Consider the following 256,774-nt stretch of genomic DNA (forward strand, 5'->3'; position numbering starts at 1 on the left):
ATAACAAAGCTTATGGACTGCAAAATACAGTGAGCTACATAACGTCTAGGACAATAAAAAATTTTTTTCTTGATTTGGCTCTGTACTCCACAATTTTAGAGTAGTATACACTTTGGCTTCACCATGTAGAAATTACCCTGCTTTTTATACATAAATTTACTTTCAGTACATAGTCTTGATTCTAGGCTTTTAATTGCCTTTGGAGTCTGTTATTGCAGTTTGACAACCTGAGGACCAGAGTTGAGTGCCAATGAAGCCTTTATGGGGCTAAGAAATAAGAAAAACAGTCACATACATAGCCCACACCTCACCAAGACATAGGCTTTCCAAAATCAACAGTCTGGAACATCATTAAGAAGAAAGAGAGTACTAGTGAGCTGAGTAATTGCAAAGGGCTTGGTAAGCCCAGGAAGACCTCTACAAAGAATTCTCACCAAAATGAAGAACACCTGTTTGACAGATCAGAAACATTCTTCAGCAAGCAGTTATGGATGTGTCAGTGTGTTTAGGTAGCAAACAACAAGGCTGAATCTTTCTGACGTAATTTACATAGAAACGATACGCTCAGATCGCCTAGTTTCACTCACTGTGGCCAAACGGAATCGATAATGTTTCATAAAATATATAACTTTAAAAGGTTTAACTCCGATTTAATGTCCGATTGCGCTAGCTACTTCACATTAACCTTGTACGGCGATGAGTCAAGGCTAACAGCACAGTACCACTTAATTCTTGTCACGTCTATCACCACTGTAATGAACTAAAAAAAGGCGACAAACTACTTTTTCTGTGAGAAATGTATTGTCCAGCTCACGCGCATACACTGCTGGCGACATTCTAAAGCTCCGTTTTGCCTTCCCTGTCAGTCAGATTGCTGTGATTGCTAATTCTAAATCATATTTGGGGACCCATGGATAACTCGTGACCCATAGTTTGCGCCGCTGGCTAACAGGCAAGACAATGCAAATATTTGACTAATGTTAGGTTCACTTATTAGAGTGCCTTTTAAGGACTATTAGACTATCTCTGGTTGGTTATATTCATTTATAGCTAGCTAGCTAACGTTAGCTGGCTATGTAGTTTGCTTTCATAATGTAATGTCATCAATAACGTTAGTTAGCTAGTTTGCTTTCATAAAGACGTTATAGTTTGGTTTTATCTCAACTTGGCTAGCTAGCTAGCAAAAATTATTATTGGATATAAGTCAATGTCCTTAGCTATCGATACTTGATATACTAAGTTAGCTAGCTTGTGAAAATTCAGTCTCCCAAGATGAGCGCGTAGCATGGAGGTAGCTATGGTAACGGGGGACGGTCTGTCAATCATAGCTAACTGACAGTTCTCATTACCACGCCCAGACAGTTTGGGTGAACTTTTATAGCGGGAAATTTAGGCTTAGAAAAATGAGTTCAAATTTAAATAACTGTAATAAAAAAAAAAATTCTGCACATTTGTTGTTGCCTAAAAGACTACTGGCAAGTGTCACATTCAACCACCATGTTAATCCTTTAATATATTTAATCTAAATGAGTTGTCCTGAAGGAATTTCTACCAAAATGGTTACCTCTGGACATTGAGGAGGGACCCAGGTGATCACCTGAGCTTTCCAGCCCTTGATGGTAGTGCACTGAGGCTTCAGTGGAGACAACAAGATGACATTTTAAAAGCATCACTGAGATGTTTTTTCACCAGCTGCTTGAGAAATAATGTAAAAAGGACATGGGTAGTAGGTTTCAGTTAATAAGTAATTACCTGTATAGACTGATGTGGAACCCAGGTAGTCACCAGAATTCTGCAAAGGTATTGGTGTCCTTTGGATCCCCTGGTCATAATAACCTAAACATGTTGCCGACATTTAAACTATTACGTCAATCAAAATAACACATTTTGATTATATTCGGCTAGTAATAGCAGTCAAAAGCAAATGTCATTTGAAAGCACGTGTAATATTCTCAATTCATTTCTATTTCCCTGGTTTATTAATCCATCTAATATAGGCCTGCCCAACCCTGTTCCTGGAGAACTACTGTCCCGTCGGTTTTCACACTTGATTCTTCTAATTGGCAGCTTGAGTTCTCTGGCTGTTGAATGAGGCGCAGTTTATTAGGGTTGGAATGAAAACCTACAGGACGGTAGATCTCCAGGGTTGGGCAGACATGATCTAATATATCAGATGCCCTCAAAAAAAGATGGAGGGGCCATTGTATAAAAAGTGCTGTATAATCTAACAGTCCAGCCCTGGTTTTTCTTTTTTTCAATGGCCTTATTTTGGCATCACTGATATAGCTTGGCCACCAGGTTATTCCATTCTCCATCCAGTTGCTTGGCACAATGTTCACTGATTTTGTGGCAGTGAATTCCACCAGAATATACATTTTCTGGTGAAGGAATTAATGAAAACAATGTCAGATAAAGTTGTTGCAGCATAAAAAAGGATCCTGCCATAGGCCAAGGATAGGTTTTGTGAGATGGAATATTTCAGCACTCCAAAAAAGAAGAAAAAGGAAAGAACTAATTTATAATTAAATGGCTGTGTGTTTTCAGGCCTGCTCTTCAATGAGCATGTGTAAACTCCTAGCAGAGCTCTGCCAAAATAAAAAATAAATAAAAAACTCAATTTAACATCCTCTTAGAGAAGCTGGATATCACGTAAATTTAAATGTTCAAGCGAATGACCCCAATAACTTAATCTCAACATGCTCAGCATGCTCAGCGTGCTCAGCACGTCAGGCTACAATGTATGTATTAGTGGGGATGCAGTGAATCCATTTATGTATGGCAGTAGCACACACTTTTTCCAAATTTCCTCAATGTTGACCACATGCAATACATCAGAAAGATGTGAAACACAGTATTCACATGTATATGAGAGTTGAATCAAATGGATAGTTGAAATGAAAAGCCCTTCTGCTGAACTGTTTGTTATACAATGTAAATTCCCCTATCTGTTTCTACAATGTTTTTCATCAATATAAAAAGCATTATCACCATCTGTGACCTTAAAACAAAATTCAGATAAATGTATTTCCATGAATTGTCTCCTTGCCCAAATGCTTTCTGGCATAGGCCCATTGTAATAACTTGTGCCAAAGGAAAGTCGGGTTTTCTAACAAATTTCTTGAGGGTTTTCATATAGTTTTCATAGGGGAATCCAGAGAAAGAATCTAAGGGACTGTGTATTTTAACGTCCTCTGCCAAATGTAAAAGGCCATGCACATTATAAACAATTTGTTCTGTTCTGTATAATTGGACTAAGTGTCGTACAAAAGATACTAAGAGTCTGTGTGCAAAATCATTATATTTTGCACAAATGGCTGGGCTTGCCAAAATCATAATTCCAGTGAAGAGCAGCAGAAAGTTGTTATAAACTGCTGTGTCCTGTATTGGGGCTAAGACAACAGGACCTGTGTACAGCAGAAATTGTCTGAATTCTGTGGCCTTTCATCTCTCCAGTTCTGTGACTTGCCTGGGTTTTCTTGTGAACTCAGAGGGTACAAATCTGTTAGAGATCTGGACAGACTCCCCACAAGATGGGATGGTAATCGGATGTTGAGTGGGCCTTTCAACCACAAAGTTAATAGTCTTTTGCAAACTCCCATACAGACCAACTGCATATAGTCTACAGGAAAGTCTGTAATGAAGTGAACATTAGATCCAAAACAGGGAGGAGGGCCATTATGATGGTCTTCATCACTCATTAGTTGAAAGGAATTATCAGTTCTCGTAGTAAAATTGGTCTCAGGAAAGGTCATACGAAAATTTTAGTATTGACCAGTTTGGGTGCATTTGTCGCAGCCATGAAATGCAGTATGACCCTTCGTGTTTCTAACAAAAGACCTGGCAGGTTTGTCGCAGATGACCGAAGCCAATTTCAAAGTTAGAGTCTTTCCCTGAAAAACAAAACCCTGGGTAAGTGCCTGGAGATCATGAGCAAAATTCTGCAAAAACTCACTACTGGATGTGGGTTTGGTTTTCCCACAGAAGAGACCAATTACAAATGGAGGGTGTTTGAAATGGAGCATTTTCCCTAGAATTGGCCAGAACTGAATAGAAGAACTTTTAAAAAGCGGTAAGCCATCAATATTAATTTGCAAGTATAAACGCATTCCATCTTTAAGTGAGGGCATGAATTTTGTTAGCTGGTTTTTCATTGCCTCCAGAGTGCAAAATGAAAGTAATGTCCTCCTGCTTTTTCTTGTATTGTCTGATTTCTCGGTGTCTTCAGAATGGTTCTGGCATCTTTTGGTAGTTTTGGGTGGTGAATCTGCAGGACACCTAGCAACAATGTCAGCGCCAGAATAATGGCTGCATTGGACAGCTCAGTTGATGAGCCCCTCTGCCAAGGATGGTTCTCTGGAATCCTCTTTTGTGGAACTGTATCAGTATCACTGTCCTCTTCAATCATAGAGGCACCCTCATCGTCACTAACATTATCATCCAAAAAGACAACATCAGCTTCAGCGGTACTTTGTGCGATGTCAGAGAAAGAATCGTCTCCATGTGCTCCTTCACACTGGAACTGTTGAACCAACAAATTGTTCTCTAGCTCTGTCATTTGCACCGGCATGCTGTGAATACTGGATTGTGTCCTTTGATAAATAGTGGACCTTGCAGGTACGTGCACTGACTGATCATTCATACTTCTATCACTCAGATACTCACTGCCCTCAATACAATTTTTATAACTGCAGCTGATTGAGAAACGAGGGGATGCCACTTACTTGAACTCTTGATTTGAACTCTAAATCTGATTTTCTGTAATCTGCCATGCAAAACCGAGGACAATTAACTTCAATACAATTGATTGTGCAAAGGCAAGTGACACTGTCATGTTCTGAAAGGGCAATTCCAGCATATTGGATACTTTATCACTCACCGAATAGGAAACGGACTACAAATTGTGTGCACGCTTATCTTGTGAAACATGGCCCAGGGTTGTAAACTACAGCTCCAGAGCAGTGGTTCCCACACTTGGTCCTGCCCGCCCCCCCTTTTTATGCTGGTCATCTTCAAACCACATTCCCAGAATTTTAAAAGATGTTATTTTTTCTTAATTGGGTGCTTTTCATGTTTAGATCACATTGTGGCAGAAATAGCTTTGAAATTGCCATGTTCATATTGTGCTATATATTTTTTTGATCAAATGAAAGACAGGTTTGAATAGGCTCCTAATTAGATTGAAAACGTTTATTTTATTTCATATTTGTTTCCTTAAAATTAACACAATGTAAGTTTGTCAAGTCATTATCTTTGTCTTTGAATTCTTCATTATCTTTCCGGTGGTTAGTTTTAAGTGGCCAGGTGTCCACATTTTCAATAATTATAATTTACCTGTTTTTATGCAGTTTCAATACAACACAATGTGAACATGGGACGTTCATTCTACATGGCATGCATAGCAGAAACGTGATCTAAAATTTAAAATAATAAAGTAGAAAAAATTTAAAATATTGTAATTGCATCTTAATAAAAAGAATAGTCTTCCAATTTCACTAAAAATAATATTGGATTAATATAAGGATTTTTAAAATATCCTTTTGCCCGCTTAATTGTTTTGTTTGATGGAATGAAAAATTTTTTGACCTGACATCATTAGCTAGCTATGTGCCGTAGTCTGAATGGTTTTGTTTTGACTGCCAGCTTTCAGTCCAGTTGACCGGTGGTTGCGAGATGAGCTACTGTTAGAGTAGCTAACGTTAATCTAGCAAAGTGGGTGAACAAACAGGTGAATTGCCTCTTAGCCAACTAAATTTCTTGTGGTGGAACTATCTATAGTGTCGCCAGTAATACCAGTAAGCAGTAAGGCATTGTATTATTGTATTAGGCCCGGGCCACGCCGCTTACCTCGCGCGTGCGTGACGGTTGTGGAACCTCTTGCTTTTCATTTCGGTGCCCATGTTAACAGGTTAGAGCAGCCACACAGCCTGGACCAGGCGTTAGACAGCTAGCTAGAGTTAGCTGACGCGCTTGCTTGGTGCTTAACACTCGAACTGAATAATGACAGTGGCAGACTAAGTTAAATATCAAGTTCGCTGCATTTGGCTGAATGGTTATTTATGACTGATTTAAGTACTTGTATATGTATATTTAGCATATATGTTTTTCTCTTTTAAGTTAAGTTACCAGAATACGCTGTAACGACAGTTCGCTTAACATTACACGAGTTTGCAGGTCTACGCAAATTGTTTAAGTAGTTTGCTGACTAGCGGTAATTTCGAGAAATTGAGCATCATTTGCGAGCATAGCGTAGCTCGACCTGTGTAACGTTACTTGTTGCTCCGCTGGGATCACTGCATACAACTTGGTTTACTCCAAAAGTCCGTTCAGAAACTTTGTATTAAAATAACTCCTCATTTACAGTTAGCAAGGCTCTTCAACATAGACATATATACACGTTGGCTGACCTGCGACGAATCCTGGTTGAGGAATGGAATGCCATCCCACAGCAACGCGTGACCAGGCTGGTGACCAGCATGAGGAGGAGGTGCCAGGATGCTGTGGCTGCGTATGGTTATTCCACCCGCTACTGAGGCTCCTGATTGTTTGTTCAATGAAAAAAGCGTAAAATTACTGTCTTGTTTGTTCCTTGTTACTGATAGAGAGTTCAATCATCCAATCCCCCAAACAACTCAAAACAATAGAGTCAATACCAACTGGAGAATACACTGTTTGACACTGGCAGGGACATTTGGCACATTTCACTTGGGATGCCACCCACATAATCAGCTGTGCTGCTCATCCCACAAATGCATGATCCTTACAAATGGGACATCATTGTAAACGGAAATGAACAGGCTTTTCAATGATATAACATACAATGCTAATAATACAGTAACAACAGAGATATGATCGACCAAACACAAATTTCCAAACTTTTTTTGAGGAGTTTACATCTAGCTGTCCTCATTCTGCTTTGCAATATAGCCACATACATACATATTACATTCATTCAACATTAGATCCCTATACTAGCCCGATTAGTATAGCACTGTCAGTATTATTTTTTGTAATCTACAGTAATGTTTGTATGTGTAATAATATAATAAATGAGCCCCCAAAAAAATTTGTGTGCCTGCTGCACGCGTGCCAAACCAAAACTCCCCTTGGTGCTAAGCCCCTGATGTCTTTCAGTCCTAGAAACGCCCCTGCCTATGTCTTTTCTTAACCACTTTTCCTTGACCTCGATGGAAAACATCATGAGGTCAAGGAAAGATGTGAAGGAGAATTCATAAGGACTTAGGAAAAGACAACCGCGGAGCTAAGAGAATCCAACTGCAGTTACACTAGGCTACGTAATTATGCAGCTGTGGATGCTATTGACGTGGGTCTGCCGTGGTGAAACAGGTTCCGAAGATGGACTACTAAAAGCGCATCTTAAGCCGCGTTTCCACCCAAAGTACCCGGAACTTTTAGTTCCAGGAATTACTTTTCAAGGAATTCGGCAGAACTACCGCATACCTCACATAACTGTGTCAAACGTTTTTTAACGGACTAACAAAGAAAATCCGGAAGAAAATATTCCCCCGAGCAGGGACTTTTTTGGGGGTAAAATAAAGTCCCCGGAACTTAATTTGGTTCCTGCGGTGGAAACGCACCGAGTTCCTCAAAAGGTTCCCAGTTCCTGGGGAAAGTTCCTGCAATGGAAACGCAGCTTTAGATACTTCGCCCCGTGCGTTTTTACCATGTTGTTTCATGCAGGCTATAAACGTGGACAACCCGGTGAAAAATATTAGGCCTACTTCACTACTAAGGTTGGAATTGAAATTAAAAAAGGAATATAGGCTACCAGTCACAAAAGTGAAACGAAATGGTTGTCACATTGAGAATGGTTGCTCACGCTCACCCTCCTGTCCACTCATATTTATCGACATGAATCCCAATTAGTATGTGTGGCAAACACGCCTGCCACAGGCCACCGAAGTGGCTTTCCTTGGGGCCCTCCAGCACAGAGACACAGGGAGAAGATGTTCCAACAGTCCAGATTTTATTTTACGAGGGTTTGGCAAGATGGTAACACCAAATGAGCAGATGTAAAAACCCTGTCATGACAGAGCTCCCCGTGTGAGTGGGGATGGCAGATTTAACCTGTGCGCAGTGATTACCTCACTACGCACAGGTGCAGCCTGTGATGCCTGTTCCTGGGTCCAATTAGCCAGGCCAATTATCTAATTCTTAACCAATTATCCAATTGGCCAGGTCTAATTAGCTTGACCCAGGGCAGGTGTGGCTGCTTAAACCATCCATCCCCACACCACATACCCCCAACGCCAAACTGAGGCCAGGGAGAATCCCTGGCCGTAGCCTACCCCCCCCCCCCACCACCCCCACACTCCCAACAAAGCAAGACAAAAAAACAAAATAAAAACACTCCACTAAAGAGTCAGGGTGGGTGGCCCCGGAACAGTCCAGTACATGCTGTGACACCCCCCCCCCGGACGACAAGGCAGCCCTTCTTCCTCCTCCCTCCCGGAGCACGGGAAGTCCTAGGCGGCTCTGCTGGCTGGTGGGGGCGTCACCGGGCTTGGGCTGTTCCAGGGGCTGTGGTGGGGTGGCTGGGCTGGCGGGCTTGCTCCTGTGTGGCGCTGGGGACCTGGAACCCTCGTAGCTGTGCTGGCCGCCAGTCGGCTCTGCTGGAAGGCTGCTGTAGGCTTACCCCCTCATGGGCTCCGGGCAAACCCACCAGTCCAAAACAAAAAACTAAAACAACCAAATGGACAAGAAAGGAAGCAAAACGGCACGGCCACCGCTCGTGCGCCGCCCGTAGCTGACCCGCCTTCCCGGCCAAGTCCAGCTCACGGCGCGACCACCTCTCATGCACCGCCCGTCGCTGACCTGCCTTCTCGGCCAGGTGCAGCTCCTCAGCGTCCCAGCTGAGGATCGCTTCCTTCCCCTCCCTGGTCATCCTCCGCTCCCCGTTCCTGGCCCGGATGATCCGCCCGAAGCCCTGTCGGGAACACCTCAGCTGCCCCTCCTCCAGTGTGCTTCCTGGCTGGCCCTCCTGTGCCTCTTTGCTGTGCAGGAGGAGCCCCACGTTGGGCGCCACTGTGGCAAACACGCCTGCTACAGGCCACCGAAGTGGCTTTCCTTGGGGCCCTCCAGCACAGAGACACAGGGAGAAGATGTTCCAACAGTCCAGATTTTATTTTACGAGGGTTTGGCAAGATGGTAACACCAAATGAGCAGATGTAAAAACCCTGTCATGACAGAGAGCTCCCCGTGTGAGTGGGGATGGCAGATTTAACGTGTGCGCAGTGATTACCTCACTACGCACAGGTGCAGCCACTCCTGTTCCTGGGTCCAATTAGCCCGGCCAATTATCTAATTCTTAACCAATTATCCAATTGGCCAGGTCTAATTAGCTTGACCCAGGGCAGGTGTGGCTGCTTAAACCAGCCATCCCCACACCACAGTATGATTGTATGAAAATAATTGTTAAATTTAATGCAAGATAGGCATAACATGTTAGGCCTACAAATCTACTACTGTACATATCATCATTCTTAAGTTTCAAACATGTTGAATTAAAAACATCTTCTGGCTAAAAATGTCTCATATCCCTTTTTCTTGAAAGACAGACTTCTGTGTTATGGTTAATATGCTGATTATGATCTGATTATAAGCCTATGCATATAATAGCTTAAGAACCACCACACAACTCAGTCATGTTGATCATTTGTTTTCGTGAACTGTCGAATGGTGTTTTGCTTTAAATGTTGCTGCCGCAAGGAATTGTGGGACGGCATTATCTCCTTTCCTTTCGTAAAGGACGGCCCAGTGTGCCCTATGCTAAAGGAGATACCCATAGGAAAGCAAAATCCAAGAAGAGATCTCATAGTTGTTTCTTTTATTTCTCCTAGACACAAATGAGCTATTTTTAATACTAAGGTGAGACCAAAGGCTTTTTCTCCTACTTCTCAAATTCAACTCAGGAGAAACAACCACATATAATCTCATTTATGTCTTAATCTGATCAAAACAAGAGATCTCTAAATGATCTTAAATAAGTCTAATTTAGGTCTCCTGAACATGGGACCATGAGATCAGAGATAGCTCAAAGAAAACTCAGCTTTGACTCCTAGATCTCATGATTCTTCTCAAATATGTCTCAGTTTTCTCACATTGACCTCATGAGAAACAACCGCATCTCAATTCAATATCCATTTGTCTTACTGAAGTCTCAAATTAATTCTCTCATTATCTCATCTTTTCTTCTAAGGGGGTTTTAGAAGCAACAATTCAGATTGAAGTGATCTCAAAAAGATGTACAACTGAGATCTTACTACTTTCTCAAGAGTTAAAGAAAAGACTGAGCAAAAGATTTTTCCTCTGGGTAAAAAAGTAAGCATTGAAGCACCTTTCCTTAGCATTTAGAGAATTTGACCAGCTCTTATCATGGCTGCCACTTAGATACTTCTGGGTCATTTCACTCAGTTAGGAACCTTCCTAAGCAAAAAAAGTGCATTGTGGGGAATACTAATGCGGGGTTTATGTCACTGCTTTCTTAGGGTCTTAAAAGCACTTTAGCACTAAGCACTTTGAACAGAACCTGATTTTCTACTGCATAGATATTTAGACAGTGGAAATCAAATCTTCAATTTGTAACTCAATCTTCCTGTTAGGCATTTTAAATGAACATTTCCTAGATTATCAATAAATTTTGTTTTGCACTAAAATGAACATGGTCTGTGTGCCTCTTTAGTGAGGAAAACCTGATTGGATATTACAGTTTGGCGCTGCGAGCACGGTCTATAATAGTGGCAGATCATGTTTTGGGTAGGCTGTAAAAAGAAGCAGTGACATAGACTGAAGTGCTGTAGTCATCAAGGCAAATGAAAGGCCTGCTGGAAGATATTCGGACTGATTTATTTTTTTACCTCGCTGTAGCCTGTGCTGACCAGGATGTCAGTGAAGGAACTCGAGCAAGAGCTCAAGAGTTTGAAGGGGAGGTTAGTCAAAGAAAGTCAAACTGCCCAGTTACATGGTGAGCAAGGCTCTCCATTTGGGGTGCACCAATCTCATTCACAACATCGATCGCCCTCCCCCATTGTATCAGCTGCCTCAATTAATGTTGTTCCCTCAATTGAGGTTTTGTATGTGCCAAAAGGAAAAAGAAACACCATGTTTTCTGGTCAACTGGGTACTGTTACTTTTTATGACTGGGTGGATGATGTTCTGAACTCCATCAATTACAGAAGGTACAAAGCTAGAGAACAGTCTGCTTATTTATATGATCACTTAGAGGGTGAGGCTCAACAGGAGATAAAGCATTGTCCTGCTGATGTCAGGCAGAGCCCTGAGCATATTTTGGAGGTCTTGAAAGGAGCCTATGGTCACCCTCACTCTCCAACTCAAACACAGAAGCGTTTCTTTGACAGAAAGCAGAAGGATGGGGAAAGTTTAAGGGAATATTCCCATGCCCTGTTAACTTTATCAGAAGAGATAAATCTCTGTAATGGGGCAGTAGAATTAGTGGGGATCAGGTCGTGAAAAACCAGTTTTCTGAGAATGTAAGAGACCCCTCCCTGTGGAGAGAACTGAAACGGTTACTCAGACAGAACCCTGATATACAGTTCTCAGCATTGTGTCAGGAGGCCATTTTGTTTTTGGAGGAAGACAACTTCAGAGGTAAAATGGCTTACACTTGTGAGAGCAATGTGGGTGCTGTGGATTGTGCCAATGTAAATACCAAAGTAAACACTAACCCTGACTCTTTCCTGATGGAACTTAGGGAGGCTGTGAGGAAGCAGGAGGAGAAACTTGAGGAGTTGACTAAGAAGCTAGAACAGCTGCAGGTAAAGGAAGTCAAGCGGCAGCGAGGCTTCAGGCAGGAAAAAAGGTATGATCCCACAGGTAGACCCATGATCTGTTTCAAATGTCAGCGAATAGGTCATATAGCTAGATTTTGTCAAGGTGCTTTGGCCAGTCAGAGTGCCAGTACTAGCCAGGTTATACCAATTGTAGCCAGGTGCCAAAGCAGCAGGGAATCTCTCCCCCAGTAGCGAGGAGCCAATCTACAGGTGGGAGGCAACTAGGCTCGGAGGACTGTGTTAGTTCACAGGAGGAGGTAGGGGACACTCTGATAGGGCCCACCCTAGTCATTGATGTCTGTATGGGGGGTGTTCAGGTACCATGTTTATTGGATACTGGTTCAACAGTTACCCTTATTACTAAAAGCTTTTTTAAGAAGAACTTTGAGAGTAAGGGGGGGAGTGTCTTTAAGAAGTGTGGGTGGTTGGCCTTGAAAGCAGCCAAGTCATTCGGACAAGTGTCATTATGAAATGAAAAAAGCCATTCGAAAATACAACATTAAATAATTAAATAGCCATGAGGTGGGAATTATTTAATCATTTCAAAATAAAATGAAGTATTTATTTATTTATAATATCTCCTGAAATATTTATTGAAATCTCTTGCTGCTCATTGGAGACAACAAGAGGGTAATTCTGAGTGTTTAACATGAAATATATTGCTCAAGCTCCGATGCAACCACCTAAAATATTTGCATTTTACATCTCCCGTACTAACATAAACGTAGTTTAAAAGCAACCGGTTTTTAAGGAAGACATGTAAAGAAAACAATCATGGTGCACCATCTTTAAGGACATTCCAACCCGTTAAAAGATCCTTCAAGGAGCTAGGAGGCTCCCAAAGAATTCTTGAGCAACTACTACAAATCAAAATGTTTACTACATTAAGGATGATACTTCCCATCCCAAACCGCCGAAAAGTTATGGAAAGCACTAAAAATGGAGGAAATCGCGGAAATGGTAAAAAAAAAAAAAAAAAAAGAAAAGAAAAAAGCGGGGACAGTTATGGAAATGGAAAAAATGGGAACAGTCATGGATTTTTTTTCTTTTCCTTTTGGAATCACAACAAAAAATAGAAATCAGGGTCATTATGAATTACTATAGGGAACATAAGCAGTGCAAATGATACATAATAAAGCTGGACATCATGAAAAATGGGATTAAAAAAGGCGGGTAGAAGCAGTTAGGAGAGAGACAATGTTTGCATGCTTATGTTTATGTTTGTATGCGTATGTGCTTGATTAAATGAGATGACAAACGGATTTCAGATTTTTGAGAGGAGAGGATTTGCTCAAAATGGTGTATTTGGTTGTTCATAGAGGCAGTCATTTTTTCTGTTGATATATATTCAGTGAGGAGGTCTGTCTGTTGTGTAGTGCTTATAGAAACATACATTGTGTTTCTTTCTTGTTTTCCAGTTGAGGAGGATGGTTTTTTGGCAATAGTTATGGTAATGACTAATTCGAATGAGGTGACTGGGAATAGCAGTTGTTGGTAATGCTATGGGGAGTGTAATTTGCCAGCCTAGAAGAGAAGACAGTATATGAATTGTGTTTTGCCTGAGGTGTTGTACAGGTGGACATTGTCAAATGGCAACAACAGCGTTACCCACAAATGGTAACCATCGTACATGGCCCATAGAAACTTTGTTACAAACGCCTGTGTGTGACGTCATCATATATTACTCGTTATCTTTTAACCTCCTTGGTTTACGTACACATGAAGAAATCTGGCAAGTTTTTGACAACAGCTGTATATTGTCATACTTTAGTAGGCATCAATATTTGGAATCACTTTTGATCTCGTTGTCACTATACGAATCGAGGGAAAGTACAGTCAATGACAAGGTTACAATATCAGTGGTCTGATCTGTGTGGTCAGTGTGGCCTGGGTTGCTGGCCTGAGTTATTGTCCCAGTCCAGTCCTGTTTGGGTGTAATTTTACAAATGATTCCAGTCAATAATTTTGCAAACGATTTCAGTCAATGTGGACTATATACAAAAGCATAGTTGGTCAGTACTGAAACAAAAATAAAACAAAAAAGATAACAATTATTAACGGTTTTTACATTCATAACATAAAGCTGATTACATTGTGCTTTATTTGAATTTGTATAACTTCATTTAGGGAAGGTCAAATAAGTAAATTAGTGTTGATTCTATATTTATACATAATACTCCTTTTTGATGAAAGTTAACATGGCAAAACCACCAGATCATACAGGTAGGTTAAAAAACCCAAAGCATTCCTTGTATGCTATTTAAAATATACTTCATATGGAAACATGTTTTAACAAGTCTGCTCATCCAAGTGGTTTTACTGGCAGGCCAGTGTTTTGTTTTCCATTTTGAGTAAATGTGAAATCTCACCATTACAGGAGAGGTATCCGTATTGACCACAGAGTGGTCAGTGCTTTTGTCCAGTTCATGCAAAGGGGTTAGTCCAAGATTTGAGTGACAAGGACAGCCACTCTCTCCTTTTGGTAAAGCACAATTTAATGGAGTTTCCCTGCTTTCATTTGAGCATAACAGAGTGACAATTTTAATAGTGCTGTAGTGTAAAGAGTGAATGTATTACAGATTGTTTCCATTTTTGAAGGCATTAGATGAATTATTTAAGGGGTAATGGGAGCTATCTGGCTAGAATTAATGCCAGGAGCACAACAGTAAAATGCATGACAGGAGTGAGGAAGCATAAAATGGCTTCTCAGTCCCATGATTCCTTTGAGGTGCTGACCAATGGGGAGTGGCAATGCATTGATGATGCTGTTTGGTCCAGGGGTATATAAAGTAAAACAACAAGGTTAGCACTTCTGAGTAGTTGGAGCATTCCCAGCCTTGCCTCGGGTGTAGGGATTGCAGGGGAAAAGCAAAACTACACGGCTAACATTCTGTGTAGTTTTGTTTTTTGTTTTTGTTCTTTTGAGGCTCAGCTGTTCTCACATTTGGATTTTCTGAAACATTCTGGATAAAGAGATTGTGTCTGAAGATATAAAACCTCTGGGCTCAGTCCCTTGTTTCTGGGCACTCTTGTGAATACAAGTAAGTACATTTTCCTCATAAAGCATTATGATAATAAATTCAACAGTTCATATGTGTATGTTGCATTTCTCAAAAATTAACTCATGTTGTAAAGATGATTTTATGCAATGCAGAACCTACAGTGTGAGTGGTTAAGCTGTTTGTAGAAAGTTGTTTTCAAGAATAAACGACAATATTGCAGTTTCAAAACAATTGTGTATTAGAGAGTGCTTTTCCATCTTCAAGGTTAGTATACAGTGGAATGATTTGAGAATAGCCAAGAATAGCTCCTGATAGCATTAGAGTGGTGTCCCAGCTGCACTGTGATGTCTTTTTAAGGGAATCAGCGGTAGGGATATCAGTTGCACCTCCAGCTATGTGCCACATGGTGACTGTCAATCAGGTTTGGGACAGATTATTTTTAGAGTCAAACCATTTCTATCACAGATTCCAGTTCTTAGGCATGAGAAGTTTGTACAGTTAGGAGTTATTTTCTGTTTTGTTATAGAACACTGTTCTTCAACGTAATTGTGTTTATATTTTGATTAATGTAAACTTTTGAACAGTAGGTATTGCTTCTTAAAGGAGTCTTCCATTTGAAGAATAAAATACACAAGTGGTGGATTGAATCTGAGGTTATATTTGGCTTGTGAATTTGCTCTGACGATATCATGTTTTCTTCAAGTTGTTTCTTGTTTGTGCGACTGGTTATTTTCAACCTCCTCCTTTTATGTATTCTACATACTACCTACATTTGACTATTTAATCTGCACAGATGCATGTGGACAGAAAATAAGCATGCTTTCAACAGTTTTTTCCCCATACAATTACTATTTTCAATGTGTAGTCTTCACTCAAATAATAGCTCAGAATAGTATAATAAAGATTGAATTATATGGTTGCATAACTATTATACTAGTTGCATCTATGTTATATGGCTTGTAGCCTAAAAAAATGGTGTCATGTTATAAAATTGACAGAGTGGCATGGGAATATCCACCATCATGTGGTTCAAAATGCAATTAAATATTGGTGAAAAAACAAGATGCAAATATTCAGTTAATCAGGTTTACTGTTGCTAATTTGGTAACTGTCTGTTAATAGTTCCTGATGATTAGTTATCAATATGGCCACCAAAGCTCCTGCAATCTACATACTTCACTCAAACGCATACAAACCTATTTGAAATAAATGTGTTTGAATGGTTGGAAGAAAGAGAAATGAATAGCTCTCTTCAGTTGGAATTTCAAATGAGTGTGGTTGGCTCAAAATCGCTTTTTACAATTACTGACATTGCTGAATTTCAATTGTAATGATTCCTCGAACAATTTGTTTAATGCTGCTTTGCTGATATTCTTGAATGCTTGTGCAGAAGTAGTGGACATACTGTGAAATGCCTGTTTTTTGTTTTTATTCATCTCTTAATAAATATTATTTATTGTGTGTTTACATGATTGGACTGTTGTCCCCTACACTGTATCACATTGAAAAAGGTGCACCGAGAAGCCCATTTCTGCATCTGTGTGTTTTTTTTTGTATGTTAGTCTGGGTGCCATTTACTTCTACTCATTAAAAACCATGTTTGCTTCAGTTTTACAGTTAATTTATATAGTGTATTGGTAGTGGAATGTAAAATGGCATATGCCGCTTAGAAGAAATATAAGGCAGCGACACATGTTGCCTTTACATTTATTTATTTATTTATTTTTTCCAGTTCAGGGCAGTTCATAGTTAATCAAACACCAGTTGCTAGCAAGATACCTTATCTAAACAGAATAGGCAAAAAAAACTGTAATTGCCTCATTATAATGGAGATAAAGCAGGCAAGATATTTTAAAACATTATGGTTTAAAAATACCTAAGGAACTCTAAATTTGGGGGGGGGGGTAGATTTTGGGAATTCACAATTCTTGTAGCTCCCTCCCTGTTAATTACCTTTTAAGTTCTTAATACACTTATTGTGTGATCATTTACAAAATGTTGGGTAGGAAATGATCATAAATAGTAGTATGAAATAAATCTATGTTTTATGGATTTATTTCATTTTTTTGCTTTTTAATCAGAAGTATATTTTTGAGTACATTATCTAATACAGTTATTTGATTTTTGTGCAATTTTGTGAATAAGTAAATAATCTTGTCTGCTTCATATTAATTCCCAAGGGAATTATGTCCTCTTTGAATCACTTGTAAAAATGTGCTAAGATATAAACATGTATGTGAATATAAAGTAATTGCTCTGAAATGTATTCTGAGAACAGTTTGAAAATGACACATTTGCATGCACAAACAGTATTACTAAATATTTATATTTATTAAAAATTAGGTATTTAAGGTATGGCTTACACATAAATGTTTCCCTTTCAATTGCTTATTGTAATGACCCACAACATGCATACGATTTGTCTTTAAATCCTGGAGTTCCTTTAAAATTATACAACATATACAAGGTATTTAATCTGTGTAGGAAAAACCAAATGCAACACCAAAGCACATTCTTGCTTCACAAAAATAGCCAGTAGGATTGATCACCTCAATGTATTTTCATGTATGTTAATTGGCTTAAAATATTTCAGCTCTTTTTTTATTTTTTATTTTTTTTACAAAGGCAGACGGTTTAGCACTAAGCTCATTTACATATCACATAGATTTTTTTTCCTTTCATTTGAATGCAAATTATTCACGGAGAAGACTCAATTGTTTACTCAAATACAGGAATGTAGTACGAGAGAAAAACAATGTAAGAACTATTTATATCACGTACAATATTAGTCATTTCTTAATGAGAAATGTCTGACAAATGTTAACATTTTGTCAGCGTTTCCAGGCTGACATCTGTGGGTTGGATGAGCTGTATGCTATTGATTGATGACTCCCAGTTGCCGCTGCTAAGTCTGTGAGGTGTCAGTCACTGCTGGGACTGGGGGGTTTGCCCTGACACCCAGACCCCATGGTGCCACTGGTCTCTCAAGTGTCAGGCTGGAAAGGGCCAGGTGCTCTGGGGTTAAATAAGTGATTCGTCAGTTTCTCTCTTTTCTAAATACCTAAAAATAACACCAATTATCCTGTCTATACAGATTAAACGATTATATTAAAATACTGGGTCTTAAGATAAAAATGATGCCGCATGTTAATTTGTGATGTAATTAATGCACACGAACATGTTACTGTTTGCACTGCTGATGTTAATGTGTGTGTGTGTGTGTGTGTGCACATACTCACAATAGATGGGTAACATTGTGTGTCTTGTCTTTCTTCTTTCTCAGGGTGCCTACCAACATGTCCCAGGCGCCAACGTTTACACAGCCGCTTCAAAGCGTTGTGGCACTTGAGGGTAGTGCTGCAACGTTTGAGGCTCAAGTTAGTGGTAAGGAGCTAACCTTTTCCCACCTGTTCTTAGACCTTTTGCCATGCTTACCATTCCTTTGATTCAGTCTACAACAAAAATACAGTATTACATTATATGTATTTGGTAGACGCTTTTATCCAAAGCGACGGACAATAAGTGTGAAATTTAACAGCTTTTTAAAAAATTCTTCTTTTTTTTGTTAAATGCGTAAATGCATTTAAATGCAATCTAATGGTTTTCATAACTGGGTCATATTAATATTGTGATGCAAGTTCATTACAATTGAACATATAAATTAACAATGATTCATTCAAGTAATTGTAACAATAGAAGTAATAGTAAATGTATAAGAGTGGAAGACCACCATGGCCACCTCTCATATGAGTAGTTACATGTTGGAGGACATTGCAAGTCATGAGTCTCTTGTTTGATATTACATATTTATTTACAAAAGATAAACCACCTGCTGTTGATGGTCATTATTTTTAATTGCCAACTGTGTTCTCGATTGAAAATTTTCTCTCAAACCTGATTCTGAAATGCCATAGGTTTTTGTTGTTACTTATATGCAATTTGATCATCTGGCGCTATGGTTTGAACTGATCGTGAAAAAAAATCATGTGGCCTTCCAAGGTCAGGGTTGGAGAGCCCTGTGCTAGTGCATGGCATGGTATAGTACTGGCTTCTAATTCAAATTGTTAGAGGTAAAATAGTCTTTATTTATAGTTATATTTTTATGTAGCATATTTTCATTCATGTGTTAGGCACAAAGACATTTGTGTTTGAAACATGACATTGGTTTAGTGCTTCATGAATATTTTATGGTTCATTATTCAAGTATTACTGTTAAACCATTTGAGCAGAAAACATGTAAACATGAGACCATGAGTGAGGGTGAATGCAGCTCAGGTTGTTTGACAGTTCTACTATTCTCATGGATGATCACAGATGGTATTGTTCTGTGAATTTACAGTGATACCTATTAATAATTGTATTATGTCTGTAACCCTGCAAATTCTATATACGTGTAGTATAATTTGGGATGTATAGCTATTTTACAACTGAGTAAAATTATACATTTTCTTTGTCGGAAAGAAAGTCTTTCAGAAGTCTGAAAGAAATATACAGTAAGCTCCATAATGTTTGGAACGAAGACATTTTTGGCTCTGTACTCTGTACTATCAAATAATTCACGTGGTTAAAGTGTATATTCTCCATTTTTATGAAATGGTATTTTTATGTAGAAATAAAAATGTTGAAATTACGGCACTTTTTATGCATAGCCTCCCATTTCAGGGCACCATAATTGTTGGAACAAATGGCTTCACAAGTGTTTCTGATTGGTCTGGTATGTTCAATAGCTTTCTTAGTGCAAGAGAGCTTTTAGTATGTAGTGTTGATTCTGGGCTTTTGATTGTCTTTGGAGTCTGTTATTGGTATTTGTCAACCTGAGGACCAGAGTTGTGCCATTGAAAGTCAAGGTAGCCTATATGAGGATGTGAAATAAGAAAAAGCAGTTAGAGACATAGGCCCAAACTTAGGCTTGACAGAATCAATTGGTTGGGACCACCAAACACCTGTCCGACAGATCAGAAATGCTGTTCAGGAAGCAAGCTTGGCTGTGTTAATGTCCACGGAAGACTTCACAAATAATGCCACAGGGGATACACTGCAAGATGCAACCACTAGTTAGTTGCAAAAATAGGATGGCCAGGTTACAGTTTGCTAAGACATACCTATAAGAGCCTGCAGAGTTCTATAAAAAGGTCTTGTGAGGGAGTCCGGCGGCGGTTGGAGACAAAAACTTCTGTTCACCCAGGTTTATTTACAGGAGATATGCTTCAAACCAAGAACCGGTGCAAAATGTGTACAGGTGACGACACAACAATATATATACAACAAATACCACAAACAAAACAAAAACGAGTAAACAAAATAACAGTAGGCTATGCCTAGTAGGCCCTACTCGTTTGAATAAGCTGCATGGCTAGCATGACCACTCAGCACACACACAACATAATCACCCCAGGAGGACTTTTCCTCTGGCTTATATAGCCCAAGGCCCTACCCCGATAATTCTATTTTTTTTTAAAAGTTTCTTCCCTTTATCATTATTTCTTATTTTACATATACATTTCAGGAACAAACAATAAATAAATACTATCCATAAACAAATGAATGAGAATAATGAACTGTCCATTACAGAAAACAAAAGCAAATGCATAAATCCTCTCCCTTTTTGTATCTCACACATGATGTGTCCCAAACACCCCCATGAAAAAGCCCTATGGTATGGCCTGCGCTTCCTTGGAAGGCTTCCAGCAAAACCGGCTGCAGGTTTGGTCGGCGTTTGCTAGCTTTTAATGTAATACAAAATAAAACAATGTTTAATATGATTGTCACCTTTTACATTGAATAATTTCACTTTTGTCCACAAATTACAAGTAATTTACTGCAAACAAGTGTAGCGCTACCAAATTCATTTCACAGAAATTGCGGTCGTTTTTTTAAAAGTATTTTAAATTTGCGGTAAAACGAACATTGTTTCTTTTCCGTTTTTATCATACATTTCCGTTCACATTCATTTACAATTCACCTTCATAACACACACACAGGTAAGTTCATTTTTCCCTCCTTCCTTCCAAGCGGCCAAAACCAGACTTCGTTTTTGAAGCTAATTTCCTGGTCTTGTTGTTCCTGGTTGCTCACTAGCGCCACTACGGTTGGCTCCAGTATAGGTGTGTTCATATCCGGTTTCCACGTAAGTCTACGGTACAAATGCGGTCAAAATACAAAGTCAATTATTTTTTCTCATGAGAACAAATAGTCACAATATGTGTATTTTATTCGTCTTATGACTGTCCATGGGTCGATTTCATGATTTATTGTGTCATTTGGGCACTGTTATAATATGTGTTGTGGACCAATGAGGTACAGTTTGCGTCACTTCCTGATTACTGCAGAGGACAAAGCATCCCATTTCGTAGTGATTTCATTATGGCGTGTGCTATTTACAACTGCACTAGACGACCATAAAATAATCCTCCTCTGAAGTTTTTCGGTAGCCGAGTCATTTTTACTATTTCCTTTAGCCTACTTAACCAAATAATTAGTTGGCAGAAAGCGTAATCAGCTTGCTATATTTGGTAGTCCAGTAGCCTATGCTAAAACAGTTCGCAACTTTGGCTACCAAGCCATTTGACTAGCTAGCTAACCCTAACCGGCAAATATTCAATGTCAAACGTGTTTGACGGCTTGTCAGTCGTGTACATTCCGTAAATGTCTACCTGGGCCATGCTTCACGCATGTGACAAAGCTACTATAGTCCCGATTTTGGGATAAACACTGCAAAATTTTCAGTTTCACGAAGCGAATTAAGAGGTTTATTTGCTGGATACATAGCCTACAACACACGATGAAATCACACACACAGAATTTAACGAAATTAACCATCTTTGTAAGACTGGCATTTAGAAAGGAACATGTTTTTAGCATTTAAGAGACCGACAAGAGCATTTAAGACAGTGGTTCTCAGAATCGGTCCTGGGGGCTCCTTGCGTATATTGGCTTTTCTCCATTGGTTTTGATGATCTAAAAAAAAATAGCCTAATAATTAGAAATTCAGTGTATATTATTTTTGTCTTCATGCACCAGGTGGAAAACTTGCTGTACAAAGTGCGTTGTCATATTTACATGCCTGCAGATCAGTTATTAAAATACTTGGTAGATTTGTTAATCACCGCTGACAGTGTTCATTTTTATTCGGCAAAAAGTGACTTGCGAACGATCGGTCAGCTAGCGCCCAGCAAGTGGACACCACAAACGGCGATGGAGTAGTAGCAGTTACTGGCTCATTAACTGACTGTGGCGAAAACCTACGACGATAACTTGCTCGGTTAACAGCAGGTCTACCAGACAGTTATATGAAACTTTTACCACATGTGGGTAGTTTGATTGCAAATCTACAAGTGTGGAGTAGGCTACAGAGCCAAATCAAGAAAAATTTGAAGTTGTCCCAAACATTAGGGAGCTCACTGTAGTCCTGTTATATACTGTTAAATTCAATGCTAAATTTTACACACAGGCGCTCCAGTTCCTGAGGTGAGCTGGTTTCGTGATGGCCAGGTTCTTTCTGCTGCCGCTCTGCCCGGCGCACAGATCTCGTTCAGCGACGGCCGCGCTGTACTGACGATCTCTGCCGTGACAGCCGCGCACAGTGGAAGATTTTCCGTACGAGCCACCAATGGTGCTGGACAAGCCACTAGCACTGCCGAACTACTTGTTACAGGTAAAAAGGATATTAAAAATTGTTATCAAGATAAAATCTGTTAAATACAGCAAGTTTTTCTGTAGTCATAGATTTGCCCTTGAAAGTTGTTCATAATTTCAAGAAGAAATTATTGCATTTAGAACCTACTGTATACAACTATGAAAAATGTGTATTTGGATATCTGGTATGCATCGTACCTTATTCGTACTGTTACTATTAATTTGTGTAATCTATTTTCTGCTGTGAACACATCATTAACATTTGTACGAATAATAGAGTCTGACAATCCCTTTGTTCAGGGTGATACGTCAAACAAAATGTTATTGATTATTGGATTGACTAACGATTTTTAAAATTTATTTTCAGCTGAAACCGCGCCCCCCAACTTCATTCAGAGACTACAGAGTATGATTGTGAGACAAGGAAGCCAAGTGAGACTGGATGTTCGCGTGACAGGAATCCCTACACCTGTGGTGAAGTTCTATAGGGAGGGAGCTGAGATTCAGAGCTCCACTGACTTTCAGATTGTTCAAGAAGGAGACCTCTACAGCTTGCTGATTGCTGAAGCCTTCCCTGAAGATTCTGGAACATACTCCGTTAATGCCACAAACAGCAGTGGACGTGCCACATCTACAGCTGAATTGCTTGTTCAAGGTGAACTTTTTCATTGTTTTAAACCTTTACACACAATTTGTTTTTCTTAGTCTCACTGCTGTTAAGGATATTTGATAAGGAATTTGTTAAAATCTTGACATGTACTGAATGACATATCCAGAAAAAGGCCTGGACTATATCAAAATGTGTCCTTAAATTTAATGCACAATTAAACGTGTGAATAGTCCCCCCCCCCCCCCCCCCACACACAGTTTGAGGAGATAATTTTGATGTATGCTGAACTCTCCAAACTGTGGAGAAAAAAATGACTTGTTTGTAATGGTGAATGAAATCTAGAGACAAATGTTGACTGAATCACAGTTAAAGGCCATACTCTGAATTATTAGTAGAAGTTATGTCTAACATTACAGATCTAGACTTTATTAATGAGCCACATATTTATTTCAGTTTGAATGTACCAAAAGTGAGAACAAATGAGCTATGGAGTGAAAACTACCAAACTAGCTGTGGAAATGTGTGTCATTGTGTGGCTTCATTTTCAAATGGTATTAATTTATCATGTAATTCTTCTTTACTTGAACATCAATACCAAAAAATATTAATTAATTAATTGCATATGTATCAATTCATTTTTGCATGATATTCAGGTGAAGAAGTAGCAGTACCTGCTAAAAAGACAAAGACAGTTGTCTCAACTGCTCAGATTTCTCAAGCTCACCAGACCAGAGTTGAAAAGGTAAGAGAATGTAAAATTAACAATTGGATTACTTAATGCTGATTTGAATTAAAAAACATGCTAATCAAAATTTTTCCATCATTCACAGAGAGTGGGAGCTCATTTTCAGACTAGCACTTCAGAAACAATGGAAATGCATGTGGAAGGAGGTGCAGTTATTCAGCAGCTGCCACACAAACCCCCCCCACGTGTGCCCCCGAAACCAACTTCCAAGTCCCCACCATCTATGGTTTCCAAAGTTTCAGCCACACGCCATCAGTCGCCCTCTCCTGTGAGGCACGTGAAGGGGCCAACTCCAACTCCCATCAGGTAAACCACTGGTTGCTCTGTGGCACTGCTGCGCAAACAGATTTAAAAAAATTTGTTACATTGCTCCTCATGACACACCATTTATTGGCTTTTTATTATTGCACAATTCTAACAATACTATTGAAAACAAAGTACTATCATGAAGGGTCAAATGAAACCTCCCCTTTCATGTCTCAACCACAATCCCCCATATTTGTATGTTGTGTTTGTTCCTTGTTCTGACAGATATTGCTTTTGTTCTCTTTCACAGGTCTGTATCTCCCTCCACAATGAGATTGTCAGTTTCTCCTATCAGACCTGTCAAGTCCCCAGTCATGACCCGTAAGCAGGTCACTCCCAGCCCAGATGTTCTCCCACCATGGAAGCAAGAGGACTATACAGAGGCCAGTTTTACTCGCATGATGACTGCTGGTGCCACCCAAGTCCAGACCGCTGCAACTCACGTGCACATGGAGCAGCGCTGGGAAGGCTCTTTTGGGATGCAGCAAAAAGCTACTGGAGGTTTAGGAGTTTCCATTAAAGAGGTAAGATAATCATCCACTATCCCTATGAACATGCACCATTGCCACCTGGTGGCACATCAATATATGTGCAAGTATGAGTCCCCAGATGACCTCTCCTTGAAGTGGCCTTCTTAGTTTTGACAGTGGTCAGCAACTATGGCGTTATTAGTTTACCTTAATTATTCCTTAATTCATTGATAAATTATTTGTTTCTAAGGATTGTCTATTTTAAACTGACTCATTTGTAATAGGACCAGCATGAAAGTGATAAAACAGACGCAGCAGCTGCTGTAGTAGCTGCAGTGGACCAGGCCCGTGGCCGCACACCCACCTCTTGTATCACAGAGTGGACCAGCACAGAAACAAGCATCACTACCATGCCCTTAGTGCCCATCCAGAAGCAGGTAGTTCAGACATCAAGTCCACTGTCCAATCCAGTCACCCTTCTCATAGTCCCATGGGTTTTTCTGTTTTACTTCACAGTATAGCCTACATGACGATCCAAAACCATACATGCGCTTTGTTTTCTCAAGCATTTCACCGCATTCATTTCCCCATGCATTGTACCCATCAACCATGTTTTTTAGTATGCGTTAAGGCACTTCTACTGTATTTTAAATTTGCTGTAAGTATTAAACATACGGCAATGAATTTATCATACGCCATATATAATATACAGTGAGCTACAATGTTTGGGAAAAATACATGTTCTTTCTTGATTTGGCTGTGTACTTCACAACTTTGTAATCAAATAATTCACATGTGGTTAAATCACAGGTTTTATTAGAGGGTATTTTTATACAATTTGGTTTCACTGTGTAGAAATTACAACACTTTTTATACATAGTCCCCCCTTTCAGATCACCTTAATGTTTGGGTGCATTTGCTTTTCATTACTTTGGAGTCTCTTATTGGCGTTTATCAACACAAGGACATGAGGCATGCCAATAAAAGTCAAAGAAGCCATTATGAGGCTGAGAAATAAGAAAAAAAACTGCCAGAGACATAGGCCAAACCTTAGGCTTACTAAAGGTTACTTAGTTTTGTAATATAATTAAGAAGGAAGAGAGCACTGATGAGCTCAGTAATTGTAACTGAACTAGTTGGCCAAGGCAAACCCTGCGGTTGATGATTGAAGAATTCTCCCCATATAGAAGAAAAAACCCGCATTTTCCAGTCCGACAGATCGGAAGCGTTCTTAAAGCGGCATGGATGTGTCAGTGATTACTTCAAAGAGTAAAAAGACTGACCATGTATTTGCTCCACCACCATGCACTAAACCAGCTGATTCTAATTAGCATAACTCTTCACCATGGTAGGAGAACTAATTATTGTAATCAGCTGGTTTAGTGCATGTTGGTGGCGCAAATACATGGTCAGTCTTTTTACTCTTTGAAGCCGGGTTACCCACCTCTGTTACTGTCTGCATTAAGTCTCCAGGAACATAAATATCGAGGCTTTGCTGTAAGATGCAAACCACTAGTTAGCTGCAAAAACAGAATGACCAGGTTACAGTTTATACCTAAAAGTACCTAAAAGCCTGCAGAGTTTTTGAAAGGTCGTGTGTACAGATGAGACAAAGATTCCTTAGCATCAGAGTGATGGCAAGAGCAAAGTACAGAGGCCAATAGGAAACATGGTGGTGGGGGTGTTATGTTTTGAGCTTGTATGGCTGCTTGTCTTTATTGGTAATGTAACTGCTGATAGCAGCAGCAGAGCAAATTCTGAAACATACAGAAGCAACTTATCTGCTCAAGTTCAAGCAAATTCCTCCAAACTCATTGAATAGCGCTTCATCCTGCAGTAAGACAATGATCCCAAACATATTTCTAAAGCAAAAAAGGAGTTTTTCCAAGGCCAAAACAGTGAAATTCTTGACTGAACAAGTCAGTCACCCAATGTGAATCCAATTGAATATGCGTTTTATATGCTGAAGAGATAACTTGAGGCAGTTAGCCCCAAAAACAAGCAGGAGCTGAAAATAGCTACAATGTATGCCTGGCAGAGCATCACCAGAGAAGATACTCAGCACCTGGTGATGTCTATGCATAACAGACTTCAAGCACTCATTGCATCTAAAGGACATGCGGACAAAGTACTAAACCTGACTACTTTCATTTACATACTGTAGCATTAATATGTCCCAAACATGATGGTTCCCTGAAATGGGGGCTATGTATTAAAAGTGCTGCAATTTCTACATTGTGAAACCCAAATCTACAATAATACCCTTTCATAAAAGCTGAGAATCTATCTGCACTCTAACCATATTTGAATTGTTTGCAAATCTTAGATTGTGAAGTACAGAGCCAAATCAAGATAAAAATATGCCTTTGTCCCAAGCATTGTGGAGCTCGCTGTATATGATTTGGTTTTCTTGTCTTCTCTCAGTCTTTTCTCATCCTGTACCGACATGGGCTCCACAAAGCAATATTACCATTCAATCCACTGTCTGATCTATCATTCAATTGTTTTTATTTCAGCAGCGCACTTAATTTAACTGTATTTGAAGGTGTCTGAGTCAAGATGTTCATTGACTGTAAGCAATGAGGAGAACATTCTCTTCTCTGTTTTTATGTCAGCATGGATGTGTGGGTATCTGTGAGCAGGGATTTTCAGAATTGTATGGTGGATCTTTGGTTTTGTTTTTTGATGCTTAATAGGCTAATATACATATTCTGGGTCTATTAAGTTAATGACAACAGATTTATGACCTAGCATTGTCAAAAACCAGAGTGGTTGAATAAGCTGTTATTGGTACAGTATCTTGTTGGTATCATTATCGTGCAATATGGTCAATGACTGTAAGTTGCAGGTTTTGCTAAAATGAATGATTTTTGTATTGCAGGTTGTACCTTTTTGATACTATTTCACACATTGATTGTCTATGGAGTGATTGCCCACCAAAACTATTTTTGTGCTTATCACTTTTTGTACAGAGCCTCGCAAAAGTGTTAACACCCATCTATAGATGCTTTTTAAATATGAAATTATGTACACATAAATAAAAAAGCATCAGCAGGGACTTAATAATGTTAGTACTAACCAAAGTTTAGCTGGCATTGCATTGTTGTAGCTAACTTGTATCTGTGAATATGAACATTTAGTATTAACTAGATAATGATTGCTGTAAGTGTAATATCACTGACTGACATGCTGCTGGTCCAAGACTGAAAAAGGTTGCCAAGAAATCTAGGCTATGCAAACGGAAATAGTATATGCTCATTTCCTTGATTTCTCTGATGTGGGCAGCTGATGTGAGAAAAAAAAGTTAAACTATGTTTTAATAGTTTAAGTCTTGACTTATTTTGCATCCAGTATCACAACATTAAATAATATTGTGCTACACAGTTCCTATGCATTAGCCTATACGCCCAAACCATTATCCTCTCCCTACAATTTTTGCAGGCAAACTGTACATCTGTAATCACTACAGTGTTACAGTAACAGCATCAGACATTGCATCAGTCTTGGGAGAGGGTGACATATTTGTATAGCTTCCTGTTCCCTATAAAGGAATAAGCTTCCTAAACAACCTAGTTGAGAAAAAAGATTCTTTCATTTTTCTTTTGTCTTATATTGTTCTGAATTATTATGGAATTGCTAGTCTAACTGTATTTTCTTATCACTTACTTTGGGGACATAAAGAGTGCACTGGACATCGAAAAAATGACAGCGGTGGCAACAGCGGTTGCTGTTACTGACCAGGCCAGAGGGAAAGAGGCTGTCAGCACTGTGGCAGAACACAGAGTAATGGAAAGCTCCACAGCCATAGATACACAGATGGTTCAGGAGCAGGTAGCTAGCAATGACATGTTTGTCTTTACCCATCTACATCTCACATCCCTTTTTTATCTCCAAGATCCAATGTCACACAGTAGTAATTCGACCAGCACCTTAAAGCATGCGTTCAAAGTCACGTGATAGCTTGCATCATCCTAATAGATACCGCTCAGACAAATTTATAGTATACGTATATGTATTTTTTCGCTAGCTTTGGAAATAAGTCATTTATAGAGTTTTAACTCTTGCATATTACCAATTAATGGTTTCTGGAATATTTTAAATTCATATGTTTACAGAGACAGTATTAACAGTCATGGTGATGTGCAATTTGAACACAAATGCTGCCTGTTGTCTCCAGGGTGAGGGTGGGAAAAAGGCGGAGGCAGTGGCCACAGTGCTAGCTGCTGTTGACCAAGCACGCATTCGAATGCCTGTGCATGAAGAGGGTGGTCATGTTGAAGAGAGGACCATACAGCATGACTTAGTACAGCAGTCTGCAACTGTACAGTCTACAGAGCAGCAAGTCACCTCTGAGATGGTGAAAACTGAGGCTGTGCAAATGCCTACAATCCAAATCCCTTCCGCTGAAAAGAGTGCCGAGTTTGCTCAGGTTCGATGTCTTTTCATTTAGAACAATGACATGCTTTCACTACAGTACAGCATTGTTATTTTGTAACATTTCAAGTGGTTATCATCATTCAACTTGTACTCTATTGGTTGCTTTAGATCGAAGGAAGTAAAGAAACCATCACCCATGTGGACACTGCACTTGCGCCTTCCCCAATTCCACATTTCACTGTTTCAAAAGTTACTGTTCCTAAACCTGACCATAGCTACGAGGTAAGCATGGGAAATATCAGGCAAACAGTGGAACATACAGGTCCTGAGTGGCTTTGTAAGAAAGGGCTCTCAGTTCTCTATAATCACTAGTTTGGGCCTAGTCAGCTTTATGTCTGGGAAGTCACAGTGGCATAGCTAGTTATCCACCAGGAGTAGAGTGGGTTTAAATGTTCCTTGGGGGCACAGGTGCATTATTTCTCCTAACATGGAAACCCACCAGTTACTAGTTGTCATCAGTGAGAGATGTACCTGTCCTCTGATTGGTACCTCCTCTCCTGTAATATAATTTGGTCTGTAATATGTTAATGATGGGCAGGTGAGAAAAATGGTGAGTTTACATATGCAAAATATGATTCCAAATTGTGAAGAAGAAAAGTGAGGTAAAAGAACAGCATAAAGTGAATTTATGTGAAAAGATTTTCCCTTTGTTTTGTGGGGAAGCTGTAATAGTTTGGTGGCCACACTTGAATACCACAGTAGTGGTTGATGGCACCAAATGCTGGGTGCATATTTCAGTGAGTTAGTGAGAAGAGACAGTTTTAGGCTAACCTCAATGACTAAAGCATACGTTCCTGATTGCCTGACATACAACCTTTTCCCCGCAAGTATTGTTCACTGTGATATGTTGAGCTTCACCTAATTATTTAACTTTTACAATCATTTTTGCTGTGGTGTGGTTCTAGTGTGTATTTTTCTCACCTTGCTAAACTCCTCAACAACATTAACTCTTCATGACATACTCATTTCATTATGTTCATCATAACAAATGTTCTCCTGTCTCTTTACTAAAGATAAAGGTCTTATTGCCCATGGTTCCACTCAACCCATTCATGCTGAAACTAACTTGAATGATTTCCATTGTCTGGCTTAAGAAAGAACAAAAAGACAAAAATCTAAGAATTATGTGTTGAGACTCATTTTTTGTTCTTGGGTTGGTCAGGTGTCAATAGCAGGCTCTGCTATTGCTACACTGCAGAAAGAGTTATCCTCTACTTCTGCTGGTCAAAAGATCATCAGGCCCGTCAAGCCTCCTTCTCATAAGACTGTGGAGACGAGAGAAATGCCTGAGCCAGTACCATCTCCCTTTAAAGAAACCTCTGAAAGATATCAGACATATTTGGGAACCCAGTTACAGAAAGATACAGGCACTTCTTTTACAGGGGGTATGGAGCAGAAGTATGAACAATGGGAGCAACAGGTTTGTAGCCCAGGTTGCTTCCCCTTACTAGTCACTCTAACATTTTGTGGATTCCTACATTACTGGCCCCTAACTATTCCTTCCTCACAGTTGGTTGTAAGCCACTCTCCCCCTGGACCTGACCCTGCTTTGTTGCAGCAACATCCCCCGCCTTCTTAGCATCTGCAGCTGTGATCCTCTTTTGTTTATTCCACTTCACAATTTTCTGAATTCATCCAGAACTCTTCATTGTGATATCTTTCCTACCCATCCCCCATTCCAACAGAATCATCTTTATCAATTAAAAAATATTCTGTATCATTGACAAAAATGTGCTTTTCATAGGTTGTTGAGACTGCTACAATTCCTTCAGCTGCTGAAACTGCCGTGGTGCCACCCACTCTCATTGCTGTAAGTATTATTTGAAGACATCACACAGTAGACTGCAAAATGGTTTTTAATTTTCACTACTTTGAGGAAAATTGGCACCCAGATTGACAAAATACTTTTTTCAGGGCTTGAAGAATATGACTGTCATTGAGGGAGAATCTGTGACACTGGAGTGCCAGATATCTGGTCACCCTGCCCCAGGCATCATGTGGTTCAGGGAGGACTACAGAATCGAGAGCTCCATTGACTTCCAGATTACCTATGAGAATGGATACGCCCGTCTGGTAATCCGTGAGGCTTTTGCTGAGGACAGTGGACGTTTCACTTGCACAGCCACCAGCGAGGCGGGAACAGTCAGCACCTCCTGCTACCTGCTTGTCCAAGGTATTGAGCACAACAAGATGAATGTTTACTGCCATGGTTTGAAAAAAGTAAAACATGCTTACATTAAGAACCACAGATTGATGTTAGTAGTATTAGTCACCTCTAAAAAAGCAAATATAACATTGGAATGGCAGCTGGTGCCCTACATGGTTTAGGAGGCCTGGTTTGTAGTTGGGGGGTTCTAAAACACTGGTGACTTTGAAGTGGTAAAACCTTTAATCCCACTTAAAGATATCCAATTTGTTGAGGCCAGCTGTCGGAGACCTGCTACATGTGCCATTTCTTTAATGAAATGGTGCAATTTGGTAATCTTTTGTTAGACATTTTATGAACAAATAGCAATTATAACTATTATAACTAAATATTATTAGAATTTCACCAATTACACACCAAAAATAATGCAATAGCATAATTATGAAATTATAGAATGTCTATATGTATATATGTATATATATATAAGAAGCTGCCTATTTCTTTCTTATTGCGATTTGTGGTTCTTAGGTTTTGATTGTTCAGCTAAACTAATGTGCTTGCACGAAACAAGTTTTGATGTACTTCTGTTCTAAAATTGGTTTGCAGTGTTTCCCATCAAATCTTTTTTTTAATGGGCGGTGGTGTGGATGGGGGAGGGGGCGACAAAGTTAAAAAAATTCACTGCGGTAATTAATTAAAGAGTGCGCGGTATACGGCTAGTCTCATCCCGAATCAGCAGCGACACTAGCTCTTCGGTGAGCGTACTGCATACTGCACAGCTGTGCATACGCTCCATACACTGGGTGCTGAATCACACACATCCTCCTCCAAGCACTGGATGTTCAGCTCTTATGAAGCCTTGCATTTATTAGCAGTACTGCTACAGCAAGCATCTCTCTATCGCTACTACTTTTGTCAGATTTCGCTGTATTGACCTATAGATAGTAATTGCAAGTAGAAACAAGGAGGAAGATAGAATCATTATTATGGTAGCCAAAAGCAGCATCTCATCTTGTTGCTTTGATGTGAATAGGTCAGTATTATAATGTTGCAAACCTTTTTTGCGACATGTCGCCACTTGCAGGTCGCTGTGTTGAGAATCTTTGATCTGAACTTGCCTTTAAATTGTGTGAAATGTATAACAGTTTTCAGGGAAAAAGAATACTTAATTTAAAATGTTTTCAGCCGTCAACCACGGTCTGCTGAACACCATAACCAGATGTGACATCCAAGCTATCAATAGCAACAAAAATATCCTGGTTGGATATTATTATGATGTCACATTTCATTGACAAAATAACAATCCCAGAGTAACAGATTACTCTCTTGAAAACATATAATTCTGTGCTACAGTAAAATTAACTTTTGTTTCACGTATGCTTTTTCATTTTGAACCACATTTGCATTGTGGTGATTAGTGGGTGTTGCTTACATAAATAAACAACTTGATACAAAAATGTATTTGGGGGCAAATCTATTTTGGCCACCAGAATTACTCAATGTTTGGGAAACACTGGTGTAAGTAAAACAGTGTTCTTTCATTTTGAATCCCAGATGCAACTTGTGAAAAACACCCACTATCTGAGGGGAAATGTGATGCTCTGACAGCCTCACAAAGAGGCTCAAAAAAAAATACAAATATATTGTACAATTTTAATTAAACAAATTGTTGTTTTCTGCTGGAGAATTTAAAAATAAGAAAAGTAAAGCTTAGGTTTATTGGTTTCAGAGGTATACCAAATTTGTAACTGAGTCACAAAATGTCAGTAAGCATTTACAGAACAAAAGAACAAATTTGTATATGGTTTTTAAATGTTATCATTTAACAATGTGCATTTTTAGGGGTCTAAGCACTGCACGTGCTAGAATCCTAATATTTCCGTTTTTATTATTTAAAAAAAAAAATCATTTCTTTATGTATTATTATTGTTTTTTATCTATTTTATTTTTTAAATTATTTTTCTGCCGTAAAAGTGCTTGCACTGCAGAAACTGTACATCATAGCGCAACCAAATTTAGCAGGTTGATTCCCATTCCCATGTGCGTTTCTGGTTATAAAACTTACCCTGTTTGGCCAAATGGTGGTACTATAGGATGAAAGTGAACTTTGAGCAATAACTTGTTTTGCAGTTTGCAGTTGCAGTTCTTCAAAATCTTCCTCAGATTCCCAGATTCATACCAAACAAACTTGCCTCAAGGATCCATAATTTCCACCATTTGATTTTTTGCTATTCTGAATTTTACGAAAAACCTTTTTAGGAAAAAAAAAAAACCTCTGCTTAGACCATTTGACATATCAATATAGGACTTCCATCAATTTATTCATTAGATGGTCCTCTAAAAGGTTATTATAAATAAAATCAGTACAAATACAACAGCTGCAGTAAGGCAAAAAAAAATGGATGTACATGTGGCATATTACAAAAATGCTAATAACTCTTTTGTTGTAAATAGACAAAATTTGGCAGCTGAATTGGCACTCACATCCCTAGCCCAACTCTACAGTATTGGTCCAACTGAGTCAGATGATGGTGCTATTGAGCACAGTATTTTTTTTAAATTCATAAATTCAAGAAAATTCACTGTTGTCTTTTAGACATATATAACACCCTTGCAGTGATTTTTCCTCATCTGGAACATACATCTGTACCTTTTCTGTCAGTGCAATCTTGGATTATCACTATTTTTGAAATGTGATTAGCCATTTCACCCAGTTTTGGACTTTACTTTATTTTTTTGCACCTTGTTTACCTTGATTTTGGCAACTTGTTAAGTGGTGTACGGTAATGTTTATGTGCATGGCTGAATCCCAGGTATTGCTACCTGCAGCTATATTCACAATGTAAATCACCATGCTATTGATCACCAGACCTAGTATGACCTGTACTGATTATATTTTGTGGCTTAGAAAAAGTGAGATACTTCTGCTGACCAACCTAAATGGTACTCTATTAAATATGCATGCCCTTCTAATGTGTATGGTTTTATCTGCCAAAATTATGTCTTTTATGGTGAGCAAGTATAACATAACAATCCTCTTCCTTTTCAGTTTCAGAGGAAATTGAGGGCAGGGAGGACATTACAACTGTTTCTGAATACACTGACACTGCTGAGCAGAAACAGTGAGTACCATTCATAACTTTCCATTCTATGAACTCTAAAAGGTGGACAAACCAAGAAAGTCGCGCAAATGTATACATAAACTGTACATACAGTCATTGGGTATTTACACCGCAGAATAGACATAACTTATATCAGCAATATTTTCTTCTTACATTCATATTTGCTTTTGAAATGTCTCTTTAGCATTGTCGTTGAATCCAAAGCCGAAACCATATCAGAAGTAAGCGGCATCACAGAAACTGTGGAATCAGGAGCAGAGGTGGCTCCCTTTTTCGTGAAGAAGCCCACTGTGCAGAAGCTAGTGGAAGGTGGGGGCATCGCCTTCGAGTGCCAGATTGGGGGCAGTCCCAAACCCCATATATACTGGAAGAAGGCAGGAATGCCACTTACCACTGGATATAGGTACTTTTATTCAATGACTTTTAATTTTTTCAGTTTTTATTGCAAAGGGTTTAGAGTTGTGAATTATACTGAAATTAAATTAATTTATTACTTGCATTTTAGGTACAAAGTGATTTACAAAAAGGAAACTGGGGAGTGCAGGCTGGAGATCTCCATGACCTTTGCTGATGATGCTGGAGAGTACTCAATCATTGCCAGGAATAGGCTGGGAGAGGCCTCTGCCTCTGCTCACCTTCTAGGAGAAGGTCAGTTGCATAAAAATAACTAGATTTAAAAGTTAAACAATACACGCTTATGGAAAAATTGACATACACAGCAACTCAAGACTCCAAACAACTTGTCAATTATATAGACAAATCTTGACAATGGCACTTAATTGTCTGTCAACATTCCACATTGGGGTTTTCTTTCACAGAGGAATATGAAGCCTACATGAAGAAATATGAGATGACTTTTAAGACTGAAGTAACCACAATGGTGGAGGAGCCGAAAGTGGCTGATATCCCTCCTGTGGTTGTGAGCGAATATGGGAAAGAGCAGATCCGCACCACTCAGCAGATGAAGATGATGAGGACCTTCGTCTCAGAGCAGGTATGATAGTCAAAAATAAAGAGTCAGGATAACAAAGATAGTAAGAGGAAAAGAGATGTAGAAAATATGTGTCATATTATAAAGTTTAACAAATAAAAAAGTGCCTCATATTTATAAAGTGTAACAAATTATAAAGGTAAAAAAATAAATGTACAAACAATTACAATGTGTATTGCAAGGGATTATTTATACTGTTTTTCTCATTGATAGGAACTCCAGATCTCTGCTTTTGAGGAGAGGATAATCCACGAGATTGAATTCCGCCTTCTTAAGATAACGTATCAGGAACTGGTGACTGAAGATGGGGAAGAGATGATCATGACAGAACAGGAGGCTGTAGAGCCAACTTTTGACACTCCTGTGAAGAGCTACAGGATCTTGGAAGGCATGGGAGTCACCTTCCACTGCAAAGTGGCAGGAACTCCGCTGCCCAAGGTATTCCTCAAAGATTGCATTGTTCATTTTGGTTAGATTTTTTTATTGTAGAGAAAAACGTCTATCAACAACACCAGTGAAAGACAGATACCAGCAAGCCTATTTCCAGTACATAATTCAACCCGAATGGCCAAATTAGCTGAATTGCACTCACTATTCCTGTTTTACAGATTGCATGGTACAAAGATGGCAAGCGCATCAGGCATGGTGGTCGATATCAGATGGAGTTTCTCCAGGATGGGAGGGCCAGTCTGCGTATCCCAGTGGTGCTGCCAGAGGATGAAGGTGTCTACACTGCCTTGGCTTGTAACATGAAGGCAAGTTCTGTCAGCTCAGGGAAGCTGTACGCGGAGCCCACTGCACCAGTCGGAGCTCAGCCCTACATACCACAACCTGAAGCAGTCCAGAGAATCCGGTAAGATTTATCTGCATCTTTAAAAATAGAGTCATCCATTTTTAATGCTACTGATTACTTACAGGAGAAAAAGTGGTTTTAGTATTAAAATTTTACATCGCATCTCTCTAGAAACCTATGAGGCAGTTCTACATACCTGGGTTGTGCGGAATTCAGAATGATAAAATCTGCCCCCATTCAATTCATGAGTTGAACATACTCTAGGTAGTCACAATAAATAAGTAGATATACTACAGGTATATACTAGTATGTGATGGATTCATTTTTTTAAACTTAGTTGAAAAGTTTAGTTTGTATAAAAACTGCAATTCTTTTCAAGTACTAACATAGCATTAACTGCTAGTTAGGATATCAGAGGAATGTATTAAAGTTTTATTGAATTATTTAAACTTGGGACTTGGGGGCAGGGAGATTAGAGAGTGAAAAGGGTAGGGAGGTACAGACTTCCCAATGGAAGCTGTCAAGGCTGCTTTTAATAGTGAGAACATTAATAAAATCTTGAAAGCAAAATTTTGGTAAGGGTGGCTTGTGGCTTACTTATAGCTTTATTAGTAGAAGATACACAACAGCTATGGCAAATACGGAATTTGCTATGGCAAATTGCCACCGTTGTCGCGTAAGGACAACGGTGGACCCCCCTCCCAGTCTCATCTGCAACTAGCTTGACACATTAAACAATAGCATTTATCTGAGAGTTCCTCAAATATTCTTTCACTGCCAAAAATTCCATCATAGCAACAAAATAAAGCCAATGATAGTCTGAAGGTATGCCAATACAGCGGTGAAAAACACTGCTCACTGAATAGCAAAATAAACAAGAGGAATTCTTGTGAAATCATTCCACATCATTATTTCAACATTGTGATATCAATGTTTCATCTTAAACCATCATAGTGTGCAAATGTACAGTATATGCTTTAAAATGTATGAAAAGCATTTTATTAATTTTCGGAGATGTTCTGGATAGGTTTTTGGACCCCTAGATATCTCTGACTGTGTACTGACGAAAAGATAGTAGCCTAATTCTCACTTGAAAATTATGCAAAGTGATTTTCACTGAGATTTGTTATGGAACTTGATCATTTGTTATGATTATCTTATTATACATTGCAATGCACAATTTAGGCATTTTGGCAGCTTAAATAAATGTAATGGATAAATTTGGAGACATTAAAGGATGCCAGGGTACACTGTTTTCATTTTCCTTCATAGATCTATAGTAGTTCTGCTTATTTCCCTCAGATTTTGCTAATTTGTGGCCAATGAGTGTATGATCCAGGACATGCATTGTTTTACCTGTTACATATGTGGCTGTCATTATTTAATTTATAACGAAAGGAGTACAACTTCATTTCTGCATTGCTTTTGTGGCACATTAGTTCTTTCTAAACTGTGAATATAAGTCTCTGTGATGCTCATACCAGGAGTTATAAAGCCTGAAATAAAACACCACATAAATGAGCAAGGATTGGCCAGATTTGGTATCTGCGCAAAGGGATTACATTTTTAAATTAATCAAAAGTGGGAGGTTTAGCTAACAGTTTTAAATCCAAGTAATCCAAGAAGATTTATGCAGAATCCAGAAGTGGGCAGAAACCTGGTAAATGAAATTCAATATGGCTAAATGTAGTTCTACAAGTTCTACGTGTTCTTTCAAAGTTGTGTGAAATAAATAACAGTTTGAAATCCAAGTAATCCAAGAAGATTTATGCAGAATCCAGAAGTGGGCAGAAACCTGGTAAATTAAATTCAATATGGCTAAATGTAGTTCTACAAGTTCTACATGTTCTTTCAAAGTTGCGTGAAATAAAAACATAAGCAGGACTACTTCATGGGAGGAACAAAAATCTCAATTGGAAAAAAGGGTGTAATAGTTGATCAAAATCTTTCAGGTTCTAGGTATTGTGCTGAAGCAATAAAAAAAGGCCAGCAAAATACTGGGATATATGGCCAAATGTATTGAGTATAAATCCAAGGAAGTTATATTTATGTAATACAATACCTTTTTCAGACCACAGAATACTGTGTGCAGTTCTGGGGTCTGTACTACAGGAAAGATGTAGAAGCTCTGAAAAAGGTTCAAAGTTGGGCCACTAAATTGTTTCCTGGTATGAATTGGAAATGTTATGAGGAAAGCTGCTTAATCTCTTAAAGCTTACTAAAAGGAAATTTAGGGGTGAGTTGATTGAGGCTTTTACATTCATAAAAGGGATTAACAAAGTGAACTACTAGAGATTCTTCAAGTTAAGTTCTATCAGTAGAATAAGGGGGCATGAATGCAAATGAGCAGAAGGTAAATTCTAGAAGAATAGATTTAATAGATCTTGAATAGATTTAAATTCTATTCAAGAATTTAAATTGAAGTGCAGAGACATTCACAATTTGATTCTGAATGGTGCGCAACCCCGCTACATACCTTAATAACTGATGAGTATATATGACATTACCTTTTCTAATTTTTTTCACATTTTGTGCATGGATCTTTGTAAATGTCTCCTCTCAGTTCCACATCACCACGCTCCCTGAGCCGCTCTCCTGGACGTTCTCCTGGTCGCTCTCCATCACGTAGACTGGACGAGACGGATGAAGCCCAGCTGGAGAGACTGTATAAGCCTGTATTTGTCATGAAGCCCTCCTCCTTCAAGTGTGCTGAGGGGCAAACTGCCAGATTTGACTTAAAAGTGGTTGGCAGACCCATGCCTGAAACCTTCTGGTTCCACAATGGTGAGTGGTGTATGCATAGTTTAATGTATTTGATAACTTTTCTCAAAAGCAGGTATTAACTTTTTTGAGGGAAAAAAATCCATGATAATCATCTTTAAATATTTAGACTCTTATAACACCATTTAAAATCATCCAGTCACAGAAGATGATATTTAGTGAATTAAATAGATAGTTAAGGGCAAATTTTTTATTTTAATTATACCGTTAAAATTTTGTCATATGCAATGTGCTTGGGATACCTGGAGTACACATAATAATATAATATAGTATAGTTTAATCAAATGTATGTTATTGCCACCTCATACAATAGCTATGTATCTATAGGATAAAGGTACGCTTTTCTCTGCCTCCACATTTATGAGCATGAGGTCACTCAGGCTGTCTTGACCAATGGTTGATCTCAGGCCTTTTTCTACAAATTTAAGATTGGAGAAAATCAGTGCTGAATTTTCACAGTTGTACAGAATCTTTTCAAAACTTAAGATTTTCTGACTTTCCTCTGCTGTCCTCTCACTTACATCAATTTCAAAAGCCAGCTTGAGAAACTGAACAGAAGCAGCAATGAAACCGCTTTGGTAGGGAGGAGAGAGGACTCTACTGAAGCATGTATTGTTAATGTACTTTTTCATTGGTACAATACGTTTAATTATTTGGGGGTGAAATTTGACTCAAAACTAAATAAAATGTTCATATTACATTTGAAAATTGTAACATGGTGGGAGCTTGTATTTTAAAATGTTAGATCATTTAAGGCACAAGCATATTTAAGTTCAGCTAGAAGGTTTTTCCTTTCTCCTTTACAGGACAACAAGTGGTCAATGACTATACTCACAAGATTGTGGTAAAGGAGGATGGAGTTCAGTCACTGATTGTGGTCCCAGCCATGCCCACTGACTCTGGGGAATGGACTGTTGTGGCTCAGAACAGAGCTGGAAAGACTTCCATTTCCATGACTCTCACAGTAGACGGTATGATGCTATTTAATGTAGAATAATTTGTGCAAATGATTGTTTAGTTAAAAAAAGGATACTTAATAAAATGTTTGTGTTGACTATAATTTTATGTGTGTATTCACAGCTAAGGAAAACTTGGTGAGACCCCAGTTTATTGAGAAACTGAAGAATATTAGTGTCAAGGAAGGAACTCTGGTTGAACTGGCTGTAAAAGCAATTGGAAACCCCCTTCCTGACATTGTCTGGCTGAAAAACAGCGACATTATCTCACCACATAAATACCCAAATATCAAGTAAGTGCCTTGTTCCCATTATCGTAAACAAATGTAGACAAAACACATTAAATAACATTAAAAAAAAAAACACAAACATGTTTCTCTATGGAAGCCCTGAAAGGTGTACAATAATTATATCACGAGAGAAACTTTTTTTTGGCTGACTTTTTCTGCAATTTTTAATTTACTTCGCCTTTTAGGGCCTCCACCAGTTATGTCGTACATGCAACATAGCTCTCGCATTTGAGCAGGATGTCCATAGCCTAAAACAAATTCATGAAGACAACCTAAATTGGCTTCATTTGCAAGAAAAATTTTATATTGGCATAAATAAAAAGTTTCCTTGACCTTATAGTATAATATATAATTAAGGCTGGGTGTTTGTTGTGGAAAATATTGGCTGAAGTTGCAGAGCAGTCATAGCAATGTTGTCGAAAATGTATTTATTTATTTATTTATTTAGGATCCCCATTAGCAATACACACAATACATACAAGATTGTATAGTTTTGAATTTTAAAAAAGGTTATTTATTGTGCACATCTTATTAATTTATATTAATAATACTGACATACAATTTGATTTATTGACATTTACTTATATTTATATTGCTTTTATTTTATCTATACCTGTCATCTCATACTTTAAACTTGAGCTGGCATATAGGCATCTCATGAGCATAATTTGTGAAATTTAATAAAATGTGAAAATTAATTACAGGATTGAAGGCACCAAAGGGGAAGCAAATTTCAAGATCGCCTCTAGTGTAGGCTCTGATAGTGCCTGGTACACAGCCACAGCCATCAACAAGGCTGGACGAGACACCACCCGCTGCAGGGTCAACATAGAAATGGAGTCTGCTGAACCAGAGCCTGAGAGAAGACTTGTCATCCCCAAGGGAACCTACAAAGCCAAAGAAATTGCAGCTCCAGAGTTGGAGCCCTTACATCTCCGTTATGGTCAGGAGCAGTGGGAAGAAGGGGACTTGTATGACAAAGAAAAGCAGCAGAAGCCACACTTCAAGAAGAAGTTGACCTCAGTCAGGCTGAAGCATTTTGGTGCTGTGCATTTTGAATGTAGGCTAACTCCTATTGGTGACCCCACCATGGTAGTGGAGTGGCTGCATGATGGAAAACCCCTGGCAGCAGCTAACAGGCTGCGAATGATCAATGAGTTTGGCTACTGCAGTCTGGACTATGAAGTGGCTTACAATAGGGATAGTGGTGTAATCACCTGCAGAGCAACAAATAAGTATGGATTTGATCAGACCTCTGCTACCCTGATTGTGAAGGATGAGAAGAGCCTTGTGGAAGAGTCTCAACTACCAGAAGGTAGAAAGGGAATGCAAAGGATTGAAGAGATGGAACGCATTGCCCATGAAGGGGCTCTTGCAGGAGTCACAACTGAAGAGACATATGAGAAGACTAAGCCTGAGATTGTTCTTCTCCCTGAGCCGGCGAGGGTATTAGAAGGGCAGACTGCCAGGTTCCGCTGCAGAGTGACTGGATACCCTGCACCTAAGGTGAACTGGTACCTCAATGGGCAACTCATCAGGAAGAGCAAGAGGTTCAGGCTCCGCTATGATGGTATTTACTACCTTGAGATTACTGATTGCAAATCTTATGATTCAGGAGATGTGAAAGTAATGGCAGAGAACCCTGAAGGTGTGGCTGAACACTGTGTGAAACTGGAGATTCAGCAGAGGGAGGACTTCAGGTCTATCCTCCGCCGTGCCCCTGAGCCGAAGGCTCCAGAATCTGGTACTGAGCATGGAAGGGTTCCCTTTGAAGTTGTCAAAGTTGAGAGACCCCCTGAAGCTATTCAGCCAAAAGAAGTAGTAAAATTGAGAAAGACTGAGAGAATCATCCATGAGAAACCAACAGAGGAGACAGAGGAGCTGAAAAGCAAATTTAAGCGTAGGACAGAGGAAGGCTACTATGAAGCCATCACTGCCGTAGAGCTCAAGTCCCGTAGGAAGGATGAATCCTATGAGGATATGCTAAGGAAAAGGAAAGAGGAACTTCTTCATTGGACCAAAGAGGTGTCTGAGGAGGAAAAGAAAAAAGAAGAGGAAAGAGGCAAAGTTACCATTCCCATAATCAAACCAGAAAGAATCGAACTGTCTCCTAGCATGGAAGCTCCAAAGATTCTGGAACGCATACAGAGCCAAACAGTTTCCAAAAGTGAAGAGGTCCGCTTTAGAGTTAGAGTGGTTGGGAAACCCGATCCAGAGTGCCAGTGGTTCAAAAATGGAGTTTTGCTGGAGAAGTCAGAGCGTATTTACTGGTATTGGCCTGAAGACCATGTTTGTGAATTGGTGATTAGAAATGTATCAGTTGAGGACTCTGCTAGCATTATGGTCAAAGCCGTGAACATTGCTGGAGAGACTTCAAGCCATGCATTCTTGCTTGTGCAAGGTAAAATGCTTAAATTAAGTAGTTATCCATTAACTAAATAAATCCGATACATTTGTGAATATGACTGCACATAAAATTGATGCATTGCTCTTATGCTTTTATTTTTCAGCTAAGCAAGTTATTACATTTACACAAGAACTGGAAGATCTCAATGCCAAAGAAAAGGATACTATGGTGACCTTTGAGTGTGAAACTAATGAACCTTTTGTCAAAGTGAAATGGCTGAAAAACAATACAGAAATTTTTTCTGGAGACAAATATCGAATGCATTCAGACAGGAAGGTGCATTTCCTGTCTGTGTTGACCATTGACATGGGTGACGCTGCAGAGTACAATTGTGCTGTTGCTGAGGACGACCACATCAGAACCACTGCCAGACTAATCGTTGAAGGTAAATTATATGACGTATGTAACTGCAACACCGAGAACAATTCAGTAAATTATTTTCATTCATTTGTCAAAATTTTTTGTAATTTGCTTTCTGGTTGTTGGCATTAATGCAGACTGACAACAGAATAATGTGAATAATTATGCATTAAGTAATTAATACTAATTGTAGTAAGTGGACCCATCACACTATAAATAAACTGTTTTTTTTCCTGCTGTTGCATAGGAGCCCCGCTGGATATTGTAAAGAATCTGGAGAATATAGAAGTTCCTGAGACCTACTCTGGGGAATTTGAGTGTGTAGTGTCCCGTGAGGATGTTGAGGGTACCTGGTACTTCAAAGACAAGGAAATCACTCCCAGCAGCAAATATGTTATGTCTTCTCGGCGTGGACGCCACACTCTCACTGTCAAAGATGTCAGGAAGGAGAACCAGGGCAAATATACTTTTGTTATTGGTGAACTGAAGACAAGTGGATCATTACATATGAAATGTGAGCATTTTTGCAGTCTTGTCAATGAAATAATTTTAAAATAAAATAATTTTTTAAGATTTTGTATATATGGGGCAACTGTATTGCACATCTGGTTTAGGCGCGATTCTTGTTCTAGTGCTTGGATGAACCCCACAGTCCAGGCCAGTAGCACTGTAGGGTGATGTATAATTGACATTTCGGCCATGAGTTCTGGTTCTGTCAGCAGGGGTCTGTGCCTCACCATTCTCCAGTGACCCCTGGGGAACTTGCAAAACTTGCATTGTCCTAAACGTCTGAGGGGAGGTGTTTTGGATTTGTTGTGGATAAAACTTTGTGGATGACTATTCTGCCAATGAATAACATCAGATCACCTATCTAGTCTACTACCTGTAGTTAGCCTAGTGATTAAATCAAAGTTTCACACATTTGCCAATTTCACAATACAGCAGATAGGTAATGAAATGCTTAAAGTTAGCCTGCCAGCATCCATGTGCATGTGAAAGGAAAACCTGGTAAAACAATAGAAGAAATAAACTGAAATAAGAAAAGATAGGGTAGACAAGAAAGTAAGTAAAAATTGAGCTCCCAGAGTGGGTAGATTTTGTGCATAATTAGGCTGTGTAGGTTCGATAACCTACAGCGGTGTAGCCTAAATGGGGCATAGCCCTACAAGTAGTGAAAGTTAGACCAATGTTTTGTCGAACTAGCTCTATTAGCATAGCCAACATTAGTGAGCACTTCTTGTGCTACTTTTTTTTGCAAACCTTGCTGTAGTATTGTTATTCAGATGACTATTTGGTAACTAATGGTAGATAATCTATTGCTGTACTTTATCAATGGAAGAACAAACAATTCCTTTCCCAAGCTTGCCATAATAATTTTTCTATATTTCCACGGTTTGATGTGTTTTATATTTATACATTATTTATGATTGTATCAAGCCAAACCTCTTTTCAAAGATAATTTATTAGATTATACTTCCAAATACTATCTGTAATTTTTTGCATTCAAGTGTATGCTGACAGCTGACTCCAGCTTCTTTTGTCTGGCCTGTTATTTTAGTGAATCTGTAGTAAATGACATATATCTTTCTGCTTAGTACGTCCAGTGACATTGATGCAAGGACTCACAGACCTGACCATCTGTGAAGGGGACATTGCCCAACTGGAAGTCAGATTTTCCCAGGAGAACGTTGAGGGCTCCTGGATGAAGAATGGGCAAGCTATCTCAGCCACTGACCGCATTCATGTTGTGATTGATAAGAATACCCACAAGCTTCTCATTGAAGATGCCAACAGAGATGATGCTGGAATGTATTCGTTTGTTGTTCCTACTCACAATATCTCCACGGCTGGGAAGCTAACCGTTCAGAGTAAGTACTTTAAAAAAAAAAAAAAAAAAAAAAAAAAAATCCATTGTATTTGTGGGTAACAGTAGGGGTTTTCATCATTTCCCGTTCAAACAAAAATAATGTAGAAATGTTTAGAATTTCCTTAAACAGCAAGGCAGTTATTGAAGCATGCTTATTCTACACACTGTTAAGCCCTGTGCAACTCCGAGTGTTTTCTTTTAACGGAAATTAATAAATGGGATTGTTCATTGTATTATACATTTAGGTGCAATTTAACTGCTGGAGTGTGGTGAACAACCTGTATGACAAGCCAAAAGATCAGTTAAATAGCTTTGCAATGGTGTGAAATTTCAATAATTTCATTCATATAACAGTTTTACATTTTTTTGTGGGAATTTACTTTACGACAATGCGGTGGTAACTTATTAGATTTGAATTGCACTATTTGTTCTAACATTAATTAGCCACAACTAATCATTTACACATACATACATACACACCACACATACTCTATGTAATAGAGTTCTTACAGACTATACCGTATATACAGAATTACAGACCTTTTTACGCATTATCCCCCCATTTTAGGGGACCAAAATTAAATGGGCAATTGGGTGCTCAGCTGACACTTGACCAGTTGTGTGTCATTGTATCATTAGTTCATGCGCAAGAAAGCTAACAAAAGGTCAAGAGCTGATTCTAGGTTTTCCATTAGCATTTGAAGTCTGTCAAATGAGGACCAAAGAAGTGTCAGTGCCAGTAAAGCAGACCATCATGAGGCTGAGACATCAGAATCAGTCAATCAGAGACATAGTGAAAACATTGAGTGTGTTAAAATGAAAACTGTTTTGGTACATTGTTAAGAAGCAAGAATGCACTGATGAGCTCAGCAATAGCAAACAACCTGGTAGACCATGGAGACCACTGTAGTGGATGACTGAAGAATGCTTTCAGTTGTGAAGTAAAATCCCCTTTCAACTGCCAAACAGATCAAAAACACTCTCTGGGATGTAGGCATAGGTGAATTGTTAAAAAAGCCACTTTTCAGCTGTCAAATAGATCAAGAGCACTTTGATACATCTATGTGTACAGGATGTAGACTTAAATGTATCAAAGACTACCATAAAGAGAAGACTACACCAGCATAACCCCAGAGGGTTCACTGCAAAATACAAACCACGGGTAAGCCTCAAGAACAGAATGACTAGGATTGCTAAAAACAAGTACATTATAAAAAATTGTAGAGTTCTGGAACAAAGTCTTATGGACAGATGAGATTAGTATTAACCTGTAGGACCTCATCTGTGAAACGTGATGGAGGTAGTATTGGGAATTTCTGTCTGCCACTGGAACTGGCTCATTTGTCTTTATTAATGATGTGACTGGTGATGGCAGCAGCAAAATAAATTCTGAAGAGTACAGGAACATCTTATCTGCTGAGATGCGAAATTCCTCTAAACCCATTGGATGGCACTTCACCTTGCAGCAGGACAGTGACCCCAATCATACAGCTAAAGCAACAAATAAGTTTTTCAGAGTCAAAATATGAAATGTTATTCACTGGCCAAGTCAGTCACCTGACCAGAATCCAAATAAACATGTGTTTCATTTGCTGGAGACAAAACTGAAAGCTAATATCCCCAGAAACCAACATAAATTGAAGATGGCCACAGTACAGGCATGGCAGAGTATCACAAGGGAATACACCCAACATCTGGGGATGTCTGTGGGTTGCAGAGTTCAGGCCGTCATTGAATGCAAAGGATTTGCAACCAAATACTAAACATGAGGTTTTTTTTAAAGATTATGTCAATTCGGTCCCTTAAAATGTGGCAACTATATATTAAAAGGGCTGTAATTCACACATCGATCACCTGATATAGTTGAAAATACCCTCAAATTAAATCTGACAGTCTATATGTTTGTGTATGTGTTATGTGTATGTGTAATATCTGTATTATTTCAGATATTAATGCGGTTGTTCTGTTTATTGCAGCCATTGGCATCTTGACCCCGCTAAAGGATGTGTCTTCAGTGGAGGGCACTAAAGCCGTGCTGGAGGCTAAAATCTCTGCTGCTGATATTAGCTCAGTAAAATGGTATCACAATGACAAGTTGGTGGTGTCCAGTGAAAGAGTCCAGGTGATCACTAAAGGATCCAAGCAACGTCTGGTCTTCAGCAGGACCTTTGCCTCAGACCAGGGGCAGTACAAACTGGTTGTTGGCAGAGTTGATTCCAGCTGCAAACTGACTGTTGAAAGTAGGCAAATAATTTAATACCATAAGAAATATCTTTTTAACATTCAATCAAGGAAATTGAGCCTAATGTTTTTTTGGTGTTGTTGTGGTTTTTCCTTAGGAATTCACATTGTGAAGCATATGGAAGACCAGGTTTGCACTGAAACCCAGAATGTCACCTTTACGGTTGATTTGTCCCACTCTGGTATTGATGTTCTCTGGACCTTTAAGAATCAGCATCTGAAAGCTGGTCCCAAGCACAAGATTGAGGCGAAGGGCAAACGCTATACACTGACTGTCATTGATACCATGAAGGATGAGGAGGGACAATACACATTTGCTGCTGGTGAACAGACATCCAGTGCTAAACTTTCTGTATCAGGTATGTACGAAAACATATAATGATAAGTTGCTTCTAAAATGAAACCAAGAGGGGGACACACTCAATTCACTATTGCACAATTAGTGTCATTAATGGTTTAAAAGATAATATTTATAATATTTTTTTTGATTATGCTCTTGATGCCATGATCTAAACCACTTGAGGATTACATTAAATGTAGCTCCTACTGTTCTTGTGCTCTTTTAAGAGTTGAAAAAAGAAATCAGATCATCATCAGCTTCAGCCCTTATTGTGTCTCCAGTATGCCTCTCCTTTGGGTAGAGTAAGATGGCTGCAGTGGCTTTTAGTCCATATAAGACAAAACAGGGGCATGTGTTGTACAGTTCAGACCCTAGGAACCACCAATCTGCACACTTAAGTAATACTTTGACACTTTGATGTTTCTAATTGTGTAGCACTTAGGTACTTCAAATAAGTGTCCACACAAGGTTCTGTGGGGTTAGGTTCTCTGATTTCTTAATTTGCAGTTATACAAGCACTCACTAAACAAATGATGAGCTGCTTCCATAGGTCTAAAATAAAATAAAAAGGAAAGGACAAAAGAAGAAAGAAATTCATTAGCAAATTAAAAAAAAAAACTTTTTATTTTTATTATTTTGTATTTTCTGTTGCTACGATAAAAGTCATAGTGTAAATTAAAGGATGTGCATTCACAAACAATAGCCACAGTACTGGTAAACAGAATAAGCAATTATTTTGAACATTTCACATTATAAGGTCAAGTGTGTAATCATATAATAGTGCACAAATCTGGATTATGCTCATGATGCAAGCACAAGGACATGTGCTTGGATCATACAAAAGGTGGAAGATGAAATGTTACAAAATGATGGGAGTTTGTGTTTAGAACTTTAAATTGAAACTAATAACTGATGACACTTGTGAATGGTTTTCCAGTACATCTAAAAACAGTTGCAAGAAATCATGTTTTAATCTTGAACAGTTTGGGCCAATTGTAACTGGTAAATACATGCTCCACGTGTTTTTATGATTAATTGTGATCATGGATTGTGCTGTTACGGGATGCAAGATGAGATACTTAGGGACACATAAGGAAGAGATGTGGCCTGAATTGCATAAAGAATTAACTATATATAGAGCACTGTGCAGTCACAGCCCCTTACATGAGCTTGTATTCATACATCTTTCTGTGTCCCTCATCTCAGTGCACAAGTCTGGTGTGAAACAGATTGTTTGAAAGTATGATAAATGATAAATTTTAATTGTACTCTTGAAAATCTTAGAAGAGCAAAACAAATAAATGGTATTAATTATTCCTGAATAAATACTTCGGTATATGCCTTATATTCATAATTAAATAGCTTAACAGTTACGAAAATTACACAATGTTTTCATCCCAAAGACTTGCAATTGCCCATATGTATTAGTATCCCAACTGACAAAATTTAATGACTTCACCATTGTGCCCACTAGAGTTCAGTATTTACCTTCAATTCTTCCAGGTGGTGCAATTAACAGACCTCTCCAGGATGTGACAGTAGCAGAGTCCCAGACTGCAGAGTTTGAGTGTGAAGTGGCCAATCCAAATACTGAGGGGAAATGGCTAAAGGATGGCCGCCCTGTGGATTTCGGTGACAACATAAGGAGTGAGAAAGATGGAGCTGTAAGACGCCTCATAATTGTCATCACTAGACCTCAGGATGTTGGTGAATACACGTACCAAGTGGCCAACTCCAAGACTACAGCCAACCTGAGAGTTGAAGGTACTGTGGCGATCATTGACTTATTGATACTTCCTTATATAATTCAGGTCTATTACTTGCAAACACATTTTCTTCAATAAAATAAAAATAATTAAATATTTGTGATACTTGTTCCGTGATTGTTTTCCATAGCGGTGAAGGTGCGAAAGACACTGAGGAACCAGACAGTCACTGAGACCCAGGAAGCAGAGTTCAGTCTTGAGCTGACCCACACGAATGTGAAAGGATTCCAATGGACCAAGAATGGTATTGAGATCCAGTCCAGTGACAAGTTTGAAATAATAGTAGATGGCATGGTTCACACCCTGAAGATCAAGAACTGTAACACACAGGATGAGTCTGTCTATGGATTCAAACTGGGAAAACTGTCTGCTAATGCCAGACTTAACGTTGAGAGTAAGTTTGACATGCATGGTTTAACAAATATAAAACAATGTAACTGTAATCGTGTGTTCCTGAGATGTACATCTCTCCACTGTCTTTTAGCTATTAAGATTGTGAAGAAACCCAAGGATGTGACCTCCCTTTTGGATGCCACTGCATCCTTTGAACTGAGCTTGTCTCATGACAACATCCCAGTGAAGTGGATGTTCAATAATGTTGAGCTGAAGCCCAGTGAGAACTGCAAGATACTGTCAGAGAGGAAGGCTCACAAGCTGGTCATCCAGAATGTGAACACCCGCCATGCTGGAGAATACACAGCTGTTGTCGGACATTTGCAATGCAGTGCAACACTATATGTTGAAGGTAAGTACTGATAAGTACTTACTTCATGTGAAATTGGACAGTTTTACTATGAAACAGATTGTTTCACCCCTCATTGTTACAATTCATTTTAATATTACATTGTCTGTACACTTCATAAATGTATTTCACAAATTTATATTCAGTTAGATTGCAGTAAAAAAATTGCGTCCATGCTTTGTTTAGCTTTGTGTGTCACAAAAACAATGAAGAACATTGAAGTCCCTGAGACCCAGGTTGCCACCTTTGAATGTGAGGTCTCTCACTTCAATGTGCCGTCAACCTGGCTTAAGAATGGAGTGGAGATCGAGATGAGCGAGAAGTTCAGGATCGTGGTACAGGGCAAGCTGCACCAGCTCAAAATAATGAATACCAGCAGAGATGACTCTGCAGAGTATACTTTTATATGTGGAAATGACAGAGTTTCTGCCACGCTGACAGTCAACAGTAAGTCATATTCTAGTCATTAATTTCCTTTTCTTATTTTATTCTAAAAAATTAAACCACACAATTATCATGTTTCTCTTTGTTTTTCAGCCATTCTGATCACATCTATGCTCAAGGACCTCAAAGCTCAAGAGAAAGACACAATCACCTTCGAGGTGAATGTAAACTATGAAGGAATAACCTACAAGTGGCTGAAGAATGGTGTGGAGATCCGATCATCAGAAAAATGCCAGATTCGCACCAAACAGCTCACTCACTCACTGACCATTAGGAACGTACACTTTGGGGATGGTGGAGAGTACTCCTTTGTGGCCGGGTCTGCAAAAACATCTGCTAACCTTTACATTGAAGGTAAATATATTCTTATTCTGGTTTTGTCTTTTGAATGGCATGTTATTTGCTGTTTTCTTGATTTTCTTTAATGTGATTCACTTTGTTTTTCAGCACGTGTTGTTGAATTCAGAAAGAACATCAAAGACATAAAAGTAACTGAGAAGAAAAGGGCTGTTTTTGAATGCGAGATCTCTGAGCCAAACATACATGTAATGTGGATGAAAGATGGTCAAGAGCTGGAAATTTCTGATAGGCAAGTAATTTTTTTAAACCCCTTTGGCTTTTTCCCTTGTACATACACAGTGCCGTGAAAAAGTATTTGCCCCTTCTGATTTTCTCTGTTATTGCATATTTGTCACACTGAATGGTTTCAGATCTTTAGACAAAATGTAATATTATATAAAGGGAACCTGAGTTAACACGCATTGTAAAAAATATTATTTAATTTATTTAATGAAAAAAGTTTTCAAGCAGCCATATCACCCATGAGAAAAAGTAAACGTAATAACTGGTTGCACCACCTTTAGCAGCAACAACTGCAACCAAACACGTACTGTTGTTTGAGATCAGTCTTTCATATTGCTGTAAAGAAATTTTAGCCTGATCTTCTTTGCACAACTACTTCAATTCAGACAAACTGGTAGGTTTTTTAACACAATCTGCTTGTTTCAAGTGCTGCCTCAGCATCTCTATTGGATTCAAGTCAGGACTTTGAATAGGCCATTCCAAAACATTCATTTTGTTTCTTTTCTGCCATTCCGATGTGATCTTGCCTTTTTGTTTTCGATCACTGGTCTTGCTGCTTAACCCAATTACACTTTTGCTTCAGCTCACAGATGATCAAACATTATTCTTAGGAATTTTCTGGTACAGAGCAGAATTTATTGTTTCCTTCAATAAAAGTCCTCCAGGTCCAGAGGCAGCAAAGCATCTGCACACCATCACGCTACCACCATGTTTGACTGTTCTTACTGTGAAATGCTGGGTTTTTTCCTTATGCCAGACATAACGGGACCCGTGTCTTCCAAAAACTACCACTTTTTTTGCATCTATCCATAGAACATTATCCCACAAGGCTTGGGGATCATCCATGCTTTTGCTAATTTCAGACCAGCATTGATATTTCTCTTGGTTAACAGTGGTTTCTGGTTTGCTACAATCCCATTAGTCCCATTTTTGCCCTGCCCATTTTTTGTTGTGGAGTCATGAACACTCACCTTAGCTGAGGCAAAAGAGGCCTGCAGTTCTTTGGATGTTCTCCCTGGATGAGCTGTTGCTCTACCCTTGGAGAAATTTTGGCAGGCCGGCCACTCCTGGGAAGAATCACCACTGTCCCAAATGTTCTTCATGTGGAGATAATTGCTCTTACTGTGGTTAGGTGGAGTTCCAGTGGCTTAGAAATGGCTTTGTAACCCTTTTCAGACAGATATATTTCATCAACTTTTTTCTAATCTCTTCTGGAATTATCTTTGATCGTGGCTTAGTGTGCTTGTAGAAACTTTGTGATGACTACTTCACTGTGATGGTAAGGTTCAATAATAAAAAAAAAAAGGTTTTGGGTTTACTCAGTTTCGCTTTAAACAAAATGTAATATTAGACAAAGATCTGAAACCATTTTGTGTGACACATATGCAATAGTAGAGGAAATTAGGAAGTATGTAAGTACTTTTTTGTGGCACTGTAATGGTCTCTTTGCATTGATCATTTTTCCAGCATAAATTTCCATCAATTTCATCAATTATGGTGACAATGAACGAAACATAAAATGTAAGTATAAATAGAGATGGTATTGTGAAAGCAAAAAGGCCTCTTGACAAGGTCACTCAGGTCCTTGAAAACATTTTTTATTTTGGTGCTTGAAACTACTTTTTGCGCATACTACTACTACTTTGCGCATACTCCCTGACATTCATGATATGATATTTTACAAAAGCAGTCTTTGAAACCTTTAAAGCCGCCTCTGAATGTCCATGAAAAGTTCTAGAATTTAGTAATAGAAATTCAGCAGAATGCAATTTCCATGTAAAATAAAATGTTCAAAAGGATTTAACTGCACAGAATGCCTTGTAGCTTATGTAGGAGTGCTTTGGCAACAATTGTATAATAATAATAATAATAATAATAAATGGTAGAACCACCATGAGCATTTTACATTTATATTGGTCATCCATATCATTTTATTTATAAAATGGTTATTTTTTGCTTGCAGATACAAAACTACCACTGAGAAGTACGTGCACCGCCTGATGATCCCAACTGTTCGCATATCTGATGCTGGAGAGTATTCTGTGGTTGCTGGTTCAAGTATTTCTAAGGCCCATCTCACTGTGGAGGGCCGTGATGTCAGGATTACAGAACCCAGGGAGAGGGAAATAACTGTAAATATGCTTTTTATAGATCTCTTCAAAAATGAAGAAAAAAGTATAACTTTCATATTTTTATCTGAAAATGTGCATTCTGTCTTTCTTCTAGGTTCTTGAGAAGCAGAGAGCAACATTTGAATTTGAAGTAAATGAAGATGACGTTGAAGCTCGATGGCTGAGAAATGGAACTGAGATTCAGTTGTCAACTGAGGAAAGATTCAGCTATGCAGCTATCAGAAAGGTCCATCGCTTGACCATCACAGAGACCTACCGCAGTGATGCTGGGAAGTACACATTTATTGCTGGCAGGAACAGGAGTGAAATTACTCTGCATGTCAAAAGTAAGCAGAACTTTATTTTCATAGTTCTCACTTAATGATTAAATTACATATTTTTGTTTTTTCTTATAAACATTGATACATTTTACTTAAAATTTCCCCTTGAAAAAGCTGTCCAGTGTTAAAAGCAATTATTTCACATTTTTTGCATTCAAACCTGGCTTGCCAATTCACATTTGTTTATTTTGCTTCATTTGGTTTTCATTTGAGTGTTGACTGAGGGATTTTCAGAGCACATGTGGCTTTACTTCGGTTCATTTTAAAACTGTTATACTGTAACACTTTAAAAAGGAATCCTCTTGTAGCTGCCTTGTTGATGACTAGACACTTATTTCATGCAATCACATTTTATGTAGGCTATGCAAGAGAATGTGCATGTTTCCAAATACCTTTTATAAGTTAATTTATTTTGAAAAGAAAAGGAAAGCTGAATAATTACAAGGTGTCACTAGACAGTGAATACTGTGAATATTTCAGGTTGTGACTGAGTATAAATTAATTCTTAGAAATTGATTGCTTTATTTTATTGAGAATTTAAATGGATTTTGAATTGGAATAGTTAATTCCTAAAGATTTTCATCAATATAGCTATCTTGGTTGGTCTTACAACGGATATGCTTACAAGTAGGTTTCCACTGTGATAGTGACTCAGTGTACAAAATTTGCTGTGGTTATAAACATATGGTTGGATTTAACGGTTCATTAGAAGCACAGTTTCAGGGTGGGGCTATGGGCCATGTACAGTATAGTTGCACTAGTCTGAGAGTACTATGAAAAATGCTTTGGATATACATGATTCTGTCATTTGGTACACTTATGCACAATCTGTTTTTAGGAAGATAGTGATAGAAGTTTGGACCATTAAAGATGTTTTGTGTATTGTGAAGGAATGTAAGCTCTAGGATAGCGTTTTGCTCTGCTCAATTACTCTGGAGTTTATGTGCTGAGTACTTGAACATTTGTACCATAGTATTATATCCAAGGGCTTAATTTTTACATTTGAAATGTTGTTTTGATTTGAAATGATCTAGCAGGGGGTGTCAGGGTTAAAAAATGTTTTTTCAAACGAAATGTTATTTCCTGTATTTTTACACAGTTTATTATGACTACTTATTTACATTTAAACAACATCATTTTTAACATTTTTTGCTTTTCTGCAGCTTTGATCCTCCAGTTTTTAATCATTCTTTGTGAAATTAGCTGGATAATCTTTGATAATTGCTTTACTATACCAGTGATGGAAATATATTCACTACCGGAAATAATTTTGAAAGAAATTGATACTAAATGCTTGACACTGGGCCCAGAGTGCACAAATTACCATATTGGCTTGTGACGTTATTTACTATTTCTTGTGCAGAGAGCGAAAAGCATTCCAAATTGTGCAGGCAAGAGAATCAGCCCCACTTTGTGGCTGATATGGTTGTGCGCAGGCACAAATGTAATTGTAATCATTCGGCCCACAGTTGTCGGTTGGGCTATCCAAACTGTGCCAATTCACCAATATTTTGTGACCACAATTCCTCCAAACTGGTGTTGCACAAATAAGCTTTAAAAGGTGGGGTAAACACCCCACGCAAAGACTATTGAGGTCAATTTAGCTCAAGCAATGGGTGCAAAAAGAATGTGCAATCTGCCGCAATGCAATGTTAGTGAAACTAAGTGTGAATTTACTAACAAATTTTCAAGGAACAAACCAAGCCTTTAAGTGGCTTTTAGATGCGCTCACTTCAGCGCATCTAAAATTATCAAGGAAAATGCAAAATAACAACATCTGTAAGAAACTGGGCATAATCAACATACATCTTCAAATGTCTTCATTAAGTGTGGATAAAATACTATTTGGTCTGCTTTGTTTCATATTATCTGCAGGATTTTCTTTCTGGACAGCCTTTAACACCCAGAAACATGAATATGTTCATTTATACCTGCTTTTTCTCATGTGCTTCATTTCCCATTTGATTCAGTTCCTGAGCCTCCCCAGATCATCAAACAAATGGAGCCCCTATCTGTGGAGGCTGGCAAGCCTGCCCGTTTCTCTGTGGAAGTGAAAGGCACCCCTCAGCCTCAAATTTTCTGGTACAAGGACTCCCAGGCCCTGTCCGCTGGATTCAAGTGTAAATTCTTACATCACAGGGATGTCCACACACTGATGCTCATTGAGGTCTTCCCAGAGGATGCAGCTGTCTACAACTGTGAAGCCAAGAATGACTATGGCGTAGCTACAAGCTCTGCTTCTCTGAATGTGGAAGGTAACAGTGGACAACTACTGCTGCTACTACCAAACTTCTGTTGACTGACACAAAAGCTAAGATTTTTACTGTCCAGGATTTCTTTCCTTGCTTCTCTCCTGTGTTTATAATAAAAAATGTCTCCTCCCACCTTTTTCAGCCCCACCTACACCCCCAAGATTATGCTCATGCACCACCAAAATAACTAGATATTTTACTGTGGCTAGCGATGTCGGTATAATTGCAAAATCTTATTGCAGACAGCTGGAATGTCGTCTCTTTCAAAAATACAGCAATAGTTGCATTCATACCTGTCAGGCAGTCACAAGTACATCAAAATGCTTGTCTGACACATCTGATAGCAAAAAAGCTCCCACTTTGTTGCCATATGCAGGAAAGTTACGGGGTAGCTAGCTTTAGCTAGCAGTGGCTAACGGACCTAGCTATGATAACCACTGCTAGCATAATACCAGTGGGTTTCAGTCTACTTTAGCATGCCTGGAAGCACAGCAAAATTCTCTAACATAAGCACACATACTCACAAACACATACATTCATTACCAAAATTTATTATTTTTATTGATTTTATTTTATTTTATTTGCATGTTTACAGATTCTAGCTTCGTATACCTATTGCAGCAAAGCTGGCTTACAGGCCAGCTCCCTTGGCAACAAAAGCCCACGACCACACATTCAGCCGATGTATGACTTTTGTGAAAAATGCAATGTCTCTCTGACCTCTGGCGTATCCGAAAAAAATACATAACTTATACGGGATAGTCAGATTTTCGGCTGGTAGACTCTAGCTGATAGCTAGCTGGCCCATTTCAGCCAATAAAAGTAGATTGGAATTCTACTCTCCAGCCTTAAGTTCTTACTTTATAAAATATCAGAACCACAGCAAATTCAAATCATGGCCAGCCAGCTAACGTTGCCAAACATAACTGAATTTAGTTTGATAATATCTGCAGCTGCCTAACATTACCAAACACTTGGTTAGTGGTTAGCCACCCAGGCAATCTCTCACTCACCCAGCAGAAAACGCACCATTGTAGTAGTCAATCAATCAATTAAAAGTTTCCTCTTGCGCTTCTCCTTCTTCTTCTATTGGCCACATGCTTTTCAGATACAGTACACAAAGAAAAAAGCATTGTAATTCTATACAGTGTTCTGGAACGTCCTGAACACTTTATAGAATCATAATTACAGGTAGACAAGCAAAAACTAGGCAGAAGTGAACCCAAACACAGATTGCCAATGCATCATAGTAATGACATGCATAGTATGCCTTTAATTGTGATTGTAGTAATCAGAAGTTTGATGCAACTTTTAGAATAGCCAAGCACCAAAAAGAAAATGCTTCCATACCATTTTACTAATGGCTTCTAAAATGAAACACAAAACTGCCTATAAAATCTAGGAGAAATTATTGGCTGTGGCTCAAACAATATAGGATTTAAAGCATTTCAATAGATTTATAATTAAATAGACAAGACTCAGGGAAAGATGTTTACCTAATTAAAGACCTATCCTTTAATATTAATAAATAATAATAACAGCCAACACAGCAGTTGTCACTGGCAACTACATGTTCTCATAGCCAAGACATTTCCAGTCATGTTTGGATATGATGTAAAGCATGTTTTTCATGTAAATGCCTTAAATTTATTAGCTCATGGTGGGCAGTTAATTTATAAGTTTCAAAGAGAAGCAACCCAAAAACTAAGTTTAAAAGTTGCATATTGGTACATTAAATAATATCTAAGGTCAAGTGATGTGGTAAAAATGTATATTGTGCCATTTCCTTGTTCCATTCTGTAAATTTATAAATAAAGTTCTCCCTATAATCCAAATATATTATAAGCAAATATCTTTGTTATTATTATTATTATTATTATTATTATTGTTCTGAAAGCTGCTTTGTGCGTTTTTTTTGTGACTGAGTTTTTTTCTTTTTGTTTGTAGTTCCAGAGGTTATTTCCCCTGATACTGGGGCTCCAATGTCTCCCCCTGTGATTGTTTCTCCAATATATACCACCTCTGCTCAGGAAGGGGAGTCTGCTCGATTCCAGTGCCGCTTATCTGGAGAAGGTACTTTACAGCTTATAATTTCATTAAAGCAATATTGTGTGTATGTGTGTGTGTGTGTGTGTGTGTGTGTGTACCTGCGTGCGTGTGCATATGTGTATGCACAAATGAGGAAATGCATTACTCAGAAAATTAACCCCTTGTCTTCCATTCTCCAGACCTGACCATCACCTGGTACTGCCGAGACAAGGAGATCAAGCAGTCTGACATTTTCAGAATGTCCCAGTTTGATGATAATCACCAGCTGGAAATTATCAGAGTTTACCCAGGGGATGGGGGGGAGTATACTTGTGTTGCCAGAAACTCAGCTGGAATGGTCTCTTGCTCAGCTGTTCTGACGCTTGACGGTGAAGGTAAGTACTTCTTTTTTAATTTACTGTTTGATATGATTTATGCTATATTGTCACATATTGTTTGGCAGATGGCTTACGGTGCTTACACTACATTTACATTACATTTATTTGGCATTTTATCCAAAACAACGTACAATAAGTGCATACCAAATGTCATTGGAACAACTACATGCTTATCTAGTTATTTTTCATGTTCTTCTGATGACTACCTTATAGCATGTACTTACATGTGAAAAGCATTTCCTAATTTCTACAACATACAAAACATAACTAATATGTATGATTATGTTTATTGTTTGTGATTCTCAAATACACTCAAGAAGCACATCTTTTGTCTAGATGTTCTTTTTCCATGATGATTGAGGTGCAGTATCATATCATGCCTCATTCACAGGTAGAAAATAAAACGCATAACATCCTCATAATGAACGTGAACAATGACCGTAGCTATAGTTTTTATTTACAACTATGGGCTAATGACAATCAATAAATGCAGACACTGGCGCTTTTGCTTTTTTACGATACGGGCAAAATGTTGGTCAAACAAACATTACTAAATGCATCTGGAACTGGATTGTGCAATTTCTTCCCCCCCGCTTAAACAGCATAGGTAGCTATAAAAATAGCTAGCTCACTACAGATAAGCTTTAAACACAGCTAGCTTGCTACCGATAAGCTACAAGATAACACCTAGCATACAGCATAGCTATAACAGTGGGCTAAATACATCAGCTAACTTGCTAACGTTTTCTTGCTACATTGGCTACACTATTTGGGGCGATAACAAATTCCGAAAGAAATAGAACAAGCAAGATTATCTGTCCAGTAGAAATTCTGCAAGCTAAAATGTCACTTTTGAAGCCCTTCAAGTTCCTGAGCTCTCGCTGAAAAGCTGAACCAATGTTCACTCAAGTATTGTCTTGCTTGGTTCAATTCCGTTTTGGTCATAATCTACAGTCTTTTCTTGTTTTTTTATTTTTTATTTTTATCAGTGTATGCCATTGTAGTCAAAGGTGGTACTGGTAATTTTTAGCAGACTTTTCTCTGCCATTCTTGTTTTATTTTCTAGGTAAATTACGATGCATGAGTGCAAGCAGGTTAGCTGGCTAACTCATGGAAAGCACACGGAGGCTTAAAAACCTTAAATACAGTTATTTCAGTGTATTAAATAATTTAAATGTATTTAAAAAAAATATAACTATAAATAATTGAGTTCACTGTACACTCTCACTTGTAAATGAGCTTCGCCGCTGATTTCAGCTGGAAGAAGCTTGAGGTAGTTGCAAAGACCTTATGGGATATCCTTCCCGATGAAGGGTACAACAAAAAAATCATCATTATCCATGTTTGTTTTATCGAGTCAGACCCCTGATGCACAATAATTTAGAATGGTGATTAAACTGTTGCCGACTACATCATAGCCAGGCTTATATGGAAAAATAATTCAAACCTCCCAACCGATCAAAACCAAAGAGTATTTGGCCAAGTTGTTGTATAATTAAATAATATTCTATTTGCATTCCCTTATGCATTTCACCAACCAATGGAAATACCTGCAAATTGTTGTCTCTTTGCGCAAAAACTTAAATATGACCTACTTAATCCTCTATTACCTCTTTTCCACCAACGCAGACCTAGTTCTGGTTCTGGGCTGGTGCTAGTGCCGGTTCACAGTTTGTTCAACTTGCGAACCTTCTAAGAACTGGTTTGCTTTTCCATGGGCTAGAGAGCCACGTCATTATGTCACTGTATACGTTTGTATATGTCTCCGCTTTCCCAGCAACATCGTTACCTATTAAAATGTATGTCCTGTAAAAATACAGATAATAAACTGTCTAAATGTAAAAAACCAACTTCATGCATATACATTTAGTTATATTATTACAGCCTTATTTACTATATAAACTTTAAGACTAGCAACACGCTCGGAATTATCTCATCACAACCCATTAAGTCCAGTGGTGCAGACGTTGCTTCATAATTTCAAACTGAGTAACATAATTTCAAATTAACATAAGTATTGTGATTAAAATATCAGTTTAGTGTTAAATTAACATATTGTGAACAGCGATTGTACATATATGCAATATTAGTGATATATTGGCTATTTTTGTGGCCTTTTAGCTCGCACTTTCCCAAGAATTCCATCAATGATTAGATCGGGACTCCGACGGCACCGAAAACCAGTAGATTTCACTGAACATTCGATTGTTTACATTTGTGGGGGTCTGAACCAGTGACATCATAATAGCTCTTACTGGTTGATTTTACGCGCTCATTTATGGCAGTTGGTACTCTCAGAATTCTGACTGATAGCCAGGTCAATATTTTTGCTGGACACTTGATACATCCTGTTTTATAACTTCAAAGTCCCAGGTGAATGGTTTAAATCTATTTTGAAAATAGACACTTCATGCTACAATCATGTTAACGGTGATAAGTGTGCTGTGAAGTTTAGGTAGCAAACAACTATGCTGAATCGTTCAGACGTAATGGACATAGCAACCATACGCTCATATCGCCTAGTTTCACTCACTGTGACCAAGCGGAATCGATAACGATTCAGAAAATATATAACTTTTAAAGATTTAATTGAACCTTCTACTGGGGCTTTTGCCATTTATTGAGGGTGTGACAGAAAATTTTGGTGCCGCTGACTATAATCAAATGTTTTTCACATTTACCGTTAGATTGAGCAAGTACCATTCAAAGTACATTTTTATGGGTTAGTACTGTCAGATTGCGCTAGTTACATTACATTAACCTTGTACGGCGATCAGTAAAGGCTAACAGCACAGTACCACTTAATTCTTGTCAATTCTATCACCACTGTAATGAACTAAAAAAAAAAGCGACAAACTACCTTTTCTGTGAGAAATGTATTGTCGAGCTCACGCGCATACGCTGCTGGAGACATTCTAAAGCTCCGATTTGCCCTCACGGCTATTTTGCGTCGTGCGACTTGGGTTACAACAGTGAATATGTACGGATTCCTAGACGTGCTGATAGCGACCACCCTTTCTCATAATAACCTCAAATACACAAGACAGGACACTTAAACAGTATGCTAGCAAATTTATGTCAGGTTCCATTCATTTATATGGGGTGGTCGATACACATCCCCTTAGCAACTAAAAGCTAGTGCTGAACCACCTATGACTTAATTGCCGGCACAGAAAAAAATTGTGAAAGTACTGAAAAAATAACCACTGGAGGATAACAAGGACATTTTTAACTACATAACTAGGTACAGGTTGTTACCGATATTTTGCCTATTTCATATATAGTTGCAAATCAATTTACGTTTTCCTGTCTGTCGAACGAAGGTGGTCTCACTCTACCTGGCAGTCACAAAGTTTTAGTTGGTCTTGGTTGGTCACGATAATCCTGCCCCCAGCCCCTTATGTAAGCGGTTCTTGGTTCTAGACCAGCCAAGTGTTGGTGTCGCTTTGGAACCAGTTTTCCTTGCCGAGAGCTGGTTCTTTTGCGGTCAAAAAGCAAAGAACTGGTTCCCGATTAGGTACCGGCTCTGAACCGGCCCTCAGAATGCCTTGGTGGAAAAGGGGCATACATGTAGTCTGCCCAGTAACTAGCAAAAGACTACCATGTGAATTTTTATTGCAGATTAGAGTCTTGAGTGTGATAAAGGCTATTTTGCTACATGTAGAACCCAAATACATATTTATAATTTTCACATTAATACGAACATATACATCCATTTATGATGATATGATAATGATTAAAACAGTATGATTAAACATTGTCATACTTCCTTTCAGGGTATAAGCAAATTCAGGACAGTACACCCAAGGCTCAATGGCATGCGTCAACAAGTCTGTCTACAAGCATATCGAGTGTAAAGAAGGAGCCAATTGGCCAAAGACCCGCTTTCATTCAGCCTATTGCAAGCTGCACAGTGCTTCACGGAGAAGTTGCCAGATTCCATGCTCGCGTGTCTGGCATGCCAAAGCCAGAGATCAGCTGGTTTCATAATCAGCAGCTTGTTAAGCCAACAAAAAATGTTGTCTTTCATTTCGATGAGATGACAACAATTGCCACGCTAATCATAGTTGATGCTTTCCCTGAGCATGCTGGACTATACACTTGCAAAGCGACCAACAATTCTGGAGAGGCGGTGTGCACGGCTACCCTTGCAGTAACCAAAGAAGGTAAATTTTTTGTTTGTTGTCAGTAATTTGTGACTGTTTTATTAATCACCCACTAATATTAATTATTTCAATTCTCAGCATCTCTTCTCCACTCGTCCTCCTTCCATTATCATTTTCAGAAATAAGTAGACAGTTTGTAGTAATCTGTTTTACTGTACTTGACTCCATTTTCGAAACTACAATACAGCTGTGAAATATAATTCAGATCCTGCCATTCTTCATTGAATTAATCCACCAGTGGTCAAGAAGATGCCCTGTTATGCAAGTGACATGAACTCATTTTTTTTCACCCATTTTTTTCATCAACCTCTCCTTCCATGAGTCACGAAATCGCATCTATCACTTTGAACTGAGCATGTCAAACATAACCTATCCTTTTTTGAGACTGTTGATCATTGCTTAATACTTTGTTTTTTATTGCTCAGATCAAACAGTGAGAACTGTAGCTAGGCAAAGTGTTTCAAGCACTGGAGAATCCGCAAAACAAAGCATCACCTCTCATTCCTCCTGTGAGGCCTCAGTGACCTCACTTTTTACCCACAAAGAGGAAGCATATTCAAAAAGGTTTCAGTCAGTGGAGGAGCAGTCCCAAAGTGTTCAGTTTGAGACTGTGTCTGAGATGTCCTCAATGAAGATTTCTTCCTCATCTGTACAAAGGGCAGTTGTGCACCAGTCTGTGGACAGATCTGAGATGAGCACTACCAGGAGCCCTGCTGTGCTTCTGAAGCTGAATGATCTCAGAGTGAGAATTGGTGACGTGGCTCAGTTCATCTGCTCCTTTGATGGGCAACCCTTTACTGAGATCTTGTGGGATCATAATAAAAAGAAGGTCATTAACACAGAGAGGATGACATTCTCACAAAATGGAGGAGCACTGTACCTCACTATTCACGATGTCCAGCTCAGGGATCAGGGGTTTTATTGCTGTACAGTCAAAAATAAACATGGCGAGAACAGTACATCTGCACAGCTTGTGGTGGAAGGTGGTTACAAGTTTTCTTCCCCAGTATTGGACCATTTCACTTCATTCTGCTTCAGCTTGGCATTATGTCTACCTTTAATATTTATCCTCTTAATTATAACCAGTCGTAACCATTGTTTAATAACTTGCTTAATAATCATAGATAATTCCTTGACATTTGCGTTAATAGCATCTTCTCATCCTACTAACATTCAGTATTTAAATCTAAAATATCCTCTCACTTTTGTGTTTGATACCTAATAATTTTCCCTAACTTTATTCTCACTCAGCCAAAGAAGCAAATGCCAAAGCAGACACCCCAGTCCCCTGCGATTCAGTCAGTAATGGTTCTAAAACAGACAAAGAGCCCAGTAAAAAGCCCGCTGACCAAGACAAGCAGGAGGCCTCTCAGAAACATGGAACCTCATCGCCCTCTGCCCACAGAATACAGGGGCACATAAGCCAAAATTATTTCTCTGATGTTGTGCCGTATGAAGAACCAGAAATCTGCACTGCCCCCATCCCAGAGTTCCTTCAGAAACTTCCCCCAGAACCTCGTACAAAATGTGGAGATGGCTTGTCTCTCTTTTGTGTTACGAAAGGAATACCCTCTCCATTTGTCATTTGGTTGTACAATCAATTGATTGTTGAAGAGTCAGCATCGTACTCATTGAAACACGATGGGCCCCTGTGCTGCTTAAGTATAAAGAACATTGGTCCTAGGCAAGGCGATACTTACATGTGCAAATTAGTCAATTCTGCTGGAGACGCTGCCTGCAGCACCCACCTCAGGGTGACGAAAGGTTGGCAAGTGCATGGTTTGGTCCTTCCTAATGTTATTTTGAAACTGGCCGTTCATTTCACTGCTGCATCCCACTTTTATTCCACTGGAATGAAAGACTTCTAGTGCGACATCATTTCAGGAAACCTGACAGGATAAGGCATGACAGAGATGAAGATTCCTGCGCAATTTCTTTTCATTTTTCGCTTGGGCTATATATCTTGCTTTTTTTACAGGCATCTTAAAAAAAAGAAAATATGACCTGAAAATAAACAAGCATGTCACAGTCTCACCAACATAGATGCACAAGAAATGCAATTGGGCAGCCACATCTGCTTTTTGTATTGTTTTGATTTTGGATGAATATCTTGGATACATTTTAACTGACAGTTTTTTTCTCTTTATAGTGACAAAAATGGAGCGGGATACTACAGCCAGAATCGAGGAGCAAGTCAAAGGTAAATATTTTTCACTGTGCAATTTACAGTGATCGCAATAGCTAGTTTAAGTGTAATTCCATTCATATGCCTTCGTAAGTCGTCTTTCTTACAAATACCCTGAAAGGCCTGCATGTCTTGGTTGGTATGTACTGTTTTCTTTTGTGTGTATGTGTGTGTGTGTGTGTGTATGCGTGTACGCGGGTGTGCGTGTCTTGCTGTATACAAGTCATGATTGTATCTTCAACATTCAAGATGTTAAATTAATTATTGCATTGTCATATTGTGTACATTTTGAATGAACAATTACATATTATATTTGCCTTGGGAAAAGCCTTTGGGCATCAGAAATATCAAAGTTAATGTTGTGTAAGCAGCTACTCTTCTGTATATTTGATGTGCCAAACTCTGTGTACTATGTAGGCATGGGGTTTCCCCTGCCAACCCAGAACATTGCTGATGGCATACCTGTCATTCTAATCTTATGTTATAATCTTATATTTTGCTTAAAGTTCAAGTGGTATCGCAGAAAATGTAATATTTGGTTGTGATGAATTCTGATTTTAAAAAAATAACTGAATGAAAAACATTGCCATTTCAGGTAATCAGAAAAAAGGTTCATGATGGTGAGAAAGATGGTGTATATTTTGTGAACGTGCTTCTCCTGCCAAGATGCATTCTGAAAAAGCTTAGGCCATTTTTTGGCTATTGTATTCTCTAACAGTTTATAGGATGAACCTCTATGTTTTAATTTAAAAAATAAGTATAACTTTGTACAGTGCCCAAGAGATAATTGTGTGATTATTTTTTTAGTAAACCTAAACCTTGTTATTTTTTACAGCATTTTCTAGCTTCTCTGTGTCAGATGAAGAACAGAGAAAAGAATCCTACAGCACTGGCCTACAATTATCAGAAAAAAGCATTACATCTGAACTCAAGCCAGAGTCTAAACGCTATTCTAGTACATTAGAGAAGAAAAAGGAAAAGCCTGTTTTTATCACCCAGCTCTCACCAGCAGATATCTCAGTTGGAGAGACAGCTAAATTTACTGTCACGGTATTTGGCTTTCCAAAGCCTAAAGTGCAGTGGTTCCACAATAAACAGGAGATTACATCCTCATCAGTTTATACATTTTATCAAGAAGAAAACCAATATACACTGACCATTTCCCAGGTAAAGACAGAAGATGAAGGGGAGTACTCTTGCACTGTCAGCAACAGATTTGGTCAGTCAACTAGTTCAGCATTCCTGCATGTCAAAGCAAAAGAAATTCCTAAATCAGAGTGCTGGTTTAAAGTTTCTGGCCAGCCTCCTTGTTTCACTACAGAGATAGAATCCACACAATGCACTGTAGGAAGTCAAGCTCAGTTTCGATACAGTGTCACAGGGAATCCCCTTCCTGAGGTTCAGTGGTTTAGGGGAAGTTACCAGATTCAGCCCAGTAAGTACTTCATTGTGGTAAATAATCCAGATGGCTCTGGGTACCTTAACATGATGGGTATCCAGCAGGAAGACAGTGGTCTCTATACATGTAGGGCATCCAATGCATCTGGGGAAGCCTCCTGCAGTGCTGAACTGATCGTGTTCCGTGATACTGTCTCTGTCTCAAGTCGACAGGACCACACATTTGCTCACAAGCAGAAAAGTTACAAAGTTTCAATGACAGAGCAAGTCACTGAATCCCGACTGTATTCTGTGAACCTCCCAGGGGAGGCCAGAGCTAATGTGCAGTCAGGACATCAGATGGTATACACCATTGGCACAGAGGATAGGCAGACTATTGCCAGTGAGCAAGTGGATAACTTGCTACAGGTGGGAATATCTTCTGCTTCCCTGCATAGAGAGCAAGTTCCTCACCAAGCTGCAGTGCTGCAGTCTCATGAGATGGAAGAAAGGGTAATGGTGGGACCTACCCAGCTCCATCCAGTTGCTGCCTTACCTACGAGACAGCTGCACATGGCATCCTTTACTCCTGCTGTCCAGGAGAGTCATGGTTTCACAGAGCAGCACTCAGAATACATCCAGACTCCAGCGATAATAGAGTTAGAGCTGACCCGGGAGCAAAAATCGAAAATGATGTCTGCAGTTGTTGAAGAAATAACACCTGTAGCCACTGTGAAAACTGAGTTAAGTGACAGGAAACCAGAACTGATTCAGCCAACTCCTGAGCCAAAACAAGTTGTCACAAGTCACCAAGTAGAAACCAGGATACCAATAATGAAAGAGAAATTACAAATGATTCCCAAGCCTGAAGTTGAAAAAAGTTATAAAGTAAAGGAAGGAATAAAAATATTGTATTCTGCCATATCAACAAGGGAGCATGAAATAGCTGAAGCCCATTCAACAGAGTTATCCTCCTCAGATTCAGCCTTACAGTCTTCATTAGTGAAGGAGTTGTCTAAGCCAGTTCATATCTCTACCAGTGAGACTAAACAAACTTTATCAAAAGAACAGAAATTTGAAATATACAAACCAAAGGAAGAGAAAGCACAAATGCTGAAGGATAAATTAGTTCAATCATCTCTAACTTCTGAAGAAAAGCAGTTGCTCCAATCTGAACACACTGAACAAATTCCAGGTATAGAGAGTGCTATATCTGTGCAGTCTCAGAAGGAAGGGGAAAGAATCATGCATTTGCAGGTGATAAGGGAACAGAATATACTTCCTTCTGAGGACAGATTTACTTGTGAGGCTCCAGTGGCGGAACAAGCAGACACAAGAAAAAGTCCTATTTTAATTCAGACGGCTACTATAGATGAACAAAAATCTGTCACTTGTGAAGAGATGCTTCAGTTTTCTTCCCAAGATGACAAATTTTCCATTCAGCCAACAAAAGAGGCTCCTGTGAGTTTGCATCTCCAGTCTGTTCATTTAGAAAGTTATTTACCCAAAGAAGGCATATTTACTGTTGAAAAGCCCAACCAGCAGGTAGCTGTGCAGAGACTGGAAAAAGTTCGCAGGCAGGCAGTAAACACAGAGGAGAAAAGAGAACTGACAGCTGATTACTGTACAGATCTGGATGTGTCAGTAACAGGTGTGTACCCTGAGCAGGGAACAGAACCCAAACCTCAAACTATTCTTCAGGCAGTTTCAGAGCCCATGCTGCTGCCTAAGGAAATTCCATTCAGTACTGAGGTTAAAGAGCAGCGTGCATCGAAGCAGAAAGAGGACCGCTGGAATGTCATGCATTTAATGACCACAGCAGACAGCCGAACAATAGAGGAGGGACACACTGATAGCTTTAAAGCTGTTGACAAGTTTTCTTGTGAAACTAAGGTAGAACCCAAAGTCCCAGCTGAGCCACTCCACATAGAGGAGAAGGCAATCTCAACCGAGAGCAGTGTTTCTTTAGAAGCAGCAGAACAAGACTTTGCAGTCCAAATTCAAGAGGGTCAGTCAGTGAGACAATCAATATTAGTGGAGGAGAAAAAAATAATCACTGGTGAAATGTCTGGGGAAATAATAAAGTCAGAGACAACTGCTGCTAGTGTTACAACACAATCCAAAGGGGCTTTCCTTGTCCATGAATCACAAGAAAGTAAGACTCTTCCAAAAGAGCTTACATTTGTTATTCAGGCACCAAAATCATTTGGTTTGGACATCCGACATCAGCTTGAGAATGCATTGCAGTCTGCTGTAGCACATGAGCAGCCAGTGCTTCTGGCAGAAGTGGCAGAATGTTTACAAATTTTTGAGGTAAAGGAAGTGAAGGTGCACAAAGAACCCAAGTATGCAATGTTCACATATCTTATTACAACAAGTGGAGCCCCTATAGAAATAACCATAGCATTTGAAGGCGAGTATCCCCAGACTGCTGATTTAAAGAATGAGCTGGGTGCAGCATTCTATTCTGTAATCCATTGTGAACAGCAGGTACTGACCTCAGAACAGCCTGGCACCATGCAAATTGATAGGCCCCAGAGGATACAGGTTAGCAGTGCTCCTTCAAAACAAATGCTTTCATCAACAGTGGAAACCATTACATTTGCAGAGAATGTTGTGGATTTTGCTTCACACAAAGAACATTCTGCAGCTGTCAAGACTGAAAGTCAGGCTTCCTTTAAAACTGTAAAAGCTCATGATCACACTGTGATACAAGAGTCACAAGAAATATTTTACAAAGATTCAAAGACCTCCCAGGTAATGAGGATGAAAGAATCAAAATCAGAGTTCCAGGAGTTTAAGCAGATGACCAGGCAGGAAGTCAAAACTGTGACAGTAAAAGGCTATGAGAGAGATGTGCATGCAGCAGATATAACCACTGATATGCCTGTGGTACCTATCCCAGTTGGGCACTCACAGGATGTGCTTATACAAAAAGAAAGCAGAGAGGAATTTCTGAAAGATGTTACTAAAACTAAACCACCAGAAAAACTGACCAAAGATTATCCAGTCATAGAAACATTTCTTGAAGACATTACCATTGAAGAACATTGCAAGGTTACTTTCTCTGTAACGATAAGATTTGTTAAAAGAGTCAACTGGCTTTTCAATGGAAAATTGGTTAAATCTGGCAAAGAGTTCAAATGTTCCAAGGATCATGATACTTATACGCTAGTAATTGAGAAGGTTATCAAGGAGAAGCACCAAGGAGAATATATCTGTGAGGCTGTGAATGAAGCTGGCAAGACTTCAACATCATCGAAACTCACAGTTGTCTTAAGAGGTTGGATTATGGGGATATAATGTTGATAATTTCTTTAAATAAGCTAACTTTTTAAGTGCATAATGGTGACGTTTGATATTTTGACTAACCGTAAGCTCACTCTTACACCTTTCAATTGTTGACCTTAAGCAACAGTCTTTTTTTTTGCCTCTTCTGAAGTTTTTCATTGCAAAATGTATTGCTGTATGATCATTTTTGTGCCATTACACCGCTCATTCACTTAAATCATTTCAGTAATCACTAATAAACCCTGATTATTGAAATTCCATCCCCAGATCCATTTCACTGCTTGGTTGCAAGCTGTTCATTCACTTTAATTTTTGTTTGTGTAAAAAATTTTACTCAATTTATGTCACGTTTATTAAACATGTTGTGCATCTTCTCTTTGTTTCATCACTGCTGAACACAACTATGTTTGCATGTGTCTTAATTTGACATCACAGTTGCATTCTTCATCAAATGATATTTTCTTCCCCTAACTTTCCACCATTTCTTTTCACAGTCACTCTCAGGATTACTAGTGTATGCATCCCATCTCTCATCCTTGTTTCAGCTGATCACCTCCTTACCCTAATGGCATTTTGTGTCATGGGTCATATGCATTATGTTAATTAGTTTTCCTGTCTCTGTCTCCACAATTCAGTGCCACCTGTTGTTAAGCACAAAGTCCAGCCCCTGGAGATTAATCTTGGGAGCCGTGCCAAGTTTGAGTGTGAGATTGAAGATGCGCCTAATGTGAAGTTCAAGTGGTACAAGTCTGGGACCGAGATCAGAGAGAGCGAAAAGTGCAGGATCATTAGTCGATACAACACCTCCTCAATGGAGCTTCTGAACCCTACTAAAGCTGACAGTGGTCAGTATACTTGCAAAGCTACAAATCAACATGGCAGTGACAGTTGTTCAGCTTCCCTGACCGTGACTGGTAAGTTGGAGTGTACATCTCACTTTACATTATTTCATTGTTAATTTTATTTGAAACTGGGAGTTTGATTAATCAATATATCTCCTTACAGCAGGATTTATTTTGCCTCCTGGTCATTGTTTAAGATAATCCAGTTGATTGTTAGAGTATCATATATTACTGTATGGCAATTTCCTGTGAATTTAGAGGTTGTCTGAAAGTATATAATCCCTTTTCCTTTTTTTGAATTTTTATAGAGGTTTTCCCGCCAGTCTTTGTTACTAAGCCTGATCCCATGACTTTATATGTGGGCAAACAAGCAAGAATTCAGTGTGTGCTTTCTGGCTCCTCCCCAATGAATGTTGTGTGGCAGAAAGGCAACGTTCCAATTTCTAAGGACGCAAACTACAAAATAACCTCTGAAAAGAACAGGCACACTCTTGAAATTGTGAAACTTAGCCTTACTGATCATGGCGAGTATCACTGCAGAGCATCAAACAGTGTTGGAACTGACATGTGTAGCACAGAACTGAGGGTGATTGATAAGCCCAATTTTGTCAAAACCTTTGAATCAGTATCAGTAGCTGTGGGAAACCCACTGCGTCTCGAATGTCAAGTGGATGAAGACACTGGTGTAACCATTTCCTGGACCAGAGATGGCAAGAAAATGCATAACACCATGGATCACAAACTTTCTTTTGAAGACAAACTTGCTATTCTTGAAATTACAAATACAAATCTTAAAGACACTGGGAAATATGTTTGCACTGCTACAAATGATGCTGGAAGCAGTAGCTGCTCATCTATGGTGTCTGTACAAGGTAAGGCATGGGTTAATTTTCAGCTTGATGCAGCATTTGAAGCAGAAAATCTGCAGTTCTGGAAATTAACAATACAATGTGTGACAGTAGATAAAATGGCTGAAAAGAAAGCTTCTGACTTAAGCCGCCTCTTGAAAAATCTTTGTCACATATGTGTTTCTTCCATTTGCACATTAACTTTTTCAGTGACTATGCAATTAAATTCTTCCTTTAGAGCCCCCAACTTTTGTTAAGAGACTGGAACCAAAGATCCTCTGGAAACATGGTGTGACAGCACGTATGCAGTGCACAGTTAAAGGCTCCCCTGAACTTCACATCACCTGGTTTATGAATGGCCGTGAACTAATCACTGGAGAGAAGCACAAAATCAGCTTCAAAGATGGCCAAACAGTTTTGGAGATAAATGGTGTTTCTGTGGCAGACAGTGGAAATTACACTTGCGAAGTGTTAAATGAAGCTGGTTGTGAAAGCTGTAGTACTCTGTTAATGATAAAAGGTGTGTGGCAATGCCTGTTTTTGTTGACATTCAGTTTCAAAGATTCAAATGTAATTCAATTCTGATTATGTGAATATATGATGTTGTCTTTTCTGTTGTTAGAACCCCCCTCTTTCAGAAGAGAATTAAAAATGGTGGAAGTAGTTAGAGGAACGACTGCCATACTTGAATGTGAAGTTTCTGGAACACCTCCATTTGATATCCACTGGTTTAAAAATAAGAAAGCAATTTCCACTGATAAAAAGAATAAGATCACTTCCCAAGATGCCATTTCCTGCTTGGAGATAAGTTCATTTGAAAGTACTGATGTTGGGGACTACCAGTGTTCTGTATCAAATGATGTAGGCAAAGTCTCCTGCACTTCATTAGCTAAATTGAAAGGTTAGTGAAGATAACTGTTTAAATTGAGCATTTGTTTGTATAGAATTATTGGAATTTTGATAATTTTTCTTTTTTGTGTAGAGCCTCCATTTTTCTCAAAGAAGATTGAAAACATTTCAGCAGTTTTGGGAAGTACAGTTAGGCTGCAGGGCACTCTTAAAGGATCAGCTCCAATCAAGGTCACGTGGATGAAGGATTCTGAAACATTGAGAGATGATGATCCAAATGTAACAATGGAATTTGAGAATAATATTGCTGTTCTATCAATAGCCACTGTCAACATCATCCATAGTGGTAAATACACTTGCCAGGCTGAAAATGAAGCTGGGAAACAGAAATGTGAAGCCACTTTATCTGTTCAAGGTTTGCTGATATTTTCAAACTTTTCAAAATGAATGAAAGTTCAGTCACTTGCAATCATCTTATTACATATCTGAAATGATTTGTTTCTGTTTTAGAACCAGCTCGAATAATAGAAAAGACAGCATCCATCAGTGTGACTGCAGGAGGTCCAGCATCTTTAGAGTGCACAGTTGCAGGAAGCCCAGAGCTTAAAGTGAAGTGGTTCCAAGATGGAAAGGAGATAACCGACACCCGGAAATATAAAATAACCTTTAAAAATAATGTGGCCATCTTGAAAATTCTTGCAGCAGAAAAGAGAGACGACTGTGAATATATGGTGGAAGTGGCCAATCGTGTTGGAAAAGACCAGTGCTCTTGCTCTGTCACTGTGCTAGGTTGGTGATTAATATCTTCAGTCTTTTGGTTGTTTGAATTATAGAGGTATTCTTAAAGGACTTCTATTTTTTTTTTTTGCTTCTGAACAGATCGAATTGTACCACCGTCATTCACAAAACTTCTTAAAAAAGTTGATGGAAGTGTTGGCTCCAATGTCAGTATGGAATGCAGGGTCACTGGGTCTCAGCCTGTGACTGTTTCTTGGTACAAGGATGATGCAGAAATCACAGCTGGTGCAAAATACAAAATGGAATTCACAGAAAGCACAGCAGCTTTGGAAATTAATCATTTACAAAAGTCTGATGCTGGAACATATACCTGCCGTGCAAAAAATGCAGCAGGAACTGGAGAGACCAGTGGAAATCTGTCTGTAAAAGGTTTGAAAATTAATATTAAATTTTTTTTCCCTTTTTTGGTTTATTTATAACACAGAGATACAGTACTGTTTTTTTTCATGTAGGCTTTTTTTTTCTATCTTGCGATTTTAAACATGTTTCCATTTTCTTTGAACAAAATACAGAGCCTCCAGCCTTCACAGTTACGCCTGACTCTCAAAATGTTATACCAGGAACAAAAGTGACTTTAAAGACTGCTTTCACTGGAACAGCCCCATTTACCATTAAGTGGTTCAAAGGGGACAAGGAAATATCCACCGGAGGAACGTGTTTTATCAAAAAAGATGCATCTACAAGTTTGTTGGAACTTCACTCAGTGAAACCCAAAGATTCTGATAATTACACTTGCCAAGTTACCAATGACGCTGGAAAAGTGACGTGCACCGCTGTCTTGTTTGTAAAAGGTGCATTTTCTTATTATATTACATATGCTTAGGAATCTCTTGTTATCATTAGTAGATTTATTTATGTTTGGCCTTTATATAACCATTGTAAAACCTATTCTTCTAGAACCTCCAAAGTTTGTGAAGAAGCTTGAGTCTTCAAAAATTTCACAGAAGGGAAGTCCTGTGTTTTTGGAATGCAATGTAACTGGCAGCCCTACAATCAAAATTAAGTGGTTCAAGAATGAGACTGAAATTCATTCTGGTAATAAGTACAAAATGGATTTCACAGACTCTGTAGCTACTTTGGAGATTTCAGCAAGCGTTGTTGATGATAGTGGGGAATACATTTGTGAGGCATCAAGTGAAGCAGGCATTGACCGGTGCAAAAGTGTGGTTTCAATCAAAGGTTAGTCATGATCATTACAAATTTTTATGTTTAGTATTTGCCTATTATGTATTTTATGAATTTGGAGGCAGGGTTTTAATTCATGTAATTCCTTTTTAGAACCGCCAATCTTTACGAAGGTTCTTGAATCCAAGGAAGTTGTGAAAGGATCTGATGTTGTGTTGGAGGGGAATATTTCAGGCTCACCTCAATTAGAAATTTCATGGTTTAAGGATTCTAAGCCAATCAGTAATGACAGAAAACACCAGATGAGTTTTCAGAATGATACAGTTTACCTCAAGATTCTGAAATGTGAAGCAGGAGATTTTGGAAAATACCAGTGCATAGTAGAAAATGAAGTTGGGAAATCTTCCTGTGATTGTGAAATGACAATGAAAGGTTAGTGACAAAAGCATAATTTTATTCGGAATATACATTCATTTTTATGAACTCTCCTTTGTAATATATTCCGAACATTTTCTTTTCATTAGAACCACCATCATTTGTTCAGAAGATAGAGAATGCAAGTTGCCTCGTTGGCAAGGAAATAACAATGGTTTGCATACTAAAAGGATCACTACCAATTACTGTGTCATGGATAAAAGATGACTATGAGGTTAAAGACGATGAAAATATAAGAATGTCCTATGAGGACAGAACTGCCAGACTGCATATAACAAACATTCAGATAAAACATAGTGGAAAGTACACTTGTCAGGCAAAGAACGAAGCTGGAAGTCAGAAATGCTCTGCTTCATTGGAAGTTAAAGGTTGGTTATGACACAATCTAATAATTTTAGTTTTTTTAAATGGAAGGAACAACTTAAACTCATGTATTTTGAAATGTAAAAGTATTTATTTATTCATTTTTGGATTTTGTCTGCCACAGAACCAGCAAACATTACCGAAAAAGCCAAGTCAATTAGTGTTACTGCTGGGGATCCTGCCACACTGGAATGCAGGTTCTCAGGAACCAAAGTTTTGAAAACCAAGTGGCTGAAAGATGGAAAGGAGCTCATATCAGGCCAGAAATATAAAGTGCACAGCACCAACAAGAGCTCCACTTTAAGGATTCTAGCTACAGATAAGAGTGACAGTGGAGAATACTCTTTTGAGGTCTCCAATGATGTTGGTAGCAGCACATGTGAAGCTGTTATTACTGTTCTAGGTCAGTATATCAGCATAGCATGCCTTTTAATTTCAATAACTTAAATTCAGCTAAGATATGTTTTGCATTATGTTCACCAAATACCTTTCTTTTATGGTAGATCAAATAATCAAACCAACTTTCACAAGGAAATTGAAACAGATGGACAGCGTTAAAGGATCATTTGCCCACCTAGAGTGTCTTATTTCTGGCTCCCTGCCCATAACTGTGCGCTGGTACAAAGACGATAAGGAGATAGTGGCAGACGAAAAACACAAATGCTCGTTTTTTGAAAATACGGCATTTTTGGAAATCACCAATCTTTCTAGTTCGGACAGTGGCAGCTATACCTGCATTGCTGAAAACAAAGCAGGAAGTGACCAGTGCTCTGGTGCATTACTTGTGAAAGGTTTGTGTTTACTTATTTATGCTGGACAAATTTACTTCCTAATTCATAATATGTGATATTGAAGCTTTTACGGTCTTGAAATGTGATAAAGGCCTATATAATTTAAATGGAAAGCCATTATGTGGTAAACCTGATAGTATTGTGGAATTATTAGCTTAGTATTTAATGTGTATTATGCAATATAAAGTAATGATATTTGCAGAAATGTTCATTAATGTCAGAGAACCATAACTGGACTAACCAGTATTCTTTTTCACCTGGTAGAACCACCGGCGATATTAGAAAGGCCGGAATCAATGGATGTCTTGCCTGGATCAAGAGTAAAATTAAGTGTACTAATAAGTGGCACTCCACCACTGAATATCAAGTGGTTTAAACACAACAAGGAGATTGTATCCAGCACTGACTGCTTGATTCAGAAGGATAACATTTCAAGTTCACTGGAACTCTTTTTTGCCAAGGCCTCAGACTCTGGAGATTACTCCTGTGAGATCACTAATGATGTTGGCTCTGAGGCCTGCAAAGCAGCGCTATTTGTGAAAGGTGTTTGTTGAACTTATTGTTTTCCATAAATCTGCATATACTATCACTATTAGATCCAAGTGTGGATATAATATACGTATGTGATTGTCTTTTTAGAACCTCCAAAATTCATCCGGAAGCCCGAGAAAGTAGCAGTGGTGAAACAAGGACAAAATAAGAAATTTGAATGCCAAGTTGTTGGAACTCCTGAAATTGATATCTATTGGTTCAGAGATGGAAATGAAATCAGTCCCAGTAACAAATATAAGATTTCCTTTGCTAATTCCATGGCAAGCTTGGAAGTACTTGGTGCTGATACTAAAGATACTGGAGTGTATTACTGTGAGGCACGCAATGATGCTGGCAGTGAGAGCTGCAGCATGGAATTGAAAGTGAAAGGTTAGTGAAAAGGGTTGGATGAAAAAATATGTAGAAATAATAAATACATTAAGACAATATTGTTTTAATGTAACATTGGGAATAGTAATGGTTTTATAATTCACCCTGTTTCAGAGCCCCCAGCCTTTGTAAAGGAACTGACACCCCTTGAAGTTGTAAATGGTTCTGATGCGCTATTTGAATGCCAAGTTACTGGTACTGCTCCATTTGAAATAACTTGGTTCAAGGATGCAAAGGAAATCAAGTCCAGTAAAAGACACAAAGTTTCATGGAATAATGATATTTTAAGTCTACAAATATTGAAATGTGAGGATTTAGATGTTGGCGAATATCAGTGCACTGTTGCAAATGAGGTTGGAAGTTGCTTTTGCAGGACTATGCTCCGTATGAAAGGTTAGTCATTTATACAGTGTGAAGTATTCACAAATAAAATGTGACTGTATAGTCCTTTTCTTGTCATTTAATTTGACTTTTACTTGTTTAATATTAGAACCACCATCGTTTGTAAAGAAGATCCAAAATGTTGCCACTGTGTTGGGAAAAGCGGCTGAATTTCAATGTGTTGTGAAGGGGTCGCCACCCCTTACTATTCAATGGCAGAAAGATGAAGAATGGATCATGGAGGATGCTAAAATTGAAAGGACTTTTGATGGCAATGTGGCTTCTTTGAGAATTGCAGTCTCTGAGGCCTGTCATACTGGGAGGTATACCTGTCAGGTCATGAATGAGGCTGGACAGGAGAAGAGCTTTGCAACTCTGCTGGTGCAAGGTTTGTCTTAGCCTAAGGGATCCCAAAGGTTGAGCTTAGTTTTGTTTACCAAGTATTGAATACTGGCCTTTAATTTTCTAAGTTTTTCCAATTTTATTCTATTTCAGAGCCGCCTCAAATTATTGAGAAGTCTGAAACATTAAATGTAACTGCTGGTGATCCAGTCAATATGGAGGTTAAGGTGTCAGGCACTCCTGAACTCAAAGTCAAGTGGCTAAGAAATGGAAAAGAGCTTGTGTCCAGCAGACAGCACAAACTCAGCTTTGTGAATCACTTGAGTTGTCTTAAGATTCAGTCTGCACAAATGAATGATGGTGGGGACTACACTTTTGAGGTCACCAATGATATTGGAGTCTCCAGTTGCAAGATTACATTAGTTGTCGTAGGTTAGTGCACATTCTTTTTATCCGTATGGAGATTTTTGCATGGTAATGTAGCTGATAGAGACCAATTGTTAACTTTTGCTGTTTTTGGTGTTCAATGCAGAACAAATTATTGCTCCATCCTTCCTCAAACCATTGGTGGAGAAGTGGGAAGTTCTGGGATCTTTTGTACGACTTGAAAGCAAAGTTTCTGGTTCTCTTCCAATGTCTGTGGAATGGAAAAAAGATGGAAATATCATTACTGGCAGAACAAAGCCTAAGCTTATACAGGAAGAAAACTCTGTAGCATTGGAGATTGAGCATTTGGAAAAAACGGATGCTGGGACGTACACTTGTAAACTATCAAACAAAGCGGGAAGTTGTGAGTGCAGTGCTGCACTGATGGTAAAAGGTCAGAAATTGTATCATCTACTTATTTGATTTTTTGAGATCATTACTTCACTCATCTTAGTTCACTGATTTTATTTTCTTTTCTTCTGAATGCATTTTTAGAGCCACCAAGCTTTGTGTCCGAACCAGAATCCCAGGCTGTTCTTCCTAAATCAACTGCACATTTTAAATGCATTTTAAAAGGAACACCCCCTTTTATCGTGAAGTGGTTCAAAGAAGATACTGAATTGGTAACCGGACCATCATGTTCGACTGGCATGGAAGGATCATCATGTTTTCTTGATCTTCATTCTTGTGGAACTTTTCAAAGTGGAATTTATTTTTGCCAAGTTAGCAATGATGCTGGTACTGCAAGATGTACTGCAAATTTATTGGTGAAAGGTTGGAATCTTATTATTTTTCTTATTCTTTTCACTCTTCATTCAATTGTTTCCATCCTTCCCTCTTTATGACTTGTTTGTGTATTTATTCATTTTTGCTGCTAATTTCTCTTTTTCAGGATCAGTTTGTTTTTACAATAAGTTTCAGCATGAAATTTGCTTTTTATCTCATCTTGGCAGTCTCGCATTACATATTTGGTCTTTTTTTTGTCTTCACACAGCTTAGATTCTGCATAGTAATTTGTTATGTTTGGGTTTTGCAGAACCTCCTGAATTTGTGCTGAAACTGCCACCCACAAAGTTTGTGAAGCGGTCTGATCCACTACGGCTTGAGTGCAAAGTAACTGGAACACCTCCACTTCAAATGTCTTGGTACAAAAATGACAATAGGCTCACAGAAGGTGACAACTACAGGATGTCATTTGTGAATTCACTGGCAGTCCTTGATGTTCGCACCACAAGATTTGAAGACAGTGGTGTCTACACCTGTGAAGCTCAAAATGACGCCGGGAGTATCAGCTGTAGTACCACACTCACAGTCAAAGGTAAGATGTTCAGACAGAGGACCACGGCATTTTTTAACACTTAACTGGTTATTTGTGTGGATGATTTGTGTACAATAACAGGTTTTGTTGTTTCTAAGTTCAGAAATTCAACTTCCTTGCATTTTTTTCTGAAATACAAATCTATCTTCAATAACTTTGAGGTAGAATTTAAAAATAGTACCTGTACTATAGTTGGTAAGTATGAATGTCTGCAGCATTAACTGAAAAATGTGGCTGATTGAACAAGTTTATTTTTCTAGCTTGAAAGTACTTGAAAGAGTCTTTGGGAAATAAGGAAAACTTTGCTTGCCTGTGTGTCTCTGATTAAGTGAATTCCTTTTTTAGAACCACCATCTTTCATCAAAGTGCCTACAACTGTGGAGGGGCTGAGAGGCAAGGACATCAGTATTAATTACGAGTTATCTGGTACCCCACCATTTGAGATAACTTGGTACAAAGACAACAAGCCTCTAAAGGAAAGCAGAAAGTACAAATTTGTGCAGGAGGGTGGCTCTGCTACTCTTCATATTCTCAGTTTGGATGCCACTGATCCTGGTGAATACCAGTGCAAAGCATCGAACCAAGTAGGAACTGATTCACGCTCTAGCACAGTTAAACTAAGAGGTAAATAAAATTCTCTTCTCAGTTTGAAGTATATCACAATTCACATTGACCGTTTAGATTTCAGATTACCCTTATTCATTACACTCTTTTCATACTGTGCAGAGCCACCTGCCTTTGTGAAGAAACTGGACAATTTGACAGCAATTTCTGGTGAAGAAGTAACTTTGACTGCAACTGTCAAAGGCTCCCAACCAATTTCTGTGTCTTGGGTGCAAGACAAAGATCATGTCCTCAGAGATGGTGATAATCGAAAAATTACCTTTGAGAACAACCAGGTCACTTTGAGAATCTTTAAAGCTGATGCAACATCCCCTGGCAAATACACTTGCCAACTTAAAAATGATGCTGGTGTGGTGGAGTCCATTGCTCATTTAACTATCCTAGGTTTGTAATTGATCCCAAATGAGGTCATTTTTTATTTATAGTTTTTCTTTGTTTTCTCAAAATTAATGTTTTCTTCCCTACTTTTCAGAGCCTGCTTCAATTGTGGATAAACCTGAGTCCTTCAGTGTCACTGCAGGTGATACTGCTGCGTTTGAATGCACAGTAGCTGGAACACCAGAGCTGAAGCCAAAATGGTTCAAAGATGGCGTAGAGTTGTCTTCTGGCCAAAAGTACAAGATTACTTTCTCTAAAATGATTTCCAGCCTAAAGGTTCTGTCAGCAGAGAAACGTGACACTGGCGAATACACTTTTGAGATTAAAAATGAGGTTGGCAAAGACGTCTGTAAAATGAACCTCACTGTCCAAGGTATGCGGTTATTCCTTGTTCTGTAATATAAAGATGGCTTTGTTTTCTTTCTGTCTTCTTATTCTTAATTTTACAATTTCTTTACACAGATAAAATCATACCTCCCACGTTTACACGGAAATTGAAGGACACTCAAGCAATTGTAGGTAAACCTGTTGAGATGGATTGCAAAGTTTCAGGTTCTTCTCCTTTCACTATCTCGTGGTATCATGATGGACAAGAGATCAGAAGTGGACCAAACCATGAAATTTCATTTACTGACAACACCTGCACCTTGAAAGTACCCACTCTAAAGCTTACAGACTCTGGGATGTACAAATGCAAAGCTGTAAACGAAGCTGGAGGAAATGAGACCAGTGCTTCTTTGATGGTGAAAGGTCAGTAAATATTCAAATTTCCAATTATAGTAATATCTTTCATGTACTGTGTTAAATAACTATATTTGAAAGTCCAGTATTCAGATTACAAGCTTGATTTCCTGACTACACTGCCGCCTTGATTGAATGCCTCTTATGTGGAGACTTTCTACTTTGCTGAAACTTTTTTGTCTCAATATAGAACCTCCATCTTTCATCACACAACTGCAACCTGTGAAAGCTCTACCTGGTACAAATGTTGTTTTTTCTGCAACGGTCAAGGGAAGTGCTCCACTTAAACTGAAATGGTTCAGAGGCAGTACAGAAATAATTTCTGGACGAGGCTGTGAAATTTCCTTACAGGGTAGTACTGCATCTCTGGAACTGTACAATATTAACAAATCTCATGCTGGAGAGTACACGTGCCAGATCATTAATGATGCTGGAAAGGAAAATTGTCCTGTCAACTTATTTGTGAAAGGTTGGTAAACATGATAAATCATGATAATTATTGAAACCAATCTTGTTTTTTGAGTTTATGCCATTGTTTCACCATCTCATTCAATATATGTCTACCTTGTTCTTTTTAGAACCTGCACACTTTGTGAAGAAACTGAGAGATTATGCTGTTGAAAAAGGAAAATTATTGTTGCTTGAATGCACATATTCTGGAAGCCCAGAAATACTTGTGAAATGGCTCAAGGATGGCCATGAGCTGTTTTCTTCTTATAAATATAATATCACAACCACAGAGAATTCCTGCATATTGGAGTGTCTTAACAGTGACAAAGATGATTGTGGAAAATACTCTTGTGAAGTTTCCAATGCAGCTGGAAGTGATACCTGTCATGCTCAAGTATCCATTTTAGGTTTGTTTCAACAAAGGATGTTTCTGTATGCATTAGTACAGTAAAATGAGATCCTTACGTTGATATAGAGTTTTATTCATTGATGCATTTTTTTCCATTTCAGAACCACCGCACTTTATTGAAAGCTTGGAACAAATGGAAGTAACAGCAGGGGATTCACTTTGTCTGAAATGTCTAATTGGAGGCACTCAAGAAATAAAAGTGTCTTGGTTTAAGGCTGACGGTAAACTACGATCCAGTGGTACATGCAAAATGGAATACATCAAAGGCACAGCCTGTTTGAAATTAAGCAAAGTTACCAAAACCGATGCTGGCGAATACACGTGTAAAGCTGAGAACAGCATAGGATCAGCCTCCACAAGCTGTCGCATAATGGTGCAAGGTAATTGTCTGTTTTCTTAAATTGTTTTCTTTGTAAGATAATGTTACTTCAGTGTACCGGGAAATTAAAAAAAAAAAAAATTATCCAATGTTTCATGCATCCAAATATTCTGTTTCAGATGCCAAAACACCACCATCTTTCACAAAGAAAATAACAAGTCTCCAGCAAACCCGAGGCCAACCTGTTATATTTGAGTGCCGTGTTGCAGGGTCCTCACCTGTGGAAGTTTCTTGGCTTAAAGATGGCAAATCTTTGAAATATGATGATGAATATTCAATGTCTTTTGATGACAACACTGCTGTTCTAAAAATTGCCAGAGGTGAAATGAGACACTCAGGGGAATACACTTGTGTAGCTACCAACAGTGTTGGGACAGCTTCGTGTCAAGCCAAGCTCACACTCCAAGGTAAGAGAGGTTTTCACCTCTATTAGAAATGTACTGTATGCTTACATCTCTTAGTTTCCTGTCAAGTGCGCTCATTCCTCAACAACAATTTGGCTCTTATTCCCATTTAACTTTCAGAGCCAAAATATCCTCCTGTTTTTGATAAAAAGCTGGCACCCTTTGAGGTTTCAGTGGGAGACAGTGTGGAACTTGAATGCCACATGACTGGAACTTTACCGATAAAAGTTGCATGGTCTAAAGATCACAAGGATATTCGCTCAGCCGGAAATTATAAAATCTCCTGTGTGGATAATACCCCACGTCTGACCATTTTGAAAGCCGATAAAGCGGACTCTGGCCAGTATTCTTGCCATGCTAGCAATGAAGTTGGGAAGGACTCTTGTACCACTGAAGTTTCTGTGAAAGGTATGTGCTTCATCTGCATGGCTCTTTTTTTGTTTCATGTCATTTTTAATCCAAAATTATGTGGTTTTATATTTCTTAATTTAGTGCACTTTTGTTGTGAATAAAACAAAGAAATATGCAAGTTTTTATCTGTTCTACCTTCTCTCACAATTGTTTTTCTCACAACTTATTTCCAGAGCGCAAAGTCCCACCCACATTCACCAAAAAGCCTTCTGAAACCATTGAAGACTCAGAGGGGAAGTTGGTGAAGCTTGAGGCACGCCTCTCTGGATCCCAGCCGATGAGTGTCAGCTGGTTCAAAGATAACAGTGAAGTCTATAGTTCTGACAATTATGAAACATCCTTCAAGAGTAATCTGGCTGTGCTGGTCATCAAAACGGCCAACCTCTCAGACCGCGGAATGTACACTTGCAAGGCTTCCAACGAAGCTGGGGCTACCTCCTGTCACGCATCAGTAGTCATCACAGGTATGTATGGTTGGTTTAACCTGTTCCTTTCTGTCTACTACACCATACTGTAGTTACATTTTGTTTATTTGTTTTATACTGTTTATAAAGTAAACATATAATGTTTATGATTCTAACTCCTATGATTCTGTCTTCCTACTAGAGCGCAAGGCAGCTCCAGTCTTTGATGATCCTCTCAAACCAGTGACGGTAAACGAAGGCGAGAAGCTACACCTGTCCTGCCATGTTCGTGGATCTCCACCGCTGAAGATCCAGTGGATGAAGGACAGGAAGGACATTAAATCTTCTGCTCAGACCAGGATTACCTTTATGGATGGCACTGCTACTTTGGAAATCTCCTCTGCTTCTAAAACAGATGCTGGTGACTATCTTTGCAAAGCTACCAATGACACTGGAAGTGAATTCTGCAAATCCAGAGTGACTATCAAAGGTACAGTTCTTCACTGTGGCATTTGTCTTTCTTTTCCTGTAGTTTGTACTTATTGTCAAGGGAATATTCCTTGTGGTATCTGTGTAGCACTCAACAGTTGCACAGGAGAGGCAAAAATATTACAAAATCACTGTCTGGTCAAAGTTGAGTTAATACCAGAATCGCATTCTAGAAGATCAAATCTGCTATTCACAGAGCTGCTGGGATTGCTAAAGTGTCCACAGTTCAAGTGTTTTAGATGTCACTGTTGTTTTAATTTGTATTGCCAGCCAGGCCTTATCGCCCAAGATCAGTGCCCAACCTCACTAATGCTCCTGTAGCTGAACAGATGCTAATCCCCACAACGATGTTCAAAAATCTAGTAGAAAGCCTTCCTAGATGAGTGGACGCTGTTATAGCAGCATGGGGGTCCAAGTCCATATTAATGCATAGTTTTGGAATTAAATGTTCAGCAAGCACATATGGGTGTGATGTTCCGGTGTCCACATACTTTTGGCCATGTAGTGTATTATCAAACCAAATAAAATTGGCATAAAATTATTTGCCCTGTGATTAAAGAAGCAAAAAGCTATTTAAAACCCATCTAGTGTCCACAAGGGAGAATTGTAATCTCAACCAAAGCATAACACCGCCTGGCTAGTTGCTCAGTTGGCTTTCCAATTGATCTCAAAGGTGTTGGATGAGGTTGAGGTCAGGGCTATGTGCAGGCCAGTCAAGTTCTTTCAGATCATTCTTGACTAAACCATTTCTCTATGTGGAGCTTCCTTTGTGCCTGGAGCCACTGTCATGCTGAAACAGGAAAGAGCTTTCCCAGAACTGTTGCGGAAGCACAAAATCATCTAGAATGTAATTGTATGCTGCAGCATTTTCCTTCATTGGATCTAAGGGGCCTAGCCCAAACTGTGAAAAACAGCCCCAGACCAAAGGGTGTCCTGATACTTTTGGTCATATCATGTATCTGTCTACATTAAAACGTTATATATAGCACCTTTGAAATGATTACATGCATTTAGAAATTCTTCAGAATTAAGGGAATTTAGTTGAAATATTTAAGGGAATTGAGCTGCTCTTGAGAGAACTGAATTGAGGAAATTGACATGAGGTGGAATATTATTTAGAATTATGCTTGTTGAATGTGTGTAAAATTTTAATTGCGGATTGGAATGGAAATGAGATTATTGGGAAAGAAAATAAATGGAAATTAGATTATTGGGAAAGAAAATTAATTGAGGAAATCTGTTTCTGAAATTTCAAAATTTCAGAAAAGGGGAGAGGGGCACCAGCAGCCACTGATGCAGCCCTAGCAGCTGCCAAACCTGCTATGAAACTGGACAACCTGTTCTTTGTTGAAGAGCCCAAGAATGTCCAGGTGTCAGAGAGTAAGTCCCAAACAGAGAAGTTATTTTAAATGATGATAAATAACTAACAGAATATACACGGTCATTTATAAGTGTACAGTATATCTGTGAATGTCACTCACTTTTAAATAAAATATTAATTGCTATAGTTTACAGTGTCTGAATATGTAATTTGTTCATTTTATTATTGCTGCCTTCATTTCAGAGAGCACCGCAACTTTCATTGCCAAAGTTGGGGGCGATCCCATTCCCAATGTGAAATGGATGAAGGGCAAGTGGAGGCAGATGACTCATGGTGGCCGAATCACAATTGAGCAGAAGGGGCAGGATGCTAAAATGGAGATTAGAGACGTGACTAAAACTGACTCTGGGCAATATAGATGTATTGCATCAAATAAGCATGGAGAAATTGAATGTAACACTGACTTGAATGTAAGTGAAAAGAAAGAAGTTGGGGCACTTGAGGGAGACCTCAGAGCTAAACTAAAAAAGTAAGTATCCTGTGAAGCATTTACTATAATTTATAGGTCACACTATTATTTTATACATCTTAAATTTATTAATCCCACAAGAAATGTATAATCTGTTTATCTTTATTTTTGTATAGGACTCCATCCAAACAGAAGAGCCCAGAACAAGAACAAGAAATTGACATTGTGGAGTTACTGAGGAACGTGGATCCTAAAGAGTATGAGAAATATGCACGCATGTATGGAATCACAGATTTCCGTGGACTTCTTCAAGCTATTGAGTTCCTGAAGAAGGAGAAAGCAGATGAAACTGGAAGACCGGTGAGGGAAATCCTAGTACTTTTAGCAATAGCAATCCTAGTCCTTTTATAAAAATAAAATTGAAATTATATCAAATGAAACTTTGTTTACTGAGAACTTTGTTTTAAACAGGAACTGGGAGAACATGGGAGAAGAGAATCTGATGAGGATTTGGACAAACTTGTATCTGACTTGCAAAAGAGGATGGAACAGACTGAGGTGCACATATACATTCATACATATATAAATGTATATACACACATGCATATATATATATATATATATATATATATATAGACAGACACAGGATTTTTTTTGTTTGCTTGTTTTCGCCTGCATGCTTATAGTACGTTACCGACTAGTTCCTTGCCCATCCCTCCCTCTTCCCCACTGAGCTTGCACTCTCGACCCCAATTCGCATTTTTTTTTTTAAATATGAAGTTGCCGGAGACAGGCGAAAACAGATGTTGCTGTTGTCTACACTTTAAAGGACCATGCCACTATTTTGGATGTTGAAGCCCATTTACTAAAATTTTCCTACTAACAATCACTAGGATTGCGAAGTCTTGTATGCTGAATTTCTTTAATTTTCTCCATGGGCTAATTTCTGGCGGGGAAACATTCTGTTGTGGTGATGTTGTGACTGACAGCAAAATGCAGAGAATTGAAAATTAAATGTTAAAAGTTATGTCCTCAAGCAATGGTGTGAGTAGATCTTCATACTGTATGAAAATGAATGGAAGCCAGTGGCTGCTTATTCGTGTAGCAGTGCACAAAGTAATGAGTTTCAGTCAACTATATACTATGTTTTTCTTCCCCTCATGATTGTAGCTATACAGATTCCTTCCGAATACAAATAATGAAGAAATTCGGAAGGAACAAATATTCATGTAAAACTCATTAATTGTGCTTTGCAGAATATTGTATTGTGTGTGTGTGTGATTAATATTTTGCAAGAAATTACAAAAGGTGTGCTTAATATATCTGCATATGACGTTTGCATTATCTTCACATCTTTACATTGTTGTTTGCATTATCTCTGTATGTATCTGCTCTGGGTTGCCAGCATGGAGTCACAATAAGATATTTGAAATATCTTGCCAAAAAGTGTTAAAGTGAATAAACGTGAAGAACCAAGCTTCGGAGGTTGAAAGAAAATATGTAGACCCTCCTTAAATAGTTATTTTTTTGAGTAACACAGGAATGTGCTTCATTGCAGCCTATCACTCTGGTTAAAGACATCACAGATCAAACTACTGTCACAAACAAGGAGGCGGTGTTTGAATGTGAAATCAAGATCAACTACCCTGAAATCAGTTTGTCCTGGTACAAGGGAACACAGAAGCTTGATGACAATGACAAGTATGAAATCAGAATTGTTGGTGATCGTCACCTGCTGAAGATTAAGCGCTGTCAGCGTGGAGACCAGGGAAATTACCGTGTCGTCTGTGGCCCGCACATTTCCAGTGCCAAACTGACAGTTGTTGGTAGGTGTCATTCTGTCTGCTTGTTTGTACCTAATTGACCTATCTTGACGTAAATATTACAGCACATTTTCCTTTCTGTTTTCTAACAGACACTGAGGCTGAAGAGCAGCTGAAGCCTGCTGGTAAGAAATACCAAATTTGTATGTTGTTTTGTCTGTTCCCTGTTGCTTTTGTGAAAAGGTGACAACTTAAAATGAGAGACTTTCATATCTTAGAGAAAATATGTTCTATGCTGAGGTAGATCAGGGACCAAGGACATTTCATGACTAGCATACTGCTGTCAAGACAGTGGCATTATGCTATCATGTACTAACCTCTTATCTTTACTCCAAATATTTGAAACTTTTAGACTTATAATTTTTTTTAAAATTTTGCAATCCAGTTTATTTATGGCAAGTTGGCCCATTGATTTTTCTTATTTGTAAAAATTTGGGAATCTTATCTTTCTTACATTTTACTGCATGTAATATACATTGAACACACCTTAATATATATTTCATTGTAAACAGTGAAACAATCATCTTGTAAATTCACTAAATTTTTATTGAGAGAAACTTGGGTCAATACAGTTCGGCTTCATGACTTGTAGACTATTCCATATTATATTGAAATTGCATTCTGAACTAATGTGGGAAATCACAGATGTCATCCACATTGTATTTTTAGACAAGCAAATCCATTTCACTAAGCACATCCAGAACGTTGTGGTGAACGAACAGCAGTCTGCGACCTTCAGATGCCAGGTGTCATCCGACAATGCATTCATTACCTGGTACAAAGACGCATGGGAACTCAAAGATAGCCCAAAGTACAACTTTAGAAGTGAAGGCCAGCAACACTTTATGACCATCCACAATGTTACCTCCGAAGATGAAGGTGTGTTGATGCAAATTATACAACAGCTATTTTCTTTACATTATATTCTTTGCAAAAAATCAATTTCTAAAATTTTGGGAAAAACCAGAAATCAACCATCTTCACTTACAATCTTTTAGGCATGTATTCAGTGGTTGCACGATTGGAGTCCAGGGGTGAAGTTAAAAGCACTGCTGAACTTTACCTGTCTGATAAAGGTTGGTACTATTATACACTAGCCAATTTTGTGTACTACGTTTAGTACTTCTGGGTCAGCCAGGACAAATTTTGCTTCTTTCACAGACAGTAATATAGGAAGGACTGCACATGGTAAATAAGTTATTTTCCAGGAGTGAAAGTAGTCCCCCTAGTGATAATGAACTGAATTGCTATTCAGTTTATATAAACCTATAAACTTGAAATTATACTCATTATACAGAGTAGTGTACATATTCAGATTTTAAACAACTTTATACTGAACATTCCTTAGATGTCCTTGATTCAGCTTTGCTAGTGCCTGATGTGCCATCTACTATTACATCTAGAGGTAAGAATGGCATCAGTTATGGGTTCTGCCTTGTATTTATGTAATTCATTTAAAACTTAATTTTTATCAATTCAATTGATAGATTTTATGCTTACATTAAATTATAACTTGTTTTAAAGATGGGACATCCTCTGAATACTTTTTTTATGAGGGGAAGACAGAAATGAAAGGTACACGCCGCTACGTTACTTTAGTCATTTTAGTCATCGTGATGCTTCTTCCATTCCTTCTTTTTCACCCAATTTGGAATGCCTTACTCATGTGTGTTCAGAGGACACTTCATGTGCAGCCTGTGCGGTTGTTCCATCCATCCTAATGATAACGAAATCCATGATCCCCGCGGCTTGGTTCAACAAATTAAATAACTGCCATTATTCTTGTTAAACTATACATTTCACAACATCGTTTGACAGTGTGGGTGTCATAATATAACCAGCAATGAATCCATTTTAATTTACTAAATTTAACCAGATATGCATAAAAATCCCTTTGTAAATTTAAACCTGGGAGGAACCCAGATATAAATAGATATTTCAGGTTTATGCATAGATCCTATAATGATTTTTTAGATTTTTAAAATTCTTATCAACAATTATTGCTCTCTGATAGACTTTGAAAGTTGGACCATTCATGAAGAAAGGGTTACTCAAGAAATCTCTACAACTCAAAGTATAATTCAAATTTAACCATCCCGGTTAACATACCTTCATCCATTCCTCCATTCTTCTTCAACCACATGGTTATATTAACTCTTGATCCCTGTTTTTCCCCTTTTCATAAAGGCATAACCCTCATCTGTTTTATAGGTTGCCAGTTGTTTCAACTGCATGTTCATGTTGTTGTTTGTTATTCAGTCACTGTCTGTTCTGTTTCCATTTCTGTTTTATGTTTCAGATTTCTCATTGTATTTGCACTACAAAGTACTAATTTATAACTATTTCATTCCCCACAGTAATTGTTTGGATCAGATTTATGGATTTGCCTATTGTCTTCCTCTTAAACTACAGACCAACAGTGAAAATGCATAGTTACTAAGTTAACCGTTATCGTCTTACCAGCTCCAAGGATGCCTGTTGATGAAACTGTCCCCAGAACTACTATCGGAATGAGAGAGGAAGTGCCAACTGAAGGTACTGTATTTATAGAGAATGAAAATGCTTGTGGCAATTATGGCTTATGGCTGCAAATTACTGTTTCATCTTTTTACTGTCTATGTTTTCATATGTCTAATTCTTTGTGCTTACCTGCCTTGATTAAAACATAGGTTTTCCCATCTAGGTTCTATTCATTATTCAACAAAGCTCTTTGGCCATTGTGCTGTTTGTATTTGTCTCAGCCATTGTTTGCTTCCATGTATCATCATGGAAGCATGCTTATGAATTTGTGCTTTCAAACGTATGCTTCGCACTAGTAGTCTAATAAAGGAAATGTTTTTCAAAGTTCCTGAAGCTTTCAAGAAATCTGAACAAGAGCTGACTTTCCCAGCTGTGCCTGAAGGAGCAACACCAACCAAAGGTATTCAGTTGTCCCTTTGTGACTTTGATCGCTCTTTATTCTGTTTTATGTGTCAAGATGTCAGTTTGAATGATTTAATACACATTGCTGTTTGTTAAAATGTCTTAAGCAGCATTCTTCCAATAATGTTTTCCTCTTTCATAAACTTTGTACTTATCATGACCTATCTTTAAAAACCTGTATTTATATTAATGTTTCTTAACATTTTGGACATATATTTTAGTTGGTTTTACAACGTATGGCACTGCTAACAGAAATGAACAGAAACTTATGCAGACTGAATTATATTTTTAAGTGCCTGAAGACAGGATGCCTGTAGGCAAAAAGATACCAGTTACTGGGCGTGAACCAAAAGACCAGCTGTCCCCTGAAGGTACAGTTTTAAATGTGACTTATGTAGATCTTATTTTGTTTTTGTTATTGTCATTTCATAACTTTGAAGTTCGATAATTGTATTACTATCTGTGAAACAAACATTTGTTTCCAGTGTGTGTCTATGAGTGTGTTTCTATGTGTGTGTTTTTGTATGTGTGTGTGTGTGTGTGTGTGTGTGTGTGTGCGTTGAAGTTATCTCTTCTACCAATCTTGACATCCATTTTTTTCAGTTTTTCCAAATGTCAGTTCTTAATGTATTCTTTTCTTGAATAATCCCAGTATCTAGAATGTATCCAGTTAATGGGTATACACTCGTATCTTCAACAAAACTAAGGGTAACCCCCAACAAATGTGTGTCATTGTTTATTCAAATCCATTCAAGTTTGAACACCCATTAAAAGGATGTAAAGCAATTTACTGCTGATAGTGGTTTTTTAACAATGTATTCTTTGGTCCCTTTTGACTTTAAGTTCTGTTTTATCTCAATTTGTTTATTAGTATAAATGTTTTCTAATGGTTAAAAACATATCTTAAAAGAATATGAAGAGGCAAAGAAGCGTGTTCCTCGCCCAGCTCCTACTTCTGCTGCCGCTGCTAAAGATCAGGTTACTCCTCAAAAAGGTATATATTGTATAATTGTTCTCATATGTGTGTGATTGTTCATGTTCCTTCATTCATAATACAGCTTGGCTTTCCAGTGCCCCTTACTGGGTTATTGTGTGTCCGAACCATTCCTGGCAGTTATTATAGACATGGGATGTATTTTATACGGTGTCTGTCAGATATGTCTGTCTCAATTGTTAGTTTGTTCATCTTAGTGCCACAGGCATAAAATAACTTTGCAGATGATTCTTTCTCTCTAAATCTTTCCTCTTGTCCAACATCTTCAATCATTGCATAAGCTAATCATGATGCATTTCTATTACCTGAAGATGTTCCTGAATCTATAGCTCATGTGGCTCTTGAGCCTAAACCAAGAAAAACACCTGAACATAAAGAGCCATCTACCAGGGTTGAATCTGTACCTCAGCCTGCACCACCAAAGAAAGCTGAAGCATTCCCATCCGAAGGTACTGGTCACCAAATGTTTCTTTTCCATATGTGTACATGTATGTTGGTGAGTGTTCATGTGCATGTGGTGTATGTGTTTGTCTGGCTTCTGATAGAGAAGTGATGCTTTTTATTATGGTTGCATTCACTTATGTGATCTAAATGTTACTTCAAAAATGTTCTTTAAAGTTCCTGAGGAAGAAAAGAAACGAATGCCACCAAAAGCAGTTCCCACTATAAAAACAAAGCCAGCGCCTGCCGATATGAAGGAGGCTACTTTGGATACAGGTACTGTGTCTTATGTCTCTTAACAGGCTTAATGTCAAAATCTTCCTGTTTGTTAGTGCTGATTTCTTGCTCTTTGTGCTGGTATATTTAACTGCTTTATTAAGCAGATCTCTTTCAAATATTTTCTACTGCAGTAAATAACATGTGTTATTGTGTTACGTAACCTTTGTCTAAATGTGTCTTGTTCTACCAATCAAAAATCTTTGAGATTTAAAAATCAAAATAATAATAGTTCATATGGCTCATGCACTATCCAATGTTCAAAACACAGCATGCACAAAATTTCTTTTCTCTTCTCATAGGTTTTAAAAAACCTATATTTTAACCTTATTTCACAACTGTGTGTCACCCTACCGGCCAGTCGGCATTGGCACAGTAGAGACTTGAATCAAGTCTGTGGGGCCCAACCATGTGCCCGAACACTGCCTCAATAGGATGAGCCACCCTGCTACCACTATAATATAATTATATTATAATATAATACCTTGGATACATATTTTCTGTGCTGTTGGATATAGTGAAACATAATTTGTCTTTTGGAGTCAACATTGATGCTGATATAGATGTCCTCAATGACGACTAAAGTCATATGCATCAAAGTCCAATTGCAGTGTTCATAGTGTCCCTTTCATGATTTGCTTGTTTAAAGACCATGAACATACTTTGCACTTGGTAGTGTGACTTCTGTAGTGTCCATCTTTGTCTGTTAATACTGTGTTTCTCTGTTGTTTGCACCTAATTAACCATATGTGTTTATATGTTTTAAAATTTAAGTTTGTCAAGTGTTTGAGGCCAAAAAACCTTCTTTAGAGTTTTTTTTTGTGTGTGTGTGTGTGTGTGTGTGTTCTAACCATTCATAAGAGTTCTTGTAGTCTATAAAAGGCAACTAGATTCTGTCTGTGTCATTTGATTTTCTTAGTTCTCAGCCATTATTTACATTCAGGTACAAGATAAATGCATGCTCTTGTAATAGCATTTTCTCTCTTGCAATAAGTCTTGCCTCTTGTCCAACGTCTTCAGTCATTGCGCAAGCTAATTTTGGTAATCGTACATTTCCATTACCTGAAGACATACCTGAACTTTTAGCTCATGTGACTCCTGAGCCCAAACCTCGCATAACATCTGGGCTTAAAGAAGTACCTCCTAAGGCTGAAACTGAAGCAGTGCCTGCATCACCAAAGAAAGCTGAAGCACATCCATCTGAAGGTATTTGTATATCTGTTGTGTTGGACTATTCTTATGTGTCATAAAATATTCCTTGTTTTTGTACCTTTGTATGTCTTGTATGTTGAGTTGTAAATCATCTGTGTTTGTGAGTGTACATGTGTACGTGTTGGCCTGACTTCTGATATTGAAGCAACTAATTCTCTTTAATTGTGTTTGAATTCATTTCTGTGGTGTTCTACATGTTGAAACACAAAATATTCTTTGAAGTTACTGCGGTGGTAAAGAAAGAAGAGCCACCAAAACCGGAGCCTGCTAAAAAAACAGAGCCGATACCTGCTTTTCCAAAGGAGGCTTCTCCACCGAAAGGTACAAATTCATGTCTTCTACAAGAGGAACAATTGATGGCAGTGCTGGTGCTGAACTTAATTCTTTTCTTGAATTCCCTTGTTTTCATTTACCTGTCTTATTCAATGTCTTTTTAAAATTGTGGTTTTGTTAAGCATTTTGTTATGCAGGGTTCACATGATGAGATAACTTAAAGGTTAATTACCGTGGGTAAGGTCAACACACCGTTTTACCTGGATTCAATCAAATTAACCGGCAGCTCTCGTGAAATAACGTGAAATTCGACTTCCTTGAATAATTTGGCATCACATTAAAATTAAGTATGATTTAAGTCATTACAGCTTTTATGCAACAGAAAACAGGATTCCTAGGAGGAAATATGTAGTCAAAGTTAATATTAAGTGAACACATTTGTGCTGATATAGGGATGGGGTGTTAATCAAAATCACCTATTTTTACCTGGACACATTCAACTTTTCTTTATGCCAACCAAAACTCATCTCTTATCGTATATTATACCTTAGGTATTATTTTCTTCATGCATGGCTGCTGCCTGCAACTGAGCTCTACCAGAGGAATATATTAAAGATAATTTATAATCTATAGAAATATGTTTTATTATTTATTCTTGAATATAATAATTACTCTGTAAAGCATTTCAAAATACCTTTCTGTCAAAAGATACGGTCTTCTCATTGCAAAAACTCCATATTCTGATGGCAAAGCAATGAAATTCATTTACAAATGATTTCTATGTAGATGAAACAGATTTTTAAAATAAATTCACTGACAAGATCAGGGTTTATTTAAAAAAAAAACAACAGCAGTGAGCAGTATTTTTCTGTTTTTAAATTAAATGGCAAAAACTCTTAAATAGCATATAATTTTTATGCATGGACTGCAATACATAAAGATTTGTAGATGAGAAAAAGTATGAGAAAAAACAATTGCAAAAGCACATTTTTTTAAAGGAAATTTCGAAAGCATCTTGATTGGCCGTCAAATCTTTACAGAAAAGTTAGCAGCACACTTTGTGTCTCACAATAACATCAAGGAAATACAAAAATGAATCATACTTTTTTAAATCTGTGCTAGCTACTTGCACACTCTGGGCTCTATTTTAACGATCTAAGCGCACGGTTTAAAGCGCATGGTGCAAGTGCATTTAGGGCGTGTCCGAATCCACTTTTGCTAGTTTAACGGTGGATAATCTGAGCGCAAAGTAAGGTGCATGGTTCAAAGGAGTTGTACTTGGTCTCTTAATTAATCATAGGCGTGTTTTGGACGTAACATGAAATAAACCAATCAGAGTCATCTCCCATTCCCTTTAAAAGCCAGGTACACTTGCACCTTGGCGGATTGCTATTATAATGGTGGATTTGCCAAGTATTCGGAAAGAACGCTTCTCTGTAAAGGACACGGATCTGCTCATGCGCAAAGTGGGAGCGTGTGAGCAGACCATCTACGGCAACAGCAGGATTCCACCAAATATTATATTATGAATATTATGTTAATATATATATATATATATAATATAATATTAATATTATATTACCAATGTTATGACTGACCATTATGACATGTATTTTTTTTTAAATATTGTGGGTTGTGCACCCACCTATGTAGGCGCATATTATCTTAATAGTGCGCCCTTAAAATAACAGTAAAATACTGCACCATTGACTTAAGACCAGGTTTTTGTTGGTCAATCGTGCAATCGCTTTCCGCTGCCTCAGGATTCCTGTGCAAACCACACATTCTTGAAACATATAGGGTTGGTTGCAGTGGACATTCATTTCCCTATAATGTAGAATTGCACTAAGACAATTTTCCAAAGTAAATTGGGTTTAGCTGCATATCAAGTTTAAGAAAACTCAATTGCGGTGAACAATTGGAGTATCATACTCATATGGGCTTAGCAGTATATCAAATTTTTAAATTTGGAATTACATATCAGCTGACAAATCTCTGGCTTGTCCTAAAAAACATGTTTGTGTTTGCTTATAATTGCATGGCATTACAACTTGTTTAAATGAGCATGCCATAGCAAAATGAAATAAGGGGATAGCTTGAATATTTGACATGGGCTAACAATTTTTTAAATTTATGAAACATTTGTGAATGCAATAATTGCATTGCCAGGGAATACCTTTAAAACAATAATAACTATGCTGGATAAGTGTTAGTTTAAAAAGATAGTTTAAAAAGTTAGTTAGAGGATGTTTTTAATAACAACAATAATTTTTTAAATTTTATTTATCATTCTACCTGTTTTGGTGCTGCATAGGATCAGTATGCTGTTGAGAATTGTATTGTGACAAGCACTTGCAAAGTATAACCTAAAGAACTTGCCTACGACTTGAGGGAACGCTCTGTCATCCTAAATCATAAATGTGTTGTTTCTCAATTAATGAAATAATTAATAAGCTGGGGAGAAATGGTAATGTGATTAACTGGTAACCTAATTATTGTTTCAAACTCCTGAATGACAGTGGTGTCTTTAAAATTAAGGTCAGTTTTTAATTAGTGTTAATGCCACTCTGTGTAACACATGGCCAACTGGATTAGTAAAATCTAAAAATAGAGCACAAAATTCAAGATTAAAAATTGTTTCGCTAAAAATTTCCTTTAAAATATTAAAAAGCATTTAATTGGCATGTTAACACAGGCAAAACATTTTGGAGAAGCAGACACCATACTGTGTTGTAAATGTACACATGCACTCATGTATTTGTTTTCAAATGAGCCATACTACCTTTGCTATAACCAGCAAAGAAATATACTAGTTATAGATGTGTGGCGAAAGGTGTGGATAAAGTACACGGAGTTGTAAACTTATATTCTGGTTCTGCATCAACAGTGCGTAGTATACTATAGATGGCCTATAAAGTGCACTACAGTCATGATCAACAGGAGACTAGACCAATGAGCGGATAAGAGCATTGCAGTAAGAACAATGGCAGTTTGGCCTGAATCTTGTTCTACATCTGGGAAAATAATGTCAAGATATATATTGAACTCATGCTAGCCTCCATATACATGGCAGGCTGCAGTCAACACGTACAGCCCACCACCCACAATGGTGACTAATCGTGCTAGTGGTTCATTGGCAACAGAATATGACTAGTAGCCGAGTGTTCCCAATCAGTAGCTTTTAACACAAATACATCACGTTACCATTTTGTCAAATCAACTTACCGGTTGATTAAAAACACAACCACTTACCGTATTGTCATTACTTTGTCTCTACCCCAATGACACTGAGATAAATGGGAACACTTCTGTACAAACCAGTACTTTTCATCTTGATATCAACATTTGCCCTCCTGAATATCAGAAAGTGGGTTGTTTAACCAGAACAATTTGTTTGTATTGTAAGATTTGTCTTATGTAACTAACCTGATTTAAAACATGCTGCTTAATTCATTTGTAACTGTTCAAGCATAAGAATTATATTGGACATGGAGGCACATGCAAATGAGCTGGTAAGGGAGTATGTGGAGAAACATGCAAATGAGCAAGGCACTGAAAACAAGGCAATGGCATTTAGATATACATGGAGCTACACATATGTTTTCAACATAAACAACTCTTGATATCATTCTTATTCCCTATATCAGTCTTTTAATGATAAGTCACAAGCTTAGAGTGGTTGATAAACACACTACACACAATGACTGCAGTTCATAGCAAGAAATTAATCATAGCAAGAAATGAGTCAATGCTTTTTGAAGAGGCATTTGCTTTCTCTGCCCCCCCCCCCCAACATATATTAAATGATAAACGTATTTGCCATACCATGGTCATTTAGGGGATATCAAAGTTAGTTATATTATGGAAAATAAAGTAAATGTTTTCCAAAATGATTTAGCGAATTGGTTGATAACTTTATGCTAATCTCAACCCCAAGTGCTGTAGCTGTTGGGTGTCTGGAAGGGAAGAAACAGTTTATGTAATAGTCAACTTGTGGGAAGAGAGACTGGAGCTGTGGCGACATTTACATTTAAAAATGAGTTTTCCATTTTGATTGAATCTCAGGGTTATTTTTTATTGAAACGTGATATAATTATAAGGCTCACGTAGCCAAGCAAAGAAGTCATCTGTGAACCTAGAAACTGAAAATTTCCTGTCCTGCGTCTTTCAATTATGCTTACCACAAGTAAGGGGCACAGTGTCTGAAAATGTCCAATGAATGTGTGTTTTCATGAAGTGCCTGAGGTGAAACAGAAGAAAGTGCCTGTTAAGAAGGCTCCAGAGGTTGTGCCTGAAAGGGAGATGGAGAGGGCACTTCCCAAAGGTACGCTTGATGCCATGAATGCATTTCAAGCACATCTTCTTTAGTGTTTTCTTCTCTCTTAATTGCTCTTGTGTACTGCCTGTTATGTGTTTCTGTAATTGTATTTGTCTCTATGTATGGGATCTTTATATCATAAAACCTCTTTCAGTGTCTGCCATGAACAGTATATGTCTGGAGAGCCATTTCAAATGTGCATATATTGTGGACCAAGAAAATTTTCTTTTGAACTAAATATGAGGTGTTCTTTAAAGATCAAGAACTCACCAAGAAGCCAGAGAAAACCGAGCCTGTTGCTCCTGCATGTAAGATAGAAGCATCACCTCAGAAAAAAGAATCTTATGCAGTGAAAGGTAGTATAAATAATGCTATGAATAGCATTGCTACGCTATGCTAATATGAATATTATGAACGTATGTCTTATTTTAATTTTCACTAAACATTAAGTGTTCTTTAAAGAGCCTGACATCACCAAGAAACTGATGAAAATGGAGGCTGTTGCATCCACACCTAAAATAGAACCATCACCTCATAAAAAGGAAACTCCTGCAGTGAAAGGTAGTATAGTGCTGCTCCACATCAAATTTTCTGTACATGCATATTTCACATTGTACTAAATATGTGGTGTTCTTTAAAGAGCCTCAAGTCACCAAGAAGCCGAGAAAAACTGAGCCTATTACACCCACACCTACAATAGAAGCAGCACCTCCTGCAGTCAAAGGTATTATAATTATTTTCTGGAACTTAATTTTCCAAACAAACATATTTGCCTTTGTGCTAAATATGAGGTGTTCTTTAAAGAGCCTGAAGTCACCAAGAAGCCAAGAAAAACCGAGCCAGTTGTACCAACACCTAAAATAGAAGCAGCACCTCCCGCAGTTAAAGGTATTATAATTCTTTTCTGGAACTTCATTTTCCAAACCAGCATATTTTCCTTTGTACTAAATATGGGATGTTCTTTAAAGAGCCTGAAGTCACCAAGAAGCCACAGAAAACTGAGCCAATTGCACCAACACCTAAAATAGAAGCAGCACCTCCCGCAGTTAAAGGTATTATAATTCTTTTCTGGAACTTCATTTTCCAAACCAGCATATTTTCCTTTGTACTAAATATGGGATGTTCTTTAAAGAGCCTGAAGTCACCAAGAAGCCACAGAAAACTGAGCCAATTGCACCAACACCTAAAATAGAAGCAGCACCTCCCGCAGTTAAAGGTATTATAATTCTTTTCTGGAACTTCATTTTCCAAACCAGCATATTTTCCTTTGTACTAAATATGGGATGTTCTTTAAAGAGCCTGAAGTCACCAAGAAGCCACAGAAAACTGAGCCAATTGCACCAACACCTAAAATAGAAGCAGCACCTCCCGCAGTTAAAGGTATTATAATTCTTTTCTGGAACTTCATTTTCCAAACCAGCATATTTTCCTTTGTACTAAATATGGGGTGTTCTTTAAAGAGCCTGAAGTTACCAAGAAGCCACAGAAAACTGAGCCGATTGCACCAACACCTAAAATAGAAGCAGCATCTCCCGCAGTTAAAGGTACTATAACACTCTTCTGGAGATTTTCATTTCTTATTTATATTTAGCAGTTGTGTATATTATGTACATGCATTGCTGAAACTTTTAACCTGCCACTTGATTCTTAAACTAAAAAATGCAGCATTATGTCTGAACTTTTGTGTTTAAATCAGTGTTTGTGCTTTATGTTGTGTTGTCAAATTCTTTCCCACCGCTAATGGTGCTACGTCTTAAATATGTACATATCAAAGTAGTAACAGTACCCAAGGAAGCTGAAAAAGCAACAACCTCTGTGACTCAGAAGATGATGGAGGTTTCATGTCAGATGGGGAGGATACCACATTCAGAAGAAAGTGAAATTAGCCAAGAGTTTTTGCTAGACAAAGAGCTTATATCTGCTTCAGGATTTATTCCATTTAAGAAAGAGGAGAAAACAGAAGTCTTCCAGAAAGAACAGACATCTTTTATGCAGGGTTCATTCAAGGAAAAACTTTGCCCAATAATAGAGGGGAAAGAATTTCCCAAAATGGAAGAATCTGTTCATCAATCCGTAGAATATGCAGAAAAGAAAATGACAACTACTGGGACTAAAAAGATAGATAAGGCTTTATGTAAGATAGAGGCGATTCCCCCTGTTGAAGTAACAGGTCTCCTACAAAAGTTATCTTATGAAATTAAAGACGTTTCAACAGGTACGACAGATACGATGAGGGAGATGATTCATCCGAGGAAATTCTCTCTGAAACAAGATGAAGTATCTTTGGAGCAAGATGAAAAATCTGTCATGCAGGTTTCTCTAGAGAATGAGGTACCCCGTAAGGGGATCATGAAACCGATAAAAGGGAGGAAAGAAATTCATGAAATTAAAGAAGTTGTTGAAGAAATTGATTTAAGTCCGACTGAAAATTATTTGACTCAAAATATAGCTGATATTTCATCTGACATGGAAAGGATTTCCCCTGTCACCGAAATATGTCTCCAGCAGAATGTATCACATGAAACTAAGGAAGACTGTGGAAGTAAAGGCATTTTACTTCAAAAAAATATTTTTTCAAAAAATATTCCTTCTAAGGAGATTTCTCAGGTGAACTTTTCCTTGAGACAAGATGATGCAACTGTCCAAACAGAAGACAAATCTGCAATAGAACTTCCTTTGGAGAAAGCATTTTGCACTCAGGGGATCATCACATCTAAGAAAGAAGGGAGTGAACCCCTTAAAATGGAAGAAATCGCTCCTGAAAAAATTCCATTAAAGAAAGAAGAAGTAACTGTTGAGTTGGAATCTCCCAATAATATTGAGGTTATTCAAAAAGGTCTTGTTTCTGATGAAGACCTATTACATGAAATTACTGAAATTACACATAAGGAAATGCCTTCATCTGAGAACAATGTGGTAACCACTAAACTTGATAAAACATTTTGTAAGGAGGAATATTTTCACTTAAAGAAAGATGAAATCCCTCCCAGTAAATTTGCTATTAAGAAAAAAGAAATTTTATCCAAGCAAGTTCATGACCTAAAGGAAGAAATTCCATGTAAAATGGAAGAAGCTCTTAAAAAAACAGAGGAAATATCTGTAAAGAAATTGACTACAGAAACGATTACCATGGTCGCTGATGGAGCTACACCTTTGAAAGGTATTATGAAACAAGACTACTCTTGATTCAAGTGATAATAAGCCCAGCCATTCCATCTTCATTTTGAAAAAAGAAACAATTACCTGTCTACTAAGAACCAGTCCTGTCTATTCTCATGTTGTTTGTTCAGTATGGTGCTCCTCATAACCTGCAGAATCTGTTGCTTTACTGTAGTGTCAAAACTTTGCATTAACAGCACGTTCTTGAACTTAGCTGTCTGTGTACTGTTAATGTGGATGGAATCTTCTATTATCTTCTGTTATCTTCTAGCATGCTAATGTGGCCATCACTCTTCCATTTCTTGTGTTCCATTTATTGGCTCCATGCTCTTTATTCCATGTGGAATATTCTTCTGCGATCTAATTCTTAATGTCACATGGTATTCTTGAAAGTGTCTGCACCAAAGATGAGACCTACTCCTGAAGTCCCCATTTCATTCAAAGAAGTTGCTCCTCCAAAAGGTACAGAAAGCAAATAAAATTATCTTATTTCGTTGAATCTTGCTTCTGTTGTGTCTTGTGTGTCCTGTCTTTTGTTTGTTATTTTGCACTATACTGTATATTTATGCTATTCATGTGATTGTCCTTTGCTTGAGTCTTACATAAATATTGTAATGATTCTCAAAATGGACCACTTTTATTGAAGTGTCCACAGCAGAGAAGAAAACCTTGCCAGAGGCACCAAAGCCTATCCCTGAACCTCTTGCAGAGGCCGTATCATCTCCAGAAGGTACACTATTTATTTCCTGTTTGGTTTGTTGTAATTTTTTTTGTGCAATCAGTCTTTGAGGCATTCATTTTCAATCTTTTAATCTTTTGCCAAGTTCTTTATTAAGATCAAACTTGATATAGTGAAAAGATTTTCTGAAGAAACTGAACCAGATGTTCATAAGCAAGAAACTTTAATGCAACTGGCACCTGGAGTGATGCATTATGTACTGTATTCAGAAAGGTCTTAACAAATGTCACATTTTCAAAAATTAAGACACTCTAAACCTTTTGGTTAACAGTTAATTTTAAATTACTTTTTACACATTAATCTTGTCTTTTTCTATTAAGGATATGATAATATCTTGAGCACCCTTTCCACCTTGTTAGAAGTATCACAAATTCATGTTTACGTGTTGTGTTTGTTTTATCTTTCTTCATCACTGAAACAGAATTAAATCCACACTTCTTGTTTCTGTTGATTCTGTTTAATGTCTGGAGAATGATATAATTGAGAGATGTATTGGTACCAGCTATATTTTTGTCTTCCTTCTTGCACATCTTTGCTTTGCTAAATACACTCTCAGCAATTTTTAAGATATGTCCACATTAATACCAAGCATTCATCAAAACAAAATATTGTCACCTGTTTATGTTTACATTATACAACAATTCCTCTCAAGTTATTGCTGAATTTAATTTGTAAATTGAATCTAACAATTTGTGTGCTTCTTAAAATTTAAAGTGGGACATAAAATCATAAATAACCAAAAATCTGTATTTTTTGTAAATGGTTTGCCATCCAATACAATTTACTGTATTTTACTATGTTCTTAGGTAACTGACTTTTTATTGAGCTTATGTTGACTAATGACTAGCAGTCTTTGCCTTACTGAATATAATAGGAGCACTTGTACCCATAGGTTGCTTGATTTAAATTACATATCAAGATGACCTCCCAGTAACTTTAAACAAGTTGTTCAGTCATGTGATTCACCTTGAAGTTCATCAAGTTATATTCACATCTTTGTTGTTATTTCAGCAGATTTCTGAAGTTGAACGTTTCTACTTTTAGCCTACTTTTCCTAGCCTCTATTAAAGTATCATTCAGTGTTATGTGCTTGTTCAAATGAACCACATGGCTGAAGAAATTAATTGGAATTTTCTGTGAGTCATTTTGGCCTGCTTTTGGGTGAGCATGCTACATATTGGCATATAGACTCCATTAGTATACAGGCATTGATTCTAATGATGCTAACCATTGGTGGATATAGGTTTGTGTAGACAGAAAATTTGCTTTAAAACGTATGTGGATTCATAGTAGGTCATAAAGGTCAGAATATCCATTATATATTTTAAGTGAACTTCAAATCCAAATCAGTTTCTTTTTTAAACTGGATTGTTTTGTGGCATATTACTTTTTATCTCCTACTGATGTTTTATCTCACAAGGTGAGTGACTACTTCTGACATCAGGAGTAAATGAGGTGCAGTGTTTACCTTTTAAATTGTATACAGCTGAACTTGTTTTCTGATATGTTGAAAGGTCATTGGTCAACCCATTTCATTTTTCTTATAGTCCCTGGTTGAATATTTAGCCTGTCACAATGTTTGTGAGGAAATCACAAATTTTATTTTCAATGTTGTGTTTTTCTTAATTTAAAAATATGTGTTTTTAATTTTTAAACTAGATGAAGACAAAGGCCCAGTTACAGCACCTGGACCTGCTAAGAAAGGTATGGTGATTGCCTCAAACTTGGAAATACACATTTTTCTTGTTAATGTCAAAAACAATATTGTGCTGTGTATTGTCCATTTTGTACTGTTGTGTGGAGTGTGTTTAAATGTAGTCTGTTTGGTGTATGTCTCTAATGTATTTAGTCTGTTTTGCATTGCTGAGGTGATTGTTTAGCCAGACAGAAATTTTAAAAAAGAAAATGTATTGAAAAAATCTGTGGCTGTTCTGTTGTGTGTTGAATGTGTTCTGATTTTCTGTATGTAATGTAAAACCTTTATCACCTCAGACACACCAAGTACAGCACCGGTTATTCTTAGACGAAAAGGTAAAATTCAAATTGAGGAAGAGAAGACTCTTGAGATGCCATCATTGAAGACAGTGATGAGAATTGAAAAGGAGAAGGAAGAAGAACAGGAAGTAGTTTTTCTAAAAAAAATATCAAAATTTCCAACAGCGCTTGAAACTTCTAAGACAGAAGAAAGGCATCATTATGAAGCTGAAACAGAGTTCATAGCAAACAAAGGTTATGAAACTGAGGAGAGTCAAATATTTAGGAAGGCAATGAGAGGAGAAAAAGTGCAGAAAGCTGAAGATAATATAGCCATTGAGCAAGTACAGTTGAAAAAGCCTAAGGAAATGTCTGGAAAGGATGCTGCTGAGGAACCAAAGATAGCACTGAAGAAACTTCAAATTGATGAAAAAGAATCAGAAAAGGTCAGTATAAAGAAAACTCCCAAGGTTACTGAAGAGGAAGCACCCGAAGAAGCTACATTAGCTCTGAAAAAAGTGTCAAAACTTAAAACAGAGGGGCAAGACCAAGAAACTGTAAAATTGAAACCATTTGAAAGAGCTGCTAAACCAGGGGCAGTAGAATCAGAAAAAGAGATACAAACTGATAAAACAAAGAGGGAACCCTTTACATTCAAGAGAAGTGAGAAACAGCAAAAAGATGAAGCAATAAAAGAACCTGTTCCTGCTAGAAAAAAAGCAGAAAGAATTCCCTCAGATGAGAAGGAAAAAGAAGCGGTGATCCTGAAGCCATTTGATAAAGGTCCTAAAGATGAAAAAGCCAAGGAACCTGGGAAACCTTTGACAAAAGTCAAAAGTATTCCAACACAGGATCAGGAAAAGGAAAAGGTAGAACTGAAGCCATTTACAAAGGATGAACCTGAGAAGATTAAGAAGACAGAATCACCCCGTGAACAGAAAGATAAGCCAGCTCCTCCTCAGCCAGTCCCTGTGAAGAAAGGAATAGCAAGTCCAAAGCCTGCAGAAAAAGACAAAGAAATATCTCTAAAATCTGTGGAACTGCCTAAAAAAAGCCTGGAACCTAAAAAGACTCTCACACCAAAAATTGTTTCTCCCAAAGATTCATTTGAGTCGGTTATCTTAAAAAAGGTTCCAAAGAAAGGTGCATCACCAGAAGAAAAGACTACCCAAGGAAGTTATCTGAAAATTGGAAAAGGAAAGGTTCCAGAAATTAAGGAACTGCTTCCTGAATCTGTGCAACTAAAGAAAGTCCCAACACAGCTGGAAGAAGAAGTATTTGTAGAAGAACCTGAGGTAGAGGAGGATGATGATGGGGAAACGTGGGGGTGGGAACTGGCTCCTTGTGAAAGTTATGGTTCGCCAGAAGAGTGGGAAGATGCAGCCTCAGAAGAGGGGGCTCTTGAGACTCCGGGAATGAGGGGTGACAGACAAGGTATGAGAGAGGCTACCTATCATCACCACTGAACTCCTATCCAGTGCTTCGGAAAAATGTCATGTTTTACCCCAAATAATCCCCATTATGTCCATTTTTAATCTTCTTTCAAATCAACATGTCTTTTCTCGTCTGTGTTGCTTGTTGTTGCATGTGTACTGTATTTATGTTGTCAGTCAAACAAATCTTTTCATCCTTCTCAAATACACCATCTTCATAACTTTGAATAAATCACATTGGTATGTGTTAATGGTAAGTTTATTAGATAATTAACATTACATGATATGTGTCTTCCTATCATTTTAAAATAATTTATGCCTCCACTAGTGTCTATAATGCTCCCAACATGCTTGCTTTCATTTTTGATGTTAGTTTAGTTTTCGCTTTTTGGTTTTCAATGAAAAATTGTTTTAGATGATAATTTTTCTCTCTCCAAATAGATGGGAAACCCAAAGAAGAACCAGGCAAAGGCAGAGGTGCCATTAGACGTAAGAGTGACTCTCAGTTGTTGCAGTAACATTTAACTGTACTCATGAAGGATTGAATAATTAGTATTTTACAGATTGCGTAATAGTGTGTTTTTAGTGAACCCTGGAATCTTGAAAACTGAAGCAGTTTTTGTTCTGCTGGGGATCTACAGTAGCCAGATTTCTAGCTGATTGCATCCTTTGTTTTAAAATCCTTCCTTTGGTTACATGTAGCCTAATTTATGCATGCTGAATGTCATGCACTGAATGCCAGTGTATTGGATGTTGGTAATGTGTTAAAATCTGAATTCTAGTAAGACAAACCCCCTCCCCTGGTGATGGTGACAAGAGGAAAGGTCTGAAGCCTGGTGGAGGAGGAGACAAACCCCCAGGGGATTCACCATTTGGATTCCAGCTCAAGGCTGTGCCACTGAAGTTTGTGAAAGAGCTGAAAGACATTGTGTTACAGGAAGCTGAGTCAATTGGCTCCTCAGCTGTTTTTGAGTGTCAGATCTCACCCTCTACTGCTATCACCACATGGATGAAGGATGGAAGCAACTTGAGGGAGAGCCCCAAACACAAATTTACTTCAGATGGCAAAGATCGTAAGCTGGCAATTATTGATGTCCAGCTCTCTGACACTGGAGAATACACGTGTGTTGCAAAGCTGGGTAATAAAGAAAAGACCTCCACTGCCAAACTTGTTGTTGAAGGTATTTTCATTTAAATTATTTTAATTAGTGAAGGGAACTGGTGAAGAGAACTGCATGTACTTATCAAATAGTGTGAAAATGAGTTTTTATAATTCAGTCTATTTACAACATTGTCTTTATCATTACGAGCTTGCAAATTATATTATTAATATGATGTATGATGTATATGTTTTGCTCATAGAACTACCTGTCAGATTCACAAAAACCTTGGAAGAAGAGATTACAGTTTTCAAGGGACAACCTATGTACTTGACCTGTGAGTTGAGCAAAGACAGAGAGGTGGTATGGAAGAAGAATGGTAAGCCTCTCAAGAACATCGCAGGCAAGCTGGCGATCAATGAAATTGGACTGGCGCGTGCTGTAACAATCCAGGATGCTGGTGATGATGATTCTGGCGTTTACACATGCGTGTGTGAAAACATCAAGACTGAAGGAGCTGTCAAAGTTATTGGTATGACTTGTTATTATTATTATTGTTATTATTTGGCTGTTCAGTATATGTTTTCTCAAACAATTATTTGCTTTGCAGAAATCATTAGAGATTGGTTGGTGAAACCATTAAGGGACCAGCATGTGAAACCCAAGGCCACTGCCACCTTCAAATGTGAGCTGTTTAAGGACACTCCAAACTGGAAATGGTTTAAAGGAGACAAGGAGATTCCTAATGACCCCACTGATAAGACAGAAGTAAAGAAAGATGGGAAGGACCTCATTCTTACCATTAAAAATGCTGCTCCTGATGATGTTGGGGAATATGCCTTGGAGGTTGAAGGCCGTAGATACCCAGCGAAGCTAACTCTTGGAGGTCAGTGGCAAATCACATTAAAGGGTGGACCTTGCAATCTTCTAAAACATAATATTTGTGTTTATATGATTTTTAAATGTTGATTATGAAATGGTGTTTCTGTTATTGTTACAGAACGTGAAGCCGAGATCTTGAAGCCCCTCACCAGCGTGGAGGTTTATGAGAAAGAGAGTGCCAGCTTTGATACTGAAATTTCTGAAGAGGATGTTCCTGGAGAATGGAAACTTAAAGGGCAGATTTTGACCAGATCACCAGTAAGAACTTCTTTTATAACTTCATTATTCTTATTTCTCAACATATATATATGTATGTATTTGTCCTTAAATTCATGTGTGGATTATTAATGCATTAAGTTAATTGTTTTGAACCTTTTTTGTTACTCTTTACGTAGACATGTGATATCAAAGCAGAGGGCAAGAAGCGTTTCCTTACTCTGAAAAATCTCAAAGTTGACGAGTCTGGTGAAGTCTCTTACCAAGCTCTGAATGCAGTCACAACTGCACTTCTTACTGTCAAAGGTAACTAAATGAGAAAACTGAGATGTGTGGGATTTTTAAGTCATGATGAAAATGTACACTGTATACATTTTTATGTTCTTTCCTTGCAGAAATTGAAATGGACTTTACTGTCCCATTGAAGGATGTGACAGTGCTTGAAAAGAAGCAGGCTAGGTTTGAGTGCACTATCACAAGAGATGTACCCAAAGTAATATGGACAAAGGGGTCTGAAATTATTACAACTGGAAAGAAGTATGAGATCATTGATGATGGGAAGAAACATATGCTGATCATCAATAATTCTGACTTTGATGATGAGGGACATTATGCTATTGAAGCCTTGGGCAAAAAGTCAATAGCCAAACTTACAGTGCAAGGTACGTGTATGTTTGATGGGTCAATCTGTGCTCAATATAGCAACAAAGAACTTTTAACATATTTTTTGCTTAATATTGTGCCATGTGTACATAAACAAATGCTGGGTAATTTTGTTTCCAGTGGTACTTGTACCGTAATTTTAAGTCTCACTCTTCATCGTTATGTACTCTTGGAGTCTCACAAAGAACACATAATTATTATTATTGATGTTCTTCATAACTCGAAAGAGAAAGTTCAGTATTTCCACTTGATAACGTATGCTGTTGTGTATGAATGCGGTTTGGTACTGTGTGAGTCATTACACATCCCAAAATTTGGACACAATTCCATCTTCCATCTCCATTTCCATCTCAAGAACCCCAAATGGGGCTCTAGTTCCACATTACTAAATCTGTTGAACGTTGAACTAATATTATAGGTATCAGGCTCAGCTTCATCACACCTTTAATGGACCAAACTGTGAAGGAAGGTAAAACGGCTCAGTTTGAGGTTGAGCTTTCTCATGACAATGTACCGGTGACATGGTACAGAAATGAAACAAAAATCCATCCAAGCCGATCTGTTCTTATTCACGTTGATGGAAAGAAACATATATTAGAAATCCAAGAAGTCACTCTAGATGACACCTGCCAAATTATGGCAGAGGCTAAAGGACAATCTACAGTTGCTAAGCTGTTGGTGATAGGTAACTTCTGTTCCATCTGTTTCTATGTTTTCTTTAGACATTAGACCTTGTGCTGTGGTAGACTCTACTTAATATAGATTGCATGTTATTAATGTACTTCTTTATTTGTGTGCTGTGTCACGTGGAACCCAGGATGACACTGTGTTGCATACACACTAAATATCTTATAGAAATTAATTTTCTTCATACATGTTGGTGACTTATGACTTTCCAATTTCAGAGGGAGATGCGTACTTTACAGTTAAGTTGCAAGACTATACTGCAGTTGAGAAAGATGATGTCGTTCTGGACTGTGAGTTGAGCAGGGATGTGCCAGTGAAGTGGTACCATAATGACACCGAAATCAAAGCTTCTAAGATGGTCACCATGAAGGCTGAAGGCAAACGTAGAATTCTGACTGTAAAGAGAGCGGCAGACAAAGATAAGGGAAATTATGTTTGTGACTGTGGAACAGACAAGACCATGGCTAATATTAATATTGAAGGTAAGCACTTTAAGCTTGTCTTATGTTAATTATGTTGCCACTTAACCATCCATTTTTGTTGTTTTTATATTGACTGCCTCCACTTTTCACTTTCAGCTCGTGATATCAAGGTGGTCCGCCCTATGTATGGTGTGGAGCTCTTTGATGGAGAGACAGCTCGATTTGAGGTGGAAATCTCTGAGCCTGATGTCCACGGCCAATGGAAACTGAAGGGAGAAGTCCTGACTCCTTCGTTTGTATGAACATCCTTCATTCACATGTTGCACATTTGATATGGTCATTTGAAATATCAAGTTAGACACTTATTTGCATTGACATTTTTGAATTATGGTTTCAATTTTGAGGATGCCAAAGCAGTTAGCAAACACTAGGTTAAGCACTGGTGTAGATCATAAAGAGAATGTTTTTTTCACCTGTTTTGATGTGACCAGTTTTAATGCACACATTGCACAAGGGTGCATGGCCCATCAATGCAGTGTTTCAGCTTATTACGAGATGAAGGTCTGACTGCACTGGCCGATTAGGACTCTGTCCATGTTCTCCGTAAACGATGGGTTGCTTCAAGTGTACTGTTTTCTATTTTTTGTTTAGGTGGTACATGCTCACTGCTCTCACTAGGTACACTGACTTGCTACTCTCAAACTGGATTGTTCAAACACATTTTCTCTAAAGATTGTCCTTTTCCATGACTTTTCCATAACTGTTTACCTCATTTCCACGACTGTTTTACCAGTATAATGACTTTGTTGCCTATGACATTGTAAACTTAAGGTGTGTGTGGTTTAGAATATAAATGTGGACTATTTGAAAAATGAAAAATACAGTACCTGATAGAAAGATTAATAGTAATATTTATTTAATCTTTCCAGTTTGCAAATTAGGTACTGTACATGAACATGCTTAGATTGCTATGATGAACATACAATTTACAATAATGCTTTTTTGTGTTTAAATAAATCTGCAACAAGGTATATATAACAAGGTGAACAGGTGTACAGTGTCTGAACTGTTACTATATCTGTGATATTAGCATGGCTTAGAATGATGTTATATAGTAGCACAGTAAATGGTACACTCTTGTAAGTATCTTTGGGTATTCTTTTTAACTCAAGATCCTAAAATGTATTTTTATGTCACATGGACAAGCAGCTATAGTAGGGGTTGTAAAATTAGCTTGCCTCCTGAGCTATTCAAATATCTGAAATACAAGTTTTGAGATTTCCACTGTTGATTCAACAACACAGCACCACTGAAAGCTATTAATTGAAAGTTCAGAAATGTTCTTCATGTTGGGCATCACATCATCCACCTGAACAGATTGAAATGCACCATTTCTTGAATGGAGCTCTGATGCACTTCGTTTAGGTTATAACCACATTAATTTCTGTAATTTTGATATGATTTGATATGATTTACAGGATATTGAAATTGTTGAAGATGGTCCCAAGCATGTCTTGACATTGTACAACTGCAAGATCCCCCAGTCAGGAGAAGTGGTATTCCAGGCTGCCAATGCCAAGTGTGCAGCCAATCTAAAAGTGAAAGGTACTCTTTCAAGAGCCTTGCAAGTGCGGTTTTTGCAGTGGAGCAATTACAATTAGTATGATGTTATGTACATATGATATTAAGTATATAAACATTTTTTTTCTTTCTGAATTTCAGAGCTCCCACTCACCTTCATAACCCCTCTGTCTGATGTGAAAGTATATGAGAAGGATGAGGCGAGATTTGAGTGTGAAGTGTCTCGGGAAGCTAAGTCCTTCCGCTGGCTTAAAGGAACACAGGAGGTGAAAACTGATGAGAAGTTTGAAATTCTCCATGAGGGAAACAGGCATACTCTGGTGGTGAAATATGCTGCATATGAAGATGAAGCAAAGTATATGTTTGAGGCTGAGGACAAGAGAACCACTGGCAAACTGATTATTCAAGGTAATGTGATGCAGTCTGCAGTGCGTGATTGTTTGACATTTATCTTTCCTAACTGTCTGAAAATGGACTGTAATAATTATACTTGAACTTTACTTTTATTTTTTCACCTCTTAGGAATTCGACTTGAGTTCATCAGACCAATCAAAGATGTGACAGTCAAAGAGCGTGAGACTGCAGAGTTCAGTGTTCAGCTGTCTCATGAGAAGGTCCCAGTCACCTGGTACAAAAATGATGTTCGTCTCCACCCAAGCAAAGTGGTGTACATATCGGAGGATGGCAAGACCCACACCCTGACCTTCAAAGAGGTGTCCATTGATGACACTTCAATGATAAAGGCAGAGGCAATGGAAAAAAGCTCAGAGGCTATGCTTACTGTCCTTGGTAAGTAATGATTTACCTTGTTTTCAGTGTGTGTCATTGTACATTTGCATACTGAGCTCATGTACTGTATATGAATTATATCATGCATGTTGTACAAGCATTGACATCTCATTAAATTGTATCTTTAAAAAACCATACCTTGTTTTGCTTATAGAATCTTTCTATTTCTGGATGTGTGAGAACCGTTGGAGAAGTGATGTGTGGGTTTATGAATAACATTAAATAAAAAGTTGAACATGGTTGACACATAAAAATGATTCATGTCAAGATAAGGAGACCTCATTGCATGCAGGAAGCAAGACTATGTTCTTTAGGAATCTTGTCAAACAAAACATGTGTATCGCTGCAGATACATCAGCTGAAGCATTTCAGCTTTACATCAGAGGAAAACTTGCTTTTAGCTCATCCCAAAATCTTGCGCTCATAGGTGAACATAATTTTTTTGTGCTTCACAGAGGGAGAGCCGTACTTCATCACCAAATTGCAGGATTACACTGCTGTTGAGAAGGATGAAGTGGTGCTAGTGTGTGAGCTAAGCAAGCCTGCTGCAGAAGTGAAATGGTTCAAAGATGGCAAGGAGATCACCCCCTCTAAGAATGTCTTGATGAAATCAGATGGCAAGAAGCGTATACTTATTGTAAAGAAGGCAGAAAAGGGCAACATTGGTGAATACACCTGTGACTGCGGCTCTGACAAGACCACTGCTAAACTTAACATCGAGGGTTTGTATTCGAATCTAATGTCACCTAAATTGGGCATGAACAGAATGCGGAGTACATTGTTTTATATTGATGTAAATTTTTATCTTTGTGTTTTCATGTTCGAACTACAGAGCGTGATATCAAGATCATCCGTCCTCTGTACAGTGTAGAGGTGACAGAAACAGAAACTGCTCGCTTTGAGACAGAGATCTCAGAGGAGGATGTCCACGGTCACTGGAAGCTCAAAGGAGAGGCCCTTCGCCAGTCTCCTGTATGTGATTTATGCATTACTAAACATTAAAACCATACTAACCAATTATCCTTATATAGTTTACTTTAAATTGCCAATTATGGTGTTACTCTACAAACTAGTAGTTGGCAATAAAAGATACATTGTTATGTTGCATGTTACAGAACCTAGAAGTGCATTTGTGTGTAAAAGCATGACACTCAGACATTGTTAGTAGTTTACATTTTTTAAATGGCTCCAGTCTATTTAACTTATTTTTGGCTGGACCGCAGCAGCGGGGCCAGCCCTACAAACGCGAATGTCTGTGACTGCGTGACTGAGTCAGTGATGAAGTAACACCATTGGTCGGCCGAATCACGTGTGTTTGTTCCAGCCATATACTAGGTTTTAACTTGGTCTTGTTTTCTTTATTATTTACTCTTTAAGGACTGTGAAATAAAGGAAGAAGGAACCAAGCACTTCCTTATCCTGTACAATGTGAGGATGGACCAGGCTGGCACTGTAGACTTCCAGGCTGCCAATGCTAAATCCAGCGCTCAGCTTAGAGTTAAAGGTGAGAAAGACACAATGTGCCTGCACATGCATACACTGTGTGAAAATACAGTACAGATGGTGAAGCAAGTGCAACTTAATTTTCCAAATGTATTTCCCTAAAATACTTTTAAAATGCAAAAAAAAGGTTTTCACTTTGCCAGTTAAATAATTTATTTCTCATGATTTATCACGAGCATGTACACTCAGTGGCCGCTTTATCAGTAACCGGTAAGCACCCTTTCACATCCAGAACAGCCTGAATTCTTGACAACATTCCTGATTCAACATGGTGCTGGAAACATTCTTTAGGGATTTTGTCCGTGCTGACTATGCAGCCACACATTCATGCTTTGAACCTCACGTTCCACCTCTTCATCAAGTCTGCATGCTTTGTATATTAAGTTGCAGCGACATGATTCACTGTTAGGTGGGGCAGGCTCTTAGCATTAATGAGGAGGTGTACCTAATGATGTGGCCACTGAGTGTATAATCTAATATTTACAATCAATCAGTCTCTTTTCTTAACTTGACTCCTAAAACACTTGACACTAATCATGATTCTGATGTGAACTCTGATCCATCAACAAACGCAACTGGCGATCCCAAATGAAAATAGTGTAATTTGTAATTCCTGTCTGCAGGAAACACTTTGCTCCTTTTATTGGGACAAAGTTGTGCTGAGATGCTTTCCATACTAATGGACTGTTTTCAGAGGTTTTAATATAATTGAATTCACAATCCATTATAGGCAAAGCTACCTTCAACCTTGTACTTAATCCTTCTGCACAATATCCCTATTGCACAGTTGGTTTGCACAGCCTGGCAATTTCTCGCGTTACCGGTATTGGAGTCTTTCTGTTGTCTCACAGAGCAGCTCACTCGCTCTCAACATGGTATTTGACAGTTGCTGCTATCATAAATGACTTGTGGCAGGTGTACTTTGGTTTGGGATATATGGTGAGGGGGTGAAGTTCCCTGCCTTCTCAGTTTCTTGATTACTGCCTGTCACTGACTAAAAGGTAGGCAGTAAATAACAGTAGCTGATATTTTTCATTAAGAGATTATTCTATGGAACTATTTAGATCAAGGGAAAACATGAGAAATAAAGTTGGGTTTATAGAATACCATTAATGTTTTGTTATTTAATAATATATAAGTGAAGTGAATTTTTTATATTTCTATTTCTTTTTTTCCCCCATGTAAAGCGACTTTGAGTAGTCAGAAAAGCACTATATATATCTGAGGTATTATTATTATTATTATTATTATTATTATTATTATTAGGTCCATCTTGAAAATGGTACTACATTATTTTTTAAATATCCTGCTTACCCTTCACATAATGATGCAAAATTAAAAACTCCCAAAAATTCAAAATTTGAATGATAAGTATGGCTTCCTTACATTTACATGAGAGAGAAAATAAAAGCGTAAGTGTAACTAATAATATTCTGAATTGGTTGCAATTGTTGAAGAGTAATTTATTAGTCGTTTACTAAATGCCATGTCAGATCAGACCTTGAAATTCTACTGCCAAGTGTGATTTGAAAATATATGTTCAAGAGAGCATAAGGTGCATCTAAGTGTGGAATGCAAAAAAATATTATAGTTGCCAAGAGACTATTTTTAATATAAAACTATCCTCCTCAGATCCATCAAAAATTCAAATGAATTCCTCTGTAATGAAATTTAACTAATTCTCTTGGTGTCAGCTTTTTTGTGTTCGGTAATGTGTCCCTCAACATTTTTCACTCCCTGGAAATTTCTGGGAACTTGATTGACAGCAACAGATAGCAGAGGTAGTGGCCTGGTATAGATGGGTCAGTAGCCAATCAGATTTCATGGCTATTTTAAATGCTACATGCCTTATCTAGCGTGGGTCGCAAGTGATTGGCGGGGCAGCAACCTGCCTGTCTTCCAAGTTTTCTTCTTGCCATGTACATCTTGAGTTAACTCAATATGTAAATGAAGGAGGCCCACCAGTGACAAGTCGCTCTTTGCCAGAAGCCCCAGTTGTCCTGGAGGCTAACAAGTTCCAGTGGCAGGGGCCTTCTACTCACAGAGACAGCAAAATGAGAATTTGCACCTGAGGAAGTATTGTTTTCTCTTGGGATGTGAGGAATAACCAGCAATGTCTTCTCTTCAATCCAAAGCACGGGTGATTGGCCTACTGCGGCCACTCAGGGATGTTACCGTTACTGCGGGGGAGACCGCCACCTTTGACTGCGAACTCTCCTATGAAGGGATTAAAGTGGAATGGTTCCTTGGGAGCACAAAGCTGGAGCCAAGTGACAGAGTAAGTTTTATATTACTATCATTGGAACAGATTTGAGAAACAGTTGTTTATGAGTTGATGGAATCTGTCCAAGTGCTTTACTTAAAATTGTTAAAGAGGTGTATACTTGATTTTTTGTGAACCCCCTTTAAGACATATTGTGCAATTATATTTCAAATTTCATTAAAACACTTTTATTTCTACAATGATTTTTCACCAAATGTTATGCATATAAGGACACGAGAAGATCAGAATTCCATTTGAGCACTTGATCCACGTTTTCAGGCTGTTCTGCCCGACAAGCGTTCTTATGGTTATTTTTAACTGCTTTGAGTGTTTGCATCCAAGGGCAAGGGGCACCAAGAGCTATTTCAGAGCTATTTACACTACCTTGTTGGTTACAGTGTTTTATGTTGACTGTTGAATGACATTTTACAGAAAATTATCTGCCCCCAAGGGGCTGAAATTATTGTTATTATTATTATTATTATTGTTGTTGTTATTGTTATTGTTATTATAATGGTTATTTAGCATTTTACATTTTAATAATTACACTCTAATGAGTTACATTTTAAAACCTTTTACATCCCTAAATATTGCCTTTTTCCATTTATGATGTGTGTAGCCAGTACGATGAAGAGTGTTATTTTATATAGTTGTTTCGTATACTGTTGATGAGAGTGTCTTTGATAAAATGAACAATCGTGATACGACTGAGTTCATCTCCTTGAGCTTCATTAGAGAGAACTAGACAGGAGCACAAGTTGATTCCTTTTAATTGTTTAGCTTAATAATTGTACACCAAAAGATCTAATTGAAACTTATCCATCCTTTGTGATACTTAATAAAAGTTAAATGTTGTGCAGAAACCTGTTTTATTTGCTTTAAATGCATGTTACAGGACTCATTTCAAAAGCAGGGAAATACAAAATTGGCCTGGTCTCATTTATGATCTATTGACAATAAAAATAATAATGCAGAATCAGCTGCTAGATTGTGAAATGTACTGGACTGAATTACTGTATAATGTTTGAGTATATGTAGAAGTACTATTAAAAACACCATGTTACATTGTGGACAATTCTTGCATTGCTCAGTGAAGTAAATGTTCCAAAGGAATATTTTAAATCATCCATAATTCTCTTTCTGTGCTCATATACTTCTCAAAGTGAATAGCTTGCACATATTTTCAAATGATAATTAATAATGCATGTTTTTCATGTCATATATCAATCATTTAAAGAACCCATCCATTTGCGCAGGTTGTCACGCGTGTGGAAGGCCGAGTTCACACACTGACTCTGAGAGATGTGAAAATGTCAGAGGCTGGAGAAGTTAAACTGACAGCCAAAGACTTCATCACCCAAGCCAGGCTTATCGTAAATGGTAGGATCCTTCTATTATCCCCAGTTATTTTTCTCAGACTGAACAAAGCTAAATAGATCCACTAGATATGGAGCAAAATAAACAAATTATTTAAAAGCATTCTGTTAAAATTGAAAGTTAAAGTTTAGGAAGAGCTAAAACAGTTTTAACAATTTTAATTGATCAAGAAATCTGTCTGTAACAGAAATGTACAAGGTGGATCTCTAAACTAACCTGTTGCATTTGATGGTGAAGTCTGATTCTGAGAATTTGTCTAATTTGGTGCCCGTTCTGAAATTGACTAATTTATGCAGCCTGTGAGTGAGTTGGTTCTCACTTTTGCACTGTATTAGTGAGTGCGATGTTCACTATAATGCCGTCTTGCTGTTTGTTGCTGCAAAATATGTGCAGTTATCATCATTAGATGCAGAAACTGAAGAAGCTGGTGAGGAGAAAGTAAAAGGCCTACTAATTTTCTCTTTACTGGTCTGACTGTACAGAGCCACCAGTTGAGTTCACCAAACCTCTGGAGGATCAAACTGTTGAAGAGGAGGCCACTGCCACCCTGGAGTGTGAAGTCTCCAGAGAAAATGCTGAAGTAAAGTGGTTCAGGGATGGACAGGAAATCCATAAAACTAAGAAGTATGACATTGTTGCTGATGGCCGGAAGAGAATACTCATTATTCACGACTGTACACTTGATGATTCAAAGACCTATACCTGTGATGCAAAAAATTTCAAAACTTCTGCCTTCCTCACTGTTGAGCGTAAGTTGAGATATACTTGTAAACAAATAATATGTTTGGTATAACTGAAAGACGTTTAAAATACTAAAAAAAATGTGTGCTTGGATTGGCAGCTCCACATGTTGAGTTCACAAAGCCGCTCCATGATGTTGAGGTTAAAGAGAAAGAATCTGCCAAATTTGAGTGTGAAGTTTCTCGTGAAAGTGCAAAGGTATGTAATTAAAATGATATGAAAATATTGATTGTTTATTTTAAATGTATTTGTATTTATTTAATACTGTAGGATTTTTTAAATTTAAATGATTGTGCTGAAATACTATTACTCCCTCTGCTACTGAAAAAAATTGTTTTCAAACAGGTTCGCTGGTTCAAAGATGGCAGTGAAATCAGAAAGAGCAAGAAGTATGAAATCATCGCTAAGGGTGTCCAACATATTCTTATAATACACAAGTCAGTCTTTGATGATGAGGCAGAATATGAATGTGATGCAAGGACCTCCAAAACCTCTGGCATGCTTACTGTCATTGGTGAGTTCCCTCATTACTCCCCACTGTGTTAATGCCTTTTTCCAAACAGCAGTACTAACAATAGAACACAACACAAAATCTAATATATAATACTGTGCACTGATACATTAATAGAATATGAATCAGCCAAGGAGATCCCTTTGATCCCGCACTCAGCTTTATACCCCGCATTCAACTCTCACTAAGAAAGCAGTTTTCCATCCCTGTAACATTGCCCAACCCTCATACTCAAAGATGTTGAAACCCTTGTCCATGCATTCATAACTTCCCTTTTCAATTACTGTAATGCCATTTCCTGCAGTATCGCTGATAAAACACTCAGAAAACTGCAATATGTCCAGAACTCAGCTGCCAGAGTACTCACACACACACCAAGAAATCAGCTCACATCACTCCCATCCTCTGTCAGTGGCATTGGTTACCCATTTCCTCACACATACACAACAAAATCATTCTCACCAGTTACCAAACACTTAATGGTCTAGCCCTTTCCCACCTCACAAAACATCTCCTCCCATACGCCCCTGCTCACACTCTCAGGTCCTCTGGCACTTGAGTTTTGGCGGTCCCCAAAACCAGACTGTCCTCTATGGGGGGCAGGTTGTTCAGTGCCATGACCCCCAAACTGTGGAATACACTGCAGCAACATCTCTGCTACTGTAACAATATCTCCACATTCAAATCCCACTTAAAAACCTACCTCTTCACCCATAATTATTTCCTGCATCCTAGGCTTACTCCTACTTCTGTTCTCTCGCCTTAATTTTGCTTCATTTAATTATTCATTTCTTTTCTCTTCATATTGTACTCTTGTGTGTTTTCTTGTTTTCATCCTTTGCTCTGTAAAGCTTCATTGGGTCAAAGGTACTATGAAAATATAATTTATTATTATTATTATTATTGTTGTTATTATTATTATTATTAATAATAATAATAATAATAATAATAATAATAATAATAATAAATGTATTATTTAAACATGCATTTCCTATATAAGTGGGAGGATTATTCTGCAGGTTTATTCTGTATTTGTATACCAAACAGCACACAGAGCTGATTATAATGTTTTGTCCTTGCAGAGGAAGAGGCTGTATTTACAAAGAACCTGTCCAATGTTGAGGGCACTGAAACTGACAGCATTAAGATGATCTGCGAGGTGTCAAAACCCAGTGCAGATGTCCTGTGGTACAAAGGTGACCAGGAGCTGCCTGAAGGTGGCAGATACGAACAACGTGTGGATGGCAAAAAGAGGATACTTATCATCCAGGACCTTCGAATGGATGACAGAGGAGAGTATAACTGCCGACTGCCCACCTCAAGAACTTCGGCAACACTGAAGATTAATGGTAAGTCATTCTTAGGTTAAAAGTGTTGGTCCTACGGGGCAAAGTTCAATATTGCATAAAACTCATACAGGTGCGTTTTAAAGATGCAACCATATAATGTTAAAGGCAGCTATGTATAAGGCTCTGTATAAAATGGTTGTCATGTAAACATATATGAAAATATTACAATCTGAAGATCTCATTTGATTTCTTTTTTCCAGAACTGGCTGCTGAATTTATTTCCAGGCCACAGAGCCAGGAAGTTGTTGAAGGTGAAAAGGCAGAATTTTCCTGCTCAGTTTCCAAGGACACGTATGAAGTCAAATGGCTTAGGGGTGACAAGGAGATTGAAGCAGGACACAAGTATGACATCATCTGCGATGGCAAGAGAAGAGTACTTGTTGTCAAGGACTGTATGCTGAAGGATGAAGGAGGATATGTTGCCCTCATTGGCTCCACTAGGGCTTCTGCAGATCTTGTTGTGATTGGTAGGCAAAATTTTAATTGTATGTATTTGTACCCAATTCTCTTTAAAAATGGAAATAGGTGCTAGTGGGAGATATAATATAATGTATTATGCTGATATGTAATTGATCATTTTGTGTATTTCACAGAAAAACTCAGGATAATCACACCCCTCAAAGACATACAGGCAAAGGAAGGCCAAGAGATTGTTTTCAACTGTGAAGTGAACACTGATGGTGCCAAAGCTAAGTGGTTAAAAAATGATGAGACAATGTTTGAGAGTGGCAAGTTCATTATGGTCCAGCGCGACAATGTCTTCTCTCTGAGAATAAAAGATGCCCAAAGGTCTGATGAAGCCAACTACTCCGTTGCACTTACAAACCATCGTGGCGAACATGCAAAGAGTTCTGCCAGTCTTGGTGTACAAGGTAAAAACAAGTTATTGGTATTGCTCCATAACTGTTTTTGATAGAAAAATAAGTGAAGTGTACTATTTTAACTAATTTGTAATCTTAATCTACAGAGGAAGATCTTAGGATTATTGAACCTCTTGATGATTGTGAGACTCAGGAGAAGAGAACCGTAAGTTTCTCTTGCAAGGTGAACAGACTCAATGCAACAGTGAAATGGATGAAGGGAGGCCAAGAGCTTACCTTCAACAAGCACATTCTGTACAGAGTTGACAAGAACAAGCACACACTGACCATCAAAGACTGCAGCCTTAATGATGAAGGCGAGTACACTGCCATGGCTGGCTCCGACAAGTCCACAGCTGAGCTTATCATTAGTGAGGCGCCCACTGATTTCACAGTGCAGCTGAAAGACCAGACTGTCACTGAGTTTGAGGATGCTGAGTTTGAGTGCAAGATCTCCAAAGAAAAGGCTGAGATCAGATGGTACAAGGAAGGCCGTGAGATTAAAGTAGGACCCAGGTATGCTATTATTTTGGACTGATTTGATTGTGATCATAACACTGTGGGTACCGTCTTGGTTCAGGGGCTTCTTTTATGCAAAGATTATATTGATATAATTTAAGATGATATTTTTATCCATTTGTTTTACAAGATACCGTTTTGAGAGAGATGGCAAGACATGCATCTTGCACATCAAGGAGTGCAGACCTGAGGATGAATGTGAATATGCCTGTGGCGTTGATCAGAGGCGATCCAGGGCCAGGCTGTTTGTTGAAGGTAAGCTCTTGTGATTTATACACTATTATGTTTATGGTTTATCTTTTATTTTATTTAATAATTATTTTACATTTGTCACTCCAGAGATACCAATTGAGATTATCAGACCCCCAATGGACATATTTGAGCCCCCTGGTTCAGATGTTGTATTTGAAGCTGAGCTGAACAAGGACCGAGTTGAAGTTAAATGGCTGAGGAACAACATGATGATTGTCCAGGGTGACAAGTACCAGATGATGAGTGAGGGCAAGGTTCACCGTCTCCAGGTGTGTGAGATCAGGCCTCGTGACCAGGGCGAGTATAGAATCATTGCCAAGGACAAAGATGCCAAAGCCAAGCTAGAACTTGCAGGTATGATACAACTCAATTACTCTTTGTAGTAATTTCCCCTTCCTGTAAAATGTACATTTTTTATTTAATTGTTTCTTTGTAAAATATTTATTACTACAGCTGTTCCTAAGATCAAGACTATGGATCAGAACCTGGTGACAGATGCTGGAAAACCCTTTGTCATGATGGTTCCCTATGATGCTTATCCACGTGCTGAGGCTGAATGGTTTTTCAATGGCATCGGCCTGCCAAAGCAGAACATCGACACATCCACTGACAGAACAGATTATAGGATGAAGGACCCCAAGAAGTCTGACCAAGGCCGATACAAGATTGTCATCAAGAACAAACACGGAAAGGGAGAAGCCTTCATCAATCTGGATGTTATCGGTAAAACTGCAGTGGTATTTGTATTTGTACACTCTGTGTGGGCTGTATGTCCAAATTCATTTCCATATTTTGAGGATGCAAAAGGAGTGCACAATGTAAAACAAATGCTTAGCAGTTTGTTGAGATTGGCATGAAAGTGACAGTTAGCCATTGAACAATGTTGAATGACACAGGGAACTTGAGACCACATTCAGATAGGTTGATAATGTTATCTAATGTTATAGAGAAGGCGTATGAGTGAGTGCCGTGGTCTTGGCTTGTGTCAGTGCAATCTGTGGCTGGCAGCCCCACAGAGGCAGAGCATACTTGGCTTCTCGTCATTTGTCTATACCTTCCTGAACTGAATTGGAGGTTGTAGGAATAAGTGATAACGAATATGATTGGGCATATTCAATTTGGGCTCATCAGAATTGATAAAGGATATTGCAGAGCTGATGGGCTAACAATTACAACTGAGAATACCACATTGGGGTGACAAATATGGCAAAAATAGCATGTGATATAATATATTTACAGATGTTCCTGGGCCTGTGAAGAACCTGAAAGTTGTGGACACAGCTGATGGGGAGGTCAGTCTTGCCTGGGATGAGCCTGAGAGTGATGGTGGGAGCAAAATCATTGCCTATGTTGTGGAAAGGCGTGATGTGAAGCGCAAGACATGGACCCTGGCCACTGACCGTGCAGACAGCCCTGAGTACTGTGTCTCCGGACTGCAGAGGGACTCCATGTACCTCTTCCGTGTCTGTGCTCGCAACAGGGTGGGCAGTGGAGAGACTGTGGAGACTCGGGAACCTGTCCAAGCCAAGAACAAATTTGGTAAGCACTGCATGTATATTAGATGCATAGCACAGAAAGTCCCAAACCTACTTAATGTCAACTTACATAAATCCAGATTCACGTAAACTGATTCAGAGAAAAATTCAAAGCAGAAGCAGGAAACATCACCGTACGATAGGGTAAACATACAGAAGGAGTAAGTTGGCACTGCTGCCCTCTGAGACTGTATTGATCCTAGTCTGTGCTTTCAAATGTGCGGCCTAGCTTGGTTTTATTATTTTAAACTCAATTACAACCACTTCTAGTGAAAAATTGGCCCATTCTAGCCTATTTTTTGTGTTAAATTAACATGACTGCTGTAAAAACAAAACTTAGTTATGCTACTAATTACCCAAGTTTGAAATGCATATAAGATTCAGCTAAAAGCTGAGTTCATGTTCACAAAAATAGGTAATGATTCAGTATGACAGTATGGGAATTTTGATACCCAAAGACAATTTTACAGATAAAACGTATAAGGCAGCAATAAATTAGAAAGAATATTAATGGAAACTTACATTGTCCTTTCCTTGTGTTTGCAGATGTGCCTGAGGCCCCACAGGATGTCAAGGTTCAAAATGTTAACAGGTTTGGAGCCACCCTTTCTTGGAGACCCCCATTGTTTGATGGTGGATCTGAAATAACTGCATACATCATTGAGCTTCGAGATCGTACCTCTGTGCGGTGGGAGCCAGCACTGGTTACCAAACCCGAGGATCGCACAGCTGTCCTTAATGATGTTGTGGAGAACAAGGAGTACATATTCCGTATTAGAGCTGAGAACAAGGCTGGAATTGGCAAGCCGAGCATTGCCACTGATCCTGTGAAAATCATGGATCCCATTGGTTAGTTGTGTAGTATTTATGTTGTATAATCTTAAGTATTTGTTGTATAATTTTAAAGTAACTTTTTCTTACGATTTTATACTTTCAGAGAGGCCAAGCCCACCATTGAATTTCCACTACTCTAATCAGACCAAGGACTCTGTTCAGCTGACATGGGATACACCCTTGAGCAATGGAGGCAGCATGATCACAGGATACATTATTGAGAAATGTGAAGATGGAAAACAGAACTGGCTCAGATGCAATGCCAGGCTTTGTCAGGAACTTTGCTATAAGGTGCTATATTCGGCAGTCAATCATAAACCTGCATATCATGTTATTGTTCTTACATTCACAACTAGTAATTAAACATTGTAGTCTATAGCAATAGACTGATTTGTTTAATTGTCATTACCTCAAAAAGTAATGATTTTTATATTGTGTTACTCAATAATTTGAATATTCTCGTAGGTATCTGGCCTGACACAAGGTCAGAAGTACCACTATAGAGTATCTGCTGAGAATGCAGCTGGAATTTCAGACCCAGCGGACACAATTGGACCTCTCCTGGCAGATGATCCACATGGTATGTAAAGTTGAGCATCATGCCAACAAAAAAAAGAACCTAATTCACATTTACTTAAATGTTAAATATGTTCTTCATTATAATGGGGTCCATTATTATTTTGTAGTTGGTCCTTCGATGGATCTCAGTGCATTCAAGGATGGCCTGGAGGTGATTGTCCCTCACCCCCTTACTATTCGCATTCCCATTACTGGGTACCCCACACCCACGGTCAAGTGGAGTATGGGAGAAATGGCATTGACCCCGGGAGACCGTGTGTCTATGACTACCAAGGCAACTTTCACAGAGCTAATTATCACTCCCAGTGTGCGCCCAGACAAGGGCAGGTACACAGTTCACCTGGAGAACGATGTGAGCACAGTCTCAGGAGAGATTGATGTGAACGTCATTGGTATGTATTAGTGCAATATATTTCCTATGAATAATGACGTTAATAATCTCAGATAGTATTTCCAAGGACTGTTTTTGCTTTTTAAAATATTGTTTCTGCTATGTTTAGCTCCCCCAAGTGCACCAAAAGACTTCAAGGTTTCTGAAGTGACAAGACACCATGTTCACCTGATGTGGGAGGCACCAGAACATGATGGTGGAAGCCCAGTAACTGGATACCAGATTGAAAAGCGTGAGGTGTCCCGTAAGACCTGGGTCAAGGTATGAATATCTTAAAACCTTCATTCATTTTTACAGTTGACTTTTTATTTTATATGATTTAATTTTATTGTTTGTAGACATTGCTTATCCTAGGAAGCTTAGCATGTATTTGAACAGCTGGATGTGTCATAATTCAGAAATTCAGGTTTTATTAAAAGTACAGTGGGCCAACCAATACGCCATACTGATGACATGCAACAAGACACATAAAGACTGTAACCAAGCATCCATCATGCCACAGTGGGATGAACTATAACATGTTATTTCTGGGTTCAGTTATTTGGGTTCGGTAGTGGTTTTCGCCGTTCACACATAGGCCTCATATACAGAAATTTTTTGTCTCGTCTGTTCACACATAAAATGAACCTTCAAATTCAGTGGCTTGTGCTACTGTAGAAGGTTTACAAATGATTGTTACATAAATGTTTCTGGTAAAAGTCTCATTACTTTCTTTCAGGTTATTACAGGTGTACAAGATCTAGAGTACACTGTCACTGATGTAATTGAGGGGAAAGAATATTTGTTCAGTGTTACCGCCTGCAACAAGTGTGGACCAGGGGAGCCTGCCTACATTGATGAACCAGTGAATGTGTCCTCTCCAGCCAGTAAGTTTTCTTTAAGTACTGATAGAAATAACTAGAATTTTGCCTTCAACATAATTGAAGGCTGACAGTATAATTTCTATTTTTTCTAAATATAATCACTTTTATAATTCAGCTGTGCCAGACCCACCTGAGAATTTGAAATGGAGAGACAAGTCTGCCAAAGGAATCTTCCTTTCCTGGGAGCCTCCAAAGTATGATGGTGGCTCTGGAATTAAGGGGTACATTGTTGACAAGTGCCAGCGTGGCTCTGACAAATGGGAGCCCTGTGGAGAGGCTGTGCCTGAGCTCAAGTAAGTGAAGATATCATATTGTAGATATATTTTCTCAAAGAATTCCTGCTTCTTAGGAATGCAGACTTGCTGAATAGGTTTTCAGACTTATAATTCAAATAGCTATTAATTCATAGTATCAAGGTGTAAAAATGGCATTTATCAAAAAGTATTGGAATGGTAAATGTGAATAAGAAAGTGTGCTAAATTCGTTTTTTGCCATTTTTAATAGGTTTTTGTTTTAAAGGAGTGACAATATGGTTCCTCCTCAGTGATTATTGGATCGAATATATCCATACAGCTTCTGATGCATATTTCTTATGTAATAACAAAAACAGATTTTATTTAAACATCAGCATAACACCTTAGAAATTATAGCTGTACATAGTGGTACAAAGAATAATTCACAGAGACCCAGCAAATCAGTTTGTTTTCATATGCCAAGAAATCTTCCTTGGTTGGGTCTCCATCTTAGTATGTTGGCTCTGGTTCCTCTGTTAAACTGAACACTTGGGGTTAAATTTCAAACATGAACGGATGTATTCTATAACATTAAAATGGCACGAAAAAACAACAGCGATTTTAAACATATGAAAAATATCATTCTGACATGACACCTTTGAAACACTACTAGTGTCCCTCTATGCCAAACATGGGTATTGTCATTTACTAGCTTGTCATAATGTGTGACACAGTGCACCTTATACATATGTATGTGAATTTAATTGAATTGAATTTTTACTAGACATCAGTACTACACCTATAACCAAGAACAAAATTATTTTGATGGTTGTCACACATTAAAACAAAGAAAATATGACAATGTATGCCCATTCACACAACCTCACCACAAACTATATACACTTTGGAATAAGTGAGCAAACCTATGTCTTTTTAAATTCTTGCTTTTCCCAATGATTCCCTCCAATGCTTCACCAGCTGATTTGGAAAGAACCATAGTACATTTAATGAAATTCATGTGCCCATCAGTATAAAGACCTAAATATTTATATGAGTTTGTAAAATTTAGTTTTTGGGTTCCAAAACTATATAACTGGTTTGAATGCATTGATACTTGGTGTTAATGCTTACTTTTTGTACAAAATAGATGTCTGGACAAAATAAGAACCAAGCCTTCCTCTTCTGCTGAAAAATCTTGATGAAATTTTTTCATAATTTGTTTTTCACATTAACATCATCAGTCACTTTGTGTTAGTTAATGGAGAGTCACCACTACCCCTCAGATTCCAAGTGACTGGACTGACAGAAGGCGAGTGGTATGCCTACCGTGTTAGGGCCGTAAACAGGCTGGGCGCTAGCAGGCCTTGCAGGGCTACGGATGAGATCCAGGCTGTGGATGCAAAAGGTACATGATTTCATGTTCTGTTTATAATATAAGTTGATGTTTTTGTTAAAGAATCTGAAAGCTCATTCAGTTTCCATGTCATCCATAGAACCTCCAGAGATTGATTTGGATGTCAAACTGCTCGCTGGTTTGACTGCGAAGGCTGGGACCAAGATTGAGCTGCCCGCTGATGTAAAGGGAAAACCAGAGCCGAAAATCACCTGGACTAAGGCTGATCTTGTCCTTAAAAAAGATGACAGAGTCTCCATTGAAACCAAGCCGGGTCACTCTACAGTCACTATAGCCAAGACCAAGAGAGATGACACAGCTACCTATATCATCGAGGCTGTAAACAGCTGTGGCCGAGCTACTGCAACAGTGGATGTCAACATTCTTGGTATTCTAGTTTAATGTTTCCAAAAGATGATAAAGCTAAACATTATTTGTCTGCTGGTAATATATACAGTAATACATGACTTTTTCAATGATTTCAACAGATAAGCCTGGCCCTCCAGCTGCCTTTGACATCTCTGAGATCACCAACGAGTCCTGCTTACTGGCATGGAACCCTCCCAGAGATGATGGTGGCTCAATGGTCACTAATTACATTGTGGAGAGGAAGGCTGGAGACAGTGAGGAGTGGCACAAGCTTTCTGCTACCGTGAAACACACCTCTTTCAAGGCCTGCAAGCTTGTGGCTCTAAAGGAATATACTTTCAGAGTGTTTGCTGAGAATCAATATGGCATTGGTGATCCTGCAGAACACGTACCAATTGTCGCTAAGTACTCCTTTGGTATGTAATTTATTTGTATATACTGTTTCAGCTCTAATGTTTTATTTCTGTTAAGAACAAAAAATTTGTATACACGTTTACTTAGCAACTGACTTACTTTTCTTCAGACCCACCTGGCATGCCAACTAGACTGGAGCCTTCAGATATTGCAAAGGATTCCTTGACCTTGACATGGTATGAGCCAGATGAGGATGGTGGCAGCCCTATTACTGGGTACTGGGTGGAGAGGTTAGACCCAGACACTGACAAATGGATAAAATGCAACAAGCTTCCAATCACGGATACGACATACAGGTGGGAAAGATGAATTCTGTTATTGATGTAGGATTAGTACTGTTGTATTATATTTTTGCATAATTCCAATTACCCTTTGTTGTGGCAAAGCATTACAAATAGTTCTATATTTTGTAGAGTGAAAGGACTTCCCACAAAAAAGAAACACAGGTTCCGTGTCTTGGCTGAGAATCTTGCTGGGCTCGGAAAACCAAGCAAGGAGACTGACCAAATCTTGGTTAAAGATCCAATTGGTAATAACTTTAATAATTTAATAATTGGTTTGAATGGTAATATGAAGTTTCTTTTATTATAAATCAATAATGATCTGACACATTACTAATAAGATTACTTATCACGTATCAATTGTCAAAGCAAGTACAAATTCAGGTCAATTCAGAAATCCTTATTTGTTTTTCAAGATCCCCCCTGGCCTCCTGGCAAACCCTACGTCAAAGATATTGCAAAAACCTCTGCCATGCTACAGTGGACCAAGCCTGAGCATGATGGTGGGGCCAAGATTGAGTCTTACATAATTGAATTGCTGAAGAGTGGAACTGAGGATTGGGTTCGTGTGGCTGAAGATATTCCCATGACTGAGCATTTTCTGAAGGGACTGATGGAGAAGCAAGAGTATTCCTTCCGAGTCAGAGCAGTCAATATTGCTGGAGAGAGCGAACCCAGTGACCCCTCTGATCCTGTCGTCTGCAAGGAGAGACATTGTAAGAGATTACCTTACAGTACAGGCATTTAAAAGATACTATTTAGAAGAGCATCTTACACAACTTCAACATTTTGTTCATAGTGTCCATTTATACAGCTGGATATAAGCTGAAATCATTATGGTTACGTACCGTGTCCAATGGTACAACACAGGTGTTATACCATTGGACATAAAGTACATTACCAGAATTACGTACTATAGTACTATAGCAGTGTTCAAGTTGGAAATCGAACCTGCAAACGTTCAGTTACAAACCAAATTCCCAACCATTTTACTACTGCTGGCCTCAAATTCCTTGTATGCTTAAAAACACACTTGACCAATAAAGTCAATTTCCGGTCTATATGTGGTAGGCCAGATTACAAAGTAAGAGATTAAGCTCAGACATTCCCATAAAATTGTACTGTGGAAAAAGATTGTCTTTTGGCTATGAGTATTAAATATTATGTTTATTTATGTAATTTTCAGATCCTCCTTCCCCTCCGCGCTGGCTTGAAGTAGTCAACATCACCAAGATAAGTGCAGAGTTGAAATGGGCAATTCCAGAAACAGATGGTGGCTCCCCCATCACAAATTACATTGTGGAGAAGAGAGACGTGAGGCGCAAGGCTTGGCAGGCAGTAGATACCACCGTGAAAGAAACCCAGTACACTGTCACTCCTCTTAATGAGGGATCTTTATATGTGTTCCGTGTGGCTGCTGAAAATGCTGTTGGGCAAAGTGACTACTGTGAATTGGAGGACTCTGTCCTGGCTAAGGACACTTTCAGTAAGAACATTTTTGGAATATTTTGTGTTGTTAATATTGATAGATATGTTTGCTATTTTTTCTTTATGTAATGACAACCAACCTTAAAATATATCCTTCTTTTCTCCAGCTACCCCTGGGCCTCCATATGCTTTGACTGTGGTGGAAGTAACAAAGAGACATGTAGAATTGAAGTGGGAACCTCCGAAGAATGATGGCGGTAGGCCTATTACAAAGTAAGTTTTTCACCGAAAGGCATACTTACATTCTTGTTTTTTATTAGCATGTGCAATATAAATGTAAAACGTGCAATATGATGTACATTTTTAATAGCTTATACCAAGAGCAATGCTATACTATGTACTTATTTATACTTTCATTGTTTTGTCCTCATTTTAGCATGTCTTTGTCTTGACTGTCAGACAGAGGTCACCTGATTATCCAAGTCAAATTCCTTGTATTCTTAAAAACATACTTCGACCAAAAGGTCTGATTCTGACCTGTATCGTGCAACATTTTACTTTTGAAATTTATTTTGTCTCATACAACTTTTAACTTTTTTTGTCTGATAGATATGTAATTGAAAAGAAAGAGAAGCTGGGAACCCGCTGGGTGAAGGCTGCCAAGACACCTGGGCCTGAATGCAAATACACGGTGTCAGATGTTGTTGAGGGAACTGAGGTGCAATTTCAGGTCCGTGCTGAAAATGAAGCAGGTGTTGGACACCCAAGTGAGCCCACAGATATCCTGAAAATTGAAGACCCAATAAGTATGTTTTATCTCATTTTTATTTTCAGTATGCACATCACAACCACAATTAATTGTTTTGTTGTCTAAGCCAGTTAGCACTGCCTATAATCAGTGCATTGATTATTTTCCCAGGTCCACCATCTCCTCCTCTGGAGCTACATGTGACTGATGCTAGCAGAGGCCACATCTCTATTGCATGGAAACCACCAGAGAAGAATGGTGGTAGTCCCATCACCGGCTACCACATTGAGCTTTCTGAAGCCGGCACTGAAAAGTGGATGAGAGTCAACTCACGCCCTGTAAAAGAGTTGAAATATAGGGCAGAGGAAGGCATCATCCCTGAGAAACAATATGTTGTGAGAGTTCGTGCCATCAATGCTGTGGGCGTTAGTGATCCATCTGAGGTCTCTGATAAGGTCTTTGCAAAGGATCCTGACTGTAAGAAGCTCTCAAAATTGCTTAAATTGTGCACATTGTTACTGTTAATTGAGAACAAGTATAATTATAATTTGTTATTCTTTCAAAGGCATTCCTACCATTGACCTGCAGACTCAAGACATTATAGTGGTGGAGGGTAAGAAGATGAGTCTACTTGTCCCATTCAAAGCTGTTCCAAAACCAAAAGTATCCTGGCAGAAAGATGGGACTGAGTTGAAGGCTGATGACAGAGTCACCATGAGCTGTGAACTCAGTACAGTCAACTTAGATATTCCCAACTGCAAGCACGCTGATGCTGGGGCATACACCGTTAGTTTAGAGAACACCCTGGGATCTGCAACTGGAACAATCCATGTTAAAGTCATTGGTATGGTTTTAATTATATTATATCTCGTTTGCATGTTTTTTTTTGTATTGGATTCTTAATGTAACCTAATCAATTATGTTGTTCCTTTAAATTAATAGGTCTTCCTGGGCAGTGCAAGGACATTGCTGCCAGTGAGGTCACAAAAAATTCCTGCAAGGTCTCTTGGAATCCTCCAGATAATGATGGTGGCACCCCGATTTTGCACTACATTCTGGAGCGTAGAGAAGCTGCCAGAAAGACCTTTATGTCTGTGATGTCCGACAACCAATTGAGCTGTCAAGTTAAGGATCTAATGGTCAATGGAGAATATTACTTCCGTGTTAAGGCAGTAAATAAGATTGGTGCTGGAGAGTGTCTTGAGATGCGCAACCCTATCATCATTGAGGAGCAGAAGCGTAAGTGGTATTTAAAGATATACTAAAGGGGTATTCAGAGAGGTCACTGTTTGTATTTGTATCTGTATCAGCATTTGTTGAGATAACAAAATAATTTGTATTTGTGTTTGGATAAAATGGAAGTAGGTGTGGTTTGAACCGGAAATTGGTGTGGCTTTGGGGGAAAAACGTAAAAACTTGTCAATCCTATGTGTGGTAATAATCCATGACTGACATCAAGATCGAATTTGAGATATCCTTAAAAATCTAATTTGGTTTTGCGTGACAAAACACTAACATGCTTAATTACTTGTATAAAGTTAAATAAATAATAAATTTAAGCACATAAGATGCCATGATTGGCTCAGAGACCGGAAGTGGAAAACATCTTGTGACATGTCACGTCTTTACCTTTACCTATTGGTTAACCCCACCCGGACCCTTCCTTTTCTGACAGTTACTTCCTTAAATATAAACTTAGCGTGATCATACTTCTGTACTGGAAATAATCACATTGTATTTGACCATGGACAATGGCAAAAATGTGGGTAATGCTACAAAGTTCTCCAGACAGAGATCTTGGGCAATATTGATCCTAACCATGAGAAAGAAATGGAAAAAATGCCATTTTGAAAAATGCTGCCTCCTGTGCAAAACAAGTATAGCTAAATACCAATAGTTAGCTAACTACTATATGACTAACAATTTGATGCTAACATTAGCTAATCTCCTGGTCAAACAAGCTACACTTACATTTTATAATAGGTCAGTTGACCCACCAGGAAAAGGCAACACAACTGCTTAAACTGCTCTCCCCAATGAGTAATTAGTAAAAATTAAAAATTAGAATTAGTCATTGAAATAAGACTACTCGCGCAGCAGTGCACAAAGAGTAGGATGTGAACAGGTCCTTCTCCACTGCAACTGCATGTTTCCAGTGAGTGATACCACAAAACTGGTTGATGAGCACAAATAAACCCTTCCCTTTCTACTTGAAGTCTGTTGAGTAAGGCAAGTCAGAAGTTATTTTCAGTCAACTATAAATGTTTTACGCTTTCAAATATGAATACTGTTGAACAAATTTGGAAGGAAAAAGTATTTGTATAAACCACATTATTCTTACTTTACTAAATATTGTATTCAAATTCCGATACATCCATAGTACCACCAGTCTCAAACGAGTGCCCAGGATCAGTTTAAAATTAAAAAGAAAATTACATGTGTCTTTCAGAGCGACCAGATCCACCCATTGATGTTGAAGCTCACAGTCCAACCTCTCAGTCTGTGACCCTGAGCTGGAACCCCCCTCCATACGATGGTGGTTGCCCTATAACTGGCTATATTCTGGAGAAGATTGAAAAAGATGGTGATATGTATGAGAGATGCTGTGAGTCTGCGGTGCCTGGATTGTCCTACACAGTGACGGGCTTGACAGAGGGCAAGGAATATCAGTTCCGTGTCCGTGCTGAGAATATTGCTGGAGTCAGTGATCCCTCCCGCAGCACACAGCTGATCAAAGCTGCGGATCCTGTTGGTATGCATGACTAAAGCCTATATATTAAAATCCTTGTCATGGATTGTCATTTCATTAATTTAATTATTCAGATAAATTATATTGCATTCAAACTCATGGTCACCTGTACATTAATTTCAGATCCACCTAAGGTCTTCCTTAAGGGAAGTCAACAGTATGGCCTGAGCCTCAAAACAAGAGAAGAGATTAGAATAGATGCGTTCATCTCAGGATCTCCTTACCCAACTGTGACATGGTACAGGAATGATGAGGTCATTAAGCCAGAGACTATAAAGAGACAGGAAAGACCTCTTTTGAGGAGGAAAAAGGTAAAGGATGCTACTGCAGAACCAGAGGAGCCTTACCACCCATCCCTCCCAGAACGTCTCTCATTTGATACGAGTAAGAAGGGGGAGTCCTCAATAATGGTACGCGACTCCATTAGAAGTGACCACGGAATGTTTGTAGTCAAAGTTGAGAACAAACACGGAGTAGACACAGCAACCTGCGAGGTCAATGTTCTTGGTAAGGTTTTCAACTCAACTCTACTTCATGTTGTTTGAATGCACTGTTTTGATGCTTTAGGTTTTTTAATTCTTCTATATGAAATCTGCAGATAAACCTGGACCTCCAGTTAATGTTGGCTTTGATGAGATCAGGAACACATCTGTTATCTGCAAGTGGGAACCACCTTTAGATAATGGTGGATGTGAAATTACAAACTATATCCTGGAGAAAAGAGACAACACTAAAGATGAAAATGGATGGGTCACTGTATCCGCAAACGTTAAAGGATGCCAGCATTTGGTGACCAAACTAATTGAAGGAAAGGAGTACATTTTCCGTGTGACAGCTGAAAACAGGATTGGCACAGGGCGTCCACGTGTGTCAGCACCACTTGTAGCTAAGAATCAATTTGGTAAGTTATTTCATGTGTAATTCAAGTGGAAAAGGCAAACTTTTGGTGCATTTGCATTTTTTATTTCTTAAATTTTCTTTTCCTATTTGTGTTGAAGAACCACCCGATGCCCCCAACATGCCTAAAATTGTAGATGTTGCTGCAAACAGCATGCTTGTTTCTTGGAATGAGCCCAAAGACAATGGAAGCCCTATCTTGGGCTACTGGTTAGAGAGAAAAGAAATCAACAGCACACATTGGACCAGAGTGAACCGCAGCTTACTCAATGCCCTAGAAGTGAGAGCTGAAGGTCTGATGGAAGGTTTGACCTATATCTTCAGAGTCTGTGCAGAGAACTTAGCTGGACCTGGAAACTTTAGTGTCCCAACTGAGCCCAAAACTGCACAAGATCCAATCTGTAAGTTAATGAGTTTACCTACACATTCAAAATGAACCACAATTAATAATGATTAGACATGATTACAATTTTAAATCACAAATGTACATAAAGGGATTATCAATTCCTGTGTCCATAGTACCACCTGGTCCACCAGTTCCAAGAATTGTTGATGCTACAAAATCATCCATTGATGTTGCCTGGGATCCTCCCATGTACAATGGAGGTGGAGATATCCTTGGCTACCATATTGAGAAGATTGCGGTAGGAGAAAAAGACTGGTCCCGCTCTTCTGAGAGACTGTGTAAGGAGCGGAAGTTCACTGTAACTGGAGTTAAACCGGGAAAAGATTACATTGTTCGTGTGTTTGCCGTAAACAATGCTGGTGAAGGAGCTCCTGGCATGACAGAAACTGTTACAGTGAGAGACCCACAAGGTATCTATGTACGGTTTATAACAGAGAAATATCCAACTGAATAAACTGGAAAATATTTGACAATTTCTTTATCTTCTTCCCTAATGACAGAGCCTCCACTTGTTGACTTTGACATATCTGTGAGAAACGGTGTCACTATCAGGGCTGGGCAGACACTGAAGTTGCCTGCAATTGTCAGTGGTAGACCTATACCAGAGGTAAAATGGACAAAGGATGAAGGAGAGCCTGACAAAGAGCGTGTTGCTATTGAAACTGTTGGAAAAAACAGTATTCTTACTATCAAGAATGTCTTGAGGACAGATTGTGGCAAGTACCAGGTCACCGGGACAAACACTTGTGGAACAAAATCAGCATTAACAAGAGTAGATGTCATGGGTAAGTAGTAGAAAGAATACGAGAATGTCTATTTCAGTATTGATGAGTCCTTTTGTTAATAACTTTTGAATGTTAACTTCTTATTAGATGTTCCTGGTCCTGTGGTTGGTTTTAAGCCATCTAAGGTCTCAAAAAAGATGATTACACTGATCTGGACTGAACCTGCTGACAATGGTGGAAGTGATGTTATTGGTTACATTGTTGAAAGAAAGGATGCGAAGATGCACACGTGGAGACAGCCTTTAGAGGCTGCAGGATGTAAAATTGAAATTGTTGGTCTGCTTGAAGGAGAAGAGTACATGTTCCGTGTTGTGGCAAAGAATAGATATGGCTGTGGTCCCCCAGTGGACATAGGGCCTATTCTTGCAGTGGATCCTAAAGGTAATCTTTTTCCACCATTAACATGTACTTGCATTTATGATCACAATTGTCTAATAATTAAATTTTAATTTTAACTTAAAGTTTAAGATTGAATGCATGATTTAATTTCATTTCAAATATGAAAAAATTAAGCAAGCATATATGCTTTTTCAAATCATAGGGACACCGAGTGCGCCAGAAAAACTTCACTGGACAGACAGGACCAAAATGACCGTAACTCTTTCCTGGAAGCCACCTCGTAGTGATGGAGGCAGTCCCATTCAAGGCTATTATGTTGAGAAAAGAAGACAAGATGGTGGTGAATTTGAGATTGCTAACACCCAGATTTGCAAGGGCCTCAGTTTGACAGTGCCAAACCTGTCAGAGCACCACATGTATGAATTCCGTGTTAAGGCAGTAAATGAGGTTGGGCATGGCGAACCTTCAAATATACTGAATGTAATGATTAAAGATGATGAAGGTTTGTTCTTAAGCTTTTATCTGAATGAGATAAACATTGTAAATGATTATTTAATTAATTTTCAATTAATATCAAAAATAATTTCTTCCAGCTGCCCCAGCTGTGACCATACTAAAGCACTTCATGGGAGATGCCATCATTGTCAAGACTGGAGCAGCAATTGAAATTCCTGCTGAAGTAGTAGGCCTACCAATGCCAAAGATTGAATGGTCCAAGGATGGAGTTGTTATTGAGAAACCAACTGAGATGCTTTTGATTGAAACAGAGGAGGTGCACAAAAACAAAGCTAACACCAAGCTTAGCATCCCTGTAACTGTTAGACAAGACAAGGGTCTCTACAGTCTTACTGCCTCAAACCATCTTGGACAGGATAAACGTACCATCAGAGTAGAGATATTAGGTAAGTATTTTGAATGTAATAAAATGTACTTGTGTGAAACTGAAAAAATGAGTTAACACTTTTTTTCTGACTCTTCAGATCGGCCATCACCACCACGGAACATTGTGGTTTCTGACATAAGATCTGAATCTTGCTATTTGACTTGGGATGCCCCAGAAGACAATGGAGGCAGTGAGCTCACAAACTACATAATTGAGAAGAGAGACGCAAGCAAGAAGAAGTCTGATTGGGAGCCAGTAACTAACTGTATTCTTGAGAGGCGATATGGGGTTAGTATAGCCTTGATTTTAAATAAGAAAATATGTATTGTTCATAAATTTTTGTGAATATTATTAATATGCAATATATTTCCTTTCCAAGTTGTGGAAACTGGAAACCAATGGAGTTTACCAGTTCAGAATCAGTGCTGAGAACAAGTATGGAATCAGTGATGGCTGCGAATCAGAGAAAGTTGTGCTCAGGGACCCATTCGGACTCCCTGGACCACCACAGAAGCCAAGGATCGTTAGCCGTTCCAGCGGTTCCATGCTAGTAACATGGCAGCCTCCTCTGGACAATGGTGGATCCACCATTACAGGTTACGTACTTGAGAAGAGAGAGAGAGGAGCTGTCTATTGGTCTCGTGTGAACAGGGGTCCTGTCACAAAACCGGTTGTTAAAGGCCTGGAATATAATATACTCCACCTTGTTGAGGGTGCTGAATACCAATTCCGTGTAATGGCCTGCAATGCTGCTGGTGTTGGCCCCCCAAGTGAATCATCTGAGTGTGCATTTGCAGTAGATCCTTGCAGTAAGTGACATTTCCAATATATATCACACCCTATGGCACATTTAACTTTATCATATTTTAAGAAGTATCGATTAAAAAACAATTCTGTTTGTTTTGCTTTGTTTCTCAGATCCTCCTGGTGCACCATCATGCCCAGAAGTTAAAGACAAAACCAATAACAGTATCACACTTGCCTGGAACCCACCAGAGAAAGATGGTGGCAGCCCCATTGCCGGCTACATTATTGAGATGCAGGATGAAAAGTCACCAGATTGGAAAAGACTGAATAGTGCTGACAAGCTGCATCCCACCACAGAATTCACTGTTCCAAATCTTGAAGAGATGAAGAAGTACAGGTTCAGAGTTATTGCTGTCAATGCTGTAGGAGAGTCTGAGCCAAGCTCCAGGACAGGTGACATTATTGCCAAGGAGATTCAAGGTTGGTGTCTTGCGGAAGAGTGATATTGTGATACGAATGCTTATTATTTCTTGCATTAATGATTCTGGTTTTCCTTTGTTTCACAGAGGAACCCAATGTTACACTGGAGCTTAGTGCAGATGAGTTGCAGTTCTGCAGAGCTGGTTCCACAATTAAAATTCCTGCAGTAATCACAGGACGCCCTACTCCAGAAGTTTCATGGGAGTTTGATGGCGGGGCTAAAACGGAAAAGAAGGATGGTCGTCATACCCTTCCAGTGGATTCAGAGGTAATGCATCTGTTTTAAGTAAGAAATATTTTTAAGGAAGATCAGTGCTTAATTTGCTATTGTCTTTCCAATTAAACTGAAAACAATGTCTCTGTTCAGATCCGATCTACTGATACAACATCAACAATTACAATTCCTGAGAGTAAGATGAACCATTCGGGCAGATATATCATCACAGCCAAAAATGCTGCTGGACAGAAAGTTGTTAAAGTTCGAGTCAGTGTGTTTGGTAAGTGGAATGAAGGAAACACTGAACCAATGTGAAATTCTAAATGAATTGCCTTACCAATAATTGTTTTTGTATGTTTCAGACATTCCTGGACCTCCTAAAGATTTGAAGGTCTCTGACATCACAAGGGGCACTTGTAGACTTACATGGAAGCCTCCTGATAATGATGGTGGCGAGAGAATCAAGAGTTACTTCATTGAAAAGAAGACCGTTGAAGGCAAAGCCTGGACAAAGGTCAACCCAGCTTGTGGGACTCAGTCCTTTGTTGTCCCCGATCTTAGTGAAGGGCAGGAATACCTCTTCCGTGTCCGTGCTGAGAATTGCTTTGGCATGGGGCCACCTGTTGCGACGATTCAGAGGACAAGGGCAAGAGATCCTATCAGTAAGTGTGAAATATATCACTAGAACAGTCAGAAAACCATAAAAATATAGACATAAAATATAAAAACATAAAAGTATAAAAATATAAAATAGATTTACATTGAAAATACTAATTAATTCTGCATGTATTAGGCTACTTAGATACATGCAAAAATCGCATTTCTTTGTGTAGGCCTATTAGGAATCTGAATCTGCTTATTTGTAGACTGGTGTAAGGTTCTTGCATGTCCCTGCAGCATAAAGGAATATTCCTTGTACCATGTTATCAATAAAACTAATTCCTTTCCCTCTTTAAGATGGAGGTTAGTTACCAGAACATGTCATAATGCTGAGAAATATGAGGAAAGCGGTTTCTTGGCTGGTTCTGGTCTTGGTCTTGTTCATGTGTGAAAAAACTTCAACTGCATATTAGAATGGAAGGAATCACCAAGCACCTTGTCCTGTAAAATAATGTAAAATAAAATTAAGCTTGTTATTTGATAAGATAAACAGAGTTAAGACATTAAGTCAAATAAATGTCATTACTTGAAATGTTAAATAGGATGTATTTAGCAGGTCTGATTTTCTAAGTGGCATGACAGTTTTAAATCCCAATTTAAATATCAAACTTCATTTTTCTTAGGTGTCATTTACATTTTTAAAATTATGGCAATTGAATAGTCATAATCTACTGTTAAAACATGCAAAACCGAGAATAATAATGTAACAAAAATGTTATTTTCTAACTTAGTGCCCCCTGATCCTCCTACGAGAGTCAAGATTCGCCTTGTGACTAAAAACGCAGTAACTCTGACTTGGAAGCCACCAAAGAATGATGGTGGTGCTCCTGTCACCCATTACATTGTTGAGCGACTATACTGGGACCCCAGTGGGACACAGAAGGAGTCCTGGAGGCAGTGCAACAGGCGTGACATTGAGGAGACCAGTTTCAAGGTTGAGGACCTCAGTGAAGGTGGAGAGTATGAGTTCCGTGTCAAGGCTGTGAATGAGGCTGGAGCAAGCAGACCATCTTCTACTGCTGGACCAGTCATTGTCAAAGATCAAAATTGTATGTAGATAATATTTATAAATGACATTACAGCAATCATATTATTTTCAGAACTAATAGCAACTGTATACAAAAATGTGTAATTATTTTCTTCATCTTCATTAAGGTGCACCAAGCATTGAACTCAGCGAATTCATGGAAGTCGAACAGGGAGCTGACATCAAAATTGTTGCTAAAATTAAAGGCAGCCCATTCCCAACCCTCACGTGGCAGAAGGCTCCACCTCACAAGTCTGATGAAAAGGCTGATGTCAAATATGATGAGCACATTAACAAGCTTGTATTCGAAGATAGCTGCACTTTGCTGATTCAACAGGGGAAACGAGAAGATACTGGTCTGTACACAATAGTAGCCAGCAACAGCCTGGGCAAGGCCTCCAAGGAAATGAGACTCAATGTCTTGGGTAAAGTTTGTTATTGCCATTTATGTTTCTCTGTTGGTTAAAATATAAATGTACCCCTCAGTAAACTTTTGAATTGGGATATTCTATGTAATTTTCATAAATGGTTTAAATGCATTTATTCAGGACGCCCTGGACCACCTTCTGCACCTATTAAGTTCGAGGATGTATCTGCTGAAAAGATTACCCTGTCTTGGCTTCCTCCTAAGGATGATGGTGGATCAAAGGTCACTAACTACGTAATTGAGAAACGTGTGGCTAGTAGGAAGACATGGGTACCAGTCACCAATGAACCGAAAGAACGTATATATACAGTGGAGAATTTGATGGAAGGCCATGAGTATGTTTTCCGCATCATGGCTCAAAACAAATATGGCATTGGTGATCCCCTGGACAGTGAACCAGAGAAAGCCAGGAACCTTTACAGTGAGTATTTTGTAATGTGCAATTTCAAAGTAAGCCCAAAATATTTATGTTCGGATTATAAAACATATTTTTTCTTCTTTCCAAAGCTGTCCCTGGGAAATGTGAAAAGCCAACCATTACAAGTGTAACTCATGAATCCATGACAGTCAATTGGGAAGAGCCAGAAGATGATGGTGGAACACCTATCACTGGCTATTGGCTTGAGCGCAAGGAGACCACAGCAAAGCGCTGGAATAGAGTTACGCGCGACCCAATTAGGGTTATGCCCCTTGGTGTGTCCTACAATGTGACTGGTCTAATTGAAGGATCTGAGTACCAGTTCCGTGTGACGGCAATTAATGCAGCTGGTTGCGGGCCTCCAAGTGACCCATCTGATCCTGTCTTTGCCAGGGACCCCATGGGTATGTGTACACTATGACAGTGAGATTTTCTTATAACTCATAATACGTTTATGACAGTTAATGTACAATATACCCCTTTTAGCACCCCCTGGACCTCCTACCCCTAAAGTAACAGACTGGACCAAGTCAACAGTTGATGTGGAATGGATTCCACCATTGAAGGATGGTGGATCTAAGATTATTGGATATATTGTTGAATTCAAAGAGGAGGGAAAAGAACAATGGGAAAAGGTGTGTATTCTGATTTATTACATTTTCTCTTATACATGTGGGCAAAACAATGTACTCTCATTTCATCATCAAACTTTCCTTTCAGGCCAAAGATAAAGAAATAAGAGGCACTAAGTTTGTGGTGTCTGGACTGAAAGAGCTTGGACTTTACAGATTTAGAGTCAAAGCAGTAAATGCAGTAGGTGCTGGTGAACCTGGTGAAGTCTCTGAAGTGATTGAAGTCAAGCACAGGACAAGTAAGTCACAAAATGACCCTCTTTATTTACCATGCATGCGAAAGTTAATAAACTACTATTAGAACATTAATAATCATTACTTTTTTGCAGTTGCCCCTGAGATAGACCTGGATGCTGCAGTGAAGGAGCGAATAGTTGTTCATGCTGGTGGTGTGATCCGCATACTGGCTTATGTGTCAGGCAAGCCCGAACCCCAAATCACATGGAGCAGAGATGATGGTCCTGTTCCTCAGGAAGCTGTGGTTGAGACTACTGCCATCAGTTCTGCACTGGTTATCAAGAAATGTACAAGAAAACACCAAGGCATTTACACCTTAACTGCTAAAAATGAAGGTGGTGAAAGAAAGAAACCCATCATTGTGGATGTGTTGGGTAAGCTTTTTTGGATAACTCAATCTGTGAATCTCAATATTTGAATTTAAATACAGATGTTTTAATAATACGTTTTCCATTTTATCCATAGATGTCCCTGGCCCAGTTGGGGCACCATTCAACACAGAGAACCTCACCAGTGACTCATGCAAATTAAACTGGTTCTGCCCTGATGATGATGGTGGCTCTGCTATCTCTAATTATATTGTTCAGAAGCGTGAAGTTGACCACAAGGCTTGGACTTCAGTACCCTACACTGTCACAAGGCACAGTGCAGTTGTCCATGGTGTAACAAGGGGAAAGGCCTATTTCTTCAGAGTTGCTGCTGAGAACGCTGTAGGAATTGGCCCATTCCGTGAAACCACTGCAGAAATTATCATAAAGGATGCTATGAGTAAGTAATTATTATTTCAACTATGACTTGAAAGTGTCCTGGTAATATTACATGTTAAGCACTAATTGTGGAAGTCAAGCAGTATGTCATAATTCATTTGCCTAAATAGGGTCATGAGTTTTTCTAGACCTTGTTTCTCAAGACATACTCTGATTGTCCTCTTGGCATTTCTGCTGCCACTGCATTTAAGTGAAGAAGAAGTAGTAATTAAACTGCACCCCAAAAGCATTAAAGGGCGCAGTAGACTTGATACTTGAAGGTGAACTTGGCCTAAATAGACTACATGGCCAAAAGTATATGGAAACCTGACATGCAACATCTCATACAAAATTACGGGCGTTAATATGGAGTTGGTCCACCTTTTGCTGCTATAACAACCTCCACTCTTCTGGGAAGGCTTTATACTAGATGTTGGAGCATTGCTGTAGGGATTAGCTTCCATTCAGCCAGAACAGCATTAGTGAAGTCAGGCACTGATTGAGCGATAAGGTCCTGCTCACAGTTGGCTTTCTAGTTCTTCCATGCCAGAACAGACAGAACCATTTCTATATGGACCTCGCTGTGTGCCCAGTGGCGTAGTCATGCTGAAATGGGAAAGGGCCTTCCCCAAACTGTTGCCACAAAATTGGAAGCACAGAACTGTGGAGAATGTCACTGCATTAATATTTGTCTTAAGTAGAACTAAGGGGCCTAGCCCAAACCGTGAAAAACAGCCCCAGACAAAGGGATGTCCATATACTTCTGGTCATATAGCGAATGACAATTTTATACATTTGATAGTGTATTATTTTCATATAATTCTCCTTGTTCAGCACAGATATCTACAAGCGATGTGCTTGTTATATCTGTGCAGTTTAGGGCATATGGCATATGTGTGTTGTCATTAACGCTAAAACATGCAGAATGAGTGCATCTTATGTTGAACGTTGTATGTATTGACCAACACCGGTGTATGACAAACAACTGTCAAGGCAGGGCGGAAATAGCAAAATAGCTGACCATGCATAACACAAATAAAACTTCCAAAGAAATTTCCCACCCTAAGTATGGGCAGCTGTATCCAATTTAGGATATATTATTCTGTAGGCTAACAAATAGTTAAAAGCCTGCAAGGGGAGTCTATTCTGTTTATAATTCAAAATTAACCAAGCTACAAAAAATCACAAAATTCCCAAAAATCACATGAGCTAAGAATCTGTGATTGTATTCAATTAATATCATGATGCAGGTTCTTTCTAATCGTGTAAAATTAATTCAGTTGCTGAAATCTAAACTAATTGAATAATTGATCAGACTGTGGATTGAAGCATTGTCTTGATCAATAGCATTCAGATAAGAGGATGAAAAGTAAAGCAGTTAATTCATTACTTTAGTCATAATTTTATGTGATATTTTGAAGTTTCATAATATTGATGTAATATATACACATATTAAATGATGTAATGTTTCTTTATATAGCTGTTCCTGATCGTCCTGAGGACCTGAACGCTACGGCAGTTACAAAAGACTACGTCAGTTTGTCTTGGAAACCACCTAAGTATGATGGTGGCTCTGAAGTTACAATGTACATTCTGGAGGCCCGTCCGATTGGCAAAGACAAATTTATCCGACTTACAAAGGAGAAGTTGATGGAGAGGAGATATACCTATGATGGTCTCAAAGAGGGTGATACTTATGAATTCCGTGTCAGTGCTGTAAATGAAATCGGTCAAGGCAAGCCCTCCTTCTGTACGAAACCAATCACTTGCAAGAATGAACTTGGTATGTGAAGCTCGAACTCACCATGTGATCCACAGAACAATTATACCACTTCATTGTTTTAAAATGGTTTTGTAATCATTTTTAATAAGTCTGTTTACTTTTATTTTAGAACCTCCCACAATTGAGCTTGACTTCCGTGACAAAATAATTATGCGGGTTGGAGACACTTTTGCCCTCCAAGGTCGGTATACCGGAAAACCAGCACCATCCATTACATGGTTCAGAGATGATGAAGAGCTGAAAGCAGATGACCACATCAAGTTCAAAAACACCCTAACAACAATGTGTCTGGGCATTGTCAAAGCTAAGCGTGAACACAGTGGTCGATATTGTGTGGTTGTAGAAAACAGCACTGGCTCACGCAAAGGGATCTGCAACGTGACTGTTGTTGGTAAGTTTTCAATTTACTTTTACTATTTTATACCGCTGTTGTCTCATTCTGGTTATATCTCCATTATATCACGGTTATCTTTTTGCTGTTGTACCTGAAGGGTCTACAGAGTGCCCTGCTCTTATTCCCAATGTTTGCGGAAAAGGAAAGATCCAAAATGATCCAAACGCATCTCACAGATAGTACTTTTTATTGAATGACCCCCAGAAATACTGCTTCTTGCAATGTGTTGTATCATCTAGTGGCCAGCCTACCGTGTCAGTTGATAAATTATTTATAGCAATCATTAATTAGTTTAACAATGGCTACTTTGATTAGCACTATAACAGCTGGGGATTATACAGGCTGTACTGTTAATTGTCATTTTTTACTCTGCTTGGCAATTTACTATGCATTTATATCTACTTACATGAAATAAACTGAAGGGAGGTTGCTAGTTCATTTTTCTAAATATACATATTTAGTAAATCATTAAAAGTAATTGCTGTAAGAGATACAGGTTTGCCAGTTCATGATTTTCCTAAATAGCTGTATTTATACATATTCACACATGAAATGGCTGCCCCTTATATCTTACAGTTGAAGAACAAGTATATTTAAAAATTACCTTACTTCATTTAGGAGTTTATCAATTTTATATTAATAGTAACTTATGTATAATAAGAACTGAATAACTGACATAGGTTAGTGAATCTAAAGCCTTTGCTTTTTATGTTATGATCATGATACCTGCAGTGCTAGCCAGCTCTATTTTTGACTGTCAGCTTCCACTATTAATAATGAAATCGATAAATTAAACATAATAATGTAGACTTTGAAGTAGGCAGTGGCGTCTAGCACGTTATGTATCACCATTAGGTAAAATGGACAGCTAACTGTATTGCCTTTTAGGTTGTGTGCATTTAGCTTAGATTATCGGGTGTTATTGACTATATTTGGTATGGAAGAATTTCTAAGCCAGGAGTTCTCCATACATGTCTAACAAACAATCAATAGGAAAATTGTGAATGGTAAGGTGCTTCACATGTACAGTTTGTACAACGTGCTGATTTTTAACGTAATAACCATTAAACACATCAGAATGCAGATTATTGCCAATTACCAGAAATCTTAATTCATTACATGATATACTACTACCCACAATATTTCAGTGGTAAATTCTATTATTAGCTTTTTATTTTGGAAACATTGAATTACTAATGGTTGATGTCCTCCTTTTTGCAATTGCATCAAGATACTTCTCTACATATTAGTTTCCCTAAATACTAGAGACAGTATTGTGAAAAGATATAAACGTTGATTGTTTTATACCAAAAATACTGCAGAAATAAACTTGGATGACATTCCTCAGTTAGGGGATGTGGGCTGCTAAACAGATTCTTTGCAATCCTTGCAGAAATGTACCCACAATGATTACTGCACTACTGGCCTTTCAAGGGGTCAGCCTTTCTACCAACTATATATAATATAAAATGCTATTGCTTTATATTTATATTTAAAAGAGAATTAGTTTCCTGCTGTATGTCACATAGCAACTTCTTAACCATGTCTGTAACCATATTCTATGTGGCGATAAAAACAGTTAGCATGGTGATATTGGTGCTACACATTGGCAGTGGTTAAAGACTGCTTTGCCCCCCTTCACTGTAAAGTGCATGAAATGAACAATATAAATGCAGCCTATTATTATTATCACTATTAATATTATTATTAATAATAATAATTGTGAATGCCTGGATTTTTTACCAAGGAGGGAAATCGGAACTGGCTGTACGAGTGCTGGATGGATAATTTTGTCTCCTCAGTTTTTACTTCTTATTCATTGAAACTCATCATGTTTTCAGACCGTCCACTGCCTCCAGAAGGTCCAGTTGTCTTTGAGGAAGTCCACAGGGATCACATGGTCATTTCCTGGAAGCCACCTCTTGATGATGGCGGATCAGAAATTTCTAATTACGTCATTGAGAAAAGAGAAGCTAACAGGGATATTTGGATGCACGTGACATCTGCCACCACAAAGACAACATGCAAAGTGCCTAAATTGGTTGAGGGAAAAGAGTATGTCATGAGAATATGTGCCGAGAACATGTATGGTATTAGTGACCCCCTGGATTCAGAAGAAATGAAAGCCAAAGATCGATTTAGTATGTGCAACCTTTTAGAAAATTGCATGTAATTTATCAGTCTTATCACTATAAATCATATTTTGAATTGAACACATTTTTAATTGGCCAATTTCATTGTCTGTCTTATGTAAAAGGAGTGCCTGAAGCACCAGAGCAGCCCGATGTGAAGGAGGTATACCACGATTCAGCACTGGTGCTTTGGAACCGACCTCGTGATGGTGGCAAACCCATTACTAATTACATTTTGGAGATGAAGGAGACTGGATCGAAGAGATGGTCACGCGCCACAAGGGACCCTATCTATCCGGACACTCAATTCAGGGTTCAAGATCTTACTGAAGGCTGTGAATATGAGTTCCGTGTCACAGCAGAGAATGAAATGGGTATTGGTGATCCTAGTCCCCCATCTAAGCCTATATTAGCTAAAGATCCAATTGGTAAGTGTCATTCCATTTTAAGATCTTTTTGAGATGCATGGCACTGTGGACAAAACACTGAACCTGTCAAGGCTTAACAAAAAAATGTCATTCTTATAGTTCTCCCAGGTCCTCCTGTGCTCCCAGAAGCTGTGGATAACACTAAGGATTCTGTGAGTCTGTCCTGGCGCCCACCCCGCCATGATGGCAAGGGCAAAATCTTTGGTTACCTTGTTGAGTATCAGAAGGTTGGCGAGGAAGCATGGACTAAAGCAAATCAGACTCCGGAGTCATGCCCAGAAACAAAATTTAAAGTCCTGAACCTTGAAGATGGTAAACTTTACAGGTTTAGAATCATGGCTGTGAATGCTGCTGGTTCCTCTGAGCCTGCCTATGTCAAGGAGCCAGTTAAAGTGCAGGACAGACTTGGTAATTTTGACAGTGCATATATTTATATACACAAAATATTTACATTTTATGTATGTTTATGTTCTACAATAACATCACCTTTCGAACCAACAGAGCCTCCAGAGCTGCTGCTTCATGCCAATATGGTTCGAGATCATCTTTCTATGGTAGGGTCCCTCATCACTCTCAGTGCTGGGATCAAGGGCATGCCATTCCCCACAGTAACATGGAAGAAGAATGGTGCGGATGTTCCACCCAATGCTGCCATTCAGGTCACTGGCACAGGAAGCAAACTAGAAATCAAAAACTGTGCCCGTTTGGACTGTGGCGATTATACAATAACTGTTGAAAATGCAGCTGGATCAAAAACGGCCACATGCACTGTACTTGTCTTAGGTAGGTTTATAATAAAATGTGTTGGAATAGTGTATGTTTCATTAACAGTTACACTTTCACTTGTAGCTGTACTGGAGCTATACTAAAGATCATTATATTTTCTATATTTTGTGGCACAGATAAACCTGGTCCACCCCAGAATCTTGCGGTTTCCGAGATTACAAGTGAATCAGCTTATCTTACATGGAAAGAGCCAGAGGATAATGGAGGTGCTGTCATTTCCCACTATGTGGTACAGAAGAAAGATGTGGCATCTGATGAGTGGGTGCCAGTGTGTGCATCATCCAAAAAACTTAGCTTGATGGCAAATTACTTGATGGAAGGCACGCAGTATTTGTTCCGTGTTGCTGCTGAAAATCAGTTTGGAAGAAGTGGATTTGTTACAACAACTAAGCCCATCAAAGCTGTTGATCCTCTCTGTGAGTATTGCACATGATAGCTACTCTTTGTTTTTTATAATGTGGTATATATGTTAATCCTTTAATCAAAAATGTAATTTTCCATGTCCATTTTCAGACCCTCCTGGTCCACCGAAGAATTTGCATCATGTAGACGCAGAGAAAACTGAAGTCTGGCTTGAATGGGAGTGGCCAGATCGCACAGGAGGCAGTGAAATTACTGGATTCTTAGTTGAATACCAAGAGGACGGAGCCAAAGATTGGACCACCTTCAAAACTGTCAGCAATCCAGCAAGCCATGTCACTGGACTTGAAGAGGGGAAAACCTACAGATTCCGTGTAAAAGCGCAGAATGCCATTGGCCTGAGCCGTCCAGATTCCACAATACCAATACTCTGTCAAGGGAAACTTGGTGAGTTTTTTTTTCCTCACCACTCCCTGGTTCTGGAGGACTACTGCATTGTGCAAAGTTCAGGAGTGACAGAGTGCTGTAGAGGATTTAGGAGTACAAATGGTTAATCGGTATCTTGATGAGAAAATGTTTTTCTCCTCATTGCTGGTGAGAAAAAAAAAAGATAACTAAAAATTAGAAAAATAAAAAATCAACAATTTTGAGGTGGAGAAAAGTACCTGTATATTAACCTTTTGCTTATTCCTACCTTGATTTATCCCATACTCTACCCAGTAGGCCCTCACTTATACATCCTTCTGATTTTCTTTTAGCTTACTACTTATGGGCAGACAAAAGTGAGACTAGAATGAAGAGCTGTATGGGTAAAACCAAAATAGATGTTCATTTGTGGAGTTGGGGGGTAAAAAGAAAGTCAGCCCAAAGTTGTAAATATTTTATTTTACTGGATAGCAGTTTTATAATATTTTAAGGGATACTTTCTTTTATTATTGATTAGGTAAATATTTTTAAGGACCCATGGTTTTTCCCAATTGAGGTCTGATATTCCATTTTGAAATTTGAGGAAATGTATTCTGTTTTATTAATGTAGGAAGAAGTTAAATAAACTGAGAAATTGGTACAACATTTATATGAAAGATTATAATCGTTAAAACAAAAAAGATATTTAATTCTTTTATTGGTTTTCAAAGCACTGACACCACAGCAATTACAAATAGATGCAGAACTAATCTGTTTATCTTTTTTGTAGTGCCACCAAGTATTGAAGTGGATGTAAAACTAATTGAAGGCATCGTTGTGAAAGCTGGAACTACAATCATTCTCCCTGCAATAATGAAAGGCATACCCATCCCTACTGCAAAATGGATCACTGATGGTAATGAAATCAAAAGTGAAGGCAAGTTTAAAGTAGAGACGGATGGCATGTCAACAGTCCTCAGCATTAGTGAGTGCACAAGAGCGGACACTGGAGAGTATCTTCTTACAGTAGCAAACCCTGCCGGAAGCAAGACAGTTGCATTGCATGCAACTGTGCTTGATGTCCCAGATGCACCTGTTGGCCCTGTGAACATCCTTGAGGTTACTCCTGATCATATGCTTATCAACTGGCGCCATCCCAAGGATGATGGAGGAACCCCATTAATGAATTACATTGTTGAGAAGAAAGACTGCAAGAAACCATGGGAGCCATGGGGAGTTGTGAGCTCTGGAAGTCTGAGTACAACAGCTAAAGTTTCACGTTTGGAAAAGGGACGTGAATATGTTGTCCGTATTCGTGCAGAGAACAAGATTGGCATAGGTGCACCACTTGAAAGTCAACCAACTATTGCCAAATTTCTGTATGACCCACCTGGTGCTCCGGGACAGCCAGAGGCTTCTGACATCACAGAAAATGCTGTGACTATACATTGGGCTGAGCCATTAACAGATGGTGGAAGTCCAGTCAGTGGCTACATTGTTGAACGCAGAGAACTAACAGGCAAATGGATTCGTGTGAATAAAACTCCTGTCTTAGATGTCAAATACAGAATATGTGGGCTTTTTGAGGGCAACAGCTATGAGTTCAGAGTTTTTGCTGAAAATGTTGCTGGCATCAGTGAACCTTCTCCCCCATCTGTCCCAATTAAGGTAGTTCGTCCTGTCGCTCGCCCAGGACCTCCATGCAACCTCAAACTGAAGGATTGGAGCAAAACATATGCAGACCTAGTTTGGACAAAACCTTTGAGAGATGGAGGCAGTCCCATTTTAGGCTATGTTGTCGAGTGCCAGAAATCAGGAGGTGCTCAGTGGGAGAGAATCAATCAGGATCTTATTAAGCAGTGTGCGTTTAGAGTACCAGGTCTAGTTGAAGGTACAGAATACAGGTTCCGTGTAAGAGCTTCTAACAAGGTTGGTGATGGAGAGCCAAGAGACCTTGTTGAAACTGTACTTGCTAAGGATATTCTTGTTCCTCCTGAAATCAGTGTTGATATTGCATGCAGGGATCTTTTGACCGTGAGAGCTGGACAGATTATAAACCTAGTAGCTCGAGTTAAAGGTAGACCTGATCCAGAAATTACTTGGAGTAAGGATGCAAGGGTTCTAGGTAGAGACAAGCGAACTGAAATGAAGGCCAACTTCCCTACTGTTGAACTAATTATCCAAGAAGCAACAAGAGCAGATTATGGAAAGTATGCCATTCAGGCAAAAAATAGCAGTGGACAAGCACAAGCTACTACTATAGTGAATGTGCTTGACTCACCAGGACCTTGTCAGAATCTGAAGACAGCTTACGTGAGTAAAGATTCTTGCATGGTATCATGGGAGAATCCAGAAGACAATGGAGGTACTGAAATTACAAATTATATTATTGAGTGCCGGCAACCCAGCCAGAGGGGTTGGTCAGTGGTCTCCTCTGATTGTACCAAACGCCTTATGAAGGCACCACTTATGGAAAATTGTGAATATTTCTTCCGAGTTAGTGCAGAGAACAAGTGTGGTGTAGGACCAGGTGTAGAGACAAAAACTCCAGTTCTTGCTGTTGATCCAGTTGAGAAGCCAGGTGAGCCTGAAAACTTCCAAATAACTGAAATTGGAAAGACATTTGCCTTCCTCAAATGGAAAAAACCAGACAATGATGGTGGCAGCCGCAATCTTGGCTATCATGTGGAAAAGAAACCAAAAGAAGCAGATGAATGGGAAAGACTGCATAAAGGTGCAATTAAAGAAACATACTTCATGGCTGACAGGTGTATTGAAAATCAAATATACCAGTTCAGGGTACAAACAAAAAATGAAGCAGGAGAGAGTAATTGGGTGACAACAGCTGAGACACTAATCAAAGAAGAATTACTGGAACCACAGCTTGATGTCAAGTTAGTTGGAACCCTTGTGGTAAAGGCTGGTGATTCAATCAGAATTGAAGCTGGACTCAAAGGAAAACCCCAACCAGAGGTTAAGTGGACGAAGGGTGATGAATCAGATGACATTAAAAGCCCTAGACTTCATGTTGAAACAGGTGCAGATTTCTCCAAATTCCTTATGACTAACTCCAAACGTAGTGACAGTGGGAAATATGTGATTACTGCCAAAAACTCTGCAGGAAGCTGCACAGCTCATGCCACGGTGAATGTGCTTGATAAACCTGGTCCTGTCAAAGATTTGGCAGTGTCTGGCATTTCTGTTGACCGCTGTAAATTAACTTGGGATCCTCCAGAGGATAATGGTGGCTGTGAAATTTTGAACTACATTCTGGAGAAATGTGAGACAAAGAGAATGGTATGGTCCATACACTCAACAGCAGTGATTACCAACTGTGCTAATGTGACTCGCCTTGTGGAAGGAAATGAATACATCTTCAGAGTGCGAGCAGAGAATAAAATGGGGACTGGCCCTGCAGTGGAGAGTGATGCCATCATTGCCAGGACACAGTTCAACAGACCTGGCCCTCCAGATCCGCCAGAGGTCACCAAGATCGGAAAGGAAGAAATGACAGTATCATGGTCAACTCCAGAGAATGATGGCGGGAAGCCAATCACAGGTTATATTCTGGAAAGAAAAGAACGACACGCTATCCGATGGTCTCCAGTCATAAAAGATGCAATCCCACAGACACACTTTAATGTTACCAACTTGATTCCTAACCATGAATATCAGTTCCGCGTCAAGGCTGAAAACGAAATTGGAGTGGGAGACCCAAGCAAACCATCCAGATCTGTCACTGCTAAGGATCCAGTTGGTATGTACAAATTCAACACTTAGTAGAATTCATTATCTATTAGAGTTACCATTAAATAGTTTTATTGCTTGTTTTTTTGTGGCCATGTTGTGCATTTGGATGAAGAGAGCAAGATATGGAAAAATACAGCAGTCTTCAGCTGAATAATTAGTGTGGTTGCTTCAGCTACCCGCCTGTTCTCTCACATTACTTCTAGCTACTTATTGTTTCCTTTCCAGCTAAATTTTTGCATACTTCTCCTCCTACACCTTTTAAGCTAGACATGCCATTCCAACTTTATAATATTCAGCTTGGCTCAGAGCAGTGTGTACACAGAATTTTTAAATTCCAAATAGTTGTTCAAATAATTAAATAAAAAGTTTTTGTATTCCCATAGAGAATGAATGGGGAATGGACGATAAAATGTAATGAATGGGGAATGTTGAGCCTTGTGTTGTGTTGAACGTTGTTCATGTGATACTATTTCAGCCAATAGGACACATTGAAATGGTGCATATGATGATATTTCAGCCAATAGGACACAGAAAAACTTGAAAAGACACAATTTTATCCTCATGAATCAAGCTACCAATAATAATAACCAAATATTTATAATAGTGGTAATTTAACAGTGATATCACAACAGACATGCATTCTATATTTCTAAGACATGATTTTCAGTTGCAAATTGAAATAACGTTGTATGAAAAGTGCTTTTAGCCACCCAGATCGTGAAGCTACCCGGCTGCGTCATTCATTCTAATCTATATAGCGTTAATAATACTATGTTTTTATTTCCAAACATAATAAATACTGCACCACTAGCCACTGAAATGCTTGGCTACACAGTATGTAACGTGTTGCAACTAACATATTTGCCGGAAATATAATATTTTCTTTTTATACACATATCCGCATGGTTTTGTGAATTAACCGTTATAACCTGTTGCTGTTGTTACTCCTAGCAGCAGGCCAGGCAGAGCTGTCTGGCAGCATGACCTCACTCTAATACATGAACTAATAGTTTTAGAGAAATCCCATTGTCATCTAACAGTGTTGATGACAATGGGATTATTACAGCATCCTCTGACAGTTATCCAATGTTGAAGAAATACCAGGTTGCATAAAGGATAGTTTGACTGTGAAGCTTCGATATCAAACCTTGAAAAAGAAGAGTCTTTATGTATCTAATAGGCTATAAAGCATAAACGGGCACTTAGTTGATATTTGTTAATAAAAGGGAGAATTAGGCCTCCCTTGACACGCAGAAGATTTGTTTTTAGCCCATATAAATGTACTGAACCAGCTATCCAGTTTTATGTCAGAAGAGGATTGGGATTATCTGGATAGAGTACAGCAGACTTGGAAGAATGCTCATTTTCAAAAGTACAATGCGGCCTAACCAAGAAAATAGGGGAGTATTTCATCTCTTCGTGTCCAGTTTAATGTGATCAAACAAGGAAGTAAATTTACTTTAAAACGTTCGCTGAAATTGGGTGTTACAAATATTCCTAAATATAGAAAACATGTCGGTGACCACTTAAAAGGGAAGGGTGATGGGTTTTTAGGGATGTTAAAATTAATTCTGTAGCCTGACAAGGTCCTAAATTTAGTAATAATGCTCATAAAGCTGGAGGTTGATACAGACAGAATAATTAAAACATTGTCAGCATATAGACTGATCTTGTGTTGTTTTCCAACTATAATTAAACCATGTGTGGCAGGGTCTGTCATAATCACCTCAGATATTGGCTCTTTAACTAACGTGAACAACAGGGGAGAGAGTGGACTGCCCTGCCTCACACCACTAACACCACAAATATTTCAGCAAGAGGACTGTAGAGAACCCTCCAGATAAAGTTCTCACCAAGACTGAATTTATATAAGGTATAAAAATATATCGCCATTCGACATGGTCTGCGTCTAGTGAGATCACAAGAGCATCTACTTTCATCTGGTAACAACTAAATAACTGCTGAAGCAACCACACTTAAAGTTTATTCATAAATTTTTTATTTTAGTTTAAATTTTTATTCATTTTTAAAGGCCTCGCAATTTAACCTGTAGCCTATATAAAGTGTGTGGAATAAACTGCATGTATATATAAATATATATATATTGCTTGATCTTCGCAGAACCTCCTGGCCCCCCAGTCAATTTGAGGGTTTGTGACAGCACAAAGACATCAATCACACTTGGTTGGAAAAAACCTGCATATGATGGCGGGGCTCCAATTATTGGATATGTGGTTGAAATGAGACTTAAGGCTTCGGGTAAGAAGGCAGAGGAGAGCTGGAAGAGATGCAATGTTGCTGCTCAGTTATCCACAACAGAATTCACTGTCACAAGTCTGGATGAGAAACTAGAGTATGAATTCCGAGTCTCTGCACAAAATCAAGTTGGATTAGGCCAACCTGCGGATCTTCCAGAAGCAGTCTCACCCAGGGAAATACTTGGTGAGTTACTTTTCCACAATGAAGTAAACAGCTTTTCAATATAAAAATGTTTACCAGTATATGTTTATCACCTTACTAATTTCCTTTTATTGTCTTAACACTTTCAGAGACACCTGAAATTGATTTAGATGCCAACCTTAGAAAGGGTCTTACTCTCAGAGCTGGATGTCCTATCAGACTCTGTGCCACAATCAAAGGAAGACCAACTCCTAATGTAGCCTGGAGAAGAATGGGAATTGATAACGTTGTCAGGAAGGGCCAGGTGGATCTGATTGACACAATGACTTTCCTTGTCATCCCTGTAACCACACGTGATGATTCTGGAAAATATTCCCTTACAGTTTCCAACCCAGCTGGGGAAAAGGCTGTGTTTGTGAATGTCAAAATACTAGGTAGGTCATATGAAGGCTATTTATAGGTTATTTAGTAACTTACAAATTTATTGTTAAGTACATGTACTGAACAAAAGGGGTGCCTGGGTAACTGAGGGGCACATGTATGCAAAGCAGAGGCTACCACGGAGGTGTGGTTTCCACAGTAATTAAATTAGACATACCAGCATGCAATGTTTCCTGTATAAAAAGAGTGGACAAGCCTAGTTGCCTATAATTATAGTCGATTGTAAGAGGGTGAGGCCTCAGATATTGTGATTAGGTGATTTTGGCTAGAGCTTCATTGACTAAGACAGTTCAACTTGCTGGTGTTTCATGAACAAGGCTGTTCAAGGTGATGTGAGTATGAAACTGAAGGAAAGACATCATCATGGGGGAGAGAGTATATGCTTGCAATGTGCATTAATTCAGTGTAAGGCAGCTAGTTAGTCGTTCAACCAGGGACAAGAACCAACCAGTTTGAAGTCAGTGGGCCAAATTACTGTTATGCAGTTTTACATTGGTGTTTCCATTCTTTGTTCACTTCCTGCAAGTGTATTCATTTATATGTCCCATCTTGGTTTGTAGATCCATTGTCACTGCACGTAAAATCTGTGAAACCACATGAAAATAAGCAAATACATATTTCCTTTGACAGACACTCCTGGTCCTGTATCTGGCCTAGAAGTCAGTGATATGACAATGACATCCTGCCAGCTCTCTTGGTCTGCCCCTGACAGTGATGGTGGTAGCGAAGTAACACACTATATAGTTGAGAAGCGAGAAATTGACAGAAAGACTTGGGCAACAGTCAAGAATGATGTGAAGGAGACAGCCTTCAAATTGAGCAATCTTGTACCAGGCACAGAATACAATTTCAGAGTCACTGCAGTTAACGAGTATGGCCCCGGTGTACCAAAGGATACTCCTAGGTCTTATCTGGCATCTGATCCTATCAGTAAGTATACTACTCATTTTTGGTGAAGAAACACATTTTGTAATTTTATTTCCATAGCACTTTCTTTAATTCTTAATTTTTTTTTACAGGTAAGCCTGACCCACCAATGAAAATTGATGTACTGGAAATTACAAAGAATAGTGTTTCTCTCGGATGGATACCTCCACTGAGGGATGGAGGAGCCAAGATTGATGGTTATGTAGTTGATTATCTGGAGGTTATTCCTCCTAAGGAACCTGAGGAAGGCCAACCGGAGAAGTTGGAAGTTAAACCAATAGAACTATGGACACCATACTCTGTTGTAAAAGATCTACGAATTTCTCTTGTTGGGCTGAAGGAGGGCAAAAAATACAAATTCAGAGTTGCAGCAAGAAACATAATGGGTTGCAGTCTGCCCACAGAAACTAAGGATGCCGTAGAGGTCAAGGAGCAAATGTGTAAGTATATCCTTTCAAAAGTGTTTTTCTATATTCCTTTGTGTATTTTTTTTTTGTTAATAACTGCATATTTCCTTAATAATACTTTTCAGTGCCACCTAAGATTATTATGCCTGATGTTGTGACTGCAAAAGCTGGTGCAAAACTGAGAGTAGAGGCGCTTGTGTCTGGAAAGCCAGCGCCAATCTGTAAATGGGTGAAAGGAGAAGAGGCGGTGGTTTCATCTAGTCGTCTTACAGTGCACAAATCCCAGAACTGTTGTGTGCTCATTATTAAAGAGGTTTCAAGAACTGATAGTGGTCAGTACACCCTCTCTGCTGAGAATAGCACTGGAAAAGCTGATGAGACATTGAAGATCACCATTCTGGGTGAGTACCCTAAACAAGTTTAATCTGGACTGAAGTAATTCCATTCAAACTGATGGATGGTAATAGGTATTATAATTATCAATTGTGTGTTTCAGATATCCCTGGCCCACCACAGCCACCGTTTCTGATCGATGACGTGGATGCAGATGCCTGCACACTTTCTTGGCAAGCACCAATTGAGGATGGTGGAAGCAACATCATTAATTATGTGGTGGAAAAGTGTGATGTGAGCAGAGGAGATTGGGTCAGTGCTGTCTCATCTTGCGTGAAAACTGGCTGCAGAGTTGGAAAACTCGTCCCCGGAAAGGAGTATACGTTCCGTGTTCGTGCTGAGAACCGCTATGGAATTTCAGACCCTATTGCATCTGAAAGGATGATTGCTAAATTCCCATTTGGTGAGCTCTGGTCCTATGAACAGATGTAAAATAAAAGTTTTGCACACAGAAGAAATGCAGATTTTTATTTGTATGTATGTATTTTCAGATGTCCCTGGTGAACCTCTGAACTGCCGCATCAGCAAAGTCAACAAGGACTGCATGTTTGTGGCCTGGGACAGACCCGAATCCGATGGTGGCAGTCCTATCACTGGGTACTACGTTGAACGTAAAGAGAGAAACAGCCTTCTCTGGGTTAAGGCAAATGACACCGTTGTACGTACCACTGAGTACCCCTGTGCTGGCCTCATTGAAGGCCTGGAATATACCTTCAGGGTTTCGGCCATTAATCGTGCTGGACAGGGTAAACCAAGCAAAAAGACAGAATTTGTTACAGCAAGAACGGCTGTTGGTATGTAATTGCCCTTTTATCCCTATTTCTGTTCTGATCTTCAATATTATATATAACTTCACATGGGTAAATGACCAATTCTGTCTTTGCTTTTCTACTGCAGATGCACCTGGAAAACCAGAAGTTATTGATGTGACCAAGAATTCAGTTAGTCTAGTCTGGAGCAGGCCAAAACATGATGGTGGCAGCAAACTCATTGGATATTATGTTGAAGCCATGAGGATTCCTGAAGAGAAATGGATACGCTGCAACACAAGCGTCCAAAATGTCCCCAGAGAAGAATACACTGCATCAGGGCTGGAAGAGGGAGCCCAGTACCAGTTCAGAATTATTGCAAAGACAGCAGTAAACATCAGTCGACCATCTGAACTCTCTGATCCAGTCCTTGTCTCAGCAGAAAATGGTAAGATCAATTGTCCTTTAAAGACACAAAAAACTATTAAAACCAAATTCTGATAGCTGTCAAATGCATTGAGTCTTTCAATACTTTTGACAGAAATTATCATTTATATTATCATAATTAATTTTTTACTTTTGCATTTTAGTCCCACCAAGAGTGGAGATTGGGCTTCATATGAAGAGGCTTTTGCCTGTAAAAGCTGGAGTGAATGTTTGTCTTGAGGCTGAAGTTTTCGGAAAACCAATGCCAACTGTTACATGGAAGAGGAATGGAGAGGTATTAAAGCCTGTTGAAGGTCTGAAAATGTCACAGAAAAGACATCTGTTCCTCCTGGAGTTGTCATCAGTGACAAGAAGAGAGACAGGAGAGTACGCTATTCTGGCAGAAAATGAAAGTGGCTCTAAATCAGCCGAAATTCAGCTGCAAGTTCTGGGTAAGTACAGGCAAGGGAGTACATTCGTATTAAAGGTCCCATGTCATACTATGTTTTTACAATTTTATATTACTCTACAAGGTCTATCAAAAGTACGTTCCAGTATATTAAACAATATATACTTGCTCATCTCCCTTCCTCGCTCTCTGTCTACTTTCACTGAGTCTCAAGGTGCACTTGTTTCATAAATGCTACTGCGTAAAGCAGGATAAGCATGACGTTTGTTCTTGTGATAAGGTGCTACGATGGTTCAAAAGGCGCTCTCTGGGAAATCTTGGATAAACAAGCAAATGTGCCTGAAAGGCTTGTTACTTCTGATCGACTTGTTACTTCAAGGCTGTGCATTGAGGAACATGCCACTAAACGCCTGTCAGAGCAGTGCTGCACACAGTAACGATGACAGCCATTGATGAGAAAACTGATAATTTTATGCACTTCTCTGGCAGTGGCAGTCAGAATCATGTAGCAGCTGGCCATCACTACGTGAATGTAGCGGAAACACTGCAATACTAGGAATATAGACTGACATGCAATGTATGCTACTAACCATTTCAACTACAAGACACATATGATTACATACACCTAATATGCATGATTTTAGCTGACAAGATTGTAGTGGCCAATTTTACTAATCATGTTTGGTTTGAAATAGATTTTAGTTGCCAAGTCAGGAAACAGTGGGCAAAAGATGCTAATTGCTAATAAGGCTTACGTTCTTAGAAGAGGGTGACCAAGGGCGAGTTTATTCTCATTAAATATTTTTAAATGACTGGCTGTTTTTACAGGAGCTTCATTGTGAGGTAACAATTGAGGCTATTTCTGAATGGACTGGTTTTGCCTGGTGATTTTTTTTCTTATACAAAAACAAAAAATGTGAGGTTGTAGCGAGTTTATATTTTACCGGTACATAAGTATCACGCCACACTGCATAATAAGTGCCAAAACAAGGGAAACTCTGATTTATAATACATGGGACCTTTAAGTTAGTTTTCTGTGTGGGTTGCATTATTTTAAAATTGCCTTATTATTCTCTTCCCTTAGATGTACCTGGTCCACCAGCTTCTATGAAATTTGGGGATGTGTCTGCAGATCGTGTCCATCTAATTTGGGAACCACCTGCTGAAGATGGTGGCTCTAATATCACAAACTATATTATAGATAAACGTGAAACTAGCAGAGCAAATTGGGCTCAGGTCACAGCTAAAATCAGTGGTAAAACCACCGAGTACACTGTGGAGAAGCTGATTGAGGGCCGCGAGTATCAGTTCCGCATCCGCGCTGAGAACAAGTATGGGGTTGGAGACCCAATTCTGTCCAGTCCAGTTGTAGCCAAGAATCCTTTTGGTAAGATGTTCTTTACTTAGGTAGACTTGTGTTCATTATAATCACTCAGGCAATAACAACGATTTCTGTTATTTTCAGATGTTCCTGGGCCTTGTGATCCTCCTGTAATCACTAATGTCACAAAGGACCATATGACTGTCAGCTGGAAGGAACCTGCTAATGATGGTGGAGACACCGTTATAGGATACATGGTTGAGAAGCGTGAAACAAAAGAGGTCAACTGGACTAAACTCAACAGGAGGCCAGTGACAGAAAGAACCATTGAGGCTGGTGGTCTCACAGAGGGAGCAGAGTATGAATTCAGAGTTACTGCTCTAAACAGAGCTGGCTTAGGCAAGCCAAGTGACCCTTCAAGTGCCACCTTTGCACGTGATCCTTTGTGTGAGTAATTGAAATGCTGCTATTCTGAAATTCCGAGATGTTCGTTGTTACTATATACCACAGCACTCTTGTATGTGTTGGTTCACAGATCCCCCTGGCCCACCAGTTTCTCCAATGGTTGTTGACACAACACACAGTACAATTAGTCTGTCCTGGACAAAGCCTGCCAATGACGGTGGCAGTGAAATCTTGGGCTACTTGGTTGAAGTCAAGAGAGCAGATGCTAAGGACTGGATAAGGTGTAATGTACCGAAGAATCTTTTGGAGACAAACTACATTGTTACTGGACTTCTTGATAATACTGAGTACCAGTTCCGTGTGTCTGCTGTGAACAAAGTTGGGTTCAGTGAACCAAGTGAAGTTCCAGAAACACATGTTGCAAAGGACATTTTGGGTATGTTTTAGCCTTTCTTTCAATAATTTGTTAATCTACCTACACTGTGCACGTATTTGTGCTTGTATGTATTATGAATGTATGTATTTATATGTGTGTATGTGTTTCTGTGTGAGTGGGAGAGAGACTGAGAGAGAGACATGGGAGTATTTTATTTATTTCCACAACTAAATTATTGAAAGTTTACAGTTCATAATTCTTTTTGTATTATTTTGATTTTCAGTTGCTCCTGAAGGGCTGCTTAGTGATGAGCTGACGAAAACACTGGTGCTCCGTGCTGGTGTCACAATGAGACTCTATGTCCCACTGAGAGGCCGACCTGCTCCCAAAGTGACCTGGGCAAAGATGAATACTAATATTAAGGACAGACTAGGAATCTTGATAAAGACAACAGAGTGGGACACTCTGGTGTATGTTGAGAATGTAAACAGATATGATGCTGGAAAATACATCTTGTCTTTGGAAAACAGCTGTGGAATGAAGATGCATACAATTGTTGTCAAAGTTCTTGGTGAGTTTTTCTGAATAGTATACTATTATGTTTTCAATCTTATATTACTGAAAGCTGTGATTAATAATTTGTTTTGATGCAGACACTCCCGGACCACCTGTCAATCTGATGGTCAAAGAGTCATCCAAAGACAGTGCATCCATCTCCTGGGATGCTCCTCTTATTGATGGTGGAAGCCCTGTTAAGAATTATATTGTTGAAAAACGTGATGTTGAGAGAAAAGCATGGTCCACTGTTTGCACTGACTGTGACAAAACATCTTTCAAAGTTGAAAACTTAGTGCCAGGCAGATCTTACAGTTTTAGAGTCTCAGCAGAAAATGAATATGGCATTGGGGAACCATGTGAGACAGCAGATGCTGTAAGAGCCACAGGTGAGTGAAAACAATTATTTATATGTTGATTATATCGTTTTATCATATCATTTTTTTCTGTGAAATAAACTGAGTGAACATGATTTAATCCCATTCAGAACAACCTGGACCAGTAATGGACTTCAAGGCAATTCTGGTTACAAAGGATTCTTGCACCCTTGGCTGGAAGAAACCATTGTGTGATGGTGGAAGCCGTATTATTGCATATGTGCTGGAAGTCTTAAATGGCGAAGATAAATGGAAGGGACTGATGAAATCAAAGAACATGCAGTATAGTGCCAAAGATCTTATAGAAGGAAAGGAGTATACCTACAGAGTAAAAGCAGTGAATGACCGTGGAGAAGGTCCCACAAAGGAACTTAAAATTATAGCTAAGGATCTTGTTGGTGAGTGTCATTCAAGATTTGTTCGAAATATCTATGACCAAATATTTTTTGTGTTTAGACTAATCTGAGCTTTTTGCTTCTGTTCTGCTTTTCTATAGTTCCACCTGCATGTGACTTGCGAGGTTTGCCAGATTTGTGCTACATTGCAAAGGAAGGAAGTACTGTCCGCCTCAAGATCCCAATTAGTGGAAAACCTGCACCCACTGTCACATGGAAAAAGGGTGATGATGTTACTTTAACTGACACTGGAAGAGTCTCTGCAGAGTCTACTGCTGTAAACACAACTCTCCTAATTCGTGACTGCCAAAGAAGTGATGCATCAAAATACACCATCAATCTCAAAAACAGTGCTGGCTCCAAGGACTCAACTATCTTTGTCAGAGTGGTTGGAAAACCAGGAATACCCATAGGACCAGTGAAATTTAATGAAATCACAGCTGATGGAATCACCCTAAAATGGGGTGCACCAAAGGATGATGGTGGATCAGAAATAACCAACTACATTCTTGAGAAAAGGGATTCCACGACCAACATGTGGGTTATCTGTGCTTCAAATGTGAAAGAACACATCTTAAGAGTCACAAATCTCCATGAGGGAACAGAATATATATTTAGAGTGTCTGCAGAAAATAAGTATGGAGTTGGAGAGGGCCTAAAGTCTGACCCTGTTGTGGCTAAGCATCCATTCAGTAAGTATGTTAATATTAGCCATATTTGTTCTCTAATACAGTAGAGGATATATAAATATATTTATAAACATATGTATCATCTTAACAGATGTTCCTGATGCCCCACTTCCACCACAAATTATGAGTATGCGACATGACTGTGCAACACTGGCATGGTCAGACCCAAGGAAAACTGGAGGCTCCCCAATTACTGGTAACAAGTGTATATTTATTTCTAATAACGAAAGCATTATACAGGTGCTGTCTGTGGGTTGCAGACTTCATGCAGTCATGGAATATATGTCTAATTTTTCAGATTATGTTAATTTGTCTACTTACTTTCACATAAAATGGGGGAACCCAATGTGAATGTCAATACCCTCAAATCATAGCTAATAATCTGCACTTAAACTTCATATTCATTGTTTTATTTCAAATCCAATATGCTGGAGTACAGAGACAAAACAATGAAGTGTTACAGTCTCAACATTGTTGCATTTAACTGTATCTACTTGTGTAGTTAACCATTCTGCCTATTCTCACAGGGTATCACGTTGAATTCAAGGAAAGAAATAGTCAGTTATGGAAGAGAGCAAGTGAAACACCGCTGAAAATGAGGGAACACAGGGTGACTGGTCTAACTGAAGGCCTTGAGTATGAATTCAGAGTCATGGCCATAAACAAAGCAGGTGTTGGAAAGCCAAGTCTACCAACAGCACCACATGTTGCCCTGGATCCAATTGGTAAATTGGAGAAGATTATTTATTCATCTTTATTTTCATATTCATTTTTTCATAACTTTTTCATATAACACATTTATCATATAACATCTTTACCATATAACAGAACTTAATTTAAACTTTATTATTGTCTTGCTGTATTTTTTCAGATCCTCCTGGTAAACCCGATGTTATTAGCATTACAAGAAGCACTGTAACGCTTATGTGGACTGAACCCAAGTACGATGGTGGACACAGATTGACTGGCTACATTGTTGAGAGACGTGATCTTCCTGCAAAAGTCTGGGTGAAGGCTAATAATGTCAATATTGTAGATTGTGCATTTACGGTGACTGACCTTCAAGAAGGGTGTAAATATGAGTTCAGAATTCGGGCAAAGAATGCTGCTGGGGCTATCAGTCCACCATCAGAACAAACTGATACACTTGTTTGTAGAGATGAATATGGTAAGATTCCTTTTTATATGAATGCGTTGTAATTATAACATATTGAATTGTATGGAATGTCAATTGCATTTTTACTAAAACATACTTATTGTTTCCTATGACAGAGGCTCCAACCATCACAATTGATCCAACCATAAAGGAGGGACTTGCTGTTAGAGCCGGGGATACTATTGTGATAACTGCAACAAGCATACTCGGAAAACCTCTTCCAACTTCTGCATGGTCTAAAGGTGGAAAATACTTCAAACCATCAGATATCTGTCAGATTGAAAGCACTCCAACATCATCTACACTATCCATCAAGTATGCCAGCAGGAAGGATTCTGGTGAATATACCATTTCAGCCAGCAACCCATTCGGCATCAAAGAAGAAAATGTTAAAGTAAAAGTACTGGATGTACCTGGACCACCAGGACCTCTTGAAGCAAGCAGTGTGTCTGCTCGAAGGGTAACTCTGACATGGTCAGCACCACATGAGGATGGAGGTTCTCCAATCAAATGTTACACCCTGGAGAAGAGGGAAAGCAGCCGCCTTCTTTGGACCATACTTGCTGAAAACGTGATGGATTGCCATTTTGTTGCAACCAAGCTTATCCAGGGAAATGAATATGTATTCCGTGTCTCAGCTGTGAACCAGTATGGTACTGGTGATTCAACACAGTCTGAACTAGTGAAAATGGTGGATGGCTTTGGTACGTTCAACTAATTTACACTTTTGATTTATTTATTTATTTATTTATTTATTTATTTATTTATTTATTTATTTATTTATTTATTTATTTATTTATTTATTTATTTATTTATATTTAATGGAAATGTTCTAAAATTTGTTCAAATTCAATTGCAGGCCCACCAGGTCCTCCATCAAAGCCAGAAGTCACCAATGTGAACAAGACCTCAGTCACAGTTTCATGGAAAAGACCAATAGAAGATGGAGGTAGTGATATAATTGGCTACTCTGTTGAAAGGAAAGAAAGAAAAGGTATGAGATGGATCAGAGCATCAAGGAAATCCATCCCTGATCTCCATTACAAAGTGGAAGGCCTTACGGAAGGAGTTGAATATGAATTCCGAGTGATTGCAGAGAACAAGGCTGGCTTTGGAGATCCTAGTGAGCCATCACAGACTGTTATGACTAAGGGTGTGGCAAGTGAGTATGCAATTTACTATTATTAACACAAACATAAAGTTATTATATTAAAATGTATTATAGTATACATTTTATGTTGGAACAATGAACACTGCTATCCCCACCACTTGAATTTCCCATATATCCTTGTTTTTGCCTCGCCCTGCTGGGCTGCCAGCCACAGTTGGTACTGGCATGGGCCGGATTTGATCTGTGACCGTGGTGCTTACTCATGTGCTGCAAGTGACGCTTTTACCTGGCAAACTACCCAGCAGCCCATGAAATGTATTAATTTATTTACTATTTAAGTTAAGAAAAGTTATCACTAAAAGGATATATTAAATAGTATCCATGTTCAATATTCAGATGTGTAAAGAGGGTTAGTGAGCAGTTTTTTTTGCCTTTTTTGGGGGATGAGGGAGTGGGGTCAAGTCAGTGTTCTAGAGCTCTATTGCTTTCAATTACCAGTAGTCATTGTTACATCAGCATTAGAATGTTCAGTTCACACAAGAACATTCAAATCACACATTCATTTGTGAATTTTACCCTTTAAAAGGCTACAAAACATTTCACTCATGTAGTTCTTTTCCAAACAAGGAATGAAATACTGATGTGCATGGCATACAGGATATTTAGGGATAGTTCACTTTCTGTCATTTTTAATATTATTTCAGTGTCAGTGAATGTTCTTGATTCACTCAGGCAGTTTTGTTAAACATAACATCACTGCACAAGCTGCTTTGGAGTTATCTTAATTTAATTTGTTCCTTGAAACTATACGCAAATGTCCCAATACCAGCCATTCTAAAACCAGCAGGTCATTAGAAACATCTTTATCTAAAATATCCTTCATCACATGTCAAAAGTGTAAACTGAAAACACACTAAACTTTTAACACTAAAAAAACTGCAGAAAGTGAAATATCTCTATTAATAGGGCTTTAGCTTACATAAACCATATATCAGAATTGTGTCATTTAAAGTGTTTTCAGTTGTCAGACTGATTATAGATCACTTATTATGAAGAAAAATAAATAATATGAACATTGTAACTTTTCAGATGTACCTGGGCCTCCATCAAACCCAAGAGTTACCGATACAACTAAAACTACAGCTTCATTGCACTGGGGCAGACCTCATGATGATGGTGGACTTGATATCACAGGATATATTGTTGAGCATAAAAAGGAGGGAGATGAGGAATGGGTAAAAGACACAACGGGCACTGCACTGAGAATTACTGATTTTGTTGTGGCAAGCCTTCAGTCAGGAGGAAAGTACAATTTCAGAATAAGTGCAATGAATGCAGTTGGGGTTGGGGAACCAGCTCAAATTGAGGAACTTGTTGAAGTTGTGGATCGTGAAGAAGTTCCAGACTTTGAACTTGATGCTGAATTGAGAAGAACCCTTGTTGTAAAGGCTGGAGGCTCCATACGTATTTTTGTACCAATCAAAGGTCGCCCAACCCCTAATGTCACGTGGATGAAGGAAGAGATGCCTCTCATTGGTCATGCTCACATTGATACCACTGAGTCATATACTCTCCTGGTTATCCCTGATTGTACTAGGCATGATGCTGGAAAATATGTCCTGACAGCAGAAAATGCTGCTGGCAAAAAGTCTGGAATTGTAAATGTCAGAGTTCTAGATTCACCTGGACCTCCAATCAACTTGAAGCCAATAGAAATTAACAAAGATAGCATCTCCCTCCAGTGGGAAATGCCTATCATTGATGGTGGCTCAAAGATTACCAACTATATCATTGAGAAGAGAGAAGCAACCCGAAAGGCTTATGTCACAGTAATAATGAATTGTGCAAAGTGTTCTGTTAGGATTCCAAATCTGGCAGAAGGATCAGAGTATTACTTCAGAGTACGTGCCGAAAATGAGTTTGGCATTGGTGAGCCAGTTGAAACTTCTGATCCAATAAAAGCTTCTCAAGCACCGACTGCTCCGGAAATAGTTAACATCACAAATGTTACTAAGAATTCTGCAACTGTTGCATGGACAAAACCAAAACATGATGGTGGCAGTAGAATCACTGGATATGTCGTTGAGGCTCAAAAGAAGGGTACAGAGCAATGGTCCCATGTGTCTACTGTGAAGACGCTTGGATACATAGCTAAAAATCTTGGTGAAAATGAGGAATATGTGTTCAGAGTAATGGCTGTGAACAGTTCTGGCAGAAGTGATCCTCGTGAAAGCAGACCTATTGTTACTAAGGAACAAACTGCTGAACCTGAATTTGACCTAAGTGGAATCTGCAGGAGATTAGTCATTGCTAAGGCAGGAGATGATGTGAAAATTGAGATTCCTGTTTTGGGTCGTCCAAAACCTTCAGTTTCTTGGAAGAAGGATGATAAAACCCTGAAACAGATACAGAGGGTAAACACTGAAGATACTTTGACATCAACTATCCTGAATATTATTGAATGTACAAGGAATGACAGTGGACAGTACTCAGTGACAGGGAAAAATATACTTGGCACTGTGACAGAGCATATTACACTCAAAGTACATGATGTGCCAGGACCTCCTAGAGGACCAATTAAGTTTGACAAAGTTTCCCGTGACTTTATCACAATGTCATGGGATTCTCCTGAGAATGATGGAGGTGTGCCAATTAACAATTACATTGTTGAATTGCGAGAAACTACAAGTACAACCTGGGTAGAGTTATCTTCATCAGTAATTCGAACAACATTTAAAGCAGCTGGTCTTACCACGGGAGTTGAGTATCAGTTCCGTGTTAAAGCTAAAAATCGATATGGTGAGGGGCCTCCAATCACCTCAGAATCAGTGGTTGCAGCATATCCATTCAAGGTTCCTGGACCACCTGGTACTCCACAAATAGTAGCCTTCACTAAAGACACTATGACCATTGCCTGGAATGAACCTATTTCTGATGGAGGAAGTGAAATCTTAGGATATCACATTGAAAGGAAAGAGAGGAGCAGTATCTTGTGGCAAAGAATAAGCAAAGCTGTAGTAGGAAACATTTTCAAATCTTCAGGACTGGAATCTGGAATGGCTTATGAATTCCGTGTTTTAGCTGAAAATATAGCAGGTGTGGGTAAACCAAGCAAGTCATCAGAGCCAATGTTAGCCCTTGATCCAGTGGATCCACCAGGCCAGCCCGTAGCAGTTAACATAACTAAAAATTCAGTAACTCTTGAATGGACAAAGCCCGAATATGATGGTGGGTTCAAAATAACTGGATACACTGTGGAAAAGAAAGACTTACCAGATGGACGCTGGCATAAGGCTAACTATAGCAACATTATTGATACCACTTTCACTGTAAGTGGATTAACGGAAGGTGCTTCCTATGTATTCCGTGCTATTGCCCGGAATTCCGCTGGTGCTGTGAGTAACCCGTCAGAACCAACAGATCCAATTTCTTGCAAAGATGACATTGTGGAACCAAGAATTATGGTTGATGCAAAGTTTAAGGATACCATATTGGTGAAAGCAGGGGAAGCCTTCAAACTTGAGGCAGATGTTGCTGGTCAACCACAACCCTCTATGGTCTGGATGAAAGATGAAAAGGAAATTGAAAATACGATAAAATTGCAAATGAAAATGGCAGATTTTGCCACAACTTTAATTAATAAAGACTCGTTACGGAGAGATGGAGGTTCATTCACTTTAACTGCCAGTAACACAGGTGGCTTTGCAAAGCATATCTTCAATGTTAAAGTTCTTGATCGACCAGGGGCACCAGAGGGACCACTTGCTGTTGCAGACCTCACTGCTGAGAAATGTGTCATTTCATGGTTACCACCTTCTGATGATGGTGGAGCAAAGATTGAGCATTACATCATTGAAAAGCGTGAAACAAGTCGACTTGCATGGACAAATGTAGCATCCAATTTGCAAGTCACCCAGTTCAAAGTGACTAAGTTGCTGAAAGGAAATGAATATATCTTTAGAGTCATGGCTGTAAATAAATATGGAGTTGGAGAGCCTCTTGAATCGGAACCAGTTGTTGCTACCAATCCTTATGTTCCACCTGATCCTCCACAGACACCTGAAGTAACAGCTATCACAAAGGATTCAATGGTGGTTTGCTGGGGAACTCCTAAGAGTGATGGTGGAAGTAGCATTTCCAACTATTTAATTGAACGAAGAGATAAAGTTGGTCTTCGCTGGGTGAAATGCAACAAGAAGATTGTCACTGATTTGATGTATAAGGTGTCTGGGCTTGTGCCAGGTCATGAATATGAATTTAGAATTTTTGCAGAAAATGCTGCTGGTATAAGTGGACCCAGCCCTTCAAGTCCATTCTACAAGGCTACTGACACGATATTCAAGCCTGGCCCCCCTGGCAATCCAAGGGTCTTGGACACAACAAAGTCATCAATCACTCTTGCTTGGAACAAGCCAGTGTATGATGGAGGTTCTGATGTCACAGGCTACATTGTTGAGACCTGCCTTCCAGCAGAGGACGAATGGTCCATTGTAACCCCAAAAGAACTATGGATGGGTACATCATTTACGATTATTAACTTAAAGGAAAACCAAGAATACAAAATTAATGTTTCAGCTGTTAACTGTGAGGGGGTAGGAGAGGCTGCTTCTGTTCCTGGAACACCAAAGGCTGAGGACAGACAGCTTCCACCCGAAATTGAGCTTGATGCTGACCTTCGTAAAGTTATTAACATTAGAGCTGGTAACACGTTGAGATTGTTTGTGCCAATAAAAGGAAGACCAGCTCCTATGGTGAAATGGACAAGAGAAAATGGTGAACCTATTGAAAGAGCAACCATTGAGAATACAACATCTTTTACATCAGTAATTGTTGAAAATGTCAATAGGTCTGACAGTGGAAAGTACTTGCTGACAGTTGAAAACAGTTCAGGAAGCAAGACAGCCTATGTTAATGTGAGAGTACTGGATACCCCTGGAGCACCAACTAACCTGAAAATCCAAGCAGTTACCAAAGAGTCTGTCTCACTCATCTGGGACGCCCCTCTTAATGATGGTGGTTCAAAAATTAAGAATTATATTGTAGAAAAACGTGAAGCAACAAGAAAAGCATACTCCACAGACATGGCTAATTGCCACAAAACAACCTGGACAGTTGATCACCTGCAGGAGGGATGCAATTATTACTTCAGAGTTCTAGCTGAAAATGAATATGGAATTGGTCTGCCCATTGAAACTACTGAGTCAGTCAAAGTTTCTGAAAAACCACTCCCTCCTGGGAAAATTACTCTACAAGATGTCACAAAGAATAGTGTCAGTTTGTCATGGGAAAAGCCAGAGCATGATGGAGGAAGCAGAATAGTAGCATATGTTGTTGAAATGCAAGGCAAAGGAAGTGAAAAGTGGACGCAGTGTATGATCGTAAAGGGTACTGAAGCAGTTGTTACTGGACTAACACCAGGTGAAGAATATATGTTCCAGGTATCAGCAAGAAATGAGAAAGGAACAAGCGATCCTCGTCAGTTTGGTGTCCCAGTGATTGCCAAAGATCTTGTGATTGCTCCAGCTGTTAAGCTGTTATTTTCCACATTCAGTGTTTTGGCAGAGAAAGACTTGAAGATAGACATTCCATATGTTTCTCGTCCAAAGGCAGAAATTTCTTGGCAGAAGGGCAGCACACCTCTCAAGCAGACTACCAGAGTTAATTTTGAAGCAACTGAGAACAATTTGTGTGTTGTAATCAAGGAGGCATGCAGAGATGATGTTGGAAAGTATATCATTAAACTATCAAACACAGCAGGTGAAACAACAGCAGAAATCGATGTTGTTGTTCTAGACAAACCTGGTCCGCCAACTGGCCCTGTGAAAGTCAATGAGGTCACTGCAGACAGCATCACATTTTCTTGGAAGCCCCCAGAGTATGATGGTGGTTGCATTATTAGCAACTACATTGTAGAAAAGAGGGATACATCTACTACAAACTGGCAAATTGTGTCTGGAACAGTAGCTAGAACAACAATTAAAGCAGTCAGGTTAAAGACTGGCTGTGAATATCAGTTCAGGATTACTGCTGAGAACAGATATGGAAAGAGTGCATTTCTTGTCTCAGACTCTGTGGTTGCTCAGTATCCATTCAAAATCCCAGGCCCTCCAGGAACACCCTTTGTGCATGCTTCTACCAAGGACAGCATGGTAGTAGTGTGGAATGAGCCTGTCATAGATGGTGGGAGCAGCATATTAGGATATCATCTTGAAATGAAGGAAAGAAAAAGTATTCTATGGATGAAACTGAATAAGACACTTATCAAAGATACAACGTTCAAGACTATTAACCTTGAAGCAGGACTTGAATATGAGTTCAGAGTGTATGCTGAAAATATTGTGGGGATTGGTAAAGCTAGCAAAGTGTCAGAATGCTATACTGCTAGAGATCCCTGTGATCCTCCGGGCACCCCTGAGGCTATTAGCATCACAAAAAATTCTATTACAATCAGATGGACAAAGCCAGAATATGATGGTGGTAGCAAAGTTACTGGTTATGTTGTTGAGAAGAAGGACTTGCCTGAGGGGCGTTGGATGAAGGCCAACTTCACTAATGTTATTGAGACAGAATATGTTGCAACTGGATTAGTTGAGGATCAGAAATATGAGTTTCGTGTCATTGCAAGAAATGCTGCAGGTATTTTCAGTAATCCATCTTATAGCACTGGGCCTATCACTACAAAGGATGAAGTGGATCCACCTCACATTAGTATAGATCCAAAATACACTCAAACTGTTGTCGTAAATTCTGGGGAATCATTCAAAATTGATGCTGATGTTCATGGCAAGCCAACACCTACTATCTTCTGGATGAAGGGAGGTCAAGAACTTGTAAATACATTACACCGTGAAATAAAAAACACAGAAGTCAGCACATGTTTGAGTGTAAAGGAAGCTAAACTCATTGATGGAGGACAGTACACTTTGCTATTAAAGAACCTTGGAGGAGAGAAGTCTGTAAATGTCACAGTCAAGGTCCTGGATAGACCTGGTCCACCTGAAGGTCCTATACACGTCTACGGTGTTTTGAGTGATCAATGTTCCATTGCCTGGAAAGCACCACAGCAAGATGGAGGCAGTGACATATCTCATTACATTGTTGAGAGGAGAGAAACAAGCAGACTAGTTTGGACCCTTGTTGACACTAAAGTACAGGCACTTAATCTAAGAATCACAAAGCTTTTGGAAGGAAATGAGTACATTTTCCGTGTCTCAGCTGTAAACAAACATGGAGTCAGTGATCCACTTGAATCTGAATCTGTCGTTGTTAAAAATCAGTTTGTGGCTCCTGATGCACCTAAGAATGTTGAAGTTACCAGTGTCTCAAAGAATTCAATGGTGGTAACTTGGGAAGGACCCACAAATGATGGTGGCAGTCCAATTACAGGATTCATTATTGAAAAACATGATAAAGAAGGAGTGAGATGGACCAGGTGCAATAGGAATATAGTTAGTGATCGGTGCTTTAAGGTCACTGGACTTCTTGAAAATCACAGTTATGAATTCAGGGTTGCAGCTGAAAATGCAGCTGGCATCGGAGAACCAAGCTCTCCATCGGTTTACTACAGAGCTTTGGATCCCATTTTCAAACCTGGCCCACCAAATAATCCTAAAGTGACAGATGTATCACGAACATCTGTATTCCTTTCATGGGGAAAGCCTATATATGATGGTGGTTGTGAGATCCAGGGATATATTGTTGAGGCATGTGAGGCAACATCAGAAGAATGGACAATGTGCACTCCCCCAACTGGCATTAGAAAGATGCAATATGAAGTGGAAAAACTTAAAGAAAAGCAAGAGTATAAATTCAGAGTCTGCGCAATAAACAAGGCAGGTGTTGGTGAGCATGCCGATGTCTCTGGAACCATTATTGTTGAAGAGAAAATGGAAGAACCATATCTTGAGCTTGATCCAGACCTCAGGAAGACCATCCGTGTTATAGCAGGAGGCTCTCTCAGGGTGTTTATTCCAATCAAAGGCTGCCCTTCCCCAAAAATTAAATGGGAAAAAGTTGATGGTGAAATCCGAGATACAGCTCAGATTGAGGTTACCAGTAGTTATACATGCCTTGTAATTGATAATACTAACAGATTTGATAGTGGAAAGTATACTATTACTGCTGAAAATACCAGCGGATCAAAATCAGATTTCATTTCCGTCAGAGTTCTTGACACTCCAAGTGCTCCAGTCAACCTTAAGATAAAGGAGATTACAAAGCAGTCTGTAACATTTACTTGGGACCCACCCGCATTGGATGGTGGAGCCAAAATTAAAAACTACATTGTTGAAAAACGAGAAAGTACAAGAAAGGCTTATTCTGCTGTTGTAACCAATTGCCATGCATTGTCATGGAAGGTTGAACCTCTTCAGGAGGGTTGCAATTATTACTTCAGAATTCTTGCAGAAAATGAACACGGCATTGGCTTACCAGCAGAAACAACTGATCCCATTAAAGTATCAGAAGTGCCACAGTCACCAGGCAAGTTCACTGTTATTGATGTAACACGTAATAGTGTTTCTCTTGCCTGGGAGAAACCTGAACATGATGGTGGCAGTAGAATCATGCAGTATCTGGTGGAAATGCAAGTTAAGGGAAGTGAAAAATGGTCCAGCTGTGCAAATGTAAAAACCCTTGAGACTGTGGTCAGTAATTTAGTCCAGGGAGAAGAATATTTGTTTAGAGTCATTGCTATCAATGAGAAGGGTAAAAGCGATCCAAGAACACTTGCTGTTCCAGTGCAAGCAAAGGACCTAGTCATTGAACCAGATATACGACCTACATTCAGTAACTACAGTGTACAAGTTGGTAAAGATCTCACAGTAGAAATACCAATTTTTGGACGTCCAAAACCAGCAATTGTTTGGAGCAAGGATGGCATAACTCTCACACAGACTACAAAAGTTAATTTTGTTAACACTGCACATCACACAACTCTCAGCATAAAAGAAGCAACACAAGATGATGGTGGCTTATACCAAATTGCAGTTTCTAATGTTGTAGGACAAAAGGATGCAACAGTCGAAATAATCACACTTGATAAACCTGGCCCGCCAAGTGGCCCAGTAAGATTTGATGAAGTAAGTGTGGAAAGCGTCAAAATATCTTGGGATCCACCAAAATACACTGGTGGGTGCCAAATCTCAAATTATATTGTGCAAAAGAGAGACACCACTACTACCACTTGGGAGAATGTGTCTTGCACAGTTGCCAGGACTACACTGAAGGTGACTAGACTGAAAACTGGGGCTGAATATCAGTTCCGAATAATGGCTGAAAACAGATATGGAAAAAGTTATGCTTTAGACTCTCGCTGTGTGGTTGCCCAGTATCCATACAAGGAGCCAGGTCCACCAGGGACTCCATTTGTCACATCACTCTCAAGGGATCATATGGTAGTGGAATGGCATGAACCTGTTATAGATGGAGGCAGTAGTATTATTGGTTACCATCTTGAAAGAAAAGAAAGAAACAGTGTCCTATGGACAAAGATTAATAAGACACTCATTCAAGATACCCGCTTTAAGACTAGTCCGTTGGAAGAAGGTATTGAATATGAGTTTAGGGTCTATGCAGAGAATATTGTTGGAATAGGTAGATGCAGTAAAGTCTCTGAGGGCTGTGTTGCACGTGACCCATGCGATCCACCTGGTACCCCAGAAGCCATTCATGTGAGTAAAGATTCAATCACAATTCAGTGGACTAAGCCTGAATATGATGGAGGCAGTAAGATTACTGGTTATACTGTGGAAAAGCGGGATCTTCCTGAGGGACGCTGGATGAAATCCAACTTCACAAACATCATTGAGACCCAATACACAGTTACTGGCTTAACTGAAGATGCAAAGTATGACTTCAGAGTTATTGCAAAGAATTCAGCTGGAACTATCAGTAAACCATCTTTTAACACGGGACCCATCACTGCAAAGGATGAAGTTGAGCCACCAACATTTTCAATTAACCCAGAGTACAGTCAGACTATTGTTGTAAATGCAGGAGATACTTTTAAACTTGATGCTGATGTACATGGAAAGCCAATACCAACAGCCCAGTGGTTCAAAGGTGACAAAGAATTTGAGAATACTACAAGGTGTGAGATCAAGAACACTGATTTAAGGACCATGGTTGTTATTAAAGATGCGACCAGAATTGATAGTGGACAGTATACTCTGCAGCTAAGTAATGTAGCAGGCACCAAAACCATTCATTTCAATGTCAAAGTGCTAGACAGACCAGGTCCATGTGAAGGACCCCTCAATATCACTAGTATAACAAGTGACAAATGTACACTGTCATGGCTTCCTCCACAACATGATGGTGGTAGCAAAGTTTGTCATTACATAATTGAAAAGAGAGAAACTAGTCGGCTTGCTTGGACTGTAGTTACTAGTGATTGTTGTGCTCCAACTTTCAAAGCAACCAAACTTCTAGAGGGAAATGAATATATTTTCAGGGTCATGGCTGTCAATAAATATGGCATTGGGGAAGCACTGGAATCTTCAGCTGTCATCATGAAAAATCCGTTCATTCCACCTGGAGCTCCTCAAATTCTGGATGTAACGAATATTGAAAAAGATGCCATGACTGTCTGTTGGTCTGCGCCCGAAACAGATGGAGGAAGTGAAATCATTGGCTACATTATAGAGAAGAAAGACAGGATGGGGATCCGATGGACAAAATGCAACAGGCAAAGAGTCACAGACTTACACTTCCGAGTAACAGGTTTAGCAGAAGATCATGAGTATGAATTTAGATTTTCTGCTGAAAATGCAGCTGGAATTGGCGAACCATCTGTACCAACTCAGTACTACAAAGCTTGTGATCCAACATTCAAGCCTGGCCCACCAAGTAATGCCCATGTGGTTGATACTACCAAAAATTCAATTTCAGTAGCATGGGGTAAGCCCGCTTCTGATGGTGGCTGTGCAATTCAAGGGTACATTGTTGAGATTTGCAAAGCTGAAGAAGAAGAGTGGACTATGTGCACCCCGCCAACTGGCCTGCGTGTAAATAAGTTTGAAATCACAAAACTTACTGAACAACAAGAATACAAGATTCAGGTATGTGCTCTCAACAAGTTAGGTCTTAGTGAGCCAGCTGTAATTCCTGGAACAGCTAAACCTGAAGACAAAAAGGAAGCCCCAGAAATCCACCTTGACTCAGAGCTGAGGCAAGGAATTGTGGTTCGTGCTGGAGGGTCCGTAAAAATTAATGTACCTTTCAAAGGAAGACCAACACCAGAGATTTTATGGTTTAAAGATGAAGGGAATTTACCTGAAAAGGCTCAAATTGAGAAAGGTCTGAATTATACACAGCTTTCTATTGATTTATGTGACAGAAATGATGCTGGAAAATATACACTGAGCTTGGAAAATAGTAGTGGGTCAGTCTCCGAATATGTAGCAGTCAAAGTTTTGGACACACCATCAGCACCTTTGAATCTTGTTGTTAAAGATATCAAGAAAGACTCTGTTACTCTTACATGGGACCCACCATTGATTGATGGAGGTGCAAAGATTAGAAACTATGTCGTTGACAAACGTGAATCAACCAGAAAAGCATATGCTAATGTTACAACCAAGTGCACAAAAACAAGCTATGTTGTAGAAAATCTTATAGAAGGGGCAATGTATTACTTCAGAGTTATAGCTGAAAATGAATATGGAGCTGGCTTGCCAACTGAAACAAAAAATGCAATCAAGGCATCTGAGGTACCTCTGCCAGTTTCTAGATTAACTCTGACTGATGTTAGTAAAACAAGTGCATCTCTAGCATGGGATAAACCAGAGCATGATGGTGGCAGTAGGATTGTGGGTTACTTAATTGAAATGCAGCCTAAAGGGACAGATAAGTGGGGTGTGGCAACGTCAGTGAAGACATGTGAAGGCACTGTAAGTGGACTAACATCTGGTCAAGAATATCTCTTCCGTGTTGTGGCCTACAATGAAAAAGGAAAAAGTGAACCAAAGCTTTTAGCTGCTCCTGTTATTGCAAATGACTTGACTATTGAACCCAGCCTAAAACTTTTGTTCAGCACCTACAGTGTCAAATCTGGGAAAGATCTCAAAATAGAAATACCAGTGATTGGCCGTCCCAAACCAGAGATTAAATGGATGAAAGATGGAGAATCTTTGAAACCGACAACTAGAGTTAATTATTCAAGCACACCAACTTCTGCTATCCTTCAAATTACAGAAGCTAATAAAGATGATTTGGGCAAGTATGCAATCACTGCCAGAAACAGTGCTGGTACAGTAACAGAAGAAATTGGAATTATAATCCTTGACAAACCTGGTCCACCAGCAGGCCCTATTAAAATAAATGAAGTAAGTAATAGCTTTGTCACCATCTCATGGGAACCACCAGAATACACAGGTGGTTGTCAAATCAGAAATTACATTGTTGAGAAACGAGACACAACTACCACTGATTGGCAGAATGTGTCTGCAACTGTTGTGAGGACAGCTATCAAAATTTCCAAGCTAAACACAGGTGCAGAATACCAGTTCAGAGTCTGTGCTGAAAATAGGTATGGAAAAGGTTCATATTTAGACTCATCTGCTGTTGTTGTCCAGTATCCTTACAAGCCTCCTGGACCCCCAGCCACTCCGTATGTCACATCGGCAACAAAAGACCACATGATTATTGAATGGAATGAACCAGTCAATGATGGGGGCAGTGGAGTGATTGGTTATCATCTTGAAAGCAAAGAAAGAAACAGCATTTTGTGGACAAAACTAAATAAGACTCTCATTACTGACACCACGTTCAAGATAATTAATCTGGATGAAGGCGCTGGATATGAATTTAGAGTCTATGCTGAGAATATTGTTGGCATTGGTAGATCGAGCAAAGTTTCAGAATGCTTTGTAGCCCGGGATCCATGTGATCCACCTGGTACCCCTGAGCCTATTACAATCTCCAAAGACCACATCACACTTAAGTGGACAAAGCCTCAATATGATGGTGGCAGTAAAGTCACTGGATACATTGTTGAAATGAGGGAATTGCCTGAAGGTCGTTGGATGAAGGCAAACTTCACTAATGTAATTGAGACTGAATTTACAATTACAGGCTTAACAGTAGACCACAAATATGACTTTAGAATTATTGCAAGAAATGCAGCTGGTCTTTTCAGTGAGCCCTCTGAAAACACTGGACCAATCACTGCCACTGATGAAATTGAAGCCCCAAGAGCATCAATGGACCCAAAATACAAGGATATTATTCTTGTTTATGCTGGTGAGACCTTCGTCCTTGATGCTGATTTCTATGGCAAGCCTGTGCCTGATGTCATGTGGTTAAAGGAAGAAAAAGAAATTGATAAGGCTATGTCAAGAATGGAAGTCAAAACTACTAGTAAACACACGATGCTTGTAATAAAAGACAGCATTAGAGTGGACAGTGGACGTTATGAACTCAGGCTTAGCAATGCTGGTGGGACAAAAACCATACCAATCACAGTGAAGGTTCTGGATCGACCTGGTCCCCCTGGCGGCCCACTCAACGTGACAGGTGTCACTGCTGATCAGTGTTACTTGTCCTGGAGTGATCCTTCACAAGATGGTGGTGCTAGCATCTCACACTACATTATTGAGAAGAGAGAAACCAGTAGGCTATCCTGGACTTTCGTTAACTCTAATGTTAAATCAGTTGGTTACAAAGTAACCAAGCTCCTGGCTGGAAATGAATATATCTTTAGAGTCATGGCAGTAAACAAATATGGCATTGGTGAGCCACTTGAATCAGAGCCCATAACAGCTCGCAGCCCATTTAAGCCACCAAGTGCTCCTTCCATGCCAGAAGCAAGTGTCATAACAAGGGATTCTATGGTCGTTTCATGGAATCAGCCAGAAAATGATGGTGGGTCTGAAATTCAATGTTACCACATTGAAAAATGTGACAAAGATGGCATTAGATGGACAAAATGCAACAGACAACCTTTGAAAGATCTGTATTTTAAAGTAACTGGACTTACAGAAGGACATTTCTATGAGTTCCGTATTTCTGCTGAAAATGAGGCTGGTGTGGGAGAAGCAAGTGAACCATCACTGTTCTACAGAGCATGTGATGCAACACAACCACCTGGTCCACCAATTCATCCTAAAGTGACTGACCACTCTGTTACAACTGTGTCCCTAGCTTGGGGCAAACCACTGAGTGATGGTGGTGCATACATCAAGGGATACATTGTTGAGATGAAAGAAGTTTCTCAGGAAGAATGGATTATATGCACACCTCCAACTGGTATACAATCAACACGATATACAGTGACAAATCTGAAGGAAAATTCTGAATATAACTTCCGCATCTGTGCATTTAATGCGGAAGGTGTGGGAGAGCATGCCGATATACATGGCTCTGTGGTTGCAGCTGAAAAGGTTGAAGCACCAGAGATTGAATTAGATGTGGACTTGAGAAAAGTTGTTTCTGTACATGCAGGTGGAACACTTAGGCTGTTTGTCACAATCAGAGGAAGACCAGAACCTAAAGTCACATGGGAAAAGGCAGAAGAAGCTCTAACAGAGCGTGCACAAATTGAAGTCACAAGTTCATACACTATGCTTGTCATTGACAACGTAAACAGATTTGACAGTGGGAAATATGTTTTAACTCTTGAAAATAATAGTGGAACAAAATCAGCATTTGTCAATGTCAGAGTGCTGGACTCACCGAGTGCACCTCTCAAATTTGAAGTCAAAGATATCAAGAGAGATTCCTTAACACTCTTTTGGGAGCCTCCACTTACTGATGGAGGAGCCAAGATAACAAACTACATTGTGGAGAAACGAGAATCTACAAGAAAAGCTTATACTACAGTCACAAATAATTGTACTCAGAATTCATTCCAGGTTAGTGAGCTACAGGAAGGATGCATTTACTACTTCCGTGTACGAGCCGTGAATGAGCATGGTCTTGGTTTAGCTGTAGAAACTAAAGATCCAGTCAAGGTTTCTGAAGTGTCAATGGCACCAGGTAAAATTTCAGTCATGGATGTGACCCGAAACAGTGTGGTTCTTTCTTGGGAGAAACCTGCTCATGATGGTGGCAGCAAAATTCTGTGCTACAATGTGGAGATGCTGACTAAGGGCAGTGATAAGTGGACTGTGTGCACTACAGTTAAGGTCCTGGAAGCAACAATCACTGGCCTTAAAGCAGGAGAAGTATATTCATTCAGAATCATAGCTTTGAATGAAAAAGGCAAGAGTGACCCAAAAGAACTTGGTGTACCTGTGATCGCAAAAGACATTGAAATTGAACCTTCAATTGATCATTTATTCAATACTTACAGTGTGAAGGCAGGGGATGATCTTACAGTTGAAGTTCCATTCAGGGGCAGACCTAAACCAGTCGTTTCATGGAAGAAGGATGGACTCCCTCTCAAGCAAACAAGCTCTGTAACCATTCTGACATCCCAAACCTCGTCTAAAATAGACATCAAAAAAGCCACCAGGGAGCATGTTGGAAAATATGAAATCACTCTAGCTAATACAGCTGGCACAAAAACAGCAGAAATTGGCATTATTGTCCTTGACAAACCAGGACCACCAGCAGCAATTAAAGTAGATGAAGTAAGTTCTGAAAGTATAAAACTATCCTGGAAACCACCAGAGTATGATGGTGGATGTCACATCAACAACTACATTGTGGAGAAGAGAGATACCAGCACTACAGAATGGCAAATTGTTTCAGCTACACTTGCTAGAACTGCAATAAAAGTTTCTCGTTTGACACATGGATCAGAATACCAGTTCCGTGTTTATGCTGTAAACCGTTATGGAAAGAGCCCTTATATAGAGTCTTCAGGAATTACTGCACAGTATACATGTAAGCAACCTGGTCCACCAGCTACCCCTAGAATTGCCCATGCAACAAAGTCCTTTATGATTGTTACCTGGAATGAACCAGTCAATGATGGTGGTAGCACAGTTCTTGGATATCACCTGGAGTCTAAAGAACGAAGCAGCATTCTCTGGACTAAGTTGAACAGAGGCATCATTACTGACACAGAATTCAAAGTGACTAGCATTGAAGTAGGTTTGTTTTATGAATACCGTGTCTATGCAGAAAACATTGCTGGAATTGGAAAATCCAGCAAAGCCTCTGAACTTGTAGCTGCAAGAGATCCATGTGATCCTCCAGGTCAACCAACAGTTACAAATGTTACTCGAACATCTGTTTCTCTTTCTTGGACAAAGCCAGAGTATGATGGTGGAGCCAAGGTGACTGGTTACATAATCGAAAGCAGGGAACTTCCAGAGGGTCGTTGGTTGAAATGCAATTTCACTAATGTCCCAGAAACATACTTTGATGTTACAGGCCTTACGGAGAATCAGAAATATGATTTTCATGTTATTGCAAAAAATGCAGCAGGATTATTCAGTGAGCCATCTGATAGCACAGGCCCTGTTACAGCTAAAGACGATGTTGATCCACCACGAATCATGATGGATGTAAAGTTCAGAGATGTTGTTGTTGTGAAAGCTGGTGATACTTTGAAAATCAATGCAGATATTGATGGAAGACCTCACCCAGTTGTTTCATGGACAAAAGATGGTAAGGAGTTTGAGCCTCAGGCTAGAGTTCAGATCTCATCAACAGCCGGAAGCACCGGAATAACTGTTAAAGACTGCATCAGAAGAGACTCTGGGAAGTATGTTTTGACACTACAGAATATTGCTGGAACAAAATCAATGGAAGTAAACTGCACAGTCCTTGACAAGCCTGGACCATCAGCTGGGCCACTGGAAATCACGGACCTCACAGCTGAAAAATGTACATTAACTTGGGGACCTCCTCAAGAGAAGGGGGGAGCAGAAATCTCTCACTATATTGTTCAAAAACGTGAAACAAGTCACCTTGCCTGGACTGTAGTATATGGAGACATGAAAGCTACAAGATGTTCAGCTACTAAACTTCTCAAAGGCAATGAGTACATCTTTAGAGTTCTTGCTGTGAACAAGTATGGAGTTGGTGAGGCCCTGGAAAGTGATGCTATAAAAGTTGTTGATCCATTCACATGTCCATCTGCACCAACAGATGTAAAAATTGCTGCTGTATCAAGTGAAGCAATGACAGTCTGCTGGGCATGCCCAGCGACTGATGGAGGTAATGACATCTGTGGATATGTGATTGAAAGACGTGAGAAATCAAGTCTGCGTTGGGTTCGTGTAAACAGAAAGCCTGTATGTGATCTAGTGGTGCAGGCTACCAATCTCCGTAAGGGATCTGAATATGAATTCCGTGTTTATGCAGAAAATGCAGCTGGGTTAAGTCCTCCAAGTTTCCCTTCCCAAATAACTAAAGCAGAAGATCCAGTGACCCCACCTTCCCCACCAGAAAAACTAAAGGTTATTGATTCAACTAAGAACTCTCTCACTGTTCTCTGGAACAAGCCATTGTTTGATGGGGGAGCCCCAGTCACTGGATACAGTGTGGAGTACAAGAAAGCAAAGGAAGAAGACTGGAAGGTAGCTGTTCAGTACACAAGAAACACAGAGTTCACAATCACTGGACTTGCATCTGGAGAAGAATATATTTGCGCTGTTAAATCTATCAATAAAATTGGTCCCAGTGAACCAAAAATAACAGCTGAGCCCCAGATAGCTCAGGATAGAGAAGAAGAGCCAGTATTTGATGTTGATATTGAAATGCGCAAGACTTTGATTGTGAAACATGGTAGCTCATTTACTTTGACTGTCCCCTTCAGGGGACGACCAGTACCTAGTGTAACATGGAATAAAGAAGATGTAGATCTGAAAGTAAGAGCAAGTACAGATACAAGTTATACCTGCACATCAATTACATTAGAGAAAGCTACAAGATATGACTCTGGAAAGTACACTGTAACACTACAGAATAGTGTTGGAACAGCTGCTTTGACAATGGAGGTTAAAGTTCTTGATTCTCCTGGGCCACCAGGTCATGTTCAGATTAAGGATGTCACCAAGGACTCTGTTACAGTGACATGGGAGGCACCAGAAAATGATGGTGGTGACCCTGTTAAGAACTATCATGTTGAGAAACGTGAAGCTAGCAAAAAGGCATGGGTGAGCATCACAAACAACTGCCATCATTTTAGCTATAAAGTGACAGATCTGCAAGAAGGAGCCATCTACTACTTTAGAGTGATTGGAGAAAATGAATTTGGAGTTGGTGTGCCTTCTGAGACCAAAGATGGAACTAAGATTACAGGTAGGTTGGTGCTTAGAATTATACATTTAGTTTGAATGTATATGTTTTTTAATATTCTGTGTATCTCAATTTGTAAAAATACCCAATGTATCACATTTGTTTTCCCCAGAAAAGCCAAGCCCACCGCCAAGGTTTGGTGTCACTGAAGTCACAAAAGATAGCATTTCGCTGTCATGGAGTAAACCAGAGCATGATGGAGGAAGCAGAATCACCAGTTATTTAATTGAAGCTGTTGAAAAGGGTCAACAAAAGTGGGTGAAATGTGCCGTAGTAAAAGCTACCAGTCACACTGTCCGAAGCCTAAGGGAAAATGCTGAATACTTCTTCAGAGTTCGAGCTGAAAACCATGCAGGTCTCAGTGATCCCAAAGAAATGATTGTCCCTGTGATTGTAAAAGATCAACTTGGTAAGCAACTTTTGTTGTGTAATTATTTGTGATTTAAATGTAAATTTGTATTTGAAGCTTTATTAATGCTGGTGCAATGTCATGTGTATTCATAAATGTTTTGCATTCATTTAATTTACAGAATCCCCTGAGTTTGACATGAAGAATTTCCCTCATAATACTGTCTATGTGAGAGCTGGATCAAACCTGAAGTTTGAGCTCCCTCTTAATGGAAAACCTATTCCAAAGGTTACACTTTCAAGGGATAAAATTGCTGTGAAATCAACAAAGCGTTTCAACTATGAAGTAAATCCGGAGGGTCTCATTTTTAATCTTCAAGAAAGTGTTGCTAATGATGCAGGCATATATGACATCATTGCTTCTAATACAAGTGGAACTACCAAGTCATTTGTTAAAATTGTGGTTCTGGATAGACCTGGCCCCCCAGCTGGTCCTGTAGAAATTAGTGATGTCACTGAAACAAGCTTAGTCCTCAAATGGCTTCCTCCTACGTATGATGGCGGTAGCCCAGTTACCAACTACGTCATCCTCAGGCGTGAAACTAGCACTCCTACTTGGACAGAGGTGTCATCTACTGTAGCAAGAAGCACAATAAAAATAAAAAAGCTGACTAAAGGAGAGGAGTATCAGTTCCGGATCAAGGCAGAGAATCGATTTGGCATCAGTGATCACATTGATTCTCAGACTGTGACAGCGAAGCTCCCATACAGTAAGTGCATTTATTTGGTGTTTGAGTGATTTTTCATATTTGTATATTATATATTTTATACATTTTTTTTTATGTTATTCTATTTTAGCAATCCCGGGACCCCCATCAACACCATGGGTGCATTTTGTTTCAAGGGAGAGTCTAACTGTCTGCTGGAATGAGCCTGTCTCAGATGGTGGAAACCCTGTGTTTGGATACCATTTACAGATGAAAGAGAGAAGCAGTGTACTTTGGCAGAAGATGAACAAAACTGCTATCAGTACAACACAATTCAGAGTAACAAATATATGCCCTGGCTCAATTTACGAGTTCAAGGTGGCAGGGGAAAATGCAGCTGGCATTGGCAAATTCAGCAAAACATCAGATGAAGTGCTTGCAATTGATGCCTGTGGTAAATTTTCTTCTTTTCTGTGCTAATATTTACATTATGGTTTTTGTAATCACAATGTTCAACCCACAAATGGATTTTGTATTTCAGAGCCTCCAGCCAATGTCCGTATTGCTGAGATTAGAAAGAGCTCTATCAGTCTCACTTGGCAGAAGCCTCCTTATGATGGTGGTAGCAAAATCACTGGCTACTCTGTTGAAAGGAGGGATGGACCTAAAGGCAGATGGACAAAGGCTAATTTCACCAATGTCATTGACACTAATTTCACCGTGTCTGGATTGAACGAGGGAGAATCCTATGAATTCAGAGTCTTTGCTAAGAATGCAGTTGGTTCCATCAGTAACCCATCTCTTATTGCTGGACCAGCCACATGCATTGATACTCAAGGTAAATTGTGCATCTCTGTTAAAATAGTTGAAAATTATGCTTTATGTCATTTAACTAAAATGAAGCTATTCATTTTCCAGGTGCACCAGAAATTGACCTACCTCCAGAATATTTGGATGTTGTCACATACAAAGCTGGAACAGCTATCAAGATTAGTGTGGGAATAATTGCTAAACCCTTGCCCACAATTGAATGGTTCAAGGATGGAAAGGAATTGAAGTCAAGTAGTAAGCTGTCAGTTGAGAGCACCTCAGATACCTCAGGCATCCTCATCAAGGATGCTACTCGTCTGAATACAGGAACATATGAAATCAAAATCAAGAATGCTTTGGGCTCCGCCTCTGCCTCTATCAGAGTACAAATTCTGGGTATGTATTGTGTGTATGAGTCTAGAGTAATTGTATGCAGTACCTTTTTGAATTAAGTAAGACATTTAAGCAAACAGCAATGAGTTACTTTCAAGCCTTAACACAAGAGGATTATTTTATGGATATCAAGGCAGAAGAGGAAATGATAATGGTAAAGGAAGGGGTTTTGAAGGTAATTAAACATTTTAATGGCAGTTGTGTAATGGTAGTTACAGCCATCCTTTCAAATTGGATATGAAGAATTAGTCATCTCTTTGATATCCCCATCTTCCTCTAACTGTCCATATTATTTTATATCTTTCAGAATTATGCAGTAGGCAGAGACAGGCTCAAAACCTTTTTTACATTTTATAGCAGTATCATTGTTACTGGTGTTTTAAGAATAGAGTGGTGAAGTGGGTGTTCATCAGCACAAAGCTTAGGCTATATGAAACCTTTGCAAACAGTAGGTTTGCAGCATTTTTACATTTCAGCTGTGGGAAGTTAATATTAAAATTGTGGTGATTGGGATGTTATTAGGAATAGGGCTTCATCCTTTGATCGTGTGTCTGTGATTTTGCTCCCCATGGCCCTCAAGGCAAAAAGTGTCAAAGCGTCCTTGATCTAACCACTAATTGCCCCCGAAGAGCTGGTTGCATGGCTGCCCTTCGATGTGTGTGAATGGGTGAATGCGATGGGTAAATTTATGCAGCCATAGTTGCAGGAAGAAATACTATATAAATGCAGTATAAATTTGGTATTGCTTTTGATTTAAATTGGATTACATCAAGGAAAATAGATTTCACATCTTATTTGACACCAGTTACATAGTTTACGTCCTTCTGTTTGTTCACACACTCCTTAGTTAGTTTACGCCCCGAGCAGACAATTGCAAATATCAACAAAATGGAGTCAATGGTAGTTTTTTCCTCAGTATGCAGCAACTGAACACTCATTTGTCCACTATACAGTCATTCTTGGATGGATTTGTATGAACTATTGGATATACATTCCATTTGGTGAGGTAGATAATAGGGTTGGGTCGGTTTCCAGTTTAGCCGGTCCGGTCCAGTGTAAAACCGGTTTGATTTTATGCAAACCGACTGAACCGGCATTTGTCATTATGAGACGTAGCCTACTGGCAAATTAAAAAGTAGCCTACATCAACAACCTGTGCCGACGGCGCTAAATCAAACTTGTATTGCATTAGTAATAAACAATATGACAACGTAATTAATATTATGTTTGTTTATAAACGGAGCCACTGGTGTCTGAGTGCAAAAAGGCCGGCAACAAGGAGATCCAATTTCATTATACAATGGCTTGGCTGAATACTCGATTCTGATTGGTCCAAGGGTGGGCCTTATTTCTCAGTAAAGGGACACCTTGGCCTTTTAACAGTTCTAAAATCAATGTGCTACAAAATCCAGCATTCTAAAGCAGTTTAAACAGCAACTTTCGCATTTGAATTGTTGTTACATCCCCTCCCGTTCTCAATGTCCAATTTCACAATTGATGGCAATGTTAAATCACATTTCTAGTTACTGTTGCTGGCTTTACAAATCGGAATTGTCCCTTATTTGGACAGTAGAATAGGCGTTATGCATTTTCATTCGTATGTTTGTGAACGATTGCGTTTATAATAACCGCTGTTTTGACTACAATTGAATAGTTAGCTAGCTAGCTAGCTAGCCGGGATAACAAGCATGCCGTGAGACCATTCTGACCTAAAACCAAGAATTTTAATATTGGCTAGGTGACAAGTGACGGTGAACCTATCATAAAGCTAGCTGGCATTCAAAACCCGTTTCAGAGGGTCTTAGAAAGACGTTATGTATACCCTGTGCGACCACACCATTTAAAAAGCAAGACAGTGCTAGGGAGATTAGTTCGATTGACTTATGGTTTCATGCAGTTTTATTAAATAATGTAATGACAAAAATGACCAAAATTGGTGCTGATTGTATGTTATAAAACGAGAAGGAACTATTTTTTTTGATAGCATCATTGTTTTCATAGAATTAACGACCAGGTTTTTGCTTAACAACGGTGCAAATAGAACTACCAACCAGAGTTTTTGCATAACAACGGTCCAAATAGAACTACCAACCGGAGTTTTGCTTTACAACGGTAAAGCTGCTACACTCTCATTCATGGGCTCTCATTATGTTCCACTCGGGATCGGCTGAGTCACATGCAACGCCTAGTGGTAAAATTTGGTATTACCGGTCCGGTATTTGGCTTAATATCAAACCGGTTTGAAAATTTTTACATCGGCCCAACCCTAGTAGATAACTATATTCAGTTTCACCCCCTCTAACTTACAGTATATGCCCACGCCCACCTGGACAAATTCTTGCCAAACTTCATATTTGGACAAGATGTATCTCAATTCTCCAGATCATGTGTACTTGGTATTGTTTAATTTTGTCATTTGGTTTCTGAGATATAATTTTGGGGGGATTTATCCCCTATTTGTCAAACCATTACAGTTATAACCAACTTTGTTGTAGGCCTCACCCATTTTAAAGTTAATTGCTTAATGGTGGCCATTTTGTTTGTCTCATTAGGCTTACAGTCCATTTGGGTGCGTTTTTCCAATGAACAGGTTTGGGTGCAGATTTATCCACAAACAGAAAAGCCTTTAGGAAAAACAGTTTCTCAAACTGGAGGAAATCTATCCAGATGGACTTTAGTGATTCACATTTGTAGAGGTCATTTGCAAGATTATGCGTACCACATTTAGTGAAAATTGGACGCACATTGTGCAGGTTACTGGTTTTTATAGGTTAAACAATTTTGGTTCTTTAATATAATGCCACCTAGAGGCTGACTGAATTTATATTGTGTGAGCATGTAGCCTCCAAGTAACCTTACCAGTCTGTCAAAGCTTATGTATCTAGCTAGCATTTACCATCTCACAGGAAATTGTGAAAACCTGGGAGGAGGAGAAGAAAAACAATTATAAAATCATACTATAACAAAATAAGCAAGAGTACTTGTGAAATTTCATAACTAATGTGGAATTATGATTTATTTGTCTTTTATTAGATAAACCTGGACCTCCTGCTGGAATTATTCAATTCACAATGGTCACTGCAGACAAGATTGCCTTAATGTGGGATTCTCCAGCAGATGACGGTGGTGCACCAGTAACACATTACATTGTGGAAAAACGAGAGACCAGCAGAACTGTATGGTCTGTCATATCCGAAGAACTGGAAAAATGTCATGTGTCTGTTGACAAACTTCTCAGAGGCGATGAATATGTATTCCGCGTTAGGGGTGTCAACAAGTATGGAATTGGAGATCCTTTGGAATCTGAGCCAGTTATTGCAAAGAATTCATTTGGTAAGAAATTAACAATAACATTTATTATGGTTATTCAACCAACTGTTAAAAAAACTGAAAAAAACGCATTAAAAATATTTTCTTCACAGTAACGCCCGGACAGCCTTCTACGCCTGAGGTCACAGAAATTACCAGAACAACAATGGTAGTGGTCTGGGAGAGACCTGGTGTGGATGGTGGCAGTAATATCACTGGTTACTATCTTGAAAAACGTGAGAAGAAAAGCCTGCGGTGGTTCAGTGTTCTCAAAGATCCTATTTCAGAGACAACATATAAAGTCCACAGTCTTACAGAGGGAAATTGCTATCAATATCGTGTCTGTGCTATCAATAAAGCAGGAGAAGGTCCATTTTCAAATGTTTCTGACTTCTACAAAGCAGCTGATCCAGTTGGTAAGTATGTTTTTTTATCACAAGATTGCAAAAACAATTATTATTTTCTCAGGCACTTACATGTTTTCATATTTTACATTCTAGACCCACCAGATGCACCAAGCAAACTTAAAGTGGTTGACTCAACTAAAACATCTATCACCCTTGGGTGGAGCAAGCCAGAATATAATGGAGGTAGTGAGATCACCAGCTACACTATTGAACAAATGGTGGCTGAAGAAAATGAATGGACTGTCATTAGTTCCAAGGGTGAAGTCAGAACCACAGAGTATGTGGCATCAAACCTTAAACCTGAAATTGACTACTACTTCCGTGTATCAGCTGTTAACTGTGCTGGACGTGGAGAGCCAATTGAGATGACTGAGCCAGTACAAGCTAAGGATATTCTTGGTATGTATTAGTTTTTCAAGTTTAACTATTCAGAAAATAATATTTGCCATAGCAAAATGTAATTTAAAAAAAATTTGCTTTCATTTCTACAGAGGAAGCTCAGATTGATCATGATGTTGCCATGAGAACTCATTATACAGTGAAGGCAGGAACTGATGTGGAGATCATAATTCCACTCAAGGGCAGACCCGCACCAAATGTGACCTGGAAGAGGGGAGATAAGAACATTGACAACGACCCAAAATATGAAATTCATAGCACGGACTCTTCAACTGTCCTGCTCATTCCACAGGTCACTCGTGATGACACAGACAAATATCTTCTTGAAATTGAAAATGGGGTGGGAGAGCCAAAGACATTAGTTGTATCAGTTAAAGTGCTTGACACTCCGTCTGCTTGTCGGAATTTATCTTTGAAGGATGTCACTCGTGGCAAAGTAACACTGAGTTGGGAACCACCTCTTCTCAATGGCGGTGCTGAAGTTACTAATTACATAATTGAAAAAAGAGAGTCAAGCAAAAGAGCGTACTCGACTGTAACAACTAAGTGTATGAACACAACATACACGATCGAAGAACTCTCTGAGAAAGTGTCTTTCTTTTTCCGTGTGGCAGCTGAGAATGAAAATGGTGTGGGTGATAAATGTAGCACAAAAGAGCCAGTTAAGGCAACTGAGACACCTGGACCAGTCAAAGATCTTTCTTTGAAGGACTCCACTAAATCGTCAGTTACTCTACAGTGGATAAAGCCTGATTATGATGGTGGTAGCATCATAACAGAATATGTTATTGAGAAGAAACTTAAGGGTGAAGAGGAATGGACACTTGCAGGCACCAGCAAACATTTGGAATATGAGGTCAAAAAGCTAAAAGAACTTGCAGTTATGGATTTCAGAGTTTGCTCCAAGAATGAGAAAGGACAGAGTGATTTCACAAAAGTTGGACCTATAACAGTGAAAGATTTTATTATTCCACCAGAGGCTAACCTTGAAGATTATCCAAGTGGTGAAATCCGTGTACGCATTGGACATAATGTGCACATTGAGTTACCATATAAGGGTAAACCAAGACCAACCCCACTGTGGTTGAAAGACAATCTACCTTTGAAAGAGAGTGAACAGATCCGCTTTAAGAAAACAGAGAACAAAGTTACTCTCATGATTAAGAATGTACGAAAAGAAAATGGGGGGAAATACACACTGACCCTTGACAACAATTTCAGTAGGAAATCGTTCCATTTACACGTCATTGTTCTAGGACCACCCTCTAAGCCTGTAGGTCCCATCAGATTGGATGAAATACGGGCAGAAAGTATCATAATATCATGGGATGAACCAAATGATGATGGAGGTGGAGATATCACCTGCTACAGTGTGGAGAAACGTGATACTTCCCAGAATGATTGGAAAATGGCTTGTTCAAGTGTAGTAGGGACAACATTTAAAGTACCAAACTTGATAAAAGGAACACAATATCAGTTCAGAGTATGTGCGGAAAATCAATATGGTGTAAGTGAACATTTGCTTTCCCAAAATGTGATAGCCAAACATGAGCATCGACCACCAGGGCCCCCAGGGAGACCAGTTGTGTACAATATTACAAATGATGGCATGACTATTCAGTGGGAAGCACCTATTTATGATGGTGGCTCACCAGTCACAGGATTCCATGTTGAAAAGAAGGAGAAGAACAGTGTCTTGTGGCAGAAAGTAAATATTGTAGTAATAACTGGAAGGGATTACAGAATCCTTGGCCTCATTGAAGGACTGGAATATCAGTTCCGAGTGTATGCACAGAACAATGCTGGCTTCAGCCGTGTCAGCGAAGCATGCAAGCTCGCCATGGCAGTTTCTCCTGTTGGTAAGTTTTTGCATTTAAAAACATATCTATGTTGATATATAATATTTCGGTATTTCTCAGGAGGTGTACTACTAAGTAATTAATCATAGTTTCCTAATTGCTCTGAAGTTACTAAAGTTGCTCATTCTGGGCACTACAAAATAAGTTGTCCTTTTTTTGTTACTGTAAAATAAAGTTATTTTATTCAAAAGGTCTACCTTTTGTTTTGAACATTTCTGAGAATTAATTATTGTATGTAGATTTTCTTGCCCAGTATAGATACAATTAAAAGTATTAAAAGTATCATTCTTCTGTAAATCTAGATTTCAAATGATGTTTTCCTTCCAGAATACTTAATTTGGAATTAACATGTAATAATTGTGACACCCAATATTTTGTTTTCATTTTAGACCAGCCTGGTACACCAGACTATATTGACATAACAAGTGATTCTGTTACACTAAAATGGGATGCACCCAAACGCGATGGAGGTAGCAAAATTGTGGCCTATAATGTAGAGAAACGTCAAGGACAAGGCCGTTGGCTGAAAAGCAACTTCACTGATGTCAGTGAATGCCAGTTCACAGTGATGGGCCTTGCCTGTGGTGAGCGCTATGAATTCAGAGTCATTGCCAGAAATGCCATTGGTACAGTTAGTCCACCTTCACAGTCTTCTGGTTACATTGTCGTCAGAGATGAAAGTGGTAAGTTCAAAAATAATAATTATACTTATGCTGATGAAATAAGTTAAAAGTTAAAAATGCACAAATTTTTTTTAGTTATTTAAAAAAATTTTAACCTTCTGTTTTCAGTTTGTCCAAACATTGAGTTTGGAAAGGAGTACTTTGAGGGTCTTACTGTCAAAGCTGGAGATCCTATTAGGCTTAAAGTCATCATTACTGGGCGACCTGTACCTCAAGTCACATGGCTTAAAGATGGAATGGAAATTGGCAAGAAGTTTGATATCACAACCATCACTGGTTCAAGCACGTTATTCATCAGAGATGCTGATCGTAGTCATCGTGGTGTTTATACTGTGGAAGCTAAAAATAACTCTGGAACAAAGAAGGAGGCTATTAATGTCAAAGTCCTAGGTTAGTATTTGTATATATTTGTATATATTGTTTTTGTTGTTGTTAAATAGAATTACTTGAGTAAAATTAATGTTGAATGAATTAAATATGTTTCCTTTCCCAATGTAGATACACCTTGTGAACCTGAAGGCCCGATTCTTTTCACAAACATCTCAGATGGAATAGCAACTCTGTCATGGAACCCTCCTGCAAATGACGGGTGTTCTGAAATTACCCATTATATTATTGAAAGACGTGAGACTTCCAGAATATCCTGGTCAGTTGTCACAGACAGTTGTGCGGAATGCTCATTCAATGCTACAAAGCTGATCAAAACCAATGAGTACCAGTTCCGTGTGTCTGCAGTTAACAAGATTGGTGTAGGGAGACGACTGGACTCCAGCCCTATCATTGCACAAATTCAATTCAGTAAGTTTAATTAAAATATGACATGTGTGTGTTTAGGGATCAGATGTGTGTGAAAAATGTCTTTAAAATATTTCCTGTCTTGCAGCTGTTCCAGATGCTCCTGGTACACCTGACTCAACTAGCATCACAGGAGACAGCATTACCCTTTCATGGACAGCACCAAAATCTGATGGTGGAAATGAAATCAAACATTATATAATACAACAACGAGAGAAGAAGAGTATACGTTGGGTAAAAGTATCTTCAAAGAAACCAATTATTGAGCCTGCACACAGAGTGACAAACCTTACTGAGGGGATCGAATATGAATTCTGTGTAATGGCTGTAAATGATGCAGGCATTGGACCTGCTAGCAACATATCACTACCAATACTATGTAGTGAGCCAAAAGGCACACCCAGTGCTCCTACTGTGGTGAATGTAACAGATTCCACAAAGACATCTGTTAGTCTAGAATGGACGAAACCACTGTATAATGGTGGAATGGAGATCACTGGATATATCATTGAGATGTGCAAAACGGGTGAAGAAGAATGGAAAAAAGCTAATGTAGAAAATTGCACCAGCACACTATATACTGCAACTGATCTGGAAGATGGTGGAGAATATATGTTCCGTGTCTGTGCTGTAAATAATATTGGAAAGGGAAAAACCTGTGAAATTCCAGACCCAGTACAAGCTGTTGACAGACTTATGGCTCCAGAAATTTGCATTGATGCAAGCTTCAAGCAGACACATGTTGTGAAGAATGGAGAAAGTGTCCATCTTCATATTAATTTCAAAGGAAGACCTACCCCTCAAGCTACGTGGGCTAAAGCAGATGGAGACCTTGGTGTGATGGCAGATATCACTATAACAGAAACATCTAGTACCTTAACCATCGAGAACTGTAATAGATATGATTCTGGACAGTATACACTCTCCCTTGAGAACAGCAGTGGCTCCAAATCTATTACATTTACTGTAAAGGTTCTAGACACACCTGGACCACCAGCTCCACTTACATTCAAGGATGTTACAAGAGGAGCATTGACATTGATGTGGGATGCACCTGCTAATGATGGGGGAGCCCGTATTCTTCATTACATTGTTGAGAAACGTGAGGCAAGCCGTCGTAGTTGGCAGGAAGCTGGAGGAAAATGCATTCATCCAACACTCAAAGTTAGTGGTCTTCTAGAAGGTGTACCATACTTCTTCAGAGTCTTTGCAGAAAACCAGTATGGCCAAGGTGAAGCATATGAAATGCCTGATCCAATTATTGCAACTGCAGAACCTGCTCCACCTAAGAGATTGGATATTGTAGATACAACAGACTCTACTGCTACCCTTGCCTGGTTAAAACCTGAACATGATGGTGGAAGTCGTATCACAGGGTACATTGTGGAAACTAAAGCAAAGGACAGTGACAAATGGATTGTTGGTGGTCACACAAAGAACCTGTACACAGTTATTGAGGGATTAGTGACGAGCACAGAATATGAATTCCGTGTAAAGGCTGCAAATGATGCCGGTTACAGTGAACCAAGAGATGCATTTGCCTCTGTTATCATTAAAGAGCCTCAGATTGAACCAACTGCTGATCTGAGTGGTATCACCAACCAGCTAATTACATGCAAGGCGGGCGGCACTTTCACCATTGATGTCCCTATTAGTGGCAGACCAGCTCCTAAGGTAATGTGGAAGCTTGAGGAAATGAGACTCAAGGAAACAGACAGGGTCTCCATTAAAACCACCAAAGATAGGACCACATTATCAGTCAAAGACTCCATGAGAGGTGATGGTGGCAGATATTATCTCACTCTTGAAAACGTCACAGGAGCTAAGACTTTCACAGTCACTGTCAATGTCATTGGCAGACCTAGTCCACCCACTGGTCCGATTGAAGTTTCATCAATAACATCAGAGTCCTGTGAGTTGTCGTGGGAAGAACCTGAAGATGATGGTGGAACTGACATCACCAACTACATTGTGGAGAAACGGGAATCTGGCTCAACTGCTTGGCAGCTTGTGAATTCAAGTGTGAAACGGACAACACTCAGTGTCTCCCATCTGACTAAATACATGCAGTACACTTTCCGTGTCTGTGCAGAAAACAGATTTGGTGTGAGCAAATCTACTGAATCTGAAACCATTGTTGCTGAGCATCCATTTGGTAAGTGCCACAGCATCATGTATATTTACAAATGTTTTTCAATGTAAAAACAGAAATACGCTATTACATGTGCATGGAAAGTAGGGTATTTTTATGCTTATAAATAAATTGCACAATAGACACAGTGCACAGATTAAACCGTTCTAAACAAATCACTCATTAAAATAGAACATAATATTGCATTACAATGAAGAAAGATAAATAACAATATGAAAAACTTCAACATTTAGCTCAGAACTTGCCACTTTTATTATTACTAAATATTACTATGGCCTACTTTATGTATCATTGTTTTTTGACTTTGTGTGGTTTCTCTTGATTATTGATGGAACTCATTAAATAATTCCACAACATCACACATAACTTTACATATATTCCGATTTAATTTACATGCTATATGGTAATCAAATGAGGATTTTTTCTGTTAAATGCACACAAGGCATCTCTCTTTCAGGATGAAAATGCACGCACTGATTGATTGACTGATTCATTAATTTATTAAGGAATTCTTTTTGCGTTATGCAGACGTTAGATGAGAACACGACATATAACAACACTTCAGTACAGTCTATTCTGTCTATTCAAGGCTGCATACAGTGTCATAACACATAGCAATGCTATCAGACCCACGCGCTCATGCTGCCTACACACAGGAGGAAGTCAAACACAGGCCTGACCATTCTTGTTAGATTTAGCTCCAGTGCAAATAATTATTGTTTTATCATTCTAACAGTATAGTTTATTAGACTGCTGTTATTACCAAAGTCATACATCATGGGATTTTTTTGTCATTTACAAAAAATATATACTTGCTCAGATGATCAAGTGTTCTCCCAACATTCACCTGAAGAGCCCAGAGAGCCAACTCATTCCGGAATGACCCCCCATTAGTCTCGTCCAAATGTTTAGTGGCAGTAGGGAGATTTGTACTTGAATATGCAAGTAAAATGGTTGTACTCAATGCGCTGAAGTTCAGAGCCACAGTTGTGTCACTGTCCAAATATTTACGGACTGCACTGTATCTGAATTTCTGGATTGTGTCTCCCTTTTAATTACAGTTCCACCAAGCCCACCAACACGACCAGAGGTATTCTCTGTCACTGCAAATTCTATGGGAATTCGCTGGGAAGAGCCATTCCATGATGGTGGCAGTAAGGTGAATGGATATTGGATTGAAAAGAAGGAACGTAACACAATCCTTTGGGTGAGGGAGAACAAGATCCCATGCTTTGAGTGCTACTATGAAGTAGCTAATCTTGTTGAAGGCCTTGAGTACCAATTCAGAGTTTATGCAATGAATGCGGCTGGTCTGAGCAAAGCCAGTGAAGCTTCAAAACGGGCAGTAGCACAGAATCCTGTTGGTAAGTGTCTTATAGAGGAATAAGCTAAAATTAAGTGTTTTTTCTTTTTTTCTTAAATTGAGCACATTTTCCAATATATCTTATATTTAGGTCCTCCTGGCAAACCAGAAGTGACTGCTGTGTCAAGCTCCACAGTATCAATAAAATGGTCTGTACCACTTATTGATGGCGGCAGCCCAATTGTTGGATACATTATTGAGCGCAAGCCATACACTGCCACTGGAGAAGGACGCTGGCTGAAGTGCAACTACACAAATGTTACAGAAACAAACTTCACTATAACAGCACTGGGTGAGGAGGAAGAGTATGAGTTCCGTGTCATTGCGAAGAATGGTGTTGGAGTGCTCAGCACACCCTCACCATCAACAGGAGCTGTGATGTGCAAGGCTGAATACAGTAAGATGTTTTGTCTTCTTATTTTGTGTTTCTGTTGTCATCTGTGCCTTTGGAACAAGTGATTTTTACAACATATTTTTATTTCTACTACAGCACCTCCTAAGGCTGAGCTGGTCAGCAAACTTCTCACAGATACTGTCACAATTAGAGCTGGGTCAGACCTTGTGCTTGACGCTGCTGTTGGAGGCAAACCTCAACCAAAAGTCTTCTGGGCTAAAGGGGAGAAAGAACTTGAGCTCTGTGAGAAGTACTGTTTGCAGTACACCAGCACACGTGCTATGGCTATTATCAAGTTCTGTGACAGAAATGACTCTGGAAAGTATGTCCTAACAGTAAAGAATGCCAGTGGTATTAAGACAGCTGCCGTCAATGTTAAAGTACTTGGTAAGTACATATGTGGATGGGGTAATTATCAATAAAATCTGTTCGCGTAGATTTACTTTACTTCTGAATGTACGCACATTTCTAATTAGATTTTTTTTTCCAGATACACCTGGGCCATGTGAGGGCAACATCACAATAAGCAATGTGTCAGAGAACAAATGTACAGTGTCCTGGAATGCACCTTTGGAGGATGGTGGAGACGCAATCTCCCACTACATTGTTGAGAGACGTGATACCAACAGACTGAATTGGGTGATAATGGAGTCTGAGTCCAAGGCCCTTTCTTGTATCATTACCAGAATGATAAAGAACAATCAGTACATATTCCGTGTTAAAGCTGTAAACAAGTATGGACCTGGTGAACCAATACAGTCTGAACCTGTCTTTGCCAGAAACACATTCAGTAAGTTGGCTCATAATTACATCTGTGCAGTACAAATGATCAGATAAGGCCTGTGAAATAATATTCTCTTTATTTTACAGCTGTCCCATCACCTCCTGGACCACCAGAACTTATTGCTGTTGGAAGAGATCATGCTATTATTGAATGGCTGAAACCTGAAAGTGATGGTGGCAGTGAAATTAATACTTACCTTGTGGAGAAACGTGACAGGAAGAGTGTCAGGTGGATCAAAGTTAACAGAGATATTACTACCACAGATACAAGATACAAAATCACAGATCTTCTGGAGGGCAGTATTTATCAGTTCCGTGTCACAGCTATTAATGCAGCTGGTGAGAGTGAACCAAGTGAAATATCATTGTATGCTGTCTGCCGGGAAGCGACATGTAAGTTAAATAAAAATTTCTGCCGGTTTTATTTAAATATATACAACAAATTACAGAATAGCTGACTGACAAAATTGAGTCTTTCTCTATTTCAGCTACTCCTGCACCTCCATCAGTTCCCCGTGTTGCGGATACAACTAAGAGCAGTATTAGTCTGGTATGGACTAGACCAGTGGATGATGGTGGGGCTGAGTTAATTGGATATGTCCTTGAGATGCAAGAGGAAGGAACAGACCAGTGGACCAGAGCTCATGAAAAGAATTTGAGAAACGCAGAGTACACTGCAACTGGCCTTGATAGCTCCAAGAAGTATAGCTTCAAAGTGGCTGCAGTTAATGTCAACGGTGTGGGTGAATTCAGTGAACCATGCACAACAACTGAACCAGTGGAAAGAATCGGTGAGTTGGATTTTTCATAGCGGTATATAACTTAAATTTTGGATGAAATTTATTACCCGTTTTAAGATCCATTATATTTCTCTCAGAAACTCCTGACCTTGAGCTTGATGATGACTTGAAGAAGACTGTCTGCTTGAGAGCTGGAGGTTCTCTTCGTCTTTTTGTGACTTTAACTGGAAGACCGGTTCCAGTAATCACATGGAGCAAACCCGGTGTAGATCTCCAGAATCGTGGATTTATTGAAGTAACAAGCAGTTATACAACCTTGTTAATTGATAAAGTCCATCGCTATGATGCAGGAAAATACACAGTTGAGGCTGAGAATCCATCTGGAAAGAAGTCAGCCACGATTCTTGTCAAGATCTATGGTAAGATTCAGTCAAGTATTTGCATTTCTTTGTCTTTTTGTGTGTATGATACATTGATTGTAAGGAGTGTGTAAACATCAACCTTCCCCTCTTTCCCCTAGACACACCTGGGCCACCTGGGCCAATAAAGATTAAAGAACTCACAAAGGATGCTGCTGTCATTACATGGGATGCCCCAAGTGTTGATGGGGGAGCACCAGTCAATAACTACATCGTCGAGAGACGAGATGCGTCTATGAGAGCTTATAAAACGGTGACATGCAAATGCAGCAAGACAGCATACAAAATAACTGGACTGACAGAGGGAATGCTGTACTACTTCAGAGTCTGGCCAGAAAACATATATGGAATTGGTGAAGCCTGTGAAACTGATGATGTGGTTCTGGTGTGTGAAGTTCCAATGGTCCCACAGAAATTGGAAGTTGTGGATGTAACTAAGTCAACTGTGATATTAGCATGGGAGAAACCAATGCATGATGGTGGCAGCAGACTTACTGGCTATATCATTGAAGCCTGCAGATCTGGAACAGACAAATGGATGAGGGTGGCTACTTTGAAATCAACAGACTTTGAGCATACTGTTGTTTCACTGAATGAGAAAGAACAATACCTATTCAGAGTGAAAGCTGTAAACAGCAGGGGAGCCAGTGAACCCAGAGAGATTGTAACTGCTATAACTGTCGAAGAACAAAGAGGTATGTAAACCTGTTATTTATACATTCCTTGTTCATTGTCACCATTATCATCATCATCAGTTGTGTCAACATTTCATACATTTTGTTGCAGTGCTGCCCAAGATAGATCTTTCTAGCCTTTCTAACAAGATAATCAATGTACAAGCTGGGAAAGTACTGGAGCTCCACATTCCAATCATTGGCAGACCTCCTCCAGTTTGCTCATGGTACTTTGGTGATACTAAGATGAAGGTAACTGAGCGTGTAAAAATTCAGACCACAGGAAAATACACAAAATTGACTGTGCAAGACACCACAATTGATGACACAGGTGAATACATGCTGGAGGTAAAGAATGCCACAGGAATTGCCACTGAAACCATCAAAGCCATCATTCTTGGTAAGACCCACATAACCTTTTTTGCACATTTTTAAAATGTATTTCATTATGTATATCTCCCTTTTTAATGGACTATTCTTTCATTTAGCTAAGCCTGATGAGCCCACTGGGCCAGTAAGGGTCGATGAGGTGGATGCCACATCTGTTACAATCAGCTGGGACCCACCTCTCAGGGATGGAGGGGCACCCATCAGTGGTTATGCTGTTGAACAGCGCGATGCTCACCGTCCAGGATGGCTCCCTGTGTCAGAATCTGTTAGTCGACCCACATTCAAGTTCACCAGATTGACTGAGGGAGATGAATACGTGTTCCGCGTTGCTGCAACAAATCGTTTTGGTACTGGATCATTCTTGCAATCTGAAATTATCCTTTGCAAGAGTGCTAAGTGTAAGTAGCTTTTCCACAAGTATGCTCCCTCAAGTCATAATTAACAATATATAATGAAAATGAAGGTGAAATAATACATGCTTTATGTATCCACTTCATAGCCTTACCAGGGCCACCAGGCAGGCCAGAGGTATTTGATGTATCCCGTGACGGGATGACTGTTGCCTGGTTCCCACCTGAGGATGATGGTGGCTCCAAGGTGTCTGGATATATCATTGAGCGCAAGGAGGTCAGATCTGATAGATGGGTGCGTGCTAATAAGAATCCAGTGACAATGACAAGATACAGATCAACGGACCTTATTGAAGGCTTAGAATATGAACACAGAGTAACAGCTATCAACTCAAGAGGAATTGGCAAGCCCAGCCTTCTCTCTAAACCAGCAGTGGCAACGGATCCCGTTGGTATGTATATTTCCTTAAATTAATAGATAGGACTTCTACCAAAAAAGCTAGAAAGAGAATGTCAAGTTAACTAAATGCTGAAATAATTTGCAAGGATATGTTATGAGAATCTCTGGCATTAATAATAAAAAAATGAGCACAGTTGTAAATTAAATGTGTAATACAGGCAAAGCTAAGGATTAGTTAGTGCTTAGGCTCAATGGCTTGGTGTAACATTTCTATCTTCTTATGTTCTCAATGTTCTTATCCTAACAGATCCACCTGGCACACCACAAAATCCAAGAGTTACAGGCACCACTCAGACATCCGTATCTCTGGCCTGGAATCCCCCTGATGAAGAAGGTGGCTTCAAGGTTTCTGGATACCTGATTGAGATGCAGAAGGTTGGCCAGTTTGAATGGATCAAATGTAACACAACACCCTCACTTATCTGTGAATACACATTGACACAAATGCCACAAGGAGCTGAATTCAAGTTCCGGATTAGGGCATGCAATGCTGGTGGATCTGGCGAGCCAGCTGAAGTCCCAGGAACTATAAAAATTACAGAAATGCTTGGTAAGGCAATGCAATTTAACCATTACTGTAGGGTGTTATTACCTTTCAAATAATACATTTTGTATTACATATCTTACAACCATTTATTATACTTCATTTCAGAATCTCCTGATTATGAGCTGGATGCGAAATACAAGGACGGATTCATTGTCAGACAGGGGGCAGTTGTCAGACTTAACGTGCCCATTAAGGGGAAACCAATCCCTACCTGCAAGTGGACAAAAGATGGCTGTGAAATTTCTCACAGAGCCATGATTGCATCTAGTGATGATCTTGCTGAGCTTGTGGTCAAGGAAGCTCAGAAAGAAGATAGTGGAAATTATAAGCTTCTTCTGGAAAATAAGTGTGGCAAGAAAGAAGTACACATCAGTGTGAAAGTTGTTGGATACCCAGATGCACCTCAAGGTCCACTTGAATTTTCTGACATCCATGCTAACTCCGTAAGAGTGAGTTGGAAAGCTCCTGCAAATGATGGTGGCTCTGAAGTTCTGGGTTACATCGTTGAGAGACGAGAAGTTACTAAGGCAGCCTGGCACACTGTAGATTCAAGAGTGACTGAAACATCTTTGGTAGTCAAGGGATTGAAGGAAAATGTTGAGTACCACTTCAAAGTAACAGCTGAGAACCAGGTCGGCATGAGCAAAACCTTAAAATCAGACACTCCCGTTACACCAAGGACACTTCTATGTGAGTATATTTTCCATGGTTCAGATTTACATGTTAGAATCTGCCTATATGCATCTCACTGACTGAAATTACATGAAAAATGATTCGTTCTAACAGGTCCACCAGAAACTTCAAGTAATCCACCAGAAATTGTGGATGTCACAAAGAGCTCTGTTGCTCTGGCATGGGCCAGACCCAAAGAAGATGGTGGCTCCCGCATTACTGGATACTACATTGAATATAGAGAGGTGTCCACTGATAAGTGGGAGCGCTATGAGACGCAAATCAGCACTACGATGTACACACTCACTGGACTTACACCTGACAAAGAGTATCAGTTCCGTATCATTTCTCGAAATGATGTTGGGGAAAGTGAGCCAGGGCCTCCATCTGATGCAGTTGTGTGCAAGGATCCATTTGGTACGTGGCAGTTTTCTATTTGAGTATTCTCACACAGTTGTATTGATGCCATATTTACTTTGTTCACCCTTTCTTTGTCATTAAAGATAAACCAAGCCAGCCAGGTGAAATAGATATAGATATGGTAACCAAAGATTACATCACCATTCGCTGGGCATGCCCTGAATGTGATGGTGGAAAGGAGATCCTGGGGTACTGGATTGAATACAGAAAATCTGGAGAAACGACCTGGAAGAAGTGCAATAAGGAGCGTTCAAAGGAAAGAATATTCACCATGGGTGGCCTTATGGAAGCTACTGAATATGAATTCAGAGTATTTGCTGAAAATGAAACTGGAATCAGCAGACCACGCAGAACAGCTATGGGCATCAAAACCAAATTGAGTGGTATGTAACATGGAACACAATGATTTCCAATATGTTTTTTAATTTCATGTTTCCAAAGTTGAAAGAGTGTGTATGTGTGTGTGTGTGTGTGTGTGCAAGTGTGTACAGACAATTGATCATATGTGCAGGTGAACACTTTTAAAAGAGGTTACTAAATGAAATTAATGAATGAAATTAATGTGCATTTGCTAAACCACTGGTGTCAAGAGAGGGGAGTCAAACGGCCTCCCAATAATTATACTGGTGGGCAGTGCCCCTTTTCCAGTATTCTGTGAAATATATACTTTTATAGTCAGTGTAATGTTATACATTAAATCATTTCAAAGTGACAGTAGAGCAGTCAGTTTAAACTCTTCCTTCTTCGGGCACACACACAGACATCCAGTATACAGTAATGTGCATTTTTGAAAGTCCCCAATCATAGATATGTGTGCATGTAATGTGTGTGTTTGTGCGCAGGCAAGTCCTATAAATTCCATTGCTGTTACTGCTAGCTAGCTAATTACGTGTAACATATGGTCAATTCAAAGCCTGTTCTTATGTGTTGCTCTGCTGACTGTGTTGAATACTGCTAATGTTAGATGCTAACTAAATTTATTGTAAAGTTTAAGACAAAAGTAAAATATGTTACTTTTGGACTGTAGTATTGACGTACCTGCCAGCGTAACCACCAAGATGAATCACTTTATATCAACCATTTTGGTTGATAGAAAGCCAACCATTGTATTACGTCATAGCAAGATGATTAAGATTAGTACAAATTTTAGGTGGTGAAAGAATGCTTTTAAAATGAAAGACTGAATGCTGTCCTAGCACTACGCCTTCAAACAAACCATGCCACTTTATTTGGGGGTGTAGCTTAGTTTGTATGGAACTCTTGGACTTGGAGCATGAAAACAAACTGTTGTGACTACCAGTAAATGTAAAGATTGAAACTTTAATGTAGCAATTTTGTTTATGCAATTTTTATACAAGATATTCAGGAGCACATGATAAGTGGCAGACCCTGGGTATTAGGACATGGGGTGCAGAGCCAGTTTAGGGTGCCCCTATGACCAAATTATTTTACAAAATTTCCATGACCGGATGATGCGCATCTGTAATGTAGGAAAAAATAGAAAAATCCTTAGTGGCTCAGAACACAGGGCTTGACATTAAGGAGTGCTTGCTGGCCCGGGGCCACTAGGGGATTGGTTTGGGCCAGTTGATTGATAAATAGATGTTTTTACCATCTTGGAAACTAACTTGATCATTTCTGTACCAATGCTTGCTTATCAGTAACAAATGCTACAACTTCATTATTCATTCATTTTTGTACCACTTACCAATAACTAACCAAAGCCTTACAGCTTGATCATTCATTAATATATGTACCGAGTAATGTCTCAATCAGTTTGACATATTTACTCTAAATATAAAATAGATATTTTCTGAAGTAACATTAAAATGATAACGTAGTTATCAAGCCTACTCATCTACCTTTATTTATTGCTAGCAAGCTAACTAAAAGATTAAAAAACTAACTAGATATTAGTTGAATATAATATTACTGATATAATTGTTTTATCTCTTGGTTAAACTGCGAGCGTTTCACCTCCAAATTCAAAATCCTCAGGCAAAGAAGTCATCCACAATTTCCAACATTTCGCATCAGTGTTTGGCTGAAATTGCTCCAAAAGATGAAGTTTGTTTATAATTTGATGGCAGCAATTGGCAGATTTTCATTTTATTAAATGACAACTTTTTACCAGTGCTGTAGATTGGTGTTTTGATGCGTTTTTATTCAAATAATAAGCTGGGCCACTAGATGTCTACCTGGAGCAAGTAGAACACTGACCTACTGGCTGAATAGGGCCAGTGTAAATATTCCCTAACATCGAGCCCTGAATGCACATTCTTCTGCTACCCGCTGACTCAGCTCTGAGCAAAACTTCTTTATCTTACATCATGGCAAAACAAATTTGTCAAACTGCTGATGAACAAACATATGCACACATGGAATTGCTTAAAAATTATTCCTTTAGTGTAGACAGTCCTCTACAAATGTAATGCATTTTTAAAATATGAAATGACAATGTTACTAGCAAGCCATTGCATGAAGCAAGTAACTTTAAGCCGGCTAATAGTACAACAAGTAAACTTGGAAAGCTACCAGAGTGCTTTCAGTTACAACCGATATTCTAAGCCAAACAGCTAGCAAATGTACATAGCAAGCAAACTTTTATATTTACCTATTTCACAAACAATTCATATTGAGATTGATGATAAAATGCAATTTAATACCAGAAGAAATCCACTTCATTGAGGCTGCTGTGTCAGTGGAGTCACTTGATCAGTTCTGACTAATGGCATTCCAGGGTTCCATATTATTGGTAGCCCTAGGCTACCTACTCAACAAAAAGAGCAGTTTTGGCAATATTTCTTTACTAACCGATTGCCGTTCGGTCCAGCATTAACAGTTTCCATTACTTTTCCATTTAACAGTTTCCATTTTACTTTTAATTAATTAATGAATGCTAGCTAGCTAGCTGCCTTGGTTCCTAGCAGTAGTTGGAGGAATAGTGGATGTGAAATGTCTGCACTAAGGTGAAATGTAACTTAAATGTAGGCATAGCATCTACAAATATAAGTAAGTTCACCCAAGTAAACTTTAGAAATTAATATAATATTCTATATTATATATGTATGATAATAATATAATATTAATATTCTGTCTGTTTGAGTATGAACATGGTAGGGTGAATAATTCCATTGCATTAGCCAATTAGCAAAAATATCGAGTTTGTTTCTGGTTAATTTGCTTTTCTAAAGGACACATCAACTGCCTGATTTACCATTTTAGTGGAATAAAGATGGAAGTATTTGAGTCTGTGAAATCAGTTTGTAGTATTACCACTTCTACTGCCAGTTAAAAATGGAATGTTTTTGATTTAGAATTTTTAGTGACCTCAATATTTGGCTCAATTACATGTCATCCTGACATAGGCATGAACATGTTTTAAGTCAGTTTGTTAGTCAAATCTCAGTTTTTTTTTTTGTTTGTTGTTTTTTTTTTAAACACATGTGTGACAAACACGCCTGCCACAGGCCACCAAAGTGGCTTTCCAAGGGGCCCTCCAGCACAGAGACACATTACACTACATTACAGGCATTTAGCAGACGCTCTTATCCAGAGCGACTTACACAACTTTTACATAGCATTTTACATTGTATCCATTTATACAGCTGGATATATACTGAAGCAATTTCGGTTAAGTACCTTGCTCAAGGGTACAACGGCAATGTCCTACCCGGGAATCGAACCTGCGACCTTTCGGTTACGAGTCCAGTTCCTTACCCACTGTGCTACACTCCGACACAGGGAGAAGATGTTCAAATAGTCCACATTTATTTACGAGGGTTTGGCAAGATGTTACAGCCAAGTGAGCAGATCTTAAACACTGTCATGACAGAGAAGCTTCCTTGTGTGGGTGGGGATGGCAGATTTAACCTGTGCGCAGTGATTACCTCCCTACGCACAGGTGCAGCCACTCCTGTTCCTGGGTCCAATTAGCCTGGCCAATTATCTAATTCTTAACCAATTATCCAATTGGCCAGGTCCAATTAGCTTGACCCAGGGCAGGTGTGGCTGCTTAAACCAGCCATCCCCACACCACAACATGCTTCTGATGTTTCAGCAGCTGTCACTCCAAAGCCTATGAATAACCCAACATGTATTGTAGGCATGGGATATGTACGAACATTTGTTTCTGAAATTGCTTATGTCTGTTGCGTTATAGAACCAAATTTACTTTGCATGCATGTAGCCTTACATCTTCATCATCAAGACTGTTTGATCACAATACTTTGGCTACAATATAGGCTACATTATGGCAAATTTATTTGGTACATAGCTGGCTAATCTGTTAAGTGGGCTACTAATGTCATCACTAGTAATGTGGCATTGCAAGCGCAGGATTTAGGGGCCGTCTTGGCCCCGGTGCCATCACACACCCCGCTTGCTCCACTAATGTACATGATACATGCCCATGTTTGTGCTGGTCTGTCAAACTCTTTACAATAAGTATCATTTGCACTAGTGTATTCTGTGTATTTGTGTATTCTGTCATATCATTGTTCATTCAGTTATTTCAAATACTAATGCAAATATTACTGACTATGGACTTGTTTTATGATTAAATAATGTCATCTGTGATGTGTGTAAAGCACACATCACAGATGTGAAGCATCTAACTGTAAAAATAGCTTGTCGCACCAAATGTAAAACATTTTTTGTCCCACCATTACACTTTTACTTCACCTCTGTCTTGATGGTGCTTTCCAATGCATACTGTGTTGTTAGTTGTCCTGGTTTTAAGAGAGACCTAAATCCAACATTGAAAATGGTCTCCCAGGAATAGGAATTATAATTCCAAAGTTATTTGTTTTTATATATTTTTTAATTAAATTGATACAACGATCTTTAATTGTCATGCATTACTTTTATTTTTACAGTTGGAAGTGAACCAAGCCTCAGGAAAGAAATGGAGGAGGGCACTGCTAAGCTGGGAGAGTCAGGCATACTGAAATGTCAGATCATTGGCAGACCTCTCCCAGATATCAAATGGTATAAATCTGGAAAGGAGCTAACCCAGTGTCGCAAATATGCAATGACCTCTGATGGTCGCAACCATTCATTAACAATTGCAACAGACCAACAAGAAGATGAAGGCGAATACACATGTAAAGCCATCAATGAAGCCGGGGAAGTAGAAACCACTGGTAAACTCATCTTGCAGGCTCCCCCTCAGATCCATCCTGGATTCCCATTGAAAGAAAAATATTATGCAGCATGTGGGACAACCTTGCGTCTGCATGTGTCATACATTGGACGCCCAGAGCCTAAGATCATGTGGTTCCATAACAACAAGCCTCTAGAGTCTTCTGAAAGTGTTATCATTGAAAACACAGAGTATTATACTCATCTTGTCTTAAAGAATGTTCAGAGAAAGACTAATGCTGGAAACTATAAAGTCTGGTTCAGAAACCACTTGGGCACTGTGGACACTGTACTCAATGTTGAAATCCAAGGTAAGAGAGGACATGAATGGCAATCAATATAATCAGTAAACACATTTTCCAGGTAAAAAGTGTAGAATATTTTTTTACTATTTTTTTTCCATTTTAGATAAGCCATCTGTGCCTGAAGGACCAATTTCTCTTGATGCTCTAATGAAGAATTCGGTGATCATTAGCTGGAAGCCTCCTGCAGATGATGGTGGAACAATGATTTCAAACTACATTGTCGAGAAACGTGAAAATAGAGAAGATGAACAATGGCACTTAGTGTCATCCTCAATCTCAGGAACATCCTGCCGTGTTGCAAACCTCATTGAAGGAGCTGAATATCATTTCCGCGTTTCAGCTCAAAATCGACATGGCAGCAGTGACCCACTGGAGACTCCTACTCCATTCATAATTAAGAGTCAGTTAGGTATGTATAATTCCATGTCACCAAATAAAGGGATGTGTTATAAATATGCAAGATGTTAAATAAATATGACGTCTCATTAATAATGCTTTACAGGTAAACCAGGAATTCCACTGAAGCCAGTTGTCTCTGGCGTGACAAAGGATTCTTGTATTGTGTCTTGGAAGCCACCTACAAGCGATGGAGGTTCCAAAATAAGAAATTATTGCCTAGAGAAGAAAGAGAAGAAACAAAACCAGTGGATTTCCGTGACTGCTGATGAAATCCATCAAACAGTCTACTCTGTAAAAGGTCTCATTGAAGGATCAGAGTATGAATTCAGAGTCAAATGTGAAAATTTGGCTGGAGAGAGTGAGTGGAGTGAAACATCTTTACCTATTGTTGCAAAAGCACATGTAGAGGTAGTTGCTCCTGGCTTCAAAGAAGAGCTGAGAAACATGAGTGTCAAATACCTGAGCAATGCAACATTTGTTTGCAAGATAACTGGACAGCCTAAACCTGTAGTGAAATGGTTCAAACGTGGAAAAGAAATTCAGCCTGATGGACAGAAAATTAAAGTGCAGGAATTCAAAGGTGGCTATCATCAACTTGTCATCTCTGCTGCTGATGAAGAAGATTCCACTGTGTATCAAGTCAGAGCCACAAACCAAGGTGGATCAATTGCAGCATCTGTCTCTCTGGATGTTGAAGGTAAGAAACTAAAGTAAATTAGTTGGATAGTAGATAAATGTAATGTACACTCCAAAAAAGTGTTCTAGGCTTGTAATGAGAAAATGTTAGCTTATACGAAGTTAAGTGAAATTATCTTGGCAAATCCTGAAATTAGTCAAACGGTCTCACCTTTTTTTGTCTTATTAAGCAAAAAAGTAATAGAAATCACATTGTAAATATAGGACAAAAATACTTCTTAATATTGAATTATTTTTAGATTTTTGCAGTGAAATGTAAATGCTTCCATTTTAGAATCTCTGCCATTATTAATTGAATGTACTTTTTTTTTTTTTTTACAGTTCCAGCTAAGATTAATCTGCCCAAACATCTGCAAGACAAGGAAGCTGTCCCTGCCCTCCGAGGTGAAGTGATCAGCATCAAGATTCCATTCATTGGCAAACCAGACCCTGTAATCACATGGCAGAAGGGACAAGACCTAATTGATACCAACGGGCACTATCAAGTGATTGTGACAAGATCTTTTACCTCACTTGTATTTTCCAATGGAGTTGAAACAAATGATGCTGGTTTCTACATTGTTTGTGCAAAGAACAGATTTGGCATTGATCAACAGACAATTGAACTTGATGTTGCGGATGTGCCTGATGCACCCAGAGGTATTAAAGCCAGTGATGTCTCCAGGGACTCTGTCTGTCTGAATTGGTGCGCTCCTGCTAATGATGGTGGAAGCAAGGTGACCAACTACATTGTGGAGCAGTGTGCCACTACAGCTGAGAGATGGGTCCGTGTTGCTCAGTCTCGTGACACCCGTTACACTGTCATTAATCTTTTTGGCAAGACAAGTTACCAATTCCGTGTCATTGCTGAAAACAAATTTGGCCAGAGTGCACCATCTGAACCAACTGGTCCTGTTGTTACAAAGGAAGACAAATCAAGAGTATTAAACTATGATGAGGAAGTCGATGAAACCAGAGAGGTCATAAAGGGCAAAGCTCCTCACTCAGATGCCAAGAACGTGCATAACAAATATATGATTGCAGAAGAGCTAGGACGTGGGCAGTATGGTATTGTTCACAGATGTGTAAAAACCAGCTCCAAGAAGACATTTATGGCTAAATTTGTGAAAGTGAAGGGTGCAGATCAGGCATTTGTGAAGAAAGAAATTGCAACACTCAATGTGGCTCGACATAAGAACTTCTTGAATCTCCATGAATCCTTTGACTGTCCTGAAGAATTAGTCATGATTTATGAATTCATCTCAGGTGTGGACATTTTCGAACGCATTAGCATTGGCAACTTTGTGCTCACAGAACAAGAAATTGTTAGGTACATAAGACAAGTATGTGAGGCTCTTGAGTTCTTACACAGTCAAAGCTATGGTCACTTCGACATCAAGCCTGAAAACATTGTATTCACTTCAAGGCTGAGTAGAAACATCAAGATTATTGAGATGGGCCAGGCTAGGCACCTGACACCTGGAGAAATAATAAAAGTTCAATTTACTGCAGCTGAGTACTGTGCACCTGAAATCCATCAGCAAGAAATGGTCAGCACTGTAACTGACATGTGGTCAGTTGGTGTCCTGGTATATGTGCTTCTCAGTGGACTAAATCCATTCACTGCTGAAACAAACCAGCAAATGATAGACAACATCTCAAATGCTGATTATAGTTTCGATGATGAAGCTTTCAAGGAGGTCAGTATTGAGGCATTAGACTTTGTGTACAGACTTCTGACTAAAGACCGTAAGCATCGTATGACTGCTGCCCAAGCCTTGGAACATCCTTGGTTGACAATGAACACAGAACAGCTCAGTAACAAAGCTATTAAGGTCACAAGACACAAAAGATACTACCAGACTCTGGTGAAGAAAGAATGGAACGTGGTTGTTTCTGCAGCTCGAGTTGCATACGGTGGTGCTATCAGAAGTCAGAGAGGTGTCACATTTAGCAAAGTGAAGATTGCACCATTTGAACATGGTCCAGTTGCTGGTCAAGTCCGGCACAATATTGCTGATGAGGGAGATAATGTAAAATTCATCTGCAATATTGAGAACTATGACAGCACCACCGAAGTAACTTGGTATTGCGGAGTTAAACAGCTGGAGCCAAGTGATAAGTATGAAATTAGTTATGAAGATGGATTAGCTACCCTGTCTGTCAAGGGAGTTAACAGAGCAGATGATGGCACCTACAGATGTAAAATTGTTAATGAGTATGGTGAGGACAGTGCCTACGCAGAGCTCTTTGTCAAAGGTGTCAGATCTTGTCGTGACTACTTCATTGTACGCAAAGTGAAGAAAGTAAAGCGCCGAGTAGACACAGCAAGACTACTTCAGAGACCGCCTGAGTTTACCCTCCCACTGTTCAGTCATACTGCTCACATTGGTGAAGATGTACGCTTTGGAGTCACTATAACAGTGCATCCAGAGCCTCGTGTTATATGGTTGAAATCTGGACAAAAGATCACACCAGGAGATGATGACAAGAAGTACACATTTATAAATGACACTGGTCTCTATCAGCTTGTGATTCACAAGCTTGAGCCTAATGATGATGCTGAATATTCTGTTGTGGCTCGCAATAGATACGGAGAAGACAGTTGCAAGGCACGTCTCACTGTAATACCTCGCCCCATTCCTGCCGACAATACAATAAGGCCAATGTTCAAGCGGTTGCTTGCAAATGCAGAGTGTCGGGAGGGTCAGAGCGTCCGCTTTGAAATAAGAGTGTCTGGAACACCTTCCTTAAAGTGGGAAAAGGATGGCATGCCTTTAGCATTTGGACCTCAGATTGAAGTTGTTCATGAAGGTTTGGATTATTATGTACTACATGTCAAAGAAACCCTTCCTGAGGATTCTGGGACGTACAGAGTCATTGCAACAAACTCAGCTGGATCCGCGAGCTGCCAAGCCACACTGAAGGTTGAACGTGTCACTCATGTCAAGAAGGAATATGAGAGTGAAGAAGATAAAAGGAAAAGAGTCGAGAAGCAGGAAATTGACAAGAAAGTGAGATTATCACAAATACTTTCTGGCACTGAAGTCACTCCACTCACTTCTCTAGCACAAGATGCCTTGAGAGAGGCTGCTATCATGTACAAACCTGCAGTAACAACAAAGGATAAAACTGAAATTGTTAAAGAAAAAGAAAAACTAGAAAGGAAAAAGAGAGCAGAAGAAAAAAGACTTCGCATGCCATATGTTGTTCCGGAGCCTCGTATCCATGCTCCAACCATCCTTGAGGAGGACAAGGAGATCAAATATTTTGTGCCTTTCTCAGACATGAAATGGTATAAGAAGCTACGGGACCAATATGAAATGCCAGAACCAATGGAAAAACTTAAACAGAAACGACTAAAACGCATTCGTCTCTCCAGGTGGGAGCAGTTCTATGTTGTGCCTCTTCCAAGAATCAAAGACCAGTATAAGCCCAAATGGCGGATTCCAAAGATTTCACAGGATGATTTAGAAACAGTAAGACCAGCTAGGCATCGCACACCTTCTCCGGAATCTGAAGCTTACTACAGAATAAGACGAAGGTCCCTTGGTGATCTCTCAGATGAAGAGCTTCTACTCCCGGTTGATGAATACTTGTCAATGAAGAGAACTGAGGAGGAAAGGTTGAAACTTGAAGAAGAACTTGAGCTTGGATTTTCTGCTTCTCCGCCTAGCCTTAGCCCAGTGCGCTTTGAATTATCTGCTCTGCGTCATCCTTCACCAAGAAAAACAACATATAAGGAGGATGAGGAACATGACAAGGTTCAAAGGTATGACTCTTACCGTATTCCCTCAAAATATGAAGCTGGTCCAAGTTTTGTTGATCTCAAACAGAGACATGATAAAGCCACATACAGACCTCCGAGGCAAAAGCAAAGAGTATATGAAGAGAGAGAGGATCAAGAGCTCCTTCGCCCTGTGACCACAACACAAAGACTTGCATCCTACAAAAGTAAGCTAAAACAAATGGAATTTGAGGAGAAAACAAAAGTCTCAAGAAAAGAAAGGGATGTGCATGTTTCATCTGTATCCAAAGGAATGGAGACAACTGAATATATTCACACTTCATTATCTTCTACATACACTCATCAAGTGCATTCTGTAGCTGAACACATAATACCATCTCGCACACACATTGCAGAAGAAGAACCCCCGAAAATGAGATCACCTACCCCTGAGAGGACTCGTCCACGCTCCCCAAGTCCAGTGACCACTGAGAGATCATCCTCAAAATATGAGAGGTCTGCAACAGTTGACATCATGTCAAGATATGAAGCAAAAAAAGCAGCTCTTAAATCTGAAAGGAAGTATGAGGTTGTGACTCAGCAGCCCTTCAGCCTTGACCATGCTCCTCGTATAACTGTGAGAATGCACTCTCACCGTGTTCCACGCGGTCAGAATACTAAATTCACACTTAACGTCCAATCTAAGCCAGATGCTGAAATAAAATGGTACCATAATGGACAACACATTCAGGAGAGCAGCAAATACCGTTTTACTAACCTGAGTGGAGTTCTGTCTCTCCAGATTATTGACTGCCAGGCAGAAGATAGTGGCACATACCGTGTTGTTTGCACAAACTCCAAGGGAGAAGCATCTGACTATAGCACTCTGGATGTTTCAGAGGGAGAATATTCCTCATATTCTTCTCAACGTAAAGATGAGGAGCCTCCCACCCCTTTTTTTCCTGAAATGACAAAGACTGAGTTTTACCATGTGTCCTCCTTCAAGACCGCTTCCTCAGCTGAAACACACCTAGAGGTTAAAGAAACTAAATCAAAACTGACTGGAACACATGAAGCTACTGTTTATGAGAAATTTGCATCATCTGAGAAGAAGATGGAAGCTTTAGAAGCTACAACAGTGAAGGAAGTAACGGTACATGAGGAAGTTAAGACTACTCTGCCAGCCAGAATACTTACAAAGCCTCAGTCTCTCACGGTTTCTGAAGGAGAGAGTGCCAGGTTTGCTTGTGATGTTGATGGTGAACCAGCACCCAGTGTTACTTGGATGCGTGAAGGAAAAGAAGTTGTCTCTTCTCATCGGCACTTTGTGACTACAACTCAATACAAGTCAACATTTGAAATTTCCTCAGTTGAGTCATCAGATGAAGGTAGCTATACAGTGATTGTACAGAACTCTGAGGGCATGCAAGAGGCACAGTTCAGCTTAATAATTCGCAGAACTGTACATGAAGAAAAGGTTATTGCATCACCTCCAAAAGTAAAGTCTCCGGAGCCCAGAGTGAAATCTCCAGGACCTAAATCCCCAGAACCTCGAGTCAGGTCACCTGAGACAATTAAATCACCCAAGAGAGTTAAATCTCCTGAGCCAGCTACCTCACCACCAAGGGTTAAATCCCCTGAACCCAGAGTGAAATCACCAGAATTCACAGGAACGAAGTCACCGGAACTGTGTATTAAGTCACCTGAGGGAATGAAGTCCCCCTTGAGAACGGAGTCTCCTGAGTCAATTGGCTCACCTCAAAGGGTTAAATCTCCAGAGATTAAGTCACCAGAGCCCAGAATAAAATCTCCTGAGTTTGCAGGACTGAAGTCCCCAGAACCACGTATCAAGTCACCTGAGGGAATCAAATCTCCCCTCAGAGTTAAGTCCCCTGAGCCATTTGGCTCACCCCAGAGGGTTAAATCTCCAGGGATGAAGTCTCCACCACCCAGAGTAAGATCTCCTGAATTCCCAGGAACCAAGTCCCCAGAACCAGCACAGAGAACAACCAGCCCCTCTGCAGTAAAGCCCATCTTCTCTTCTGGTTTGAAAGATGTCACAACGTCTTCGGATTCTATTGTCAAGCTGACAGTTGAAGTAACTGGAGATCCTGCAACAACAATAACCTGGATGAAAGATGGAAAGGTAAAGTTAAAATAATAATATACATTTCCACAAAATGTACTGGAATCATATTATAGAAAATTTTATTTTATTTTTTATGTATTCCTAGGCCCTCTATCAAGGTGGAAAATATGAAATATTTGAAGAACATGGATTAGCGCATTTGGAAATCTATGAATCTGAAGTTTCTGACAGTGGAGTTTACAAATGTATAGCTACAAATTCTGCTGGATCTTCTTCTACAAACTGTATTGTCAAGGTTCAAGGTATGACTAATAGTGACTGAAGAACCATGGTATCCATATGTAATGCATACAAATTAGCTTTAATTTCTGAACATATCTTACCCTAAAAAATATTTCTGAAATAATGGATTCTGTTTTCTATTTTAGCATCTTTGAAAACTGTCCCACCTCAAGATAAAACTCAGGAAGAGGATGTGGTAGCTTCCCATGCAAAAACAGAAATTACAGAACAAACAATAAAAAAGCAAATTCTTTATGAAGAAATGAAATCTTACACAGAAATAAAAGCCTCTCAGACCCAGCTGACCATAACTGAGGGTCAATCCCTAACACTGAATGCCAAAATACCTGAAGCATCTAGCATCCGATGGCTCTTAAATGGAGTAGAGCTGGCTAATTCAGGAAATTACAGATATGGTATGGCTGGAAATGACCACACACTGACCATCACTCACATCAGTCATCATGAGGAGGGAATCATCACGTGTGAAGGCAAAACTGAACATGGCATTGTAAAGTGTCAATTTGATACAACTGTCACTGGCAAGCATTCACAAGCACCTTCGTTCCTTGTGCAACCAAAGTCTCAGATTGTCAATGAAGGACAAAGTGTGATTTTCACATGTGAAATTGCCGGAGAACCATTACCAGAAATTGAGTGGCTTAAGGACAATATTGTGGTATGTTGTACGAATTTTAAATTTTATTATTTTTACTATTATTATCATTATTATAATGTAATGAAACAAAGTAACAAAGCTGTATTTCCTTTCCTTTCCTTTGTGATTTGTTCCACACAGTGTTAATTCTAGAAAATTAGAAAAAGGAGAACCCAGATATCCAGAAATCTGTGTCGGTTTCACACAATTCACATTCTGAATATTGAATCATTTCCCACATTATTCTGCCCTAAGCAAAGAACAGAGATAAGAATGAAAGTGTTACCACTATTGCCATTTTTGTGGTTAATAGTGTATAGTGACAAAAAACAAATACAGTTTCACTTGTACCACATTACTGCATTACTAACACATTATGTAACACAATTATTGCATCTATAATAAGTTTTTAACACCCCCTCATTCTTTTTAGGTGCTGCCAACATCAAATGTGAAACTGAGCTATTCTAAAAATGTGCACACACTTGAGGTATGCAAAGCCTCTGTTGTTGACAGTGGGAAATATACAATAAAAGCAAAGAATGCTTTTGGACAGTGTTCTTCTACATCATCTTTAAATGTTATTGGTAAGTCTTTGTTGCATTACTTCTTATTAATGCACCGCTACACTGTTACATATTGATTAAGACAATATATTTTCAAGTTTCTATTTCACAAGGAAACTTGGGCTTGCAACTGTATATAATTGAAAAAAGCCAGCTTCTTCTTCCTCTTCTTCTTCTTATTATTATTATTATTATTATTATCATTCAATGAGAAATTACTTTGAATATCCATCATTTTGCTTGACTAAAATGTGGAATATAGGCAGAAGTATAAGAGACTGTAATCTTGTTTCATCCATAATATTTATTGCAAAACAAAACAGCCAAATCATTTTTTATGTGTTCTGCCTATATTCTATATAATAAAATTAGATGGGTTGAGTTTCCGTCTGAAGTAACTTGGCTGTTACATTTATTTTTGTCTGCCATGTCCACACAGCTCTGGTGGAAGACCCTGCCAAAATGGTTGTTATGGATAAAAGTGCAGTTGCTACCAGCATGAATAAAAGTTTCTCTGCCAGTTCAATGCACATGGCTTCTGCTGTACACGAAGCCTCCTTCAGCAGCTCAAGCATGGCTGAAGTTAAATTTGCAAGCATGTCTGCAAATAGCATGTCCTCTGAATCAATGTTCACCATGAGCTCCAGCAGTATGATGGGAAAGTCAAGTCATTCACAAATAAAGGAGTCTTCTCTGTCTGCTATAACACATCATATAGAAGGTGAGAACCAAACAGCTGTTTGGTCACCAGCAATGTTCAGATTATATTTTCATAAGTACATTCCCTGAAAATATATATACTGATTGTATTGTCTTGTTTTTTTTTCCTCTTTTGTCTTCGAAAAGGTGCACCACCAAAAATTGAAGCTCTCCCAGAAGACATCAGCGTTGAGCAAGGAAAGGTTCTTAAAGTAGCCTGTGCTTTCTCTGGGGAGCCAAAGCCAGATATTGAGTGGACACACTCAGGAAGGACACTGCCTAGTGAAGGGGAAAGTGATCGATTCCACATTGAGACAACAGAGGACCTCACAACTCTCATCATCACCAGTGTGAAAGAAAAAGATGCTGGAGTCTATACCCTCAAACTGTCCAATGAGCTGGGATCTGATACTGCAACTGTCAACATCAGCATTAAATCAATATAGAATATAATGTCTTCCCCTCCCCTTTCCCTCCTTCAGTGCCATTGTATTTATTAAATAAGCAAAAATATTCTTTACTTAATAGAGACATGGATTTATGTTCTTGTAAATATGAACTTTTTTTTTTTTTTTACCAAAATTGACGTTAATTTATGCCAAACTAGACTAAAGTCTAAAGCAATGAAAATATGCCATATTGGATAATTATAACTAGGATTTTCTCTGACATGTACATAATGTATATAGCCGAATTTACCGGTTATGGAAACTGTATGCATTGTTATTTAAGACAATATTAACTGAAACAAATGGAACTAAATGTTTAACAGGAGAAAGTTTTACATGAAACGAATACCCTGAAAAACCTGAAACAAAACTATGTGCCTCAACAATAAGTTGAAGTCTTAAGATTGCCTCAACAGGTAGAGAGGCTCCCTGTTGAAGTTTTACTAAATCCGAGACAATGTTATGCACAGTATGTCTGTGCAATAATATAACCATACTCATATGAATTGTAATATGACCATAAGACCTTGAGTGCCGTTTGCATTTACCCTCATGTAAGCTGTACAACTAGGCCTTGTGTTCAGACTGACTATGTCATATCACCAATTTAATGACATGCTCAAAGTGCGAGCGGCCTGCACTTTTTGCATTAAAAATGTAATGTGCTCTGTTTCTGGCAAAAGACTGCTTGAATTGGTTTTCAAAAAGTAACATCACCTGGCCATTTTCCTTGTAAGTCATTCAAGTACTCCTTTGCAGAAGCAGTGCCACCTCTTGGAGGATTGCTAGGTTATATTTTGTGTGTGTGCGTGTGTTTGTGTGTATGTTAGCTTTAGAAATTCACTTTGTCAGTAGTCAGGGCAATCATCAAGCAAGTGTACCACAGTGACACCACCTACTGTGCTAAAAGAAAACAAATGCATTAATTATATGATTATATGTCCTGCACTTTGATTTAACATAATTTATGTAGCAATACCTATATATTAAGCCTCCTTGAGTTGATTATTATTGATTTAATAAAGCATGGTTTTAGCACCTTGATGTTTCTGAAATTCCTTGTTGATTGTTTCACATTTCCTTTTTCAAATATAAACTACCTGTTACTGCAATCAGAATTCACAATGTTCATATGTATTTGTCAAGAGTAATAATGAATAGAATGTTCTTCATTTGTACTTATGAGAGCATAGTTGAGAAAAAGATCATGCATAAAATGATTGTGATACACAAATGTTGTGAAGACAGCCTGCTAATCACAAGAGGAAGATGCAATGTATTTTGACCCAGTGAGCAAAAGCTCAAATCCAGATGTCTAGAGGGGTGGAAATCTAGGTTGAGAGATGCTTTGACATAAACCGACTTAGCCGGATATAGCCTGGCTATATCCTAATCAGCTAGAAAACTTTAACTTTTCAACGAAATGTAGCTGGAAAAGTGAACATTTCGTAACTAATTAGGACTATATCTGGATAAAACCTGAGCTATATTGCAGGTAACCTAAGCTAACCTAGTCCCTTTATGTCAAAACATTTCTCAAACTAGATTTACACCCCTCGAAACGGCTAGATTTGAGCTTTTGTTCACTGGGTAATAAGTTTCTTTTTATTGAAACTGTATACAAGCCTAAAATATTGCATTCTAATTTTGAATATTCTTCTGTTTTTATTATAGTCTGTACTAGAAAAATATGTTTATTAACTATTACTTTGTGAATTTACCAGGCTACATAACATAATGCATGTTCAGCTCTTCAGCTACATTTCATTGATATATTTGTGGCGCAGTCCCTCTCCAAACTCTTACACAACTAGCAGTTCTGCAGTTTGGCAGTGCTGGTGCTTCCCCAACTGCCATACAAGTGGCAGTAGTCCAGGCAAATACAGAAATTCCCTTTGGTTGTAACAAAGGGAATCCCCTCTATATATTGTTTTGCACAACGTATAGTCCATGTCCAAAGTCGTTTATTGGACTGTAACTTTAACGTACCATATAGTGAGACACCACTAAATTTAGTAGTAACCTAATGTCACTTTCACCTCATAATTCATGAAAGAATGCTCTCCTTCACCTGGATGTACATTGGCAGCTTTTAATAACAATAAGTATCAATATCTGTGATTCTCACCCAGGTATTACTTGGTATTGGATCAAAACCAAATTTCAATGGCAATCAAAAAAATGTTGATCAAAAAATAATCTGCCATGCTTTTGTTGCGGATATACGCAGTTGGCGTACTTTGGTAGAAAGTAGTTTTTGATGAAACCGTGAGCAACAAGGTCTGTCAATGTTTGTGAGTAACTGTGTCATCATATTTGGTGTTGCTGTTGAGGTTTTCAAATGTAAATGTCTCACGCTTTGAGTGGCACAAACATTGGCCCCCTTGAGGTCCGTTTCAGGGTGAACTGCAGCATATATTTAGAAAACTTGTCGTGAGGTAAGTGGACTTTAAAATGTATTTATTTTTTGGGTGAACAGTCCCTTTAACAAGTTTAAGGGAAAAAGTATGAAAGAATTAACTGTAAACATGTGTTCAACAGTGAGCAAGAAATTTTATGCAATGCAATGCACTCAATTGAGTATTCTTTCTTACACCCATTGTAAAAATCTATTTTAAAAAAAGGTATTTTAGTCATAGTATTTAGTCATAGTACCAATGTGGCAGTGATTTGCCACCACGGTTGTCTACTGTTAACAGAAGGATTGTCACAGAGTAGCATTACAGATGTTCTACTAGATCAGAACTACTTTGTATGCTTAACTTTGACAATTCTGCCATTTTTTAATCTCAATGTGATGCTTATTTTTATGCTGATGTCCATAAAGTCTTGGGCACAATTAATGGCACACTGTTCTTGTTTGTTTTTCTTTTTTTCTTCCTTTTTTTTACAAAAAGATAAAAAGAAAATCACACCCAATTTGTAAATTACATCATTTGTAATTTCGTGAAATATATTTGTACACTTTTTGTGCTCACTCTGTTCATATGACCCAGTCTAAGTCTCCAAACTGTAAATCCCTTAGTTGCATAATGTCATTACTGAGATGAGTAGCTCCCAGTCTGCAAGCTTGCACTTCTGAGATCAAGAAAATAGCTCCCAGAATTCAGTCCATTACAGTCACACAAGCTGCAGTACTGAGAAGATTGGGGAGGTGAATTAAGGTAGGTTATCAATGCGTCTTCTTAAAATGTTTTGAGTTTCATTATATAGTGTATGGCTGTAAATCTGTGTCTATATTTTCTTAAGTAAAATGCCTAATTTTGAAGAGCTGTTACTTATATCTATGTACCTTGATGAAGCATTCATTATGCTACTTACAATCTTACCAGACTATCCTGACCCTGTTTTGATGTAATCATATTTTTGTGAAATTGTCTTTGAGACAGGCCATTAAAAACATGCTGGCAGAATTGAATGTTTTCATACTGCAGCTTGTCGGAGGGTATGCTGTAATATTTGAAGAGAAAGTGTCTTCACCATTTATTATATCAGGTATGCCACTTTTAATGATATAGAAACAATATATACCTACATATGAGTGTATGCTTATTACAACTACTATATTAATATTGTTGTACAAATAGTTACTATGAATATATTTTACATGCCTAGTTTGACTATGAACAAAACCATAAAATATCAAATATGTTTCTTTTTGGTATGAGCAAAGAAATTGCAAAGAAATTTTACAAACATGAAATCCATAAAATATATATGAAGCTAGACCTAGCACTTTTAATAATTTAAATTCAAGAGAGAGATGCTGCAGTCTGAGAACCAGCCAACCCCATACACAGTGTTTAGCAGCTGCCAGAACGAGATGACATCATCAAGCTCTTTCAACCCCAATTAGGAGATTGACTATTCTGTCCTTATTTGAGGGCAAACATTTTTTTAATTCTGATTATTTGGGATCCATATGATATGTCTTGATTGGTATATGTAGTGTATGTATGCAGTATATTTTAATTTACAGCAAAATGTCAAGGTTAATAAATGTAAAATGTGAGGTGCATGTGGCATTAAATAAAGAGGAGAGTATATGAATTAAATGAAGGGTTTCAGAAAAATAGCATGTTATTATTTTTTTTTTAAAATTTTCAAGTTCTTTTTTTTTTAAAGAAGGTATTTCTGGAAAACCCTTCAGGCAGTCTAAAACAATCACAGACATTACATTACAGGCATTTAGCAGAAGCTCTTATCCAGAGCAACTTACACAACTTTTTTACATAGTATTTTACATTGTATCCATTTATACAGCTGGATATATACTGAAGCAATTTCGGTGAAGTACCTTGCTCAAGGGTACAATGGCAGTGTCCTACCCGGGAATCGAACCTACATAACATGTAAGAGACATGCAACATATAATCAATATTACAGAAAGGAGAGAAAATAATTAATCATTGCCATGGTACATTGTGCTCAGTGTTCCCTTCAACAGAGCAAGGGATACCTAAGGACAGCAGCGACAGCCTATCGTCCTGCTTTCCTTTTTATTTTATTTTATATTAAACCTGGCCAAACATGATCAGCCTGCTTAGAAAGGTAATGTTGTCTGTAAGTGAAATAACAAGCACCATAATCAAATTAAGAAAGTCCAATCTACATCATTAAATCTCCTTAGTACACATGATGATGATGATTATGATGATTTTATTTTTTATTTTTATGAGTCCATGAACTGTAGGTACTGGAGCCCTATTGTTTTTTTTGCTAGTTAGTTTGTATTATTTTTGTATTATTGTATTGTATTATTTTTCCCCTTGACACTGGTATGGGCCCGGCTTACCATACTTTGTAGGCAAGAACGGATGATGGACCTGGCCAATGGTGCCGGTGACCCCAGGCCTCTGACCACCAGGGGCCTCGGGGGGACCTCAGGCTGTGAGGCCCAAGGCCCAGGGACAATAGCATTTCAATATGTGCCAGTGACTGTAGGCACAATGTCAATTACATGACAAATGTCTGTTCCCAGGCTACTTAGCCCATACACTGGCCTCTTACCACTGGGCCCCTGGTTCACTCAACCCATATAGAGCTCTCTGAACACCAGGGCCCCGCCGTCCACCCAGAGGCCCAGGAACCATCTACAGCAAATATAAAATGTTTATTTCCTTGAATATGCCAATAATGAATAACATAACAATTTAAAACAGCTCTGAACACCAAGCCCCTCGCCCCTGCCAGGGGACCTAGACTACTGCTAATGTATTTTTTAATCAGAAAAATTGAAGTGCAATTTTACAACAATAATCTTTTTAAGAGGCTGAACATAATGCTGAAAACACGTTGGGATACTCGTAGGTCAAAACAGCATGTCCCCAAACAAATGAGAAGTCGCAGATCAACACCATGTACTTGTCCAACTCTGACTGCTGAGCTGGACAAAGAGTACAAACAGCTGGCTAACGATAAACCACCAAAGAAATGAACGTGAACTCTAACCTTATAGTAGCCTCCAACAATAAAAACACTTGTTGAGAACGTTTATTTTAACAATTCATTAAATGTTTTTGGGGCGGCAGTACAGCAAAATAGGTAAGGAACTGGTCTTGTAACCTGAAGGTCAGAAGTTCAATTCCTGGAGAGGACACTGCTGTCGTACCCTTGAGCAAGGTACCTAACCTGCATTGCTTCAGTATATATCCAGCTGTATAAATGGATGCAATGTACATGCTTTGTAAAAGTTGTCTAAGTCGCTGTGGATAAGAGCATCTGCAATGTAAAAATTTTTGGAATTTGCTTTTGAGGTTTTTTTCCGGTAGTTACTCTTCAGTCATCATTAAACCTAGTGACGTGGAAAGTACAATAAGCATGATGTGGAGCTTGCGTTCACTATAACATTCAAGTTAGGTTACAACTTGGAAGAATGAGCTCTGCAACAAAGTAGAAAAATTATAAACACAAGTCTTCCATACCATTTATAGATGACATAAATGACCATGCTTTATTTTTAAATGCCCTGTACTGGTGCTGTCTCTATTGCAACTTTGATATTGCGGATCTAAGGTATTGTCGACCAGGGGAATATCTATGGGGTATTATTGTCTCAAAAAATAAATATAATAATGTAACTGATCCACAAATAAATGTAGCTGATCCGCAAATAAATGCAGTAGATCCACAAATAAATGCAGCCAATTCTCAAATAAATGTAGCTCATGCAAGAATAAATGCAACCGATCGCCTGTCACTTAAATTTATTTGTGGATTTTTGAGAAAACCCTCACAGCACAATTTGATCGTTTTTTTTTCCCCAGAGTCCCTCTCAAAATCTAATGTGATAGTACAAATATAAGGGGGGTCACTTTGGTTCAAGGTTTTCAAGGTGGTGATATATGCATGTGTTTGTCCGTATGTCCTTCCGCCCGGAGTGGGGGGGCAGTGGGGGTGTCAGGTGGGCCAGGTGGGCCTCATAGGACCATGATCCGTCTTTGTAGGTAGGCCTTTTTGGATGACTGAATTCTTGCCTCAGTTAAAATATAGTGCAGATTGGCCACCTGCTGGTGCTATAGTACACAAATTTTAACATTCACAAGCTCAGCTCCCGCATCGCATTTGACTGAAAGTAACACAGTTTGGTACACAGGTCCCTCTCCTCATGGGAAACAAATAAAGAACCCATGAGGTCTGTCATATTGAATTTCAAGCCATGATTCATTTTATGTGATTGGCCAAATAATACGCCAATTAATTTTCAGTGGGCATAGCATATTACAAAAATGCTCATAAATCCATAAACACTCACAAAACCAAACCCCAAATGAAATCACATGGTGGCACTCTATCCATATTCTAAAAACATACAAAATCACTGGTCTTTTGTTTAGATTTCAAACCTGCTGTAGTTTCTTCATTTTGCACATATTGTATACCTATGTGCTTTGGTAATGTTAGTGAGGTTTAGCCAGTTTTTTCCAAAAACAATTTTATTCACCCAACTGTGATTCATGCAGTCAGCCCAATTTTCCAGAATAATATGGACGTGACTTGAATATAGTAAATAACTTTTTGAAAACAAATGTGAATAAAAGAATAATAGAAAATGAATAATAGAAAGTGAACAGTTGAAATGATAGAAATGTAATTACGCCGAATTATTAATGACATAAACTTGCTATGGCAAGACTAATGTGTTAATGCATGCAAGTTATAAGATGGATATAATATCATTTGTGAAAGCAAGTGAATATATAGCACAATCTAATCTAAATTATTTTGTATAGTAATATTATGTTCAATTGTGTTTTGGGTTTACAGATTTACCAAACACATGTGAATCCTACACCTGTCATACATGCATCATTCTTCTTCCTCCTCCTCCACCACCTTTTCCACCACTGACAATGAAAACCATATATATGGTAATCTCTTCTTTTCTTTGAAACCCAACACTGTTTTGTTTAAATTTTAATTAAGCATATTTTATTGAAGCATTTTAAATTAAATTATGAAATACCTAAGCGGTCTGTTTGTTTTCAAGTTGTGATACATGCTGTTTTATGTTCTTCCGTAAGTATATCAATCTATGGCATTATAAATTATGTGTATATGATTACTTTCAGCCTATTTTTAAATTGGTGAGACATGAAATTAAATATTTTTATTTTTTATTTTTATAATAATATAATAACCAATGGAACCAAACAAGATAAAACTAAATGTGCACATACTGTATTCTTGCCAAACTTTCATGTGAAACCAATTTACAATGACAATATAGGCTAATTTTCTAAAATTACTTTACAATATTATTTCCCACAGAAACCTACAAATATGCAACTTTATCAAGATTTCATGCCTGACTGTTCCACTGTAAAGGTTTGCATTATATAATATAATGCTAATTCATTGTATACAGTACATATCTCAAATGTGTAACTGTAATGTGCATAACTCAGTTTCTTTTAGAAAAACCTTTATGCAAGACTGCATTTATTTTATAACTAGGAAAAATGCAACTAGTTATTATTTTCAAATCATAAAACATTTTTATTACAGATGGTAGATGAGGATGTCATAGGACCAAAGGGTGAAAAGGTACTGTTTATATGCAAATAAATGTTCGTGTTTAACTGTGTGACTGTTAGAAATTTAAAAAATGGGGACTAATGTACTTTATTTTTGTTTTTCAGGGCCGCAGAGGAGAACAAGGGGAAAAAGTAGGTACATATTTGCAAAGATGCATTTCATGTTGCTGAAAATAATCATGAATGAAACCTTCATTCTTTCTGCCTACCTTAAAGTGACCTTAATTTTTGCAGGGTCTCCCTGGCCCAATTGGACCAGAAGGGATTCCAGGGCTCCATGGTGTCATGGGTCCTTCTGGAGACCAGGTTTTCATAATGAAACATCAACATATTCATAATCATAGCTAGCACCTGGAGAAATAATTGGCCATGTTTCCACTTGGGCTGTCAGCCTGAATTTCAGCAGTCCTGTTCTAGGTGTCCCTGTTGGCAGTCCAATCATTCTGAAATAAGCATAGATATGTGATTAATACTGCAATTATGGATTCATTAAGAGATTTTTTATCACCACAAAACAATAAAATGACATTTTTCTGTGAAATATGGAAGCGCAAGCAGAATTTCATGACAGATTAGCTGGCTAACATTTGTTACATGCAAACTAGTTAGCAAGGCAGATATGATGGTGTGATTCTATGTTAGATATGATCTAACTAGAATGTAAATAGAAGAGGCCTATACTCTTACAGTGCTTACAGTGCTCTCCAAAAGTATTTGAACAGAGTGAAATTGTTATTTTTGCTGTATACTCAAGGAATTTGGATTTGTGACCAAAATATGAATATGACAAATACAGAAAATAAGTTATTATTTGATGGTATTTACATGCATATAAATGTTACCATTTTACAGAAACAGCTGTTATTTTGTTGAATCCTCCCATTTTCAGCAGTGAAACATTAAGTTAACGGATGACTGACGTGTTCACTGTTGCTCAGATGTTTATTTATTTAATTAATTTTTTATCTACGGCTGAAAAACAAGTACTCTGAAAACTGAGAAAACAGAATTAATTAAGAATGACAGCACAGAAAGTGAGTGTATGAATTCCAGCAGTTTGCAATGTCTTGTAAAAGAAAAAACAACACTGGTGGAAACTGGTGGAAATAAATACCATACTGGTCAGCCAAGGAAGATAACAGTTGATGACAGACAAACACTAAGAGCTGTGAAGAAAAACCGTAAAACAACTGTCAGTGGCATCACTAGAGGGCAAGGGTGAAAATATCACTATAAATGGACTGCATATCTGCTATCACTCAATATATAGCAAAGAATTGACTGTAGGTTTGCTTTGATGTTTTTTAGAATCAGCCTTGAATCTTTGCATGTTACAGTTCAATTTGAAGCATGCATATTGCATACACATATTGCATGCATATTGTTTTTACAGGACAACTGTCTTGCTAATGGAATGTTATTTTATCATCTAGGGTGAAAAGGGGGAGATGGGCTGGGCTGGGTTTCCAGGAGAATTCGGACTACCAGGAATGATTAAAGTAAGCCAAACAGGAAAAATCGATATAAAGCTAGATTATGATATAATACGATATAAAATTCCTTTCTTACACTCATGCCTTTGCTTTATTTATTGTTTTGCAGGGTCAACAAGGACGGAATGGGACTAAAGTAAGTTAAAGCCACATCCATTTGTCATTTTACAAAATGTGTATTTCAGAATAAGTTTGATATAACATTTATTAAACAGGGGAGGAAAGGAGAAAAGGGTGGCCAAGGCCCACCAGGAGACAAAGTAAGCACATTTTAACTTTAAACTCAGTTTGTTCTCAATCTGAGATAATTTTTTGTCACTTTCATAAATCATGTTTTTGTTTCTCTAGAGCCCTGCAGGCTACCGTGGTCCTCCTGGCCAGAAGGTGAATCAGATCTATATGTACATCTGTTTAGACTAGTTTCACTTTATGCATTGTATTATCTCATTTCATTAATGCCTGTTATTGTCACTTTCAGGGCGACCCAGGATTGAAAGGATGGAATGGTGTAAAAGGTCAACAAGGCCCAAGGGGAGCACCAGGGAAAAGAGGCAAATTGGTAAAACTTTATAGTCATTTTGTTGAGGGTCACTTGATGTTTATGAATAGAAATAAGAGAAGATGGTTCTCATTGTAGTTAGAACTGGAGTTAGAAGTAGACTTTTAACTTTTGTTTAAGAGCATTTTTGTACACATTGGTTTCACCATGTAGAAATTACAGCACTTTTCATAAACAGCTCCACATTTCAGGGCACCATAATGTTTGGGACATATTAATACTATGTAAATGAAAGTAGTCATATTCACTACTTTTCACATATCCTTTGCATGAAATGAATACTTGAAAAATAATGATTGTTACATGTTATTTAACAGCCATCTTTTTAAGGATAGCGTCTGGTGCACATTAGACATATGTACAGACATTCAGTTTTTATTTAATTGTATTTACATGTGTTTCACAATTTTGCATCTTTTTGTGTTGATTCCCCCAATTTTCAGCTGTGCAACAGTAAGTTAACATTTGTTAAACATTGTTGCCTCCCAAGGTTGACCCTCACCTGCCCGTCCTTAGCTGTTCACAGGAACACTGCTGCCTTCCCTGGATCTTTCGTCCTTGGGAATCCAGATACCCTCTGCAAATCTCCTTAGATGAGAAACTCTCCTTTTCCAGATCACTCTCGGGATCCTATTTTCATAGGTTTGAGACACCTCTTGTATACCTTGTAGGGTACCTCGCTTGGTCCAGGGACCAAGGTTGCTCTTGCAATGTCTTGGACCTCCTTCAAACTCCTTGCTCTTCAACTCGGTTCTAGGTGCTGGTGGCCCTGCAATGGCCCAAGCCCAGTTCTCTAGTTGCATCTCTATAGATGTCTGTGACATGTTAGTTGATCTCCCCTTTTGGAAAAGATAGGTGGTTACTCCATTTTTGACCAAGCAGGCCTTTGGTGACACTAAAGGGGTCTGAAATAAAGGCTGTCACTTGCTGGCCCCCTCTCTGACGCCACCTGTTCCATTCTGCGTGGGGGTGAGAAGCTTCTTCCTCAGAATATTTTGAGCTCTGCCAGGGCACCTTTCACTTCCTCTGTCACCACTTTGTACATGTGCTTTAGATTTCCTGCCTCCGCTGGCTGACCTTGGCTACTTGTTATTTCACCACATAGTGGGTTCTATCCCTGTGCTTCTCCTCTATGCCAAACCTCTCAACTGCAGGGCTGATGAGGATTGTTCACATGAACCTGAGTCTTCTGCCAGCATCCCCCTTTGCTACTGCATCAAAAATTCTGTCCAAATCCTCATCGAACTGGTGCCACTAATCCCCCTTGCTCTTTGGAGACTACTTAACCCAACAATGTTCGGACTTGAAGCTAGAGGTACACACATGTTCCATGAACTGTGGGGTGACTCCGGGCCTAGCTCCACCTGTGTCTCATTAGAAGTTGTTCTGGGCATTTTACCAGCTGTGTCCTGCCCAAGCATTTCATTTGGTCTCACAGGTTCTTACATACCTTGCCACAAACACATTCCATGCTCACCGCTTGATCTTTGCATGGATCATTATTTTAAGGTCAGTTTGGGTGGGGTTAACATTCTCCACCCCTCTCGAGCTCTCATGGTTTATAATGGAGAGAAAAAACATAAATCAGGTGCTTTAAAATGCAAAAAAATGGGAGGAGCAAAGAACTTTGCTTCATTATTATTTTCTTCTGCTCAATCTTACGCATTTTATTTTCTGAAATGCAATGCATTTTATTTGTGGGGGGCACGGCAGGGCCTTAGTGATATAGGGGCCCACTCCCATACTCTTGTCTCCAACTGTTCTGTTGTAAAGTCCACTGTAACTTTGCCTGCTTAACTAGTAGTTTAAGGAGTTAAATAGAATGATGACTTTGAGTTTACAAATTTGGAGAGAAACCCAGGTAAACATAAAAGGTAAGACTTAAATAATATTCAAGAATAATAATATTTAGTAATATGCATAATAAAGGTTAATTATGGACAGGACTAAACACCGCTTCCTTATATGACTAAATACTGCTTCCTTAAATGAAAACCTTGGTGAATTTTGTTATCTATTAGTGAATAGCCAGTCTAATGTATCATATCCTTGCACATTCTTATGCTTCGTGTCATTTTTATTTCATGCACCAAAAACACAATGGAGGCAATGAAAGGAAATTCTGGACCACCTGGGCCCTTAGGACATGTTGGATCCATGGGCCAGCAAGGCCCCGCTGGAGTGCCTGGACTACCGGGAAAAGGTTCTGTCCACTGCCTGTAACTGAATGCGCACACACACACATACACATGCACACAGGTACATGAACACACAGATACATGCACACACACACACACACACACACAGGTATATGAACACACAGATACATGGACACACACATGCAAAGCAGACGCTGCCACACAGGTAAACACATAGCATCCCATTTTGCATAGGATCACGTATAAAAATACTAAACAAGCCCGGTTGCCTATAATTATGGCTAGCGTTGATACAAGGCCAGATATCAGTAACATGGAAAAAGAGGTGATTGTTTTGAAAAACTTGCAATTTTGGGAATGTCAAAACTTTGCTGTTCACAACAACAAATGTGAGACCAACCAGCTCCTCAGATTATGAAGCATGGGGCTTTATTCATGAAAAAAGAAACATTGACACACAAGAAACTTCGGAAGTTGAGTTGTGGTAATGTCCAAATCAATGGGAAAAGCTGCTTTTGTTTGTTTCATAACACCCAAATAAGCTTTTATAAAGCAAATAGTCTACTATACAGACCAGCCTCTTGTACACTTTTCATAAATGCCTGTGACCAGGAGGCTGTTTCTTTTCCATTAATCACTTGGAGCATCCAGAAGATGAAGCCATGTCAATGCAGCAAGCAAATTAGCTGAACACATTTAACATTAAGCACTGAAATAACTTTAAAACTCAAACATTGATGAGCATAATTTATTTATTTATTTATTTATTTAATAAATATTAAACTGCATTAAAATGCCTAAGTTCTCCCCAAAAGGACACTACATATAGATGGTTTTCAATCCTAATCTCTGAATCTGAAGCCCTGTCCATGACCTCCCTGACTACCAACCCTCTCATTTTCTCTTTAGATGGCATTCTGTAAACATGAAACAGCAAAAGAAAACAAATAAAAAAACACATGATGGCATAACTGTGATGGCTGTTACATTTATGCAGACAGGACATCATGTTTTTTGGTCACTTACAATAAACTCTGAAAACCAGACTAACCTTTAATGGCAGATAACTTTCTAAAATGATGTAAGAGTTATTGTAAAATATATATACATATATTGCATTATACCCAGGGGTTAAATTTGGATTTGGGAGGTGGGTGGACCCTGGGATCCGGTGGGAGGTGGGTGAAAAGAGCTACAAAGTAAACCAATCAATGTCTCAGCTCAAAATAGTTGTATCTTTAATGTATTGTGCACATAACTGTAATTAAGGAAAACAATTATTCAAAAAGAATGTAAACTATTGATGCAAGCTTTTACATAAAATATTTCAAGTTTATTGAGTGTCATTAATGGTGACAATTTTTTTTACCCTCGAAAACAATCGGTCATCCTCCTCTTTTGTCCTCCCTTTCTTCCTCCTTTATCCATCTTTCTTAAACTGTCGAATTGAAACAAAATACCAATGGCGACAAGTGAGCTGAAAATTGGTGTGGCGCAAAACTTTCCTTGAAACTAATCATTAATCTCAAACTGTTTTAATTACTTTTGAGAGATTAACAAGCATGCAAACGATCTGACTAAGTAAAGGGACACACAGCTTCTTAGCATTGTGTTAGGGAGATTAAATGATAAATGCAATTCAGAAAAACACGTTTTAATCACTAAGCAGTGGTGGAATCTTCCCCTGATTTTCCTTGAGTAGGCTATCAATACAATTAATCCACAAAATAGGCTACTCAATACATATATAGCCAGCTCTCCCGAAATAAGCAGTTTTAGCAAGTAGCCTAGGCCTTATAGCCTACATTTATTTTTATTTGCAATTGTGCACATTTTAATCAACATTTGCAGATACATGCACTTCTTTCTCCGCACTCGTATTCATGGCAAATATCTGCAATGCGTAGATTGTAAACAATCTTGAAGTGCAGGTTTTGTTTTTGCTGGTTATTCTGAAAGCTAACACGATAGATAACAGACTGGTGTATCTTGTTTGTTAAGTGTAGACTACTTGGTGATTAGAACGGATAAATTGAATTTATGCTTTAATCCCCCTAACACGGTATGAAGACGCTGTGTGTTAGGCTACTTGCCATTTGATTAGTCCGATCGTTGGCAAGCTTGATAATGAAGGAAAATTACTAATGAATACAGGCTGAGATCAATGATTAGTTTAAAGGAAAGTTTTGTGCCCAACCAATTTTCAGCTCACCAGTCACCAAAACGTTACGTATTTGAGAAATATTCAATCCTAGCTTAGCTGCTAACCAGCAACCTGCTGATTTTGCTCAAGCAATCAAAGTTGCCGTTAATAATAGCCGGCGTTCATGGGGGCTTCAGCTCTCTTTAAAATGTTGCATAGATGAAATTACATGTTAATGAAATGACCTACCGTGTCCGCTTCAAGACAATCAACAATATTTTTCTTTCTGTGGCAGTCTATATAAACGACTGTTCCTCCTGAGTTTTTTTTCATTGGATTTTTGATTGGTTGAGCGAGTAGGCTAACTGGCTAGAGGGAAGACATGGACTGGAGCATACCAAAAATGGACTGGATTGTCATAGTTATTTGTAAAACTGCTGGTCAAAATAATTTATTTATTTACCAAAGGTGGATGGACGCCGTCCACCCGCATCCACCCCCAATTTAACCCTTGATTATACCTGAAAATTATTTCCGGAATAGATTTTTTAGTTATCCCACTCATAAACAGTTAGAAATATTTCTTGTAATTATTACGACATTGCTCTGTTTCTTTAGAAGGTGGTAGAGAACTGAATTGCACATGTACAAACCTGAAACTGCTATGGTAGCGCATTAAACAAAGTTCTTGACCATGTGCCATTTATCAAACATTATATTTATGGCTACTCTCCCCTAAATGGCTTTTTTAGATTAAGAATGCCAACACCAGTCACAGAAGCAAAAAACAAGTTTGTTTAGGCTTGCAAAAAGGGGTGCTTGTCCACGGAAATATTAAGTTAAGACAGAAACTCCCTATTAAAATAATTACTGAACCACAAGACGGTAATGCATTTCGGTGCCCCAGAAAATCTTCGAGTTCTCCCTCCCTCCAATGTCCCAATATTTGAGGAGGTGAGCAAAGCTGCTTCAAACTCAGCTCCTCATTTCCTCCCGACAAAGGATACAGTGATGTGAAAAGTATTTGCCCTGTTCCTGATTTCCTCTATTGTTGCATTTTTGTCAAACTGAATGGTTTCAGATCTTTAGACAAAATAATACAAGAACAATTAGACAAAGGGAACCTGAGTGAACAAAAAACATATTATTTAATTCTTTTAATAAAAAAGTAATCAAACACCCATATCACCCATGTGAAAAAGGAATTATCCCCTTAAATTTAATAACTGGTTGCACCACCTTTAGCAACAGTAACTGCAACCAAACATGGGGCTTTATTCATGAAAAAAGTCTTTGATATCAGTCTTTCACATTGCTGTGAAGGAATTTTTGCCCACCTTTCTTTGCAGAACTGTCTAAATTCTGACAAATTGGTAGGATTTTCAGCATGAAGCTCTGGCGTTTGCAAGATAGCTACAGTAACATTAGCTTAAAGTAGTTAAACTGTAGACTATAATTGTTAGTTTGGGTAATTTACAGCAATAGCTTAGGTAGGTGAATGATTGGTGACAACAAAGTAAATGATAATGTTTCATAAATATTGTTCCCCCCATTACCCCCTGAAGTAAGCATTTTTCTTCTGAATGCTTGTAATTCCTTGTAAGTAATCCTTCCTTGACTCAGTGTACATACTAACTTCATTAGCAAATGTTGAAGTGCTATTTTTCACTAACTAGGCAGCTAACCTCAATGTCACAGATGGAAACAGCTAGCAGCTAACTGGTTAACAGTAGTTAACTTTTTAATATAGTTAATGTCACTGGTTAGCTATTGCTCAGTATGTTTAGTTTTAATTCTAAGTTAACTGCACAGAAGGTAGATGCACACACCACTAACATCCACCTGCAGCCTTAATCATTCCCACCTGCATCTCGCAAAATCAGTTTACTACCGTACAATAACATGGTTCTATTCTACATACCACAGTGGCTTAATAGAAAGACGTTTTTCAAACATGACCTATTACCTATTATTAATTGGTGCAACGGGTCCTGATTTAAAGATCCTGAGCGATCAATATCATAATACACATAAAAATACAAGCACATAATATGCATGAAGATCCACTGAAAGTAAATGCTATGATATTGAGCCAATTCTCTTCTGCTGACATTTTAAATTCAATTTTTAATCCTGAAAGCAACAAAGTTTTTACTGTACCCACTATGACTACACATAAGAATCATGCAATTTGGATTATAACCTATCTGCATATCATTATTTAATGGGCAGCCAATCAGAAGTGAATATCCATACATTTTTCAATATATAGAAAAAGAAATGCCAAATAAAGCACTTTCTAATATATAATTTCACATTATTGCTGAAATAATGTATTTCAAAATGGCATTATGGTGATACTCCAAAATTATATATATATTGGAATTCCACACTTTTTCATAAAATGTTTACTTTACATGACGAGCAAGATGCATTGAATTACTTAGTTTAGATATTGCATTAATCAGCTATTGCAAAAATTCTTGTTCTTTATTTTCTTTCAGTGCATATTTTACCAGGACCAAAAGGGGAGAAGGGCATCACAGGACCTTCAGTGAAATGCAACTGTAGCTGGGCAAATTCATTTGAGCATGTAACAAAAAAAGATTATTCTGAAGTCCCATCGGTAAGTATTGCACAACTACTTTTGCTAAATCAAGTACAACATTCAGCTACAGCACCAAGTAGAATGAAATTATTTGATTGTTGAAGGGGCAAGTGTAAAATAGATCAACATCTTCTTTGTCATATTGTTTATCTTATTGTTTGTCTTACCTCACATCTCCAAACATGCTCTTACCATAGCCTATATTTACATTACACAAGTTTCAAGTGCTCTCTGGAATTGATGGCGTCCTGGGTAAAAATTAGAAAAAAATATATATATCATACTTTTTATGCAGGACCAAGCTGATAAACAACAATTACAAATTACCTTTAATTGCAGTGAAATTAAAAACATTTAATTCATCAGAAAATAAACATTTTTCTCAAATTTGTGTCACAATTACTGGCAGTAATTGTAAAAATCTAACTGTAAATTTGTAGTACGTTTCCATTTATATTTACTTTGTTAAAGTTGAGTCTTTAGGAACTATCCATGACTTCCTATTTCACTGGGGTACAAGTAAGACTTCACACAAATGCCAAGCTCCCTTTGTCATTCATCAACGTCTGGAAGATGGAACACAAAAATTAAATGAGACAAAAGGTTGTTAACTTTAATAAAGCAGGCAATGTCTTTTTGAAAAATAGCAAAATGCCTGAAAATACCCTAATCTGCTATTATTGCAAAAATGAAGAAGTTTAAAACAACTGGAGATGTAATGAACCTGCCTGGAAGAGTACAAAAGTGTATTTTGTCCCCGCATGCAGTGAGAAAGATGGTTCTAAAGGCAAAAAACTCTACAAGGATCACAGTTATAAAATTGCACAATTTAGTTGCATTTCCGGGTCACAAAGTCTCCCAAACTACATTAGATGCCAACAAAATGCTATTTGGAAGGTTTCTTAATTTGGAAGGTTTCTTAATTTCATTGCAATTTAATCGGTTCAGAATTTAATTCCAAATTTTTGTTATTTCTAGCCCTCATATTCTTATGAGGGCTAGAAATAACAAAAATTTGGAATTAAATTCTGAACCGATTAAATTGCAATGAAATTAAATATTGCAACAGATAAAATGTAATTGCATTTTATTTTGCATCAAATACAATATTTAATTAAATTGCATTTTAGTTGTTGAAATGTTTAATTTGATTGAATTTTAATTTGATTCAACATTTAATTTAATTGAAATTTAATTGATTCTGCATTTATTTAATCATTTTTGTCACTTACACTCCTCATAGAGGAAAACCTCTACTATTATAAAACTTGTGCCCGAAGTTTGCTTAACATCATTGGAACTCTGATAGAGATATCAGATATCTATTGTCAGATGAGGTTAAATAGACAGAGGCTGAAACAGGGATGGTCATGCAGAAAATAATCTAATCCCCACTGTGATGTGTGATGGTGGATATGTGATATTCAGGCACTGTTCTGTTCCAAAGGCCCCAGGAACCTTGTTAGGATACATGGTGCCATGGCTTCAATCAAGTACCAGCAGATTTTAGACTAAAATAAGGCTGCCTCTAACCAGAGGCTAAAAGTGAGTGGGTCTTCCAATAGGATAATGATCCAAAGCATTCCTCCAAATCCACAAGAAAGTTTAACTGACCACGGAATCAACCTTTTGCAATGGCCATCCCAGTTCCCTAACGTATACCCCTTTGAAAATCTGTGGGGTAAACTGAAGAGGGGAGTCCACAGAATTAAGACCAAGTAAAGATGAATCTGGAGAAATACTGCATGAAAATGTAGGGGAAAACACCTTTACGAATTGTGGAATAGTGAAGATAAATAATTAAAACGCATCAATTTTAACAATCCTCACAAGTAGGCACCAAGATATAAAGATATAAATATATTACCTGATTAATTATGAGACTGATTATACTTTTTTCACCATTTTTTCAGTCTCATAATTAATCCGTTTCATAAATCAATTAAATCATGATTATGAATTTCAACATAAAATATTAAAATAATAACCAATGATGTAATAACATGCGTAAATTCAAGGTTTAATAAAACTGAATTTTTAAAGTTTTGTTCAAATTAACAAACATCTAGACTAAATTTGAAAAATTTCTGAAAGGGGACTAGAATGTTTAATGTGTGTGCCTAGTCATGTGCATGATCACCAGAACACGTGGTACCTGACAGAACAATGGCTGCTCTGTTATGGAGTGAAACATGAATCAGCTTTAAGCATATGCTGCTAAATATGGCCTGGAAATCATGAGGGTTGCATGTACAAAGGGCTACTGGAGTTAGCTACGTCTAGCTAATCTCAGTACACCTTTGTATATGCTCTAAGTATACAAGTATATACTGACTGAGTATATATTAGTGCAGGAGAGAACGCATGCACAGATCTCGGTTAAAAGGAAGGTGGATTGTAAGATAATGTTAGTAATAGAGTAAATATCACTACATTAGCTATGTGGGTTAGGCAGCTGTAGCTAACTAACGAGCGACGTGATATAATCTAAACACATTACATACAATCGATAACACACTTCATTGAAAACAAAAAACAAACATAAGTTTCCTGAACTAGTTAATGCCTGGATGTTTGTCAGTCTTACTGCGGGAGCACAGATGGTTCTGTGCGGTATTGGCTTGTCCAAGGGAACTCTGACTGGGGCATCGGCTCTGAAACTCCATTGTACTGTCAGTACAAAAGCTGGTCTTCAACCTGGTTTTTTTTTCATCCTTGCTGGAGTTGGAAGTTACTTTACTTGCCGTCACAGGAAAGTACATAGACTACGAGCACTTCACTTTTTACTATGTTGCAGAACATGTGTAAAGTTAGTAAACAAATTGATCTCTTGATGGATCAGTTTTTTTAGCTTACCTGCTCACACGTTTACTTGGAGATATAAGCCTCTGGTCGTGGCTATAACCCAAGAGAGTCTCTCAGCGTGTTCCTTTACAGGCAGGCCTTAGCTTTCTTTAGTTCTGTGCCCTTAGAGAGTGCCCTGTGCATGTCTCTCCAGTTCAGCAGCAAAAAGAAGAAGGGAAGAGGAGAGACGGGAACGTACTACAGGCGTCTGCTGGAAGTACCCAGTCCATTTGATCGGTCTGTCCCCGTTCATGTGATCGTGACATCATTGATCCGAAATGGCGTCCAGTCCTTACATCGCCACCTTTGGTTCCGAGGGCAATGAATGTAATCATAGTCCTTGGAAGTTCAGATTATGCAGTTCAGGAGAATCTACACTTCATGGGGACAAGGCATTAAAAGAAGAAGAACAGTTCATTGTTGGACTTACAACATCCAGGCAGTTAAGCTGATAACTGAACAAAAAAACAAGACCAGGTCAAAACCTAGTATACAGTATGGCTGGACCTAACACGTGATCCAGCCGACCAATGGTGTAACTTCATAACTCGGTCGACCAATGGTGTATAACTTCATCACTCACTCAGTTACTCAGTCACAGACATTCGTGTTTGTAGGGCTGGCCCCGCTGTTGCGATCCAGCCAAAAAAATCACATATCATACAAACTGCATAATAGCCTAGAGCACTGAAATAAAACAAACACACAAATAATAAGGGAAACAAAGAGGTGTGGATCCCAGTCCATGTGATCAGTCTGTCCCTGATCATGTGGTGTTGACGTCACTGTTCCAAAATGACGCCCAGTACTTACAAAGGAATGGATTCAGATCCTACATGCTGTGTTCTTCTCACCTCATAAAACATTATAGGAGAAGACTTGTGCAAAGGTAGGGTGCACAAAGTACTAAATGTGGGGGTGACATGTCTGAATTTGGTGCATTTATTTGTTTGGTATCAGCAGTAGTCGCCATACATATCCAAATAAAAGGTGCAAAAAGAGAGAACTAAAAGTTCTATTTTAATGCTATTTTGGTCAACTGATTTTCTTTTTATGATTATTACCAAGTACAAGACAAATTACTTTCATGTAACTCTGTCATGTGACCATTTTCGGGGTTTGGGTTGCTATGCACAATATTAAAACACAATTCTTCACAAATAGTGTATTCCTCCATTCATCCAGATTTATTTATTTTTTTGTTTGTTTGTTGCTTACAATAGATTTATATTGTGGACAGCGAGAAGGAGATGTCTCACTTTAAATCCGAGAATATTATGGTCTTAAGAAGGGACACTCGCACCTTGTATATCTATGATGGCAATAAGTGGACAGCAGTACAGGTAAGAAATAATTTTAATTGTGAATACATTAAAAAGGGTGACTACCCAACCCTATATTTAGACAGTTAACCTCCCTCTTATTATCTTGTTTTGCACTGTAGGTCTCTTCAGCAACTTAGAAGAAATGGATCTCCTCTGCCCTATCTTATTTATCTTTGATGTTCAAGCTGAAAAACTGTAACACAGACACAGACACAAACACACACACACACAATTATGCATTACCCCACAACATCAGTTTGCTATACTATCTTCATGCTTGACTTACATCGGGCAAGTTGTTCATTCACTTCCTCGTAGCTGCTTAGCTTAACCAGCAGCCTTTCATATCAGTACTTCAAATATTGTAATTATGCTGTATTATTTGATTATTAGAACCTGAAGTACAACAGTGTTTAACTATAATAATGCATTATTAATTGCTAATATTTTATTAACTGTATTATTTATAATAAACATAATAAATGTTCAATTTCTTTATGTGAGGTCATTTTGAGGATCTTAGTTCATTGATTTTTACATTCTAAAAGCCATCTATTAAAACCAATAATCTTTGTTTCTGTATTGTACTGTTGTACTAACAGGACTCTTAATCTGCACATTTGTTTTCGTTCAAAGCATTTGCAAATGCAATTAATTATTACAGATAGTGTGTATGAAAGCCACAGTAATTTATTTTCAGTTCTCTTTCATATCTGAGTTAGGCCAACCCCTTTAAATGCTGCAGTATTTACCCTAACTTTGCATGAGAAGCATATTGCACATGTTGAAAAGAAAATAAAATAGAGAACCTGGACCATGTGTAATATTTTTGATATCCAGTGTAAACTCTTACTTATTGTACTCCATAAAAAGTCAAATCAAGCTTCATAGGGTGATGCACAATAGACCACCATGATCAGATATCGCGTCGTCCTGCATTCCACACATCCAACTTGCTCCAGCTGAAAACAACACTGAAAGAGGAAGACGACAATAAGCGAAAATGAGACAACTACAAGAATGCCCAAAAGTTGTTGTGTTGTGAACTGCATAGTCAATGATTAAAGCGATTAAAGATCCTAAAAGAAGAGCTCTATGGCTACAGTCTATTGGGAGAGAGGCCAAGGAAGTAAGGGGATCCTGCATCTCCACACACTTATGTTGGCAGAAAGCACTTTCTAACAGGAAAACAATCTTCATGCAATATGGATAATGGGAACTATAGTGTTCAACAATTACGAAGGCCCGAAACTGTACAGTTCACTCTCCTGAACACCCCAGCCTGATTATTGTGCATAACCTGCTCTCATTAAATGTAGCTAGAGAAATAGCTAGGCACATAGCTAACTGTCTTTAAGAAGCATCAAGAGGCTGATGACAAATTTGACATATTTATTGATGATCACTGGCATACATCTTCAAATGCAACACAACACCAGCTATTCCTCTCAGGAATCAAACAACACTGCAATACAGTTTAACTGCCATTCAACTACCGATTAGCTTAATGTTAACAATAATGGAAAACTAGACTTGCTAGTGAAAACTAGTATGTACAGTGCCATGAAAAAGTATGTGCACCCTTCCTGATTTCCTCTATTATTGGATGTTTGTCACCTTGAATGGTTTCAGATCTTTCAACAAAATGTAATTAGACAAAGGGAAACTGAGGAAAAGAGAACAGAAATTTGACAACACAAAAGAAAAAAGTCGCATGGTGTTAGATCAGGTGAATAGGGATGGTGGTCAAGTAGTACGATGCGTTTCTCTGGCAAAAACTGCTTCAATGAGAGCACTGAGTGTGCTGGCACGTTGTCCTGATGAAGGATGAAACCATTTTCCCACAGCTGTGGCCTCTTTCTTCTGACCCTTTCTCGCAAAGTTTCTAGAACCTGTTTGTAATAGTGTTGGTTCACTGTTGCTCTAAAAGGGTCAGAAGAAAGAGGCCACAGCTGTGGGAAAATGTGTAGGCCTACATAATTTCTGCTAGCTAAGTCACCGGGAAAACTCGTTTGAAATAGATTTTTACATTTATTTCTTCACCAAGATCTTGTCTGCAGTGTGGTATAAAGCATTTCAGTTTTACATATGAAAACCATAAACCAATATTACATTCAAGTGTTCATACTTATTATAATAGTTTATTGAACACTTATATTAACACAAAAATTAGAAGTGTAATAAAAACAAAAACAGGATTGTTACGCCTATTTCCACTTTTATTCAAATACAAATACAAATAATTTTGCTGCCTCAACAAATACAGATACAAACACAAATGCTGCGCTCTCTGCACATCCCTACAGGACAGTGAGACAGAGCTAACCAACATAATAAAGCTGTCAGCACAAGAGGATTCCCACTAAAACGTGTGGATGTTCAAGAAATAGCTTATCAATATGCTAAAATCAACAACACTGAGGGATTCTCTGATGTTAAAAAACAAGCAGGCTACTACTAGTTGGAGGGCTTTCTGAGAAGAAACAAAGGCCTCAGCTTGAGGAAGCCAGAGTCCCTCTCTGCTGCAAAGGCAGCTGGAATGAATCCACAGACAGTCAAGAACTGGTTCCAGCAGTATAACTTGCTACTTTCAGAGTTAGATATCATTGACAGACCCTCTCACCTGTGGAATTGCGATGAGTCAGGCCTACAAGACAACTTTGCATCTTCAAAAGTTCTTGGAGAAGTTGGCAAACCATGCTTTGAGGTTACCGCAGGAGAAAAAGGTGAGACAACCACGGTCCTGGCTGGTTTTAATGCCGCAGAAACTTTCACCCCAATTATGGTCATCTTTAAGGGAAAGCGGGTGAGGATGGAATGGTTGAGTGTAGTGTTGTCACGATACCAAAGTTTTGACTTCGATACTGATACCAGGTTTAGTACCACGATACTCGATACTGAAACAATACTTGAAACTTAAATGATACTGATTCGATACTCTGTACAGGTGAGACAACCACGGTCCTGGCTGGTTTTAATGCCACAGAAACTTTCACCCCAATTATGGTCATATTTAAGGGAAAGCGGGTGAGGATGGAATGGTTGAGTGTAGTGTTGTCACGATACCAAAGTTTTGACTTCAATACTGATACCAGGTTTAGTACCACAATACTCGATACTGAAACGATACTTGAAACTTAAACGATACTGATTCAATACTCAGTACCTAACGATACTGAAATTACCTTAATAGATCAGAAACGTAATGTCAACAAGGGTTGACCTCATTTTCGAATTCACGGTTTATTAACAACCTGGTTTATTAACAACCTTTATGTTGAAGCCTGTTCAACATATTAATAAGCATAGGCCCTATAGTGTTAGAACACTGAACAATAGAAAAATATATTAAATATATTTCAAAAAATAAACAATTGTAAACTAAAGAATCTTTAAACAGGTCTTTCACTTTAAAATAGATTTAAAAACAGCATATTTTAATAACAATACAGCATCTTCCTATAATAAAATATTTCCAAATTAGAACACCTATAGTACAGTGTTAGAACAACACCATATTAAATAACAGAAATAAAATCTTACACAACAGAATTAAAATATTTTTGTTAACAAGTAGAGGGTGTGGAGGTATTATTTCGGAACATGAAGACATGTTGAGCCTGAGGCATTACTTTTCTGTCTCTCTCTCGCTCAGAGCCGGTCCTGACCTCCCTGGGGCCCTAAGCAAAATTCTGCTAAGGGGCCCTCCTACCTGACCCGTGAGCCATGTAAACCATTTTCCATCGCCACACAGTCCCACCTGACACCCCAGTGCTCCCACTACAGTCCTCCCTCCTTTAAAACAGTTTGCTCTATCTGTCAGTCTAAGAATAAGAATATTTAATCAGTAGTCAATGTCAATCCATTGCTTTCCATCTTGCATTAGTCCAGAGTTGTAACTAAACCTTGACTGAGAGACTAGATAATCATTGTCTTGTTTTAAAATTATATGTGCCTATGAGGAGTGCTATCACGCCCATATATTGTCTGGACTGGACCCCACAGAGGTTGCTGCTGGAAAGCACAAGTTTAATTTCGTGCATGCGCATATGAACGCATGTTCACGCGCGACGCGGTTATCTTTTCTGAGCTGCAGTTTATAAACACAGTTGCCCGTTGGCGTTTATCAGACGTAATAATTAAGCATTATAAAAACGGGTAGCTCAATTCAAGCAATCTGATTGGTTCATAGCCGTGGTATATTAACCATACCACGTATGACGTCTAATTCCTTTGCACAATTCAGTATCACTCTGCGTCTGAGGAAAAAAAAACGTTTTAAAAAATCAAAATCTAAATTGGAGTGTGTCTATTACTTTCATATTCACTTCAAGCTGTGATTAATTCATTATAATTATAATTATAAAGGGACGCCTTTTGTTACCCTCCCCTTTTCAATGTCCAATTTCGCAATTGATGGCAACGTTGAATCACGGTTGTAGGCCAGTTACTGGCTTCATTTAGGAATGCCAACCATACCGCAAAATACACAATCATCCTTTATTTTGACAGTAGAATAGGCGTTCCGTATTTAAGTCATGGCTACGGGACGCATTTTCATCCGTATCTTTGTAAACGATTGCATTAAATATTAACCGCTGCTTTGAATACAATTAATAGTTAGCTAGCTAGCTAGCCGGGATAACAATCATGCCGTGAGACCATTCTGACCTAAAACCCAGAATTTTAATATAGGCTAGGTGACAACACTGACAAGTGACGGTGAACCTAAAGATAGCTGGCATTCAAACCCGGTTTCAGAGGGTCTTGGAGAAACGCTATGTCTACACTGCAAGACCGCAACATTTTAAAAAAGCAAGACAGGGGGAGATTCATTTGATTGAGTTATGGTTTCATGCAGTTTTCCTAAATAATGTAATGCAAAAAATTACAAAAAGCTAATTGTATGGTATGAAACGAGAAGGAACTATTTTTCTCGACGGAATTGTTGTTTTCATAGAATTAACAACCAGAGTTTTTTCCATAACAACGGTCCAAATAAACTACCATCGAGAGTTTTGCTTAACAGCGGTAAAATAATACGGGCTGGCCCGTTGTGGTTTATTCCTTACATATTTCACTCTCACTATTGTCAGGCACAAAGTCACAGAACACAGCCCTGGAAGTGGCTAGCAAGCAAGCAAAACACAGACAGACCAGATGCACTGCCCAGCTATAGGTTAGCAAGACAGACTGAGAGATGCACTGCAAGCTAGCACATCAACTTAACGTTACCGTTATTTGCTGACATCAAACTTGAGAGGAGAGAACGCAAGTTTACCTGATTGCTGTTCCCGCAATTCACTCTCATGGTGTTTTTTTTCTCTTTTCGTGACCAGAAGGATAGTTTCGCATCATCCTCTCATCTAAGTTGTAAACATTGATAGCCGCTTTGACACGAGGGGGAGGCGGGGCCCTTGCGTAATTTGCGGGGCCCTACGCAACTTGCGTAGTGAGCGTATAGGGCCGCCCGGCTCTGCTCTCGCTAGTCGCTCCTGAAGTGTAGTGAAGTGAAGAGTCAAAGCTTGCGCTGTATCAACGAGGATGAATGCACAAGCACACGTCACCTGACTTGGCTACCTTAGTTGCTAGTGTCATCTAGCGAAGATTCAGACAAATTACACCTTTCATCCTCTCAATCAGTAATGTGGTAGACATATTTCCCTGGCTTTTACATTTGACCTAAAAATACCAAAGGTTGGAAAATTCTAATACTGAACCGTTTTTTTTTTTAAGTACCGAAAAAGTACCGAAGTTTTGGTATACCATGCAACACTAGTTGTGTGGATGCCCTGAGCATGCCATTGTCAGAACCTCCGATAATGGATGGATAAATGGTCAGATGTTTTTGGAATGGGGTCAGTGGTTTGTGGCAAGCCTGCCAAAAGATGACAATATGCCACATGTTTTACTTTTAGATGGCCACAGTAGCCATGTATATAACCTGGATATCTTGAAAGCACGTAATGTGCATGTCATGAGTTATCCCTCACATACTACACATGCACTTCAGCCAGCCGATAAGTCTCTCTTCAAGAGCTTAAAACATAACTGGACTGAAGCTGGACGGAAGTGGTCAAGAAAGACAGGAGGGATGAAGCTGCCAAAGACTCTCTTCTTTTCATTGTTCACAAAAGCATGGACAAAGACTGCCACCACAGAAAATGCTCAAGCAGGATTCAGAGGAACAGGAATGTTTCCTGTGAACAGAGAAATTTTCCTCCCTGAGATATTTGCCCTAAGACTCACCACAGAAATAGCACTGCAGGAGCTTGAAGTTGAGCAGAATCACAAGGTACCAGAAAGGGCTGCAGTGGTTGAGATTCAGCTGGAGGGGAATGAAATCAGAGAAGCAGCACTCTTTATTGATGAGGACATTGGCTTCATTGAAGAGAATGTAGTTTCAAATAGTCTGCAGGACAATAATGATGAGTAGCCATCAACATCTGTTAAGGTAGGTAGATAACCTGCACACCATCACAGACAAGCATTTTCATTCCATAAAACATGGATCACCTTAGTGCAACATCTCTCTTTTTTTGTCTCAGCCTTCAACATCAGCAGAAAACACAGCACCCACAAGACTGGTCAGTTTTAGTGACCTGGTTGCCATCCCAAAGAGAAAGAGAGGAAGCAACGAGAGGGCAAAACCCCCAAGCTATCATCTTACAAGCAATGAGCACTTTGATCATGTGAATGCAATGAAGTCCAAAAATCCCAAGCAAGCTGCAAAACCACCAGGCAAAGCAGAAAAAAGGCAAAGAAAAATGCAGACAAAGAAGCTTGCAACGCTTGCAACAGAAAATATGACGACTTCACTGACCCCAAAGACACAGAGGAGTGGATTTGCTGTGGGAGATGCGACAGCTGGTTTCACCACACCTGTGCTGAAGAAAATGGGATCTTTGACAATGAATCTTTTATCTGCAAAAACAGTCTTTTGGAGGAATAGCATGACCTAATGCCTATGAATTCGTTCTGGTTATTGTCATTGTTACCTGTTACCTCTCTCTCTCTCACACACACACACACACACCTCAATATGTTCATTCACTTTAAAACTTTTTAATACTTAGCCCAGTGGTCTGCAGCCCTGGTCCTGGAGAGCCGCAGGGTCTGCTGGTTTTCGTTGTTACTCTGCACTAAATTAATCAATTAAAGCAGTTGATTACATAGTTAACTCACTTCACCTGGTTACTTGGGTCTGAATTGGGTGCTGATTTTAAGGTGAAAACAAAAACCAGCAGACCACGTGACTCTCCAGGACCAGGGTTGCAGACCCCTGAGCTTAACCTGTGTTGAAATAAAATGGTAATGAAAAAATAATATTAGCCTATCGTTATTCCAGTGTTCATTACATTAAATTACATTTTGAATCATTTTTTAATACATTTTATATTTTTATTGTATTTTTTTTCTAAAAAGACTGATTGTTGAATAAAAGGTTTTAAATTAATTATTGATAGTATGAAGCCTGTTTTACTAACTATAAATGACTGTCCCACTCTCCCAAACGAACTGTCCCACTCTACCTGACTCCTGCCCGAGACACAGAGGGGGGACTTTCCATGTTTGAAGGGCTGTATTTTTTTTTTATGTCAGTGCAATAAAAAAACCTTGGCTTTGCCCTCACCTGACACAACAAAGCCTGGTCAGCTTAGCAAACTTACACCTTAGCTCACACCTAAATATATATATATACATATATATATATATATATATATATATATATATATACACATATTTAATTGTGTGTCTTATCAACAACATTGTAAGACAAAGTAGTGGTAATGCCTAGCAATGTGACTGAACTTACTACTTTTAAGTGACAGTATGTAAATTGCAGTAAAGATGCACTTATTACTGTAGCTGATGCAAACGTGATACTTGTCAGACCTCCTTTTTTATTTCATTTCAGTATCTTACAAATTGTATTAACCTCTTAGCGCACAGCCCCTAGAGATTACTAAACTCAGACATTCGGTGCTACTGCAACCAAAGTATGAGTTAAAAACAGAAACGCGTTGTTTTAGTTTCATTAGTAGACGATACACGACAACTATGCCGAAAACGGAGTTTCGCAGGCCCACCATTGTCGCTCTGGTCGTTCATTTAACACGCACCCCCTCCCTGCAGTCTCATCTACAAAACACCCCCCACACTTGACATAATGGACAATACTGTCTATCTTGGCATTCATAAAAAATATTCTTTCACCACTAAAAAATCATATTCCGTCATAGCAACAAGATAAACCCGACAACAGCCCTAAGATATGCCTATACAGCAGTGAAAACGCTGCTCACTGAATAACGAAAAAACGAGAAAAAGGTTTTGTAAAATGATACCATGTCATTCTACAGTGAATATCTGGGACTAAATATGGAATAAATATACAACCTTACTGTTGGTTTTACGTGTAGAGGTGTCCCTTTTGAGACTGCGTGGTCATATATTGTCTTGGACAATCCGTTCGGGAAATACAGGCGCGTTTGTGACGCCTGGGAATCTTCCAAAATAGCTGTGCGTAATACCACACCTGTTGTTCACGGCGTCGTCGCCCTTTTTTGTACAGTCTGGCTTGATTGACAATTCATTTATTCAGTAGGTGAGAGTGTAAGCTTTCTAACGATGTATAACATGTCTAATTCTGCTTTTGGTATAGCGTTTTATAGGTCAGCGTAACCGACAATGTTCTTTTCATCGCATTCAATTACGCATTCTCTGTGGGAGCAGTAAAACAAAGACGCTGCTAACAAAACGTTGTCAACGATTTTTCGTAAATTCTTGAAAAATATTATTATTATTGAGGACTTCTGAGCATAGCTAAGCCATATGTTTGCTGATAGACCTAGCTGACATCGTTTTCTGGAGCAAAACAGAAACGAATAGAACAGTATAATTTATTTACCGTCTCTGTCTCCATCTACTGAACATAGATAAGATTTAATTCATTGCTATGTAAGTATTACTTCTCAAAATACTTCGGTTATATACGTTATTTTTGAAATTGAGAGTCTTTAAATAGGTTAGTGGTATTATATAATGTGGATATTTCACACTGTAGTGTAAGCGTTAGTTAGGGCTGTAGTGTTTGTGAAGCATGCAACAGTGATAACGTAAGAGTTGGAAAATTGCCAAAACGTGGTGGACGGTTGAAAATTGTTTTCATGTTGTCCCATCCCCATAAAAGAAAACATACGAGAGCACAGAGTATAGAAATACATGGGGGTTTCTTCAACTAGGAGCACTTTTGTCCTTGTGAACTTATTTAAAAAAACTTGTTCAAATCACACTTACCACAGTCTCATAAGTTTATCTAATTTGTCTAGTTTTAAGGTCCAAGAGAGGACGCGCTGCCATCACAAGATAATTTGGTCATTTTTGACATTTTTTCTGACCCGTAATGAACAAATGTCATTTCCACTAAATATATGACTATTATTTAAAAATAGTATGACATATGTCACCCCATAATAATATATGACTATTTTCATAACTAGTTTTGCCAGTTGATACCTTTTTATAATTATTATACATTTGCGAATTAAATTTATTAAATGTCACAAGGACCAAACGGCTTAACGTTCATCCACCACAATCTGAAATATAATGTTGGCTTGGGTAGATACTGTTTTGAAATAAATAAATTGTATTATTGCATTAAGTAGAGTATGATCTCCAAAATTGTGGAGAAATGTTTAATGTATGGTTGTAACTTTTTGAATATTTTCAAAAAATGTGTGTGGTGATGGAAATGACAGGGTGCTGTGGAAATGACATTGTGTTGCGGAAATGACAATTAATGAACACGAATGTAGAAAATATTAAATTGAAAACAGTAGAAACATTTATTTGAAACATTTTTGTTGAACTGTCGTGAGACAAAACTGCTTTTACAATGCAAAATAATGGCAAGGCAAAAATGTACATAAGCAATGATACATCAGAATTACATCAAATAATTGTAAGAGTTGGATGTATATTTTTAAAATTTGAATTGGTCTCTTAGATGAACAGTTGTGTATGAGTTACTGTATAGAACTTTAACAACACCCAGTGGAAATGTACCTCATACTTTCAATGCATAGTGCATGTATACAAGAGTTAATTATTGCACATTTAGGTACTGGATACCGCATTGTGTGACAATATTTTTGCATTATTTTTTAAATCTGATAGCAATGTTTCATCTTAAACCTTCATAAGGGGCTCATTTATATGCTTTATAATGAACAAAAAGCATTTTATTCAAATTTGGAGAGATTTTGGATATGTTTCTGGACCCCTGGATATTTTAGACAACTGTACTGGCTGAAAGCTTGTAATTCCCACTTGAAAATTATGCAACAGTGATTTTCTTGAGTCAAAACAGTTGATTTGTAGTGAAATACGTGAATATGTTGTGATTTACAGCAATGCATAATTTAGACATTTTGGATAGATTTGGATTTGGATGCTGGGTACACTGCTTAGTTTTTGCTTCATACATCTATAGTAGTTCTACATATCCACCCTTAGATTTTATGAACTTGTGGTCAAGACGTTTTTGATCTAGCACATGTATAGTTTAACCTGCTGTATATATGCAATCTCTCAGTATTTCATTGCAAACTTAAAAAGTGCAAATTCATTTTTGATTTTTTGTCAAAACAATTGCGTTTGTAAATGGGCAAGGATTGGCAAGATTTGGCTTGTGCGCTAAGGGGTTAAACCGTACATACTCTTGGAAATGCCATATCATGCAGTTCATTTGTAAATACCTTGTGACCGCCATTTGTAGCCTGTATCTGTTTTTTGCATCTGGGATTTGAGGTGCTTTGCACTCTGAAGGCCGAACATTGTAAGCATGCTGCTGGAGTCGTTTGACGATCTTTTGCCCATCTTGAAAGTCCAATATTTTTTGTTTTGTTCTACTGGATTTGATTTGATTTTATTTAGCACAATTAAAATACAAAACAGAAACAGAAGAGACCCAAAAACAGTGAAATAGTGCAGGGAGAGGCAAAAAACCCAAGGGGCTTATACATGTCGTTTTATTTAGGGTGAGGCCAACTCAACAAAAACATACAATTATATGTTATGCATTTTAAAAAAAATTTAAGTTCATTAGTATACATTCTATATTGTGCTGTTATATTTTAAAGAATAATTAACTTATCCCAAATAGTCTGAAACAGGAGTAGCCTGGAATAATGAGGGGAAGACATTCGGATGATGGCATCATGCAGTGGTTCCCAAGTCCTGGGGACCCCCTGTGTATGCTGGTTTTTGTTCCACCCAGAATTGCAATCACTGGATTTTAACAAGCTGTTATTTTTTCTAAATTAGGTGTTTCTCGTGTGTAGAGGAATTATTTGCCCACTTAAGCCATATTATGTGTGGAATAGCTATCTATGCATGGCATGAAGAATAAAAATCCTACGTTCACATTGGACTTATTGTGCTATATTGCAAATAATTACATAAAAAGGTAACAAAATTAGTTAAATCATCAAATTATGTGAATAAACACACTCCTAATTAGTTTGCTCAACACATGTTGGTTCGAAATATGTTCCCATCAACACAGTGCAATTTTGCCTGTTATCAGTTGCTGTTGTATGAATTCTTCATTATCAACCCAATTTTTTTTCCAACTAATTTTTACTGCAGTGTTTACATTCAAATTGTTAATATGCTGTACGACAGTTATCAATAGAAAACAAATCATATATGTACACACATCCCTTTTCTTTTCTTTTTACAGAAATATGCACCAGACATAATAATGCTACTTTTTCAACATATCCCTCATCAGCGGCCTCCGACAACAAGGTTCTAAAAGTAAAATTACTTTAAAAGACTTAAAATAGAAATTCAATTACATCAGTGTCTGGGTCTCACATGGCTGAGTTACTGCTTCAAACAGACAATTTAACAGATTATTGAACATTGTTTAAAGGCTACAAATGTGTTCCATGATAGTATACCTAATTAGTTTTATATGAGACACTGAAATATTAGTATCACCTATATAGCATTTTGTTTTTTCTTTTTCATGCAATCTTTTAATTATTGTCCTACTCACCCTTTCTGTTTTCTTGACTTTGGCATTCCTCCAAATTCTGACAACTTATATGAACAGTTAGATAGATAATATTAATATTAATAATTAATATTAATATTTAAGAATGCACTGTTGAGTTTCCAAATGCTGAAAACCCAAACAAAAGAGTACTGTGAATCTTTGTTCTGAAACTAATGTGAATATCTACACGCACAATTTATATTATAAAATAAAATAAATAAATACCTTCCCTATCAACGAGAGTGACACTGGTACTGGTTCACGACCAACTTGTGCTTGCTCTTATCAAAGTTTGGCTTGTGTCCACAATAAATAACTGCCCTCACATTGTTTCTGCTTATCTCAATAAGCATGTTCCCCTCACATTCAACAAAGACCATGGACACCTGTTTCTAGATAAATTGAAGCTTCCAAATGAAATGAGCATGGATAATTCCTGACATGAACATGCATACCTTTTCACCATGAATGCTCAGATAACGCTAACAATTCACCTGTTTCGCATGTACTGATTCCTATTGACCATTCAGGCGTAATTTCAGAAACAATGGCAGATCGGTGTGTGAAGAAAAAATGTTCCTGGCAGTTATAACTGGCATGAGTAGTGAGTGGAGTGTCAAGCAAAAAATTATGTTAACTGGAAGAAGTCACTGCGGCAGTACACGCTGTTAGTTCAGAAGTGTGCACATTACAAGCAATAAAAATGTGGGTTATGGTTTAGCACGGTCATCACACCTTCATAGTAGGCTATGGTTGCAAAGCATCAGGCCCTGCCAATTGTTTACACATAAAGGTCATCAGGGAAGATGGCAATACTATCACTGCATCAGGTTAGCTGTTATAATTATGTGTACATTGTGGATAAAATTACCTGCACTCTTTTAATAATTGCGCCATACAATTATGAAAAGGTGGATTAACTGTGGACAATCACATCAAATTGAATCACGTTATATGTGCAGCGCTTTTCACAGAGAACTGTCAAACTGACGCTTCAGAGTAACAGATGGAAATTTGGCCAAAAATAGGCCTGCACCCCCAAAAAGCAAACAGTTAGGTTAAAATAAAATAAAATGGGAAGAAAAAGCGGTGGCGAGAAATAACTTCCCGATAGCAAGAAATCTCTGAAAGAATCTGGAGAGTTGGAGCCCATCCTCCACTGGCTGGCTAGGTATAAACACAGGAGAACTGTGTAATGAAAACAATGCTCTCCTATATTGTGTCAGGCAAGCAAGGATTAATTAAGAATATGTTTATCTTCTGAATCCAGCGGTTCCAACAGTCAATGTCCTTGTTAAAATGTTCAGCACTCTGAATACTGAACCAAGTGATATTGCATGCTAGAACCCCTCACTTAACCTACATGTAAAATATATTTGATTTGATTTAATTTAATAATTTGTTTAAATTATGTTTAAAATTTGAATTATCAATTAAATCACTGAATTCATTGATTTCACAGGTTACAGTGCACTGGTGGAATCAACCAACAAGTCAAAACAAGCTCTATACCAGGTTTTAAGATTAAATAATTGAATTCAATAAGAAGCAGTCAATTATATTAATTGAAAACATACATTCTTTATTGAATGCAGGCACTCTACTTCTAAATTACACACAACAGAAGACATACAGCAAAACATTAAACAACTAACCTAGAAATACCAGAAAATAGAGAGAGAGACGGATAAGAGAGAGAGACATAGAAACGGATCAGCCAGACTTTGCCAAAGTATCACTCACTTCCAGTATATGCGCCACAAGGAAACCAGCTAAAAGCACACAACCAAGGAAGCACCACCAAAATAAAAAGAGGAAAATTTCTTCTTCAAGGCTCCGACGCAACACACAACCTTTTTCCAGTGGCAATCTTAAATACCTAACCCAGCATGGCTTGAGGATGTTTTGCCCTGATTGGATAATGCTGAGTTAAAGGTGTAGGATAGAAGGGAAGGGGGGTCAGACTAATTTATGACAAGGACTGGCCTATCTAAAGATTGATTTCAAACTTAAAGAGGACATGGGAAAGGGAAGTGTTAGGCATGTAGGGTCTCTGACCCCCGATATGGTGTCCTGTGTCATCTGGTTTGTCTCTTCGGAGGGGGTGAGACCCATAAGCCGCGTTTCCACCAAAAGTACCCGGAACTATAACGGAATGGAATTATAACGTGTGCTCTTCTGTTCTTATCTTGCTTTAGTATTCGTTTTATAGAATGCTAAGCATTCATGCTGGGACAGCATATTACGTACCAAAACATTCAAACGGATTAATTCGGTTGCTGAATATTTTCTTCCGGATTTTCTTTGTTAGCCCATTGTAATTGACTCAAAACGTTTGATACAGTTATGTGAGGTATGCGGTAGTTCTGCGTAATTCACATTGGTAATACAGTAAAAGCAAACTGGAAATCACCTTCCGCACTTTTTGTCAGGGTAAAATAACAGGTTAATTCTAGTAATCGTCCCTTTAGCTTTTTCAGACTGCCGTAATTTTACTCTGCCATTCTTCAATTCCACAAAAAGACCAGGAAGACTATGGACTAATTTATGGTGCATGGTTCGCATCTGGAGGGCACACTTCACTGCTCGGCTAGCAGTAACTTCGAAGGAAAGCAAACGGTGGCTGTACCACTGCTAATTTATATTTTCACGCAAGTCCGAGTTTTTGTTCTATTCTTGTCATTTTGCGATTTGCGATATGGAATTGACGATGAGAAAGTAATCAAACAGCAAATTGTTTACAACGTGTGCATGTTTTGTGCTGTTGTTGCCAGTTATACATATAAATGTGAATGCATTCGGTCGCTTCGGATGTCAAGACGAATGTTCGCATAAAAACATAATGAATGTGTTTGAGAGGATATATAAAACAGTTACAATCTGACTATTGGCCTGTTATATCCTATTTGTTGCATAACAACGGTCCAAGTTCAACTACCAACGACAGTTTTGCTTGACAACGGTAAAATAAGCCCAAACGGCTGCAGAAGAATATTTCAATTCCAGGTGATTAAATCGATAAAAAAATAAATACAAAAGTAACCATATATAATCATTGTTGGTAACCCGTTGTATATAAGTGGAATAAACCCCTCTGGGCTGTCCCGGTTATTAGAAAATAATGTAGGCTACTTCGGTGGTAATATGGGGTTACAGAAGAAATCATAGGACAGATGGACCTACGACAACGTCGTTTTTTCATACGTCAGTGGGCTACTTTGCCTAATCTTCGCGGGACTTTAGACCGCGGTGGAAACGCAGACAACCATGGGCTGAAGGAACCTTTTAGTTCCTTGAAAAGTAGTTCCTGGGTACTTTTGGTGGAAACGCAGCTTTATTCATTGATTCCCTCTCTAAGGCCAAAATCTAAACAATACATATCCTACGATTGCTAGAGTCACCTTCTGTTAAGTACAGTATTGTACGGCCTGGTATGTTTGTAATTCAGCATAGGTAGGCCCAAGTAGGTTTGTAATGTAATTTTGTTATATTTAATATTCTATTTTCATATATGATTGAAGGTACACCAAATAGTTTCAAATAGGCCTGCAAGGTCTTGTGAAGCCATCATTCTATTTGATGAAGGGCATTAAATAAATTTGATTTTGCTTGATTTAAATGAAATGTAATCTTAAATGCAAGGTGGTTAGATGTTGAAGATTATATTAGATATACAGAAGATAAACCTGCTCTGATGGGATGTCCTAAAAGACAGTTTTTTTGCATTATTAATTTGCTTGACTTGAAAGAAGCAGACATACTACGGAAGAGGATTAGGGCCACGTGAAAATTCTGACTTTGAAGTCAGAATTGTTAGAATAAAGTCAGAATTATGAGATTAATGTCAGAATTCTGAGACTAAAGTCAGAATTCTGACTTTAATCTCAGAATTATGGGTACCTGTAAGGAACCAACTTCAGTGAGAGAGTCACTCTGCGTCATGCTGGAGGGGAACTACACGCTGACCGAAAATGTCGGATTTAATCGAGTTTTTGGTGTTTGGGGGTCCCAGAGGAACCAATTTCGTTAATGGAAGAGCAAAAGGTGAGTGAAAAAGAAATAAGTGTTGGTTTGGTGCCTGGGGAGACCAGGGGCAATTGTAACAATTTTTGGTTTTGATGTCATTACTCAAAAACCTCTTGAACTATTTGGATACAATTTTTATGTAGGTAACTTGTACTACGTCCTCAAATGTTTTTACAAGCAATGTTAGAGTCACAATATTGATTGAAACATTAGAAGTCAAATGTTACATCTGCCCCCATGTGCGGGGGCGACTGTAACAGCATATGGGGGCAATTGTAACAACATACATAATACCTTCATATAAATACCAAGGACCACAATAAACTCCCAACAATATAGATATAGTTAAAACAATTTAATATTCATTGAACAATTAATTCCAATTTAATTAAAACAGTAAAATTAACCATATAATTATACAAATACGGACGGAGTGTAGCACAGTGGGTAAGGAACTGGGTTTGTAACCGAAAGGTCGCAGGTTCGATTCCCGGGTAAGGACACTGCCGTTGTACCCTTGAGCAAGGTACTTAACCTGCATTGCTTCATTATATATCCAGCTGTATAAATGGATACAATGTAAAATGCTATGTAAAAAGTTGTGTAAGTCGCTCTGGATAAGAGCGTCTGCTAAATGCCTGTGATGATGATGAAATATAAAAAACAATTTCTAATGACTCGCTTAAATCCGACATTTTCGGTCAGCGTGTGGTTCCCCTCCTGCATGATACAGAGTGGCTCTCTCATTGAAGTTGGTTCCTTACAGGTACCTATAATTCTGAGATTAAAGTCAGAATTCTGACTTTAAAGTTGTCATGCTGGAATATTCCTCTTCTGCCAAGCTTCTGGAGACTGGGAGTCATCTTGTCCGCCAATATGTTGGTATATCCACAGGCATTCATGGTGTCATCTATAAATGTAATCTCCCCAACACCCTTTGCACTCATGCAGCCCCATATCATCACACTCTGTGCTTCACTGTCGGGATTATGCATTCACTGTGGTAGTCCTGGCCAGGTTCACGCCAAACATGCTGGACCCCATCTGAGCCAAACAAATTTATCTTGGTCTCATCTGACCAAAGAATGTGCTCCCAATATTTATCAGGCTTCTTTTCATGTTCTTTAGCAAAGTTTAATCTTGCAGTTTTGTGCCGAAGAGCAAGCAAGGGTTTTTTTTCTTGGACGGCGTCCATAGAGGTTGACGTAATGCAATGTCCTTCACACTCTCTGAGCTGTCAAAGAAATGTATAACATTGATAACCCCTGTGCCAAGTCTGAAGCACTTGCCCATCTGTTTTTCAGAGCTAGATTGTGCAAGTTGCCGTGTGTCTGTGGCGCCATTTTAGGAGGACGGCCACTGCTGCTCTGATTAGTGGTACTATGGCTCGTTCTATACCTCCTGATTACTGCTGCAACTGTGTTTCGACTGATTTTTAGTTGGTCATCGATCTTCCTGCATCCTTTTCCATCTTTGTGACGTCTCACAATCAGATTTTACAATTCCTCTGGCAATTATTTTCCATGTGGAGCCATGATGCTGACATGCAGATAGACACCACCCATAGGTCCAAAATTGAGAAAGTTCTGGTGTTCACAGGTCATTTTTATAACCATGTTCATGCAATTAGGCTAATTGGAAATCACAGGTGTACTCAATTTTGTTTCAATGATCACAGGTTTTCTAACTTGTGTGTCAGTGATCACAGGTGTATTCACTTTTACTTTGAGGCCTGTATTTTCAATATAGTCTTTCTAAATGGTAAATGGACTGCATTTATATAGCGCTTTTATCCAAAGCGCTTTACAATTGATGCCTCTCATTCACCAGAGCAGTTAGGGGTTAGGTGTCTTGCTCAAGGACACTTCGACACGCCCAGGGCGGGGATCGAACCAGCAACCTTCCGACTGCCAGACAACCGCTCTTACCTCCTGAGCTAAAGTATTTGTTTTTGAGTGTTCATAAGAGGAAATACTCTACTTGTCAACTTGGAAATAATGCAATTGTTGAGAGGTGATACAATTTTGAATCATTTGACATTTAAGTGATATTGCACAGGGGTGTACTCACTTCTGTTGTGTGTGTGTATATATATATATATATAATCAGCTAATGTTACTTTTGACTCAAAATATAATTGCATATGATGAAACAAAAGAAACCATAGTAGATTCACTTGCTAGCCAACATTATGCTACCGCTACGACGGAAGTTGAACAAACTGGATAAAATATAACACATTTAAACACATTTCAGCTTGATTATCAATATAACATTTAAATGTTTATGGGTGCTTGTGTTCAATTTCTCATCAAAAAACATGTTTTAAACATACAAAAATGCCAAGTTGCTGACAGCACTGTCAAGAAGTCATTAATTCAAACTTGCTAAAACTAGGCTTGCCATTAAAAGTATTGATATCAAAATTAGGCCAAGTTAGTAGGCAGGCATTGCCCTCCTCCTCATCTTCATCATCACACTATTGTTAACATAAGTGGGCGCTTTTAATGCAAAGTGGTCATCATTGCATGTGAATGCATCAACGCGCCAGAGCTGCGCTCCAGACGACAGCCATTCACACGTCTGGGCGCTCCAGAGAAGAGTCATTCACATGTCTGGGTACCACCGCCCAGTGGCATGCTGCCTAACTATGAAGCTAGTATATAGTCTATGCTGCTGCATACCATCTTTTCTTCAACATCATTCCGATACTTTTGTTTGTTGGATTGATGGGGAAGGCATAAGTTTGTGGAAGCCAATGCACGCGCATTTACGCAGATACCCGACATTGCCTTTCACTTCATTCAGTGGTCGTTATTGTGTCCGACAGGCATGTTTTTGGCCAAATATGATCGATGGGAATAACGTTCATCTACCATTATGCTTTGTCTATACTTTTCTGAGTAGCAGCTGTCTATATCTCTGTTTTTCCCCACACTTGATTGCTCAGACATATAGAAGCGCAAGATAAGCTTTCATCCACCGACATTGTGCACATCAAAACTACAGTCTTTGACACGTGTCAACATTTCCAGCCTATTTGTTTTGCATAATAAGTGGGGCTGGTTGTCTCTGAGAATAATGTGAGGACAGGCTTTGGATTGTTGATCCTGCGTCCTAATGTATTTTTCCCCTGTTGTTTTAAAGACATATGAGGGCAGACATTGCCCTCCTCCTCATCTTCATCATCACACTATTGTTAACATAAGTGGGCGCTTTTAATGCAAAGTGGTCATCATTGCATGTGAATGCATCAACGCGCCAGAGCTGCGCTCCAGACGACAGCCATTCACACGTCTGGGCGCTCCAGAGAAGAGTCATTCACATGTCTGGGTACCACCGCCCAGTGGCATGCTGCCTAACTATGAAGTATATATGAAGCTAGTATATAGTCTATGCTGCTGCATACCATCTTTTCTTCAACATCATTCCAATACTTTTTTTTGTTGGATTGATGGGGAAGGTATAACTTTGTAGAAGGAAAATCTGCTGAAGAACTGTGACAAGTTCTCCAAAATGATTGGAACAACCTACCAGCTGATTTTCTTATAAAACTGCAGGACAGTGTACCTAAGAGAATTTATATAGTTTTAAAGGCAAAGGGTGGTCACACCAAACATTGATTTAATTTAGTTTTTAACTATTTACTGCTCTTTATATTATTTTTTCAATATTTATAACCTTTCATTTCATTATTTTTGAAAGCACCTTAGCTGTACAGCATTTTTTTTTACAGGTGCCTAAGACTTTTGCACAGTACTGTATATATATATAT

General features: G+C 38.7%; 2 protein-coding genes across 3 annotated transcripts; both read left to right on the forward strand.

Moving 5' to 3' along the window:
• The first annotated feature begins 14,638 nt into the window (after positions 1 to 14,638).
• Positions 14,639 to 216,780, forward strand: LOC118222801 (titin-like). Its single transcript, XM_035408658.1, has 227 exons — positions 14,639 to 14,848; positions 18,093 to 18,193; positions 22,260 to 22,463; positions 22,812 to 23,099; positions 23,708 to 23,796; positions 23,885 to 24,105; positions 24,356 to 24,629; positions 28,257 to 28,406; positions 28,753 to 29,004; positions 29,121 to 29,234; positions 30,175 to 30,432; positions 30,757 to 30,822; positions 30,927 to 31,185; positions 34,208 to 34,280; positions 34,465 to 34,683; positions 34,786 to 34,928; positions 35,099 to 35,274; positions 35,485 to 35,709; positions 35,880 to 36,124; positions 38,628 to 38,848; positions 39,652 to 39,816; positions 39,926 to 40,094; positions 40,796 to 42,492; positions 42,602 to 42,883; positions 43,106 to 43,372; positions 44,454 to 44,726; positions 46,702 to 46,965; positions 47,065 to 47,325; positions 48,810 to 49,070; positions 49,203 to 49,466; positions 49,557 to 49,817; positions 50,001 to 50,261; positions 50,352 to 50,612; positions 50,706 to 50,847; positions 52,804 to 52,972; positions 53,067 to 53,298; positions 55,263 to 55,547; positions 57,492 to 57,617; positions 57,773 to 57,967; positions 61,747 to 62,136; positions 64,286 to 64,336; positions 65,157 to 68,981; positions 69,625 to 69,903; positions 70,140 to 70,703; positions 70,918 to 71,199; positions 71,302 to 71,580; positions 71,662 to 71,943; positions 72,039 to 72,317; positions 72,408 to 72,695; positions 72,839 to 73,117; positions 73,224 to 73,505; positions 73,605 to 73,883; positions 73,976 to 74,254; positions 74,374 to 74,652; positions 74,753 to 75,040; positions 75,305 to 75,583; positions 75,680 to 75,961; positions 76,076 to 76,354; positions 76,452 to 76,730; positions 76,838 to 77,116; positions 77,217 to 77,504; positions 77,606 to 77,884; positions 78,147 to 78,428; positions 78,774 to 79,052; positions 79,155 to 79,436; positions 79,525 to 79,803; positions 79,893 to 80,180; positions 80,362 to 80,640; positions 80,750 to 81,028; positions 81,132 to 81,410; positions 81,529 to 81,816; positions 81,934 to 82,221; positions 82,398 to 82,688; positions 82,831 to 83,118; positions 84,381 to 84,497; positions 84,682 to 84,967; positions 85,084 to 85,267; positions 85,379 to 85,465; positions 86,466 to 86,733; positions 86,823 to 86,855; positions 89,194 to 89,265; positions 89,576 to 89,650; positions 89,946 to 90,023; positions 90,563 to 90,646; positions 90,958 to 91,095; positions 91,265 to 91,363; positions 100,972 to 101,055; positions 102,724 to 102,768; positions 104,913 to 104,960; positions 105,254 to 105,652; positions 105,834 to 106,103; positions 106,182 to 106,457; positions 106,572 to 106,711; positions 106,849 to 106,975; positions 107,065 to 107,331; positions 107,751 to 108,017; positions 108,238 to 108,501; positions 108,598 to 108,737; positions 109,920 to 110,046; positions 110,164 to 110,430; positions 110,545 to 110,811; positions 111,267 to 111,533; positions 111,644 to 111,783; positions 112,189 to 112,315; positions 114,450 to 114,592; positions 115,834 to 115,957; positions 116,437 to 116,703; positions 116,796 to 116,893; positions 117,041 to 117,209; positions 118,289 to 118,555; positions 118,756 to 119,022; positions 119,149 to 119,427; positions 119,523 to 119,931; positions 120,065 to 120,189; positions 120,274 to 120,540; positions 120,640 to 120,909; positions 121,426 to 121,725; positions 122,268 to 122,570; positions 122,659 to 122,846; positions 123,021 to 123,135; positions 123,242 to 123,526; positions 123,635 to 123,786; positions 124,244 to 124,391; positions 124,504 to 124,681; positions 125,905 to 126,026; positions 126,115 to 126,402; positions 126,503 to 126,799; positions 126,907 to 127,093; positions 127,211 to 127,326; positions 127,495 to 127,794; positions 128,265 to 128,564; positions 128,674 to 128,779; positions 129,116 to 129,312; positions 129,426 to 129,731; positions 129,820 to 130,098; positions 130,197 to 130,493; positions 131,704 to 132,006; positions 132,127 to 132,510; positions 132,602 to 132,904; positions 133,002 to 133,301; positions 133,420 to 133,716; positions 133,807 to 134,091; positions 134,179 to 134,472; positions 134,633 to 134,932; positions 135,024 to 135,332; positions 135,411 to 135,601; positions 135,693 to 136,122; positions 136,232 to 136,540; positions 136,627 to 136,808; positions 136,908 to 137,037; positions 137,120 to 137,419; positions 138,149 to 138,466; positions 138,573 to 138,869; positions 138,993 to 139,292; positions 139,379 to 139,693; positions 139,776 to 139,924; positions 140,010 to 140,160; positions 140,251 to 140,532; positions 140,624 to 140,926; positions 142,385 to 142,687; positions 142,797 to 143,078; positions 144,923 to 145,222; positions 145,339 to 145,641; positions 145,741 to 146,049; positions 146,143 to 146,424; positions 146,544 to 146,843; positions 146,941 to 147,234; positions 147,983 to 150,949; positions 153,064 to 153,384; positions 153,492 to 153,776; positions 154,414 to 154,713; positions 154,803 to 155,150; positions 155,243 to 155,518; positions 155,614 to 155,913; positions 156,002 to 156,304; positions 156,408 to 156,707; positions 156,850 to 157,137; positions 158,179 to 158,481; positions 158,560 to 158,862; positions 158,951 to 159,256; positions 159,480 to 159,767; positions 159,850 to 160,140; positions 160,239 to 160,526; positions 160,625 to 161,215; positions 161,304 to 161,408; positions 161,740 to 161,937; positions 162,084 to 162,380; positions 162,485 to 163,072; positions 163,228 to 163,530; positions 164,569 to 181,674; positions 181,784 to 182,080; positions 182,202 to 182,789; positions 182,878 to 183,180; positions 183,268 to 183,564; positions 183,645 to 183,932; positions 186,963 to 187,262; positions 187,352 to 187,654; positions 187,739 to 188,044; positions 188,137 to 189,903; positions 190,293 to 190,586; positions 190,695 to 190,976; positions 191,085 to 191,384; positions 191,470 to 193,536; positions 194,595 to 194,897; positions 194,988 to 195,293; positions 195,387 to 195,677; positions 195,781 to 196,080; positions 196,161 to 196,466; positions 196,562 to 196,864; positions 196,951 to 197,232; positions 197,334 to 197,927; positions 198,019 to 198,306; positions 198,395 to 198,694; positions 198,796 to 199,098; positions 199,354 to 199,656; positions 199,759 to 200,343; positions 200,440 to 200,742; positions 200,829 to 201,128; positions 205,623 to 206,198; positions 206,296 to 206,601; positions 206,695 to 207,288; positions 207,609 to 213,139; positions 213,228 to 213,384; positions 213,511 to 214,043; positions 214,456 to 214,609; positions 215,028 to 215,309; positions 215,435 to 216,780. The coding sequence occupies exons 2-227, from the start codon at positions 18,106 to 18,108 to the stop codon at positions 215,731 to 215,733; spliced, it is 91,515 nt and encodes a 30,504-aa protein (XP_035264549.1). The 5' UTR covers positions 14,639 to 14,848; positions 18,093 to 18,105; the 3' UTR covers positions 215,734 to 216,780.
• Positions 216,781 to 218,777: 1,997 nt separating this feature from the next.
• LOC118223940 (acetylcholinesterase collagenic tail peptide-like) lies at positions 218,778 to 237,393 on the forward strand. 2 transcript variants are annotated; one of them, XM_035411040.1, is made up of 16 exons: positions 218,778 to 218,900; positions 219,126 to 219,231; positions 223,003 to 223,106; positions 223,507 to 223,563; positions 223,744 to 223,782; positions 223,878 to 223,904; positions 224,007 to 224,078; positions 225,206 to 225,271; positions 225,375 to 225,401; positions 225,481 to 225,525; positions 225,614 to 225,649; positions 225,744 to 225,824; positions 227,931 to 228,027; positions 232,631 to 232,752; positions 236,802 to 236,921; positions 237,023 to 237,393. In XM_035411040.1, exons 2-16 carry the CDS (start codon positions 219,138 to 219,140, stop codon positions 237,038 to 237,040), a joined length of 1,005 nt encoding a protein of 334 aa, XP_035266931.1. In that variant the 5' UTR covers positions 218,778 to 218,900; positions 219,126 to 219,137; the 3' UTR covers positions 237,041 to 237,393. The 2 variants fall into 2 exon arrangements, with proteins under 2 accessions (XP_035266931.1, XP_035266932.1); XM_035411041.1 differs by having other exon boundaries at positions 218,807 to 218,900; positions 219,171 to 219,231.
• Positions 237,394 to 256,774: the final 19,381 nt, after the last annotated feature.

Source organism: Anguilla anguilla, chromosome 3 (genome assembly GCF_013347855.1).
Source record: "Anguilla anguilla isolate fAngAng1 chromosome 3, fAngAng1.pri, whole genome shotgun sequence".
Taxonomy (NCBI): domain Eukaryota; kingdom Metazoa; phylum Chordata; class Actinopteri; order Anguilliformes; family Anguillidae; genus Anguilla; species Anguilla anguilla.

Coding starts and splice junctions, on each gene's coding strand:
- LOC118222801 (XM_035408658.1), top strand. CDS start 18,106: ATGTCCCAGGCGCCAACGTTTACACAGCCGCTTCAAAGCGTTGTGGCA. Junction 73,118..73,223: donor CGCTGTCTTGTTTGTAAAAG/GTGCATTTTCTT, acceptor CTATTCTTCTAG/AACCTCCAAAGTTTGTGAAG. Junction 156,305..156,407: donor TACAGCAAGAACGGCTGTTG/GTATGTAATTGC, acceptor TTTCTACTGCAG/ATGCACCTGGAAAACCAGAA.
- LOC118223940 (XM_035411040.1), top strand. CDS start 219,138: ATGCTGGCAGAATTGAATGTTTTCATACTGCAGCTTGTCGGAGGGTAT. Junction 228,028..232,630: donor GCCTGGACTACCGGGAAAAG/GTTCTGTCCACT, acceptor ATTTTCTTTCAG/TGCATATTTTACCAGGACCA. Junction 232,753..236,801: donor ATTATTCTGAAGTCCCATCG/GTAAGTATTGCA, acceptor TGCTTACAATAG/ATTTATATTGTGGACAGCGA.